The sequence below is a fragment of the Lagopus muta genome, chromosome 1, assembly GCF_023343835.1.
Source record: "Lagopus muta isolate bLagMut1 chromosome 1, bLagMut1 primary, whole genome shotgun sequence".
Lineage (NCBI taxonomy): Eukaryota > Metazoa > Chordata > Aves > Galliformes > Phasianidae > Lagopus > Lagopus muta.
Genome location: NC_064433.1, coordinates 78592164 through 78880521, shown reverse-complemented (window position 1 = coordinate 78880521; position 288358 = coordinate 78592164). Strand labels below are relative to the sequence as shown.

Below are 288358 nucleotides of genomic sequence, written 5' to 3'. Positions count from 1 at the left end.
CCTCTGATTGGTTGTTCCAGGTCTGCAGCTATGCTGTGAAATTCTCTTTGCCATTCTGCTTTCTCACCCCAGGGAAAAGGGAACTGCACTCTATTAAAGGATTTTTTTTTCTCTTTTACAAGGTTGTTTGTTATCTCGGAATGCAGGCCTGCGCTGGAGCGTGTAATTACAACACCATGTCCTGGGTTAGAAAGAACTCAGACACTAAATTGTCCATGTCATCACCTGAATTTGACCATGAAATATGGCACACGGGGGCTGGGAAGGCAGCGTGTAAAGAGGTGAGGGCTGAATGGGCATTTTGGTGCACTGGGCAAATCCAATCTGCTCAATCCATTGCTGCAGTCCCACCGTGGCCATTTAATATTATTACCTGCTTCTTGCCCTTGAAATTGTGCTTCCACCTCTCTTTCCATGAGGTGTGTCTGAGTGGAAGAGGTCAGGGTTAGAGAAGAGTATAATAAAACATGACTCATTTTACATGGGTGATCAGAGTCCTATTAAGTTGCAAAGGAGCTGATTTTTTTCAGGAATGTCATTTTTTAAAAACAAACTTTTTTTTTTTTCTTTCTTTTCTTTTCTGTATGCAGACACCAGAAAATAGAGGTCAACTCCACTGATCAGAGTGTTCAGGGATACCCCAAAACTGGAATAAAACCACTCACACTCCTGTTTGTTGAAATTTTTCATTTTATTCACTTGAGCATCTTACTATTATCCCAAGTTTTGAGGTTAAGGCATTTTTCTGTGTTTCCACTATGTATCAGAGCAGAAAATCTGTCAAATCACCAATCTTCAGGAAAAGGAGCAAATCATTGTGGGGATCTTCTGTCTGCTCAGACAAGAAAGACTGTGTAAGGCAGCTGAGGCAGCTTGACGATTGGTTTTTCTGGAGAGAGAAAACAGTTGTACTCTATTTCTCTTCCCTACTTACAAGTATCACTTGTTACAGTGCAAAAAGGAAGAAAAAGTCACATAAGGATGTACCTAAAAACCACAACACTTGCAGGAAAGGTTGAAGATTACCTCCTGGTCCAGGTAATAGATGGACCAACCTGAGGTGAAGCCTTACTGGACCTGGTGCTCACCAATGCAGAGAAGAGCATTAGAGAGGTTAAGATTGGAGGCAGCCTGGGCTATAGTGACCATGCCCTGGTGGAGTTTGGGATCTGGAAGAAGCAGGCCTGGCAAAAAACAGAGCTAGGACCCTGTGCTTCAGGAGAGCAAAATTCCGGCTGCTCAGGGAACTGCTGAGTGGGATCCCCTGGGAAACTGTTCTTAAGGGCATGGGTACAGAACAGCTGGCAGCTCTGTAAGGACATCCTTCTGAGAGCGTAACAGCTCTCCATCCCCCAGCAGAAGAAGTCAAGCAGGGGAGGCAGGCGACTGTGATGGCTGTGCAAAGACGTGAAGCTTAAACTGAGAGAAAAGTGGAAAATGTACAGGAAATGGAAGCAGGGTTTTGTAGCCTGGGAAGAGTACAGGGCTGTCAGTGTGTGTAGAGATAGCATTAGGAAAGCCAAGACGTAGATGGAACTGAACTTAGTGAGGGATGTGAAAGATAACAAGGAGGGTACATAGGCAGGAGGAGACAGGCTGAGTAGAGTGTTCCCCCTCTGATGAAAGGTAATGGGGAGCTGGCTTCCTCACACATAGAAAAAGCTGAGATATTCAATGAGTGCTTTGCCTCAGTCTTCATTGGAGGTCAGGCTTCCCACGTCTGTCAGGACCTGAAATTCCAGGTGAGGGTGTGAGGAGTGGATTCCGTTCCACTCTAACAGTGGAACAAGTCCAAGTTCTCCTCATGAAATTGAACATATATAAGTCCATGGGACTGGATTATATCCATCCTAGGGTTCAGAAAGAGATGGCTGATGTGGTTGCTGAGCCGCTCTCCATCATATTTGAAAAATCATGGTTGTCCTGTGGAGCTCCCAATGACTGGAAACATTACACCCATTTTCAAGAAGGAGAGAAAGGAAGACCTGTGGAACTATAGGCTGGTGAGCCTCACCTCTGTGCCTGGGAAGATCATGGAGCGGATCCTCCTAGAAGCAGTAAGGCACATAAAAGAGGTAATTCGAGACAGCCAGCATGGCTTCACCAAGGGCAAATCTTGCCTGACCAATCTGGTGGCCTTCTATGATGGAGTGACAGCTTTGGTGGATGGGGGAAGAGCGATGGATGTCATCTACCTGGACTTCTGCAAAGCCTTTGACATGGTCCCTCACTGCATCCTTCTCTCTAAATTGGAGAGGCATGGATTTGAAGGACAGACTGTTTGATGGATTAGAGATTGGTTGGCTGGACGCAGCCTAAGAGTTGTGATCAATGGTTCTGTCTCTGGGTGAAGGCTGGTCACAAGTGGTGTCCCTTAGGGGTTGGTCTTGGGACTTGTGCTCTGCAGCATCTTCATCAATGACATAGATGATGGCATCGAGTGCACCCTCAGCAAGTTTGTGGATGACACCAAGAACAAGCAGTGCAGTCAATACACGGGAGGGCAGGGAAGCCATCCAGACCTAGACCTGGACAAGGCTGGAGAAGTGGGCCCATGAAAACCCAATGAGGTTCAGTAAGGCCAAGTGTAGGGTGCTGCACTTGGGTCAGGGCAATCCCAGGTATTCATACAAACTGGGGGAGGAACTCCTTGAGAGCAGCCCTGTGGAGAAGGACTTTGGGATCCTGGTGGATGAGAAGCTGGACATGAGCCAGCAGTGTGTGACTGCAGCCTGGAAGGTCAACTGTGTTCTGGGCTGCATTAAAAAAGGGGTGGACAGCAGGGAGAGGGAGGTGATTGTCCCCTTCTACTTGGCTCTTATGAGGCCCCATCTGCAGTACTGCATCCAGGCCTGGAGCCCTCAGCACAAGAAGGACGTGGAGTTCTTGGAGTGGGTCCAGAAGAGGGCCATGAAGATGATCAGAGGGTTGGAGCACCTCTGCTCTGAAAAAAGGTTGACGGAACTGGGCTTGTTTAGCTTGGAAAAGAGAAGGCTCCAGGGTGACCTAATTGTGCCCTTCCAATACTAGAAGAGATCATAAAAACAAGAGGGGGATCAGTTGTTAATGAGGGTGGATAGTGATAAGACATAGGTGGAATGGTTTTAAACTGAGACAGGGGAGGTTTAGGTTAGATATTAGGAGGAATTTCTTCACACAGAGAGTGGTGACACACTGGAACAGGTTGCCCAAGGAGGCTGTGGATGCCCCATCCCTGGAGGCATTCAAAACCAGGCTGGATGTGGCTCTGAGCAGCCTGGTCTGGTGGTGACTCTGGGCAGCAGGGGGGTTGAAACTAGATGATCATTGTGGTCCTTTTCAACCCAGCCCATTCTATGATTCTATGAAAGGGATTGTGCTTCTTTGGGATTACAGACCAGAAGAGAACTAGAATGGCAAAAACGTCTATGAAAAAGAAGAGTAGGACAGTGACAGAAGGCAGTAGTTGCATGTGAAGACTGCTCTCCATTAATATTTATTCTGAAGAACTTAAAAAAAAAAAGCTTTGGTATGAGCATGTGTGTTTGCATGCATGTGAAATAAAATCCTGTACTTTTACCAAAGATTTTTTTTTCTTTTTTTTTTTTTGTAAATTCCACTCTTCCACCAAATTAACAAATTTCAGATGGCTGTATTTCTGGTACCATTCTCACACACTGTACCCAGGCATCCCAGGATCTCTGGCTTCTCCATAATATTCGCCACTTTCAATGTACTGTACAGTGGTATTAATAAGCAGTATTTACTTTCTTTGAAAAGGGCCTTTGAAAAAGTTATAGTACAAAGAAGCATTTATTTCTTTTATATACTTTCATGATTAACTGTTGGGTTTGAACAAAAAAAACTTCTCAGGATTACATGCTTAGTGGAATGCTGATAACTGCGACAATAATTCATCACAACACTCTCTGAAGTGACAATTCATGTTGCGTGATTAAGCATCATTCATTAAACACTAAATGTCAAGTTAGGAAATGCTAGTGTGGAGGCTGCATGTTCTCATATTCATTTGACCTTTCACAAAGTCTGATCGCTTTCTTCTTGTATCTGCACACACCTCAAAACCTCAGAAGACTGGACTGGAAGTGCTGTTGAAAATGGAAAGCAGGTTCCTAGGACTGAGGCACTTTTCAAAACGTGAATGAAAGCTCTTATCTTCTGTTAGCCTGTGTCAACCTCACTTCTCCTGTGATTCTAAAGCCCACTCTTTTAACTTCCAGTATTGCTCCCCTCCTGATTCAACTGTGAAATACCCTTTCAGGGCCTTTCCAGGACCAAGTCTCCCATTTTCTCCTCTATTGAATAGAAACTGATGTTATTTGCTAGAGTAGCATTTATTGGACATGCAAAATTCAACTGAGCAGCCCCTATAGCCAAATTACTGCAGTGCTTCTTGAATAAATTTGAGAATAGTCAAGGAGCTGCTCCTGCACAAAGAGTGGAAGAAAGATTTGAGGTCATGTTCTTTGTCATGGCAGGTGTTAACAGTGATTTCAACAGGCTGCAGTTATCTTTTTCTTTTTCGTTATGCTGTAATAGAACTATTCATCTAGAATAAGGTCTCAGGAGTCATCTGTGTGAATTTAGAGATAAGCATTTACAGAGGTGTTATGTTCAATCTTTTTTAAAAAGGTAGATGATAGCCTTATTCCTTCAAGATGTGTTGAAAAATACTCTCTTGGGCATTTTTGCATTGTCTTGTTGACACTGCTGATGACTGTGTTCCCAGCACCACTGAATGTTTGAAACAGTGTAGACTGTGGAAGACAATCATTGAGAGAAAGTTCTGAAAACCTAAGCAGATTAAAGGGTTCATCAAGAGCTCTGAGGTTGCAGTTGCAAGTTAGTGAAATAAAAATACAAAATCTCACATTAAAAACTTCTCTACTCAGTTCGCATTTTACTATTATCTCTGATTTTCCTAATTGTAAGGGAAATAACTTCCTGAGTTCTGCAAAATTAAATAGAAAAAAAGGAAAAAACTACAATGCATTCGCTCTGCTGAGAGTCTTCTGACCCCTTCCTGGGTTCTGTAGGAAAGACTGAAAGGATGCTCATGTCCTTCAGTTGCTCTGCATCTGATGCTGAAGCCCCTAATTGTGACTTTCTGATTAACAATGCAGGAGCCATTAGGAGAAAAGGATTGTATGCCTTTCATTTGCTAAAGGTCTGTCTGGAGGAATCATACTTCTTCAGCTGAACCCAAAATCATTTATTTCATAGCTGTGCTTCATTTTAACAGTGCCAGCAGCCCTAGCAACACATGCAAAGTGAAGCATTTCAAAATTTTTGCTAATCTGCTTGCCACAGCCAAACTTGACACACTGACTCTCTAAAGGGAGGAGCTAGTTGACAGAAGCCAAGCATGAACACCATTTGCCAGGTTTGGCCTGTGGATCTGGTAAAGCATCCCACTGGCAAAGCACAATGAGAAATGATCACTGGGTGCTGAGAACTTGTCATGCCAGCAGATCACCTGGAAAATATGCAGATGGGAATCAGAAGTGTAAGATCTGGCTGGTACACTTTGACCCTTGCCAACATGAGAAAGCTTTGCTAAATTTCTGGCACGTTAAGGGCTACATAAACCCAAGTGTCTTGGCAAACTGTGTGCTTTTAGCTAATGGACGTGTAAATTCTAAATTCTCTAAATTCAGAAAGCTCTAAATTCAGAATAACTTGGATTCTGTCATTTTAATTGAGAAGTTCTCACCTGTCATTTCTGTCTAGCATTCACGTTGGATGCTACGTGCTGAAATAGGTTCTATATTCTGGGATCTTTGTTGTGTTTGCTTTTAATTTCTAAGTTGGCTGAGTTTTGCAGATATATTTCCAATTCCTTCTAGAGAAGGTTTCTAAAGAAATCAGGTTATGGAAATATCAGTCTCACTGTTCTCTGTTTTCATAGAGAATTACATGGTCTGCAAGCATTCCTTCTCTTTCCAGTTGGTATTACCACAACCATTTTAAGGCACCTGGAACTGAAGGAGATATTTAAGAACTGAGGAAGATTTCAAAATTACTTTAATCTCATCTGTCCCTTACAGTGAATAATTATTTGATTTTGAGAATGGCTACCTAAGTATTAATTCTGTTTGCAATGTTTTCATTTGCCCATTTTTCCATAGAAAAAAAAAAATTGGTGTTTTTTTCCCTCCTAAAAATATCCCAGCATGTGGCCATACTGATTAATCAACATTGTCAGCACAAAACCACGCTTCCTCCCCACACAAAAGTGAAAAGGCAACTGGCCACAAAAAGGGAGAAAATTGAAATAATTGAGGAAAAAATACAGCAAGAAAATTCTGATAGATGTGGAAGGGAGGTACAGCAACTGGGATTCAAAATCATTTTAAGAAAAAATGAGTATAGTAATCAGAAACAAACTTAAGATGTCCTAGGCAATTAAAGCAAATGTGGGTGCAACACTTACCCGTGTACAGAAAGTACCACATGTATGCACCACATCCCATCTTCCGAGCATTTGCTGTGGGGTGCATTTCAAATGGAGGCTTTCTATTCAGAGCCAGCATAAATCATATGATGGTTGCAGAAGACTTAGCAAAGAAGATCGTGATGCCAGTTATAGATCAAACCAAGAATTTCAGGAGTAAGAAATTAGAAGGCAAAAATATTTCCAAAAGACAGATATACAAAAATCAAAACATAAAAACTGGTTATGTCCTTCATTGCATCCTCAGCAATTACAAAAAGTTAGAATAGAGTAGAGTAGAGTAGAGTAGAGTAGAGTAGAGTAGAATAGAATAGAATAGAATAGAATAGAATAGAATAGAATAGAATAGAATAGAATAGAATAGAATAGAATAGAATAGAATAGAATAGAATAAGCAGAGCAACCAGTTCATCTGTGCTTTCATGCATGCAGTACTGGAATGTGACACGCCTGCCAGGTTAGCCAGTCAAGCATGCTACTATGCTCAAATGAACTGTAGAGTGAAAAGATAATTAAAGGAAAAAAGAAAGGAAATATCAAACTTAAAAATAAGTATCAAGTGGAAAAAATGTTAAAGGATTAAAGTACAAAAAAAAAACCAACAAAAAAAAAACCCACAAGAAGAATCATGGCGTAGCTCTCATGTACAGAAGCATTAACTCACTTTAAAATAGAAGCTTTTCAAGTTTTCAGCTTGAAAATACCTAGCTTTCTCATTATAGCACCTTTCCTTATTTGGTGATTTCCATGATTGCTGGTTGCACTGGTTGCTATGCTTGCTGTTTGTCCACTTGTGCTGCTCTCCTCACCACACGCAGCTTTGTATTCAGCCTGCCATAAAAAGCCAGTGTGATTCAGATAGCACTGGTGATTAAAATATTGTTCTACAGGGATGCAGCGATGCAGTGCTTCACTAACCCTGGTTTTGCTGACATTGTTTTGGAGAGGTGTTATGCACTCATGAGGATTGCTAACTGCTCTACAAATTGTGCGTTATTTCTTTTTACAGATTAGCTACTATTCCTTAGGCAGCAGGCACTGCAGTTTATCCTCTAATCAAGATGTTTTCCCTGGGATTGAAAACTTGTTCTTTACAACTTTCCTAAGTGTATCCTGAAACAGTGACGCCTTCCCTAGAGAGAGTGCCTGATGTTGGTAATCTACTGCCATGAGAAACTTGTCTCAGCTGTTCATGGCCAGGTTGACTTCTGACTCTCCTGAATGTCAGAAGGGAACACAGTTCAAAACTTTATTGCTGCTGCCGCTGCCAGAGGACAATGCAGTATTTTCAAAGAACTCGTGTAACAAATCCATGGAGTACTTTGAATTCCTCTGGTTTATAATGTACAAAACCATAAGGAAAAAAAACTACCTCCCCATTCTGCCTCTTCCAAGGAAGACATGAAAGTGACAGATTTAAAGTACATTTACAACGCCATTGAGCCAGGAGGACTTGATTACATTTTTCCACATAGGAAGGAGGTGTTGGGTATGTGTGTGTTCTCAGATGATATGTAGCTGTTGCCTTCCTTTCCAGATGGCCTGTGATGTCATTGCTAAAGATCTTGAAAATTTTTGCATGAAGAAAATAGTTTCACGGTCCTCAAACAAGTTTTAAAATGGTCTTTGCATAAATTTAAGAGACCAGGGAGACGGGAGAGTAAATGGAAGGTGGCAGGAAGGGGCAAAGATGAGGGTATTCACATCGCTGAATAGGTAAGGCAGGGCCAAAACTTCATGATGAATAAAACAACTTATCTGTAGATGATTCTGAAAATTTACATCTACTCTCTGGTTACAATTAGACCCATTCCAAAGAACAGTCCCTTGCTTTTTGAAAACAGTCACATTGCTTAATGAAGACAGGAGTGAGTTGAAATGTGTCACCTGGCACAATGTTGTTTGCCTCTGGACGATGTCAGGAGTGCATATAGTCCTGCCCCTTGAGGGGAGAAGAAGGAACCTTAGCAGGTTTGTAGCTCTCTGCTCATCATCCTGCAGAACTGAGTTCTAGTAATGGCAGATAGGGCTGATGAAAGGCACCTACTGCTGCAAACAGCCTGAATAACAGCCGGCGGAGTAAAACAGCTGGACAGTGCTTCTGTGGTGCTGAATGAATTGAAAGGCCGGGCTTGCCATAAAACCAGCTTCTGGAGATGGGAGAGGCAGACATCTGTCATAGAATCATAATCATAGAAACACAGAATGGCCTAGGTTGGAAGGGACCTTAAAGATTCAGTTCCAACCAGTTCCAACCTCCCTGCCATGGGCAGGGTTGCACGCAACTAGATCAGGCTGCCCAGGTGCCATACAACCTGGTCTCAAATGCCTTCAGATATGGGGCATCCACAACTTCTCAGAGCAACCCGTGCCAGTGCCTCACCACCATCTGAATAAAAAAATTTCTTCCTAATCCCTAACCTAAATCTCCTCTCTTTAGTTTAAAGCCATTCCCCCTTGTCCTGTCACTATCAGAATGTGTAAGAAGTCAGTCTTCCTCCTAGCTGTAGGCTCCCTTCAAGTACTAAAAGACCACAATGAGGTTTCCCCCGGAGCCTTCTTTTCTCCGAGCTAAACAAATCCAACTCCCTTAACCTATTGCCATAGGATAGATTCTTCAGCCCTTTCATCATCTTTGTGGCCCTCCTATGGACTTCCTCCAGCACCTCCATATCCCTCCAGTCTTTGACACAGTGCTCCAGACAGGATCTCACAACAGCAGAGCACAGCAGGAGAGTCACCTCCCTCGCCCTGCTGTCCGCTCCTCTTCTGATGCAGCCCAGGATACTGTTGGCCTTCTGGACTGCAAGTGCTCACTGCTGGCTCACATCCAGCCTTTCATCCTCCAGTACCCCAAGTCCTTCTCCACAGGGCTGCATAGTGTGTAGATTCAGGTGACTTTCGTTTTCCAGTGAAATACACCTGCCCAATGTCTGATGACAACACATGCTTCACAGCTAATGAACCCAGGCAGATTGAAACTGTATTGTGAGCTGAGGTTTAAGTTTTGTGGAATCATAGTACCATTTTCAGTAGGATTTTTTGTTATATATCTTTGGAACAGGAACAGAGGTAGTAAGTAGTGCCAAGCTTTTTTTTTTTTTTTTTTTTTTTTTTTTTTGCATGATAATATTTTTAATTGAAAAATAATTCTTGTTTTTACTGTTGATGATGCAAATGTCCTACATAACTTCACTTATAGCTAGATCTTAGTCACAGCTGCACAGAAATTGATACGATTGTTGCACAAACTGAAATCTATTACATCCACCAGAAGAATGCATTTTATGAAAAATTCATTTTTCTCATGAGAATCTAACAGGTGCAAGAAAGCATTAAAGAATACGCTACAGACATGCAGCTCTAGACAAGATATGTGAGTCTTTACTGAGAGTATGGGAGTTAAAATTATAAACTCCCGAGATAACGAGCAAAGCTGTTGAGCAAATAAAACAGCAAGAGTTTTCAGTGAACAGAAGAGTAAAACAAAGAACCCAAAATAGTGCAAAGCGTATTTTTTTATACAACAGAACTTTGGAATGCAGATAAATGGAACACACATAAAATGACCTTTAAGGAAGAGGGTCAATTCACAATAAAAGCACGTGGAAATGAGACAGTGAAAAGTTAACATAAGTTATTGCAGTGCTATGTATCAACACTTGCAAAGAGAAAGACCATCCACAAGGCTTATTCATATAAAATCAAAAGAAGTGAGTGCCAGTATCAGAAGAAAGGATTACCCAATATGTGAATCAAAAGGGCCATGGCCTGTGTCTGTTACCACAGAATTCTTCACTGAATATAGTTAATATATTTTCCTTCAAAACATTTGCCTTCACAAAGTACCAGGTTTGAGAGCATTCCACTGACCTCCACAGCAGCCTCCAGAATATCAGAGAGTTCACAAATTTTGTTTTTATTTGGGAGAGCAAAAATCTGCATTTGGAGCTGCAAGGGTGATCTGTCAATTCCCAAATTTTAGAAGTAAAGAATGTCAGTTTCTTCAATTTTAGTATTTGCCTAGACTTTCTCCATAGCCCAAGGAAGAAAAAGGGTCCTTCCAACTCATTCATCTATACAAAATAGGTCATGAACTGCATCACAGAGGTTCCTGTTTCTTGGTGTTTACTCTGGAGGAAATTGCTCATAATCAACTCATTTGGAGAGAAATGTATTATTTGAGATGGATAAATAAATCATATATTCATGGTGAATAAATCATAGATTCATATGGTGAAATAAATCATAGATTCGTATAATCACAGAATGACTTAAGTTGGAAGGAACCTTAAAGATCATCCAGTTCCAACTTCTTTGCCATGAGCAGGGTTGCCAGCAACTAGGTCAGACTGTCCAGGGCCCCATTCAACCTGGTCTTGAATGCCTCCATCTAAATGAATCTCAAAGTACCACCAGCAAAATCGTGGATGTAATGATGTCTGATTCTTTGGTACATTGCCAATGATTTCCATGAATAAGAAAATCCATCTGAAACACCTGCAACACCAAGTGCAAGATATTCATACATCTTTTTGTGTCTTAAGTAAATTTGTTCTGTACATTCTGAACAAAAAAAATATTGCATTTTTGCAATATTTACTTTCCTTTTAATACTGTGCAATATGATCCGTCCCAAGCAGACTCAACAATTGCTTGATGAAAAGGGCCCGTTTATATCAGGTCTCAGGTCTCTGGCTGCAGGGACTGCCTGGGCATGTTGCTGCCACCAAAGAATGCCACCAAAGATAACAACCTGCATGAGGTGTGAGCAGGGGGACAATTTGCTCAACATGGTGGCAGAACTCCAGGAGAAATAAAGGTGCATCAGGGAGTGTGAGCAGGAGATAGACTGTTGGACCAACTCCCTGCCATACCTACAAGAATGGCACTGGGGTGATACATCTCAAATAGCAGTGGACTCCCAGCTCTGTCACTGTTAGGTAGAGGTAGGGGACCTAAGAGATAGGAAGACATGGAAACAGGTCTCTGCTTGGTGTTGCAGGAAATCCCTCTCCCTACCTATATTGCTTTTACAGGTGCCCATATAAGAGAGGATTAAGGTTCTGGAACTTGAGGGACAGGTAAGTGAGGTTGCTGTGGAAGGTCCATAAAGCAGGTCATCTAGGGCAAGGAGATTGCCCCCATGCCTCATCCATAAGGATGAGATCCATAAGGATGTGTGCTGCCTCCCTGGGAGCTGGGTCAGAGGACATTAATAGAAGACTCCTTAGTCTGGTTCACCCCTGTTAGTATTATCCTTTACTGATAGTTTATGCTGGCAGCAGTGAAGTTGCTGAGAGAAACCTGAGGGCTATCCTTGAAGAATGACAATGACCAAGTTGAAAGTCTGTGGAATAGACATTAAGACAACAAAGGGAACCTTGTGGTTGTTGTCTACTATAGGCCGCCTGTTTAAGCAGAGCCTGTTTAAACCTTCTTGGTTTAACCAGGTGTAGAATGTTAGGAAAGGAAGGCAAGAGTGCAACATCACTGGCCTGAACCTGCTGTTCAAACTGGAAGGCAAGAAGAAAATGCACAGGTGGTGGAATCAGGGACTGGTAAGCTGGGAAGAGTATAAGAATGCTGCTACGTTGTGTATGGATGGGGTCAGGAAGGCCAAGGCCCAACTGGAGCTGGACTTGGCAAGGCACATAAAGAAGAAGGGCTTCTATAGGTACATCAACTGGAAAAGGAAAGATCAGGAGGGTATACCCTCCCTAGTGAGCGACACAGACAGGCTGGTAACAATGGATAAGGAGAAGACTGAGGTATTCAATAACATTTTTTGTCTAAGTCTGCACTAGGAACTGCTCTACATACAGCTCTCAAATAGGTGTTTCTGAAGATGGGAGCCAGGAGAGCATTGCTCCTCTCACTGTAAGAACAGTTTCAAGACTACCTGAGTAACCTGAACATCCACAAATCTATGGGTCCCAATGAGATGCATCCCAGAGTCCCAAGGGAATTGGCTGATATAGTCACCAAGTCATTCTTGATCATATTTGAAAAGTCATGGCAGCCAGATGAAGTCTCTGGTGACTGCAAAAAAGGCAATATGGCACCCATTTTTAAGAAGGGTAGAAAGGATGACTCAAGGAACTACTGAACTGTTAGCCTCATCTCTCTTCTCTGGAAAATCATGGAACAAATCCTCCTGGAAGCTATGCTATGGCACATGGAAGAGAAGCAAGTGATATGGGATAACCAGCATGGCATCACCAATGGCAGGTCCTGCCTGACCAACACTGTCACTTTTTATGATGGCATATCTTCATCACTGGACAAGGGAAGAGCCACTGATGTCATCTATATGGACTTCAGTAAGACCTTTGACACAGTACCTGTAACATAACATCCATCTCTCCAAATTGGGAAGATATGGATTTGATGGGTAAATTGTTCAATGGGTAAAGAACTGGTTGTGAGATTGTACTAACAGAATGGTGTTCAATGGCACAATGTCTGGATTGAGAACAGTGACAACTGGTGACCCTCAGGGATCAGTTCTGGGACAAGTGGTCTTTATTTTCATCAACAAAATCGACAGTGGGGTTGCATGCACCCTCAGTATCTTTGTGATGACACCAAGCTGTGTGTTGTGGTCAACAAGCTCAAGGGATGGGATGCCTTTCAGAGAGACCTAGACAGGCTGAAGTAGTGAGCGCAGGTGAACCTCATGAAGTTCAATAAATCCAAGTGTAAGGTCTTGCACCTGAGTTATGGCAACCCCTGGTATTAGTGCAAGCTGCGGGATGTAAGGATGGAGCATAGCCCTGCTGAAAAGGAGTTGGGGTGGATGGTATACTGGACCTAAGCCAGCAATATGTCTTCACAACCCAGAAAGCCAACCACATCCTGGGCTGCATCAAAAGAAGCGTGGCCCGCAGGTTGAGGAAGGTGATCCTGCCCCTCTACTCTGCTGGTGAGACCTCACATGGAGTATTGCGTCCAGATATGGAGCCCTCAGTACAGGAGAGATTTGGACCTGTTAGATTGCTTCCAGAGAAGAGCCACAAAAATGGTGCAAGGGATGGAACACCTCCTCTGTGAGAACAGGCAGAGAGACCTGATAGTGGCCTTTCGATATCTAAATGGGGACTATAAGAAGGAAGGAGCCAGACTCTTTAGCAGGGCCCACTCTGATAGGACAAATGGAAGTGGTTTCAAACTAGAAGAGGGGAAATTTACGCTGGACATAAGGAATAAGTTTTTTACAATAAGGGTGGTGAGGCACTGCTGCTGGTTGCCCAGAGATGTGGTAGAAGCTCCATCCTTGGAGACATTCAAGGTCGGGCTGGACCAGGCTCTGAGCAACCTGATCTAGCTGTAGATGTCCCTGTTCATTGTGAGGGAGTTGGACTAGATGACGTTCAAAGGTCTCTTCCAACTCAAATGATTCTATGATTCTATATAAAATCTTTAATGCTTCATCTTTAAAGTCTTAAAGGACACTTTTGACAAAGTCTTTAATGTGATTTCAAAATGTGAGGTATTCTAGTTCTTGTAGTAAAAAGACAAAATGTGTACCTTTGAATAAAGGTACAGGAGTAAGCACAAATAGCATATGAAATACACTGATATTGCACAGATACCAAGATTTTAAGGATTTGTTTTGAAATCATGTAAAGTGAAGGACCATTTCACTGCACTGTCTCTGACGATGTTTTCTATACCTGAGTACACTGAGTAGCTGGTAATGAAGAAAAGGCAGCACCTGAAATCCTGTTCTGTGCTAAGTTTGGATCCAGTTGTTGGTGCTGTGCTGGTAAGGAACTGCTCAAATAAGAGTCTGTTCCAAATTAATAAAACTTTGCTCCTCAGGATCTCCTATGGGAGCAGAAAGGAAGGACTGCAGATGGGCTCAGTGTGGTCATCCCTGTGTAGATAATGAATGAGAAACCTGCATAGCTGTATGTGAAGAAAGAAAAACACTTAAGTTTGTGATGAAAGGCCAGATGAAAAATAAAAGTGTTATAATTCAGCAGAATATAAAAGACAGCAGTAGACCATCCTTTCTTCTCAGGAGACAGGTTACTATATCACTTTCCTGAAATCACAGCAGGAATGATGGATTAGTTGGAAGGGAAAAATGGTGCCTGAGGCACTTCTGACTTCAGTGTTTCAAGTTGTCTATAATCCTTTGCAGCCTTCACCCAAACATGAAACCCTGTAATGAGTACAGGGAATTACTAAGGGCAAGGAGCGTTCTCCATAGTTACTTCCTGAAATCCAAGCCTGAAAGAAAGTACTAGTTCTCAGGTGCAGACCAGACCTTTCGTGTTTGTCACACCTTCAAAAAGGGGATGCCTATGGGCTGGACCTGAACTCAGCTAAAGAGACAGTCTTTGTTTTAAGTTGGAAGTGAACCTTGAGGTTTTATTTTGGTCTATATGAAAAATGTTTTATACTTGTTTCATAATCTCCCTGGTTGAACAAACCTTGAAGTAAGCCTGAACTAACCTCTACTTGTAAGCTGTGCATATAAAATATATTTTGCCTGTGGCTTTACCAGGATGGTATAAGAATTGTTTAGGTCAGCAAGTCTTGCTTCCTGTTATTTCAGGAATGACAATTTCTTACCTAATGTAATCCAACTGCATTTTAAAATGAGTTAGGCATCTGAGAGCATCATTCCTGTTTCAGAGATATTTTTTTCCTGATGGACAGAAACAGTCTACGCTAGGTTTTGACCCTGTTTTCCAGTTTTGGCAAATATTTTTTTCTCACACATCCTACATTGTGTTTTCCATTGCAAATATTACAGTAAAAATGGTTGTAAAGTTGAGAGCCCTTACAGGACTTGACTCTCCTCAGACCAAGATTTCCCCTTTCAGTTCTCCAGCCACTCACCACTCCTTGAGTTGAGGCAGGGTCAGATTGACTGCTACCATGGAGAGAAGGCAGAACTTGAGAGGCAGAACTCCCTAACAAGACATGGGAATTGAGGTTGTAAAATACCATTGCAGTGTGCACTGCTTTCGCTGCAAACAAGATATATACAGTCAACCTGCCTCTGGCAAATGGAAACAAAGGTGAGGAATGGGTACAAGCAGCATGCTACCATGCACCTGCATCTATCTTGTTCTCCTGTTCTGCTCCACTCAAGCTTGGTTTGCACTAGAAAACAGGAAAGCAAAACTCTCCCAGTTGCAATGAAAAACTCGGGGGTAGTACCTGATCATGTCTGAGTGGGAGGTACCCATAAAGGTCAGCAGCCAGCATGCTTGGAAAGGTAAATTACCTTTCTTAGTTCTTACATTAAATGTGATTACTTAAACATCAAGATGGTCACTGAGAGCACTACTGATTTGACAAAGATGGAGAGTCACTGAACAGCACAGTTTACCATGCTATTAATTGGTGGCCTTTGGGAGATGCTGCATCTTAGGTTTCTTCCCGTAGTCAAAAAGGAGCCAAGGTCAAGAGCCTTTGGGAATAGTGAAAGCTGAGCTGATGGAATCCTAGAGAGCACACGTCATATACTAAATCTCTATAAAATCTGTTATGAGCTGCTCTTGTTTAGGTGCATGCTTGGGATTTATTTCAATAGGTGGAGCTTGGAAGAGCACCACATTCTCTTCTCATTTCAGTTGTTTGGACACCAGTACCTAAAATGATATGGAATGATATAAGCCATATGGCAGCAAATGATGGCCATAATCTAGCTAAGAGTTACCAAGTCTGAGTGGGGCATCAATTGTGCCTCCATGTCCATGACTGGGGTAATCCACTCCTTTAATCCAAAGCATCGTAAGAAACTGCAAGCTGGTCTATCTCAGGTCAAGGAAGAAATTAGCAATGAGCCATGGAAGGATATGCTTTCTGAGCCATGTAATTGAAGATCACATGGCAAGAAATTGTGCAAACTTGCAATCACTTCTGGAATATATCCCCAAATTTGTCTTTTTACATGCTCTACAGAGGAAAAAGCATCAGAATTTTAGATAATAAAATATTTTTATGAATAAATATTTGTAAGAAAAAGTCAGGTTAAAGCACTAAAATAGAAGGTAGAGCACAAAACTTTTTCTCTGCCACTTTTAGCATCCCATCACTTAAGAACAGTAGTTAACTTTCTCATCTACAGAGTTTCTTACAGGACCTTTCCTTCTCGTCATTTTTATCTTGAATACCAGTGCATTTTCAGCAGCAGAAAAGTGAGTTGGCAGCAATTCTCAGTTCATTTCTTTATTGTAAAAATAAAATTGGGTATGATGAGCTTTTGTAAAAGAAAGTGAGAACTGAAAATATCCAGAAAGTCACAAAGTACCGCCAAAAAGACATTTGGGAAGGGGTGAGGCTGTTTAAACTTACATTCTTCCCACTCTGGTCCAGCTGTGTTTCTCTTCTTCTCTCACACCCATCTTGTAAGCAGATGGAGTATTTTGATGTGTTAATATAATGGAAAATAAGCCAAACTGGATTCTTAAAACAGCTCCTAATTTAGTGCAGCATGGCTATTCTCAGTAACTGCTGAGTAACATAGCCAGACTAGGTGAGGAAAAAACTAATTTGTCTTTTTTTCACTTTCAGGGGATTTTGTTGTTGAATACTGCAGGTAGATTTAGAAAAAAATGGATAGTGAGTCTCTCCACCTGTGTCTTACATTTTAGTTTTAAATACTTGCTGATAGAAGCTGCACAGAAGATGCACTGAGGGAAAAAAATCACAAACAAAAACCAACAACAAATCAAAAACAACCCAGAGACCAACCAACTGAGAACAAGCAAAGAAACAAATAAACAAAACAAGACAAAGGAAATTACAATTATAATTAAATTTACGAGTCCACTGGTGAGATTTTAGAATCTTTCTCGGACTCATTGCATGGATAAAGACAAAGCTAATGAAGATTTTGAGATGAACATTTCTCCCTTTCCCTAAAGAGCAGTAAAATACCAAGTGGACAAGGTGATGTTCTCACTGTGTGGAGTGGGTAGAGGGCTTTTGTGCCTTGACGGGTACACTTTTGTGGCAGTCATGTGAGATAGTGATAGGCAGAAACTTCTCAATTATACCAATGAGACTCATTAGACATTGTCATCAGCATCACGTGAATACCCCATGACCTAGAAAAGGAATATTTTCTCCTCTGCCAGTTCAAGTGTATTTGTTGCTAAGGGCACTGTGGCTTGCACCGGGGCATTCAGACTGGCAGGTAAGACAGACAAAAGTAAAACATGGTTTGTGCAAGAGTTTCTACTTTGTCTCCAGTTAGACACAGTACCCCACTGTAAATCAGAAGTAATTCCATTTAAAAATTTACTCCATGAGACAAGATCAATTAGGAGTTTGTAAGTATTTGTTGAGATTCCTATGAAAACAAAGCAACACAAAAGTCAAACCCTGTCAGTCCTGCACAGATCTGCTCCATGGCAGCCCAGTAGACACCAGGCACTCTAGAGGTCTCTGGCAAAGTAAAGCAGTGTTTCTACATATGCACAAATTACAGGAAATGTAAAGAAAACACTACCAAAGGTAAGTATCAACAGCCTTAAGGAGGCTGAAACCTGGAACGTCACTATCTGGATGTCAGTTTCCTAATCCAACGAGGGAAGGAGCAATTGTGGTAAATTTCAGTACTGAAAATCCTCAGCTTCCTGTGTGTCACCATGGTTTCTAAGTGATGAATTTTACGTGCTGCTTTGGTGGCTTGGCCATTGTCTGGCTAGTGAATGGTAGGAGTTTAGTGCTGGTTAGCTGCAATAATGGGTGCTTCTGCTCTTCCCAATGGCCCTCCTGTGCCACCATAGCAGTAGGCTGGGGAGAAAGAAGGAAGTGGTGTGAGGGTGGCATGATGGTGCTAAGCTGGGATGGAGCAGGGGATGGGAAGGGGCTTCATGGCTGTCTATGGCTGCAACAGGCTGACATGATGGTGACATGCTGGAGGGTGTCCCATGGGATGTACTGTGTACATGAAGTACCACACCCTACTAGTAAGGAACTCTTTGAGGTCCTTTTGGATGTTTAGAATGCACCTACAGCTGAATGGAACATGATGAGAAGGAAATAACTGCAGTGGTTAAGCTCCTGTGTGTGCACATTGTTGGAAAATAATGGATGGGAAGGGAAGGGAAGATTGTGTGTCTGGGAGGCATTTCCTGTGGCCAGGATTAGAATCTGGCTTCCAGAATCACAGAATCATAGAATATCTTGGATTGAAAGATATCCAGTTAAAGATCATCCAGTTTCAATCTTCCTGACATGGGCAGGGTTGCCACCCACCAGATCAGGCTGCCCAGTCCCCATCCAGACTGGCCTTGAGTGCCTCCAGGGATAGGGTAATTTCTCTGGGCAGCCTGTGCCAGTACCTCACCACCCTCTGAATAAAAAGTTGCTTTCTAAAGCTGTTCTCCCTTGTGCTGTCACTGTCTTTCTGTGCCAGTATCCTTCCTGTTCATAAGCTTCCCTCAAGTATTAGAAGGATGCAAAGATCTCTCCCCAGATCTTCTCCGAGTTAAACAAACCCAATTCCTTCAACGTTTCTTCATAGGAGAAGAGCTCCAGACCTCTGATCATCTTAGTGGTGCTCTTCTGGACCTTCTCCAACAGCTCTGCATCTTTTTTGTGCTGGTGTCCCCAAGCCTGGATACAGTACTCCAAGTAGGGTCTCACAAGGGCAGAGTAGAGGAGAACAATCACCTCTTTCTCCCTGTTGGCCTCCTCTCTTTTGATGTAGCCAAGAATGCTGTTGACCTTCCAGGTTGCACACTGAATGAGTTATGTCCAACTTTTTGTACTTCAATACCCCCAAGTCCTTCTCCACAGGTCTTCTCTCAATGGATTCTTCTCCCAGTCTACACACATATCTAGGGCTGCCCTGACCCAAGTGCAAAACCTTGCAATTGGCCTTGTTGAACCTCATTAGATTCACATGGGCCCAATTTTCAAGCCAGTCCAGGTCCCTCTGGGTGGCATCCCTTCCTTCTATTGTGTGAAGTGCAGCACTCAGCTTGATGTCATCAGCAAACTTGCTGTGCACTCTATCCCACTGTCTTTATCACTGACAAATATGTTGAAGAGCACAATGAGCAATGCACCTTTTGTAATCAAATTAATCTTTTATTGTTATTGAATTCATAAAAGGAGGTGCTTTCAGGAGAGAGTATCTCAGCTGGGGGTATGAGGCTGACTTGGGCAAGTCTGACTGCTTTTATTTTTTCGTTATTTTTATTAAGAACCTTGAATTAAATACAATTGTAAAAATAAAACATAAAAATGAAGTGTAATCATAATAGTCACAAATATTTTAAAAAAATAAGAAGTGCAATAATGATTTTACAATAAGAAAGCATTAGGCAATAAAAAATTAGTCATGAATGTTCAGCTATTACTTAATGTTTGTAGGTGATGTGGATAATGGGATTGAATGCACCCTAATCTTGCATTGACACCAGGCTGAGTGATATGGTTGATATGTCAGAGGAAAGAATGCCATGCCATCTAGAAGGGCCTTGACAAGCTTGAGAGATGGGCCCTTGTAAACCTCACAGTGTTCAACAAGACCAATTGCAAGGGACAGAGAAACTGTGGATGCCTCCTTCCTGAAACTGTTAAAGAACAGGATGGATGGGGCTTTGAGCAACATGGTTTAGTGGAAGTTGTCCCTGCCCATGGCAGGTTGAAATTAGATCTTTAATTAAAGATAAGGTCTTTAAGGTGCCTTCCAACCCAAACCATCCTGTGATTCTAAAATTTGCAGAGGCCCATGTGTTCAGTTATCTGCATTATGTGATTTTTTTGAAAAAAAGTTACCTGATATGTTTAAATTGTTGAAAGGATTTTATTTGGTAGCAGGAGGATGTTTACAACTGAAACATCCAAATTTAAGATGTCAAGTTCCAGATACAGTACTTAAGATGTATAATATCTTGTATAATAGTTGGATAGCCCACTGATCCAGCCAAGAGTCATACTAGACCACATAACCAACTGTAATAGCAGAAACAGCATAAAGAAATGGCATTCACCTTGCTTCATATTTTAGAGATTTCATCTCTGGCTCTTGTTTCATGATTGAGATCATCTGTCATGTACTTTCCTGGAGACCTTTGTTGTGTATAAATCCAGACCAACAATCCTATCCGTAATAGTGCATTATGTATATGTGCAGGTACATGATACTTCATGTATGGAGTGTCCATCACGACAAGTTGTGACACCTGCAAGTCAGGTACTGGCTTTCCTATTTAGGTCAAGTTTAAAGTGTGTCTCCAAATGCAGGTCCTATCACATGTAATCAGAATGCGGTGTCAAGAAAAATGTTTACCATAATTTCTTTTAGTATCTATTCTGAAATTATTTTTCAGTGTTGCTTCTAAAAAGACTCTATGTTGACCAATATACAGGGAATTAAAATCTAGGTCCAGCATCTCAGAGAGTTTAATTGAGAGAATAAATTTCCTAAAGTAAGAACAAATGTTTATTGCTTGTCAGCTTATGGCAAATATTTTATTCTTGCAAATCTTTAAAAATGCTGCTGTTCCAGTTGTTACATCAGTCTGAAACAAGGCACAAAATAGATTGGATCAAACCTATAGATCCAGAGAACTTTTGTGCTCAAAAGAAAATCATAGATCTTCACTGTACGTTGAACATCAGATTTCAGAAAGGGGAGGAGTGGGAATAGATGGGTGGCACCAGGAAGAAGGAAGTATAAAGATAAGCAAAGGAATCAGAAAAAAAAAAGGAAAAACAATAATTTTAAAAAGAAATGTAAGGGATGTGGTGAGAGGAATGAGAAAGTAAAAGGAGAAGAAGCTGGGAAAGATACAGGAATTGATATAAACCAGACTCGATAAAAGAAATAATAAAAACAGAGGGCAGAGAGAGGAAGGGAGCAATAAATGGAAAAGAAGTAGTAGCTGCAGCAAGGTAATAGACATAACAGTATGTTTTACATCAAGCTGCATAGCCAAGCTGGAGAGCTGCGCAGATTGCAGACATGCAACTTACATTGAGAGAGACATATGCTCTGAAGTTCAAGCACAAACACACCCACACTCAGCCAAATGCACACCCCCACATACATATTTCCCAGTAAAATGAAACTCAAGACTCTCAGTTTGGTGGAAGTTTTATAAGCCCTAAAGAAAAACATAGGCGCATATGCATTGCATTGACATTATCTGGGCTGAAGAGGAAAAGCTATTCAGTCTTTGATGAGACCTTTTGTTTCTCCTCTCTCCAAAAGTGTATTAACTTATTCAGATTACTTTTGATATGGGCAGTTGCTGCCATGATAGAAGCTGTGCAGTATGAAGTGCTAGACCTTGCCACTTGATGTGAAAGAATGAGAAGCAGCAGATGCTACACAAGGGTAGGAGATAGAAAGTTGTGGCCCTTTCAGATCTCATCTTCAGCTCAAGATCTTCCACTTATACCAAATGGAATAAAGAAGGACCTTTGAAACCCGATTAATCAATTTTCTTCTCTGTAGCTTTCTCAAACATGTACCACACATTGCTCAGGAGATGTTGACTGTAAGGTTGCATAGCTAAAGGCTTGTCATCACAAATAAAGGCACACAGCGGTATGGCCAGCAGGAGAACCCCAACAACAGAAGGATCAGCTCCGTTATCCCATGCTGAAATCTATCACGATCATAGGTGCATAGAATAATGACAGAATCATGGAAGGGACCTTTAAGCTCATGTAGTTTCACTCCCTCTGCCATTGCCAGGGATACCTTCCACTAGATCAGGAAGGACAGAGAAGAAATAATTTGGAAGATTCTGTTGAAAAGGGTATTTGCTCATTGGATCTCTGTGTATGTCATCTGATCCCTTCTGGAGAGCACCACTCCTTCTGTATCAGTACAGAATCACACTATTGCGTGGCACACAGGAGGTGAGCAAGTATATTCTTGAAAAAGTCTGAGACCAAGCCTGCAGATGTTATTTTTTCTACTCCATCTGAGGTACACTGAGGCAGTCAGGCCCCTGGGACAGAGTCTTGGGAGGCTGTTGAGATTGGTTCTCTAGCAGTCCTGAAAGAGTTAAGGCTGATGATGTTCTGATAGTTCAAATATCTTGTTTAACCCCGAGAATTGTTCCCATGAGGCCAGACCACTTCCTACCTTGGGCATGTAGATGGATCTTTTTGTTGATAGGACTGAAGCCTGTGAGTGATTTCCCACACAGTCAGAGAAATAAAAATTTGGGATGTTTTAATTCCATCTAGGAAGTATGAGTTTTGAACACAACTTTCTCAAGAAGCCAATTCAGAAGAGGAATCTTTTTTTACAGAATGATAGTTTATATATATATATATATATTCAATTTATATATTTATCTGTAATAGGAACAAGAACTTTGGAAGGTCTCTTTCAGAATCTCTGCAGGCAAATCTCCTTGGGAGACTGAAAAAGACTGCTCTGTTCTTCTGGCCTAAAGGGGCACATGAAGTGCTGGTACACACCTCTACATTCGACATCTGTATGACTTAAACTAAACCAGGAAACAAACAAAAAAAGATTGAAAAGTAACTTTTATGTTTTTAATCTGTCTTGATTCCCCACTGATTAAACTGACACTACGCTATATAAACTGTATACATTAACACACTTAGCTATGTCAGTGACCTCTGTGTGCAGAGATTGCTATAAGGAGACAAGATGGAAAAAGAAATCTGCTGGACTGCTGATTTTGTTAAGTGGAAAAGAGAAGATGAGTGAGACTTTTTTAATTTTCAGTATTTTACACACTGCAGACAGGAAGCAGTGCATTTTATTTATATGAGTGTGTTAATTTTGGTTCAGAAGTTAATAGCATAATTCATTTTGTGGGACCTGTCATGCATTGAAATTAAATAATCCCCTGCAGTGCAATAGGAAAGGGAGACTATGGACTCGGGAGAGCCATTTTCCTGTCATTAGCAAATTTCATCCTTATGTCTGGATACCCAGTTCACTGTCCACAGCATAACTGAATCATTTTTCCTAGCTGCAGAGAATACTGTTACCTTTGAAGAATACCATAACTCAGGGATTGCAAATTCTGTTTTTAAGAACTTGTTGGAGAGGATTGCCTGAGAATATTTCCATGCCTATATCTTCTGTTTGCAAACCATTCTACTACTAACATACTTGAAAAGGTGCCACATGGTACCTGAGGTCCCTGGCTCATGCTGTTTAAACCACCACACAATTGTGTCATCCCGTTAGTCCTGTCTGAATTTGGCAACTTTAATATTAAGAAGTGCTCATTTTCCTCAGTTTGGGTGCTCTGCTACATGCATTGCCCATGATCAGCCTCAGAGCCAAGGAGATGCAGATTGACTCCCTCCTAAACCTGAGGTTAAATGGAAATAAGGACTTCAAACCCATCAGGGTATAGGTCCTACCAGCCATCATCAGCTGAGCAGGACAGCATAAGAGAATCACAGAATATCAGGAGTTGGAAGAGACCTTCAAGGTTTATGAAATCCAACTTCTGGCTCCTGTCTCGCTCCAATTTATGGGAGGGAGATGAGGTTCTTTAATATCTGTATACCCGGTGTGAGATTAAGAAACAACGGTTCATATGTTGTTGCATCCAGTTTATTACTAAGACCTAATCAGGGAGACGGGGAAGGGAAGGAGGGCGATAGAAAAGGTGGAAAAGAAGCAGGAGTTGCGTAAAGCGGGGATAGTCACCAGCAGGATCCAGCAGCGGTCCCGTTGCACGGTGTTTGAAGGTCCCAGGCAGAAAGCAACAGAAGACGGGGAGCAGCAGCGTGGCCGGCCTTGGGCAGCAGGCAGGTAGACGAAGAAGTCGAGAAGCCAAGTCTTGAAGAAGCAACAGCGGTCAGGCAGCAGGCTCAGGAGAGTTCAGCAGCATGCAGGAGTCACCTCACGAGGAATCTGATCGTCAGGAATCCCTCTTCTTCTTCAGGAGGAATCTCTTGTCAGAAAAAACCTGCGTTGTCATGAGGAATCTGTTGTCAGAAACCTCCGTTTGTCATGAGGAATCTGTTGTCAGATACCTATCCTCATGGTTTTCAGTTCCTCTTTTATCCTCCTTGTTCTCCTGCCTACGTGACAAGGATGGGCCTCGAGCAAGAGTCATTGAGTACCTCCTGAGATGGCCATCATCCGGAGATAAGCCCACACAAAGGAGCACTTCACAGCTATTCAGCTGCAGTTCATCTCGCTCTCGTTGCCCCTGGCCTTGTCCATCAGCATTCCCCCAGACAAAGGATCTCACAACCTTTGCCCAGGACTTGCCTGAACTTGTTCATCTGTGTCCTTCAAACAAAGGATTTCACAATCCTTGCTCGGGACTTGAACAAGTCCATCTGTGTCCCCAGCAAGCTTTGAGACACAGAAGTTAACAGTATAGTCTCTTACAGCTCCACACAAGACAATCCAAAACCCAAACCTATGGATGAGAGCATTGTCAAAAAGCTCCTTGAACTCTGTCAGATTGGGGCGGTGCCCACTGCCATGGGCAGCCTGTTCCATGCTCAGTGCCCTCTAATGAAGAATCTTTTCTTAATTCCAAACCCAACCCTATCCTGACACAACTCCATGCCATTCCCTCAGGTCTTGCAACTTTCACTAGAGAGCAGAGATAAGCTTTGCCCCTTTCACTCCTTGTGAGGACCCGTAGGCTGCTAGGTGGCTTCCCCTCAACTCTCCTCTTTTCCAGGCTGAACAAACCACAGGACCTCAGCCACTCCTCATACATTTTGCCCTCCAGAACCTTCCCCACCTTTTTAGCCCTTCTTTGGATGTTCTCTCACAATTTTATATATGGTTGGCCCTTTGGGCTGCGAAGTACCTTTTTAGGTGTGGTTGGCCCTTTGAGCTACCAGGGCACATTGCTGGCTCAGATTCAACTTGCCATCAGCCAGAGTCTCCAGATCCCTTTCCGTGGGGCTGCTCTCCAGCTTCTCATTCCCCAGTCTGCACATATATCCAGGGCTGTTCTGTCCGAGGTGCAGAATATGACACTTGCTCTTGTTAAACTTCATGCAGTTGCTGATTGCCCAGCCCTCTAATTTGTCATGATCTCTCTGCAAGGCCTCTCTGCTCTCCAGGGACTCAGCAGTGTACAGTTTAGTGTTGTCTGCCAACTTAGCATGTATTCAAGTTCTGTACCCAAGTCATTGATGAAAACACTAAAGGGAACTGGCCCTGAGAGCAAAGACTTTTTTTCTGTGAGGGAGGCCCCCAAAAGCTGCATCCCCCCCCCCAGCAAAGCTTTTGATACTGTTTCTCAGAGTATCATCCAGCTTTGCTGAAATCCAAGAAGATCACATCAACTGGCTTCCCCTGGGTAACCTTGTGAAAAAAAGAAACTGAGTTTATTAAATAGAACTTCCCTCATGATCTCAGAATAACCTGTTATTTTGCCAGGCACTGAAGTGAGTTTGTCTGTAATTACAAGGGTTTTCTTTCTTGCCCTTCTAGGAAACTGGAATAATGTTTGCCAGCTTCCAGTTGATTGTGACCTCTCCACATTCCCAAGACAGATGAAAAATAACTGAGAGGTCTCATAATGACATCAGTCAGTTTTTTGAATACCGTGATATGAATCCTGTCAGATCCCATCATCACAATGAGAGACAAGCAGAAAAGGCTTAATGGCTATTTGTAGTAGATTTTGTATTTCCCTTCTGTTTAGAGTTGGGAAAACAGAAGCAGCAATGAAACGACCAGCAGGGAAGCAGAGGAGTTAAACTGTGGTAAGAGGAACATTATCATAGGCAGCATCTGGTAGTTGTGTCACAAATGAATGACAAACCGTAGTAAAGAGATTTCTGGTATCACTAAAGCCTGGCAGTAGTAGTGTGTGTGGATGTGCAGTTATTCACTACACATATGTCCAAGCAAGCAAGTAAATAATTCTTGAAATAAAAATAGAAAATGAGTTTCCAAAGCCATGAGCTGAGAGACCTGCTGTCTGTTACACAACAGGGAGCGGCGATCAGGAAGCCAGCTGACCCGAGTTTTGTTTGTCTCTCACTACTAGTCCAAAATACAGCCTGTGCTAACCTTCCCTGCATCTCATATTCCCATCTGTGAACTGAGGATATTTATTGAAGTACCTTCAGAACATAGGGTGAACAGTATTAGCAAATGATAATGAATCTGAGAAACTACAGGCCAGTCAGCCTCACCTTCATCCCTAGAAAAGTGATAGAACAACTTGTTCTAGATGTCATCTCCAGGCAACTGGAAGAAAGTCATAAGGAGTAGTCAACATGTATTCACCAAAGGGAAATCATGTTCAACCAAACTGGTAGCTTTCTATGATGCCAACACTGGCGGGGTATACGGAGGGAAAGCAGAAGATGTTGTGTACCTAGACTTCAGCAAGGCATTTGACACTGTCTCCCCTAACAACTATGTTATGAAACTTAGAAAGTGTGGGATAGATGAGTGGACTGTGAGGTGGATTGAGAAATGCCAAACTGACAGAGCTCAGAGGGTTGGCATCAGCAGTGCAGAATCTGGCTGGAAGCTTGTAACTAGCAGTGTTTCCCAGGAGTCAGTGCTGGGTCCAGTCCCGTTCAGGCTCTTCATCAATGATCTGGGCGAAGGGATACAGTCCACCCACAATAATATGAAGCTGGGAGAAGTGGCAGACACCCCAGCAGGCTGTGCTACCATTCAACAAAACCTGGACAGACTGGAGAGTTGGGCAGGGAGAAACCTGATGAGGTTTGACAAGAGCAAGTGTAGAATCTTGCACCTAGGGAGGAATAACTGTATGCTTCAGTTCAGGTTGGGCGATGACCTGCTGAAGATGAGGTCTGCAGAGAAGGACTTGGGTATCCTGGTGAATAAAAGGTTGGCCATGAGCCAAGGTGCACTTCTGTGGCTGGGGGAGCCAATGGTATCCTGGTGTGCATTAAAAAGAGTTTGGTCAGCAGGTCGAGGGAGGTGATCTTCTCCCTTTACTCTGCTGTGCTGAGATCATATTTAGAATACTGTGTCCAGTTCTGAGTTCCTCAAAAAAGGCAGGGATCTTCTAGAAGAAGTCCAGTGGAGGGCCACAAAGATGATAAAGGACCTGGAGCATCTCCCGTAGGAAAGGAAAGGCTGAGTAACCTGTTTCTGTTTAGCCTGGGAAAAAGAAAACTGAGGGGGGATCTGATTAATGTCAGTAAATATCTAAAGGGAGGTGAGAGACAAATGAATAAAGGCAGGCTCTTCTCAGTAAAATGTAGTGATAGGACAAGGGGCAGTGGTCTAAAACTTGAATATAGGAAGTACCATACAAACATACAAACATACAAACATGTATTTGTGCGATCTATTATAAGGAAGCTGCTTTAGCAGGGGAGTTGGACTCGATGATCTCTTGAGGTCCCTTCCAAACCCTGCAATTCTGTGATTCTGTGATAGTGTCTGTATACTTTTTTACCATAAGGACTTTCTGAACTCTGCATAGGGAGAAGTGCAGAAGTTTGTGTCTCTGCAAACTCTCCCTCTTGTCTGTCTTTCCAGATGGCTGTGTTGGGATCACAAATTAAAAATAAAGAAAACGTTAGGGAAATGAAAGAGGAGAAAAAAAAGATACACAGAGCAGCAATTAGAAAAGAGACAACAAAAATAGTCTCACGATGGCAGAGATTCCTTCATATTTGAGGAATGTGTCAAAGGTGAGGCTCTTCTACTGTAAAGGCAATTTTGTGTTAATAAATAGCCACCCACATTCTTTCATCTCAAAGATAATGTGATGAAATGAGTAGATCTGAAGCAGTCTGGGAACAGCTGAGCAATTACAGCCGGGTTTGCTGTGAGCACAGGATGCAAGAAAAGGTCAGCCTATTTATGAAACTTGCATGTTGCTGGTTCACACAGAGTTAAGTGTTTGAGCTGCTATTTGTGCCTTTGGAAATCTCCCACAAAGTCTCCCAGGAGAATTGTTTGTGAGAAATTTGCATCAACTTAGAGTAAACTGGTTTTAAACAATAAGGAATTGAAACTATTATAAACCACTGTGTGACTATTTTGCTGTACAGTTAAGTGCATAGCCATTAGGAATTTAATCCAAAAATCTCTCCTTGCATAAAGGCATATGATTTGTCACTGATTCAGTTGAACATGTGGACATTCTTAACATGCTTTAGAAATGAGTTACAATGATTTATCACCATAAACTAAACTGATTATAAAAATGTTAAAACTGTGGAGTCTGGCACCAAAAGTTAGGAAATACCCCAATTAAGGTGACCAGTATAATATGCACATGTTGCAGTCCTTTATCGTGAAATCACATCATGTTCTCTCCAAAGACATCCCCCACTCACAGTGTGGTGTTCAGTTACCAAGAAGTTTTTCGGTGTTTGGGTTTAATCCTTGTTGTTTAGTGTGTGGTCCTGCCATTAGTGATCAGAGTTCAGCTCTGCATATAAACCTATGAGTCCATACTTAAACTTTGTGTGGAACATGCCCTGTGAATATCTGAGTGCCAAGCTGAGAAGCCTGGTGCAAAATAAAGAATGCTTGCTTGTTTTATGGCACACCCCATATGCAAAATGTGGCTTTCCATGGCTGAGCTGTCAGCTCTGAAGACCAAGGGAGAATGCAGGGACGCATGAACTAATAGAAACATAGAATATCTTGGGTTGGAAAGGTTTTTAAGGATCATCTAGTTCCAAACCCCCTGTGATGAGCAGGGTTGCCACCCACCAGATCAGGCTGCCTAGGGCCCCATTCAACCTGGCTTTGAATACCTTCAGGGATAGAGCAGCTTCTCAGGGTGACCTGTTCCAGTGTTTCATCACCATCTGAGTAAAAAAATTCTTTATAACATCTAATCTAAATCTGCCATCTTTTAGTTTTAAATCATTCTCTCTTGTCCTTTCACTATCAGAATGTGTAAAATGACATTCTCCTTTCTGTTTATAAGCTCCTCTCAAGCACTTGAAGGCTGCAAGGTGGTCTTCCTGGAGCTTTCTCCAAGCTGAATAAGCCCAGCTCCCTCAGCCTTTCCTTGTAGGAGAGGTGTTCCAGACATCTGATCACGATGATCTGATCATATTCATGACTCTCCTGTAGACCCTCTCCAACAGCTCCATGTCTTTCTTCTTCTGGGGTCCTCAGATCTGGACACGGTACTGCAGGTGGGGCCTCAGAAGGGCAGAGGATGCAGGTCTTTCAATGCAGTCCAGGAGAACACAGGGATGCACAATTAGTAGCCACCCCCAAGGACAAGAGTTGGAGTCCTCTGACAAGTATGGCTCAGGAGCTCTGTGGCAGAAGTCAGGCTGGACTTCAGTCTTCTGAGGATGGCTTTAAGTCACCTGAATCACAGCATGATGCTGGCTCTCATCCTCTCTCTAGTTAAGCCAGTCTCTTATTTATTTTGCATGTTTTGTTTTCAGCAGTTGTGCATTTGTCATCACGCAACACACTTTCATCACCAAAATAACATCAATCTGCATATTGAATGAGGTGGTGTTCCTGGAGAAAAATTGTGTATGGCCCTATTTATAATTAGCTATCACTGTGTACATGCAGAAAAGGATTGAAATTAAGTTTCCTGTCTTTCTTTAGCATTTGATTTTACAACTTTAATTATCTTTTAATGTTGTTTTTGTGTGAATTTCCTCAGTTTTTAAAACAATAAACTGAAAACCCAATAATTTATTTGCAAGGAGCAATAACTGCTCCTACATGAACCATCAGGTGGGATGATTCCATCTTTCAAGGGCAGGTCTGAAAAATATAGAAGGATCACAGGGGTCAAAAAAAGTTGCTTATTTTGTTATGGTTTTTTTGTGCTTCCTGCAACATATCAATACTAGGGCTGCTCAGAAAGTAATGAGCATTTTTTCTTATGTTGGCACACAGTGTCAGAGTTGGATGTTGGTGGTATGGCATTCAAGATTGAACCTTTTTGCCAATATTCTCTTACAATTTGCTGCCGTGTGGCAGACATTAGCAGAGGAGTAATCTGACAGAATGGTGTCTGACGAGGAAGTACAGATGAAGCAAAGTTGTGGAATTCGTCCATGCAGAAAAATGGCACCCGCTGAGATTCAGCAACACTTGCTGAATGTTTATGGAGACCAAACAGTGGATGTGAGCACAGTGAGGTGGCAAGTAGTGTGTTTCAGCAGTGATGACAACAAAGTGAAAAACAATCCATATTCAAGACAGCCATGCAGACTTTTTAAGCATGGCATGCAAACTTTTGCTCATGACTGATGAAAATGCATAGCTAATGGTGGTGACTATGTTGAAAAATTGTTTTTTGTAGCTGAGAATTTGCTCTGTCAAGTAGTCCTACTGAGCTCTTGGTATCTTTTGTAGTTTCCATGTGTTTACTGTGCAGCGATATCTCTCCTTCTGCACTGAAGACCATTTTCCTAGTGTGGAAGCACTGACTCTAACAATTGCAGGCACTTACATTCTTCTCTCCTCCCAGCTTGCCCTGTTCCCATCTCCCTCTACACTTCAGCTCCCTCATCTCCACCTCGTCGCTCCGTCATCTCAATTTCCAAACAGTCACCAGCTGCTTCCTTCAGTCCTAGCCTCCCCTTCTATTTCTAGTCTTCTCTCTCAGCCTCTCCACAATATGCTGCCTCTGAGGCCCATTATATGCCAGGTTATAATGCTGCCCTGTCCAGATGGGCAAGGTGTCATGTCCAAAGATATATATATGGTCATGCCCACCAGTAATCAGTATTGTATTCACTATATGGGACAAATACGAGAATACATGGGATTCTTCCATGTCAGTATGGGAACTTATGTGTTGATGCCTGTGAAGCCTGTTTAGAAAGCATACAGATGGTTGTTACCCTCCACATCCAGGAAAATATTTCCCTTCATGTGCACTCCTGTATCTTTCTGTGAATTTTCAAAAGCTGTTAATAGTGCTGGAAGTGAACTGCTCTTTCCAATGAGAGAGGAAAGAAAACCTTTGATTCTGTTCATCCTGTCTAGTTTGTCACCTATAATGGCAGGAAAGCAAAAGTCTCCAGTTGCCCATTTTGTGCTGTGCTCATATATCTCTATGCATATGTGTATGAATGTGATTGTGCATGCAAGAGTATGTGTGATAACATCATCCAGATGCCACACCATACTGTTGGATTATGTCAGTCTCACCCAATGAAGCACACTGAGCAAATGCTAATAGTTAAGAGCTAATAAACACTACACTAGAAGGTCAGTGCTGAATCGTTTGGATTGTGCACATGGTTCTCAGATACTTTCCCCCAGTATTCCCCTGTAGCTGTAGATGAGCTATGTGGCAGCAGATCTCCCTGTAGGAGGGATTTTTAAAGCCCTGTATTTACTGAGTCAGCTCAACATGTTCAGAAAGAAACAGCCTCAATACAGTTGGATAGCATTATTGCCGGAAAACAGACTTCACAGGTAGCCAAAGGATGCTCACAAAGAGAGTTCCCATGCCTTTGATATGGTTGACTCAAAGCAAAAAAATGAGAGCTCATATGCACAGAGTTCAGAAATAGGACAGTGCAATTCTTTGACTCCTTAATTTTATTTCTCAGCACCTTCTTCCCTGTTCTTTCTTACTAGTCCCTGTACGTGACATAAAATGACAGTAAATTTAAGGTTGTGCTCCTTTCTTGTTGATGCAATATTTATGTAAATGAAAGGAAAAAGCCTGTTTCTTGTGTGATGAAATGTTCTCTGCCTCGCTGAATTCTGTATACTTTTGGCCACCTGTAGAAATTAATAAACTGAGCCCTTTGTTGACCAAATCACTGCCCACTTCCTCCCGTCAGATGACCCTTCTGTGAACTCCAAGGAGTTCCTGTTGAGACAGTAGAGATAGTTAGAAGTTGGCCACACGGTGCTGGGGGCAACTGTAGGAATAATGAAGACATTTAGAGAGTTCAAAAGAAATGTTGAATCAGTAAAATTTTGCACCTATTAGTTTAACCTCTGTCCCAAGCTCCTTCCACTTTTCAATTATTTAACCTTTTAATATTTCTTAAATCTGTGTGAGTATCAAGAGAAAAAAAACCACAGCACTTTACTGACAGGATGGTAACTGTCACTACTGAAGTGCTAAGACAAATATAAAAAGAATCAGTTGCCTTTCAAATATGATCCATATTGAGAACAAAGCTACAACTGTGTCTAAGTTCAAGGCAACTTCTCAGCCACAGAGGCAATTTGGGGCTGATGCTTGGAACAAGCTCTTCTGTATTTCTGATGCTCTTCCAAAAGAAGTACCCTCTTTCCTGCCCAACGTGAACTGCATGAACATGTTATAGGGATACCTGTAGATGGCAAGTCAGGACAGAGGTGGATGAGAGCAAAATGATTCAAACCGAGTTTGGGAGAATAAAATGTGCTTACAGGAAGAAAAGTCTTCCAGGAAGACTGTCGTGAGTTCATACTGGGGGCTCTAAAGAAAGGCAAGAGAAGAACGAGCAGCTGAAAATGGCTACTTCTCTTAAGTTTCATGTTGCAGATTTAGTAGGAAAGAGCTACCTCAGCCAATGATCCAAGGGTTAAGAACAGCTTTATTTTGAAACTAAGATAGCCAGCAGGAATCTGGCAATAGAAGTTATATAACTAGCCTTGGAGGTGTGAAAACACAGCTCAGCGCTAATGCATACATGTCAACAGCCATAAATAACCTGTGAGTAGGCAAAGACGCTGTTTTCTTCCACAGAAGTGCCTGACACCCTCAACACTGCTAAAGATGCTAGGGAGCAGCAAGTGCAACCTGCATTCCTTAAGGGGAGATGCCCTCAATGTGAACCCTGTATAGCAGGACTTCTACTGCTTGTAGAGAGTCTGTCCACACCTTGAGGAGTTATTTCACCCACTAGCAATGTGGTCAAGCTTAAGGGCTCTGTTCTTGGGTTATTAATTTCATAGATTGTAAAGCCAGAAAGCGCTTTAGTGATCATCTTGTCTGGCCTCCCACACAGCACAAGCCAGATAGCTTCACCAACAAAATCCTGCCTTAACTCCAACAACTTGTAGTTGAACCAAAACATATCCTATTTAAAAAAAAGACCCAAAGTAATGGAGAATTTACCACCTCTCACAGTAGTTTTCTTTAAAGAGTTTAATTACTTGTAGGGCTTTAAATTGGCGTGGCATTCCTTACTTTTGTCTTATTTTGCTTTTGCTGGATTCAACAACCTCATGCTGGAAACACTATGATCAATTCACATATCATTGATCATACTTTAAACCAGATTTTCTAGGTGTGATCAGACTTTCAAAGCACTGGCATTTGCATCCAAATCTGTCTTTTAGGAACCCTTAGCTCTGTTCCTCCCTACTTTGGTATGCTCTCATCCCAGTCCTAAAGTGCAGTTGTACCACTGTGGAGGTAGCCCCAGTAGCTGGGCTTTCTGTGTTGGAGAGTGCTAGGTGGAGCAATTATTGAGTTATTCAGATTTTCCAGTGGCATTCTTCATCTTGCCTGTGATAAGCCAAATGCAGCCTGTAGGGCACTGACTGATCCATGATACCAACAAAGTACTGTCTGGATTATTCAGTATTTGATGGGAGGAGTATCTTGAAAGTATCCTGGAGAATAGAGAGGTAGAGTTGCTGTAATGAGTGTTGACCCCTGTTTTTCAGCCTCAAAACAGGGAGGAAAGAAAACCACACAAGTTGAGATGCAGAGATTCTGTGCAGGAAAAAGCTTTCTGAAAATGTTGAATTAATCAATAGCTTTGATTTACATTTTGATTAATGCTGATCTATATTTGTGGGTTGCTGTGGTGCTACATCTGCTTACTGCTTCTCTTGGTAACCTGTGGCCCTGCAAGTCCTCAGAGCAGGAGTCTAGAGACGCAGCATAGACCTGAGGGTTCAGGGACACCTGGAGATCAGACATAAGCTTTTGTGTATGATAGTCCCAGCTCACTGGGTTGCTTGGTATACCTTCCTTATCACTAATGTTTGATCTATCCGGGCTGTATAAAAACAGAGCTGAAAAGCCCATCTCCGGCTGACCTCATTTTGTAATGCATCACGGTCCTCCTTCGTGTGATGGAGTTGTCATGATTTCATGACAGTGGGGTACTATGGGAGATAGAGTCTACAGTGGTAAAGACTGGTGGCCTGGGTCCTCCCAGACTCCAATTGTCTGGGATTCAGTGAGTAGCATAGCTTAACCACCATCACTTAAAATGAAAGAGAACATCCTGATTTTATCAACCAAAAATCAAATATTTTCTCTGTTGTGTTTTTTTTTTTAATTTTGAAAAACATATTTTCTGCACAGATGTCTCCCTGTTCTTCCATAAGAATTGTTCCAGACAGACTATGCACAGCTGAGCCAGGGGATATGTTGGAAATTAATGGACAGGTGGGACTTGCCTTTCTGAACTGACAGTACACTTCTGCCACATCAAATGGCTGAGGGAACTTGTGCTATTCAAGGTGTGCTGCTTTTGTTTGCTAGATGTAAATTTGGGGTTTAGCTGTTCAAGTTAGTCTACCCTCAGAAGGAGTTGAGATGACCCTTATTTTGTCCTGGACAAATGCTTGGTCAGGCAACTTGATTTGGCTACTCTACATTTGCATGCAGTTTCAAATAAGTTGCTGTTTTCAGTAGAGTACTGCCCTTTATTCTTCTGGTAATTTTTTTGCTATCTTTCTAGAGTGTTTTCTTGTATCAGAATACATTTTAAATTCATAATCTTACAACTGTCAAGGATTTAAACATCAATATAAACAATCAACCATTACTCTTCAATTTAATTTTCATCACAGGGAATTGCTGTCTTAAAGATTATCACACATTTCTGTATGATTTGCAAATGATAGTATTCCCCCCCTTCCCCTTGTGGCACAGATTCCTAGTCAACCACAACCAGGAGCCTGAAGGAAAAAAGAGATAAAAAGAAAGGCAAGCCTGTTAATCCACCATGACACACACACCTTGATTTTATTTTATTGGAGGGATTTTATAAGGGCTATTATCTACTGGTTTACATAATCCAACACTTCCCTTAGGGCAATCAAAATTGAGATTCATATGACTTGGAGTTTACAATCCAATGCAGCTGGCAAAACTGGGATTCTGATTCATGACCGCAAATGCAATCCTACTGCACACACGGAAAGAAGGAAAAGAAAAAAATGAGACAGGGAATAAGAAAAACCCTGGTGAAGTGATCTATCATATTGTCTGAGCAGGAGTGTTTCAGAACTGGTATCATTAAATGAGCTGAAACTCCAGCTAATTTGATTCAAAGGTTGCATGACCTCTACTAAGTGAGGGACTCCCTTTCCCTGTTGTCTCTGTCTGTTCTTAATAACATAGCCAGCAACAAGGTAGGATTCAAGATTGACTTTTTCTGCTACAAACATGACTTCAGTCCAAGTATTTTAACACCTGAACTCAAGTGAGGATAATAAATGTCAAAGAAATATTTATAGCATGGTATATGGAGAATTTCCAGTTCCCTATACTGCAATAACACACATCCATCTGCTAACAGCATTAGAGCTGCAATTTAAAAGCAGATAGTACCTGAAAATAGACCACTGCAGTGTACATAGATAGCTGCTGTATTTCAGTGTTTAATATTAAGCTGGTAATTAAATTAGAAATTAATTATTCAGCCTTGGGAAGCCTGTTTCTTCTGGACTTGGGCCCACCCTGAAGTTCAGAGTGAGCTCTGTTCTCTTCCACTCCTCCATGTTCATTTAGCTGAAATACATTCCTGCATATATCCAGCTTAGTGGAGCAAGTCTATAGAAAAAGAAGATTACACAGCAATAGCTGATATTTAGAAATGGGAAAAAAAGGCTTCTTATCCCATCTCATACATGCTTTCTGGCCCATTCAAGTGAATTATTCTTCAGGGCTTTGTCAGACCTAGTTTAAACCGAACATGGAGATGGAAGCCCCATCTTTTCCTCTGAGAGAAAGATGCACATTTCAACAAAGCTCTCTGCTAGCAAATATTTCCTGATGTTAAGCCTGCATTTTCCTTCTTCTTAAAAGTGATCCCTTTAATACTGGCTTGATCCAAGATTTTTTCCCAGTGAACTCAACTCTTTGAGACCTGGAATGTTTAATGGAATGTATGTCTTTTCACCCCGAGGTTACAGTTTGAAATCCATCCTAAGCTCAGCTCGCTGGAGGCTGCTGTTGAAGCATATGCTGTCACAGGCCTGTGAGAAATAGGTCAAGGTGTGCAGTCCTGAAGGTGCACGTGTTCACACAGCATAATTAGCGCTCAAAGGGCCCACATCAAGGGGCTGATGGGAGCTAAAATATCCTTTGTCAGCTTGCAGAGACCTTAGGTAGGTGATGCAGTGACCAGCAAAGGTGGAGTTGGGGAGCTTTTCCTCTTGTGCTTTGATTTTAATGGTTCTTCGCTTTCTGACACATCTCACCGGAAAGAAAATGTAGTCATCCTGTAGGAAAATTAAGATCTGGGATCTTTTCTATTTAGAAGGGATGTCCAAGTGTGGCATTTTCTTTGGAGGTTCAAGGTAGATAACTGTTTAACGTTCCCCACTAATGAAGATTTTGTTAACATCTTTGATTGCAACAGAAATAGGGGTGGAGAACTGCATAGGAGGCTGGGTGAAGAGACAGCACAAACTGATGGTGTTGGTTTTAACCATTATTAACCTTACTAACCATAAGTCACGGTAGTATATGAAAAAAATGATGAGTAATGAAAGAGGCAAATGGTTTCTGCCCTGTGGTGGGATGGGGCTAAGGGGCTGCTCATCTGTGGTTACAGCCCCAGTCTGCATCGAAGGCCCTGATACACCTCGAGGGAAAGTCACTATTGGATCTGTGAGGACTGAGGACCAGCCTTTCTGTAGGCCCAACTCCAGGCTAGTTTTAGACAGCTTAGCTGGGAACTAAACACATCAGGGCAAGAGGTGGTGCAAACCTGCTGCCAAACCAGCAGGACATTTTGGCCAATTCAGGCTCTAACATGTTAGGATATTACAGAGAGTGGGCGCGACAACAAGCTGGCAGTCTTTTCCAAGACCACAAGGTCTAAGCACCCCACACAGAGAAGGAGACAAGGAGAAAGAGGGTAAGAAGGAGGAGCTTTGTGCTAAACAGCAGTGTGAAGTTCAGACCTTTCCCTGATATTAATGTGTTAGTGCCTGCTCACGAACTGCCCTCTGGGTCAGCCTCAGCATTTCAGGCAAATAGCTCAGCAATCCTGCTTTCATCATGTGTCTATCATCATGTCAGAAAATCTGCATCACTCTCCTACTCACTTGACCTGAGTGGATGTGGCAGCCTTTTCTCAGAGAGATGAGTGTTTCTTACTCCATGTAGCCTGAGGAACTGGTCAGACATTTTCCTTGATTTTTAGGATTACTTGCAACACATCTGCTTTGTCACTCACTGGTGCATCATTTTTAATACCTGGTTCATACCTGAAAGTCTCATGGGGAAAATTCTAGCATTCTCCACTCTCCATCCTGCAATAAGAAAAAGTGGCTGCTGCCTCTTATTTGAATGTTTTGAAAATCTCCTAGGCCCTGCTGTACAATGAAGTTGCATAGAAAGGTTACTAACCCTGAGAAGTGGACAGGTTAAATGATGGAGTTATGCCAGTGCCACTCTATTTGTATAACTGCAAGTGAGAGCATAATCGGTGATTTATCTCTGCTTCTTGCTCCATCTCTTGGTTGTTTCTTCACAGACTGCAGTTCCCTCGCAAAGCACAACTCATCCAAAACTGGAGGAGAGTTGGAAGGAGGTTCTCTATCTGAGAAACTGCATTCTTACTGATTACCTCCCAACTAAAATATTGCTTATTAGCACTGTTCAGTTCAAGATTTGTAATGCAGTCGTCTGTGCAGTGTGCAAATTAGCATGTCCTCCTGACACTGGGAGAGACAGGGCAAGCTGGTGCAGCTGGCATAAGACAGCAGAGAATTTAGACTAGCTTGGAGTATAATGTTTAAAAAAATAAAATAAAATTCCCATCTGGGTGAACCAGACCATACCTAAAGCATCATTCCCTCACAAACACTGTGAAGTTTAGGAGAGGAGTACAAGGTTTCTTTTTCTTTTCAGTGATCGCAGTTACACAGTGTAAAACTTGTTGTGGATCCTTATTTCAAGAGGTAACACAAGACCCTTTAAGCTCCAAGGCTGCAACACCACAGCTCTGGTAAAGGGCTTTGGAAGTCTTTTTCTGCTCTTCTTAAGCCAAGACCAGTTTCATATCAGAATGTAAACTCTGGGGGCAACTTTAAAATGCATCGCTGCTGAGTATGTGAGGAAGCAAACTGAAAACTGCCTTCTGCAGGAATTTGTGTGGGTAAAATTTGATCACTCTGATGTTCATGGGAAATGAATGAAGAAGCAGTGTAAGCATAGCCACAGTGAATTAATTTGGAAAGTTACACAAATTCTAGCCAAAATTATTTTTTTTGAGCTTTTGCTGGGCTTTGCTGTGAGTCCAGTTGTGTAAAACCATCTGTTCTCTTTCAGAGCAACCTTAATAAGAACTACTGATAATATTTCATCTCCTTCCTATAGAGAATGTCTGAGCCTTTATTACAGACCCTCAAATATGAGGAGCTGCAATCTTTCCATCTTTTTTTGCACTCAGAAAATTTGATGATGGTAAATCCATCATCTCTCCTTGAATAATATCACTCCTTTGTCATACTGTCTCTCTTATTTGAGATAAATTCCTCTTGTGCTTTAAACAGTTACTTATTATTGATTAGCAAAAATTAATGGCTATGCTGTGATTTATAGTAGCTCCCAAGTTACATTTATATGCTTAGTAATTGCTCTGATAATATATGTTCCTACTGTTGATGCAGAGAGATGTGTCCTGGAGACTGCCTGTTGCCAGCTGTAGTTCTTTGAAACATTAGCTCAGAAAGCCACTATATATAATGAAAAGCTATTCAAAAAATTATTCAAAGTTCTCATACAACATCTTCTGGAGAAAAACTCTAATCAAAATAAAATAAGTGTTTTATTTCCTTTCATGGTGAAGTTTTCGTTTAAATTTGGTTTCTAAAGAGAAACACATTTTAGTTTTTGCTCCTTGCTTCCATTCTTTTCCCCTTCCCTTTGCAAAAATGGGAGAAGAAATGGGAAAATGAGAGATAGATGTACACAATAAATGCAGGAAATCACAAACAAAATCTTTCTTATGATTTTATTTCGTCAAAGACAAAAGCAAAAAGAAATTTATTTTTCTGTTTTTGCTCTATATCTTCTAAGAGAAAGGAAAGAAGTCAAAATACTTGTCTTCCACTTTCTCAGGCTTCTGAATTATTAAAAATCCTTTCTGGTGGAGAGGAATTGTGAATGAAAGGGAGAAAGTTAGAGAAGGAAGGTGGAAGTGACAATCCAAATAGGTAATACTTGAAAATTGCATGACAAGAGAAGTTCACAGAAAACAAACATGAAAAGACAATAAAAATGATTACACTAGATTTGGGAAGTTGCACATTAAAAATATCTCTCCAAACTGAGGTTGTTTCTAGACAGGGAGTTTTCGGACAGAAGTATATTTTTCAGCAGGAAAACTTCCTCCATCTCTGCTTCTTTGATCTGCAGTGAAAGATTATTATTATTATTATTTTCCATGAAACCTTTCCTCCGTTAAGCTTTCTGAAACTTAAAACAACACCTTCTCTGTTTTATCTGATTACAAATATATGATATGTTTCTGGAGTAGTATTCATCTTGGAGGACCACTGCGGAGTACAGCACATAGACTTAATTATTCTGCAGGTAGGACTGCCATAAAAACCTCTGCAAAGGATAGCATACAACTGCACAGGAGGGACTCTGGAAAAAAACTTAACCAGAACCACCAAGGGAAATTTCTGTTCTTACCACCACTAGCATCATAAGGTCTTTACTTTCCGCAAAGCCCAGCAATGAGCTTAGTCTCTGAGGTCTCATCTAAAAGATCTGAGTGCAGCAACTACATGATACGCATTTTATCTGTCCGAGGATAAACTGCTTAATGGGTTCTGCTGGGATTTGTTGCTGTAGTTTCTTGAAGTCTTTCTTCCTCAAACCAGTTGTTCAGGTTTCTAAACTATCCCCAGTGCATGACCCACAGCAGTCTTGGGGAGAGAAACATCGTGTCTGCTTACAGAGGAGTCTCAGCTGGACAAATAACAAAAATGTCTGTCTGTGTGTAGGGAAGTCTCTTGTTCACCGGTGTATCTGGAAGGACTGGGTCACAACATTTGCAGCTCCAGCCCATCTTTCCTCTGTTGGCCCTGGCAAAAATGAAGGAGCATTTAGCTCCTTTCCAAGCATTTGTGCTATTTTTCCACCATGTCTGCACTGCATTTGGCGTGCAGTATTTCATTGACTGGAAAGAATCCAGAGGGTGGGAGAGGAAGACCTTTCCTCCTGTCCTCCAGGAGCAGGAAAGGATTTAAGTGGGAGAATGCCCAGGGTATTGTATTGAGGTGATCTCTGACTTTTAGACAAAGCAGAGTGTATCAGTCTGCCTAAAGCTAGAGAGAGATTCCTAGATTTTCTGAAACCAGACCAGATCACTCTCATTTTCTGACTGTCTCCCTCATTCCCTGCTGTTCAATGTACTCAGGCTGTGCAGGAGAGGGATAGAGACGTTGTTAGACAAGGGGTCATTCTTCTCCATCTGAAAGATTTTTCTTTGCAATTACAACAATAACAGAAGACCCCCTTTTTAGTTTGGTCAAGGGTGGAAGCTGAGCTCATGTTTGTGTATCCTGGCTCTTGAGTTGGAAAGTGTGAATTTTACAGAAAATTAAATCTGCAGAAAAGAAGAATGATGGAAGGGGAGTGGAATCACTGTGGAGAAAGAGAGACTTGCAGACGGAGATCCCATTATGTCCAGACCTCACAGTGTCTCCCCACTCAATCATGCCAAGTTCAGTGTGTGCTGGGCGTGAGGCAAAAGCCTTCAAACTTCTCCAAAGAAAGAGGCCTCAGCATGTGTTGCTGTGTTTAGTGCTGAAGTCAGTATGGACCTTGGCCAGCTGCCAGTCACACTGGCACTGCTGTTATTAGATACCATTGTGTTAAGCTTAGCACTTTTTGCAGGCCAGAGAAATTCCTTTTGTGTTTTCCCATACTCCTAACGCATTTAGAGGAGCTTCAGAGAGAAAAGACACGAGTAGTATAAACAAACTTCTGACAACTATCGGGCACAGATGGGGACAGAAGGTTGAGGCAAGATGAAATGACCCCTGCTGCTCTCAGTGCAGACTGAGGTTCACTAGAGATCGGGCTTGGGGTGACATTTTATAAATAGCTACACAGGGAAAGACATTCCCTGAATTGCCTTTTGCAGAAGTGGCATTAGATCACTTGAGTGAATTGGAAAAGAGAAGTAGCAAACCAGAGCTAAGGGGAGCTGCACAGTTGCCATGCCACCTGATTTGTGTTGACCTGTTTGTAATTGGAAAGTCAGCTTGGATCTAGTTTTTGGTGCTTTATGATTTTTCTTTAAGTTATATGATTTTATAGCTCAGGAAGAGCCAGAGATTCTGGAAGACAACAAAAAGGAAAAAAGTGTGCGCTTTTTCCAGCATTCCTCCGTTTCCTCCATGAGGCAACCCTTGCCTGTCCCAGTCTTCAGCCTTGAGAGCCATGCTAGCCAGCTGCATGAGATTACTTGAGATTACCTCCTGGAACAACACTCAGTCTTCTTCAGTCTTGGGCTTTTTTTTTTTTTTTTTTTTTTTGCTAAGACTGAAGTAAACTAAGATGAAGGACCAAGGACTGTGATCCATTAACATAAGGAGAGGAAACCAGACTACCTGTAACAAGCCTGGTGATGCTAGCAAAAGCCATAATGCCTACACCCAGCTGTGTGTCTGCACCAGTGTGATGTCACGTTAGCTCCATAAATCTATGCTAAGAGGATAAGACCTAACAAGGCAGGTCTTAAGTAAGTCCTTTAACTGCCTAAAAGTACAAGCACTTACCCCTGGCCTGTGTGTTCAGTGTTTTCAAAACTTTTTTCATCTCCAGCTCCACAGGTGTATTGCTCATTCCTTCCTCAGGTCTACATTTCTTCTTGCTTTTCCTCTCATCTGCACCATCACAATGAGTCACTCTACAGCATGTGTGTAGCTTCCCAATCATTTACTCTGAAAAGTTTGTTAATCTTCTGGCTCCTCTCTCCAAACTATGAGAAGGCAATACCAATGATGCAGGCTTACCTACCTGCAATACTTATTCCCTTGTGGTAAGCCTCCTTTGCTCACTAGGAACACATTAGAAAACTCATACAATTAGCTCCTCTCAGAGCCAGTCTTGTGGTGATGAGAGAAACTTCAGCTTCCACTGACTTTCAGCCCTGCTAAAGGAAACCACTCTGTTGTTAGCTGCTTTTCTCCCCTTGCTGATAAAGGACAGCTCGCCTCCTCCTTCCTTTCTTTACATAATATACAACTTCCCTTCTGCCATTTCCATTTCCTCTGAATGGACACACGGATTAGGTAGGGATGGGTTATGGTATCAGTTGCAAGGAGTCTTTGCAGTTAAAAAAAGGGATTGTGCTATGGTTGCCCTCTAGCTGCAGCTATAGCAAGGGAAGGGTTTATGTATTAGGAGGTTTTGTATGGGGTACCAAACAGACAACTAGTGATTTGATGGATGTCACTGAGGTTGAGACAAGTGTCACATCCTTCAAAATTTCTACCTTGAGCAGAAATCTTCTAGACGTGCAAATAAAAGATGTAGGAATCAGAGTGATAGCTACACTAAGATGTACAGTCATCAATCTAAAAGAACCGTAGAGACTAAGAAAGGAGGCAAGATGAGGAGCTTTAGCTGTAAAAATTGGTGTACATTGGAAAGGAAGCTTGGGAAAATATCCCCAGTAGTTCAATTCAAAGCTTTTTTGTTCACTCTGTTTATAGTCCTGAACAAGTTTATGCTTTCAGATTCATTCACTCCTGCTTTGCAAATTATTCCTTGAAGGCCCATGAAGCTCCTTGCATAATTTTCATGGCCCGTGACAAGACAGATCTCACTGTTAACAATGCCTTACACTTTCCAGAACTATATTCTTTTAAAGCACTTCCCCATGAAATGCTTTGCCAAAAATCAACAGCACAGATGGAAGATTTCTATGCCAAATGTCTACCCATTGATGACTCTGGGAGGATGGATATCAACTGTTTCAGCTAAACTGAAACAACAATATAAAAAAATGAGATTACAGGGAGAGATATTTCATTAAGGAACACTGAACTTTTAAGTTTTGGCTTAAAATTTGACAAAGGGCTTATGCCTTTAAATATGAGATATGCTTTTTCCCATCCCTGTGAAAATTACTCCAAGTTTGAGGTACATATTAGCCCCTAAATTACAGAGGCTGTGCTTTCTGAACAGATTTTTCAGACACTGTCAACTTTGTCTCCTGAAAACACTGTATTTTCTGGGCATGCTCCTGGCACCATTACTCCAGTGAGCTGTGTGCACTATTGAGTTGCAGACTGGGACAGAGTCTTCCCCTTTTCTTTCCCCTCTCCCCTCTTCCCTCCTGCCAGCTTCCTTGCTTGAGTTTCCAGTGAAGTGGAGTGCACCCACAGTCCTGATTCCTGCTGTGGAGACAGAACAGAGATGAATCCTGGAGCAGGATACAGTTTGGCAAGTGAAAGTGGAGGAAACGGGCCAAACACTTATACAAGCCCACACTTCAGGTAGTGGGTTGAAATGAGGAAGGACCTGGGGTACTTGTGGACATCAGGATGGCCATGAGCCAGCAGTATGCCCTTGTGGCCAAGAAGGCCAGTAGTATCCTGGGATGCACATTAAAAAGAGCGTGAGGCCACATTTAGAGTACTGTGTCCAGCTCTGGGCTCCTCAGTTTAAAAAAGACAGGGATCTCATGGAAGTAGTCCTGAGGAGGGCCACGAAGATGATGAAGGGCCTGGAGCATCTCTCATACAAGGAAAGATCTGTTCAGCCTGGGGAAAAGAAGACTGAGGGGGAATATGATTAACGTTTATAAATTTCTAAAGGCAAGTGGATGAGGACAGGCTCTTCTCAGTGATGTGTAGTGATAGGACAAGCAGCAATGGCCTAAAACTTGAACTTACAAAGGGTTCATGTTAAAGGCAACCATCTTTACATAGCCTCAAAGTAAAATCTAGCTGGCAATCCAATATGACAGTAGATCAGAAAGGAAACTTTGACCAGACTATAGCTGCTGCACACTACTCACTAGAGAATGCTCAGAAGCATCAGAGTGGTAGGCAGAAATGCTCCAGTTGTCTCACAATCAGTTATAGACAGTTTGGAAGGGACAATGAAATGTAATTCAGTCATCTTTATTGCTTCTCAGAAGCTGGCATTTAATGCCTGAGTTTAAAGGGAGTAGAGAGCAGTCAGCCTTTCCGTTTGACACAAGCATTGTATTGAGTTGTTTCAGTCACCATGAAGTTTTACTTAGATACAAGAATTCCACTACAAAAAAGCATGAAAGTCTGTGGCATTGCAATACAAATGATGGTTGAGAACAAATAAGGCAAGAAGTCTTTAATCATTCTTTCACTAGCTGGTGATGATCGAAAATTGAAAAGCAGAGCAGTGCCAAATTCTATTAGAAAATCATTAGAAAGGAGCTCAGTACAGTTTAACTCACCCTTAGGCTCTTTGCTAATTCACATGTATTTGTATGTAAGAATAATGTCCAAGCACTCAGTAGATGCTTGTGGTGTTAAAAATAATGAAATTCAGTTTAAAAAATCTACTGTGCCTGGATTTGGAGTAAATTTATTCTTCTTGTTTCTACACTGTCTTTAAAAGTTTTAAGCCTTGATGTAGTCATGACACAGATCTAGCATTACATGCTTGAGGTCACTGATTTTATGCTATAAAATTCAAGCAGATTACAAATAATCTACTATGTGAAAGAAGTTTCTCATTTTTCTTCAATGAGCCAAAGTTATGCGACATCATGTATCTAAATTTCTGAATCACAGTCAGTAATCCTGTAGTTGATACTGTCATGTTAGAAGCAAAATTAAATTTTCCAAATTATTAAAAAAAGTGCATGGTTAGATATTCTTAACAGTGGCTAATATAATTAAGATTGTAATAGATTTCATTACAAATAAATGACAGGAAATAGGGAAGTACAACAAACACTGAACAAAGGATTATGCATAGATCAGCCTGGAGCACTCCAGAGATAAGCTACCAAATCAAGCAAGCATTGACATGTCATGAAATTGGTTTCAAAGTGTTTTCTAGAAGCATTTGTTTCTCTGCCTTGAAATTGCTTTGCAGTCCTTCCTAGTTATAAAAACTTCTGTCAACCATTTAGAGATCAGAAATATCCTTGTTAAGTGTGCAAGCATAGACTACTGAAAGTGAGTGGCAAACCAAATAATTTTCAGTATGAGAAACAGCCACAGAAGTATCTAACAAGCAGTTTAATTCCAAACAAAGATTCTCGTGGGAAAAAGGCTTTTTTGACTACTTTTGTTGTGATTCTTCTTTGCATGTTCTCTGGAACATAACTAACTGGTTATAGAAAACAGGAAGTAGAATGACACCATCAAGCCTTCACTTAAGACTATGCAATAAGTCCAGGCAGGTTCTCAGGCAGTAGCAGATATGCAGAAGGTGATACAAAAGGGTACTGTGGTGAAGGAAGGAGGGAAGAGAGAAAGGGAGGAAGGAAGGAAAGAGCAGCTGAGCTCGTGATCGTAAGGGTGAAGCACATAAGTGTGCCGCTGAACCTGAAACTTGCTTATTTCAGAATCAAATGCAAAAAGTCCAAACAGCATTTTGAGATACAGATGCCAGATAAAAGGAAGACAGTAGGAAAGTAGCCTTACTTTTACTGTTGTCTTCTTCAACTGCACTTAATGAATTTTGTAATTTTTGCTAAATTTAGAAAAACAACTCTGAAATTATAGAATTACAGATTCTGAAATGCTAACATAAAAAATGAAGATCATTAGTTTATAGTCAGATAATACAGAAGAAATTCTATAAGATTTTATTTCTTTATTTCTATTTTCTTTCTTCTTTTGGGCAGATAATATCCTGAATAACTGAGAAGAGGCCAGATCAATGTGAAAATCTACAAGAAATCCTAGATAGCAATTACAAGGAGATGCTTAGTTATCCTTGTGGAATAACTTCACAGAATCACTTTTGATACTCAAAGCACTGAAAACGTGAAAAGGCAAGTTTTCCATTATCTGGAAAAGGAAAAATATTGGGGCCTACAACTGAAGCCAAATATCTTCCATTCTAGATGCCCCAGCAGGATTCTATCAGGAGCCCCTCGAAATACAAAGCATGCGTTTGCGCATGTTCAACAGACACTTGGGAAACACAATTTCTTCAGACAGTGATTTGGTCTGTTTAGTATTCCAGGTATTTTATTCCAGGTACTGGGGAGAAATAAAAGAACATGACCAGGGTCCTCAGGAATCTTTAGAAACCAGAGTTGATGTTGTTGGAATAAAAAAAATAAAAAAATAACAAATATCAATTATTTGCAGTGTAACAAAGAGTGGGGAGAAATATTAAAGCAGTAAGACTTTAATACATATCTCAGGGTGGTAAACAACAAAACAAAACAAAACAAAACAAAAAAACAAGAAGCCTGCTCCAACAGACCAGGAAGTCACAGAGAGATTTCTTGGACCAGCATGGGAACGTTTGCAACTAGATTTTTACTTAAAGTAGGCATTGTAGACCTGTAGACAGGAGTGCAAAATGTGACTGATAAATGAACTCAGAGAGAACAGGAGATGGTAATGTTCTCATGAAGCTCAAAAAGGAATGGAGGAAGTGGCCACAGATGGATGTCCAAAAGGCATGGAGTGCAAACTCTCAACCGCTAGGAAAGCTGAAGGAGTTAATGAAAGAGTCCTTAGAAACTATAACAGTAAATGCAAAAACAAGTTGTCCACAGATGTCTCCAGGAGGGTATCAGTAAGGCTTGCCTATACCAGTGTGGTCAAAGTTGGAGACCAGTGGCTTATATGTCACACACACCAAGAAAAACAGAGTGTCAGCATGTTCAAATAGAGAAGGTGGCTTTGGCCCTGGTCCACAAGTGTAAAATTTCACATCTTTGTTTATGTGTGGCCAATGTTAGTTGAACTAACATAAACCATAAAACGTTACCAGCATTGCCAAAAGGGACCTGGTAATCTCTCATGCTGTGCAGTACACACATTTTTTTTTTAGGTACAAGATAATGATTTGAAGATTAAAGACAAATCTGGGAAATACTCTGGTTTCAGAGATGTTTCAGAACATTAAACCAGAAGGCAGTGGAACAAAGTTCGGAGCTTGATCGTGTATATAATATTTGATTTAAAATAAAACAAAACGAAAACAAAAACGTGGCAGCTCTCAGAGTAAATGCAGACTCCTCAGTGCTAAAGCTTACAGCTGCAAATACTCTTCAGACTACTTGTTGATAATACTAGGAAAGCTTCCCCGCATCAGTTTGAGGGTAAGATCTCATTCTGAGTTGAAATTTTGTTTGTGAGATTGTTGAGTCCCAGTGTACTACAAGAAAAAAATAATACACGCTGACAAAACATATGAAAGATGAGACATTTCTTTTGGTAAAAGAATAATTGCTTTATGGGGAAAAGTAAGCATATATTTGTGTTATCTGCAGTAACACTATGTACTTGTCCTGCATTTCTATGCTAACCAACATAAGATGCATTTAGTGTACGCTACTGCATTTTAAGCAGTTGTCAAATCTAGTTTTATTTTACCTGGCATCACTGATGTAATGAGGTCTGATCAATTAATGCCAATTTGTGGCCACAAGGTTAAGCAGTTGTGAGTGAATTTTGAATCTGGGCATGAGCTACTAATTCTATTATTCACAACCAAAGAGATGAGTGTGAAATGGTGTAAAAATAACTAAAGAAGAATGATTAGTCAGACAGATACACATTTAGCTCTGTTAAACTGCACACTGTCAGCATGGCTTGCCACTCTGATGTTTCACTAAGAAGAAAACTAAAATCAGGAATGGCCAAAACTGTTAGAAAATGATGTCAAAGATACTATACACTTTTCAAAGTGAAAAAATATGTGATAAGGCAAAAAAAGAAAAGAAAAAAAAAAAGATTGGCTTCATGGTGTTGGAGACTGCTTGCACTTTCTGAAAATGATGTGTTAATCCATGATGATATGAGGTCATCACCTGTGATGGACTGAGTCTGTGGGAGGATGGTAATCAATGTATCCAGTTCCCAAAGAGATTCAGATAGAGAACACTGAGCCTGGGGAAGCTCAGGTGGGCAACAACAGCAGTAGAGGTACAGTAGTCCTAAGATTTTTCATCTCCAGAGCAAAAATTGAGCACCTCCTGATATCAGTGTTACCGTCAACATGGTCACATTTGCACTCATATACAAAACATCTCAAAGACCTACCTGAGTACTCTTAATCAACTTAGCTAACAGACGGATTATGTTTATAATAATGCATTACTATATGCAGATTTTAGGTCTTCTTAGGACTTCCAGCTCAGAAGGGAGGTTGTGGCATCGAATGACACAAAGAAAAACTATGCTTTCTTAGCTGTGCACGAAAGAAATACCAACTGCTGTCACTTACAGCTCATGGGAATAGACCCAGAAAAAAGCTCTTGCATGTTGCTCGCAGACTAGACAATGAATTGGGAAATTGGATGGAATCATGATATGGCAATGATCACAAGCTGGTGGCTGCTGGTAAATCCCAAGAAATTTGTTGTGACCAGACCCTTCATTACAGCACAGCAGTCATTGTGTGGATTTGAAAAGGCATCCCAGAGAAATGGAGATACCTCTGAGGTGTGTTTAATTTCATGGTTCAGTGACATAGGAACTGCAGCTTTAGAAAGATCGATGACTCTTCCATCATGAAACTTGGTGTTCTTGAGCCTTTTCAGGCACTAAAATAACTTTTTAAAAGACTGTCACCTTCTGGCAGCTGCAACCAAGATCCTTTCTGTATTCTCAGCCTATGTTTTATGTGGAGCTGCAGTGTACTGGAGCCTGGCCTCTTTCTTGTTAGTGGTATTTGCCTTGAGGCTGCTTTGTGGAAGGACTCCTGTTGACAACCACTATGCTGGTGTCTCACAAGTAGTTCAGCAGCAGTGAAGGCTGCAAGAAAGTCAACAGCAAAATGAACCAGTGGGCTGGATGAGGCACTTGAGAGGCAAACGCTGGAGTGAGAAGCACAGCAGAGTGTGAGCATGAAAGCTGGGGAGAGAGAAGGTCAAAGTCTAGACATTTGGGAGCAAAGTTTCACTTTGAACAGAGAAAGGGCCCTGGTGGCCTCTAAAATTACCATAAATGTCTGTTTACAGGAAGTGGTTGAACGGAACAGATCAAGTTAGGGCACCCGAGGGCCTTTAAAACTCAGAGAAATCCAGTGTTTATGAGGTAGACGGGAGTTGGTCAGCACTGGGGGCGTTGGAAAATTGTTGGTGAGCAGACTGCCTTCAAACAACCAAAGGTCTGAGAAAGCAAGGCTCAGCTGACACATGCATTTGCAGAGGGTAGCCCAGAGCAGCATCCATACCACAGGGCATATACAGTCCATGGTCAGCTTAATCTTCTTGAAAAATAAATGGGAAAATATCCCCAGAGTGGAAACCTTATATACACTCAAGAGGCTCGTTCCTGCTGCAATCCGTGCTCCCTGAACTGTTGAGCTTGTTCTCTTGAGTGCCTGAACAGAAATGATCTAATACTAAAGGTCTTAGCAAGTTGTCTCACTCTTTGCTCTCTTTAACAATCCTATGGCTAAATGAAACTGAGGAAAATAAAGGGGGGTGGTGGTGAGAAGAAAAGCAAAGAAGAAGAAAAATGGGGCTCCCAGTTACTGGCATGCACATCTCCACACAGACTAAGCAGCAAGGGTTCACAGTCTGCAAGCTGCTCATTAGAGCCAAGGCATTAAGTCATTTCTCCAGGGAAGAATAAAACTGAACTCAGAGTCCAAAACTCTGCCAGAAAATGCAGGGGAGGGGGAGGGGAGGAGAGGAGAAATGGTTGGGGGAAGAGAGTAAAAAGGAGGCATGAGTGAAAAAATACTGAGAAGATAAAATGAATGGATGGTGGGTAAGCCAGAGAATGAAGGGATTGAGGGGCAGGGAAGGAAATGATGACAATCAGAAATGATAACTGAGCTGTGGGACAGCTAAGGTGTTACAGTACCCAGTAATTTCAGAATATGTCCTCTCTACACTGTGGTGTAAACAGTTAAGCAGGGCGTCATTTCTTCCCTGATGAATAAAACAGTAAGTGCTTAAGCAGCTTTGTGGCTACGGGGTCTGTCAGCGCTCTGGACCTTGCTTCAGCGTTGCCTACTTATTTTGGTCTCCAAAGCCATGTCTCATTGCAACACAGCAGCAAAGCCGCATACAGCCTTGATGCAAGCCCTGTGGCTACAGCACCCAGGGACACAGACTGCATTTCTGGAAATGCTGGCTCCCTTTTGATGGCTCAGTGCTCCAGATAGAAACCTTGCAGCACCAAATTCCCTGCTGTGCTTAGGAGGTCTTTCTATTTTCAGTGGTTTTTCTACTGAATCATGTGAAGGGATAAGCTAGTAGAGAATCAGGCTTATAGTGCTTTGCCTTTTACTAGATCCTCCATCTGGCAATCCCAAAGCATTCTTGGGAGGTGAAACAACCTAGCTGGCCAGCTATCATCTTGACTGTGTTAAAGCTGGAACTACAAGGATAAGTGATGCACATCACCCACCATCACCTAGCAATGCAATCAAAATTGGAACCATCACAAGACTTCTTGCCTTGCTGCAAGAAAAACTTTTGACTTGGAGTCAATTTGTGCATCAAGTGCGACCTGCAAAGTCCAAGAGGGTGGCAACATTATGTTCTCTGTGTCTCCTGGGGGATGCCCTCTGAACATATCTAAGAGGAACGGTGTGAATCAACTCAGAGATGCAGAGGATTTTATTCTTAGGAATCTGGCCAAGGGAAACGTTCTCTTCAAAGGGGAACAGGAAGTATTTGATAGGCCTCACAATCCAAGAACAAATGTCTTCTTAGACTTTCTAAGATTTCATCCCTTGAAGATTTTCAAAACACAGCTGGACAAGGTCCTGAGCAATTTGATCAGATTTTGTCTCCAAGCTGCTGTGTACTACAGAGAGCTGGCAAACTAGCCTATGTGAGTGATTTGTGTGTTAGGGCAAAGTCAGACAGTTGTGGCTCAGGTCACTGGTAAAGGTAATTTTTACTAACTCGCCTACTCTGCATTACAGCAGATTAGCTCTTGCTCACATTATGCCAGCTGAGCTTTGCTGTAAGTTTGATTGAAGGAACTGGGCATGATAATGCGTTCTATGTTTCTCTGTTTAGCCAACCATGTCTGGTTGTATCTGTTACTCAAAAGAATTCTGAGAGGTTGTAGTTCCTGGGTCAGTGATTATGAATGGGGAAATTGGTTAACCGCAATTAGACTATTTAAAAATAGTTTGTCAGAGATTTCAAAAGGAACATGGTATTTTGCATTGTGCTTAACTTCTAATGAGCTCTGGCAGAGTCTGGGGTCTGGGCTTGCCTGAAGTTTGAACTTTATTCTTATGCTGAAGATGAATTGCATTTAATACGTGTCTGGTAGTACAGTGAGACATTAAGCTGGTACAAATGTTTTAAATAAATCTTCTCTGGAAAATAGTGGTAAACAATGGTAATACTAATGAAGGAACTGCAAAGAGAAGTTTTTAACTTAAAAAAGTTATTAATATTGCGTAGGATTTTCCATCTTCTGATCAGCCAGTCAATGGTTTTTGCCTGGGGTGGTTGTCAAGCTAACCGGCCTATAATTCACCAAGACACCACATTTACTCTTCAAACACTGGCACATCACTAACATTTTCCAGTTCACTGAAACTTCTCTGTCCTTCCAAGATACATTAAAAGTTACCACTGAATCCAGCAGTGGTCTTGACCCTGTGCTGAGGACCCTGGCCTCACTCCTGACTGTACTCAAGCTTCTGAGGAGTTATTATTTGCTTGTGTGCATTACAGTAACTCCCAAACAACTCTAACCCAGACCAAAGGTACCAACCTTAACACAGGGGCTGCTGCTTTTTGTGTGCATTCAGCCTTCCAGCTCATGTTGCACCCACCTTATGGGATCTCTGTTTTTTTCTGTACAAGATCATTACATGTAAGAAGGAAAGCAGGTTGAGGATAGGCAGCAAGACCCACTGAAGCCTTGCGTGATTCAAAGGGAATCAGATGCAGTGTACAAATAATGCATTCTCCTTATCTCCCAAACACAGGATCGACAGGATTGTTTCTGCAGGCTCTGGCCAGAAAAGCCAAATGACATGTGGTCAGAAAAGGATCTTGCCAACCTCATTTTACTTCCAGGTTTAGGAGAGATTTGCAGGCAGAGTTAGGAAAAAAAAGAAACTAATCTTCCTGATTCTTCTACTGCAACAAACTAGAAAGAGAAGCAAGTTCTGTATATTTTGTTCATTGGCACAAGCCACCCTTGCTTAGCATGGGTTAGGCTGCTTATCTGGGACCCTGCTAAGAGCTCAGGAACACGCAGCACTCATGAGGCAATGGAAAAGCAGCATGCAGGGAGTAGAAATGGCTGAACTTTATTTTTCCAAAGGGAAGATCTTTGGTGGGCCACAGATTACACTGGAAATCAAACCCTACACCCCAGGATCCCGCAGCTGTCCCTCTCCCCTCTAATTTTAATCTGTCAGATTTCAGAGCTATAATTAACTGCAAGGCCTTAGTGATATACTATGTGAAAGTGTGTGTGCCTGGACTCCCTCCCTGTAGTGGGCCTAATCCTCTGCAGAAGATTGACAGGTTCACATGGAGAAGAACTTTTTAACCAATTCGCTCCTAAACATTCCTTTTGCTCTCTCTCTTCCCTTTGCTGCCCTCTCCCCTCCAGGCTGCAAAGGGCATGGTTGGAACCAGGGAGATGGCAACAACTTATTCCCTGCTGTCCTGCAGCTGTGCTCTGGACTGATCCAAGGAACCACAGTGAAAGCCCCATCCCAGGCATCTCTCACAGCTCTTACAGTGCCTGTCAAAGCTGTCTTGGGAAAGAGGTACTCAGGGACAGTGAAGAGCTCCAGGTTGAAATTCAGATGCTGAAGCAGAAGGAGGCAAAGTTCATTTTTTCATCCTTTCTTTGATCCACTGCTGTCAGACTGTGGAAAACTGTCATCTTCTGGACATGCCACCAGCAAAATGGAGCTCAGCAGTAGTGCATTTGCAAATATTTTTTGTTTTCTTTTTCTAGATGTGATTTAAAAAAAAAAAAAAAAAAAAAAAAAAAAGCTTTGGAGGAGAGCTTTGTTGAAGTGTTCACAGTATTTCAGTGCTCTGGTCCAGATGTATGACAGTGCCTGCTGGTTTGTTGCTGACCTTCACTCAACGCCCTTTCATTGGGGTCTTTGCATTGAGCAAAGCCCCACCTGTGTCCAAAAACTCCTTTGTGTTAACCATGGTACAAATAAAAGGTGCTTACTGATGTGCTGTAGCTGAGACAGGTCTCTTGGAACAAGCCTTTCAGTATTTTGGGGTGAATCAAGTGATGTTGTATTACAGCTTTTTGGATATCGAGAGATCTGATTTGTCAGTGACTTACCAAAAGCTTAAGGTAGGCAAAGAGAAGAAGTCCTAAAGGGCAAAGGACATTGCTCTTGCTCATGTGAGAAGCTACATCTGAGGCAACACACAGGTCTTCCATAGTCCTTATCTCAGCAATTCCATTCAATTCACTTGGTAATTAAGCACCAAGAGGAAAGGGGAGAGCATGATTTAAAAGAGGGCATGATAAAAAAAACAGATTTTTTTTTTTTAATAAAACCTCATAGGTTTTCAAATTGAAGTGTCCACAGAAATCATAGGAATTCAAAATACTACTGCATGTTGTTGCATGAAAAAATAAACTATGCTTACGTGGAACTGGCATTGTTGATGTTGTGTTGACAGGAGTGCCTAATTCATAAGGAAATTCTTCTAGAGGAAAGGAAAGACTTTGGAGAAGTCACTTGTTCCAGTGCATGGCAACACACAGACACAGAGCCTACAGCCCTTACCACAGATTCCTACAAACTGCAAAATCTGCTAGACATTGCAGTCCAATTTCACTGATGGAAGAATGAGACACAGTGAGTACATCTTTAACAATGTTTGCATTTCAGCTGGTTTTAATAGTACTATGCTTAGCTGCTAGTGCTTCTGTAGCATGGGCTGTTCTCAACTGACTGATATTTATTCTTTTTGCTTTTTTGAACAACAAAAAAAAAAGAAGAATTCTTTACTACTTTCAGTCTATCGGTCACATTTTTACTGAATCTGGGGTGACTACTTGCATGGGTTGCTTGATTTTAAATTCTATCTTTGTCTATACCAGTATACAATTTGTCAACACCAGTATGCAATTTGGCCAGTGTCAGAAAGTAAGTGGTGCACTGGCCACCACAGAATGAGATAAAAAGGATCTGGGAGAGAATTCAGATTTTTTAATTTCTGGCATAATTTGACATAAAGATCCAGAGAATCATTAAGTGTAAAAACTATAGTGCTACTGGCCTGTACATATGAATATGAGGAGTCATGACAGCCACATAATGACTGGCCAGTTGCCACTGAATGCCACATCAAGTGAATGCTAACAGTAAGTAATGTTGCAGACTGTTAGGTGAAAAAGCAGTATTTCAGGACAGTGGTGGTGGTTCCTTTGTCTGTTTGCACTGCTACAGCTACAGAAATCAAACAGCAGCAGGCTGAAAACATTCAGATCAGAATGACTTGCTGGACTACACAGAACTTCCCTGGGTGAGTCTTTGGATGATGGATCCTTTCTCATGAAAGCTCCCTAACACGGGAAAGCCAGTGGAATTAGCTCTCTCCAGCAGGGCAACAAAACATAAGACTTCTTCTGTGTGTGATTGTTTTGATTTAAATGAATCATATGTATGCCTAATCCAATCTAATCTGTCTGAGTTCTTGTATCTCATTAATCACTGACTTGTATTAGCACCTTGGACTGTTGTCCCTGTCATTGCAGAAAGCTGCTGAGACCACCGTCTAATTGCAAGCATTCTGTTGACTTGTCACTGGATTTTGTGCAAGCAGCAAAATGCCAAAGAAGCCAAAATCATTCCCCATTACAACATTATTGGCATTAGAGGAATGATACAGACAACAGTCGGTGTAAGCTAATGGTCTCAAACAAAAGCGGCAAATTGAGAAGGGCATTTTGCATTCTAAATATTGGTTAAGATCACGTTTTCAAAAAATTTTATGAAAAATGAAAAGAAGTCAAATTAGTAAAAAAACAAGCAGTGAAATGGTCTAGGGCGTATAGGGATGTGCTATGTATTATTTCGTAGGTCTTCACTCAAAGAGAGTTGAACGGAACAACAGTGTAGAACTTTTCAAAAGATGAGCTTTTATTAGTTCCAGCTATAAACTGTGTTATCCTACCTATTGAACCAATTGGTTCAGGGCATTTTTTTCAGAGTTAATTTTGATAAAGTCAGTGTGCAGGCCAGGTTCCAACTAAAGCAGGTATAACAACTCCAGTCAACATTAACCCCCTTAGTTGTTGCTGTTATTTTTCTCTCTCTGGCCTCAACTGCTTGGGAAGATTAAGCTGCCAGTAACTATTGCCCAGAGATGGATTCACTTCAGTGGAACATGAAGATCTAGTCATTTTTAGATATGTTTATTTACCCCAAACTTCAAGATAAACTACTTTAGATCTTGCCGTTGTGAATCTTCGTAACATGTACCTTTCTCAAAATGTTTGTGTCTCTGTTTAGGGCTCCAACACACACAATTCTCTCAGGTCTAGTACTGGGAACATGAGATGGTTGGATAAATCATTGCAGGTCAGTTGTGAAGAGTTTACAGTCTGAGGAATGCTTGGACAAAGTGTCCATTGAATGATTTCAGACAAGAAAGAAATTGATGGAAATCCCAGGCTGTCTGGAGAGAATTTAGAAATAGAAATATTTTTTGAATTAATTAGTGTGGCTATCTTTAATCACAAAAAGAGCGTGAAGACATGGGTCTGTACAAGGCAAAAAGGCATTTTTTGAACTGTGAAAAGACATTACCTTGAATTGTGACTGAGCAGTTGACTGCATTTATAATGTTGGTGTGGAAAACCAAAAATCAAATTAGGAGTATACAAATACAGGAACCACTGAAATCTTACATAAATCAAAGCTACTTGTCATTCAATGTAACACTGTGTTTTGACTTGAAATATTCAAACAGTATTTTTAGTAAAGCTGGTAGTCAGTGTAGAGTACATACTGTAGAAAGAATTTTCTTAAAATTTATAGCCAGGAGTTTCAGCTCAGTTCAGCTGCACTGTCTATGTTGGAATGTGTTCAGTACAAGAGCTACATTTTGGGATGTGCAGGTCATGGGTGTATCTTGCAGGTACAGCTCTTAAGCTGCATGCTAAAGATCACTTTAGATTTGACTTTGAAAAGTACTTTCATGAAGTACAGATGTGTACGGCCTCTTAAAACAGGGAAGGGTTAAGCTGTTCCCTTGAACCTACTTCTGATATTCGTACGGGGCTCAAAACGCCAGCCTGCTGATTGATGGGTTCACATGGGGCGACCTTCACATTAGCAACGCGACTTTGGTTGCTAGGTAAACACAGGCAGATGGATCCAGCTCCGCTGATTTTCAGCAGTGACGGATGGCAAAGGTATTTCTGATCCACATCACACCGTGCAGATCCCATGAAAATGACTTGGCACAGGGCTGAAAGTATTAGATTCGGGTGACAAATAATTACCTGACATCAGCTGAGGTTTCTTTGGAAAGGTTATGCTGCAAATAACTGGCATTTACATAACTTTGTTTTCATGAAGTGGTAGAAAGTCAAAAGCATACAGTCTATTTATTTGAAAAAATGTAACCTAGCCAGTGACTGATAATTACAGCTCCTTGGGAATCTGTGTACAAGTTTCCCAATAACTGTATTCCAGCATTTCTTCAGGTTTTTGAAGAGCTTTCATTTGTTTATTTAAAGCATAAATAGTTTTCTTTGCTGTTACTTTACTTTTCAAGTGGAAAGAATTTGCATTCAGATGACATTTACTGAGATTCACTGTGATTTCATGAGTTGTTGCTTTTCAAGTGCTGAAATTAAAAGATTCTTGACTTTCATTCTTCTTCTCTTTTCCTGGACCTAGTGCTTTGGCAGTAAAACGAGCATTTTAAATCGATGGGTATCTAACAAATATTCATCTGAACTTCAGTTTTCAAGCAGTATTTTAATTGTGTTGAGAAAGCGATAAATGCTTTATATCAGTCTTTTGCAGAATGGTGTCACTTACAATTCTGTCCTCAAAATGTGTCATGTGAGAGTGTGTGTTTTCCTGTGATGAGTTAAAATGACTGTTTGCACCTCCTGTGCTGCGTGCTACCACTTCTGCCAGGATAATCTGGTGTGGTTGTATCTGCTGGGACATCAATAACAAGGCTAGAAGTTGGTATGTGTCATCTCCCCAAGATGGAGTGTCTTGTTTCTGTGTCCGCGTTGTGCTGTAAAGCTTCTGTCACTATTTAAACCTTCTTCACTAGAGATGGCAAAATTTCAGAGTGGCCCAAAGTTCTTCCCTTGTCCTTAAAGTGAAGTTATTCTCCTGCTTTACAATGCGAAGAAGCACAAATGAGTATAAGTGATGACTGTATGTAAGTTTCTGGAACAGCTGAATGGAAAAAGACTTGGAATAGCACTTTACTCATGAGCAAAGAAGCCATGTTCCAGTTTCTTTATTCTTCTGGAATGGGTTAATGCCTCTACAGACATTTAATCAGACGTATTTGCTTATTAAAAACTCTATACGAACTGTTAAGGTTGCACATAGTTCCTGTAAGCATGTTTACAAGCTTCTCTTCTTATGTTTCTTATACTTTATTCATTTTCATCTCACTTTTTTTCCCCTCCATTTTTCTCATGTCATTAGTCCCAAGTTTTTCCTTTCTCCTTCCTGCAGTCCTCTTTCCCTTCTTCCTGCTTTCCTTTTTTTCCTTTCACTTGACTTTGCTCTCCCTTTTCTCCCCCCACTTTCCTTCTTACTGTTCTTCATTCTCTCTTTTCTCTCTTGTTTTCATCATGGCAGGCTAAAAAAAAGAGTTTCATACTGAAGGTCACTTCATATGGAGCTGTTCTCATCTCCTGCAAAATCCCTGCCATGCTGCCAAGAGTGTAAAGTACTCTCCCTCTTGCCTGGGAGACAAACAGCACTGTAGGGATGAGGTAGATGACTGTGGTTCTAGCTACATGTCTTTTGTTATTGTAGAATTTATTAAAACTGGGATCTGAGACCCTAAGCATTAATACAGTGTTCTTCAAAGTGTATCAGTAAGTAAGCTGCATTTTCCAGGACTGGCTGATCTTTTATTCGAGGTCAATCCTGAATACAAATTCTATTGGTTGGGTCTGAAGTCTTTGACCTCACTCCTGGGTCATGGTCTTATAATTACTGCTGTAGATTTTTGGCGACTGGTGACAGTTCATAGAGGCTGTAAATAATTTAGGAAGGCCCTTAGCCCACCTGAAAATGTCTTCATTTTCTCTCAGCAGACAGCAGACGTTCAACTACAGCACACCAAGACCTCCCACACTGGCTTCCTGCAGACGTCAAAGATGACGAAAGAGAACTTCAGCATGTCAGCACGAAGCTCTGCAGGGAGAAGTGGTGTCACTCCTCCCTGCATGGTAGGACACATGGAACAGTGGTGTGCTTTCAAGATGGATGTCATTGCCAGAGAGCTTCCCAAGCAGACAAGATGCATGGTGCCCTTTCTCTAGTCTCAGTGCAGGATATTCATAATGGGCAAATGAAGCGTGAGGTATTTTTTTACTACTTTTAGCTATATTGCTAACATTATTTCTTTCAAAATGGCAAGCTGAAGACTGAAACATATTTATTGAGGCCTGCAGGCTCTAACAATGAATTCTTTAATACAATCCCAGGGTACTTTGTGCATCCAAGAATAAGCCCTAATATTTGGAAAGGACACATCATACATAGATGGTATTCTGTTTGAAACTGTCTTTTGTGAATGACTGATGGTAGCTAGCTAGAGCTGTGTGGCAGGGTCACTCTGGTTTCACAAAGCTGTTTGAAATCTGAAAAATTCAGCTGAGTTTTGCTTAGCGTCATCTAGTCTGAATAATCCAAAAAGCAGTGTGATGCTGGAGGGTAGTCATAACCAAAATGGATCCAGCTGTCAACACAGTGGAGAGACCTTTAATTTTGTGGGCTTTAAGCTAAAGGCCAAAACTGGTGACTGACTCAGTGGTGCGCGTGGTTCCCCATGTCTGGGTCTGAACGAGGGTGTGGTGGCTCTGGGGTCTGCCTGGAACCACAGCAGCAAACCCAACACAGCCAGCATGGTCCATGCCACTGCTGCGTCAGGGAACCAGAGCAGAGTACAGGTAGGTTTCTAGGTTGAGATGTGAGGCTTTGTAGGGCCCCATGCTGCAGCTATCAAGGCTCTATTCTGTGCTGCGCTACCCACAGGAAACCTAAACTCAGCTTGATTTTATTTTCATCTGCAATGCTCTGTCACCCTCAATCTGATCAGCAACTTGTGTGTAGCGTACATGGACTGCCCATCTTCACTTCCAGGTAAGAAACAGTATAAAATAAGGCTCTCTGTATAAATAAATTGGCTGTGTGTTTAGGGCCTAAAATATTGAGGATTCCACATTGTTAATAGCATACAAATTATGACACCAAAAATCAAGATGTAAAGGAGACACCATTATTTAGATCAGAGTGGACCACAACTATCTGGTGCCACAAGCCAGAATGAACCAACAATCACATCCTCGCATCAAAATCCCTGCTTTTAAATCACTGAAGTAATGCTCGGATTCATCAGCATGTGGAAACATTCCACAAAACTGTTGGAAGATGTAAGTTTTCTGTCAATTCTGTGTTTTCTGTGGCTTTTTCTTTCCAATCAAATGCCAGTTACATAATAGAACTCACAGAAGATAGGAAAATCCTTGCCTGTCAGAATCAATATAGAGATTTTTCCTTGCTTTTCCTATTATGTAATGTTCTAGGCTAATTCATAGCAAAACTACCTACTCTGTTAAAAAAACAATGTATTATTGTAACAAACATCACCTCAAAGTGTAAAAAAAAAAAAGAAAATTTCAAGAAACTCCTCTGATCTGCATAAAATTATTTTTGCTCCTTTTAATGAAAATAAACCATTTATTTTTCCATTTGGTTCTATTCATTTTCCAGGATACCAGTTGTTAGTAACCTCAAGCTGTTGCTGGGTCAGATACTGCTTAGCCATTCGGGGTATTTTAGACACTAGCTGTAGGTTCATTCTGTTCTGCTTCAGCAAAACTTTTGTCTGTTCTTTAATAAAAATAATTAGAGCCACATTTTCTAGCAAATCCTAGTTTGACTGTTCTTTTTCTTTTCCCTTACTGTATCCATCATTTTTTGTATCCATCATTATTTCATACAGCTTTCACAGAGCCTGAAGCCATCAGCCAGAAGCTGTGAGAGGCAGCTGGCTTTTCATGTACCGATGGTGCTTTTCTCTAAGATCAGTGTTGCTTCAAAGAGTTCCTCGCACTTACCATTTTTTATTTCTTCACAAATCTAATTGAGAACCATATGATATGAAGAGGCCTAATGGTTTCAGTGGAGAACTATGCAAATTATGAATGTGACCATGTATAACTGACTTCCTCCTTTCAGTCACTACAGTTGACCTGATGTGGGCATCTTCCTCCAAGTTAGATGTCTGAATGCATAGCCTCCCTTTACTGTGTGCTAGTTACCTGACTGTAATGCTGCCATTTAAAATGAGTGAAACAGATCACGTCCTAAATATTTTATTTCTCTTTGTGATTGTAAAGAGCTCCCTGGGTCGGTGAAGGAGTTTATGCTTCCTTGAAGACATCTGCAATTAGACATGGTGAATCTTACCCTAAGAATTTGATTCAACTGCCTTTGAGTTTAGCTGCAGGTGATGACATTAGGGACTCTGAGGGTATTTGCTGTGGAAGGGATGGCAGAGTAGGCAAAGGGTGGGACAGTCAAACAGAGGTAAAGAAATATCATTGAATTTTCTGCCAGGAAAGATTGCTGCAGCAGGCTAGCACTGTTATGAACATCTGTGGCTCTGAGACAGCTGAGACAATGAGATAGCCTCTCCTAAACAGGCAGATGGGGGCTTAGACCAAAATCGTGGCCATGCTGGTAATAACATGGGTGCTGCTGGAGGTAGAACGAAAACACAAACTAATTTTATCACCCTGTCAGATTTTTATCCACTAAGTTTCCGTAAAACCACAGTCTCCTTTCAACAACTCAACTTTCCAGCTGGGAGATACAAATGCTTGAGCCTTTCTGTCTCTCGGGGATTTCTCTTGTGCTGTATTTGATCTTTTCTTCACTCACTTCCTCTAAACTCCAAACAATCACATTAGTGGCTATCCATATGACATATTTTAATTCAGCTTGCAACCACTTCACGGTATGGTTAGCACTAATCATGGCCTGTGCTTGCCGCAACAGAGTGGGTTCTCAGAAGTCCCAAGTGGTCACTTGACGTGCTATCTGCTATGCACAGGCTTGCAGTATTGCTCCAAACATGGTTAATAGTTGGCTAATAAGAGAGAAAATCCACAACAGTTTGTTTCTCCTACTGGTCTCAGAAGGCACACGACTACCTTCCTTTTAATGAATCTGTATACTGTCCTTTTTCAGGGTACAGAGGACTTTCCAATTTAGCCAATGAATTAACCCCTTCTGGTTTGTTTTCTTCACTGTATGGCAGGAAATACCAGAATGCATTGCTCCTGAGAGAGCAGCTAAGGAAGCAGAAATGCCATTGCCTGTCAATTGCTCTCAAATCACCAGCTACAGCTCTTCATTCTACTTTCTACAATGATCCGGCTCCCTAGTTCAGCAGTCATGTTCGTGGCATGTGAAATGGTGTGGCACTCATATCTCTTAAATAGCCTGTGATGATGAATACTTTCATTCAGCTCTGCTCATTCCACCCCTGAACAGAGACTGACAGTGAAAATAAAGAAGGAGTTAGCAGCTGCAGTGGCAATTTGATTTCTCAAACAGAGATTTCCACGTAACTTGGGAAAGGCTGAGATTCTCTAGGAGGCAGCATTCAATCACAGCTATAAGGAGCAGGAGTAATGTAGATGTTTTAAGTCTTTTTAAATGTGCTCTGATCCCTGATAACTTCCTTCTCCCTTTAGTCCATATAGCAGGAAGACATGAAAGCACAGAGAAGAAAATTTCCATTGTATTTCCCCAGGAAAGAGAATTTTACAGTCTTTAAAATATCGCTTCTCTTCAAGCAATTTCTTATAAAGCTGATGCTTTTAACAGCTGAAGAAAAATTCGTCTTTAGCCTTTTCATCTTAAGAATGGACTGAGTAAATGATGACAGTCAGGACTATCTTGCTTGCTAGAATTGATGCGTTCTTCAGAACTCTTCCTTGAATGGTGTCTGATAATGTGTGTCTGTTACTAAAAAGCAATGCTATCAGCTGGTCTTAGGGAAATGTTTAAAAAATGAAAAGGGAGTCAGACATATATAGCTCAGAGCATGGTTTCCTGTGTGGTACGCTGACATTTACATTTCAGCTACATTCAAAACTTCATGTGAACTCCCTTTTCCTGGGCGTGGCTGGTTTTCCTTTCTTTTTATCTTCCAGGCTGCAATGGAAAGAAGGGAAGTGTTTGTTGCAGCAACAGGGATTTGGAGCTACCCACCCTCCAGGGAACAGGACACCCACAGTGTGGTGTTGTGCAGGGCAGCTTGTTCTCTGGTTTAATGAACAGACTTTGCTTTAGATCTGGGAACTCCAACCTAGAACAACCGTCTGTATGGCTCAGTATGGGGTAAAGATGAGACAGATACTTCAGAACATAACAGTAGTGCTGTCACTAGTCTTGTAGCGCAGTCCATGCAGTGTGGTCACTGGCTTACTGCACCCAGGTCCTTTACTCAGCTCTTCCTATGGCTGACAGTCATCTGGACCATAGCCACACCACTGGCCTTATACAGAGGGACCCAAGGAAGCAAGGATGTCACAGTCTGGTTTTCCACAGCATTGCCACACCTTGCCTCCTTGTGTGGCACAACAAAGCTAGAGCAACAGTGAGAGCAGCCTGGAGATGTTCTTTGTGTCTCTCAGGGCTGCAGGCATCCCATGTCTTGTGTTGCTGGAGAAGCGCTATGTCGGGAGGGATCAAAAGCCCTGACCTGATGCGCCTCAAGCTCTCTGAATCTTTCACACCTCTTCAAAGCCTTTTCTCTTGCTCAGATATCATTTTTATGAAGTTCCCTGTTATGTAATCTCAGTTCACCATGTTGCAGTTTAAATCATTCATCACCAATCTGCTCTGGCCATCCAGATCAATTACTTCCCCCCCAGCTTAAACCATTCTTGCAAATTATTACCACCTCCTATAAATATGGCTGTGAGGCTGCAAAGTGTCAGTTCTCCTTGGAAAGATGATTTATTTAAATAAGAGCAGAAAGGAGATTTGGACTATTTTTAGGCTTCTTTCTGTGACACTATACAAAGATTTGCTCACCATATTTTTGTGTTCAGCTATGCTGTCTCTGACTTTTGACCCAGTGGAAGAGGCAGTCACAGCTGTTCTCTCATTATGGCTCTCAGCAAATGGCTTTCACTATATGGTTCTATTGTTATTCACTATTTATGTTGTATTCTTCAGTAAAACCAAGAAGCTTCCTTCAAGGGGGACCTGGAATGGCCTCTGCAGATAAGTACAATATCTAAATGCCACTGACAATGAAGATTTCACAGTAAGTTTTCTATTCACTTAAACTGAAGCAACGTGGAAAAATCCACCTACCAGAGGAAACTGCAGAATTTGAAAGCTGAAAAATACTATTTGGAATGGGGAGGAGTATTTGAGTTCAACATCTTGTCAATAAATAAACTGCAACTTTTTGCAGGGCCAAACGTATATTTAATGAATATGCTTTATCCAAATTTCTTCCCTCTGTAATGAGACTATCCTGACCTAGAAAAGACAAAAGTCATTTAGCTGAGGTATTGACTTATAAAGAAGTAGAGTCAGGTTTGTTGTTTGAGTCACACTTGACCCAGTCTTCAGTTTCTCATATGCTACCTCTTACTACCAGCTCTTCCATCTACTATCTCTGTTCTTTTGATGGTAATTTTAAAAGGTTTGGGGCATGTCTCAGTACAAAGAAAAACACAAAACATTTTTTTAAAACAAAAGTGTTGATAGGTGGAAAAGTAATTTGTATCCTGCTGTTGCCAATTACCAGCACAGAGGTGATGTACAAAAAGGTTTCTTAACTTTACAAATATACTCAATGTGTCAGTAGCAAACTGATTTTGGTCGCCTTATAATTGAGGTTCTTATGCTATTTACTTCTTCATTTTAGTTTGGATCTCAGAAAATGCAAGACTGATCTTTAACCTTCCTAGAAGTCAGCAAGATTTTTGTGTGGACTGACCAAAGTTAATCACTGAAAACTGTAGGTCACCTTATTCTGGGTCAAATGTCTCAGCCTTCCACCGAATCAAGGTACTACGCAAGAAGTTAAATACAAAAAGTCCTGTAGGCTCTCTCCTGAATGCTAAAAATAAGACTTCTCTTGATATATTTCAGTATTAATTAAGTTTTTGCTATTCCTCCCACAGAGGGTTATCAACATAGTTTACAAAGTGTCATCTTTTAGCAACTGCTCAAGAGTTGGCTGTTTCCCATCTCACCCCCTCTGACATATTTGCATGTTCCCTCTATACAGACACGCAGATAAAACCCTCCCTGGTGTATCGAGAGTATTTTCAACCAAAGAGAAAGAAAATTCCTTGCCGAGTTGTTCAGTAGCTGGAAATGACTTGTCACGTCCACAGACAAGTAATTCTTTTTGTTTTTAAATAACTAACCACACTATGATTAATGGCTCGCATAAATGGCTCAAAATAAGTCTGGCACAAATATAGGGGAGGAGTGTAAATGGGATAAGGACTGTATGGGTCTGCAGCAGGACATTGGTGTCATGAATGGCATAGCGGGCACAGAGGAAGGAAAAAATGTTTCATGCTATTTGCAGCTCAAAATTGCAGCTACAGATGGTGATGCTGTCATCCAACAAGGGCTCAGGACACTGAGAAAAGGCAACCTGCATTGTACAGACTTGTTCTCCCCAGACATTGGAGTCTCTTGCAAAGGTTAACAGTGCCACATTGCCTCACTATACTTAAAAGCTGGAAGTACCCTTGACTGAGTAGTGAAGCTATATGTCTTAGACAGTTTCTGCTCTGTGCTTTGCCATGCAATGCATTTTGCTAGTCCTCTTCCTGAGGCAGTATTTTTCATTTTTTTTTGTCAGCTGCTATACTGTTTATCTTCCACATATTTGCTACAGTTATACTTTTGAATGAAATCAGCAATCATGCAATTTTGGAAATAGGGACAAGTGTGTCCCATTATGAGGAGTACAAACTCATAGCCAGTACAATCTGCAGACAAGACAAAGCTGATGGTATCCTAAAAGATGAGGTAAAGTGGACACTCATTCAGATTGTTAGTGTAGACTAGATCACCTGGTAGGATGGGAGCATTTAGGCAAAAGTAAGATCGAATTAAGCCAGATACAAAGGTTTGCATCTGTCAACACAGAGCAGCAGTTCTCTCTGGGGATGCTGGGCATGCATCTTGGAAAGCAGAGACTCTGAAAAGGTCATGAGTGTGGATAACTGGGCATATCAACAAGTCATTCCCTGTAACTGAATGAGCAAAATGAGAAAGAGAAAATGAGCAGCCTAGTTGGCTTATCAGGAAGCCACTCAGAGCTGCATGCCATCATGGCATTCGTGGGAAGAACATTTCAGGTATAAATGGCTGATGAGTGGAGCAGGGGATTAAATACATAACTGGTGATCAGAAACCTGAGGGAATTTTGGAGATGACTATTTGCCTCCAACAATGAACTTTCTGAGTTTATGTCTTCTAACAGCTTTGTTGCTTGCAACCACAGTGGCACAAGCAATATCCCCTCCTACAGGCTTGAAGCGGGATCTGGCTGACGGGGGTGATGCAGCCATAGGCTCTCTCGTAGCTGGAGCCAAGTTACCACCATTAGCACGTTTCTTACAGAAATGATGACATAGCGGTGAGAGACCAACACCCTCCAAACACCAACAGTGTCACTGCGACATCCTTATTTCTAAAGCTGCTCTGCCATTATTTTGTACCCAAATCAAACTACAATGACTCATGAATCCTGAAATAAAGATAGAAAGAGGGCAATTTCATACTTTTCCCATGAAGATACCTCATAACAGAGTAAACATAAACAGAAGTTTTGTTTCAAAACAACAACAACAAACAACTGGACAAAAGAATCAACCACAAGAAATAATTATTCTGGGAGCCCAAATGAAGTAATTAACTAAATGAATTAAGTAACAGCTTCCTGTAAGTGAAACATTTTGTAATATACAATGATAATATAGAAGATACACATTGGACTTTGACAACAATGCATAAAAACTAGATTTCTGCCACAATGCAATAGCAGAACTCTGTCTCGGGGAAAAATAATCTAGTAAAATGGGAAGCCAGAAAACTGGGCAAAAGTAAGTTTCCAAATTGTTAAGAATGTTATGGAATAATAATGCAGTAATAGGGGGCCTGGCAGTACTAGGCACACACCAAGGTAAGGGTGAACTGCACAATCTTTTCCTCTTCTTTCTCTTGCCCTTATTCCTTACAGACTGAGAAAAATAACTTCCAGGGGGCTGAGCTTGTAATATATAGATTCATCTGTATAGGGATTACAAAAAAAATGTTCTTTGACTTCCTGTGACCAACTTGCTACTTTCTTGTTATACATCAAACTGCAATTTATATATCACCAAGTGTATATTGAGCTATATTTAACAGATCTGGCTTATATTTCTTTATTTGTTACAGTATATATATATATATCTCTACACATTTATATAAATATATGGAAATTGAGTATGTATAATAAGAGGTCGTATATTTCCCATGAACATCTTTTTCTGAATGGAGATGCAGTCTTTAAGAACTCTGAATTTCCCCATGGCATTTTGTTCAAGATTTTTAATCCCCAGTGGGAAAAAGAAAATGCTTTGCTTTGAATTAGCTGAGCCTAAATTGAAACACTGAATTAAAACATTTCATGATGGAGGAGCTCAGTTTTAATTTATGTCCACAAGAGTTATAATGTGCCTTGTGGACACTGTAATTTATAGACATCTTACTCCCATAATGCATCATAATCATCTCTCTCATTAAATTTTTGCAATGTACTCTGAGAGCCAAATGGCCACAAAACATCACAGGATGCTGCCCGGAAACTTTGTCAACTGAAAAACATGATGTATCACCCTCATGAGGCTCTGCAGTGGTTCCAAGGGGGACACAGTTATATTGAACCAAGTTGAAGCTGAAGTTTTTCTGAGAAAGGGCAAATTTGCTTTCAGTAAAAAATATTACTGTTCCAACATTTTGCCAGATGTGGTTCCAAAATAAATGTTGGTATCAGAACTTTCCACAGAACAAAACATCTAAACATTGACAAACTTACTATCTAATAAGTCCTACCTTCAAGGGTTTGAATATTTTTTCTGTCTCTGTTACACAGGAGCATGTACTATAGTTTCTGATTTGGTGAAACTACAAGTGACCTGCCATCTAGGTAGAATTATTTGCAATGACTTGAGTCGGGAGCATGAAGGGAATCTGGTGAATTTCAGTCAGAGCATGAAACTTCCCCATTCCCCCAAGGGCCTGAGAAATGGTAGATCAGAGGTACTGAAACACATGAATAGATAGCTTGTAAAATATGACTGTAATGCTGTAAAAATATATAAATGATGTGTCATGAAAGTTAAAACTTTTATTTCAAAATATTAAGAAATTCAGAGCTATGATTTCTTTAGTGAGTTGATGCCTGCTAGTTGCATTCTGCTAAGGTCTTTAATATGTTAAATCAGTGCACAACACAGGACATAAAGCTTGAAAAATATTTACATTACAGCTCTGGATTAAATTTATTCAGGCATAGAAAAGTGACATATCTTGGGGTGATGCTGAAAGAAGGCAGAGACTGTTATGAAGTGGGTGCTCAGGTGATGATGGAGCATATACTTTGTTATGAACTAAGCATCAGAGTGCATGGCATAAAACCCTGTGGCAGAGCTGAAGAATCTTGACTCTGGTTGAAAGCGCGTGGAACTACAAGAATCCAGTATGCAATTACTGGGGCTGGCCTTCAGCCAGGACATCATGGCTAAGACCTTCTCTTTCATTAAAAGTGCTATGGCAGATTTAGGATAAGATTTTCCCAGCAGCTTCTGCCAAACTCAGTGTTCCAGGCAGTAGAGCAAAAGAGAATGGGCAAGAGCGGACAGTACCACTAAGAAAATAGTAAGCATAAACATATAGCGTGTCAAATAATAGAGAAAGAACAGTGTTTTTGTTTAGATTTTGGGGGGCTTTTCACTTATTTGCTATTTCGTTAGGCTTGTCGAGGGACAGAAGGATTGTGTCACAAAACTATGAAGATCAAGATTTCATACAACAGCAGACAGAATTATTCACAACACCTGATTGCCCCTTCCAGAGGAAAATGCTCACATCCCAGGCTGAGAGTTCCTTAGTCAAGTATTTGCTCTTCTCTGAGAGCAAAAGTCCCTGAGGGAACAATTCTACTTACAGTGAAGTTAACTATATGTAATTGAGACTGTGTTGGCTCAATTGTCCCATTAAGTCTCCCTAAGAATTGCTGTGAGGTAACAGGCCTATGTTTAGAAGATCTTACTTGTTTTGCCTCCAGAAGTGGTGAGGTCTGCAGTATCAAAATTAGAGAACTCTGGATACTGCCCTCAGCTGTCCCTGAGACAGAGTTCTACCCATGTTACAACCTTGACATAAAACACCAGCTGCCTTGCCCTTCTCTCTGAATATTGACCGTGTGCTCTTCAAGGTCATGACAGCAGTAGGTCCAAGAAAGTTGAAGTCAGTGCGGTGCCATGCCTACTTCCTCTGCTGATGCATCCAGGGCACCCCAGCTGAACATACCATAGATAAGCCCTCTTTCAAACCTTTGCCCTTCATCTCAAAGCCTTAGCTGGTTCGTAACTTTGTTTATTTAAAAGACTGTCTCGACATTGGCATTGATATCCAAAAAAAACCATCAAAGAAGAATGCTGGAAAAGCAATTTCAAAACACTGTCAGAGCAGAGAGGGATCATGGAGCACAGGAAGCCAGTAATTCAGTTGCATATACCTGGATTAAGGGGAGCTCATTCCTTGCCCTTTTGTACCACATCATTTAAAAACAGGAAAGAAGTTCTGTCCTTGAATCAGAAACAATTATACAGATAACTCCCTTCTCCTTCTCAAGTTACTACCACCCTGTAGCAGTCGTGGGATGAAATAGGTCTGCATTTTGCATTTTATTAGTCACTTCGTATTTTATAGACTTGGAAATGTCAGAAAAGAACACCCGCTACATAGATCTTTTATTTCACGTGTCACACTTTGTTCATGAACTCACACCAACTGGCTCCATGTGTTGCTGTATTTGGCATCTCCACAGAGGAGGAGGAATCTCCCTTCAGTCCTCTCCCAGGAGGTGACCTCCATTCTCGAGAAACACAGGGATTAGCTGAGCCAGTAGAGCATGTGCATAATGCTGCTGCGGAGAATGGAAAGTGCTGCGTGGCTTCAGTGGAGTCCTGTTACATGCACAGAACTGACAACTGCAAAAAAAAAAAAAGAGGAAGAGACTAAGAGAGCATGAGGGGGACTGAAGCACACAGAGTAATGACATGGCTTGTGAACGTCACCTTCACAGTTAAAAACGACCCTGCACTTAATGCTCAACACTCAAAGAATTCCACAGATGTTCCATCTGCTCTGCAATTTTGCGTGGTTGTTATGGAAAAGGCCATTCTAAAGAATACTCTCAATAACTCCAACTTGACCAGTGTTTGAAAAACGGATTGTTAAAAATATCAAGTTTCTTAGTGGTTCAACTGAGTGTTGGTATCTGCTACACTTTTTGAAAGGAAGTGTCCTATCTTCTCTGCATCTGGTTATTAAGTCTGTGTCTCATGAACCATCTGGAGTGTCTCCTCTTGCAGACACTGTCACTACAACAGTAACAGGAATTACATACATTTTCTGATCTTTCAGTCTGTAAAGCAGTCTTAACCCAAATTAGCCAATAGACCCCTGAGTGTTACTGAGGATGGATGAGAAGAAAGCCTGGATACTTACATGGTTGGTGATACATACAAAAGAAAAACAGTTTACCTGTCTGTAAAAATGTTTAAAAAATTTTTTAAAGTAAAAAGATTTATTCAACTTAAAGGAAGTAAATTATTATTTTTTGATTGGCTGGTGTACATAATTGGCCTCCCAGGCTTATGAATAGTGTCTTAGCAGAGAATAAGACAGGGGGGTAAAGAACAATCAGTAACTGTCCTTCATTAAGGATGAAATATTAATAAGGCAGGCAAAAAATAACTTGATGACATATGTAGTTTATATAGATGCACACACACAAGTTAATTAGCACATATGAAAGATAAATATCTTGTACAAGATACAAAACCAGTAACATTTAGTGGAATTATTTTAACAAATGTAAGAAATCCAGTGCAGATTGCCTTACTGAGTATTTGTGGTTTTAAAACCAAATACCCACATGTTGTCAACTGATGGTAAGTAAAATGTAAATAAAAAATAAACAAAACAAAATGCTATCCTTGATTAAGAAAAGATGAAACATAGCTCATTTTTGATGTGCTAAACATGAACCTCTCCTTGGAGAATTCCTTAGAGTTTCCTTGGGAATGTTTAACTCTGTAGCTGTGATTTTGCACAAGAAAGACCATCAAGCGGATATTCTCATTCAGACCAGTCATGACCATCGTATGAGGCACCAAGATGTGGAGAGTTCCAAAACCTAAAAACAACATCTTCCTCTGAAAAGGATCCAAAAGCCTGTGCAATTCCTGGAGCACAGAACTTGGAAAGTAGCCCAAAATAAGATCTATAGTATTAGAGCACTGTACTTGTAGATGTGGCACAGTCTGACAACGGTTGAGATGAACAGTTACTGTGAAAGTTTAAATACCTTGAAGTCAGAAGATCTTCATAGAATCACAGAATGGCCTGGGTTGAAAAGGATCACAATGATCACAGAATCACAGAATGGCCAGGGATGGAAGGGAACTCAAGGATCATGAATCTCCAACCCCCTTGCCACATGCAGGGCCACCAACCTCCCCATTTAATACTAGATCAGGCTGCCCAGGGCCCCATCCAACCTGGCCTTGAGCACCTCCAGAGACCCAGCCCCAGGGTCTGGGTCCCCATCCACAGCCTCTCTGGGTAGATCATCTAGTTTCAACCCCTCAGCTAAGTGCAGGGTCACCAACCAGCAGACCAGGCTTCCCAGAGCCACATCCAGCCTGGCTTTGAATGCCTCCAGGGATGGGGCATCCACAGCCTCCTTGGGCAACCTGTTCAGTGTGTCAACACCCTCTGTATGAAAAACTTCCTCCTAATACCTAACTTAACCTCTCCTGTCTTAGTTTAAAACCATCTTGTTAGCTTGCAGTCAAGACATTTTAAAGTGGATCATGGAACTTTCTGTGATACTCGATTTAATTTCTCAAGTTTTGAGGAACTGGAATAATTTCCAATGAAATATTAAGAAGCTAGTCTGCTGACATTTTAAAGTGATGAATAGCCTAACAGGGGAAGTTACAGGTCAGCTAGGGTGATAGTGATACTGGGAAAAACAGCAGTGGTACACAATCAATAAACAGTTCAAGTACAGAAATTTAGTGAGTGTTAGTAAATGAGGTTTCATGGAAAATAGATTCTAATAAAATAGCGTCACATTGTTTACTAAAAATATTGTAATACTGGCTACCAATGCTAATCTTGTTAATGTAGAGTTAATGCAGAATTCAATTTCTAGAGAATGTGATTTAGAAGTATTTTGCATTCTGATTACAAACTAGGCTAGTGCCAAGACACTACAACGCATATTAAACGAGTTAGAAGTCAGCTAAATGACTGAAAACTGCTTGCTAATGGGGACTCTTCAATGAAGGGGTATGTGTTACTGTTCAGTTCTCATGGAGTTCTGATTTTAGTCCTGCACTGTTGAATATTTTTTGCTGATGATTAAAGCAAGTATAAGAAGAGTTTCTGATTAAGTTATGTGATCACACAGGACTTATGACATGGTAAATGAGGTGAGAGCATGTGATGGATGTAAAGAAAATGGGGTTAATCATTAGGCTGAAAGCAATTGAACGTATGTGTGAATACATCCAAATCCACAGTGCAGTAACACATATAGAAACAAAAAAAGTGCAGATGACATTTACAAGATGGGAGAGCCTATTCTCAAAAATAAATACATAAATAAACAAATAAATAAATAAATAAAATACAAATAAAAAAGCTATGGAAAGAACATTAAAAGTGTGAGTGAGAAATGTGTCTACTTAAGAAGCACTTCAGGTGATGCACTCAGGGAGGCCACAGAAGAGGCAATGGGGAAATGGGTGCTTTGGTCCTCATGAGAAACAGGTTGGGCACTGCCACTGTAAGTATTATGAGGAATGTGCATGATGAGGCATGGAATCTGGGAAACCCTACAGTTGTAGTGGGGCTGTTTCAGGGAGTATTTTAGAGTTACAGCTCTGGGGAAACCGCTAAGATCAGAAACTTCCTGTGGTGTACAAGGTCACTCAGAAATGTCATATCCCCGAAAGAAACTCATAAACTGGCTGGCTTCCTCTTCGTAGGCTTACAAAAGCTCTCTGCTGAGGTTAATTGGGAAGGCTCCCTTGAGGCATTCTCAGTGATCACACTCAGTGATCACAGCACCAGATGATTTCAGCCTTGTTATTTCATTAAGAACAAAGTAGCCTTTGGATGCAGTTCATGGTTGAACTGAAAATCCTGGGGAAGGAAAGGGCAGCATGAGTTAAGTGAGAACATTGATTAGGCGGGGTGGCCGTGAAGGCTTTGCTTTTGCTTCAGATAATGTCAGCATAGACAGGATCTCAGTTACTGGCAGACCTATATGATATATAATGGCTTCTATAAATCTGTGAAGTAGGGAAATGATGATTCAAAATGTCGTCTTCTAAGCACCTTACTCATCCTGGTGGGAGGCACTAAGAGGCCAAAAATTAACAGGCAGGCAAAATATTTGGAAACACTTTGGAGCATTTTTTCTTCATGTATGTGAATCTTTGTCTCCTTATCTATTTCAGAGTACTTAAATATCTTTAGACCTGGTGTTAGTTTTGTATTGGAGTACTGGTGTAGTGATGTACTGATGTTAGAGTAGGCATCAGATTTACAGAACAGAAAGGTTCCTTTCTAAACTGAAATCACCCTACCCTGTGCCTATAAATTCAGTCATTGCTTTGGCTAGCAAGAAACCTGGTATCCCCTTCATATTGTCTCCACAAACATTTCTTTTGCTCAGGGCCAGCAGGGTACCTAAGGTCCTTCCCTGAGTTCAGATGTTGAAGGCTGGGAGAAGCAACCAAAAAAAGCTAGTTATCTCAAGGATACTGGCTGAAGGAGTATATTTGCCATTCTGCAGACTGTTGTAGTGTTCACCCCTCATCAAATTTAAGCATGTCATCCGGATAGGGATCAGAGACAGCTGTGGATGGGCTGGCAGCCAGTGAGAGGAATGCAAATCTTCCTTTTGTTTATGCCTGCAATTCTCCCTGCCTTTGCATGGGTTTAAGCTATGTATTCTTGATACTGGGGAGCAAAAGAAAACTTGAATATAGTGCATTCTGTCATCTTGAATAGGAATTGGGGCTTGTGTAAAGGCCCTCAGTTCTATCAATCCCATCCCCGCATGTAGAGTGTCCTGTGGCACTGGCCTTCCAGGCACTCTGTGAAGACCATCTATATTCTGGAGCTTTCTTTGGCTAGTTATTACAAAGATGTCTCCGGGTATTGATTTGCTGTTGCTCGTCAAATCTGTTGAGTGGCAGGAGTGGGTGTGCAGGGCAATCTAATTCTTTTACCAAGTATTTTATCTAGATTTGCAGTCTGTACTAATGCTGAGTGTACAAAATAAGCTGTCTAGCTGTCTAACCAAAATACAGTTACGGAAGAGTTATTTCGCTAGATCTTGAGGATGCAACCAAACTGAATTGAAACATCTGCAAAGAACAAGCCTTCACCCTGCAACATACTACATAAAATGCAACTGTAATGCAGATACATTCAGCTCCAATTTCACTAAAAGGTTGAGTTTAACGTCTTACAGGATCTTTATTAACAAAGAATATATTGAAATACAAACAGTGCTGACAAGCTTCAAGTTTCTGGTAAGAGCTTCTGTTGTTATGGGCGGTTAGGAAGGAAGAGGAGATGATCTTTGACTGATAATTTGGCATGAAGGGCCACATTTTGACCGTGATCTTGACCTGGCCTTGAAACTTGCACCTGCTGTTCTCCAAGCATGGTATTTCTGGGGGAGGGTAGAGAATTATACTTTTCCACTGCTCTAATTTGATTTTGCAGGCTGAGGTACAGTCAGGCCCTTAATACAAATCAGTGGCAAGTTCATAAACATAGATATCATATAGCTCGTCTGCAGGCAAGCTGACAGTGTTTGAATTGTACAGAATTTGGAGTTGTGATTAAAAATAGATCACACTCCACACTTGCACAACAGTCAGATGGGCAAGTGAAAATTCACAAGCCATCTTTGAAATGTCCCCCAGTGTTTGCATTTCATTCTGTCAAAGGAACAGCGTGAAAATTTGGTGGCGATGGCATGACTGGCAAAACAGCAAATCCAAATCTTGCAGGATAATTTGAATTGCATACTGGGCTTATATGCATACTGAATTGCCTGGGCTGTAGCTGCATAGATGGAACTGGCCAGGTAATGAAAACCTCCAGGTAAGTTCTGGGAAAGGGCTTGTGTCAGGAGTGACACAGCAGTGCTAGAAGAGCTAAGTAACAAAATATAATAAACCGGCTCAACTGTTGATGGGGTGACAGGTCAGAACACCCCATACTAGGTTGTGCCCAACAGATTTGTTAACAGTGAGTTGAATATGTTGGTATTTGCAAAATAAATAAAATAAATAAAATAAATTATGAAAATAAATTATGATAAACATATATTTATTATTGTAAGCAAGTGAACAATGTAAATGCACACATATAACAGTGATATGTAATGCAGAATATAACTAGATTTACTCTTGATACAAAATGGATTTTAGAAGAATTTGTTGTGTGTAAAGCTACTGAATATGAGAAAAGAGAAAGAAAATTAGTCAAGGGGCCTTCTTCTGTGAGGTGGAATAAGCCAGAAAGTCTCCTGAAAATCCTCAGAACTTCGGGTGACAGGCAGTAGGAAAGAAAGAGAAAAATAAATTTATAAGTAGAAAGGAAGTGGCTTCATGCAAGATATGTTTTAATGTAGGCTACTTTGCCAAGCCTAGTAACAGTTTCAGAATAGATTTGGAAGAAAAGTGAAACATATTTATCACTAACGTATTTATTCAGGGTCCCTGTCCTTTGTCTCAGCTCTGTTTAGGCATCATAGAGTGGAGTTGACAGTCAGTGGTGGAAACTGAGGAAAAACTACTTGAAAGCATGAAGAACTAATATCATTTATGACTGAGGAAATAGTCATATATGGCATGTCCTCCTGAACAAAATGGCAAGTATGTGTATCTGTTTTCAAGATTTGTGTTCTCTGAGCAAGCCCTGAGCAGTTTGGTTTGCTCTCATAGCTGACTCTGCTTTGAGCAGGGTCTTGGGCTGGAGATCTTGGGATAGCCGGAATCCTATGATTCTAAATCATGATCACTTTTATATCGAGGCATCCGAATTTGACACTTTCCAAATCCTGGCATCTGGACACGCTCTGAATACGTACCAATTGCATGACCAGATGACAGATGATATTCACCAACCCTTACCAGCCCAGTTTTCTTTCCAGTTAGAGAGATACGTGCTCCAGCAGGTCTCCTTGTTTGAATAAGGCAGAGGCTGTAGAGACACTGGTATCTCCTTGATGGAGAAGCACCCAAAAGTGCTCAGTGCATGCTAAAGTTCTTTAAGAAGGCTTTGTCTCTGCGACCACTGGGCACTGTTAACTCCCCAACAGACTCGAATAGAGTTCATTTCAGAATCACAGAATCACGTTTGCTGAGACTGAGTGGGTTATTCTCATACTTACCTGGTCCCCTGGCAGCTCAGCCTGTAAGGGCATCTGGGGAGTAATGTTCATTAATTTGCCAGCAACAGTGTACCAGGAGTCCTGTAAACACAAATGCCACCTGTGAATGCTTTTGAAAATTAGGAAGACCTCACATGTCATGCTGGAACAAACAATGCTCTCTTCTTACATCCAAATGAAGCTCTTGGGCTTTCAAGGTTATCTCTAGCACACTTCCTTCTGCCTCTAAGCCCCCAGCTCTTGCTACCTTCCATCCTCTGGCTGCTGAGCTCCAGTGCTTATGCGCAAAGCTGCAGCCCATTTAAATCAATTCTGACACCCAACACCTCTCTGTTTTCTCAGCCTGCCTGCCCCAAATATTTCCCTCCTGCCTTGACAGAACGGGTATTCACAGGGCAGCTAAAGAATAACAAGTTTCCATTTCTGAGACGGTTGTATGGGGAGCTCTGTGGTGTGGCAGCTGGCCAACGGGTGATCATTTTGCCAGGGGAACTCACTACTGGGTAGTTAATTTGACATGCAGAACAGAGGGGTTAGGCTCTCTCCAAAGTCCAGTCAGACACTTCTAGATTCTCAGTATTAAATTATACCTGACATGTAACTCCAAACTAATGGCACTTGAGTGCAAACCTTGACTTCATGAGGCTGATCAGACCAGCAGCAGCTCATTTGCTGTGACACAATCAATTTTCCTTCTTTACAGACATATGTGATTTGCACCACTAGGCTCTCCACAACATCCACGTCAGTAAGCTGGAAGAAAAAAAGATCAAGATATAGTAGTGACAAATAGTGTTGAAGAAACCATAAGTATTAGTTTAGAAAGAGCAGGACTTATTTCTGTGTTAACAGTCCAGGCCTCTGAATTCATTCTTTTTCCAGGAACTGCAGAAATTGTAGGAATAGGAGCATCACTGCAGAGATGTGTTCCTTCTTTACTCATGCACTTTCTCCATCTCATTTAGGGCTTGGACTGAATAGTCGTTATCACCACATGGTAGCTATCAGGGGCTAGCTGACATGTTATAAAAACCTAATGTAGACAATGTGTATTAGAATCTTGGCCAACACCTGAATTATTTGCCAGAACACTTTGAGATAGTCTGTTTTGTGGTATTTGTATCATTGGCAAGAAGTAAAAGAAATCTGGAAAACATTTCTCAGTGAAAAAAAATCTATGAAGTGTTGCAGAGTCTAGAAGCAGATAGATGGTACAGAAATTCTGATTGTTTATTCAAATGGGTGTGGAGTTCAGGAGCCTTTTGGGCTCTAAGATCAGTGATTCATACGTTCTGATTGTGTTAACAGTTGTACTGACCTTGTTCTTTGTGTTCTCTGCAATTAACTGCCCACTCACCTTGCCCAAGGTCTGCACTTCAGTGTTGCTGTTGCTCTAAATATGAAAGCAGAAGGATGGTGCCTGCTTTTCTCAATCACTTGGAAATCAGGTGAAAACACTTAGACTATTAACAGGAAATGTATTATTCTGTTTCAGGTGACACTGACCTTACCTGTTTCAGTGTTATCCCCAGAATATATGAAGGATCCCAAGGCCCCAAGGAAGCACTTGCTATCTGATTAGACATTTGTGGAGTAGGATAATAGCTGGACTATAAAATAAAATAGCCATAAAGAACGAACAGTCCATTGGGAATGAGTTCTAATGCTAATCATACACCTCTCTCACTCTGAGCTAGCTGTGAGAGGTACTGTAACACCACTTCCAAAGTCCTGGGATGGCAAATGGAGAAAAAAGATGATTCTGAAAAACACAGTTGGAATCTGTAGAACGCACTCACCAGGGAATGAACTTTTCCATCTCCACAGATTGATTGATTACAAAACTATGGAGATTTTACACCCCAACAGAAGTACTCGGGTGTACTGACTGATCTCTTTCTTACAGAGTTTTCCAACAGATCCAAACTGTATCTGATTTATGAAACTGAACTGGAATTATTCCACTCAAGGGATAGTTTGGCTTTGTTCATTTTCTTTCCAAATCTCCAGTTGCAACAGATCTCTGGAGACTCTCTGTGTCCACTGCATGCTCTATGACAAGGACTGGGGTTGAGCTACTTCTTGCTGTTGCTCTGCCATGGTTTTTCCCACGCTTTTTCATCTGTAGTCAGATAACTTTCAGTAAGAAATATAACACTTCAATTTGTGCTTTATAAAAAAGGATCAAATATAATTTCGTATTTTTTCCCTTTTTTTTTCCCCCACTTTAGAAATGTACAGTATCTTTACACCTTTTTCCTGAACAAACAAACAATGGACAACAGGAGACTTAGTAAGATATGCTTTTACAAACATGCAACGAATCTGAGGAAGTGGAAATAGAAGTAATTTCTAATCCAACTGCTAGAAATGGTATGTGGCAGAATATCTGGAGAAAAGAGGAAGGTGGGTGCCTGAGACCCAAGGGTGAGAATGATGTTAGGAATCATGTTGCATCCAAACATGCTCCAGGAGGGAAATACATGCATTTTGCTGGGAAAGTCCCAAGTGCCGTGCTCAGTATTCCCACTAGTGAGCCCCTTTTGATCCCATAGAGCACACACAGCTTGGCCACAAGGTTCCCAGTGATTTTGAATGTTTTGTTGTCATCTCCAAGAAATGTGATCTTTGAAGTCTTCAGGCTTCAGGCCACATTTGTAGCACAGCTCATGAGGAGTACCAGAGAGGTCCACCAGAATGAATCTACCTTATCTTATAACATACTATTTTAAAACGAGAATTAAATGCCTATGCTGGTAGAAATGGGATTTTTGACTAGCAGAGAAACCATTAGCGCTATCTGTGTCTTAGTAGGCCTGCAAAATAAAAGGTTACAAAATCCAGGAGCTTGTATCCTAAATGACTCTGCAAGTGCCAGATTGGTTCCCTACTGGGTGTTAAGTGAACAAGGAAATCCACATCAAGGTCACACCAAATGGGAGCTGAAGAATTGACTAGTGCCGTGCTGACATGGCCCTTATCCTGTGTGTCTGAAGGCATTTGACACCTACTTCTAAACTTCTAAAGTTCTTGTTCCAAGCTCATTCACAGATCACCTTTCTGGGATTTACTTTGTCATAGGCAAATACGAGGGTACTTGGTACCAAGGGTAGGTCTTTGTTAGAATCAAAATCATAGAATATCCGGAGTTGGAAGATTGAGTCCAACTTCTGGCTCAACACAGCACCACCCTATGTCTGAGAGCAGAGTCCAAATGTTCCTTGCATTCTGGCAGCTTGAGGCCATGCCCACTGCCCTGGGCAGCCTTTGCCAAGCCCACTGCCCTCTGGTGCAGATGCTGACTCTCATCCTGACTCTCCTCTGACACAGCTCCATAGCATTCCCTCAGATCCTGTCACTGTCATCAGAGGGCAGAGCTCAGGGCTGTTCTTCTACTCCCCTTGTGAGAAGCTGTAGGCCGCCATGAGGCCTCCCCTCAACAACTCTGCTCTGGGCTGAACAAACCACAGGAACTCAGCCACTCCTCATATGTTTTGCCTTCCAAACCCTTCCCATCTTTGTAGCCCTCCTTCGGATGCTCTCACAGTTTTATGTCCTTCTTATATTGTGGCACCCACAGCTGCATCCAGTGCAGGAGGTGAGGCTGCTCAGCACAGAGCAGAGCAGGACAACCCTTCCCCCACCTGGTCGGCAGTGCTGGGCTGATGCACCCCAGGGTACAGTTGGCCCTTAGGGCTGCCAAGGCACACTGCTGGCTCAGATTCAGCCACAACCCCCCAGTCCCAGTCAGATCTGGGATCTGCCACTTGTTCTCCAGTTTGTACACATCCAAGGTGCAGAATCCAGCACTTGCCCATGTTAAACTTCATGCAGATAATGATTACCCAGCCCTTTGATTTATGAAGTTTTCTCTGAAAGGTTTCTCTATCCCCGAGGGAGTCAACAGTTTCTTCCAGTTTAGTATCATCTACAAACTTTCTTAGCATACCTTTGAATCCTGTAGCCATGTCTTCAATGAATTCTACAGAGAACTGGCCCTAAAATAGGGAGTTCTGCAGAACCCTCTAATGACCAGCAAGCAGTCTGATTTAACCCCATTTGTTACAACCCTTTGAGCCCAATCCATCAGCCAATTTCTCATCCATTACATTATGTTTTTGTCTAGCTATAGGCCAGACATTTTGTGCAGAAGGGTACTATGAGAAACAGTATCAAAAACTTTACTGAAGTCCAAGAAAACTGCATCCACTGGCTTCTCTTGGGTACCTACCTGGATAACTGTATCTTGAAAGGAAATTAAGTTCATTAAACAGGACTTTCTCCTTGTGAATCTGTTTTGACAATGACCGATGGCTCCATTATCTTTCAGGTGTTTTTCAGTAACTCTCAGAATAATCTTCCCCATAATTTTGCCAGGCACTGAAGTGAGACAGCCAGGCCAATAATTATCAGAGTCTTCTTTCTTGCCGTTCTGGAAAACTGCCAGCCTTCAATTGTCTGGGACATCTCCAAATTCCCAAGATCACTGAAAAATAATTGAGAGGTCTCGGATGCTATCAGTCAGTTCTTGGAGTACTTTGGGATAAATCTTTTAATTCCCTGAAACATGCACAATTCTGTCAGATTGTGGATGTGGTTGGTGTCTATACCACTGTGGAGGAGCTGTCCATTTTCAGAACAAAGTGGTCTTAATGAATGATTTTTGGAGCTTTCACTATGCTTCCTATCATGTAGTGACCTACCACTTTCCTTTTCCTCCCAATTAGTTTAATCGAAACATTACTGTTTGCACCTTAACCTCCATCAGTCTGTTATCCACAGGGAAAGAGTACAGGATATGCATCTAAGTAAAACTCCAACAGTGGCTGATGCCGTAAATCAGAGGGATTTTAGAATCTGATGACAAACCAAATTCCTATCAGAACAGAGTGGAGCTGACTCCTCCCAAACTGTCATCGAAACTGGGCCATAAAAATCACAGCTGTCACCAAAGCATGCTGGGCCTCTGGGGGACATGCCATCCTGGGGACTCATCTGCTATGTCCACGGCCAAATTCCAAGCCCTCAGGCACATTCCACTTGACATTTTGTCACATCTCTTACTGGTGCATCTGTTCAGGAGCATTAACTCTTCCTAAATCACTTTATTCTTTTTTTTTTTTTTTTCCTCTGTGAAAATCCAAGGGCATGGGAGATGTAGAGGTCTGAGTGGGCTCTGCAGCAGAAAAGAGTCCATATGCTTAAGAATGGGCTGTGGACAGCCTTATAGGTAAATAATCCTGTAGGGTATATTGTTAATGTTACCTGTGTTCACATAAATTCTTTTAAATATTTTAGCTTACATTCATACATTCAAAGTGATAGAAAATGTTCCTAGCTATGTCCTCCTGAGTTTTAGCCACAAGCAGAGTTCTGTTTCCAAAGGAGAGGAGTAAATGTCTAGTTGGGCCGTGTTGGTTAAGGTTGTCCTGAGATGACTGTGCAGTCAGTAGTGGTTTGAACTTGCAAAGACATTGAGGCACTTTTCTGTAACCAGTTGTTGGGTCCAGGTTATAAGATACCACCATGTACATGAGTGAAAGGAAAATTTATGTGTTCCACCTGTTTATGAGATAATAAGCAAACTGGGCCATACCAATCCCTACATTCTAGGTGCAGTCCTTACACGTAGGATGGATTAAATTTTACAACATGGACATTAAAAGTCATAGTTACAACCTGTACAGCGAGGGAAGTAAAGGTGAAACTGTGTTTCCAGACATCAGAGAGACTGTGATGTGTACTCCACAAGTCAAGGTTTAGAAACATAGAATTTGAATATATGAGGGCTAAACATCTAACTAGTTTCACTAAGGATAGAGAATAACAGACATCTGGCTTAGAGGAACCTGGGAAACATTTGCTGGACTTCTCATGCTCTGTTGACAAAATTTTTGAGAGTTTCTAAAAATAATAATTGGTAAGTTCCTTACACGTGGTATGCTGTGTCTGCAATGAGGTAACTCAGTGCCAACTCTTGAACAGAACAAAAGGTAGTAGCTAAGCTAAAGGTCATTGGTTGCCTGAACACCAGTCACTGCAAAAGTGTATTTGTCGTGTGTGAAAAAAGTCACATGAAACAATAATTAATTTTTTTATTTGAATCTCCAATTCCATTTTCCAAAGCTTTTAACTATTCCTGATTAGAAAATTTGGAAAATCCTAGCTATGCTTTGGAATTCTTTGTGAATCTCCTACCAGAACAATGGCACAGTCCATCATCGTGTGCATCCATAAAATGTTACAGTGTTGGATATGGATGGAAGCATAGCTCAGTGGAAATTAGACTGGTTAAAAAAGCTATCTGGAAGCAGTGATTAAAAGACAAGATGTCACATAAATAAGGTGGAAGTAGCTGATGATTAAAATAATTTATAAATTAAGAGTATGTGAGTTTTTAAAATGAAAGTGACCAGTGGCTTTAAAGAGAATACTTAAAGTTATATTAAGAAAAAAGAAAAGAAAGCCTGGTTAACACAGGTCATTTTAACAGAAAGTTGAAGGTATTTATCTCCCGTTGTTTTTCAGTTCTACAGAGAAAAAAAGGCAGTGGGCGCTATATGGTTCTATAGATGGAATAAAAATTTGCCACCTGTAGCAAAGGAGAATGAAAGATAGAAGCTACTTAAATTAAAGAACCTTGAAATAGCTTAGGAACTTCCTGAGTCATATACATGTCACAAATGTTGGCATTCTGGTATAATTTAGAAGTAATGGAGGGTTCTTACTTTCGCTCCAGTGACTAACAAATACAGACCTGCGGGGAAATCTTGAGACTTTGAAATGCCATTTCAATTTCCAGCAAGAAAGCACACCGTTTGGAAAGCAGTGGCTCAGAGAAAGTCACATGCATCAAAGCTCTCTGCAGAAGAAATTATCTCCCTTTGCATTCAGCATTCTGCAAAACCCTTTGGTTCTGTGTAACTCTTCGTATGAGTAACAACTTAAAGCATATATAGTACATTGGATTTTTCTCTAGTTCATTGAAGTTATCCTAAGGGAGATTTTCCTTGGTGTTGAGCTTACCAGACATATTATGGTATTCTTTCTGTTTTCTAGGGGAGGAAGTAACATTTTCTTGCTTTGCATTTTTCTAAGGCCTGAGAAATGAGCTAGAGCAAAACTCATCCCTTTGAGGGGGAACTGATCTCTTCTCTAAAGCAGTTCTGCTTTAGATGCCCTGTGCTGAAGGTCACAACCTCAACTTAAGGTGCAAATGGGACTTTGCCAAGATCACAGTTGCATAAAATTCTTCTACAGTACAAAGTGCACATTGTTTGCAGGGCTGTAGGTTGTGTGCATGGATCACAGAATCACAGAATGGCCTGGTTTGGAAGAGACCACAAGGATCATGAATCTCCAACTTCCCACCACAGGCAGGGCCACCAACCTCCTCTTTCAATACTAGCTCAGGGCCCATCCAACCTGGCCTTGAACACCTCTTGGAATGGTGCATCCACAGCCTCTCTGGGCAGCCTGTTCCAGCACCTCACCGCTCTCACAGTAAAGAACTTCCCCCTGACATCCAACCTAAATCTTCCCTCCCTCAACTTAAAACCATTTCCCCTTGTCCTGCTGTTATCTGCCCTTTCAAAGAGTTGACTTCCCTCCTGCTTGTAGGCTCCCTTCAGGTACTGAAAGGCTGCAATGAGGTCGCCCCGCAGCCTGCTCTTCTCCAGGCTGAAGAAGCCCAGCTCCCTCAGTCTGTCTTTGTAGGAGAGGTGCTCCAGTCCCCTGATCATCTTTGTAGCCGTCCTCTGGACCCTCTCCAACAGCTCTCTGTCTTTCTTGTACTGGAGGCTCCAGACCTGGACACAGTACTCCAGATGGGTCCTCACAAGGGCAGAGGAGAGAAGGACAATCACCTCCCTTTCCCTGCTGGCCACCTCTCTTCTGATGGAGTCCAGGATACCATTTGCTTTACAAGCTGCAAGAGCACACTGCTGTTGAGTTTTTCATCCATCAGGATTCCCAGGTCCTTCTCTGCAGGGCTGCTCTCAAGGACGCTCCTTCCAGTCTGTATAAATGCCTTGGATTCCTTCGGCCCAAGTGCAAAACCTTGCACTTTGCTGTGTTGAACCTCCTTAGATTCACCCAGGTCCACCTTTGAAGTCTGTTGAGGTCCATCTGAATGGTATCCCTTCCTTTCTCCATGTCAACCGCACCACTCAGCTTGGTGTCATCAGCAAACTTGCTGAGGGTGCACTCGATTCCGTCGTCGATGTCATCACTTCCTTGCTACTGCAGAAACATCAGCACAGATGTTATCTGAGGCTTCTATTGTGCCTAGACTTTGGCTTTAGTCAAACTAAAGTTGTGGGACTTAATGTGAAAGCAGCTGGGCAACACATAGCACATTGATGATAAAGAGTAGCTCTCTGCAGCCCGGTGGGTCCATCTTTCCTGAGAACCTCTGAAAATACTTTAAAGAGTAACTCAAGAATATTTTAAACAATTATTAAAATTTCACATTTTAAGATCCACAGACCAGGCATATGTTAGCACAGAGCTCAAAAGAGCTTTGCTGAAGAGTATTCTGAGCTATTCCAGTTGATATTTCATACGTTCTGAAACACCGAGGCAGCTCAAGATGATTGTAAAGAAGCTAGTTGTTGTCCCTTTGTTCAAGAGGATAAATGGGATTGCACAAGCAAACACAGGCAGATTAGACTGGAATCAGTCCCAGGGAAAACTATGGAAAGATTTGCATGAGACGTGACTGGTAAAGAATTAAAGGATACTGATGTATTTAAAAATCATTAGTATAATAATATGGAGAGCAGATCCCACAGGAAAATAATTAAGATCTCTTTTTTGTAGAGCAATTGCAATGTGAGTGATAGAAGTATTTCTGGAGGCTAAAGCACTTGATTTTGTGCAGCAACACTCAGATGTAAGTTTCAGCTTGTACCAACATCTAGGCTGTGCTTGTTGTTGGAGAATTTTTCCACTGAACCAATTTTTAATAGAGAACAATTATAGTTATACATTTTTAAATAGGATTTTGTTTTTGTTTTTTTTTTTCTGTTTGAGGAATTAAAAACATCTGTTTTGGTGTTCGTCTCTATTGAAATATTTCACTTTGCTAAACTGATGAAAAGCTGTACTTGCCCATGATAATTCAAAGTCTCATTGAAAATGTAGATGTAATATGCTCAGATATTTTTCTATTTCATCCTATAAGAAGCTGTTTCATGGGCACATGAAAGCTCTTTCACCTCCACAAAACATTCTTATATCACTGCTGGACTGACCACAGCTCTGAATAAAAACTTATTCTTAGTGAGGACACCATAAGAACTTGTAGCGCTTACCGGCACAATTTTAGCTCCTTTAGTCTACAGCCAACTCACACAGATTGCAATTCCCACTGTGGGCCTTTGGGGTTAGAATAGAAAATCTAAGCAGTTCATCATCAGCTTTGAATGCTCCGAACCTCTGAAGCTAGAACCTAAAGCAGCCTTTACCAAATGGAAACGAGGAAGATAATGCTTACTGGAATCTTCTTCCCCTGGAGCATCTTATCTGCTAAGCCTTCTGCTGCAAAGGTCTCCCTTGAAAGCAGTTGGCCCATGTCAGAAAGGCAAGAGTGAGATTAATTGCACGATTACTCTAGGTTACAACAGCAGAGCCCAGTGCTTCTGATGGCTTATAACACACTCTTTTCTTGCACCACAGCTTTGTGACAACACGTAGCCTCTGCTCTGCTTTGCTCATTAAGGCTCACTTCCTAGTGGCACACATATAGGTTAGACTCCTACAGTCCTACATAACAGTGGGAGATCAGTGTTTACAGTTTGGTCTTTAATTCTTTTATGTTTTGTTGCTGCCAGGAGTAAAAATAGAGTGTAATGGTCTTCATTTCCTTTCCTCCTCGTTACTGTCATTGTTCCTACCACAGTTTTCTCAGTCTTCTCCCTGAGCTCCATTACTCCTAGCGCTTATTTCTTCCTTGTTCTTTGAGGTTCCTCCTTCCTGACCTGTCCTTCTCCTTTTTCTCTTCTGCTTTGGTTCCTTCAATTTTCCTTCCTAATCACCCCTTGTCACCAGCCTCTCTGCCTCACAGACTCACAGCTGGCTGCTTTCCACATTCCTTATCCTTGCTTCTGATAGCTGTTGGATTTCAACCTCTCGGAAACAATTTTTTCTCTCCCATATCCTTTAACCCATTGCATCTGGAGGCTGGTGCTGACACAGCTGCATTCACAGAAGAGACCTTTAGCAAGCTGCCCACTCCCATGGCTTTCACAGCTGCTACTCTGCTTCCCACCTTCAGGCTGAAGGGTGTTTTCTTTCTTTTTGTTAGGTAGGATGGGGGTACATTGAATTTTGCTTCAATTGGAACTCAGCGGTTGCTGTGGAGCTGTTCCTGAACAGCTCCAATGCAAAATGAAAGGAAACAAAATTTGCAATCTTTATCCTTCAGAAGAAATTGAAGTCACATGTACATGATAGTGAAGAACCATCACAGAAAGGGATTAAATGTTACACAGTAAAAATTGACAGATACCCAGCAAATATGCATCCCACTCTTCGCTTTTGCACTCTCTTCCTCTCCTTCTATCTGAGTAGCCAGCTCTGTTTCTACTTTCTTCCATCTGGCAGCTCTCAGAATAATCTCACCCACCTGTTAAATGAGAGAACGTCAAGTTAAATTTACAGCAAGGCCTGGAAACAGGATGCTACAGAGAAGTATTTTAATTAAAATCCTCTAATTGAATGCATGCTTCCTTGTGAAAAGGGAGGTGCCAAGAAGGGCCTTGATGTCACCACCTCTACCCCTGTTTGCCAAAAAAGGGAGACAATTGAAACCAGCTCTCAAGGTGGAAAGAGGAAAGGGCATTTCCAGGGAGTTTTCCAGGGTCACCCTTGCAATGATGTTAGATGGTTCATGGGAGGTTTGCCCTTTACCAGCATCAGAGCAGAAGATGTTACAGCAGCTCAGCTTCTTCTGGTCAGACACTTTGCAGAGGAACAAGATGCCACATAGTAAAGGATAGGGAATATCGCTATGAAACCTGAACTCTGGATAGAAATGTGACAAGTATAAAGCCTCTCTCTGATGTGGAGGTCTCCATGGTGTGAGTTCTCCTGGGAATACTTCACAAACAGCTTCATTAGGCAAACAAGTAGGATTTTAAAACTCATTTTGTTACAATTGCTGGAATGGAGAGCAACATTTTCATAGGGACAGATGGAAACTGATAACAAGAGACAAAAGTCTTGGGATCGCATTGGGAGAGTCTGGATTACTGTGCCTAGATGGGGCCAGTGGACCCTCATCCGGACACACTGTCAGCCTGGGATCTGGTGCAGGATATTAAATGCAGCATTAATATGTTAAATTACAGTTGTCCGCTAACCACACAGCACTTGGAGAGAGGAATAACAGAGTGGGTATGTTCAAACAAATAAGAGTGGGAGTCAGGAGGAAGTATTTGGGGAGAAGAGGGAATTAACAAGTGCTGTAGAATTGCGTCACTGCAATGTAATTCTAACTCTTCTAAATACTATGCAAATCCACTGACACTATATACTTCCTGTAACTATGACACCTCTGGCTTTTCTTTCCTTGTTATATAGTAGTTAACTGTTATGAAAAGAGAGTTACGGAGAATAAAATGCACATAAGAGGCACGTACATGCCTCTATCTAAAGACACAGTAGCACTAGTAACAATTCACTACATTCTGCAGTATTTACAGGTTTTTCCACTAGGCTGCCCTCAGCATTTGGAGGGGAAGTTTGGCACCACTGCATTCCTATGCCACCACACTGGTAAAGGTCACTTCCCAGGAACCTCAGGTCACAGAGGAGAAAAGATCCCAGCGTCCTCAGGTGTTTGCCAGCCCTCTTTCGTTGGCAACAGAGAATCTTTTCATAAAACAGATTCATTTTATGTTTCAATATTTTAATGCTTCGTTGGACTATTTAGAAATGGGAAAATCTTACATCCCCTCTTGAGAAATCTGGCAGGCACGTTTGGCTCATGCTGGGAAAGCAAAACCACTGGCAAACCCTTCAGTCTTTGCTAAAATTTAAAATGGATAGTCTGAGTGTTAAACACATTTTTAATACCCTTCGGGATTGCTGGGGCATCAAGCATAAAAGACTGAAGACCTAGGGAAGGGTAAATTTTATTTATTTATTTATTTATTTATTTATTTATTTATTTATTTATTTATTTTCCACAGAGCATTAGAGCATTCTGAGATACAAGAGTGACTTCCAGACCAACAGTAGGTAACTCAGGTTTTTAGGGTAATGGGGAATACAGATGCCAACACTTGCCCACTTTACCTATATTCTTGTTAAATGGATATTAAGCTTAGCTACAGCTTTGAGGAAGTGTTGTTCAGACTAACAGCACCAGTGCTTGCCTATTATCCATCAGTATATATCACCAAATGTGCTCTGGAGAATGCTTGAGCATTGATTTGTTGTTTGACAGTGGAGTTAGTGGACCAGGAGTGCAAAACCATTGAAACAAATGTGGGGATGTTGGTAACAGGTATAGGGGTTGGAGAGAAAGTCTTAGGATGATTTGGAAAAGAACTGCTGATAGTAGAGTTTACTCTGTCAGGCAGAGCTCACATATTTGCAGACACAGAACATCTTTTAGAAAGCAAGATAAATCACTCACGGAAACATGGAAATCACTCATGAAACACTTAGCAAGGTTTTAAAAGATACACCTTGTGAGTATGCTCCACTGTATGTAGAACAATTCCACACAAAAATGTGCACAAAAATGAAGAGGCTGAAGGTTTTCGTAAAAATGTTTCTCTATAGCTGCATTACCCAAAGTGAATTGCAAAAAGTGTTAAGAGAGTCTGGAAGTGGGGTTCGGATCCTCAGCTGATGAAAATTTCCATAGTTGGCAAAATCTGCATTTTGTTTCTTGCTAAAATGTCTCAGAAGAGTGCAGACACACAAGAAAAAGTTGACTGCCTAAGATCCTTTAAGTATTCTACAGCACTAACTGTGTTCAGAAATAGACTTAATTCAGACCGTATGAACCTCTGGAGTAATTTTCAAGTAATCAGAAGGTAACAGCTCAAGATCAAGAGACTGAAAAATACAGTTAGTGCCACACTGCAAGCCTTGCACAGTATACTCATACAGAGTGCCAGGAATATCTGTTTCTGCCCAGTTGTTATCAGGCTGTTAAGCTGATATATAAAAGACAGTGAGAAGTGTTGTCACTTGCAGCAGGGATCAACAAGGCTGACAGAGCTCCAAACCAGCAGCTGTAAATGGAAGAGTCAGTGTCATTTTAAAGAATGTTTTAGAAGCAGAATAGAAGTCAGGAAAGAAAGAAAAATGCAGTAGCTCATATAGATCAAGGCTGGAAGGAACCTCCCCACCATCACTTAGTCTCTCCCTGAAGCTCATGGTGGGGAAAAGCCAAATGTCACCACTGACAGAGGCTCTAGATCAGGCTGCTGTTTCAAAAAAGTAAATATTCAACTGGAGCAAGGAGCACCAGCTGAGGCAAATTGCAAAGCAAGGTGAGCTAGCTAGTGCATGCTTGTTTTGGGTGTCCCATTGAAGCTCAGCCCTATGCTGCAGCGGTATGGCAGTAAAAGGGGTTCCAGTTGGTAGATGCCTGTAAGAAACAAGCTTAGCCACCATTTGGTGTTGCTATCTGGCTGCTGCCTTGTGGCTTTTGCAAGCCTCGATAAATGCAGTCAGCATCTGAGAAAGTCAGGAAGACTAGGCTCACCATTCACTGGTAGAAATTGTCACTCCAGGTTGGGTGTGAAGTTAAGCTGTGTGGCCAGAGTCCTGTGTAGTCGCAAGGAGATGGCCCTGCCTTTCATCAGTTTGCTTGTCTTCCTTGGAGATAAAGTTACAATTTTTAAAGATGTGAACTTGTACATCTCACTGCTCCACTGACCATTTTGAAGGAAAATGTTAATCACACATATTTGTTACAAGGAAAAGACTCAGCAGTTCAAACCACTCAAATTAGTAGCACTGTTATTGGCACACTGTGGAGCTATGTCTGAGTCATCACAATCAGTTAAATGAGCATAATATTTTTAGCGAAGGAATGGTGCATTTTGCAAACATCAAGGCTTTTAATGGAAGAAACCATCTCAAATGTGAGTGTGTCTCTGGGGATACCGTACAATCTGCTAAATCAAGATTTGGGAGCTCCAGAAGCTAAAAAAAAGACAGCTCTGACAGTAACCCACAATGTGAATTATCTGTGTGACATCACTTAAGGGCCTGTTTGAAGACTAAAATCCCCAGGCTACATACAATGGCAACTTCATTTATACCCACTGCTAGAGTGCTCGAACTCTTTGGGGTGCTTGAGGTCTTGAGAGTGTGTGAGTTTCCACTTCTTACCAACTGCTTGCCATTTCCAGAGCTATATGGAACTTCCAAAGGGTGTGCTGTGCCATCACTTCCACTGCCAATCAGTCAAGCAAAGAAGTCATCCCCACTTCTAGTTAAGTGTTACTCAGATAAGGTTTGGTGCGCTCTGAGAGATGCATTCAAAACAGGATTTCTTAGGACAGATCCTCACCCATCCTGGAATCTCCATATGCACTGCCTGAAAACTGTGCTAGAATTTATCTACTCTGAGCCTTGCAAGGAGCTGTGTGGGCCAACAGCTATTCAGGGGAGGAGAAGAAATGTCTCACCCAAGGCAATACTATTCTGAAAGTCAATATCACCTCTTTGACTCCTTTACCAAATCCCCTTTGCACTGATGTTGGGTTAAACATCATGTAACTAACACACGGCTTTCGTTGCTTTTACCTATTTCTTCATTTCTATGCCCAAAGGGAAAATTTCCCAGCCCCTGACTTGTATGTGGTTGTTTTCAGTTCAAAATACGGCTGTCAATCCCACATAAAACATAGGCTCCGTTTCCTGCTCTTTCATTCCCTAGAGATGGAAGAACTGCTGGTTTTAGCTTTCCCACCTCTCCTACCACATCCCTCCCTACCTCCTTAAAGCTTTTCCTTTCCTTTCCTTTCCTTTCCTTTCCTTTCCTTTCCTTTCCTTTCCTTTCCTTTCCTTTCCTTTCCTTTCCTTTCCTTTCCTTTCCTTTCCTTTCCTTTCCTTTCCTTTCCTTTCCTTTCCTTTCCTTTCCTTTCCTTTCCTTTCCTTTCCTTTCCTTTCCTTTCCTTTCCTTTCCTTTCCTTTCATTCCCCTCCCCTCCCCTCCCCTCCCCTCTCCTCCCCTCCCCTCCCTTCCCCTCCCCTCCCCTTTTCACCCCTCCTCTTGCCTTTCGCTTCCATTCCCTTCCATTCCATTCTGTTTTGTTTTTTTTATCCCCCACAAGTTTCTTTACAGTTGTACTCTCCTCCTTTCCTCTGCAGCCCTTTCCCTTTCATACTCTCACTCTGAACCACTGTGCCCCATTCTTGCCTTGCCTTACATTTCTCTGCACTCTCTCAAGCTCACCCATACTCTGTGCATTGCATTTTACTTCCTCTTCCCTTGTGCAACCTGGGCTCTCTTGTGCATCCTCAAGCTGTGACTGTAGCTAACAGCTCCCCAGAGTTCTCTCACTTCCCTCCCTGCTCCCTAATTCCCCGCCTGGATTTCTAAGACATGGCCCCCTCCATCTGCTTTTTCAGGCTCATTCTCCACTGTCTATAAGCAGCCTGCCAATCTCTTGGAGGCTTTCATTTCCAGGAGAATCCAGCTGGTGGAAGGCTATTGCTGTCTTGGCTGAGGACCAGCTCAGTACAAAGTTAGCAGGAGTGATTGCTTGGTTGGTTGAGAGGCTAAAAGAAAATGCTGAAAGATAAAGCTATTCTGAATAATGTGGATTTGTGTCAGCAAATCCTGTGGGAAAAATATCAATATCAGATAATTTGAAACTTGTTAGATATGGTTAGAGGACATATCCTCTTTCTTGCTTCTTTCTTGGCTTCTCACTTTCTCCTGTGGGTTATTCATCCTTCTCTCTGTCCCCGATGACTTCAGCTTTCCTTTTTCTACCATTTTGCTCCTCTTGTTTTCAGGTTACAGTGAAGAGTAAATACACTGAAAATAAAGTTAAAAAAATGAGTCTCAAAAAATGCCCTCAAGATAATCATAAGCATAGGAAAATATGACCTTGAAATGCCTGTAAAAATCATGGAGAAAAACTCAAAACCAACTGCATGTAAAACTGAAAACAGGATAGAGGTAGGGGGGAGCAAAAGGAAAATGCATGACAAATCCACATGAAGTGTCCCAGACAGCTTTTGTCTGCACAGAAATGGTTTTATGGGATTCTCTGCAGAAAAAAAAAGGAACAAAAAAATTAAGGACTTGAGTTCAAAAGATCAAGTTGCATTTTCATTGATCTCAGACTTGTAAGAGCTGCCCCATCAATCACAGTTGCTTAAAAATTCCTATTAATGGCCTTGAGTGCTGGGGCTGCCCATATGGTTTGTCTTTGTAACATTTGGGCATCTCCTTGGGAACAGTGTGAGATCTGTCAGTGTCAGAGACTGACGCTCTATGCTCATCCCCACATCCCCACAACTGCTGAAAGGAATATACTGTCACTACAGGCTTGAAGAGCTCCATATGATTCCTGACAAAATAACAGCAGAGGAGGAGAAAAGAATGAAGACCAGAGGATTTGACTTTCACAGATGCTGGGGACCATTCCAGACCAAGGTAAAAACCCACTGTGTATTCTAGGAGGTGTATGGGAGAGCTTCAGGCTAAGGTTGCCCAGAGAAGTTGCAGAGTCTTCTTCTTGGAGATCTCTAGAGCCACCTGGATGTGGTTCTGGGCACCCTGCTCTGGGTGTCCCTGCTGTAGCAGTGAGATTGGACCAGATGGACCTTGAGGTTCCTGTCAACCTCAGCCAGCTATATTGTGTGGAGGTGCTGCATGACATTGCACTGAAATAAGCACCAATTTGCAGTTAGGGCTCTGAGTACATGGCTAGTAGATACTTTAAGACTAAGAAGGAAAATCAAGAGAAGAATTCCCTACCTTTATGCTGAATAATGTAATCAACTCCATGGTAGGCTTCAAATCTTGCCATGTACAGCTGGAATTCTTGTTCTGAGCAGTGAAGTCAGCAGGGCGGCAAATCCCTGAGTGATGATTATCAGAACTTTGTACGTGTCTGTAAAGCTGTGCTCCTCACTGGTAGCTAACTCATGCCCAGGGGTAGTAGATGCGCTTTTACTGAACTGAAGTTCTCTGCCTGTGGACTTTGGCATATGGGCATCCCTGTTGATATGGACAGAAGATTAGGAATGTACTTGATGCTGAAAGTGTTTCAGCCTATTTCAGAAGAGTACCTCATCAAGCCAAGCTGACTCTAAAGCCCTTTATGCCATAACTTTTCCTTGGAGATAATTCATATCCAAAGTGAAAATTCAACAAAAAAAATCGTTTCCTCTAACAGGCGTACATTTCTCTTCATAGTAAGTTCTCCTTCTTCCTTGCATCGGTGGAACTGTCATGAGGACGCATTTCTGAACTGGATTTACATAGTAACAAAACAATCTAGAAATGTACACTGAAAATAATTGTGCTGTAGCCTGGCTTTTGTAAGAACCAGAGCATTCATTTTGCCTGTGGTGTCCCAGAAGTTGTGACAGAGCAGGTAGGAAGCATCAATGTGGCCAGGAGGTCCTTTGAGTTTCCACTGTTCTTTCGCAGAGAAATCATAGAATAGTAGAATGATAGAACTGTTTGGGTTGGAAAGGACCTTTAAGATCATCTAGTTCCACCCCCCTGCTATAAGCAGGGACACCTCCCTCTAGACCAGGTTGTTCAAAGGCCCATTCAGCCTGACCTTGAATGCTTCCAGGGAAGAGGCATCCACAACCTCACTGGGCAATCTGTCCCAGTGTCTCCTCACAGTAAAGAATTTCTTCCTAATATCTAGTCTAAAATCTACCCTCTTCTGATTTAAAACCATTTGTGATTGTCCTGTTGGTCCAGGATAACATCTGCAGTGAGAGGAAAATATTCACAAACCCCACTGCTCTTGCACACTTGATTTGCCTCAAATGTTTCACAACTTCTTTAAAATAAAAGGGAATTGTCTGTAGTTAACCAAAGTCAATGCAGTGATGGAGAGAGTAGTCACTTCCTCTGCAGTTGGGAATCATGTGGGGTGCAAAGCTCAGGTGTTACTCACAGGGGTCCCGGGCTAAGCAAAGATCTATCTGCTGAGGAGCAGACAACAGTCTGAGTCACAGTGTAAGAAAAACAGTTTGTTGGAGAAGTAAGAATTGAGTTGAGATTATCAGCAGAATTAGCCCTCCCTACTCAGAGAGCCAGCCTGCTGCGACAAAGTATTTGCAAGCACTTTGGACTAAGTTTATTTAAAAGAAACCTGGCTAGTGCTGAGTATGCAGTGACTTTTTCCTACTTCTCATCCTTTGTACACACATACACAGGCACAAGCAAGCTTTTTACAAGCTGAATGTCAGCACATGTTCACTATTTCACACATTTTCATCTGGTCTCCTTTTGCTCAAATGCCTATGCATCAAAATTTTTAGTGATCAAGAAAGGTCATCTGCATTCTGTGGACATCTGTTTCTTGATGGTTCTATAAAGATTCTCTCTTTGTAGCTTCAAGTAACCACCCTGGTTATTTTCTCTTGGCCAGTTTGAGCCTGCCTTGCCTGTGTTCACAGCAGCAAGAACACTTTCTGGTGGCTGCCTTAGGATCCCGGCAAGATGCCACAGTCTGTGCAATGAGAAATGGTGACCTCATGAATTGGGGAGGGAAAAGAGGGGGCGAGACTGGATTTTTGGTTTTCTGTATTTAAATCCCATCAGGTTTTGTGTTTTCATTTCAAATTCTTTCCAAAATACTGTATCTATTTTCCTTTGAGATACTATGATTGAAATGACTCTATGCTTTGCCTCCACTGATTATTTTTCTAAACAGAAAAAGATATTTGTCTTCAAAAGCATTTAAAACTCCTCCCCTCAAAAAAAAAAAATAAAAAAAATAATAAAAAAAATTTAAAAATAGACAAAATGGACCCTGAAGTAAAGCAAAATAAAAATAGGAAGATGTGTGCTGTAGAAACAGGCAAGTTACAAAGGAGTTAAAGTTCTTTACGTGTGGCCAAATGAAATAAGACCTGGAGGGACACATGGTTCTCTCTCCAGCACCCCCTGGACTCTGAGATGTAGACTCATGAAATGCCTGGGAGGCAAAATTGGCCCCCATTGTGTCTTATTTAACTTGGCTACTTGAAAGACTCACTTTTTTTTTTTTTTTTTTTTTTTTAATTTGGCTCTTCCTTCAGCTCTCACACCTTTCTTTAATGTAAATGCCCTTTATATTTAAAATATGCCTTTTCCCCAGCCTTCCATACTGTATTGTTTGGGCAACTGTCTCTTTTTCTCTGTGCGCCTACACAAAGCTGCTGGCACAAGATTTCTTTACACAGAAGGGGAGTAAAATCAAACTAAAGAGCCCTGTAGTTTCCAGGGGTACATTTTCAGATCTATGTGCCAGTAAGGAGACTGCAGACCCAGATATTTGCACTGGCCAGCAGCAGCATGCTCTGAAGCAGCATGCATTTTCCTGCCTGTGCAAGCCACAGCCTCTGCAGGCTCAGCTGAAAACTATTTCACCATCACCTTGCCAGTTCCAGATCATCCAATTCCAAGCCCTTGGTGTGGGCAGGATTGCCACCCACCAGCTCAGGCTGTCCAGCGCCATATCCAACCAGGCCTTGAATGCCTCCTGGGATGGAACATCCACAGCTTCTCTGGGCAGTCTGTGCCAGTGCCTCACCACACTCTGAGTAAAGAATTTCTTCCTAACATCTAACCTAGATCTCCCCTCTTTTAGTTTAAAACTATTCCCCGTCATCCTGCTACTATCAGACCAAGTAAAAAATTGGTCTCCCTCCTGGTTTTAAGCTCTCTTTAAGTACTGGAAGGCTGCAGTGAGGTCTCCCAAAAGCCTTCTCTTCTCTGGACAGAATAAGCCCAGCTCCCTCAGCCTTTTTTCATTAGAGAGTTGCTCAAGCCCTCTGATAAACTTTGTGGCCCTCTTCTGGACCTGCTCCAACAGCTCCACATCTTTCTTGTGTTGGGAGCCTCAAAGCTGTATGCAGTATTCCAGATGGGGTCTCACAAGGGCAGAATAGAGAGTGAAAATCACCTCCCTCCCCCTGCTGGCTACCCCTCTTTTGATGCAGCCCAGGATATAGTTGGCCTTCCAGGCTGCGATCACACACTGCTGGCTCATGTCCAGTATTTCATTCATCAGAACCACCAAGTCCTTCTCTGCAGAGCTGCTCTCAGTTGGTTATCCCAGACTGTATATGCATCTGGGATTGTCCAACCCAAGATGTACCCACGGAGATACCGCTTGTTGCTGTCCTCCGCCTGTACATAAAAACACTGATCAATCCTCTGGCTTGAATGTCTTGATGGTGTTGTGGCAGTGCTGTGAGAATTACAGCTTGGACTTATCTGTACTTCATGACGTCAAGAACCATAAATCTCTAAGTGTTTTGACCATAGACTAGTAGGTAGGTAGTTTTCTGACTATGCAAAGCAGCAGTATCTCTTCAAAATCAATCAACATAAAATAGAATTTACAGAAAACCTGAAATTATGCTTTGTTTCTATATGATAGCCTTTTTTTAGACATGAATATGCCCAACAAATTTGCTGGAAAGCAAACAACATCATTTTTCAACTTGAAAGCAAAGCAATCTGCACTTGCAGCACCGGAAACGTGTTCAACAGCAAGTACCTATCTCAAAAGGCAATGCCCAAAGCGTATGAGAAAAATGAAAGAATAGAATAAGCACAGACTTCTCAGACCAGGACAAATGTTGTAGAAGCACATTCATCCATGTCACTGCAGACTGTTTCAATGACTACTGAGTCAGGAAACACCACAGCTTACAGAATTGACCGTGTCTGGTGACTGCATGGAGTACAGAACTTCTTACTGTTTTATGCCATCAAAACAGTCCTAGAAGGGCTTCTGCTGCTACACCTCTTCAGGGATTGAACACCAGCAGCCAGTAACATTTTTCTTTCTGTTTTTGCTGTGAAGTAAAAAAGAAAAAGACGAAAAAAAAAACACAGAAGGAAATCTGAAAAGCCAGGAAATAGAAATGAATGGCTGGACACTTTGGGATTGCTACAGGCAGCTCTGGTTCAGTGAGCTTTGCTGAGCTGCCACTTTGCTGGCCTGGGAGATACATTAGAAGATGATATTTAGAAATCATAAATAATCTCATTATATTGCAGCTGCTAGCATTCTGGGAAACATGGATAAAAGTAGTGGAGAACTGAATTAAAGAGTCCCCCAGTGGAACAATTGTGGCAACAGCTGAAGGGAGAAAAAACATAGATATTATGGATGAATTAACCTAGAGAATTTTTCAGGTTTAGATTCAATCTCAATTGCATCTCAGCTGCTCTGAGAAATTGTGAACTCCTCACTTTCCTCCTACGGGCAACTCATGGATACTGTATGTTGTTCCTTCTGTTGTAGAACTGTTGGACTTAGAAATGGAAAACAGCATGAGCTACAGCCCACCCAGGACTGCTTCTACACTACTTTCCTGAGCTTTAGAGCTGTGACTGTTCCACAGCTAAATTCAGCTCAAAAGCTACTTTACTTGACACTGCCCCTTGAATTTCCCTTCTCTTACTATGTCTTCTCTTCACATAATGTTGTGTATGATGAAAGCTAAATCAGACCTAAAACTTGGTGCCGAGGGCTGTCAAACACATTGAATTGCACATGGCTCTGGCCCCATTAGTTGAGATATGACTGACAGACCACAAAGAAATCATGATGGACAACACACTGAAAAAGAAAATACGCTTGAGGGTGAGTTGGCCATAGATAAGTGGTTTTAATGTACTGAATTCTATCCCTATTAAGAGCTTTCTTTTAATATTCATTCTTCTAAACCAATACAATTGAAAATTTGAAATTAATAGCCAGAGATGTTCTTAACATTTATTTTTTTTCTGTCTACAGCCATCTTTTCCAGATCTGAGTTTTCCTGTCAGCCATGACATTTTTCAGATGTCCACAGATCCAAAAACCTACCACTTCTTTCTTTCAGTACTGTGTTGGTTTTTTGAACTCACGGACTGGTATGCGTTAACAGCAGTGCTTTGTTTTATTAGTAAGGCATTTTACAAACCCTTCATAATTTTCTAGTTTGTTTTTTAAAAAAACATTTAGTCCTCAGTGAATTCAAAAAGACAGCAATGATTTCTTTCAACTTTACTAATTTATTTATGCTCTTAGAAAGCTTTTTGCATCTATTTAATTTCTCATGTATTTTCAAAAAATCCTTTCTTATTTGCATTTATTCTTACCAGATTTCTCATTTTCCTCTTCCTTCCTTCCTTCCTTCCTTCCTTCCTTCCTTCCTTCCTTCCTTCCTTCCTTCCTTCCTTCCTTCCTTCCTGTGAATGATAATGCTTAGCATTTGGCTCACATTGTCTGATACGTTTAGGGACTATAGGCAGTGTATTAACAACAAATTTAATAAATCAAATTTTCTTTTTTTTTTTAATGGAGTGAATATTCCTTTTCAAAGGCTGAAGTTTTGCTGATATGATTTTTATCTTTGTGGTCCAAAACTAAAGCTTCACCAGATCAGTTTCTTTGGACCATTTCAAATTCTCTATTCAGGGAGGAGGGCAGTTTATTATGTGTTATCCGCACGTATCTCAGCTACCCACTGATCATCTTTCCAGACTATAAGTTGTACCCTTTGCTATGTGTTCATGGCCAATACTTGCTCATTTTGGATTTATTTTTCATTTCTGTATAGATTTCTTCAGACTAACTTGAACTCTTTTTGAATAATATTTTCTTTTTTCTTCTTTTTCTTTTTTTTTTACATTCTCTCATTTCAACAAACTGTTGGATTTTTTTTTAATTTAGTCTTTTGTACAGTTTGAAACTGCTCCTGGTTTCACAGTGTTCACAGAGCTGGAAGTTAGAATAGTAGTACTACAGGTAGGAAATAATTTGAGAAACTGAGTGCAATATTGCTTAAAACATGCTCCAAAATGTATGTCTCCAACTTTTCTGGGCAGAACCACCTGCATGCAAAGAATGATTAACATTGAACTCCCCCTTCATCTTCTGGCTTTCTTTTTGACAGGTCTTTTATACCTTTCAGAAATCACAGGTACTGGGGCATGAGAACCGTGCTTAATTAACCAACAGAAATCTTAGATGACATTGCTGCACATTATCTTCTCTTTCTCATTTTTTTGTAGTTGCTTTTAAAACTTCTCTTCTTGTGTTACAGGAAGATGAAAGTCATAGAGTACTGCAGTTACCATCCTCCCATTATTTTATTGCAGGTTTTCTGGTAAGACATCAGTGCTGGGATCTTGGTGAAAGCAACACATTTCTGAGTGTTTACCAGTTTCACTGCTGTTGATCACGTCCCTGGCAATCAGTATAGATCATTATTTGAATCCTTGCTCTTGTATTCCTCTGGTGCTTTTACATACACACATCTGCATTCATACTTTCTTCATACTTCCATAGCAACATAATATAAACCATGGAGTACAGTGCTGGCCCTGGTTTGGATGGTGTTGGCAGGCTATACTTACATTTATTCTGGGTTAATTGCACCACAACTTGTTCCAGTTTTAGTGGGAGAGGCAGATGCAGGTAATTACATCAGGTTTGCAATCACTAGATTGAATTATTTATTTAAGACATCAAATTGGCTGCAGTTTTTCTTTGTGCATGTTTCTGGGCCAGTTACACCATCTGAAAGTCCAACAATATTAATGTTCAATTACTAGAATGCACATTAAGGGAAATATTATAAAACAGCTCAGGTAGGAGAGGAACTGGAGGCCACGTCACCCCCCTCCCCCCCCCCCCCCCCCCCCCATTCTGATTCTCACAAAAGAAGCACTGGGAAGACAATGAGTGTTACAGTATATCATGAGGGTAGTTGTTGGTATGGTCTGGAGAGGAAAACCCACCCCAGGTGCAGGTACAATCACCACCTACACATACAGGCAGTCTTGGCTGAACCAGCACAATGCTCCTAGTCACCTTAAGAAGAAGGCTGATGCTCTCTGCTCACAAGCCAATTCTGGGTCTCTGCAGTATTGCTGAGTCCAGTCAGCTGGAAATAATGTTATGAGGTGTGCACAGTGCCAGCTGCTAAAAGGGAGACATGAACTGTCCTGTTTGTGAATGCGTCCAAGAAGAGCACGCAGAAGTCACTCTATGTATATCAGCAGAGAAGCTGAATGGCAGAGCTTCCAAAACACTCTACAAATTTAGAACATTGCTGGGATAAGAACAGCATCTGTAAGAACTTCAACCAGTGTAAAATTACACAGGCTCCTAATCCTTCTCCTCCACATCATCCAAGTTCCATACTGAGTTAGAAAAAAACAAACAAACAAACTAGCTTAGTGCTCTAGGGATAGACTCTTGCACAATTAGACCTGCAGTGAAGGCTTATTGAATCAGCTGATGCTGATCCAATGCAGTAGCTACACTCATTATTGGGCTGTTGCAGAACAACAGCAGTTGCATGCAACAATGTGAGCTGATTTTTTTGTCTAGTTGCCCATTCAGGCAGATCAGAGTTGGTGGGAATTACCATCATGGACAGCATCTAGTATTTAAAGAGCTATGCTCCATATACCACTCCCATTATCTGTGATCATATTATTTTTCCAGGTTAATAAACAGTTACTGACATGAAAAAGCAACACTTGAAATGAGTTTCAGGTTCCTTGACTGTCTTCTATACATTTTCCTATATATTAATTATAGACAAATTACCAGGAGCAGTCAGGAAACTGAGTAATCCACTTCCCCAGCAAAAGTTTTGTGGGCCAACAGTGGGCTACACCAACTTCTGCCCAGCAGAACAATAGATGTACTTCTAATGGTCTTAGAAATGGTTCTGTTGGCAAACTCAAAATGCAGTCTTACTGACCTGACCAAAAGATCTGGTGCTGCTCTAAAGAAGAAAAAAAGGCTGAAGGAGTCAAATGTTCATTGGGTGGGAACTGGCTTATTTATAGCAAATTATCCCTTGACCACACCAGCACTCTCTTCACAAAGTTCTGTTGCATTCTTATTCAAGTTGGGTTCCTAGTACTTGAGTTGCATATCATTGGCATGCTCAGGCATTGCTCTGCTTCACCCCTGGGTGCACTTTCATGTCGTTGTTTTCTTTAGAATGATGTTCAACATGCAATGCCCATCTGCTAATGAAGGCGCAGGATCTAACATATCATCTGTGTTCTAGGTGGATGTTCCTAACTGTGTGGGGAAAAAAGCTAAACATTTTATTTTATTTTATTTTATTTTATTTTATTTTATTTTATTTTATCTTTATTTTTTTATTTTATTTTATTTTATTTTTATGGCAAATGACTGTCTGTCAACCCTCACCTACATCAGTAAAGCTTCCACCAGCATGCAATAAATCAGCTGCAGTAGCAGATAACTCACTGTGATTTTTGCTGTGGTATATTTAATATAATGTCACAGAGCACATATCTTAATCTGTTTTAATGTCTGTGCTCTACTTATTTTACTTTAGTACACAGCATTCACATGTACTCCAAGAACACTATGTTGCACTGAGTGCAATGTTCTGGTATCACTGAGCTGCACCGACTGTGCACACAGCAATATTTATGACCTCAGCCTGTCAGTGTATTAAGAAATGAAGCTAAATAAATTTTCAAGGCTTGCTGACAAATCCACTCTGATTATTTTTGCTCCTATCATCTTCATTTCTGTAACAGTACGAAAGGCTTACTTTTGGAAGAGCCTGTGCTTCAAGATTAGAGATCTCCCATTATGGATATTTCCACTACCTTTCCTGACAGTTGGATTGGTCTTTTAAAAGAATGACTTTTCATACAAGAGGCACATGTCATTTCATCTTTTTATTCCACAGCATCTAACTAGGAGATGCAGAGTTTCTGCACTGTAAGCCAAAAGCCTGGCTAAGAGCAAATGGGTGAGGCATGTTGGAATAAAGTCCTCTGGCTTCTGTGACACTTTCCTCTTGATAGATCCTCTCTTGGCTAACGTGAATGTGCCAAATGAAACTGATGGGAGAGTGCATGCAGGATACCTGGCCTTGGTGTGACTTTTCTGAATGTGATGATGTCGTGTCGCCTTCTCCACACTTACTAAAAGAATAAGGGCTTAGTCCTTCTCCCCTGTCTGATATAGGAACTTACGTCTTTGACACTGTAAGCACACTGTCAAAGCTGCTTAAAGGTAGGCAAGGAGTTCAAGATTTTGTGGTGAAATACGGAAGGAAGGAAGGAGAGGAACCACACAACTGCAGCTACTCCCCCTGCTCACACTTGCTTTGCAAATCAAAGGCTCCTGAGTGAGAGCAAGTCCACGCCAGGAAGGCTGGCTAGCCCTGTGGTTATGGCAGCTATTCAAGGAGAGGGAGTTTTCCAGGTATGGCTGCTGAATTCTGCGTACTGTGACTCACGTCTCCCATGAGGCAGACTGGTCCCACGTGGATGTCCCAGACTGGCCCTGGTGCATCCCTCGCATTGCTTGGGCACCGTTTCTTTTCTGGAAAGCCTCAGTAAAATGTGGCAAATAGCTCAGAGCCTTCTGTCCCTATGGAGTGAATAGGGAGAGAAGTACCCCTGCTGTAACCAGGATATCTCTGTCACACATGAGTTCATTTCAGATTCACTGCTCACTGTTCTTAAGCTGTCTGTCTGTTCAGGAGAGTGTTGTGCTGAGGGGATTTTACCTGTACATCTAACAGAACACTGAGTAGTTTATTTAACATGCTTTTAAATGTGCCTGTTATTTTTGATGCTACCTTCCTAACACTGCTCAACTTTCACTTCTTTCAGTGACAATTAAGGAAAAATCTTACTGCGTTTTTCCCATTTCACTGGCAGCTTCTTTTTAATCCTCATAGAGAGCAAAACTTTCATACAGAGTCATATTTATGTTTGTAATTATAACTCTACATTATGAAACAACCAGACCTTGCTCAGTTTTTTTGCCTATCCCATTTCAGTCCTTTATACTGAATATTCCAATAGTCCTTTATACTGAATATTCCATATTATACTGGAATATTCACTTATTTAAGTGTTCTGCTGATATCCTCAGATGGAGTAACTAGTTAATTAAACTCTTTTAGTTTATATATGTCACATAGCTATATAAGATCTAAAGAAGAAAATACTATAAATAGAGTCAGTAAATCCAGTCAATAAATGCTGACCCTGAGATCAGTAAGTTTCATGCTGAAGGCAATTGGACAGAGTAACATTATCTCACTATGCTGGAGCTTGGTAGGATCAGGGATAGCCTGTTCAATACCTTGAAGTGTCACATTGCTGAAGAATCTAGGTGATAGTTTCAAAGGTCTTCCCAGTGTGTTGCTACTAAGAAGGATTTTACTTTAGTCAAATCACATTCTCTTACTAGTTGAAATACAGACACACTCATAAAGATTTAAACGGAATAAATTAAAAAAACAGTATGATTTCTTTCCCTGATATTCAAAAGGCTGCACCACACTGATGTATGAGAAAGTTTTTCAAAAATAAGCTTATTAGACTGAAAAGCAGTGAATCTCATTGAGGGGACTCCATGCAGAGGTTGAAGAGGAGACTGGACACTCCACAGGTCTCTGTGTCTGGCCAAGGGGCAGCCATTCTATCTGGCAAGCAAAACACCCCTGGGGAGCTGTTCTCAGGAAAGGCACCCCCTCCCTTCTTCCTCCTTCAAAACTGGGGCAACTCTCAGGCCATAGGCCCCAACTCCCAGCATTACAGTGTTCTGATCAGCATGGGACACTCTTAGAATATCATCACCATGGCTTTCTGCTGTCCCAAGCCACCTCACTGCCTTCTATTCTCAGCCATGTATATATGGGGACTGAGAACAGAATGATGGTTGCTGGCTGGAAGCAGCCAGTGGTATTATATTGTGAGGTATATATACAAGAAGTTTTCTTTCAAATAAGGGAGTATGATGCATTCTCCCAGCAAGCAGAGGTGGCTAATGGGCAGGAGAAATTACCTTGAGTCCATGGAGGTGGACCTGCCTGAGATCGATTGAGAGCCTCTGGAGGTGAATCCACAACAGGATGAAGGACTGATGAAACGGATCCACCTCTCTGGGACAGATCCATGCAATCCTTCACTCTCAGACAGCCTGCAAAGAAACTCTGACCCAATCAAGAGTACTGGGGCCTGTCCACCTCCCCCCAGGTAGCCGCCTCACTTCTGACTCTGATCATTCCATCATGTAAGTTTACCATTAGTCAGGAAAGTTGGAACTCCAGAAACACCCTGTGGGCTCACATGGCACATCTAATTCCTGTTAATTTTCTTTTGACAGCCAAGGCTCATACAAGCCCTTCCTTTCCATTTCTCACCCTTACCACTCCTAAAATCCTATGATCCCTTCTTCAGTGTGTCCTGAGAAAAAGGAGTGGGCAGGGATTGGATTCTTCTCAGCTGCTGTGCTTGGGAGACAGGAGGAGTCTAGTGGAGGGAGCCAAGTTCCACGGGGCTTTGAGGAGATGTCAAAGAAGTTACAGAGGCAGTTGCTCCTCTGGAGAAGCAGAAGACTTTTGTTCTGACGGAAAGGTGTGCTGAATTTCAGTATGAACTTGGGTTATTTTGTTATTCTAGAACATAATGAAAATACGCTTGGTTACTTTGCTTAAAAATATTGTGGGACCATGGTTTCTCCTGCCAGGAGCAGAGATCTGTCCCACAGCCAGCAAGCAGCAGGCACAATTTCTGGGAACAGATCACGAATAGTGGAGCAAGATATACTAAATGCTGAGCTCAGACATGAATGCCAGACCATCATTGCACTTCTGCATTAATGTTTGTAAATAAACAAGAGATCACAGGGGGAAACCCAACAGATACAAAAATTTTCGTGATGGCAGCTGCGTGCATGCAATTTCTCTGCTGTCTTGTGTAGATGTTTTTCCTAACAGCCAAGCAAATGTGCAAATCCCACCTCTGCTCAAAAGGTGGGAAAAAGCATTATTTCTGCATGAGAAAGGGAATAGTTGCATTAACTTTGCTGCTGCAGAGGAAATGGGATTGCTGTGGCTGTCCTGGGTGTAAGATAAGACAGTGGCTCTTGGCTGGCCTTAGTATGATCCTGAAGACAAATGCCACATGAGGGCAGCTTCTTTTGGCCCCTGCTGTTCAAATATGTTATGAAACTGAGTACTCCACCCTGCCTGAGGCCATCTCCTTCCTGTACTGCTTGGAGCAGTGTTGAGGAGACAACTACAGGACCGCAAAGTACTTATTGCATGACTTTGGATAAATCACTTAGTCCTTTTCCTTTCCTTCCTCTCTCCTTTCTTCCTCAAAAGTTTTAACAGCATTAATTAGAACAGTGCCAATGGGAAGTGGGAGGCTTCCTAACATCATCTTAACATAGGCCGAGTGCTGTTACTTTGATGTCTCAAAAGCACAAAAGAATAGCAGCCCAGAGTTTGAAAGTTTCACAAGATTAAGTAAACTTTCTGAAACACTTCTCTGAGAACTAGATAGAACAGCCTAATACTTGTGGAGTTTGCACTTCTCTGATGCAGCCTTGCCATAAGAACTAACCACTTGGAGCTGTGTCAGAGGAGAGTCAGGCTGGGGATTAGGAAAAGGATCTTTACCAAAGGATGGTCAGGCCCTAGAACAGGTTCCTCAGGGCAGTGGTCATGGCAATGGGCCTGTTGGAGTTCAATACGTGTTTGGACAGTGTCTCAAACATAGGGTTTGAATTTTAGGTAGTCCTGTGCAGAGCCAGGAATTAGATTCCATGATTCTTGTGGGTCCCTTTCACCTTGGGATATTCTGTGATTCTATGACTCTATGTATGGCAGCAGTTAATCAGACAACATTTCTCCCTGTCTCCCCCTAAAGTCTCAAAGAAGTGAGAGTGAATAAAGAAGGGTGGCAGATGCTACATCCTGCCATGTCACAAATGAATAACTCTCCTTCATACCACATGCCAAGACTGTGTTTCTGGGACATTATCTCCAAACAGGCACTGGAAGTAGAGAAAAAGATGCATTGGGAAAGGAAACACTTTTCTGAGAATCTGACTCTGTCTTGGTGTCCTGGTTGTGAAACAGAATTTCATGATCTGCATGTGTGTATCATTCGATATCTTTATGCTTTCCTGGTCAGGATTGCATTATCTAATGGAAGTGGCCAGTAGAAAAAAATAGAACTTCATACTAATGTTAATCTACAGAAATTGTTGCCACGGGATTGAGTCAAATCTGAAATTACAGCAAAGTTCAAAGCAAGAATTGAAAGTATTTCTTAAAGATACTGAAAGCATTTTAGATAGCTATAGGACTCTCTTTTGATTTTAAACCAGGATTAAATTTCCTAGAGTAAACAGAAGACAGTGAAAGGAAGAACACATTCTGCCATCATTAATCACTCCAGCCCTTTTCTGAAGCATCCAAGGCTACACACAGTAAAATCTGCAATATTGTCAGACAGACTAGGCACTGTACTGGAAATGTTGTGGGTTTATCTTCTCCTTTAGAAACAAAAATTAATAACCATCATAGAATTCATCTTTCAGGGTTTTCTACCATTTCAGTGTTTTTTTTCTTAGTTCATATAAGAAGTTTACTTTACACAAGGAGAACTGTAAACTTTGCATTCGTAACTCTTACATCCAGATCTGACGTGCTTCAGTTTCCCCACTGTTTTCAATCTCATATTAGAAATTGTCCATTGGCCAAGAAGGCCAATGCTACTCTGGGATGCATTAAAAAAGTGTGATCAGAAGGTTGAGGTCCTCTGCCTCTCCTCTGCACAGGTGAGGCCACATCTGGAGTACTGTGTCCAGTTCTGGGCTCCTCTGTTCAAGACAGAACTACTGGAGAAAATCCAGAGGGCCACAAGGAGAACTGGGACTGTTCCGTCCGGGGAAGAGAAGAATAATGGAGGATTTCATCAATGCTTATAAATATTTAAACTGCAGGAGTCAAGAAAATGGGATCAGACTCATTTTGGTGGTGACAGAAAAAGGGACAATGGTCACAAACTGAAACACAGGAAGTTCCATACAAATACGAAGAAAAACTTGTTGACTTTGAGGGTGACAGAACACTGGAACAGGCTGCCCAGAGGGGTTCTGGAGTCTTCTTCTTTGGACATAATGAAAACTCATGTGGAGTCTTTCCTCTGTAACCTATTGTAGGGAGTCTGCTTCAGCAGAGGTTAGACTAGATGATCTCCAGATGTTCCTTCCAACCCCTATGATTCTGTGATTCAATGACATGTAGTGCAAATTATAAACTGACAAATACCCCAAAATTACATTTTAAAATGAAATAAAAATTATAAACTATCATCTGTAACTATTATTTATACATATTAATTGTGAAAAGTGGCTCTGAAAAATGTTTTATTAGACTTCAACAATCAAAATAATAATTCTAGCAGTCCATAAGACACAATTCCTGTGAAAGCAGACACCTAATAAATCCCGAGTAATTAACAGAACTTCTACTGTAAATAGTGCTCCTGGGAATGTTTATTAATTACTTGAGCTGATAGACTGCTCGAGAGAGTTGTGCATATTGCAGGAGATCTGATTATGATCAATATTTAAGTTATATAAAGCATCAAGAATTTATTTAGGTCCTCCTGGGAAACAAATTTCTGGGCTGGTAGTTGCAGAACAGTATTTCTGACTGCTAACACTCCTCTTGAGTGATCTGCCCCAATACAAATCCATGCAGATGCCTGCATTCTCTTTAAACACTGTATGTGGACTTCACCTCAACTTCATATTTTTAATTCCTCTTATAGTGAAAGCATGCATGGCAGTACTTTGAAAACTTAGGTCTCTAGAAAACTGTTAAAGAAACCTCACAGACAAAAATGAAAAAAACAAAAATAAAAAACACAAAAGGAACAATTGCAAAGATTTATTTAGCGCATTCTGTGCTTGGCACTTAGAAACAGAGTTCCGTGCATAGGGCAAATCTTTATACACCTTTTTCTTCATACATATTTTACATACCATTTTTATTGCCCTCTTTTATATTCATAATATTGACTCCCCCACTAGGCATATAAATACATTTATCTACAACACCTCACAACAAATCTCAATAATATCTGTATTCTGTTACTTGGTATTTGCATTTTCACACAACTTAAATGCATAGCTTGCACCAAGCTACAATTGTTTTCTTATTTTTAAAGGATTTGAAGGAAAAAAAAAAAGAAAAAAGAAAAAAAAAACAGAAGAAAATAAAACATAAAAGAAAGTTGGTTAAACAGAGATCCCATGGCAGGCAGGAGGTTGGAGAATACTCGACCTCATTGTTACTGAAATGCTATTGGTTTTCTATGGCAATTCTTACATGCAAGGTGAGGGAGGCCAGTTGTACTGCTGCAGAGCAGAGCGCTCATTTCTCATTGTTCTTCCCCATGAGTTCAGTCTGGAGAGTTTCCTCCCATTGAGTTGAGTGCTACAAGACACATGTTCCCCACAGAGGCTTTTGTTCTTTTGGCTTGAGTACATCCCTTTAGGGAATGTCAGTAAGAGCTGATCTCCTTCTCCCCCTGTGCATCTTTGCCAAGATGCTTGTGTGAAGCTTCCAACCCTGCTCGTGTCTGAGACTCACTTACGAGTTAAAATTTTTCTCTCTCCTCTCTCTCATCTCTGTCTGCAGACTGAGTACTGGTAGGCTCGACCCTCAAAAAGAAAACACTGGTCGAGCAGAGCTGCAATGAAAGTACAGAAACCTCTTTAGGAAGAGAAGCTCCAACTCAGCAGTGTCATTGCTGTGCTACAGTAGAAGGAGCCATAGGTCACTGATGGCTTCAGAAACAGGCTGAGCTGCTTCAGCAGCCAGGGACAGTTCAGGAAGGGAAAGGCCTTTAAAGCTTTGGCCCATCATGGGCAGTACAGCTTCAGGACAAAGTCTTGGGAGACTGCCTTTCTTCAACACTCAGAGAAGACGGTGCAAGGAAATGGCTCTCTCAACACCGAGAGCTCACACTAGCTGAGAGTTAATGCATAAACTGTATATTTGGTTTCTTCACTCCAGCTTCTCATTAAAGTCCTGCCCTTCTCTTTGCAGTGTCCAGAAGGAGCAGACACTCCACACCAGGTCCAGAGGCCCTGGATTTCAACAATGGCTGTCAATGAAGGTTTTCCACGAGATTTGGTGTTGCATACCTAGATGGTTTGTGTTCTAATTTATCATTACAATGCTAGTTTCTCTATAAGTTTGAAGGCCAAAAGGTACTAGGATGGTTTTATCCATGGAAACAATGCAGGTCCAATTGCCTTCCATGCCGAGGAGAGGCACTGCTGGTTAGACCATGTGCACAGACATTTGTGAGGAAGAGCCCTGAACGGCACCATACTGTCTGTTGTCACAGGCATTGGCTGTCTGCTGGTTGCTGGAGGGAGGGCTGATCATGTGCATCCCATGATCCATCCCTGTGGAAAGGTATTGCCTCTCTCCAAAGGCCCCACTGGATGGGGAAGAGCAGAGTAAAGTGCTTTGGGAAGTGGTGAGTTTTTCCGGGCTTGCTGCCAGCCTTGGGGAAGCAGGGAAATTGTATCCATAGAGGTTGTAGGGATTGTGCAGGGAGAAGGCATTGTAGGAGCTCTGCTGCATGTGGCTGCCACCAAACATGTGTGAAGAAGAAGAACTGGATGCAGGATTGCCTGCTTGCATGACATACTGAAACTGGGAGCTGGGGAAGGACCCCAACTGGCTGCTGTAGGCCTCCATCTTGCTGTTGCTGGGCAGAGAAGAAGGAGTTGGCATTCCTGAGATCAAAGATGGAGTCCTCTGAGGCATGAAGCTTTCGGAGGGCTGTGAGGCGGAAGCAGTGCCACTCTGCAGCCGGTTGTAGCCACTGTCGCCCAGCCCTGGGTAGCTCTGCAGGGCAGCCATGTTGCTTCTGGCACATGGAGGGTAGTCAGACAGGTTGAGGTTGCAAAGCTGACTCTCCCGGCAACCAACATTGAAAGTGTTGGGGGCCAGATGGAAGGCTGGAGGGGAGCAGGATGGAGAGAGAAGGTGAGAGGAAGCAGAGGGTGATGGAGTCCCTGTGCTGGAGGTTGTTGGGGAGGTGCCAGTGCTGCCTCCTGCAAAACAAAACACATGGGAAGATGTTCAGAGCCTGAAATCACATGTGCAAAACAAGACAGTCTCATTAAGAAACAGCTTAGTTTAATAAAAAAACAAGGGTGGTAAAATGGCCGCTGGAAAACTTAGTCCCTCTTGGCAAGGGCCTTCACTTTATTAATAGCATCCCTTGGTTTTTCATGCTGTTTTGTGTTGTGATTTTGTTGTTCTGGGGCGTTTTCTTCCCTTTTGAAATACGAGATGGAAGCAAGCATGCCAGAGAGCATTACAGGGTGGAGGAAAAATCTGCAAGGTAGCATTGCTCCATCATTCAAAAAATCTGCTTTGTCTCCTCTCCTGGACTCCAGGAAGACCACCAGTCAGCAATCTGTATGGCCCTGCTGCAAAAATGCTTTATCATACTCTCCAGGGGCTTGTGGCAGGAAGTGGCTGAAAACATGTTGGACTTCTGCACTGTTCAACAGTTTTCTTAGATGGCTCATGGTGCAGTAGTGCTGATTTAAGCCATAAGTAACACAAGGAACACTGGAACACTGGACAGAGTTTTGAGCTACAGTCCGTCCCACAAAGCTGATAAAGGGGGTATGTAAAGATTTTAACTCATGTGTTTTAACTTTAAAAATGATTCCATATATTGTATCACTGATGTTAACAAAATATTGATATTCACGCATGTCAGTATTATCAATATGCTATACACTATTTATTTGACAAATGGTACAGTTAATTAGCTCACACAGCATGGATATTCACATGTTCTGGCCCAGAGAAAAGAGTACTACGTAATACCACCAAGAACAGTAACTAACTGAAGGTAAGTGATATGAATAACCTGGTGGCACAATTCTGAGATTCTGAGGGGTAATTATTGTCAAGATTATTGTCAAGATAGAGAAAGCTTCTTTGCTCAAATAAACCTTTGCTTCTCCACTAAATGGAATGCTGATATCTAGTGTGATTTTTTTTAATTAATAATTTTTAATTTTTTTTTTGGTTGAATGTGTCTCTCTGCATGATTGTCCATTTCTGTGTTAGAGAGCTAACTCTGAAGATTCTTATAAAAGGAGCAAAGAGATGCTGGTGAAGTGAGTGGATCAGAGGAATAAGGGAAACTAGAATGACAGCTGTTAAGGCAGCATTTTGGAAAGGCTTTAAGATGACAGGTGAGACACTAAGGGAATGGAAAAGAGGGTGGTAGAGTGGGCGACTCAAATTTAGCCAAGGCAAAGATTGTACATTATTAGTCCAAAGTAAGAGACAGCTTTCTCTTGTGATGTGGAAACAAAAAACGGAAGGGTTTTAAGAACCATCTAGGTCTGCTACTAAACAGGAGAGAGACTGAATAAAGGAGATGGGGTGATGTCTGAGGTGATTAAGAGGTGCAGTAGAAAACGATCAGACTATGTCTGATTCTTCCTAACGGATCTAGTGTTAAACAGAGTAGGATATAATGGTAAAAACGGAGTTTTGAGAAATTAGTATTTGTGGGTTTTTATTGTTGTTGTTGTTTTGTTTGTTTGTTTGAAACACAAGCCAGAAATAAGAAGAAGCCTTGGATAAGCACAGCCTGGATTGGCTGCAATGAGTCAGGGAGAAACAGGAAACCTTGTGTTTCTATGATGCTAAGTCAAAGTAATCATTCCCATTATCAGTCATAGGAATGAATGCTTATTGCTAAACCACAGACTCTTTTGTCATTTATTCAGAAGACTAGCAGAGAAGCATTGCATCAAATCTGTTATAATTAATGTGAAAATTTCAAATTTCAAATAGCATTGTGGATTTTCTATATTTCTTTCTTGATAACACTGAGATGCTCAAACCTGCTAGTGTACTGTAGCTCCAGAGTTCAAAGACCTTTTGTGTTTAAAAGACCTTTTTGAGTTTATAATTATGTATTGTTTACAAAAAGTGCAATTCTCTGCTTTGTTTAAAATCTCTAACAGATTATCTCCAGCTAATTTTGTGTCATAGGTTAAGAAGTTACATCCTTTCTCCCCATCTTTCTGCTACAGGTTGTCAAAACTGCAGCAAAACCAGCAGAAGAAAGTGAGTCCTCCCACACATTTTTATTGAAGGTGAGTTTGATCTCAAGTATACCATTATAGATACATATTTTCCTGTTATGTTGTCCCTACAGTAAAGAGGGTAACCTCTGACAGAGGACAAGAAGACAGCTGAGTTCATGTATATCATCAGTCTATCAAAATACAGAGGTCACATAATCATAAACCTAATGCAGTTCAGAAATGTATTTAATCCAGAGATAATCATTGACTTGATTCTTTACACCACGTATTTCATGAACAAACTTTGGACTGTGATTAATTTGTTGACAGTGTCTGGAGAATAAGTAAAAATACATATTTTAATGATCTGCTTGAAATGTAATACGCAGAATAAATCTCCATTTCAGTCTGCCATTATCTTTTAGTTAACCTGAGAAAACTATACAAGAAAGGAGTACACACTTCAAGTTCAATTGTTACCTTGAATATTAGGTTTTAAATATCTTTAAATAATATTAAAGGAGACTGATTCTGAGGTACGCATATGCAAGGATTTGGCTCCAGAGCAGGAGTAAGGATAGATCCCTAATTAATAAATTCAAGGGTTACTGAATGGTTCAAAAACTGAAACTCTGAACTGCATATTTCAGGTTACCCCATAGGGGTACTACAGTGATTCTGCTCTTAATTATCATCACTATTCGCAGGCCAACAGAATAAAAGTCTGAAGTGACAACACAGTAATTATGAAACACTCAAGGTAAAAAAGAACTTTACCTCTGTAATTTTATCATGATAAGAAAGTGAAAGATCTATCAGCAGAAACAAATGCCAGACATTGTGACTTGCTTTCTCAAAAGCTTTGCTGTAAATGTCAACCATTAAGAACACGATATACCAAACTTCTACTGCAATAGAGCAAGTGCAGAATATTGAAGTTTCTGATCACTTGCAGAATAATCTTTACACCCTTTATGGAATAGAAAACACTAAAAAGCAAGGCCCATCTCAGCTCATCTTCTTTAGAATTCAAATAGCTATATTCTGCTCTTAGTAATATTTTCGATTCATATTTTCTGGAATTATGGGCAAAATGCAACCTGGACTTTTGTGAAGTTATAGCTTGGACTGTAGCTGTTATGAAGTCAGACAAATATGTGTAGAGATGGCAGCAAGCCCAGATAATATATCCACACCATACTGCAGTCTCAGATGTACAGATGTGCATGTCATTTTAATGGAAGGCGTGGACACAAACCAATCTAGTTAAACTGATACACAAGGATATGCTTAGGAATGGATTAAGTAAACTGAAACCACATTTAGGCAAGAACAAAATGAATCTGAATGATTCTCCTCTGTTTCTTTTCTCTACCCACTATTGCCCATGGAAATAATTGCCATTATTTACATCGTTTACCACTGATGCCATGGTACTCCTGTCCTCCATGCTTACTATGATTCTAAAGTTGTTAGTTACCATTGCATATGGTCTTCAGACCATTTCTGGCACTGTGTATCATGTCCAGAGGTTAATCAAGCCCTGGTACCATCCTGAAAGGAGCCTGCTCTTTGTCTGAGCATACAAGTGATGATAAATTTGATTTTAAAGGGACAGAACCATTTCCAAAGACAGAAGGTAGAGAAAGATTTTGTGCAAGATCAAAATTTGTAAACTGGAATGAGTAGTAAGAAATGATGGGTGAGATGGGAAGATGTGAAGTGGACTGAAAATATGGTGAAAGAGAAACACCATAGAGGGTGACTTGTAAAAGAAAATATTCTTATCCACACCACAGTTCCCTCCTCTTGTTAACTAGATACAGAAATATGAGTTGTACACCCTAATTGAATACCTGTGCACAAGAATTAGGAAAGCACTACAATTTCTCATCTGGATAACAACTGTCATTAAAGTTTCATCTTAAGTAGCTTATAACCAGCCTTTGCTTCCTGTCACATGCTTCCTTAAGTCTTAGTAATGTACTGCATTTCCACATGCTTTTGCTTTTACCTACGCTGAGCTTGTGTTCAGGATAATTTCAAGATAAACTGCAAACCCAGACACAACCAGTTCAAGAGTATGATGTGCTTTACAAGGAGGGCCAACAGTGCTCCTGAAGCACTCAGCATGCCAGGACATCCAAAAAGAAAAGGGACAAGTTTTGCACTATAGTGTAGTTGGAAAACACATCTGCCAGTAGCCAGTATTAGCCAAGTGAGCCTCTGGCAAGAGGGAGGTAAAGAGGAGAGTATCAGAGCCAAGGGAGTCTGAAACAATTGTTCATGGAAAATCTTCTGGTATCTCTCTTACGAATGACATCACAGTAGCCAACTGACCCACAACTTATCTCAATGTTCTTTATCTGAAAGATGCACATAAATCACACTTTGGACTCCAGTGCAGCATACATTCCTTGCTAGTGTTTCCAGACATCAATTGATTCCATCACCTGCAGTTCTTCCATGCAAACCACTTGGTCCCTGAAATGCTTATTTAATGCACAGGAAGAGAACAAACACTAGCTGAAGCTGTAGTCAGCACAAGAATGGCTGAGCACCAAGTACATGCCCTGTACAATAGCAGAGTCTCATCAGACAACTGCACAAAAGAGCACTGCTGATCATTCTCCTGGAGGATCATTCTCCACAGCTCCTTCTCTAATATGTTGACATCCTCACCAGCCAACAGGCATGTGTCTGAGCTCCTGAGAGCATGAGAGGGGAACTGTAGCCACTAGTCTCTGCCTCGTAGTTCTCCTCATGGTGCTTTGATTGAGCTAATAAGTCCTCTTGAGAGGCAGTTTATATTCAGTCTGGCACACATAACAGCTAACGCAGTTATCCAGCTTTCCAAATGGAGCTGGCCGGGAGCTGGCATGTGTCTGGCCAGCACCAAAACAGACTTAGGTACCTATCCATGCAGACATACTCTTAGTTACTTCTGAATGGTCTGGACATCTATGCATACATAAAAGGATTTTCTAAAGCATGGGAGAACCTAACCCTTCACAGATTTTCATAATATCCTGCTCTTGGACAGAACAGTAAATTAATGTGATGATATGCATGCAGAAAAATGTATTAGAACAAAGAAGTAAATTTTCTTTCCTATTGTGTATTCACATGTGAATATACCCTAAGTGTAGCTTAAGAAACATACACTTCATCTTCCAATTTACTGTACCTTTGGTGGCTGAACAAAAATGAAGTACTAGTCCAAAGGTGGAAAACTAAGGTGCTTATGAGGAAAAGATTGTACAGATTGCCAGGAGGTCTTACTGATTATGAGGCCAGATGGTACCATTCTCATCACCTGATCTCATGTTCTTGAAGATCCAGGCCCAGCACAAGCCTGGATCTATTCCCACTTCAAGAACACAGACCTCAGTTCTGCTGTTTTTGGTTTTTTTTCTCTAGAGTCCTTGGCCAATTATCAAATTATGCAACTGCTGGTAAAATGTTTTAAAGGCCAAAATGGGCCCCAGAAGTAATTTCATGCTGAATTGCTGTATTGGTAGGGCAAACATTAAGAGTATTTTCTAGTTCTTAGAGATGTGACTTAGCACAAAAAGGATGGCTACTGCAATATGGTAAAGTGCACAACACCTAGGAATGAAAGGAAAGTATCCTGAAGGTTGTTAAATCACAGAGAAAGATACTTTATAAATATGGCTCAAATTACGGGAATCTGTGGACTTAATGGTTAAATCTACAACAACTCTGATTAATACTTTTCTTTAGCTCTTATGAACTCTGTAACTCAAATTGGACAGTCAGCAAGTTAGAGATAATACTTGCTTTAGTTATCCTCCAAGATAAAAAAAAATTCAAAATCCTATGTTGAAAATCATAATTTTTTTTCTAATGTGGACAAGCAATCCACAAAACTATAGTCTAGGACTTCTGATTTTCATTCCCTTCTGTATTCAGAGCATGAGGAGAATTTTCCCAAAAGAGACAACTTCCCCTTCCTGTTCCCTATAGACTATCTTTAGGACAGTGGGTTTTGTTTCTCACAAAAGTACAGTTTTCTAGGGCCAGTTTCGCAGAGTCTCAGGAGAAGACTTACAGGATGTGGCTTTGTTCTGTGCGTAGACTGCTGAAGAGCAGATTTTATACCACATACGTAATATATACATCAGCTCCTACAGAAATGTTTTCTTTTTCTTTTCTTCAGGTGCGGGCATCAAATGGACCAGTACTAGAGATTGATAATGCCCCCAGTTTAGTCGAGAAAATTACCAGTGATAATTATGCACTGTTTCTCACCTTTGCAACTATCTTTGATAGCTGATGTCTGTGTCATGGAATGGAAGCTACACCAGGAGACAACGTATAAGAAAGTGTGCAGAAAAGGATTCTCTGTGACAGAAACCCTTGTGAAAATCATCACAGTGGCAACTAATTTTGAAAAAAGATGCTGCTGCCAATTTGCAACTGAGATTAACTGACATCCTGGTGACTTCTTTGGTGGTGACAAATGTGAACTGAATTGAGAACCTTTTTTTCCATTCCTGATGGAGTGTGCTTTGGTCCAAAACAGGCATTGGAAGCTCCAGGACTTTCAACAGTAAAAACTACAGTAAAAACCCATAAAACCCCATAAACACACTGTGGTTCGAATTTCTGAATCGAGGAAAAAATGTCAGCATTGTGTCAAGCTCAAGGTACACAGCATATTCTATTTGTAAGAAAACATGACACTCTGAGGAAATTGTGCAGACTTTCAAAGTATTATTGCTCCTTTTCATTCATGTGAAATCTGATCAAGATTAACGGAATAATAGAAAATTAGGCATCAGCAATTAGGCTTCAGGGTAAAAACCTCTCTGAAATAATAAATTGTTCCGTGTTCCTTTCAGGTCATCAAGGAGTGGCAAAAACTTTGACTCACAGACCTCATGTTACATCTGGGAACGTATTTTAACTATGGAAGATGAGATCTTGGATCACCAGCAACACCCCTTCCCTGAAGAAAAACTGGCTGCTTTTCTACCAGGATGGAGCTGGAACCATTTGTTCTCTGTTGCTTCGTTCAGATGAGGCAATCTACTGGCCATCTGAAGTATGGAGCTGAAACCAAAACTTGATCCCAATAACTCTGGCAACAACTATTCAGTTTCCAATCCCCTCTCAAAAGATTCAAGAGGATAATTGAGACCAAACCTGTATGTCTGACCTCTGCCAACAGCCTGGTCCATTCACAATTTATTTCCAAAGGGAAGCAGCCTCCAAATTATCTTGGTGGCACTGCTGAAAGAACCGATGGTTGCAGTCAGGAGGCAAGTGACCAAGCAGATGCATTCATGGGTTGTCCAGCTTCCTTTGACATCAGCAGCTTCACTCTCTTGGGAGACACTGTTTTGGGGTTCTGGAATCTCAGATAAAGCCAAAAGGATCTTCCTGCCTCCAAATGCCTCTGAAGTCAAGTTCTGGAGGGCTCAGTCTGGTCTGTGCTTGACACCAATACATATATGTGCATTCATGATTTTGTTTGCAGGTGGGTGCAATCAGGTTGGCTCTCTGAACATGATACCCAGCAAGAACAGTATATCAAAGGAGAAACTAGTAACAAGCAGTACAGACAAACCTTGACACTGCCTGCAGAATCAGGGTAACGCTTACAGACAGAGAAGCTGGAAAATCAACAACACCGCTGTCCAGACTGTCTCCCATCTGCTAATGTATCATGCAGTGAGTCCACTTGGACTGTTACTACACAGCTTCTGCTACTACAAGAAAATTTTGCTCTTATACAGCAGTAAATGAGTGGATTGAACCTGTTCCATACAGAGGAGAGGGATCCTTTTGTGCATATCCTTGTCAGCACAAGACTACAGTGTTACGATAATCTCTCTCAGAGGGAGATGGTAGAACTGTATTCAAATGCCACTTTGCATACACATGCTGCTCTATGCTATCAGCAACAGCTCTCTTGCCAGAGAGGAGTGCACTATTTTGCCTCTGGTCTTCCCATTTAGAACACTTCTAAGCTTGTGATGCTAAGATCAACAGTCATTCATGACAATTTCATGGGCTGCCTAATAGGTGCCGACGTACAAAACTGACGTAAGCATCATACATTTCTGCTGTGCAAGCTCTGCATTTTTCTGTCAGACTTTGCCATAGTATAGCGTTTCCTTCCTCAAAGCCTTAACAAAATGCCTGGACATAGTGGTGATAGCACGGTGGTGATAGGTGGATGGTTGGATTAGATGATCTTAGTGGTCTTTCCATTTAATGATTCTATGATTCTATACTTGAGATTCCCAGGGCAAGATCAACAGAAATATTCAATCTGATAAAGAACAGGTTGAATTTACTGAAAGGAAGTGGTGAGGAAACTCAGCAAAAGTACCCTCAACTGAGGAAACACAATTTAAAAAGAAAGCCTTTAGACTTCAGCACTTGGAGCTTGACACTTGGGGGTTTGGTGTATATGTATCAAAACAGTGATTTAACAGACAAGTCACATTTTATGTACTGTAATCTTATTGATAAATCACATCATGTGACTCTCTTACTTGACCTGAACTCCTGCTTGGGAGGTTATTCTTTTCACCAGTTGCCGAGATACATTTGATTTAACTTTTTGCCTAAGTCATCAGCTCTTATAGAGAGGTTCCAATGCTGAACTGGAAGTAGTTGTAGTACTGTCGCAGTGTCTTTCCAGTCCCTGTGTCCTGGCAAAAATTACAGTCATTGATAGCAATCTGCTCATCTCAGCATCTTGTGGGAAACTATATATCGTATGGGAGCCAGCACTGGCTCTTTTTACTCTTGGAAAGTGACACAATCCAGAGTTACTGGAACTCCTATTTTCTTATCCCCCTCCTCTTCTTTTTTCTTAATGTACCCTGTTAAAATCGAGAAACTGAGCCACATACTTTTAATAATGAGAATCTGGAGAAAGTTCAAGCTAAATTTTGAAAATATATTCCAATTAAAGTCTTTAATAGATTCTTGGCTTTCCCCACATCTCATTGCCATGTGCATTCAATAATCCCAAGCCCCCTTTTTCCCTACTAATAAGTAGACTACAGAGTGGTTGACATCATTCTCCAGAAGGTCAGCCTTTCCTGAACTGCTGTTTTCTGAGCATCTGTAAGGCTCTTTTTGGGGGAACTTTTTTAAACTACTATCTTGAGTTCTGCTGTGATACTGTCAAAAACAGTACTTGCCGTAGTAAAGCTGTGGTGACTTTTGCATTATGTGGTCCAAAAGAGATTATATGCTCAGGCCAGGAAGGTTCACTAACAGAAATGGCATGTTCTTCTCTTTGGTAGGATGACACAGTGGTAACAGAGCTATGGAGACTTACTGATGTGTTTTACTACACTGGAAATACATGGAAGTAAAGTTTGTGTGCTGCTAGTACCAGTCACCAGACATCTGTGTGAGTGGTTGTGTTATCAGGCTCTCCAGCTTGTGTGGCAGCTGAAACCTATCATTGTGTAAATCAGAAAGTTATTTAATCCCTGTATGAAACAGCTGCATCCAATGCTCTGGGTATTGATTCTCTGTGTCATCGTGGCCCTTGCTCAACATATAGCTAGGGCCAAATGAATGAGCAAAACTCTCAGATGCATGTTAAACAAGAGAAAAGCTGATGTGGAAAAAATTATAATACCTTTAGATAATTGTATCATGTAGTGTATCTGGAATACTCTGTGCAAACATGTTTTTAAAGAAATGATTAAGGATACAGAAAACCTTCCAATAGAAGAGAAATAAAATGAAAATTGTCTCTGCTCATGGTGAGAAGCACAGATAAGGGACATAAAAATCTAAAACAATTAATTGTGTGAAGAAGATAGATGGGAGGGAACTTGTGTCCTGCTTATCTCATTACCTCCCCAAAAAGGAATGAAACATTCAGCTAGAATTGAAAAGCCAGAGCCACCTGAAAGAAGTGTTTCACACAGTTTTGCCATGAAAACATGGAAACCACAGTTACAAGATTCTAGTGAGTGCCAGGAAGTTACCACATATTCTTTTCTCTGCAAGATAGCATTGGCCATAAGCATTTCAGTTCTTTATGTTCTTTTTGATTGACTATGCAAACTGAGCTTCCATTCTCAGCGATCTGCTTCAGCCAATAAATCATTCTAATTTTTTTCCTCTTAACTGATTTCTTTCTACCCTCAAAAATATTTGCAGTAGAAGACAGTATTATAGTGTTTGCAGCCAGGAAATTTTCTCCCAACTGCTTCCCAATATTTTCTTTTTTCTACAACAAGGATAATATGTCCCTGTTTATCACTGCTCATCCACCATGACCTCCAAATCTTTGTCAGTGCCAATGCTTTCCAGCTCACTCTATAGTTATGTACACCCTACATTTTGTTCCTAGGCACTTGATATTGTATCTGGCTGTACTTAGACCCACAATTTCTTTGAATGCATGCAGGTTACCAAGCAATCCCTACCCTTCATACTTTCATCCCCATCAGCACTGCTGGCATTGAAGTCTTTATGAGATTTTTATCTTTTAGCAAATGTGTGGTTTTACTTGTTTCCAGACTGGTTAGTCCACAAAATAGTCTCCACAGAAAAACACTGAGACTGTCCTCTCAGGTTGGTGTTTTCACATTTGTCATCAGGTTTCCTATTTAATCATCAGCTTTGAGCTTGACCTGCTACTCATTCCTTCATATGTACAAACTTTTTCAAGCTGGCATTAAGCTAAATGCTCTAAAAATCTTTCACAGCTATCCAGTTATTTCTAACAGTCAAAGTTCCACCCCAGTCAGGAAATTTGGTTAGATTTGTCTGACAAATCTGTTTTGGAAAAGGCAGATAAAACATTTATTTCATAAAAAAGCATACCAAAGGGCAAAAGAAAAGATAAGAATCCATAATAATCCTCAACATGTAAAAATCCAGATAAAAAACAGAAAATACACCATATTTACACTGCTAAAGTCCCAAGCTTCTGTCTCAGAAAGCATCATTTTTCCTACCACAGTAAGGGGTACTCATCCATAGAAAATCAGGGCTGAATTCCACAGTCTCTGCAGGGAATCTATTCCTGCACTCTGCTAGACTTCATGCAACTGGAGCCTGTTATTTCTTCTATCCAGCACAGACAGCATTTTATTTCAGTGCCATTGTGTCCTCCCTCTCTCTCTTCCAGCCTGAACAACTACAACTTGCTCCTCATTTATGGTATCTCTTCCTAGGCACAAGGCCATTTTTACTGCCTTCATTTCAACTCAGTGCAGTAGATGTGCACTTCTCAAGCTGCAATGGACACATCTAGGCATCATGTAAAGCCACAGCAGAGAGAAGGGGGAAGGACAATACACACATTCCCAAAGTCTCCTGTAACCCCAAGGCAGTTTACTACAGCCAGCCCTGGAGCAGTCCTTGATGGTGCTGGATGTCAGCAGCTGATTTTCTTCTCATAGCCAGGAATTAAAATAGAGTGTGTTTGTACCTTAGCTTTGCACCTACAGCTGAGGACAGGGTTCAGCATGTCAAAGGAATCACTGGAAAGAGGAGCACTACAGTGCAGGGAGTATTTCAGATGCACCAACTTGGGGCTGTTTCATTTGACTAAATAAAGAGCTTAAGAGCACTCACTGTTTTCTAGTGAATTATGAAGTTTTGAGACCAGCCTGTGGACACAGCTTTATTTAGGGCTGCCCTGCTCTCACTGAACCGTAGTGCAGTGGTGGTGGTCTGCACAGAGCTGGCTGGTCACAGGGTACTGGCTCGCTTCCTGGCTTTTCAGCTGCCAAACTATATTAAAACAAGCTAAAAATACATTAAATATTTTCCTTTCCTAATATTACCTTACCACGTAAGCGAGAGCTGGACTTGCCACTAGGATGTTATCTGATAACCACTGGGAGGGGAGGGAGCCATGTGAGCCCGGACAGGAGGTGAGCTGGGCCAGCCGGCTGCCAGAGGAGAGAGGCTGCTCCAGCAAGGATGACCAGGAGGAGAGGTTGTTATGTTTCTATTTAGGTGGGTGATGAAAACCACTCTGAATCCCCGCTTTAACCCATCTCTGACCGCACACCCCACCACAAATGCTCCTTGATGCACACCTCTGAGCTTCTGCAGAACATCTCCTGCCCCCCATACTCTGCTGGATCCCCAGCGGGCAGCCCCCAGCCTCTCTCTGGAGCAGAACACATCATCTCCAGGTGGATCCAAGGTCTGGAGGGAAGATTTGGTTTGAAGTCCAGCTCAAACTAGAGAGGCCAGAGAATGTGCTCTGCTACACCTGGCACCCATTTATTTCTGACTCTTTAACCTCGCAGGTGTCACATCTAAAGATACTTTTACTTTGTTTCTTTTGTTGTGTTTATATCAAGGGGAAAAAGTAATAGGTTGCAGTGATACCTCTGTTCCCAGTGATGACTGTGTTTTTAACTAGAAAAAAACTACAAAAAAGTCATTGGGTGAATCCTATCAGCACAAAATAAAAACGATGTTACAGCCTGAAACTGGAGATGAAAGCCCTGTTTAACAAATGAAGGATATAAAGGGTAGAAGCTATGAAAAGACACAGCATGAACAACTGCAAAACACTTGGGCTACCCAATAACTCTTCCCATCCTCATATTAACAGAAAGTCTCTCCATAAAGGCTCCTGGGTTTTGCAAGTGAGGCAGTGTGATCCTGGGGGAGGTGTGCATATTTCTGGCCTCCTGGAGCTCCCACAGGACACAGACTTCTTCCCCTTGTGTTTCCGCACAAATGGCAAACTCTAACTATAAATGATGATCAGTGCATTTGATATGGTGGGTCATTGCCTCTGTCTGTCTTTGTTTTTAACTCAAGCCACGTTATGCATGTGGACTAGTTTATCCAATGCTGCACTCCTTCCTACTCCATGTTTGAGCTCTGAGGACACCAAGGAGGTGAGACAGCTGCATTGCAACTCACAATGTACAGCCGACCCAATGTCTCCTAGCTGCCATACACCCTCCCTGTGCCCTTTCATAGCCATCAAGAGTTCAGCAAGGTGTGAAAAACAGAGCATGTCGTAGCTCTTGTATTCTCTTCTGCTTTGCACATCCTTTGTAGACTCACCTTGCTGCTTCTGCATGGTGGTGAAATCCTCAAAGGTGAGGGTGCGCACAGGAGGCCTCCAGAAGGCGTAGGTCTCCATGATGGCCTCCAGCCCCGTCCTGCAGGATGGAATAAAGCAAGAAGAACATCAATCAGCCAGCAAGGTTACTGGCATAGGAAAAAAGTGCTCTGGGTCTGCAAGTGGCCACCAAAAGGCCACCTTGACAACTGTGAATTCTTCCAGCAAGCCTTTCTGTGCAGGTGCTGGCTGCTTCAGTAGAATAATTTCCCCATTTCAAGAACTTCCATAAATCCTAATGGTCTTCCAGTACCTTTTTGTTTTTTAACAAGGACCCTTAACTTCCATTTTGCTTCACAGGGGACAAATGACAGGCCCTCAAAGCACACTTACACACTTATAGAAGTGGCTTAAACACTTTATGGAAGCAAGCTGTCATATATACAAACATGGGAGATCAGAGATTAATCCTACAGAATCTGAGAGGGTTTTTATGAATGAACCTTCCCTGTCACTTCCCATTTCTGGACACTGTTCTGAAGGGCTTTTGGAAGACATCCAAAGGAGAATCTTGTTGGTTTTGTATTTTGACCAGAAATGCAGTAAGAGGCTTTTTATAAAAAGGTCAGTGGCTTCTCTGCTTTGGGTCCATAACTCACTACAGTGACAGTACCAAAGAGAAAAAGCCAAAAATCAAGTGAGAACAGCTTTTCCTCTTAAAGGGCTGGAGTCTCCAGTTTGTGGGGTTTTTTTCTACTGCAAAGTGTTAGCACTGCTGGAAGTCTCTAACTCCACAGGCTCATTGAGAACATAGATGCATTACCAACTGAGGACCCTCTCGGCTCTTTATGAGACAGTATCCTGAGGTTTCTTCCTAGGAAAAATTCCCCGCTGTGGACACTGAACCTTGCTCTGTTCCCAAGGCCTCTCCTTGCCTACTTTCCTGCAGGAGGTTATATCCCTTGCACTGGCTTAACACAACTAGAGATGCTTTGTCAAATGTGAGACCATATCCCCTTTCAATGCAAAAGGCTCTAACATCCCCAGAGCCTCTCATCAGATGTTGAGCTGATACTGGAGCTGCCTTTTGCTTCTGAAAATGTCTTTCTGCACGTGCCTCCTCTTGCTCAGTTAACTTTCCAAAGTCTCCCCGGAAGCTCAGATGCTTTAAATACATTGGAGTTGGCAAACCAAACTCTGTATTTTAAGAGGAGGTTTAGAAGAGAGGTTGTTGCATGGTGTTTATTAGCTGCTAAGCTGTTAGAAGTAAAAACAGAAGACATCTCTGCATAGCAATCTCACACTAGCACTGAGCACATTACAACAAAACTATCTGGTTAATACAGCAGACTCTGCCAGCTCATGGAGCTTGGAGACAACGAGGCAGTGCTGAGTGTGAGCCCATCTGCTAAGCCAGGCTCTGTGTGCAAAAAGCAACTCAGGCTGCCGGAACACTCCCAGGATTTCCTCTGCCACACACGTGCAGACTCCAGCTGCTTCTCAGCACAGCCAGAAGGAGACTGATGCCTCTCTGCAGTCTCATGAAATGATCCCCAGCCCAAATGCTGAGGGAGGACTTTCTGGGACCGTTTATCCTGGAAGCATAAAATGTCCTGCTGCTCGTGAAGGTCTTTTCCAGCCTAAATAATTCTACTCCAAGCCAGTTAAATCCAGCCCCTAATGGGCTTTGGTCAAAGGAAGCATTAAGCTGTTGCCCCTGCATCATTTACAACTCAGACTGACACAAAGTTTATGCTTCCTAGCAATTAGAGTTTTCAGTCTACAGCTCACTCATGTACTTTATTATTTGTATTTCTAAAGAAAAAAAGAAAAGAGAGAGAGAGAATAGTCAGGAGATAATAAAAGAAGAAATAAAAGTAGAAATCGGAAATAAATTACTTCTTTCAGGGACTGGACTCAACTCTTTCTGTAACTGAGGATACCAGGGAATGAGGGATGCCACTGGGGACCCCTCTCCTCACAGACCTCCACCATAGGATAGGAAGAGAACACCCTCCTAGTCACAAGTGGAGTGCAATCCTGTGTGTATCATTCTCTACAGGGAAAAGCAATCCACAGTTTGCCAATGGAGAGACATTTTGTAACAGCAGTGAATGTTTAAAAAAAACTCTTTTCGGAATTTCTGAAATTCTCAGCAGTTTCTTTTGGTCTTTGGTGAATATTGCTTGTACCAAATGTGCTGAAATTACCCATGTGGCATCCACTTTCTCTTCCAAAAAAAAAAAAAAAAAGCTCTGAAAAACTGACTTTAAATTGCCTATCAGGCCATAAACGCTCCCCTCTCACAACAACTTTATGAAGGAAGTAAGAAAGTATAAGAAGAGGACTTGCTGCCAGCTTTGTTTTAATAAGGTCTGTCCTTTAAAAGGTATCCAAAATTCGCTCTCTCTTTTTCATCCATTTTTTTTAAATTATTTTGAGTGCTATAAAGTTTTAATAATAGGCAATAAATGAAACAGTTCCATTGTCTGAAAAATGAAAAAAGATGTACGAGCTATCTGTGCATGTCCATAATCCATCCCATATGGCTGACCTTGCCATTCCTGCTGCATGCGGGATACAGGTCATCATTTCATTGTTCACAAGGGAGGCCAAACCACTGGCTCCAAGCATCCTCCTGACTCTCCTATCCTAAAAAGCTCTAAAAGCACTTCCAACACAAACAGCTTTTATTCACCTCAGCTGCCCATATCTGAAAAGAAAGTGTTGTTGCTTGCCTTCAGCTTTGCTTTTTTTTCATCCATCGCCCCATTGGGTTTCCAGTCTGTCTCTCCTTCTAGCTTTCTCCAGCATATGGAGCTCCCCTAAGCATCCCACCATCAGATGAACTCTACTCAGTCTCCAAAAATAAGCTCTGTGGTATTAAGCCTACACCACTAAACATTTGGCTAGCTGATCTCTGTATGTCAAAAATGCTATTTCTCAATCTCTTGAAGTTCAGGAAAACAAACAAGTAATAGCTGGCTCTTAAGTACACTGCCCTATTAGAGAAGAACCTCTTCTATGTTGGTGTCCTTTTTCCACCGAGCCCAGATCTTTTGTTTCACTTTTACAAAAGTTTCATTAAGAGGTAACTAAGCCTAGGCTTCCTGACTCAAGCTAGCACTGTAACCTATCAAAGCTGATGGCTAGATTGTTGAACAGCATTGGTTAATATTGTTTCAGTGTTCAAAGTCTTCAAAAAAGTTCAGCTGCTGAGCTATTTCCATCCTTCCCTCTGAAATACTTCACTGCTCCCTCTCCCAGCCCAAGCACTGCAAAAGAAGGCAACCATGCAAACAGCTGAGGGGTATCTAAGAGGAGATGCACAACAAGATCACTCCCTCAGAAGGATAAAGGTAGTTATGTTGTGATGGGGGTCCCCCAGAGCAGCAGGTTTTTAATGCACTCTTGTACTAATGAAGACAGACCTCACTCATAAGGAAACGTACAGAAAAGCTGCAAGCTGATCCAAGTGAAAGATTTAAAATGGAATTTAATTTAAAAAATAACCGACCCTACTACACTGTAATTTATGCAGCAAGCAAGAACAGCAAGCAATAAGATATGATTGAATAAGAAGGGAGGGAAAATCATCCCTCTTTGTTTTGTGGAAAAGCCTCAACACAAAGAAGAAAGGCAGTGCCTTACAGAAGTGACCTAAGATTTCACTTTGCTCTGTTTTTCCCCGTGTTTGGATTTTCTTTATCATTTGCTGGCAAACTCTACCTATGACTGTGGTTCAGCACCCTGATGTGGCTGGGTTGCCCTGGAGCAGTCCCAGGTATTCTGTGGCCTCTCCTGCTACCAGATTGTTGGGTTCTTCTTAAGATCTCACACAGAAACCCCTTTGGACAGATACACTCCTGCTTCACAAATTGTGCCTTTCTTCAATTACCCCACATTTTCAGTGGGACATTCTCCAGCTACAGCCTGGTGCACTGTAGCTGACCAGAGATGTGAGGATGCAGGAAGATGCAGAGTATCATGATTGTTAAACTAATTGGCAAGTGATGGGATTTAAATTAATTAGGGGAAGAGGAGGCATTCAGCACAGTTAAGAAAAATCCCATTTCATCAATCCTTTCTACACGTAGCTTGGTTCTTACTGATTTTCTCCCTCCTACATGTACACCTATGTATGTGTGCCCCTGAGAGGTAGCATTTGAGCATCCCAGTATCCTCCACTAGCTGACAGCAGCAGTACAATCTTCGCCAGACCACTGCTTGTGAGGCAGGCGCCTGGCTGCTTATATATGCTTGCAAATACCTTTGCCTGTTTTTTCTTCCTAAAGCCTCAGGCTCCTTTCTTTGATGTGTAATACCTTAAAGATTTTAATTCCTCTTTACATCAGCAGAGAGCCTTACTGAGCCTTCCCCACAGCTGCAGCCATGTAGCAATTTCCTGCCCTTTCTTAAATCAATGAGCTACAAAGATCAGTAATTCCCAACCTTTTCAGGAAACTGTCCAAATTCACTGGGCTTGGACCTTATTAATGCCTTCCATGTTCATCTAGCCCACCATGGACCTGGAACTGCATCAATCCCTCTTCTGAGCCCAGCCTCCAGTGCAGCTGCAGCTGCACACAGGGAAGACCTTGTACAGGGGCATATGCTATTTCCCCCACGCAGGGATGGAGGGAAGAGTAAAAGGCATGTGTACCCTAAATATCAGAATTAATACTCTTGATGGGGATTAAATAAGGGTTGGAATGTCTTTTCACAAAGCAGCTTTGAGATGGAACCTAGAAAGTTCTCTGGGTGAGTAGGATATCTCCTCTGTGAAGGTGTATTTAAATGGGTGATTGAAAACACAGGGAGTTGCTCACTCATTGAAGGCTTCCAAGGCAAACCATGAATGAAATAGTAGTTCTGGTGAAAGCACTCAAGAGGATCATGCAAGTAAAGACTGAATCATGATGCCCATGGGGGCAGCAAATGTAGGCGGTGAATGCAACTTGTGCTCTGGTGTGCACACTCAGAGCCTTGCTTTACAACCCTAGTGCTCTTGTAATATAGTCATATATGTTCAATTTCATCATTAATTTATTGTTAAAAGCCTTTGTCATGCTGATTTAAAGGATGCCCACATCATTTGTAAAACTGAAATATTAAGGTTTATTACATACTGTTGGAATTGTGCATGGCACCATGTTGTGTTCTCCTAATACAAAAGGTATTTCAATTAAAGTTTCTGTTTTTACACTGATCTGTTAAAACACAAAGTATTCTAAGTAGTGTTTAAGGTGTTCTATTTAATCTTTTCATAAAAATCCAGACAAAATTTAGTAGCATAAAGTGAAAAAGTTTGACATCATCAGAGAAAAATTGAAATGTTTCAAAACTAGAACATTGATGCCCTGTTATCCTGAAACCCTATCAAAAAGTCACTCTTGTCTTCTGATATAAAGCAAGCATTTGTGCTCCAAATTTTGGAATTTCCTGTGAAAATTAAAAGATGAATCTATCTTATAAACCAGACTCAGAAAATACCCTGAAGAATAGGGATTATGGAAAAGATGCAGGCATGAAAGTGAATATTTAATTAAAGATCCAACAGCAAAAATACACAGTCACAGAAAAAGAAAATGTAAAGGAGGAAATTGATGCTGTCTTGACAGGTCTAATAGTATCCAAAACCCTCTCCTGGGCTTGGGTTTGGGGACTGCAAGACCAAAGTTTCCCTCTACTTTCAGGCAGAAAGAAGAGCAGCACTAGAGGAAGCTTCTGAAAAGAAACAAGTCAGTCCATCTGGCTGGCCTGGAAAGTATTTTCAAAGGAAACCATCATTACTGTGTCTGTTTAGGCAAAGTAAACAGTTTTCTGGATCCTCCAAGAATCAGTCTAAGGCAAACTGCTCTTGTAAAACTGAGGTAGTGTTGGAAAATGCCACCTTTGGTTCTTAGATACATGCCCTGTGCACTCATCAAGGAGAGAGATCAGTTTGGATGCGCAAAAAATCTCCCCTTACCTGTTCCTCCCAGAATCTCTGAAGCCTTTAGCGAAAGGGTTTCTGTCAATTTTTAATCTGGTGATCTACAGAAGAAGAATAAGAGAATTAGCGGATCTCCTCAAAAAAATATTTTTCTTTCAACAAATTAAAATTATGGATGATTACCACTCTTTCCCAAGACACCTGTATGACTACCTTTTGCATGTTTTGCCACAGATTTATGTTAAAGTCACCCTTCACTGTCTATGAGTAGACTATCAATTTAGCAAATGAGTGGTGCAGCACCAGGAAACCTGCCTTTGCTCTTTGTCTCTGAACATTTGCTGAGCATAGCACTGGAGATAAGAGGCTATTCCCAAAGGAGAAGCCCTAGGAGCTGCAGTCCATCAACAGTCCCACATTTCAGGAAGCAGGCACACCATTTGCATTTGGGTGGCACTAGGTGTATCCGTGCCCCATCATTACCAGTTCCCAACAGCTGGATGCACTCATGGGCCTTCAAGCAGTGCTGAGGAGAAAAGGCCAGGCAAAGTGCAGCCTACAGTCTCCTAAAGACAGCAACTGGCCACCTGATCACATGCACAGCTGCTGTGCTGCTCAGCATCTGGGTGGCCTTCAAGGAATTGCTGTTGTGGAAACCATTTTTTTTTCCCTTCTCTTAACAAAGAAAATAGCTGGACAGTGCTTTTTTTTCCTTCCTTCCTTCCTTCCTTCCTTCCTTCCTTCCTTCCTTCCTTCCTTCCTTCCTTCCTTCCTTCCTTCCTTCCTTCCTTCCTTCCTTCCTTCCTTCCTTCCTTCCTTCCTTTCCTTCTTTCACAGAATTTCCGTGTTGTCAAGAATGGAAAACAATATTGAGATACCAACTTTGCATTCAGTGGTATCGTGCTCCCTAACCTGGTACAGCACAAGAGCTTCCCTGGGTCAACCTCACTTTGTTCCATACACGCTGGCTCTGAAAAGAAAGATCTCCAGAAGATCCTGCTGAATTCGAGGTGCTTTTGCTGAAACTGCCCAAAAAGGACTAGTTTAATATAGACTGACCTAAAATGGGCTTGCAGGTGTCTTTCTTCTGTCAGAATCAAGCCCTTACTTCTGGATATTAGCTTCAGATATGGAATGTAGTTCCTATTTTTGCAGAAGCTTAATTTGTGAACTTAATTTCCGCTAGGCTGATTTTGCAGCTGTCCTGGGACTTGTGCGTACAGAGACAGAAATGTTCTGTGGAGTATGGAGTTACAGTAGAGGGAATCCCTGTGGTGGTGGCTCTGCTAACATTTTACAACTGTTTCCAGAGATGCTTCTCCCAGTAAGGCAAAGTTTTACAGCCACTGGAGGGCAAGTGCATAGATTCAGTGGATTTAAATTTATTTTTAATAAAAAAGCTTTTTCATTCCACCAGTATCTCCTTTACTGCTGCTAGAAAAATACCCCAAAAAATGTTTCTGAAAAAATAAAACACAAATGTTTGGAATTCAGAGATGATAGGAAGAAATTTCAATGCTTTCTTTACAGTAAAGTGGGTTACAGAGTTCCTCCTTTCCCTCTTGCAGATAGTGTCTTATACATCTGATCATCAGAAAAAAATGACAACATTTGAAAACCTGTCATTTCTTCTCATTTCTTCTTCTTCCTCTATCTTTTTCCTGTGTTTGGTCTACAATTAAAGTGTACTGAGTACAAGTGTACAGGTGTGAGAGGAAGAGTAGAAAATTACAAGTGCTACAATGGTAGTGAATCCACCATGGTAGTGAAATGTTTGTGTTTTTTTCTCTGCTGGAATAGTTTATTCCATTTTGGATCCTGTTTGAAGCCAATTTGAGGGGATTGGACTAAGAAAAAATTAGGAATAGGTAAAAGCAGTCACAGGAACACTGCTCTTATATGTTACAAAACAAAAACTTTGTAAAAATTTGCTGGCTAATTGTGAGCTGATTTGAATGACTGTCCAAGAGTACTAAGTACACTGCTGTCCAATGAGTTCATGAGGTCACTTTCCAAAAGTTCAGATGGCAGCACAGAGAGATGTTTGCCTTACCATTTCTGATTCAAGCTTCCTATGGAATTTATGGAAGAAAATTGTGTAAATTATTCTCCCAACAGGCTTTATAACAGATTATTTTTCTTCTAAAGTTGCTTGTGCCATCATTCCATCCTGTGACAGTTCCTTGTCCTCTCAGCTCAAATCTCAAATCTTATTATTTGTACTCTCAAATCTCATCATTTACACAGCAAAAAGCATAATCAACTGAGATTTTGTTTGTCATTGCTGGGAAAAAATTACCTTATGCTGAATTTTTAATGCCATCACAACAATGCCACCCCCCCTGTTCCCCCCCCTGCCAAGGAAGAGTATGGCAGGAATAGGAAATGAGGTGTACATCTCATCTGAGAATAAGACAAAGAGTACGTGTACATGATCAAGCTGAGCATGCAGAGCCTAAAGCAGGGCAAGGTGGTATGAAGACTGGGGGAATGGCTGAGGCAAAGGTGGCTGACAAATAAGCAACACATGAGAAAAGTGCAAAGGGAATGGATGGATATAAGGAGCTCTCAGCATCTACAGTGACCATACCTGCAGAAGCAATGAAGCAGACAACCTCCTCCTTCAAAAGCTTGGACACCTCATTTCAAGAGGACAGTGATGGAGAAAAGGCAGGCAGCCTGTGGAATCCACAGGCCAGCCCTTTCCAAAACTTCATGATTTGCTACAGCCTCAAATGCATATTTTTTTCAAATGCTCATGTTTTCCTAATAATTATTTTCCTCTTAAAGATATCTTATATTTTGAGAAGATATGAAATTCTGTAATCAAATACTAGTGTGGACTACATTTACAGTTTTGGGTGCCAAGAAGTCTAGTTCAAGAAAAAGGGCAGATCTGTCACAGAGTTCCTGCAGTCAACACTTCTGCAGAAAGAATCCCACTGCAACAATACATTTTCCTTATATCTGGATTCAGTAGTAATTCTCTAGTGTGGAAATTACAGGATCAGAATCTAATGTGAATTATGCATGAGAATTTTATTTAGTGTGCAATAAATAGACTGCTGTTGCTCATACTCAAAGGCTTCTTCTGTCAGCAAACTGCTGATGTTCCTTTTCTTAGAAGCTTCTACCTTCACTGTTGTGAAAAATAAAGTTTTCTCTGTGAAATAATGGATCTGAAGTGGTTGCACTGCTTCAAAATTGCAGTCTGGACAGGAGAATGGAGTTTGAACCACAAGGTGGCAAGGAAAGTGAACAAAATACATACCTCTGTGGCTTATCTCATCTAGTTATTTTTACAGTAAAAGTGACAGGCATCTTATCTCCAAGATGGATGTCTGGGTAGATACCTTGTGTTTATTGGCTACCTCACAGCAAGCATTTTATTTTTGTACAGAAAATTACAGTGAGCTTGTAAGCTGGACACATTTATTTAGCCATATTTCTTGGAGAAATTAATGACTCACAAACACAGAAAGCATACCAATGCCTTTATGAACATCCCACATACAAGAAGCTTGAAGGCACACAGCTTTACCTGTTGATTCTGGTAGGCTGTCACTGTGGTAAAGACAGTCTCAGGGAAGTTGAAGGTTTTCACCCCGTCTCCTGAGGGAACTGGCTTCGTTGGAGAAAGATCACTGCTGAAATCCTTGCGGATGACGTGAACACGAGGCTGGTACTTATGCATTGAATGTAAAATTATCTGAAGCAGAAAAAAAGAGGAGGGATTTTTTTTTTTTCCTAAAAATTCTTCACTACATCCATAGGTACAAGGACACAGAGATGGAGTGAGGATAATACAAATAGACCTACTCTTGTCTTATAAGTGCATATGATACAAACATCAGTTGATTTGTCAAATTGGACTGTTTGAAAGAGAAATGGGCTTGTTACTTTAAAGGGACAAGAACCATCTGAGGAATAGCACTGAAGTAGGGAAAAAAATCTCTACAACCATGGGAAGTGTCTACATGTGTGGCCACCAGGACGGGGGCATTAGAGCAACAGCATCACTCTCTTCTGATTCTGGGATGAGCAAGGCTGGGAAACTATGGACTAAGATTAGCTTGTGACTTACATGTCCTTGATCATCAAGTTCATTGTTGGTCAGCTTGAGCTTGTCAAAACTGACCACCTGCCTCATCCAGGTGTCTCCAGAAGCCAATGAGTCCGGGTGGATGTAAACCCTTGGGGGCACTGGAGAGTCGGCATTGCCAGCCACCATCCATTTGGAGCTGTGGTACACATACCTGAAAGAGAAAGAGGTGATGGCTAAGAAAAATTGTCACTCAGTCATTGGAAGAACATTTCCAGAGTTCTCCCTCTCCTGCCACCCTACCGCACACACTCCAAGCACTCATTTGCAGTCAGGGGGGAATGTGCTTTATTGCAACCTCCTACCTTCTAAATGAAAGCCAGATTACCTCTGAGCCACTTGTTCAGACTTTATTCCTTATTAAAACCACCTTCACAGTTATTTTCCCTGTAAAACTCTGCCACATGTGCCTCCTTAACTCCTTAACCCTCTCTGAGCCAGAGTAAGAGGACAGAAAATAGTAAATAATGCTCTCTCTGAAAATCACAGAATCACAGAATTACAGAATGTCAGGGATTGGAATGGACCTTGAAAGATCACCTAGTCCAGTCCCCCTGCCAGAGCAATAACACCTAGATTAGGTCACACAGGAACATATTCAGGTGAGTTTTGAATATTGAGAAATGATCTGTGATCTCTGGAAATCTGCACTGACTGCCATGCCAGACTGTACAAAACATGTATTTATCCAAAAAGGCCAAAATCCTCTGGATACCACCAGAACAACTGATAAAAAAAGAATTTCTCATTTAAAATACAGTGAAATATGAAATTCCATTTAGTATAACCAATGTCAGGATCAGAGGAAAAAAAATTAAATTATCTTCTGTGTTCCTGACCTAACCATCCTGTATATGCCAAAAATTACTGTCCTACAGTTCTTCCTAGCTCTTTCTTTGTGTTCTGTGGCTCCTACAGTCTAAAGTATTTCACAAACAGTCCTGCTAACACCTCTTAATTCTTCCCTGTACTGCCTTTCCTTGGGTCTCTACTCAGCTCTGTGGCTCTGTGAAGCTATTTCAGTCCTTACCTACTTACTGTGATTCATTTCCTGTATTTTTAAAAGAAATGGAAAAGAAAGTTCATTCCTTTCAATGCTAGTTTATTCTATGTGGCTGCATTAGCTGGCAAGGGCAGAAACAGAATATAAGAAAATCTACTAATTTTTAAGTTAAATACTCTCGGAACTACATTGAAGGAAAGAGACAAAATAACTAACTAGGTCTAGGGAACTATTTTGATGCTTCCAAAAAACTACTTTCCTGAGAAACACTTTGAGAGAAAAATGAAATATTTAGCATTTCAAGAAAAGTTCTTGAATCTTTGGAATGTGGAGTGGTCAAGACTGCTTTGGGAATAGAGTTGCTCTCAAGGGTCTTCTGAATATAGATAAATAATTTCTGTCTGGGTCGTATTCTGTGATACAGAGCACCATGAGTTTTCTAGAGTACTTTTCTAGAGTGTAAAGGCCATTAAAACTAGAGAAATCTCATCATTTAGTTGAGATTCAACAGTGTTTCTCATCAGTTCAGTACTTTAAGTCTATGTTCATGCTGTGCTGGATAACACTAAAAATGACACCATTCAGCTCAGGGTAGACTGGAGATGCCCTTCTCTGTTCAATGCCTAGTTTCCCATTCCTTCTTTGCTGAGATAGCTTTAGAAGCTCCAGACTCCAATTACTGTGTCCCTCATAGAGGTTGTTAATAACATGTATTCTGAAATGCATGCTGGAGACCACCCCAAATAAAAACTGACTGCTATTCAAAACTACAGAGCAAGATGACAAAATTTAAAAATGGTTTTAGTTGGAAGGGACCTGAAAGAACATCCAGTTCTAACCCTACTGTCATGAGCAGGGGCCGGGTTGCCCCAACCTGACCCTGAACATTTCCAGGGAAGGGACTGTTTCTCTGGGCAGTTTGTTCCAGTGCCTCAGCACCCATATCATAAAGCATTTGTTTCTAATATCTAATAAAAATCTTCCCTCTTCTAGTTTAAAACCATTACCCCTTTTACTACTGCTAAAGAGTCCCTCCCCAGCTTTCCTGTAGTCCCTCTTTAGGTACTGGAATGTCACTATAAAGGTTTCCTTGCAGACTTCTCTTCTCTAGACTGAACAACCCAGTCTCTCATGAGAGGTGCTCCATCCCTCTGATCAAGGTCTGGACCTTCCTCTGATCTTGCTTCAATAGATCCATATCCTTCTTATGCCGCAGGGCTCACAGCTCAATACAGTATTGCAAGTGGAGTCTCAGGAGAGTAGAGTAGAAGGGCAGAATCATCTCCCTCACCCTGTTTGCCATGATTCTTTTGATGCAGCCCAGGATGATTGGCTTTCTGGGCTACAAATGCACATTGCCAGTGAAGGTCAAGTTTTCTAGCAACAAACACCCCAAGGTCCTTCACCTCAGGGCTGCTCTCAGTTCATTCTCCGTCCAGCCTGCATCTGTGCTTCAGACTGTTCCAGTCCAGGTGCAGGATCTTGAACTTGTCCTTGTTGAACTTCAGGAGGTTTGCACAGACCCACCTCTGAAGCCTGCCAAATTCCTTCTGGATGGCATCCCTTCCCTCCTGCATGTTGACTGCACCAAAAAGTTCAGTGCTTAGGGTTCAGTCAATCCCACTGTCCATGTCACCGATAATGATATGAAATAGAGCCAGTCCCAGTACCCACCCTTGAGGTATACCATTTGTCACTGATCTCCACCTCAATGTTGACTGCAACTCTTTGAGTAAAACCAAATCCTTATCCAGTGAGTGATCTATACATCTCAGATCTCAGGAAAAAAAAAAGTGCAAGGAAGTATATTAAACCTCTGGGCTTTTGTCTTAAAATTCTGATCAACTCAAAGTCTTAAACCAACAGTCTCTCCTCCAGCATACTTTTGCAATGGTGCATAATTGCGTATTATACACTATTGCCATCCCTAGACTCTGACACTGATATATCACAAATTTTTTCCTATCTATATGCTTTAAAAGCTTACCTGTATCTCTTGTTATCCACTGGTACAATGTCCATAGCAATATAATACTGCTGGTGAGGATCCAAACCTGTGATTTTCACCCTCATGGCTGGAAACATTCTCCTAGGAAAAGAAGGGTAGAAACAAGGGAGGAAATGGTGAATAAGGAAGCTGAATGAGCTCTTTGATCTGTCTCTGACACCAGAATCATGCTACTTTACAAAGATTACTTCTTGGCATAACACGTCTGGACTTGGAATGGATAGCAAAGATTGCTCTGGCAGTGGTTTCAATCATCTTTGTTGTTTTTTGTTGTTTTTTTTTTTTTTTGGTGGTGGTGGTTTTTTTGGTTGTTTGTTTTTTCCATTTAAGAAAAGGAATAGCAGATAAAAGCCTGTGGGTGAAAGTAAGGCACTCTCAGTCAAGTACTTTCTATTTCTGACTCCTAGTAGTCAGCCCTCTGCATAAAATGTCCCTCAAGTCCAAGTCCAGGCTCCTCTCTTGGTGCTTCAGTATAGATATGAGCAGTGTATATAGTCTGGATTGTTTTTTTTGTTTGTTTGTTTTTTTCCATCTAGCACTATGGTCTCACGTCACACCAAATGCTTACTTTTGAGTAAATTACATTTCAATATGAATTTTAATTGTATTGGGATAATATCTAAAGCAAAACCATCATCACAGAAGAGTCTTTTGCGTTTATGTTTATAGACACTTAAAAAAAGTATGCCTTAAATGAATTTGATTATTAGGAATATTCCAGAATTAGCAGAAACTCTGGCAGTATCACTATGGCTTTCCTGAAGTCTAAGCACTATTTTTTTAAAACCTTTTTGTAAATGTCATCTTTTATGTGATGTTTAATCCCATTATGTCTTAATTTTTTTCTTCCAATAGGTAAGTTATGAAGCTTCTACAACAAAAATTATTTCCTGGTCTTTCTTCTCTTGTCTGAGCACAGAAGAGCTGTGCTGTGCACTGGTCACTGTTCTGGAGATGTGCACAACAAACCTTGAGCTGAGATCCTACAAGAGAGTATTATTCAATTGTACTACTTTTGCCCAGAAGATGTGGAGTTTTGTTGAGAGAAGCTGAAAATACTAAATACTGATGTGTAGTTACATGCTGATCCTCTGACAGGTAGATGCCTGTATATGGAATGAGAGTAAGCTGTATGGAAGGATATTAAAGGGGAAATAAATAGTATTAAAATGACGATGACAGAATTATAAAAAGATGTATGAAATAAATATTTGTCTACTGTTTCCAGAGGCCTCCTTAGAAACCACTGTGACATTTTGTCTTGTGTTTAGTGAAGAGTAGTGAAATGTCTGAGAAGATTTACATATCTACCCAGTATTTTTATTTCTTGAAGTATTAGCAATAGAGGCTGGAGGAGGGAAAAATTGAAATGTTTGTGAACATTTCCAAACGCCTTTCAAAAACTGTACTATGACTGTGAGAAATTATTTAATTATTTCCCATCTGCACTACATTTATACATTTGGAGAAGAGGGTGGGAAGGAAGAGCTCAATGCTCAGCATTCACCCTGCCCACAGCTTTTCCATTTTAGGCCATTGTCAGGCAAAGTTCTGATATATTAGTAACTGAAGTTGCCTAGGAAAAGGGCTTTCATGGCAGAGATGAGGAGAACATCACCCCGCAGCTGCCAGCACGCAGCTAGAGTTATGAGAGATATAAAAGTGTCAGAAAAATTGCCTACAGAAACCCTTCAAGGAGAGAGTAGATTTGTGCAGCTGATGGTGTGAGTTTGCTAGCTAAACAGTTAAGGGGGAAGAAGAAGAAAGTGGATAATCTTCAGTGTCTTGAGGGCATTACCTTGTTTCTATCACAATGGCTCATTAAATCTGCCAAACCAAATGGGTACAGAATGTGGCATTTTATGAATCCACTCTTCTTAATTGGATAGAGGTGGCTTGGGAGTAGCTTAAGAGGTGGGTCATATTTCAGAAGGTTGATGAGAAATCCAGGATTAAATCTGAGTCTCTTTGGGTCTAAGTCTGCACACTACATTGGGAAAACTGAATGCTGTGTGTTCTCAGCAACTCTCTCCAACACTGCAACTCCGTGTAAGGTTGCAATATAGCTTATGGGGTTGTTTGCTTATGAAATACCTTGTAAAAGGTTACCACAGACCATTCAACAGGCTTAGAGGCTAATCTCTAAAATGACCAGAGAAAGCTCGACTGAACCCACCGTTTTCTCTAAGGTTTAAGTATATTTTTAAAGTTTTGTAAAGTATTACTGTTATGATTTTCTGTGGGTGTAAAAACAACTTGGGTTTTTTGACATAAGGATGTGGCCTGGGACTATCACAGCAGATCTCCAGCAGCACTGCTACATCATCCCTGGAGAGGAGAAAATGGAAAAGGCAGAAATAAACAGAAGTGACTGAAGGACTCTTGTGGAATGTGGTGTAAGTGAGAGAAGTCTACAGGGTAACCTGAATTTATAGCTATTTTATACCTCATAATTCTTTATATTCCAAGACTGGTGCCAAATGTATATTTGTTTATAAAAACAAACTTGTGAGGAGTTAAAGTGAGGGACAGGAAGGGAAGACATGAGTGCTTCATCAGAATTCCACAACTAAATCCCTGCTGCTGCCTCTTACTGAAGAGCACCATGGGACTCCTGCTTCCTTCCACTGGAAAAAGAACAATCATTTGGTAGTGTAAACAACCCCAAGTATGTGTTTCATACAACTCTGGCTGATAGTATAAGGAAGGCAAAGAAAACCCAGTCGAAATACCACTTAACTTATCAGGAGACATAGAGGAGCAAGGCCACCTCTTGCATTCACTACTGTTTTTTAATTCCTCTCTTATTACTGAGCTTAGAATGAGCATCCCTCAGTACAGATATGGTAGCTGTGATAAGACTCCTGTGATTGTTACCCTCATTTCTGAGAAGAAATCCCAAATTTGCTAAAGATATTATTTGTATCCCTGGGGGAACACCTTCCATTTATGCCCGTGTGCTTGGTCACCCTTGTGTAATCACCCCCATGAACTGTACATAATGTTTCCCTCCTAAGGCAGGACTAAAAACATTCACTGTAGTAAACGTGCATTCCCCCAGTAATAATTGCTCATTGCTTTCCCATTCAGGCAGCACTTCTATGCACTGTGCAACTGCAAACCATGCAGCTCAGCCATGGTCTTCAGCTAGGAAATGTGGAGAAATTTCAGATTCCTGTGCTGATGTTGCTAGTATACATGCATGCATAGTGAAGGAGAGTAGAGAAAAAGAGTAAAATAAATTTTTAGGGACAGTTGCTTAAAATCAGGATGATTTGTGGCTTACGGTGAATTTTTGTAGAGTTTAAAGCTCCCTTTCTAACCAAAACGAGATAAAAGAGATTGTAGATTTGAATACACTGCATCTGACAGAAAGTCATTTGCATCTTTTGCAAAAAGAACAAAGAACTCTTGTTATAAGAATCTTATAAAGTCTGAATAGCAACATTCTGGTAGAAAGAAAGAAGGGAAAATTCTAAGAGGACTGTAGTCAATTTATGGAAACAGATCAAAAAATAGGCAGCTATAAATACAACTTCAAGAAAGAAAAAAAGACAAAGCAGATTTAAGTGTGACTGGAAGTGGAGTTTAAAAGCTAGAAAATGTATCAGGCCTGATGTAAGCAGGATATACCTCTAGAAATATGTTTGAAATGAGAATGGAGGCTAGAAACTAGCATTAATCAGTAAGAGCAAAAAGGCTTAGTGAAAACAGGCAGGAGACAAGCAATGTCTTACCAGTCATAGAAAATTAGGGAGCTGCTGTACTTATAGGCAACCAAGTCTGCAATTATAAGGGCTTCCAAAACAAGAAGGCCTTGCAGGATTCAGATATGGTTTCTGGAGGAAAACTGACAAAACGGAGAACAGTCTTCCCTGGAGAAGGAAGCTGTACATCTCTCAAATTCAGTAAGTAATTGGTAATCCTCAGCAGATAATAACAATTCATGTCTCTCTTTGTCAGAAATCATGCTATCTAATCTATGGGATGCACAATATATCATGGAACCCATGTGAAGAATTACAATTCAGTTCTCATCTATCTCAGGCATCTATCATCTTGTCATCTATCTCTCTGAAAAAGGGAATGTTTAATCAAAAATATTAAATATTTAACCAGTATATTTCTTCAAATCTGTAAGAACTGTCCCAGTAAACAGATGTCCTAGGTAAACAAACTGACCAGATCTTCTTTATGCTTTGCAATGGTTAACTTTAAAATGTGGTCAGCAAAAAAAAATCTCCTTCAATACTGTTAATATTACTACTGGAGATAACATTAAATAGTAAAGACATGTATGTTTAGTAGCTATACATGAAGACTGCTCTGAAAGCAATGCCTCCTGTTTTATTATGTTGGCCTATGATGTCAGAGGAGAAGGTTGGTGATGTGTTAGTATATATTGGACTTTTGTGCCAGTATCTCATTACATTTTGTTGCAGTGTGACAGATGGCGGACAAGAAGCAGTCTGGCAAAATGGTATCTGACATGGAAATGAAGATGAAGCAAAGATGAGTCATTGAATTCATCCATGAAGAAAAAAAAATTGTACCCACTGACATTTATCAGTGTTTGCTGAAGGCTTATGGAGACAAAATAGAGGATGTGAGAACAGTCAGGCAGTGAGTGGTGTGTTTCAGCTGCGGCGACGGTGATGAGAAAGACAAGCTGTGTTCTGAACAGCTACACACAGCTGTCTCACCACAAAATGAAGAGCAACTCAATCAACTCATCCCCACAAATCAGCAGAATACAGTCAGGGAACTGTGTATGGAGCTGAATATCTATTTCAGTGCATTGGAAATGATGTTGGCAGTGTTGGAATATAACAAAGTTTGTGGCAGGTGGGTCTCGTGAATGCTCACACAGGAACAGAAAGAACATCATATGCAAATATGTCTCTATTGAACACTCCTATGAGGCTGAAGGTGGCAGATTTCTGGATCACATCATTATCAGTGACAAGGTGTGGTATCACAACTACAAGATAAAGTAAAAACTGCAGTCCATGGAGTGGCAACGTAAATTCCCCATGGAATAAAAAGCTCAAGATACAGCCTTCAGTGGGTTAAGTGATGTGCACTGTCTTTTGGGTTAGGAAAGGGGTGAGGCTTCTGGATTTCCTTGTATCCATCACTGACTGCTACATTGTGCCACTGACAAAGCTGAAAGGTCAAACTTCTAGAGTCAGGCCAGAAAAGAAGACAGCCTTTCTCTTGTAACATGACATTGCCAGGCCCATACCAGTCTGAAGTTCATGGAATATATTGTCAGTCTTGGTGGGACTGTCCTACTACACTCACAGTATAATTCACATTTGATGCCTTCTGAATTCCATCTATTCAGGCCAGTGAAAGATGGGCAACATTTTCCTAGCAACAGAGTCATCACAGCATCCGTGAAACGATGTGTCATCTTTGGTATTGCTGATTTTTACGGTCCCTATGACATGCAGGGTCTTGCTTATTGCTTGTGAAAATGCACAGCTAATGATGGTCAGTGTTGAAAAACAATTTTGTCATTATCAAATTGTGTTATTGTATTCTTTGTATCTGTTGTAGTTTCCAGGGAAATAAGTAGGAGGTACTACATTTGGAGTGACCTACATAGATTCTGGGGGAGAGTCAATGATGAGCTTGGTGACTACAAAAACTAAGGGAATAATACACATCATCTTTCAAAGATAAAGAATATGATTTAAAATTATAAAGAATACATGGTTTGCTTGGTATGTAGCTGTATGTTTGCACCGTGGTCCATCAGTTTTTGTTAGTGGAAGAACTGTCAAGACTGGAGCTTGCAAATATTCTCTAACTTGCCACTTGATAATGCCATTTGTGGTTTACAGATATTAAACCTAAGAAATATTTCTTACATCTCTTACAGGATGCATCTATTCGCTAAATATATATATATATATATAAATACATATCATCTTGGATGACTTAAGTTAGTGTTTCTGTCTTTCTTAACACCTCTGTTAGCTCTGATTCCTCTTTTTCTTTTTTTTTTTTTCTTTTTTTTTTTTTTTTTTTTACAGATCCAAACATTTCAGCCTATTTTTGGTTTGTTTGCTTTTTTTCCATGAAACCATTCTTCTCTAGAACCTCTGCCAAAATTCCCCAGGCTTCTATGAGAACAAGTGTTAAACAATTTGTGAAATTGCAGTGGCTTTGATGTTGCAACTTTTTGACTGATTTTTTTTTATTTTCTAAAGACGCTGTAATTACCGTGCAGTCATTTAAGATCCCAGAGAGTTCAACTACTTAATTCAGAAATGTGATCTTCATATCAACAAGCTCTGCTCATTTTGCTGTGCTGCTGTTTAAGCCTATCCCCTCCATTTATCATAAAAGAATGAATGAACTCCTTCCCCACCCTTCAAGAAAATTAAAAAAAAAAAAGGGGGGAAAAAAAGAAAAAAGAAAAGACAAAAAGAAAAAGAATTATGGAAAACTTGCCCTCCACGTTTCTGCGGTAGGTGCAGAAACAGCCGCGCGGTTCTTTCCCGTTGGACAGCCCTGTCCATGGTGCTGATTTCCCTAACAGCAATATTAATCGCAATTAAAATATCGTTAAGTGGAGGAAAGGAAAATTATATTATCACAAGCGTGCCTAAAAAGTTAGAATATTTAATACCTTGTGACATCTAGAGATTTGCAGCTAATTTCAGGTTGTGCTTTGGTGAACAGATTTCTAGCCGTTGTTTTAATAATAGACAGGAATGAGACGCTCAAAGAACAGGAAGGCAGAGTGAGTTTCAGCGTGGGTTTTTTTTGTTTGTTTTTGTTTTTAATCTGGCTATTATTGACTCTTCCTAGCCAAGCTGACATGAAATCATTTGCAATAGCAGAGGTAAACACTATACCTGCTTTTCATTAATAGAAGAAATCATTGGAATTTATCTACTCAGAATTGCAGAAATACATTATTTCATAGTAAAGGTAAGTTTAAACTAGACTATAGATTATAGTATAAGATTAAATCAGCTGGGCCATGAAGTGCTAACAGAACTTGAAATTCTAATGGCTCATCCCCAAATTCATAACTCGTCTCAAATTCAGTGCAGCCAGCAACAAAAGGATCATTTCTTAATTTAGTGCAGCCAGCAACAAAAGGATCATTTCTTAATTTATTTGTTGTTAGGAAGGACTACCATCAACTGCTTCCTACAGTTGCCATTTACCCTTTGGAGCCACTGATTCAGGCAGAAATATGGAATAACTTTATCAAACTTCATAAAGCTTGTGGGAAATGCAGCTGTGAAAATCTGATGATCATTTACATTTCTTCCCTCAGATATTTATGGGCTTTTCATGAAAGAAAATGGTTGTTTATTTGTTTTGTTCTGATTTTTTTTAACTACACAGAAAGTCAGAGGTATCTTACCTGCCTGCTTTTGTGATGATCATCTCTGTCCCAATGTCATGAAATCTTTTCCAGAGGTCAGCACACTGCAGTTCTACTTGGATCTCTTCCATGGATGAAGGTGGAGGAGGCTGAGGACCCGATCCACCAGATGTAAGGTCAGAATGGGAGCCAAAAGAGCAAGATGTTCTTTCTGCCAACACCTCTGTGTCTGACCCAGTGCTCTGTTCTGAGTCTGCAAAGTAAACATACCAGGTAAGACATTGCAGTTCTACCTGCTGTGAGTTAAAAAAAAAAAAGGAAAGCCAATAAAGGAAGTGATCAAGAGTGATGCAACTGGATTTTTGGTACATGATATGTCATGATTTGTGATCTGATTTTGGTCTTTGAGCTTCCAATGTAACATCTGGCATTCTTGTAAAGCTTTACAAACAGCCCTCAACATAAAATATAAATAGTAACAAACATCACTGCAATGCCAGGAATGGAACACAAAATATAGATGAAAAAAAGTGAAATGAAAAAAAAGTGAAATGAAAAAAAGAATAATAACATTTGAACCCATAGTTTCAATCCAAGATTAAATGAGCTCAATGGAAAACGACATTCCATTTAATTGAACATCCTCCCACAAAACTATTGAAGAATTGGTTATTTTTAAACAATGTTTTTTCCTTTCAATATCCCTGTCATCAAAAATAATGAGCATTTTGTATTTTGCTATTTAGCAGTACCATTTTGGAAATGTGTTTTATTTGTTTCTATAACATTTTTTTGGAATAATGATGTTTCCTGGGAAAATAACTACGCAGCTTTTGGTGAGGAAAATGCTCTAGGCTACTTAACAGCAAAAAGGGAAGATAGTAAACATATGGAATATGTTACAAAGGAAAGCAGATGAAGAGAACTGCATAAAACACCACTTGAGACAACCATCTTTTCCACTTTAAAGAGGAAAAATAAACTTGCCAATAAAAAATGAAAGAAAGCAAACAAAAAATTGAGCTTGGAGTAGCTTAAAATTGCAAACTGGCATGTTGAGCCATGTAGCCTCGTCTTTGCTAAAATATCTCTTATACATTAGATAGATATATAGTATGTATGTGGTCCAAGCTTTCATACAACGGGCTAAGGTGAAATTTGCAAATAATAGTATTTCATTGCAGCAGAGTGTACACCCACATTACAACAAAATAATTCAGAGTTCATTCATATAAGCAATGTGTTTACATTTAGAATCTGAGTGTTAACAAATTGACACAAGTATTAAATAGATGACTGAGTTAGCAGTAAATGGATGTGAAGTGCTCAGTCAAATGGATCAAGAAGAGCTCTATAGATTTCAAAGACAATACAGAATCAATGCCATACATAGTCTGCATTGATCACCTAAATGCACGCATGCCAGTGAGAGAATAGAACAGCTATTATATAGAAACTTAAGGAGATAGGAAGTAAATTCTGTGTTTAAAATGTTGTCTTCACATCATCAAATCACCACAGCTAAATTTATTTCCATATCAACAAGTGCGAAAGACTCTTTAGTACCTCTGAAGTCATGAGGCTAGTTTTCAGTTTTAAACTGTCTCTGAGATAGTATCTCCTGGATACCTGCACATCAGTGCAGAAAGTCATAGTTAAGAAGAGGCTGGGAGTGCAGATGTCACCTGCAGAACCACCACCCCCACAGAAACATTCTGGAAAACTTTTACTGCTGCAATGGAATGGAAACAAACAGTTTGGCTGGTAGCATTTGAGAAACTCACAGCCCAAGTGCCACCAGGAAGCCTTTGTTTTCTAGGAGAACTCTAAGTGGATTGGATAATAAACTTGTTTGAAGGACACAGTAAACTTGGCCAGCATTTAGGCAATATGCATGTATAATGTAGAAATTCTGTAGGACATTGAAAAGGTTTTGCATGTACTGTTTCCAAACCATTTTGAATGTGTGGTCCTCTATGTCTCCCACTGACATCCAAGCTGGGCTGAAACTACAACAGATCTATCTATCCAAATGAATAGCACAAACCAACCAAGAAAGGACTACTACATGAGACCAGTATTCCACCTAACACTGGTATCATAGACACAGTCTAATTCAAGATAATATGAGGTAACCTGCTGGGATTCGGTGACAGCAAGCTAGAGAATCAATGTGAAATTACGGAGAGATTAACACATTTGGTGCCTGCATAAGAAGCCCAGTGATGCAGGAGCAAAGCTACTTCCTCTAGTTCAAATGATTCCTCTTCACAGGTCTGGAGGGCATAAGCCTGAATATGCATCATTTGCTTTTGTAGTAATGCTTAATTGCTTTATCCTTTAAGGATAAACAAGATTATGCTTCTCACATCATTTTAAGACCAATCTGTATACCTGCTCATGAGATGAACCATTAACCAATAGTCTTACATCTTCTGTGGGTTCCTAAAAAAGTGAAGGTAAACTGCTCTGGGACAAGTAAATGTCTGTGAGGGTGGGATGGAGGGAAAAGCTTTCATTATAGAGTCCTTCTCCTTGAATGAGGTATTAATCTGAGGGTTTGCATACAGATGGAGTATTTTAGGATGCATCATCTTTCTGGTTCAGGCACTTAGAAACTGTATGTCCCCTGAAGAAGTATAGTAAACGGCCAACAGATGGCACATGGGTAGACACTGTTCCAGCATCATTTCAGCATTTTCTAGACAGCCTTTCAAAATGGATGTGTGAATGGAGTCTCAGAGAACCATGGGAATTAACTTGGGAATTAACTTTTCATAACATGAAAAAATTAAACATCATTGGCTTAAGCCCACTTAACAGATTTTATGCCAATATCACTAAACTGATTTCAGGAGAGCTTTGGGGGACTTTGACAATGGTGGAAGTGGAAGTAGAACCACATCCTTGAACATAAATTGCCATGCTGGCACAAATCAATAACTGCAAAAGGAATTCACTGATTAGTGATATGCTAGCATCTACCCAACCATGCAGTACCACATAGTACAGAAAAAAACTATCTTAGTTCAAATTATACTGTTCAGTGAAACATGATCTACAGTACTACAAGTTAAATGCTCAGAACATTTAACATTTTTAACATTTAACATTTAAGTGCTTCTCTTTCCTCCAGTTTTGGAAATGGAAGAGAGGGAGTCTGGATTGTGACTGCTTGGTTCAGTTTTGGTAGGTACTGACACGAATTTTTGATTTTTCTCCTCAGCTTTTCTTGAGCTAAGCTCTTCTGAATGGTGCCATCCCACTGCAGATGCTAAGTTCAATCCAGACCCAAGGAATTCAAGGTAAGTCAAGTGTATCTAATAAATGAAAATCATCTATAGTGACATCCAGCTTTATAAGATCATGTGGATTTTAATAGGAGTTCTCCACATATGTTAGGATTCTGGATTAATGAAGGGGCAGATATTGACATCTGCATGTAAGCAACCTAAGACAAATGCAGAGCAAACCAATCTTGATACTTTATGGCTGCTGGCAGCTAGCACAGCTCAAGCCCTTCTGCTGCTCTTATAATAAAACTGGACAGGAAGAATACCTGAATTTTCTTCTGACATTCACACTGGTAGCTTTGTTTACTTCAAGCATCAATTTTAGTGTGATGCAACTTCAGTAAGCTTAAATACATTATTTCTATATTATGTTGGTGTAAGCAGAAGGGAACTAGGGAATAGATCCTCAAGCTCAAACAAACAAACAAAAAAACATGCCTGTGAATGCCTTGAAGAAGAGATTGTGGCTGATATTAAATATTGTGTCCAACTAAAGGACAAACAGAAGAAGTCCTAAGGATGTTTCTAATAGTTTATTCTAGCTTCAAAGGGACAAGACAAGATTCCTTACCTTTACAAGATTTCTTTACTGTCACAGGAACTCTTGTTCTCCAATGCCATGTTAGGTTGCAATCTGCCACTTTTGGCTTAGCTGGGCAATCGGCAATTGAAAGAGTTTTGTTTTTCTCTTGCTAGAATGTATTTTTGAAAGTGAGACTTGGCCTAATCTATCAAAAAGAAACCAGTTCTTGCAGGAATTGTATTCCAAGGATCTTGAAACCTTCTAGTGGGATGCTACTAAGAAGTTTAGAGAGAAGATCCGTGGATTTCAGAAGCATTCAAAATAACTCAAGTCTTGAAATATAGCCATCTTACTGCCACTGTGTGAGAGGTTGTTCCCTTTCTATTGCCCTGTTGCATGGCTTCCTATTATCCTTTGTCACCATGCTAACCACGCATCCAGCTCATACACTTTCATAGTTTCCTTTCCTAGAGGAAAGGCAATGTCTTAGCCCTTTCAGCAACTTTGAGTCTATCAAGAAAACTACAGGATCACTTGGAGAAGTAACACTCAGAATTTCTAGGCATACAGTGGTCGTTATTGAGATTATCAAGGAATATTTAGCAAGTTCAGACTTTTCTTTCTTAATCCTTTTCCCATTCCCGCTATTTCCAGTTCAACCTGGGAAACCTCAGCACATGATTTCTTTTGATCCACAAATTTCCAGGCTTCTTTTTTGCAGACAGGAATTAAAAAACACCATTTTCTCAAGCATAGTGACTCTGAGGTCAGCATCCTCACTGAATGGCCCAGGATGATGGTCAGTAACTACAGCCAGCTTCCTGCACCAACACTATGTGTCCTGGGATCTGAACACTCTTATACATAAAAACAAGATGTGATTGACTGCCTTATTTCTACAGCTAAGCACTCTATTATTCCCTACATTTTCATCAGTCTGATACAAGAGACTGGAATGCGAGACATTGAAATACATCAATTTTCTAAGCAACTTCATGCATGCACCTTCAGCAGAATTTTCTCTGCAGCTTGTACACAGCAGGAAAACTAAGCTCCATATTTAACCACTCAAACAGAAAGAGTTCCATTTAGCCCTTGACCATATCAAGAAGCTTGTGCATTCAACAAATGTTTTACTCCAAGGTGTCAAAGGATATAAAATATAGGAGTGAGAGTAAGTACAAAAAGCTTGTATACATAAAACACCACCTACCCAGATACCCAGAAGTCTTAGTCTCTTTCTTTCTTTTCTCTTTTATTTTTTTCAAATGTATGTGTAGATATGTGATGTAGATTCTGTCAGATTCCATTAGCATAAAGATTTCTCTGCGGCAGCTGTTACAAGCTGTTGGGGCTTTTGGCTTGTTTTTTGTTTTTTTAATTATTCTTTCTTTTTTTTTTCAATTTTTTTTTTTAGTTTGTGAACATTTAGTGCAACAGGTGATTCTTCCTTCACTCTTACAGTGGATTTGCTGGCAATCAAAGTCTACAGTTTACAAAGATAGTACACGATCCTGGATATGTATACTCAGAAAAAACTTGGCGGTTGCCACTCTTTTCTGTGAACTCTGCTGAAATAAGCATAGAGCTTTGCTTTTGCATGTGCTGCTGCCACCCCACAGCTGCATGGAACCATGCACATGGAAGTATGACATTACTGGAATCCAGATACAAACTGCCAAGTCCTACGTAAGTGAAAACACAGAAACATACTAAGACTAAACAGACTGGAAGAGCAGAGTCTGGCTAGCCATGGCTGCTGATGCAACGACTTCAGATATACAGCTGTTTTCTCCCTGATAACTACTATGTACACAGAAACTGAACAAAGCCTCTAGGAACTTCAAAATTACACAGGATGTTCTGCAGCAGCAATGGCAGCAAGAAAGCAGAGGTGAATCAAGCTGAGGTTCAGCAAAGCCATTGAGATTAGAAAGCCATAAAACGCAGCTGATCCAGCAATTGCCTTTGCTTCAAGCAAAGATTTCTGAGCATTTCCAGGTGATTTTAAACATATGATCAAATCATACAAAGATAATTCTGCAGATATCCTTATGTATTGCATTATTCCTGTGAACTCTTTTGCATTCCTCTACCATACTTACTGTGCTTTCTTTGAGCATTAGGCCCCATAATAATTTCATGCTAGAATTTGTAATATTTATTACTGATAATATCAATTTTTTATTACATTAGTGACCACAGGTTGAAATCAGTTTCAAGATTTTCTAGTCTTAGGGCAGTATAAGTATGTCTAAACCCAGAACTTCATCATCACAAATGCTACATTACAATCTCAAACAGCATAAAGAAGTGTTAAAACAACTAATTTCCAGAACTTTTTATGAAACCAGAGAAAAGCAAAATGGCATTAACATCAGCAAAACTCAAAAAGGAAAAATTAAAGACAAGATGGGAAACTTTCATAGATGGGAAACTGTTGTGTAACTGGTCACTCTAAACACAATGCCTCCTATTTGTTTTCATTAAAAATGAACAATAACACTGTTTGACAGAGCAAGCTGTCAGCTACAAAACACTATCTTTCAACATATGCATTTTTGCCAATGATGAACAAGAGCCTGCATGCCATGCTCATCAAAATCTGCACCAGCAGAGGTAACATACTGCCACTGTCGCCATTGCTGAAATGCACCACTCACTGCCTCACTGTGCTCACATCCACTGTTTGGTCCCCATACATATTCAGCAAACACTGATTAATGTCAACGGGTACAACTTTTTCCCCACAGAGGAATTCAATTACACACCTTTTCCTCATCCTCGCTCCCATGTCAGACGCCATTCTGTCAGACTGCCCCTTTGCTGCCATCTGTCACACAGCACAAAACAGAACAGAATACTGGCAGGAAGTTTCAATCTCTACTGATGCATCACCAACATTTACCTCTGACTACATGGACCAACTTAATAAAATAGAAGGAGCCCTCATAGGTAAATAAAGCAACCCAGTATGGTGACAAATGAAAACCATGGGAGACAAGATGACTCTGAAGTGAAAAACTTCTCTGGTACTTCACCCACAAAATTTTCTTCATTCATCTAAATCATAATTTTAAAAGACATTTTCATAAGATTCCTTGAATCACGAAAGCCTGTGAAATACACTCAAACTGATGGTTATTTGTATCAAAATAAAAGACTAACTATAAGGCCAATATGATAGGGAATTATTACTCATATATATGGCAAACACAACTAGTAGCAGAATATAAAAGCAAATACAACAGCAAAAAACACAGTGGCTTTGGCTCTAAATGCAAGTCTTGCATCAACTTGCCTGTCCAATGCCAAGAACTGACTGCTTCTGCCTTGGCTTATTTCATATAAGATTTAAAAAAGGAATAAAAACCTCAGCAAAGAAAAAAATCACTCTGATTTGCTGGTATGCTCCAACTGCTCTTTTCCACTCCAGCAAAGGAAAACAGTTGTAAACCTGGTTTAACCAGCAAGTTAGATTGGGTTTGTGGCTTCTCAGTTTTGGCAAAGATGTACAAAGCAGCTGGAGTTTGCTAGTATACTTAACCTCAAGAGTTCAATCTCAAAAGTTAACTCCATCCAGGAAAAAGAACATCAGTTACAGTTAATCTTTGAAGTGATTTTTAACCTCACAATTCATTGTCTTTTTTAAAACTACACAGATGAAGAGAACTTACATATTTTGCCCCCATACTCTTTAGGACCAACTTAATAAAATAGAAGGAGATATTCAAGAGTTCAGCTCCAGTTTCAAGCTACATCATCTAAGGATGGAGATGCTGACCGCTGGGCTCTGAATTTATCCTTGGCAAATACAAATTCTCATTACCGAAGTGTAAGCTAGGTGGACAAGAGTGTTCAGAGTAATTCCACAGCACATGATTTCTTTGTGGACTTCATATTTAATCCAGACTAATTATCTTAAGAAAATTGTCCACAGCTCATCAGTCTGCGCTTTAGATCAATTGAACTATCACAACCAAAATATCTCATTGAACAGCTGCCAAACAGAAGACTGTCTTATAGGCCCTCTCATCTCTGGATTGAGGCAACTTGTTTGCTTAAAGGTATTTCATAAACATTCTCAATAAAAGATTTCTGGTAATCATCTTTCAGAAGAAAAAATATCAGTAAGTAACAAAACTTGGACTTTTTATTTGATGTCATATTCTTGTCTTTCAGAAAACAAAAAGTAACTTGGCTCTTCAGTATCTTAAGGAAAATGTAATTTGAAATTTAGTATAGAGGGATCCAAGAGATTCCTAAAAGTCCCCAGGGAAACTCTTTGCAGCTGTCACTCAGCATTGCCTTAGACTGCAAAAGAAAGACAACTCAGTAGCAAACATTCAGAAAGGCCGTATTCAAAATGGAAATGGTTTAGAAAGAGTATACAAAAACTAAGATTTGATTAAATAAACAGATAAAATAAAAGAGTGTAAAACTCAGTAAAATCCAGGAGAACACAGAGAATGCTAACTTTCAAAAATATGAGAAGTACTAGGGAGAAAGTGGGATGTTATTTAAAGAAGGAGGTAAAATTGATGACAACTTTAATCTGGCCAAGATCCGGAACTTTACAGACTCCAGAGAACTTGTCTGGCCAATGTCCAAGAGTTTGTGTAAAATTAAAGAGTGGAAACACACTTGAAAGCTGGAGAAGCTTAAAAAAGTAAGATACCACGTATTAGATATATGCTGCATTCCGTAAACATAGAGACATTGTTCTTACAAATAAAACCATACAACAAATATTTAGAAACCAAACTAAACCAAAATTTTGGCTCTAAGTAACCTCAAATTGTGCAGGAGTACAAAACCAGATCCTAGCCTTGTGGCTGGCCCTTCCCTGGTAGGAACAGGAACAAGCTCTGGTACAGACTGTCTCTGGATTCTGTGGCTTGGACTTCTCTCTGATGGCCATACACGTATATATGTATGCAGATATATACATATATATATAAAGGAAACTTAATCAACTCAGGATGCAGTCAGCATGCAGGACTAGTGCTGCAGAGATATCTATTCTCTCAGATACCAGACTATAAAGTCCATAAAGCTTTTCTCTCTTTATGCAGATAGGAACACTTCTCAGACAAATGAAGACTAACATTTTAAATATTTGCAAGCTGAAGATAGTTGGTGGCCTGCAAACCACAGGGAGAGACATTACATATGTTTCCCTATACCATGATGATTATCATGACAGCAGTATCAGGGAGCCAGCTGGCATCTTCATAATGAGAGATGTCCAAACCTTTCCTGACTCCCACAGATTAATTGGCACTGTGGTCGTATAGCAGTAAGTTCCACAGTGTGATTATGCACAGAAGAGAAAGTGTCCTTTTTCACTTATAACGACACCTGTCTGTTCATGTTTGAGTGTCCATTTGCTGTAGTGTTATAATGAGATAAATACCACTCCATGTGTTTCGTGTATTTCCTGTCAGAAGATAATCATTAGGAAACATCTGTGGAAGTGGTTTTGGCAAGATAAATAAATAGCTTACTCCAACTCAGCTGAAGTTTTGAGACCAAATTCTTTGCTTTTGTGTAGATTCACAATCTACAATTTTACTTTGGGAAAACAATACTTATCAGACTAGTTCTCTTGGCTGATTTTGAATTTGTAACTTCAATAATTGATTAAACTCAATTTTTTCATTTATATGCTTCTTACTCAAATTTTCTTTCATCCACTGATCCACTCACACATCCTTTTCTGATTCCCTTTCTGATTCTATCTGCCCTACTGCAGTTATTATCCTGTATACAAATTTATCAACTATAATACAAATCTTTTAATATTTTATTCATAAGAAAGCACTACCAAGGCTCCAAATATTTTAACTGCCTACTCTCTGAATCTCGTCTCTCCTTATTATATACACACAGAGAGACAGGTATATATATGTCTATGAGATTGGTTCTTAAAAATATACTTAGCTTTAGTCAGTGATCTGCCCTGACCCACATAGCAGAAATTACAATATTTTCTACCAGGATATTTTTTGCAACCTAGCATTCTGTTTGCTGTTTTGATCACTTTTACAGGGTGACCATATGTTTCCACTAAACCACTCACAATGAGCCTGGGGTATTTTTCAAAAGTGATAAATATATTCCTCCTTCCATTTGCTTCACATGGAACAGACTTGCATTCAAACCAGACAATTTTTCTCCTTTGTACTATGCAGTCTTGTGAGAAGGGTTGAGAAAGAAGTTTCTCCATAAAAACCAGAGCACAGTGCTGAGCTCTAGCATTTCAACAGCCAGCCATAAACATTAAAAATATTTGTAAAAGTATGTGATAAAACAGGGATAGGACAACAGTGACAGAGGCTGAACAGGTTACAGCATTGCATTATGAGACTATGGTGTACAGACATTAAAATAATGTATTAGGGCCTTCAGTCCAGCCTACATTGTGAAAAACTGCATCATACAAAACCAATTTCATTTGAAGTCTGACATACACGTGCCAACCCTAAAACAGAACGTCACCTTCAGCTACATCCAAGAAGGCATCTCATATTAATTTGAAACAATTATCCTAATGTCCCCAAAATAATTAGGTATTCTGCAAAAGTGAATAGTGCTTGTGAGGATGAGGTTATTCAAAAGTAGTTTAAAGTTGTAAAAGCTTTAAAATCTGCAAAAGCCAATGCTTCACTTCATATCCAGGGTGTGCTACCAGATACTGATGTTTAAGAACTTCTAATAGAATCACTGCAATGATGAGCTGAAAGCCAAATGGAGGCACCTGTAGTTGGCAGAAGGCAGGGAAGGGGATGCTGAAAGAGACCATAGAGTAATAGAGTACAGATGACTTTCATACTGTGCAATTTGACCAGACAAAATAATCACATGCAATTGTTGATACTGTATTCAGATGTAAGGAAACTCTGTAGTTAGAGATTTCCCTTTCATGTACAGCAGAAGAGGGAAGTACTGAGCTATGTTCTTCTTCAGCCTAACTGAGAGTTAAGAAGAGGAAGGAGGAGGAACAGATAAACCCAAGCCTCATGCTCATGCCCAGTGTGTCAGGCAAATCTGTTGATGTGGCCCAACAATGAGTGTGAACTTTTCTTCTATAGAGCCAGAACACAAGGTAATGGTTGAGACATTCTTCAGGCTTACCCCAGTGCCACTGCATCAGGGGCTCGGTGGCAGAGAAAAAACCTTGAGATGTAGCACTAAAGAACATCACCTGTTCAGAGGGGGTTATTACCTCCTAGTTAAGCCTTTTGAGTGCAATCAACCTCCTCAAAACATAGGAGAGAACAGGAACTGTGCACTCCATGGCTTTCAAGAATTTCGTGCATAAAAGTTGTTGAAAAAATGCAAGAGTTAAAAACGGAGGCAGAACAAGTTTTAGGGATGAAATAAACTTTTTTTCAGAACATATGTTCTTTTAAGAACATAAATGTCCATAATTACTCTCATTTATGCATGATTACTATGCACATGCACTAAAGATACAGAACACCGGAGGGTCAAAAAAAAAAAAACAAAAAAAAACCAAGGCTTTTTTAGCAATCTATTGCCATACTGGGAGTGTTTGCCTGTTTGCCTATACTATGTTTCAGTTCATCTTGGAAGAGTGATTTTGAAGCAATTGCCTTATCATCCGCAGTCACTACCCTTCAGTTCACTTCATGGAGGATTATGGTAGCACATGCAGCTAGTTTCTTCTGGGTGAGTCTAAACCAAAAGTGGCCCTCCAAAAGTACCCAAAGCATCAATTGCTTATTCTCATCCAACCCACAAAATACAATGTACATTAACTTTCTTCTAAAGCCATACAGCATGTACATCAGGTCTTGAACACCAACCTTTTCATTCTGCAGATGTGCTCCTGTTGGACTGCATGATCTGCTAATGCAAATAGTACAGGTAACTGAATTACATAAAAGACTAATGTCCTAAAATCCCACAGCTTCCACATACTTCCATGGGGAAAGAATAGCACAAAACTGGTGTTCAACATGGAGAATAAGTCTATGTTCATATAATCTTCCCTTTCCTTTTCCTTCAACATCCATGCCTCTTGGCTGTACATTTATGGCTTGGATTTTCCTCTTCTCTTTGACTGTCCTCAGTCCAGTCTCCCAAAGTCACATCCTGACACACTTTGCCAACTGCATTACCACATGTCCAAATCCCATCGTACACTCACACATAATGACTCCAGGAAATGCACACTGGTGTACTTCGTTGACTTCCATTGAGCCACCCTGATTTACACCTGCTGAAGTTATGAACTTGAGAGTAATAACGCCTACACCACACAGTCGTCACATGTGTGTATACCATCACCCATACAACAGACGCACCAGCATGCATGCACACACGTCTCCAACATCTGGCATTCACAAGCTAACTATAATAACTCCATGAACTTCATTCTTCTTTACAAAGCTCACTAACACTTCATCTATATGTGCACTAAAGAGGTGCATAACCTCTTCCACTTCACTGAAACAAATATGTGCTCTTAACCTGGCCTTCACAGTCACATGCAGGAATATAACTGAGCACTTGCACTTAGTCTTGAAGCACTCATTTAATCCTTCTGAATAACAGGGCTTGAATGGCTCTTGACATAAACACTTCACAGATGTTGCACATAATGTGCATATAGATGTACACCTCCTTACTTTTCAGCCATACCTGTAATTTTGCCTACATGACCTTCCCTGCTAAGAGGCTCACATTCCCGCTTCCTCGCTAGAAATCATGCCAGGAATAAAAGTGATAAAAGGAAATGAAAAATCACTTGCAAACATCCAGGCATAAGTCAAATTAAAAACATACCACTTCTCAGTACAAACTCAGCTTCATAATTTACCATTTCTGAATGTTAGGAAATTTGAATCTCACATCCAAATCTAACCTAAAAGCTGTGCTCAGAAAACATGTGGGCAAACACAATAGTTCATGTTTGGCATTTTATGCAAGATACTATGATCTAGAATACTTGTGCCTTCCTAGATCTCAATTCTGTGCACCAAAAACAATGGGATGCCCCTCTGTGCTGTTCTCAACAAGTTAAATTACAGCAAAAGAGGCTGGAAAGCACACAGTGTGGAAGCTGAAAATTCTCTTAGCTTTGCCCGCTTTCCCCCCACACCAGTGTCAATGGTAATAATAACCTATTGGTTCCCATCCAAAAGAGGAGTGATAATTTTCTCTGGGTATGGATACACACACATTTTCAACCACGCAGAACTAAACTGTTCCAGAACTGTTCCATAACCCATTCTTTTAAACCACAAAAAGCATGCACTGCACCTCAAATATTATACGCATATTTTGAATTTATTGAGGTTTTTTTTAAACTATCTTGTCTATTAAAAGATTATTTTTTTTGCAGTGAGAAGAATAGCTGTATCTTACTGCAGATGAGAGGAAGAAATACAATGCATTTTACAATAATTACTTTAGAACTTCTGGTAAGAAAATGAGGATGAATATTTTCATGTGGAAAGAAAATCCAAAATCCTCAAAATTGTTTTATCTCAACTACAGATAAGAACAAAGATGTTCCATAAATTCTATTCAAGAAGAAAACAACAAGAATTTCTGTTATCATTAACTGCTACGTTAGCCATCTGGGCTTGAGTTTAAAACAACAAAGTTTCCCAAATTTTTAAAATCCCTGAGAGATAAATTAATAAAAGCACCTTCTTAAAGTATTCTGTGCATCTTGGGATATCAGCTCTGAATTATCTCATTTGTTCCACATATCTCTACTCACTGCTAACTATGAAAACTGTAGGTAAGTCTAGTAATAGTATCACTAAGCATTTAGTTGATAAACAGAGATTTCCAGAGAATGCATTGATTTCATGATCTCTTTGCACCTTCTCAAATGCCTTACTTTGCTGTCCAGCATTAGAGTTTGAACGCTGAGAAACTCCTGTTGCAGTGAGAGGTTTCCATCAAATAACTGTGCACAGAGAAAACTGAGGATGTGCAACTGCATAAAAAACACAGGATGGAAATTCAAAATATCTCATGCTAGAGCCCAAAGAGGGGTAGGTACCCATGGACACCAACAAACCAGGAAATTTAATTTCTGGTAATCCTACTGATGCTTATAACTATTAAGCACATTCCACACGAGAGTTCTTAACAAAAAGAAGGCACTGTTTTCATATATGCAGATGATCCCTCACATCCTTCCCAGGCATTGCTGCAGTTTTGTCTTACCTCCAAAGTCTCTCAGAACAGAGAAGCTATGAGGAGTTTTAACTGCCATTGGAATTTCATTATGGGTGGATTATAAATGCACAGGCAGACAATAAGTTCATCTCCTATTAAGACTCTAAACATTTTATTTCATTACTCAATTTATTATCTCTGATGTTCCTGTGCATCCTCCCATGTTCTACTTATCACTGAAACATCCTGTCTCAAAAACTCCTTTTAGCCCTTAATATCCTATAACAGGCAGCAGTCAGAGAGAAGCACTAAACTATAATAAGAGATCTATCAGCTTTCATGGGAAAGAGCAAAGGAAAGGACAGTCTCAAAACAATGTGCTTTCCTCCCTATCTCAACACCTTCCCTTCCATTATACTTCGTTATCTCCTTGTGTGGTAAAACCCGATGTGGAGCACAGCCCAAGCTTGCCTCCAATTCTGCTGAGCTGGAGGAGGCAGCAATTTCCTCCCCTGATGCAGTTGCGAAGCCCCATGGTGATGCTTCAAAGCAGATCTGTGACCCCTCTCCCTTACAGCCTGGAGCCAGTGGGGGCTGAGAAACAGCTGGGCTGCTCTGCAGGGAAATGTGCTATGGAAGGCAGGGAGAGAGAGGACAGGGGGGAGAACAAGAGTAAAACAGGAGTTAAAGAAATGTACAAAGAAAGGAGAAACCAGAAGCTAGTGATTAGGAAAGATTATTGCAATTGGCTTCTTGGTGTCAAACACTGTAAAGGGAGAACTGCTCAGGAACCACTGCGATCTTGTACTGTACAACTTTTCACAACCACATTAATGTCCTTAATGTCACGCTATTCTTTTTTTCCTTTTTTATGTTGTTTGTCAGGTGGCCCTACTTTCTGTTGCTGGCTGAAGGTCTGTTCAGGCAGATCAGATCACCTCCTGCTATGTGTGCTGGGTAAGTGGATACCTCTTGGCACATCTCAGCATCTTTCTGCCCACTGCCATTTTGTGTCAGATGAATAGATGAACATAATAATGAAGTACAGGATTGTTCCAAGAGAATTCCTTCTGCTTCTGCAGGAAACGCCCAGATTCTGGCTGGTGGGTCTGTTTTTTGTTTAAATCTTACAGCTTTTAAGTATAAAGAAACCAGAATTAAAAAACCTTGCACCCATCTGCAGACTCCTTTCTCCCAGCTCTGAGCAGACAGGATGTCCCACAACACTCCTCCCTACAGACATGGTACAGTGCAAGTAGGTTGTGTGCAGGCACAGAGGAAACGAAAGTAAAAAGCAAGCAAGAAAACAAATGAACAACAAAAAAAAACCTCCACAGAAATAAATAAAATAAAATAAAACAAAACAAAACTGGAGAAAGGGAAGGGAAGGGAAGGGAAGGGAAGGGAAGGGAAGGGAAGGGAAGGGAAGGGAAGGGAAGGGAAGGGAAGGGAAGGGAAGGGAAGGGAAGGGAAGGGAAGGGAAGGGAAGGGAAGGGAAGGGAAGGGAAGGGAAGGGAAGGGAAGGGAAGGGAAGGGAAGGGAAGGGAAGGGAAGGGAAGGGAAGGGAAGGGAAGGGAAGGGAAGGGAAGGGAAGGGAAGGGAAGGGAAGGGAAGGGAAGGGAAGGGAAGGGAAGGGAAGGAACTGGCTGAAATTAGATGGCTATGACCATGGCTGAATCTCATTGTGCATTTGCAAAATGCCAGTTTTGCAGCCACAGGTGTCCTTTTGCTGCTAAAAACAAGCCAGGATATTTAGAGAAGCGTAAACCAATGCACTTGGGCCACCTCATTGGTAAATAGGAGCAAAAAGTTTCCCCAGAGCACAGCAAAGCAGATTCAACATTATGTCCTCTCTCTCTGTGGCTTTCTCTGAAACTTGGGCGAAATCCACCCAATCCTATTCCACCAAGTACTTTACAGAAAGGTACCTTAACCTCTTTCCATGTGTCTTACAGCAACAGTGTGCTTTTCTCAGAGGGAAGGCAGAACTAGAGAGTGACCAACTCCATCGGTTATAGAGTGGGAGGATTGGAAAAGGTCACATCCATGAGGCATACTTTGTGTAATAACTCTCATGTTTCTAAATTGAAAGGCATCTCCACATGGAAATAGCCAAGGAGGCTTTGGGGTTGCTTAAGTAGTAACCCCAATGATTGGGAATAGCAATGATGAAGTTTTTGAGGTTTCTATTTTTTTTTTCAGGAGTAAAGGACACTCACTTACACTGCTTGTCAGTCAATAAGCTTTGGGAAGAATCCTCTACCCAGAGAAGCCCTTGGCAACGCAAAGCAAGTGTCCTGCACAGGGTATTGCTAGGGTAACATATAATGTCCCTCCTGTTTCCATCCCACCTACCACCCCTACACTCATCCGCCCTCACACCTCCAGAATTGCACAGCTCAGGTCTCTTCTTCCAGCAGCAAATGCTATGAGACAGTTGCTCCTGCCACTCAGTAAAGGCACTGCTCATTTGCTGATTTGCAAGGCCCTCACTCCTTTACGAAAACTCAAACAGCTCAAATTCAAAGTCCTGCTCAAAAAATTTCACTGAGTCCATGCAAAGCTTTGTTTTGAGGTCTACCGCAGGTTTTCTTGTCAGCAACAGCACTGCTCTGTGCTGACACTCTGCAAGAGTCCTGGAGCTGTCTAGGAAGAGCCATGGGGAAACTGTCTGTCTGAGATAAGGTACATTAAAAATTCACCCTTAGAATTCATCCTTCAAAGATTTTCCATGGCATAATTTAAATTACCTGTCTCATGAAATTACCTTGTAAATAGCTTTCTGTAGGCTTCTCACCTGCCATAGAACAATTTCAGCCCTAGTAGGAGCTCCTGTATGAGAAGAGCTGGAATCAGGTAACTGCTATGCTAAAGCCCAGGGAAGCATGTGGAAAGGGAGAATCCCCCTTTCAGAGGACAAGAGCAACAAGGTGGCTTGTGAAACAGGAGGAGGAGCTGAGATTAGTCAAACTCTTCTTAAAGAAGGACTACAATGCATTTAAGAAGTCAACTTGAAGTAGGCATTTTCTGGGTTCTGATGTGCTGCTGAAAGACTGCAAATCATCAACTACACCCTAAAGACCTGCTGATGCTAATGTTGTGTCTTCAAAACTGTGACAGGCTTTCTGGAAATAACTCATCTGAATTGAGGCTGAGATCTTAACAGCCTACCTAACATGGTCTTCTGTTCTGCCCACATAACAGACAGCATCACCTTCAGGTCCAAACTCTCTGCTTGCCGCAAACATAACCTTAAATGGATCCTGCACATGTGCAAAGAAACAGCTAATAATTTCTGCATCACACCTTTTTTCACACAAATTTGTATTTTCTGCAAACTCAAGAGCATAGGAAGATCAGCATGGCCTAAAGCTGGAATATTTACACCTGCACTTGCCTCTATGTAACTTGTAGGGCAAAATGGACAGGTAAGAAGTATGTTGCTACTTTTTGCATGAGCAGGCCAATACTACCCTTAGCAATGACCTAGGAATGTATCTGCTAGTAGAAAATAGTGGGCACCAAATTTTTAGTTTCTTTTCCTGGTCTAGTACTTACCATCACAATTAGCAAACACAGTAAGGTCCAATTGGGACTGATTGACCAAAAGTTCAAGAGAAGACTCTTAACGTAAAAAAATTCTCAAGTCTACTATCTGAGCTAGGTAATCAGTTGCTTTTTACGTATCAGTGACAGAAGAGTCAATTAAAGTTATGTGCAGGTTGGCTTGCAGAGGGTAATACACAATGCTAATGATTATTACGTAAGACAAATAAAAAGAGATGCCTCATCCAAAATGCTCATTCTGGAAGACTGAATGAAAAGAAGAATGAGACTGAACTTTGCTGAGAGAGACACCTCAGTTTATGCCCCTCCAGCCTGTGAGATGTGTGATGAACCACAATCAGTTATCATCACCTGTACCTACAAGTGTGAGACCCTGGCTCATAAGAAGAGCTGGACCTCAGTTTCCTACATAATACATCTATGCAAGGCTTTCTTTGACTTTGTTTCTTAAAATCACATACTGTAAGCTTTCTCTGCAATTTGAAACTTAGGCAGCACAAGAAAAGCTTGTGCCTTTTTATGATAAATTCATAAGTTTTGTCATTTCTGGCATTTTGACTATTATGAAATCATTTTCCTTGGCACCTAACAGTCTCACCACAGTTACATTAGTTTACAACACTACTGGAGGATAAACATCCGCTTGTCACCTGAGCCCTTTGCTATTTCACATCCCTCTACTATCTTCCCTTTTTCTACAACACTGTACTAAACTGAAAAATCTTCAGCTTTCAAGGACCTGCTCCACATTTTCTGTCTTCACCCCATAATCACAAAAGCCATTAAACTGCCCAATGCCAGTACTTATTTGCAGTGTGCTATGGGCCTCAGCAAGCACTCCTCTGCCCATTCCTTTTCTGCACAAGAGAAGAAACATTTGCACAGGTCATTGTTCTCCTTCCTGCCCTTCCTCCAGACTTGCCTTCACTGTCGAGATTTGAAGCCCATCAGATCTTGAGATCATCAGCTGACAAGTGACAAGGTGATGCTGGGGTCACACAGGCACCAGGAGGCAGAGCTGTGACCAAGATCACAGAATTACATCTTGCACTGTCTGCCATTTGTGCCTGATCTCCTGCAACGTTCCGCTGATGCATGAAAAACAGTGTTTTCTTTCAGGAGGAAATTTATTTAAAAGACAAGGATAACTTCCAGGTGCCTCAGATAAGCCAGAATATCAGCATCCGTTTGTGGTTCCCCGTTCTTTCTGCATATAGGACTGCACTGAGGAACTCGGCAACTGAGCAGGAACTCCAAACACAGAACCATTCCCGCAGTGAATGCTTCTTCTGTCCCACTGACGCACTGAATGAGCCCAATGCAAGGACTGTGTACTGCTATTTCACACTCACAGTGAGAGTGGCACAACACTCCACTTCAGAGGAACTGGAGTATGTGTGCCTCCACCTATAGAATGTTTGTTTAACTGCTATATTCAGCTGCTGGCATGGAGCAAAGCAGCCTTCATGCCGCTTAGCACCTGACCCACTGTTTCTCTGATTTTGTTATATATCTTTCACAGTATCATCGCTATTTCACACTTTATTTCTTTCACAATTCTTAGGCCGTCTGTGAGCTTGTATTGATTTACTGCATGTGATTTCCCGCCATTTATTTATGCACTCAAATACTCCATGGCTTTTTATTTCAAAGGTTTTGCAAAGCGCTCCAAAGAATCTGCCAGAAACTTAGAGCTCTTGAGCAGAAGGCTCACACCAGTCAGCCATACAGGCCAGCACAGTCTGCCCAAGAATGAACAGACCTCTTTGACTTTAGAGGCAGCGTAGTTGACTTGATATTGCAAACCACAAGGAAACACAAACCTCTGTCAGTAGCACAGGCTGTTTTAGTGTGGATTCCAGTAAGTGCTTTAATTTCTGCACACAACTGAAAGCAATTCCACACAGAATTTGTCACAGAGAAGCATAACACGCCATGTTCTTCAGTGAACTCAAGCATTTCCTAATTCTTTAAGTCCACCATTAGTTTGAGGGGACCTACTCTGTAGTTACCATTCCCAAGCACAAAACCAGACACATCCACTTCCACATGGTTCTCCCAGACCCCAGCCAGGACTGTTTCCCTAGCCAGGACTGTTTCCCTGTGCCGGGCGCATCCTGAAGACACCCATGCTGAATCACACTTACCAGAATTGCTCAGATCTGAGCCATTCGCTCACAGAGGCTATGATTAATTTGCAGCTGCTACCTCCCAAGTAACAGTGAATCTATTAACATTCACCATTGCCCTGACTGCCTTCCTGTGTAAACTCAAAGCCCTTGCACAGAAGGCAGAGTCAGGCTTGCTGACACCTGGGAACTTGCATGAACCATCTTAAGCCATTGCCCACAGCACTGCTATCAATACTAGAGGAGAAAGAGCCACCATATATCCTTACAGCAGCTTCACCTTATTCATGCCAGCATCACATCAACACTGCTCCAACTCATTTACAATCTCAGGAAAGGAAAGCTTCAGTTTTCCTAAACTGAATGGTCCATACTTTGATTTTTAATATAAAAAAAAGCTATTACTTACCATCATGTAAATTTTTAAATGGAGAAAGCAATGTGTAACAGGGAAAACAAGAGTAAGGAGAATAAAAAGAAGAAAAGGGTGGAAGAAGCAAAACGAAAAGGACCTTGAAGGGAATAGCAAATGGTTATAGATTTTGTGGTGCTGCTATGAAAAGAAAAACAATTTAAGAGAGAGGAAGAGAAGAATAAACAACAACAAAAAAACCAACAGCAACAACAACAACAAAAAGCCAAACCCCTAAACATAATAAGAGAAAGGAGTAGGGAAAAAGTACAAAAGTAAAGCAAAAAAAGAAATTCTGCCCACACAGACACAAAATATTTCAGTGACTGCAGACTTGCTAGCCAACAAATTGAATCAATGAAAACATTCTCCAGAATTTCCTACATGGCCTGAAAGCCAAGGTAAACATTTGGGAGACACTTCTCCTGCTGCAGGGAAGGCTACAATAAATTTTATTTGCTAAAAATAGCTCTTAAGGACATCCTGAGAAGAAAGAAGGAAACACCACAGGTCGCACAGCAATAAGAAGAGGGGGAAAGAATGGGAAAAAGAGAATGGAAAAAAAGGAATTAAAAATACAGTATTAAATAAATGTAGATCAAATAAGGAAGACAAATAGACATTTAAAAGACCCTAAGAAGAAATAAAAACATGAAGAAGAGAATGTAAAATGTAGGGAGAGGACAAAGAGAAAATACAAGTCCAGTTGAAATTTGGAAATGACTGACAGTGCTGAATGGCTTGAACAGTTTCCCACTATCCCTCAGTATTATTGCCATACTTCTGTGAAATGCCTACACTATATGATATATGCAACCATACTCAGGTGGACACAAAGCCACATATGCTGGATTATGGAGGACAGGTATGAAAGTCCCCTGATGTCAGGGCTTGATCCACCACTGTATTTCTCTGAGTGCATTTAACTCAGTGTGAAAGTTCTCTTCTGAATTACAGTAGTGGTGTTTTTCTTCATTTACAGTGACACATAGAGATGTATAACAATTTTCTATGCTGCTGTCTTTTTGCACAAGTTGTAGCTCAGTTCCAGAGATAGCAAAATAAATAAGAATCATCTCTCCAATGCAATATAGTGGAGACTGTACTTCCCTGTCTCTATCAGTTAGCAGGCTCATGTTGAGAATCTCCTCAGACAGCAGAAGTGAAGACTTCACTTACTGTCCTGTGGAAGCTCAGCTAGAAACAGTTGCAGATTAATTTGGGACACATACAGAGGAACAACCCACAACCCACAGTTTGAGATGACTACCCAATATCTGATTTCTTCTTTGGCTTTTCATTAGGCTTGGGGAAGGATAAGTGTGTCTCAGGTGGCACTTCTCCCATAGTGCTCCTCCTGCCCTTTAGAGGAAGGAGGAGATGGACATAGGAGGACCGTGACACAAAGCTCATGTTACCAAGAAGCACAGAAAGTGAAGGTAAAATAAAACTATGAGAGAAGCTGGTCAAAAATGCTGATGAAATAGTGTTTCTCAGAAGACATAAATTCTTAAAACTAAAATTGTGTCAAAGAATTCTTCTTACTTCCTAATTGAAAATATGTCAAAAACCCATATCATTTTTATGATTACACTGCTCTTCTGTGCTAACATTTGTAAAAATGTCGATATGATCATGCCCTGACACTTTCTTGACTTCTTTAACATATTCCTGTCTATTAAAAATATTTTACTCAGTTTTACGTGCAGTGATGCAGGAAACACAATAACACTGTGGAGTAAGAATGGAGGCTGGAGATATGCTGTGGGCAAAGGAAAAGGTGAGACAGTTGTGTTCACTCTCCCGCATAACACGATTTTGCTGCAGGGAGGCTGTATGGCCACACGCTGCCTGCAGTGTGAAATGCCCTGTAAGAGCAAGACTCTTCTGAATAACTACTGTAAGTAAAAGCAGTAAGGGCACCTGTGTTCCCCACTCTTCAATCATTCCTAGATTAAATCCATTCAATTTCTCACTTTACCTGCAATGTGAATGCGGGGAGATATTTTGCTTGGTTTTATTTCTGCTGGTTCTGGAGGAGGGGGGCTGATCTTGCAAGCTGGCCTGGGATTCAGGAGCCAAGGTAAGCTCCTTCCACAGAAGGAATTTTTGCAATTGTAGCAACAGCTTTCTGGTGAAAGGCAGACTCACTTCTCTCATAACAAAGGCAGAAGGAATAGCAAGCTATAAAAATGTTTTTTGTTTTTTTTTTTTAAATTATTATTTTAAGAAACAGAAATTAGTCTAAGAGAAGAATTTTTCTTCCACAAAATAGAGGTATTGAACCCTGTGCTCCTCAGACTACAACAGATTTGTAATTTTAGCACAGGTTCTTGTTTATTTGTTTGCTTATTTGCACAGGTACAATTTATGAGCTGCAGCTCTGCCCTCTGACTAAGAATTACTCTGAAATGGCCTTCACAGCACAACCACAGAAGTAAACAATGTCTCAGAAAACATGGAGTTATTACTCCCAGATTCCTCTAAAACCTGTGCAGTAGCACTGCCTGCAGATAAACAGACAGCCCCCCTGTATGGTGGCCTGATGTAACCCACAGGCTGAAGAAACTCACTGCCATTAGCAATGAGAAGCAGCGTTTCAGTGCAATTTGCTGTCATTTCTTCTGAGTCTCCAAGGCAGCAAACCCAGCCTCTTGAAGCTCCTCCTATAGAGTCAGCAGTCATGAGCTGGCCAAAAGACACAGCGATCTCCTGCACGGTTGCCTGATTTTTGTTTGAGTTAGCAAGGGTTGTTTTTTTTTTAGAACGAGATTTCGATGGAACTGAAAATATCTCATAGCATAAACTCTGCAGCATGCTGTGAGTAATTTACAGCTGCCAAAGCCATCTAACTCAAATCCCACAAGGGATTCTTCTTTCTTCAACCCATGCACATTAAAAAACAAAAATGGCCAGCAGCCATCCTCCTCCTCTCCTTTCACTGAGCAGATTCCTGCAGCTGGAGCAATGTCATTAGGAGCTGTGCTTGCAGACTCCAGGGCAGAAGCACATGGTTCAGCAATTTAGAACAAGCGGTTCAATACAGAAAAGACCTGCTTTTCCTTTTTTTTCCCCTTATCCCCCCTTTTTTTCATTTCTCTTTGTTTTTTGTTTTTTTTTTTTCCTTTCAAAAAACTGGAAGGGAATTAGGAGAATTAGAGAGATAAAAAATGATTTGAAAGGTTTATTTTTCAAAGCATATCGCACCATAACATGGCTATGTAATTATTAGTAATCACAGTTTATCCAGTTGCATGCAAAACCAGCTTGGACCTGAGTTAGGGTTTGAAATCACTATTCTGCCTGTAGATTTTTTTGTGATTGCACTTAATTAAAATAGGTTTTTAAGGCAAAAAGTGAGAAGTCAATAAAACTCCATGCACGCTAAATGCACAAAGAGAGTGTTCCAAGTTTTTCCACCAACACACAGTTTGTAAAAGGTGAGTCTTGATTTATTGATTGAGGAAGTTGTTTTGAAGGAGGCCTTTTTCACTCATTTTTCAAGTTTCAGATTCCAGAGGGAAGCCTCAGGACTGAAGGCCAGGGTAGGTAAGGTAAGAAATTCACCCTCTATAGAGTGATAGAGACCATCTGGATGAAAACCAGAAGAGACAGATAATTAAATGTATTTCTTGACCATACGGAAGACAGATAAAGAAGATATTAGCCAGGCTGACAAAATGCTGGTGGGGATACATTACCAAAATATAAGAGCAAACCATAGCAGAAAAGCAGCAAAAAGGAAGCAATGCCACGAGAAACGTCAAGAAGAAAAATTAGAAGGGGCTGCTGAACCACAAATGTCACACTTCGTGACGGGAGGGCAAAGTTTCCCACCAAGTGCAGTCATGGGGCTTGCTCAGCTCAAAGGAGGCCAAGAGGGAACGTGAGGTCCTTGGGCAGAGCAAAGGTGGCAAGGAGAACTGCCAACAGGATGAGTTTCACTGGGGAGTGAGTCCCAAAACCATGTCCTGTTGTCTGCTCCCCAACAAAAGTCTGGGTTTTCTTTTTTTTGGCTTTTCTTTTTTTCCTTATTATTATTCTTATTTTAAGAATCTTCTAATTGTCTTCTGAGTCCCTCAGACCAAAAGCAATTTTCTCCAGCATTCTTTGTACCACCACCCTCATGGCTTGTGGTAAAAGTTCATATATTTTCAAGGCCCTATTCAGAGATATTTTCAGAGCAAATGAAAAGCAATTTAACAAAGGAGGAAAAAATTAGGAACATGTTAGCTAAAACTGACTTTCAGTTTAGAGCCATCAGCAACCATTGGTAAAGTTAGCACAGAAAACCTTTCCAATTCAGGTTCGGTTTTGCTCTGTAATTCACTGTTAGAATGTCAATTTGACCTGAGTTATGCCTTCCTAATGCTTCCCCTACGCAGGAGTAGTTTTGCACTCTGCAATCTCCCCAGCTCTCTGTTTTCCAGTATATTTGTGGTGAGGCTATTTTTCATACCATTTCCCATGACATTTTTTTCACTATGAAAACTTCTGTACATATAAACTGGTGATTTTCTTGCCTCTCCCCCTTTATCAGGACAGGAAAATGCACTTCCAAAAGAAGGACTTTCTGACGAGTACCTCATTTTTCCTCCTTTCCTCAGCCTTCATGCAGTCTCAGAAGGTTTTCTTCTTCCCTACATTAGTTCCTCTTTCATCACCACAAGTTTGCCTGGATGTGATCAGTATTTCAAGAATATCTCCTTTAGCTTTAGAAATGCTTTATCAGAAATAGTTATTTCATAGAATCATTAAGCTTGGAAAAGATCTCTAAGATTATATAGTCCAATCATCAACCCATCCCCCCCATGCCCACTAACACATGTCCTTCAGTGCCACATCTACATGGTTCTTGAACATCTCAGTGGATGGTGAATCCACCACCTCCCTGCACAGCCTGTGACAGTGCTTAAGCATTTAACTGAAGTTAATAAACAAGGCAAAATTAAACCTCACAGGGAACTCTCCAACATCAATAAAAAGTAGATTACTTCACTTTACTCTTTATTTTTTTAAACCAACATCAATAAATCAGATATAAAGTCACATAGAGTCACAGTCTGAATCACTGATTGAGCACCTGGGGAAAGGAGCCAGTGAGTCCTGTGATACTGGAAAAGGTGGAGCCTGGCTGAACCTCCCTTAGACCTCACTTAAGGGCTGACTGCCTCTGAAGAAGCTTCTCTGGTTGGAGATTCCTTCCTTGCAGTGTTTCCCTTTCAAGCCTGGATCTTCAGAGATGGGTGAGCACTTCTCATTTTTCTTTGTAATGCTTTTCCATTGCACTAGTTCCCTTGTCGTTGCATCTCCTGTAACACCATTCCATTGTGTTGATCTTTCTGACTGTTACAATTTCCAACTTATTTCAGCTTATTAGAAGCCCATTTACCCCACGGGCTGAATGCATGGGGTGAAGGAAGACAGGTCACACAGGAAGTCTGCAGGCAGTGAGGTGACAAACTGGGTCATACCATCCATAACCCACTCCCTGCCCAGGACACGAGAATCGTTGAAGAAGCAACAACAGAAAGAGGTCTCCAAATTGTATGATTAATTATTCTGATGGTCCCCATGTGCATGTAACCCCCATGAAGTGGGTGACTGCTTCTGCTTTTCCACCCACATACTCTGCCTCTTAAGGCATTGTCTGTACCTGTGTGTTTTCTAAATGGAAGGTATCAGGCCAGCCATACATCATGTTAAATCCACACTTTCTATGCCTGCTGTCCTACACTCTTGACATTTGGAAATCCAGCTATTCTCCTTATATTCTTCTTAACTTCTTTTTTTCACTGCTTCTTACCACCTTGTTGTGAATGTAGTCCCTGCATACTGAATTGTCTGTATATTAACAGTACGTATGGGAAGAGTTGGGCTGATGTTCAAGCTTCAGGTGCTGGATGTGGAGGTGACAGATCCATGTTTGTCCAGGCAGCTTGCACCCAAGCCTATGCAATCACACAGACCTGAGCACTATTTCAAAGGACGTTTGGGGCAAATCATGGATCACCTGAAGTATGGTGCAACCCAAGCATAGTAGAACTCCAGTCCCTTTCTCCTGGTCCTCAGTCTCATTTATTGCCCAGTGTTACTCTGGCAGAGTTTGGAACTTTTATATTTTTCTTGGTAATAAATGGATTTTCAGTACTTCTAATATTCAAGGAAGATGAGAAAAGATCTTGGATGAGCTACTGCTCATGATTTATAACATAATGCTCACGTGTGTTTTGAAAAAGTTACATTTTTGATTAATTTTAGGTTATACTGTATTCTAAAGCAAAATGAATGAATTTGAGTAGCACATATGACTGTTTCTAAAGACAGTTCGTGTGGGGCAGTGTTTTTCATGGAAGAGTACTGGAAAGAAAATACTCTTTAAAGAAGCAAAGGAAGCAGTCTCAAATAATCTATTTTGTTTCCCTATATTTTGGACCTATGAGCACATATAAATGTATACAGATTCACAGTGGCACAAATTCCATTCAAGCAAAGAATGCAGGGGATGCTCTGGTACAACACCTTTGTTCCTTTCTATAGATCTTGCCCTCTAGGGAAAAAGAGGAATCAGCAAGAATTACCTTGATGCAGCTTCTCAGGAAGGGAGACTGCCATTTTAAGACCTGCAGGAGCAGCAGGCTCAGGAAGAAGTCAAACCCATAGAAACCACTTTTTGTTCTGCAAACTTGGCAAACCTCAGGGTAAACTCCAGAGCCTGAAGGTGGAGGCAACAGGCTGCCACACAGTGTGGGTGATGTGTTAATGGCCAGCCCCTGTTTACCAGGGCATGCAAGAATGAGAGCCTTGTGTCCCTGGGGATGCCAGCAGGACCAGAAGCCCCCAGTCCAGAAGCAGCTGCAATGCTAGTGTTACAGCAAACTATTAGTGTGCAGCAGAGCTTCCTGATGGCAGGTGTGAGTGCCTCCATCCAGATAATCACTTTCATGAGAACAGATTGCTTGAGGGACAGGGAAGAAGATTAGAGCTTTTGGTGGTTAACAGTTTAAGGATCAAATCAGGTTCTCAAACGTGACCTGAAAGAAAGTTGAAACTGCATGGGTATTTGTATTTAGAAGTGTTTGTTCCAATTCCCAAAACTATTTGAATTTGCAAAGAAAAAAAGTAGATTGCTCATAAGAGTTAATAGCATGAGGGAAACAATGAGTAAAGGAGGAGATTTTGGGTGGAGTTTTAAATGATCTGAATGAGTCAAGGATGAATTAGCCAAAAACAGCAAGCAACTCTGCATTAGTAAGTAAGTGCAAATGTATCAGGGAATTTACAGACATAACATTCTTTACCAGAAGACAGCAATAAACGTTAGCTGATAGCCCATAAAACAGAATGCCAAATTAGCAACATCAATGCAAGATCGGATACACTAATATAAATACAAAATAACAATTGCTTACGCCTGGGACTCAGAAGTAAGACTGCATCATTTAAGAATGATGAAGAACATTTATTTTTATTAGTAACAGAGGAGAATGCTAGATAAATTCAGATCGGTCCCCTAGGAAAAAGTATTTTCAACTTGGCAGGCTGAGACCACTCGTGCAAAACAATTCTAAATGACTTGGCTGGAGAGATCCCTGGTCTGCTTTGATGGACTTGAATGTATCTTGGAAATGCAGGGGAAGTTAAAGACCAGAATAGTGTTAGTATTCAGTGAATAGGCTGCCTGCTTGGTATCATATCTGGGCAGAAGGATGCAAAATCTGGAGAGGGGTCCCATTCATGAAATGGGATTTTTCAATAGAAGATATAAACAGTTTTTCAAATGAAGATATAAATAAAGCTGTACTATGTGATTCAATGGAACATAAATCCTGTCAAAGAGAACATTCTAAATCAGGCAAATGCAAAATTATATGTTTAGGAAAAAAGAATGAAAGCCAAACCTACCAAGTGAAGATTGTGTTTGGAACAGCAGTGTGTCTGAAAAGAATTTGGGGTCACAGTGACAAGGAGCACAACACGGGCACCCAGTGGAGTGCCCTAGCAAAAACAAGTGATGATGTTTAAACTGGGTCAGGGGAAGCAGAGGTGTTTTTAATACGGATGCAGTACAGTGTTACTGCCTCTGAAATACTGTATGCAGTCTTGTGAACAACTTTTCTAAAAAGATGTTTTAAAAATGAATGAGATGGAGAAAAGAAAGAGCGAAATTACTTCAAATCTGGAGAAAAGATGTTAGAGAAGAAGATGCCTGCTTCATGTATTAAAGGAAGACAGGGTGAGTTTGCTACAATGCAGGAATATGATTGCAATACAAAACATGAAATAGAAGAGAATTCTTTAATTTCCTGGAGGAAGGAATGATAGGAACCAAAGCAGAAAGGCAAAGCCCTTTTCAGAGGGAAAGAAGACACGTGTTCCTAATGGTAGGGTGATAGATTTTAGAGCAAACTACCAAAGGTTGGGCTGAAGCACCCAATTTCTGAAGTTTTCAGATTAATTTTTTATGCTTTTCTAGAAGATATTATTTAGCCAAACAAAAGCTGTGACTGAGTAAGATGATGCAGTCTCTGATACATGGAAGGTATAATGGTAACAATCTTGGTCTCCTTGGTCCTTAAGGACTCTGAATCTCAACTGCTGTTGTCTCATGATTAGAATGTAGGTGGATCTGCATGGTTTACTGTAAATGTGAAAGAGAAATCTGTTAGGGTCAAAGACCATTCCTTATCCCATACCATGAAGCTACGAACACCTCAATCTTATGATTTTGTTTTTAAAAAATAGGTTTTTTAGTCCCTGATATCACTGAATATTTATTAAAGCACTGAACTATGAAGAAATTGTTGGCTTTGGATAACACTGAAAACTTCAATGGGGCTTCACAACCTAAATTATGTTAAGCTTTAACCCTCCTAACATTAAAAGGAAATACCATCTAGAATTTCAACATTTTCCCTAGTAGTATGCAATAAGAAATAGATAACTGGTGGATATTACTTTGCATTGTAAAGGAAAAGCATAAGCTGTTAACATCATTTAGTGACAGAAAACAGCAAAGTACTGCAGTTCGTAGCATAAGACCAAGAAAACACTACCAAGGCGACCAGGAGCCATCAGTATGTTATTCAGTGCAGAATATCCCTGCTGCTAGTGGAAATGCTTTGAAGTGCAGTGTTAAAGTACATAGACTATTCCTGTTTATTTGCATGAAAAAGAAGAACTCACTGTTTTGAAAGAATATTATTAGAAAGATAAAAGTTTTCTTTGAGTTTCATTGTGAAAGGCAGCAGATATCTCTGGACAGAGCAGTTATCTACTCTTTCAAGATCAACTGAGCTGCAAAGCCAGCAGGAGTTTGAACCAGAAGTAAAGCTGAAAAACCCCTAACAAGTCAAGTTGATTCCTTTTCCTCCAACATAGATGGGCCAAATTCCACAATGCCCTTCATCTTCCCCCAAGTGGCTTGATTTCAGAGGATCTCTGTTGACTAGGGGGCTGTTAATGGGAGTGCACGTTTTCACCATAACCCATGTTAAAGATGATTCTTTAATACATTGACATAGCAGCAAATTTACAGCAAAGCCTGCAAGAGTAGTGTAAAGTCTACATTAGGTCCTGAGTTTTACTTTGCTATTCCCCTTTGCATTCCAGAGTACTCTTTGTTCAAGCTCATTCTATGCTTTTCTCTGTAGGCCCAGATGGAAAGACCAGAGACAACTGTTTTTCTCTTTGCACGTTTGCTGGGCTTTACATCTTGCAATGTTTACTGCTTTGATGTGACTTTTTAAGCAAAAGTTACAGTGGGCTTTGCATGGGCAAATGTACCACATTCTCCCACTTCATGATTTCATCCAAACTGTACTCCAGAAGCTCTGGTTTTAATATCCTACTCTTTTTTTTTTTTTTTAAGTTCAGAATCACAGAGAAATCAACGCACAGGAAAGCAACACCCTCAAACCGTACAGAGTTCCCCTGTTAAATTACCATCCTAAAACTCTCTTGATCAGGTCTGATTTCCTCTTTAAGCGCCTTTAAAATCTCTTAAGAGCCCTGGATATCACTATGGAGCATATCCTGCTTTCAAACATGCTTTCACAACTGCTCACAGTTTCAAGAGACTTAATAACAACCAGAACTTCCCCCGTCTGGGCGGCAGAAATCTCTCCCGCGAGGCAGGGTGCCTTCCTTGCCTTGACTTTCAAAGAGAGCAAAAGCTTTGGGGACACCCAAGGCCTTCTGCACTGCCAAGTTACCCCGGACATGGAGGCCCCTTCCATCTGCAGGAAATAAACCTCAAGCAGACGCACTTCTCCTGGCAGCACTCAGACACCATTTTGGTTCTGGCCCACCACTGCCTGGGTAAAGGCACTGCTTTCAGCCATGTCCTTCCTTGAATTCGTTGATATGGCCACAGATCCACAGGCAAACAGCCACAAGATGTGTAAGCCGTCAGGCAGAACAGCAGTCTGTGTGCTGGCCAAACTGGTGGAGCTTTTAAAATATCGATGTTCTTCTGTTACCAGTGCTTTCCATTTTGTGAGCACCATTCACTCAGGTGATCATTACCCTCTGCTAACAAATAACTTCTCATTCTAATTTGCAGTTGTGCTAAGGCTCCAAGAGGCACAGGACACATGCCTGGAGGTCTGGGAGGGTAGCAATAGGAATACTAAGACAGAGACAAGGGACAGAAGAAATTCAAACTGATGAAGATTCAGCAAAGTGAATGCTAGGGCATTAATACGCAGTATAGAGGATACAAGAAAGTAAATCACAGATACTAAGTTGTCTGAAAAGACATCTGAAGACCTGTTATCTATTCTATCATAAAGAGAGGGCTTCTGCTGTTGCAACAAGTAGCATTGAATTTGTTATGAAAGCATCAGCTCAGATGAGTGGTTATAATGCTTGAAGTATGCTAGAAAAGCAACATCTAGAAACCCCGCAGAACACATGAGCCAATTCAAATGGTGTCATTAAATATGAAACGGATGGCCACCACTGGGAAAAGAATTTCATGAGAAATAAAACAAAAAATGAAATTGCTGCTATTCAACTACAAGAACCTCCTTTGCAGATCAGTGACAAAGGCTGCTTGAGGTGCAATATGAGAACTGATATATTGCTTCTCTGGTCATGAAAAAGGAAAAGAGGTGGCAGTTTTATTAGTCAAATATCTTCTTTTCATCCTTTAGGATGGTGTTTGAAGATGGCAGATATATTCTGTATTCTGATCAAAGACCTCTGAAATAGTAACTGTAAAGAATGTGCACTCCATATCATTTTACCTGAGGGCAAGCCCTCCTTTCCTCCTTTCCTCTTTTCCTCTTTTCCTCCTTACCTTTTTACCTCCTTTCCTCCTTTATTCCTTTCCTTCTTTCCTCCTTTCCTGCTTTGCCTTCCTTCCTTTCTTTTCTCTTTCTTTCTTCCTGAAGATAACAAAGCCAGTCATCTTGTAAGATCCTGATGATATTTGTAAGGTGGTGAGCTCATAGCTCAAGAAATGCATTTACTATTGTCAGTCATGTTACCCTGTTTCATCATTGGTGTGTTTCTTGTCATTAAAAACTTGTTAAATCATGCTACCTCAATCCCTATGGAAGTAGCTAGTCAATATCCTCACTCCCTGTGCATAGATTTTAAAGATTCAATTTTAAAATAAACTATTTGTATTTAAACTGAACAGAACTCTACTTATAACCCAGGGCAAAGTAAATATATACAGTTTGTCAGTTATCTAGAAGAAAACGTTAAGCTCACTGATATAAGAAAAATCTGGAGGATGTTTATAATGCAGTGATAAACATTAAAGTTACCATAAAAAATTTCTTTAAAAAAAAAAAGAAAGAAAAAAAAGAATTTCTGAAGAAAGGGTGTGTGATGAATCCCTTTTAGTCTGAGATAACCAGAAAGATTCTAAAAAAAAATAAAAAATAAAAATTTACAAGTCTATAGGGATTGAAGAGACTGGATTTCCTGCAAATCTGTAAAACAGAGCCAACCTTAAGATGACTAAGATACAATATTATGTTGTGGACAGCTTCAAAAAAAAAGAAAGAAAAAAGATAAAATAGCATTTTCTTCAAAAGGGATGGAAAAGGACATCTGGTAACACGCTGAGAAGAGGCAGAGGGTGATTAGAGACCAAAACCTTTATTGATTACAGGTCAGCTCTCAGAAACCCCACAAGATTTAAATTGTGTTGAGAACATATTTCCCACAGAACCACATGAGAAATACAGAATTCTAGGATAACACACTTAGAGGGTAAGAGTAACATTATTGGAAGTCTGGATGCAAACAAGGCAACAGAAACAGATGGGTTTATGTCCAAACACTGTGACATTATTAAACCTATTTATCTAGACTGTGCAAAGTGGAGTCCCTCTTCTAGAAGACACAGATAAATATTTAAAACCCAGATAGCAACAAAGCTTAAAAATTGTATAGATTGTAGATGCTATCTCTGGATTTAGAAGTATGATTTGTTAAACAGAATAGAAATTAATAATCACAGCATTAAATGTATGATATTGAGGGTATGCTGAGGACTTGAACTTGTGTTCTCTCCTACAGCTCATCTACTCATGAATTGGATGATGATAGTGTCCTGCCAAAATCTGATGGCTGTCTGCTTGGGCCACAAGTTTCCTTTGGCTAGCTGCTTCTCAAAGTAAAGCAGCTGGAGGATGGTTCAGAGGCAAGACCTGAGATAACTCTGTGAAACTTTCTGCACAGGATGCTTCATAAGCAGAACTGTTTGAAATATGCAGATATTGTTCAGCTTCTATACAGAACAAAAAAAAAAATGATCGAGATAAAATTTTTGTATTTCTGCATTTTCCCAAAAAAACTCTCACATGCTAAAGGACTAATTGTTAAAGACTCAGTGAGATACCTGCATAGCTCAGGCCTTTTAAAACACAATGCTATATTAATCTGGAACAGCACATGAAATTTAAAATAAAATTAGGTTTTTTAAAAGGGCTGAAAGAATTTGGGTAAGAACGGATTTCTGAGATAGGCTTAAAAAACTCATGAAAAAATGGATGTCCTCCCTCACATTCTTTTCCCATTTTACTGCTCACTTCTGTGCGTACCAGACAGCTCTTTAAAGAGTCGAAAAGCCGTTGTCATGAATTTCATCTGGCAATACACAGAGCCAAAACCCAACAGCTCGATACTGTTAAGGCCTCCCACAATGGGAAGCCTTACAGGCCTAGAAGTGCGGCGTATTATTACACAGCTCAGCTGAAATAAGGAACACATCTGAAGGATGTTTTTCACTTGTGGGCAAGGCCATATTTGTAGATTGATGCAGAATGAGAACAGCATGAGGACATTTCTTAGATGACTGCTGCATAAGAAAGAGATTAGGAACAAAATAATTAGTCACTTCTTTACTTGGCCTACTTTAATAAGCAAGATAAACAGGGAAAAATGTTCTCCCTTCATCTTTGCAAATTTACCATCTTGGTTAAAATAAATAATCCCTCACTTGTTCTAAGGTGTAGATCTGTTTGCGTTGAGATAGGTGCCACCCACTCAGATTAACTCTTTCTGAGGACATTGTCCAATCTTATGAAGAGATAACAAAGTAAGAAAGCTGTTCAAAAGCCATAGCCATCAGAAATAATAATTTAACAGCACTTATCTGTCATGTTTGCCCTTCTGAGTAGTTGACATACATCCTTTACTCAAGGAAAAAAGTGGAATAATTTTTTAAAATATATATATTTAATGAAGAAGTAGATACACCTGCACAGAGAATGGGAGAAAGGGAACACATAGGGTCTTCCTCTTCAGAGTATGACTTGCTCAAAGAAAGCCTAACTAAAATACAGTTTTGCATTGAAATATCTGTCTCAGTAGCAATTCAACGTATACTCTGTAATGGTTAACTTTTCCACTGCAGAACCTCTTCAGAAACAAGCTTTTTTTCTGTCATCCTGGGGGATGCCAGGGGCCCAAATTTTCTGTATGCATCTGAAAATCCTTATGACAGACACTGATATCCTCTAGACTACTCCTCACATGGAGTTCACCTTGTGCAGAAGGAAGAGAGGATATCCTTCTTGCTAAAAGACCTCAAGTGTGAAATGATCAAATGTCAATTCTGCTCCTTTAACCAGCCCTATCCTTTCTTCCTTAAAGATGCAGCCTGCTAATTCTGGAAGATCTTTGTCAGAGAAAAGCAGAACACCAGCAAGTCATGTTTCTAGAAGTAAGTTAGAAGAAGATGTTCATACACGTTCCATTCTTTACTAATACAAAAGATAGGATTTCACCAGATAATGAGTTCAAGTCCCTCATCATGACATATTTTCTTGGCCATTACTGAATAATATTATGTTATATAATGTATAAGTTATTACATATATATAATAAATAAATTATTCAGTGTTTATGATTCTTTATGTTTGTTAGCAGGTGCAATTCTAACCTTATATGAATTGTACCATGTTAATGCTCTCACGAAGCTTAAAAATCTTGTTTTGCAATTTCTGCATGCTCCAGCCATATTTTGGCCTGGGAGTTTTATTTGTCTAAATAGAAAACTGCCTTTGCTATTGCTTTTGTTTTTCTTTAATGGAAGGTAAATATCCTAGGAAGTGCTCAGCCTAATGGTCATGTGTCAGACAACATCTGGAGAGAATTATCAGCAGTAATGTTGCTGCAGGCAAGACGTTCTCAAAGTATGAGCATGGTGGATTTTCTAGGGAAAAGTAAAGACAGATAATTTTGAAACAAGAAGGGGAAGCTGTGATTTTAGAGATGAGGTATTAATAAACCAGAATATAAGAAAGTAATTTAAAACAGCCAGGAATAATCAAGAGGGAGCAGGGTTGATGTACTCAAATAACCTGTTCTAATGATGAGTACTTCTTTCTAGCCAGGCATGAACATCCTTGACAAAAGAATGCCTTTGGCATTTCATCCCAATTTCCTTCCCTGCAAAACTCCAAGATGGGTAGGAAAGATGTTTCACTGTCTTAATAGACCAAGAAATTAAAAGACAGTAGATGTGCAATGTGAAATTAATGTCCCAAAGTCATGTGTCAATCTCTTGTACAATTACTGACAGGCATAGGCACGCAGAAGAGATGCTGTACAGCCTGACCTCATCTGTGCAGTTTCCACTGTGCAATTCTTGCTTTTATTGAACAAAAATAAAGGGAATTTATCTCAGATTACAAAGATGATGTCTATCTCACTACTGTTCTGCCCAGTCGGCTGCTACTTTCATACTTCTGTCTTTCTGGGTCAGTATCACATAATGTCAACAAGTGAAAATTCACTCAGGTCACTGGAGTAAATCTATAGGCACAAGAATGTGGTTTTTGTCTTTGTTTTCCTTTGTGCCACTTCCTCACTCCCTTTTCATCTTACATTTTCTCCACAGTAATTTTTTAAAGATTTCTTTCCCCAGCACTCTGAAGCTTCATGCACCCAGTAGTGCAAAGGCAGATACAACTGACTTCAAAGACTGCCCAACTGCAGCCAACACTGTGTTGTATGAACCTGGCCTGCTGAGCTCATGAAAGCAAAATTTCATCTGTTTTTTGAATTGCGCTTTTGACCTGCCATAAAAATAAATGATATCTTCTACAGTTATTAAATGGTAGACTGTTTCTTGTTACTACTGTTGTAGAAGTGTCTCTTCCATATGCCTGTCATTAAAAATAATAAATTGGGCTCCCTTATCTTATGGAGATCTCTTACTTTAGCCCCTTGTTTTGGTCTCCTGTTCGTTTCCAGTTATTGTTGCTGACAGACTTTCACAGTTAAGGTTAAAACAAAGTGCAGCAGCCTTTCTTCCTCTTACAGTAGAAACACTAGCAATTCACACCTTCTTCTGATATTCCACTGCACCAACTGTACTCTACAAATACATAATGGGAGTGATGTGAAAAAGCCTGAACAATAGGAAAGGAAACTAACTTCCATACAAAAAGAGCATTCTCACTACTCTTAACAATTGTTAAAGCATTAATCAATTCCTCATTTAGAATGCTGCCATTTTTGTGTAACTCCTTGCTATTTAATTTGGTATATATTCTTAGGAAGCCATTAAAACTGTGACTACTTATACCATGCAATAGCTGACCAGAATCTTAAGTGCTTCAGAGACTGAACATCATCAATAACAACGTCACTGGTTTGTAACGACCAGTTACCATTATCACTAATATTTTCCACATTGTCATGATATTGACATGCAGCTAACACTCGATAACATTCTTTGTCCTCTAGATTTAGTTCTTATTCTTCCCTCTACGGTGAGCAATATCCTTTCTAGTGAATGTACAGGAAGACAGGGTTAGTTTTCTGTCTAATTATTCATCGAATAGTTGAAACGAGTTTAGAAATCCTCCCATTTCAACATTTAAATTAATAGAGTTTCTTATTTTAAGGCAGGAAAGCCACAGAGAAAATCTCTTCCCCAGAAAGAAAATATTTCTTCCCCAGAGAAAATATCCTTTACCCAATTCCACATCCAGATGCCAGCCATTAAAGATATTAGATGATCTTCCTTCTAACAGACAAAGAAAAACCAAGTGCTATTCAGCAGGAAATGTAATGCTCCATCCTAATGCCCAGGTCCACAAAGGTATTTAGTTGTCTCACATGTCCCATTGAGGTTGCACCTTTGGTATCTGTGGCCAATGGGCATTCACATACTTTTCCAGACAGGATCACAACTAGAGATGATTTCCATCTCGAATTTTTGTCCTTCCTATCCTTTTGTTATGGCTAGTGTAGTTCCTCTGTCCTAAACTGTTCAGTGGAAAAAAAGAGGTAATTTTTGAAGACATTAGTTTCTCTCCATTTAAAAGACCACACTAAGCTCTGGTTTATATTGTCTTCTTAAAGTAGTCTTACACTATTTTTTACATCAAAATATGAAAATTAAAGCTTCTCAGTACTTATTACTGATTTCTGTGGTCATATTTTCTTTTCTACTACCCACCATAATCCTATTTCCATGTCAAGAATTACAGTATTCTGCATAGTGTTCTGCTAGTCAAATGCATTAAAATACACCAGGAAGCTGTGTTGTGGAATACAATGGGAATTCATTAGTCACTTGCATGTGCTGAGTTGCTATCCAGAAACATTTCTCAACTCCATCTATATAATTGGCCACCCAGATTCCTTGAAAAAAGAACAGCTCATGGACTAAAACAAACTGTTTCCACAATGGTTTTCCCTTACAGCCAAGACAAAAAAAAGAAAGGCAAAATATTTAATGTTTATTTGTTACTTTTGTCTTCGCATTCTCCTTTCTTGGTTTTCTCAGCTTTAGTTGTGCTTCCAGAGTGTTTGACCAGTGATCTGTAAGTTCAGTTACACTGCTACTGAATGCAAGGACTTAATCTTGGTAGTATTAACTGTAATAGGTGTGGAAGCTAGCTCCATTGCAATCACATGGATTGTCATTAGAAAAAGAAAACAACAACAACAACAAAAACCCTATAATTAACATTATTAGTGATTTGAGCTCATTTTATACTGAATTCATCTGCTAAGTATTTCTTTACATTTCTCTATGGCATTTCCACACATTGTTCCACTCTCTCCCCAGTGTTCAACCAGAAGGACAATGGGAGAAAGCAGTTCCATATTTTCAGCTATCTGTACACAAATGGAGCCAACCCAGGCTTCTATTTTATTCTTTCCTAAAAAGCTCCCAGGGCAGGAAAGGAATGCTGGATCAGTCCTGTCCATAGTCGCATGTTCCTGAGCATCCCACAGAGGGATGTTGTTGCTATTATTTTAACAGCAGATCTCTGCTGTTGTTGCTATTTTAATGGCAGATTTTAAAGCTTCCGCTGACATTGGTACAGATCCTGAAGCTCAGCTAGAGAAACAGAGGTGGCGAGCAGATGGTGATACAAAGGAGGAATGTTGTATCTATAAATATTCTAGTGAAATTCACATCCAGCGCTCCATGCAGGAGCCAACAAACTACTCTAAACCCTTAATGCTGGGTCTAAATTAGTCTTAGCTGGTGAATACATTCTTAATCTGAGTTTCTCTGCCAAGGAGATTTTCACTCGTGGGATTTTTTATTTATAGAAAATCACTGGGGAGGGAGGGGGGGGGATTTAAAAAAAAAAGATTATTCTGTATTAATTTTCATTAGAAAAATGTTAGCATTTACCAAATAAGGGGAAACATTTCCCTCTGAGTTGTTGGGGCTTCTGAAGCATCCCAAAGGATGGGGCAGTGGTGAAGACATCCATCTCCAGGAAAACATTCCTGAAGGTTTTGTCAGATAATGTTACAGTACATCTGAATCTGTATCTGAATCCTGATCTGAATATGTATGTCCTGATCTGAATGTGTATGTTTGGTGGCCCTGCTAGGCAGGGGGGTTGGAACTACATGATCCTTGGGGTCCCTTCCAACCCGGGTGATTCTGTGATTCTGTGATACATCAGTTAAATCTGTGACAACTCAAACCTTCTCCCTAAAATTCTGGAGTGTTTTAATGCTCTGAACTTCAGAACACAAGTATTAAGCACAAAGTTTTGCATTTAAATGGCATTGATTTTGCCATAGACGAGAGTGCTTTGGATTTAGGATGATGAGTCACAAACACTGTTTCCTTATCACTGATTTATCACTGACTGAGTACTCAAATGCTGCCTGAAAACAAAATGAGCAGGTTCAGAAACATCTTGGCTTGAGGATGATGGAAGGTCAAGCAGAAAGCAAGTGGCAGGACACGGAGCCAAGCTCAAACTGTATATTTGGTTCAGGCTGGGGGTTAGGAAAAGGTTTTTCACCAGAGGATGGTGAAGCCCTGGAGCAGGCTCCCCAGGGCAGTGGGCATGGCCCCAAAATGCTGAAGTTTAGGGAGCGTTTTGGTGTTGCTTTTAGACATAGGGTTTGTATTTTGGGTTGCGCTGTGTAGAGCTGGGAGTTGGACTTGGTGACCCTTGTGGATCCCTTCCAACTTGGGATGTTCTGTGATTCATCTCCTTGATATCCACATCCCTCCACGCTTGCCTCCAGGAAGTGTAACGTCATCTAACCTGAGTAGCACAGAGCAATCTACACTATGGATATCCATGTGAATCTGAAAAGCCTAAACTGGGAGTTCTGATGTTTAATTTTTATCTTGAAGCGTCAATTTTTTTGCTAGTTGTGGTAAAATGCATCTTCTTAACTATTTCTCTACTCATCAAATATTGTGCAAGAAGATCAACTATTGTGAAAAGGGAATTCTGTATTTGGCAGATATATATCAGTAACAAGCAGAATCCTTCATCTTTGGGTACCCTTTTACCAGCAGTGAACAGGCATTATGCGACTGGTTTTGTTTCCTCAAGTGGCACTCAGATCTCAGCATTGAAGAAATTATGGCAAAGCTGTGGAACTGTGAAACATTATTTGATCGTTCTCCTTTCATAAGCTCACACAATACCTTCAGCCTAAAGCATCTCCTTTGAACACAGGGATGAAGAATGGAAGGGGAGAGAAGATTCGTCTATATACCGAATTTTTTTTTTTTTTTTTTATTTGGTCAGTTATTCCTTTGCACTGAATGTTTTGGACCTATAGTTCCATACTGACTGGTCAGCTTCAACTGTGTTTGACAGAGGGACAGAGGTTGCAAAGAAATTCAGTTTTGGCAAATTCTGTAAAAATTGGTGGCTATATGAAAGAAGGAGCCCAAATTAGAGCACATTTGAGAGTCAAATTTAGCTTTTGCTCTGTGTTTGTTCAGGCAGGGCATGCCAAGACTGAGAAAAATATTATAAAAGGTCTAAATACTGACACCTTGCCTATACTCTGCAAATCAGCTGCACTGCTGTAATAGAAGAAAGAGCAGGGCATAAAGATTGCTGTGTTTCTCCATAAACATCCTGTGGCTGAAGTCCAAAAGTCAAGCAATAGCAAAACTCCTTTCCCTACCTTTTAACTCAGATTGATACTCAGAAACAAAGATAATTTTCACCTAATGGCTCCCCCCCTGTTACTGCTGTTAGTCATAATGGGAGTGGTAGAGTCTTGTGCACTAGCTGTACACAGTTCTGTCAAATGACAGTGGGTTTGCACCCAATCAGCTCCAGCACAGGCTGAAACTAGCATGCTAGACTTGAATTTTGAATTATGCTCATGTATTTCACTATTATACTTAAAATATTGATGGCATTTTTCAGTGCATATAAATGATACGAACGATTTTATTTCAATTTTGACTGTAATTTAAGACTTTAGATTTAAGTAAACATGTAAATCACATCTGATATACAAGTGTTTTCCATCTCCCAGGGTCAATTTTTCTGAACAAGGACATGTGAGAGATCAGAATTTCACTTTTCTTAACGTTCTGTCTTGCACTGACACCGTAAAAGATGATGGCAGGTGGCTTCTAAATGAACTTGAGTTCCATCATCAGAACTGCCAAACATGCAAAATAAGATCATGCACAAAGGGAAATAAAATCAAAGTTCCTCTAACGTCTGATGGCAAGCAGCAGTAGGGCTCAACAATTTTACGTTGAAAGGAAAATATGGAATGAAAAGAAAGAGCGTGGTTCATCACCTCACAACTACAACAATTTCAATCTGTGCAATGGCCAGTTCTGCTTAAAATTACATACTTATAAGATGAAAAATTACATTCCTTTCTGAAGGGTCTATCCCTTGCTAGAGTTACACATCGCATCTAGAATTCCTGCAATTGAAGTACTAAAGAAATTACATTTCAGCCTACATCCTCTATTGTTTACTTTGTGCCACTAACAGAACTTTATGCAGTTTCCATTTCCCCTACAGTCAGGCACTGATCCTACACACACACACACGAGTGTGAGCTCACCTTTCCTGCTGGGAGTGATTTCAATGGGAGACTCGCGGCAGCGAAGGATGGGAATACATTTTGGCAGGATCGGGGCCTCAGATAGCAAGGAGGAAACTGGCTAACAGAAACCACCTCTGCAAACACAAAAAGTGGAGCAGGAAAGATCCCAGGAACAAAAATTGGAGTTCAATACACTTTTAAATGCCAGCCAGCATTTTTAAAGGGAGAGCTGCTGGAGCTGGAAGATTTCAGAGCAGATCAAGCTTCTTTTATGCTCGACTTGAGAGTGTCCCTTTAAGGGTTTACGATATGGCACAGCCCAGGGTTTGCTTGGTATGGCTTTTCCTAAACTATTATTTTCTTTTGCTGGGAGACTCAGCAACTAAAAGTGCAGCTTCTTCTTCTTCACAGCTGTTGCTCCCATATTGCTAAATATTTCCCCTCCAGCTTTTGCCCTTGCCTCGTTCACGGGATGTAAATGATGCAGGAATTTCTGCTGTTCTGCTTCAGTTTAGCAGAGTGATAATCTCTGGCAAACGATGGCAATCTGTCTTTCATTAAAAAGAAGTTTTTGCACTTCTGTTTAGCACAGGGAATTTTTTGAATTGTCCTCCTAAGGAAGGATTTCACCCCCACTTTTGCCTCGAGGGAAGCCCTTGCTGCTACGAATATATCTGCTGGATCCATGGGAACGCTGCTGCTGTTGAGTGACTCCCACTGAAGACAGCAGCAGGGCAACTTTCATGTCTTAAGTCCTTACTTCAGGTACTTGCTGTAAGCTAAGTTGAGCAAATAGATGGGTAAAGAGATGCTTCTCTCGTAAAAACACAAGACAATTCTCTACTTAGAAAAAAAAAGTGTGCTTAAGTTCTGTAGGAAAGCAAGTGCCACTGCTGGAAAAAATAAAATAAAATGCAAGTTGCTTTCTTCACCAGAGCAGAACTATCCTATTTCTGGCCATCCAACATGATGCCAATATCAGTTACTGCTAAACAAACTGTAAGTGCTAAACAGAAACATAAAAGACAGATATTTCTCAAATGCTTTAAAAAAAAGTTAAATGTTCAAATTCAGGACGTTAGTCAGTACAGATTAGCCTACACTCTTATTCAGAAAAACACACATACTCAGAATATTATTAATATAATACATCCAGTATGCAATACCATAAATCTGTCTATATAGAGGGACTTACATGTGCACACAACATGAGGAGAGTATATAACAAGTAAAATGGGATTTGAATGCAGATGCTTTGCTATTCACTCTTTGACAGTCACTTTTACTGAATTGGAGGAATTTCCTCCGTGCAAAAATCCCCAGTTTTAACAAAAAAAAAGATAGAGAGAGAGAACTGCATTCAGTATAAATGGGTGAGAGTAGATATTTGGAAAAAATCATGGCCACTGCACAGCCTCTGCTTAAACACAGTGATATGATGACTGGATTGCTCAGCTGCTTGCTGAATTTGGCCCTAAGTAGATTTCTAAGGACTTATTTAAAGAGAGAAAGGGAAGATTTAAAATAAGTTTTGAAAAGCGATGCCCTCGTAAAAAATAACTTTATCTGTTTGAGCTTAGTCAAAATCTTATAGAAGAGAGAAAAAATGGATAAAAGACTTTCAAAAGTGCTGTGTGTAAGTGGCTCAATCACTGATTCCTTACCAAACCGGGAAGCCCTCCGAGGCAGCAGCGTCAGCTGGGAATTCTGTTACTTTTAACCAAATGAGGAGCATGAAGAGGAAGAAATAACAGAACTCTGCAGATGTGGCCTTCTCATTTTAGATTGCTCTCTGCATCCGCAGATGAGACTGCTCTCCATTCCCTTGTTTATGTTCAAGATACGCAAAATGTACAGGTATCTCCCTCAGCATCCTAGGCAGAGGAAGGGGAACTGCATGTCATGGATTTTCTGATATAGTTATATAAAACTATATTTTCTGATATAGTTATACAAAATATACCTCTATAAAATGGAGATTTAACCTATGATTCACTGTGCTCTGAACCAATGCAAGACCTCTGTTCTGCTTCACAAATTTGTTATTTCTTCATTCTTCACTTTGGGTTTTCCCTGTATTGTGAATTCTGAGTTCCTGTCCCAGTATCATCAGGGGTCACGTTGAATTTGGTATTAAATGATGCCAAACTCACCCCTCAAGTACAATAATGACGAATTCTAGTTGAAGTCTCTATTCCCCTCATCACAAAGGCAGCAGGGATGAGTTAGGGGCGTTTCACCTCTGTGCTCAATGCAGCAAATTGTGTTTCACCTAATGAAATGCACATCTCAGTATGTATATGGGAACAACTGTATCCAACCGCAGTGTAAATGGCTGGCGGAAATGCTGCATTATTAAAGGGAGGTGACTAACCAGCAACACCTTCAGAACATTACTCTTTGTACAACTGCAGTTTGTCCCAAAGCCCTCATCATGGATTGGCGCTCTGCAATAATGTTAATGCAAACCAAACAAAAAAGAGAGCTGATCCAAAGAGCCACTAGTGTAAGTAAGGACGTGTGACATCCTAACTGCTAACAATGAATCGTCTCGCACTCCACAAATAAGGGGAAATGAGCATCCTGATTTGCAGGAGAAAACGTGATTAATGTCATGACTGACACTCAAAAAAATATTATGAATCTGGAGTAAAGCAAAAAATAAATGGAAAATAGGGGAAAAAAACAGTCAAAAAAAGCCAGAATTGTATTTTTCAGGAAAAATAAAGCAAATTAGCTGGCATAAAAATCACTGGATGACTATGGTAATAATATTTTTCTTCCCATATGTCTGTGCAACAAACATCACTGTGTTGCAGTGAATAGCAACTGTCTGAGATGTAGCCATGTGGATCCCAGCTCAGGATCGCCAAACGTTTTCATAAATAATCAGCGATCATCTCAATTTTCATAAGCAAAATGATTAAGGGTGGATTCATGAGCAAACACACAGCTATTGTCATAAGAAATCATTATCGTATTCATAATTCTTCATTTAGATCACGAGGCTCTTGCCAGTCTGCACAAAGGAACAGCATTTCCAAGAAATTTTGCCGCTGCACAAAAATCCCTGTCTTCCTCCCCCCTCCGTCCCCAGCTCCAGCAAAGACACAGAAATACACACAACCACAAGTAGAAATTGGGAGCAGGAGGAGAGACTGAGTTTTCTGGAGTAGCCGATGACCGTAAGTAAACTTTAATTACTTCCTTAACGATATGAAACGCGCAACACGTAATTTAATTAGCAATTAGAAAATGCCTCTAGGTACACCAATATAATAAGAAACTAGAGCCATTGCAATAATGGCTGACATGCTCCGTAGGGCACATAAAAACACTTCTGTTTATGGATAATTTAAATATGAATAAGGAACAGAAAGCTCTGATTTTTATACACAAAGGAAATCAATATTATACAACTGCGTAATAGCATAGACCTAAAAAAAAAATCTACACACAACTTCTACTGATTATAAAAAGGCTGAAGCCCTGAATAAAAGTGGCGAGTAGGATCCAAAAAAATATAAAACCTCTATGGGGTTCACTGTAAGTGAGAATATTTCATTTAAATATTTCTCCTGCAATTCTGATTTCTTTTACATCAAAACACGGAGAACAAAAAAACCGTGGTAAGAAACCTTGTTGGTTGGTTTCCAACAGCTTCTCTATGAGAAGTTTTCCCTACTTATTTCAGGGCCCTCACATATCTGTGCCATACTAAATGATTATGCATTTGTCTGGTGCAATGTACTGCTTTCATAAACTGTATAAACCTATTCATTATTACATCTCGAGGAGCCATGCCGTTCATTATTTTGGGGGGAAAACAACATGACGCCTCCCAGATATAGGGGGTAAGTCCGAAAACAGTCTCTAAATTCTCCCCACACCACAGCCAGTTTGGGGTAGGAAACAAAACACTGAACACTGCCTTCCTCCTCTGACCTTTCCTGTCTTGTTCCTCTTTTTCCTTCCCAAAAGAAATCCCCTTTTGTACCTAGTTTTCTATTCCTTTGCCCCTTTTAGATCCTCTCTCCCCTTCTTCATAACCATTTCATCCCCACCAGAGTCAAGCAAAGGGGAACCTCAGCATCAGGACGGAGCTACTGCAGCAGTTGCCCAATGACCTTCTTTGTCCCACAGAGCAAAGGGAAAGAGGCAGCAAATGTCTCAAACATTTTCTATTCCCTTTTGGGGCTGAACTACTTTTTTGATTGATATTTAAACTTTTTATTTAAACTCATTTACTCTGGGTAAATGATGCTCAGCATCTTAATATTACTCAAGCAATCCATCTTGAAACGCTCTTAATAAACAGCCACCCTACAATCAGATCTTTCATTCCAAGGAGCAATGGGGGAATTTTTCCTCAAGCTTCATTATACGACCCTATTTTCACAAGAGCTATCAATTATTGACCATTCCTGTAACAGCACACCGCTGGCAATCTTCATGGCCACCCTCCCCTTCTCTCACCCCCGGCACAATTTCCTGAGTCCTGCAGTAACCAGAATTGCTCTGCACAGAACAACCAGAGCGGGCTGCAACGGCAAAGCTGGATTTGCAGTGCAGGGACCTGCACAACAGCACCCAGCATTATGGCTGCGTGCAGATAATGGCAGTAAGGAATGGGGGATGGACTTTGCTAGAGCTGTCAGATGGCAAATGAAGACTTTCTGTGCTTGCTCCAAGGAGCCTGGCACAGGAAACACCCAAATCCTACAATAATAGATCTTCTGTTTATCTTTTAAATTCTGAAGTGAAATAAAAACCATTAGGCACCACAGCCGTGTGCTGCACTCTACATTTTTCCAGACTTTCTACGTCCCTCTGGCATAAGAAACAAAAGGACAACTTCTCAGTTTAAAAAAGCAGCCTTGTCGCCTTGTATGGAGCACTGCAGCGTTGCTTTACACAGCTCAAAAGCAGGAGTGCTCAGACACTGCAAGGCCGGGCATAATGCCGAACTTTTATCTGACCCAACAAGACAGTTTTCATACTACCATACATTTGCAGAAGATCTGAAGACAAAAGGAAAGCACAGTCCTTTCGTAGCATAAAAATGGTCGTCCTGGTGTTACCCTCATGGTCATGATTATTTATTCCTACAGACAGACCCAGTGCTCCAGTAGACCAAAAGAAGCCCAGGAAACACGATGACTGCAGTTCTGACAGCCCCAGTGTGAGAAAGAGCAGGAAGCAAGAATGGGTCTGATTTGTGCAATCCATATCTCTGCAAAAGGAGATGTCAACTGAAGTTTAGGATTGGATTTAGGATTGCCCATCCCAGTTGTTGAAAGGCATTGTGCTACAAGTTAGGGCAGCAGCAGAATCCATACGATTTCAGGACTGAAGTCTGCTTTTTAGAAAGTTGGTAGGAGCTTTTCCATCGAGGTCTGAGTGGGTACAAGTGAATACTCAGCAGGTCTCCTCCTTCTGCCTTTTCATCCCAGCTAAAAAAAAAGGTGCTTGAAGTGCAATACAACTACCTTTACCTCTCACTAGCGCGAAGTGCATCTACGGCGCTAAGATAACTTCTCCGCTGAAAGCAGAATAGAATAATAACACCTATGCACAATGAATCATTTTCACTTAAAGAATCATCTGAGCAGGAAGTCAAAGTGAAAAAAGGCCGTCTCTAAATTTCTCCATCTCTTCTCAAGGTCCCTTCTTTCTCAGCAAATTCAAACCTACAGAACTTTCAAAGACTCCCTTTATATTACCGTATGTCCCTTTGGAATTATTATCTGAACAGAAGCATCCACGCAGTCAGGCAGCACTTTCAATACCTTGATTAGGAATGCTGCTGTTAGCTGATGTACCTTCTTAACAAGTCTTCTATGCTCTCCGCTCTCATTTAAAACAAAGGCCCTCGGATGTCTTCAGTTCTGCTATCAGTCTGGGGGCAGGTTTTTTATCTGACCGCTCTTTGTTTTCCACACTTCCAAAAAGTAGACACTTGGTTTTGTTAATTCAACTGTCATGGGAAAAGCATTCACACCAGCCAAGAGTACACCCAGCCATCAGGGGAAGTCGCAGCACCGTAAGTCATTCATACTTGTTCCGTATGCGCTCAGCAACTGATATTCAAACAACCTTTGTGGTGCTGATTTCCATCTATCTACTGATTGTTACGATTGTTTGTGTCCGTTCTTAACCAGCCATTAACGTGATCTTTAGAAACTGAAAATGGGTTTGTCAATAATTTCTTCTCAAATTCCTTTTCCAAGATTCATATACGTGGACATCACCAGAAATGTCCATTCAACAACATTCGTTGATTTCCTGTGCTCCCTCAAGAAGGAAGAGTGCTTAAGAATGACTGGCTACGAGTACGTTGCACTGAAACTATCCCTTGTGACAGTTTTTTGTTCAGTGTTTTTATTTTGTTTCACTTTCAAAACAATGAATTGACAAGGAGAACATGTCTTTGGAGAGATGAAATATTAGTTATGTTGGATTTGGGAAATCACTTCGTTACAAGAAGAAAAATTAACAGGTAGGTTCTTTTAGAAGCTCAAATACTTGATTTCGTCGTTATCAAAATCAAAATCTCTCTCTTTCAAAACTTAAAACACATTTCAAAATTAATTTTAAAATTGTTTTTGAATTCGTTTAGACAGAAGGTCTTGGAAATAATTTTAAGGATGGTTGTGTGACTCAAAACCAAGAAGCATTCCGATGACACAAAAGTAAGTAAAGGTTTAAAGGTTGGCCAAAACCGAAGTTTTCCCACTTCTAAATAAAACTAATTTAAAAATAATAATAAAGAAAAAAGAGAAAAAGTAAAAGAAAATGAGAAAAAGAAAAAAATATATAAAAGAGCAGAGGAGAAATGATCTTCGATTCAACCAAACCTGAACCCCTCCTCAACATTTTCCCTTTTTTGGCTCAGCCTCGCCACGAAAAATCCCTCACTGATTTGGGTGCAGGCAGGAGATTCCCCCAGCCCGGGCTCCCCTGTTGCTGTGATTGCTGACTGGGGGCGTCACATCCCCCATCTCCCCCCAGTCTAGCTGCTATGTTGCACTCACACACACACAACGAACAAGGAGCGACTCCTTGTCACTCCTTTTCAAACGGGAATATTTTTGCAACGAATGCTTTTGTCTCTTCTCGTATTGATTTACTAATTCATTGCTGTCTGATCGTGCAGAATGCGGAACTAAAGGATGCCAATGGCGTGAATGTCGTTGCTGGAACTTGAACGGGCGCAGTGTTTCCTATCAGTATTAAAATTTCTTAACCGGTTTCCAAAGTGATTTTCATTACCAGAACAACCCTTTATTTGTCCTTAGCCCTCCTCAACGGAGCATGCCACGGGATAGACAACAGGTGCCCAACAAGCAGAAAGGACGAAGTGGTAACCTGCTTTAAATGGTGATGGAGCGAAGAATTAAGTGGTGATGGAGCAATCGTTTTGATGGAGGAAGGAAAAAAAAAAATAAAAAAATAAAAAACAAAAGGGGGGAGGGGGGAAGAAAAATGGAAAATGAAAATAAAAGAAAGAAAGAGAGGAAAGAAAAGGGAAAAGAAAAAGAAAAGGAAGAAGAAGAGAGGAAGAAAAGAAAAAAGGAAAAAAAAATCAGCGTCGCCTCTCGGGATCCCGCTCCGCAGCGCCCAGCGCCGCTCCTGCCGAGGGCGGACATCGGACGCACAGATCCCGGTCCGCCGCCCGCGCACCGCCGCGCTCCACAGGTCGGGTCTCGCCATTCCTCACCATTGCTCGGGGAGGCGTCGGGGAGCCGAGAGCTGGCACCGAGTCCTGCAGTTCCCTCAGCGGGCACAGCCCCTCCGGGCATCTCTATCGATCTCTGGAACGTGGTCAGTGTTAGAAAACTGAAGCTTTTTCCACTGAGCCTTGCTTTACGTCAGCAGTGCAAACTACAGATCTCAGTGTGAGCTCTCAGGGTGACTGAAACCGCATGTGAACAGATTTTTCTTACAGCAGGGACTGATGTAACTGCCGTACAAGCAGTTTCTTGAACTATTGTAAGCTGTAATCTAGAACAGAACACTATATATGTGTGTGTATATATATGCATACATATGAACAACATAACACAGTTCTTCGAAGCTTGAAAGCACGAAAATGGAAGCAGAGCCATACGGGAGGTGAGCTGGAGGGACGCCTATCTCTGACCAGAGGTGACCAAAGCGGTATTGCCGTGCTGTGAAACGATCCAAACGCTCTTTCCTGCACTCTAAGAAGACATTTTTCGACTTTTCCATCTGAGAGGAAGCATTCGTTTCCTAGGAGGCAGATAGGACTGAAGGGGGACGCTGCTGCCCGAGGAGGGGCCGATACTCGATACAGGCTCTCGGTCCCGAGCGGGAGGAGGGAGCGGTGATGGATGGTGCGGAAGGAATCACAGACCTGTGCCGGTAACAGAAGCTCTCTGGATTCTCCCACAGTTCTTGTTAAAGACAAGAAATGACGATTGATCTAACAGCTTTCCCCGCGAATGGAACTAAACTACATTTAAAAAAAAAAAAAAAAAAGAGGTGACTATTTAAAATACATTTAAAAGGAGGACATGGGTTGATGCCTTTTCTCCTGCTTCGCATCCGTTACGCACTGCGGGCTCCGCACCTCCTCGGGGCAGGCGGGACCGCACCGCTCAGCCCCGCGCACGCCGTGCAACCCGCGCAGAGCTCACTTCGGCTCCGGGATCCCGGCCCCGCCGTGGTCGCAGCCCGAGCCCCCGGGGTTCGCATCGCCGCGCGTGGGATGTACGGGGTCGCGATGGGGTGAAATGCTGCCGGGGTGGCCTCGATGTGGTGCAGCAGGTGGGAGGGAGGAACTTCTACAGCCCCGCTCAGAAGTGAGATGGAAAACTCGGTGCCAGAGCGGGGGGTTCTGCCAAGCACAAAGCCGACGTTCCTCGACACACAGCTCGTAGTGGCGGAGAGCTGGTCAGCTGCCCGGCCCCATTACGGCGCGAAGGCCGCCGCGCTCCGCTTCTACCAGACACAGGCAGAGGGCAAAAAGCCCTCCGGAGCCTCACGCCCATACTGCTCCAACAATAGTTGGAGCGAGAACCGGAGTCGCCTCCTGGGCACGTCCAGAAACGGAGATGCACAAGGATGAGCAGCCAGAAACAGATACGTACATCAAAACAAACAAACAAAAATAAAATGAACCGAATTCCTCATGCTTTGGGAAAGCGTTCGCCCCTGCAGCGGGGGAGGGGAGGGGGGGGGAACTCCGGTCCCTCAGCGATGCGGCCCCCAGGCTGGGTGCGCGCCCCTGGACGTGCCGCGCTCTGCTCTCATCTTGATCAATACAGCTTCGGGCAGCGCACCGGGTGGAAAGTAACTGTAACTGGCAACGCGACGTCTTCGGGGATGGGCAAAAATCACACCCTCGAAAATATGGGGTTTTGGGGGGTTGGTTGGTTAGTTGGGTTGATTGTAATCGACGTGTTCTTTTTTCTTCCTTTCTTTTTCTTTCTTTTTTTTTTCTTTTTTTTTTTTCTTTTTCTTTTTTTTATTTTTCTTTTTTTTTTTTTTTTTTTTCTTTTTTTTTTTTTTCTTTTTTTTTTTACGCGACAAGAGGCTGTAGTGGAGGAATTCGCTTAAGAACACGCTGACGCCTTTCTATCTCTGTGGACGACATGAGCACCGAAACGCACGGAACTGCACATTTCCAACCGCACTCCTTTGCTCTGCCCCTGGAGCTCCTGCGGGTCCGCCCGTGTGGAGCAGCCGCGTTTCGGAAGGGAAATCCCGAACTCCCATCGAAACTTTCCCCAAAGCCGGCGGTCGGCTGTTCGCAAGGCCGAAATCCCCCCCTCGGCCGGGAGTGAATCAGAGACACAGCATCGCCCGGGCCCACGACACGCAGCGGGGGCTCTCGGCTCCGCGTGGGGTTGGGGCAGCGCTACAAGAGCCGCCGCCTCCCACGGTCCCGCTTCGCCCCACGCGCGGCTCCTCCCGGCGCAACGTGGAGGCCGTGGGAATCTCACGAGGTTCCCCAGGCAAAACGCGTTCCTCGGCGGTGCGGCACGGAGGAACGATCTCATTTTTCTCACGGTATTGCCGCGCTGGACGCTGCAGCCGAGGAAGGAGACATCCCCAGAGAGGGGCGGCGAGGAAGAGGACGGAACCTTCCTCTCCCTCCCTCGGGCGGCACTCCGTTCCCTGGGGCGGACGAAATGCGGTGCGGCGAAGCCCCGACGGTTCGAAGTGAATTTTTGAAGAAAGTTCGATAAAACGGGGCCCGTTCGCTCTCTGCTGCGCCGAATCGGTGCGCGTTTTTGCAGCGTTCAGTTCGATGTTCGGGGCCCGTACCCAATACGCCTCCGGTACAAACGCTATACCCGCGCTATTCCCTACGCCATTCAAAGCAACGATTTGGAATCGGGAAGGTTTGGGACGCTATAAAAACTCCCTCCTCCAATTTTTTGGTATATCGCCAGAGATTTGGCGACGTTTAAACGCTTGAGGTGTAAAGTTTGTTCTTAATGGGGCCTTATAAAGCCGGAATGTGGGGGCCATTACGCGGCCGCGAACCAATTTCCACCCGGCAGCAGAGGTACGCTGCGCGGGATTTGGCTTTAATGAAGTGAGCGCGCAAATTGCAGCCGGGACTTCGTTTAAAGTCTATCAGCTTCCCCGAAATGGTTTCCCGAACTGTTCTTGATTTCCTTCGCTTTATGAAAAACACCACAGCGGCTCGCCGGGCCCCGGACGCTTTGCAGCCGTTCTCTGTCAGTCGCCCGCCCGGCGCGCAGGAGTGTTGGGGTTTAAATTAAACTTCTAGACCAACACAAATACATTGTATAGACGCCGGAAATTAGTGAGAAACGGTACTAAGAAAGACCAATGAGCGCACCTTCTCTGCCATGGCAAAGCAGATTTTTGTCTCTTCCTTTCCGTATTTGTTATTTTGAAAGAGGAATGCCCCAAAGCCGTGATTTCTCTCCTTCTCTCCTTTTTTTCCTTTCTCTTCTTTATTTTCTTTTCTTTTCTTTTTTTCTTTTCTTTTTTTTTTTCCCCCTTCTATTTTTCGCTGTTCTCGCTGTTCGTTGCCTCCGGGCGGTCGCTGCACTCCGTCTCTCCGGGACGGTGCCGGTAGCACCGCGCAACGGAAGCGCAGCGGCGGGGACTGCGCAGCGCCGGGCCTTGCTCCCTCCGTAAACACTCTGCAGGGTTTTTACTACAGATTTCTTTCCGTTAATCGTTCGGTGATCTGTTGCTTTGTTTTTCTCTTCACGTTTCTCTAAGTTTTTTCACGGCGGCCTTTCGGCGGCTGACACAGTAAAATCTCCAAATGCATGTATTGTATAATATATACAGTACAGTATATAAATTGCAATATATACCGTGCAACATATGTATATTGCGGTAGGTGTACATATACGTTTAAAAGAGATATAAGCGTGGTGGAGCGGCCTGGGAGCGGGGGAGGAAGCTCCTATCCTTTCTCCTACGTGGTGGCAGCAAACATCTTTTGGTCTTCTCTCCCCCAGCACCCCAATACTGAAGGAAGAGTAATTACCGAGAGCGACCTCGCTCCGAGACCGAACCCCTCAGGGGCAGCGACGTGGCCCCATCCCGTTCGGCGGCGCTCAATGCCGGCGCGCACCCACCCGCGGCTCCGCGGCTGCGTTGGAGGACCGGAGAGATGTGGCTGAGGGGGAAAGGGACAAGAGGAGCCCCAGGGTTCCGCTGGAGCCGGGGGAAGGCTCCGGGCTACCGGCTGCCTTTCAAATAATATAGGACATCCAATAATAGTAGTGTATAATAATAGTAGTGTATCACAATAATGGTAACAATCATAATAGCGTAGACTAGTAAGTGTAGTAAATAATCGTGTTAATATTAATGGTAATAATAATCGATTTTAAGAAACGGGAGCGGAGCCCCGTGCTCTCCGTCCCCAAGCACCAGTCAGCCCCTTTTCCCCCATCCCGCCGCCCCCCGCTCCCTCCCGGCTCCTGCGGGTCCCAAGCTGGGCACGGTGCTGCTCCGGGGCTCTCCTCCTGTGCCCGGCACCCTGCTCGGTGCCTACGGGGCAGACTCAGCTGTGACGCGATTTTTGTGCATCTCAACCCCCCGCAGTGGTGGGGGACCCGGACGATGTGGTGTGTGTGTCCCACCGCGATCAGCACAGAGCAGAGTCGGGAGGAGAGGGGGAAGGAGGAAGCGGGAGACGCTCAGAATCCGAGAGAGATTTAGGACCGGGAGGGAAAGTGGGAAAGAGCTGCGGAAAAGTCACTGCAAACCGAAAATACTAAGAAAAATAACACAAATCCGAGAAATCTCCGCACAACGCCTCCCCCCCCCTCCCCTTCCTTTCATTTCCCTCCCCAACCCCCCCGCCCCAGCTCCGGGAGTTTCCCGCAGCGGCTGCCGGAGAGCGGAGCGACACTGACCGGGGTTGAGGTCCAGGCATTGCGTCGGGTCCTCGCCGTCGCCCAGCTGGCCATTGGGGCTGAGGCTTTCCATGGACAAATCCAGCCCCTTGTCCTCCCAGTCCCGCAGTTTCCTCTTTTTATTCGTCCCAATCAAGGCTTCGACAGAGAATGCGTGCGCCCGGGAGCTGAGGGCCACCGCCGACCTCCGCCTCTCGCTCATCTTCCCCCCGGCCCGACCCTGGGCGGACGGCCCCGCGGCTCCAGCACCAGCGGCACAGCCCCGTCCTACATGGGGCTGCGGTGCTCCGCGGGCAGAGCGGGAGCTGTGCTCTGCTCACAGGGGCCGCGGGCCGGGTTTCATCTTTTTTTTTTTTTTTTTTTTTTTTTTTTTTGCCTTCTCCCCTTTCCCTCTGTCTCTCTCTGATTGATCCAAACTTCTGGGTTGTTTTTTTTTTTTTTTTTTTTTTTTTTTTCTCCGAGAGTTAGGCAGGCTGCGTGCGCCTGTCAAGTGGGGGAAAAAAAAAATAGTGAAAATATATATATCGTTGACCAATGGGAGAAAGGGATCGGGAGAGACCCAAAAGCTGTGGACCAATGGGAAAGGAAGGAAAGCCGGACTTCGGAACGAGGAATTTTGGCCGTCCGCGGCCCCCGAGCACCGGGCGGGGAGTTAACCCTTCGCGGAGCGCCGCACTCTGAGTGCGGGGAGATATCGGCTGTGGCACTCCTGCTCCCACGGGCTCGGGAATGAAGCCCGAGAATTAAAAAACAAGCGACCTGAAGTGCTCGAAAGAGGCCTTAAAATCTGGGGGTGCCGGACCGGAGGGTGCAGCTCAATCGTCATTCATGCCGTGTGTCGTGGGGTCGGCAGTGCTGTGGGCGGCAGGAATTTCTCGCTATGTTTTGAAGCGAAACTTACAACGTTTATATTTTATTTTATTTTATTACTCTATCCTATCTTATCCTATCCTATTCTATTCCATTCTATTCTATTTTTTGTTATTTAATTTAATTTAATTTAGGCTTATTGTATTTTATTTTTATTTATTTATTTTTTTTTTCTGTCATTTTAGCCATTGAGCGAATAAACCCTCCAGGCACAGCCCTGGGAAACGGTAGAGATGGCATCGGCCCCTCTATCTGCTCTGCCCCAAACCTTTCGAGCTCGCAGGGAAAAGAGAAATCAGGACCGAATTCCGAGAGGGGAAAACAACTCTATGATCGGAGCGCGGATCCGTGCGATCGAGCGAAACCCGGGGGAAAATGTAGGAGTTACATCGCTTCCGAGGATCGAGGGGAGGCTTGGGATAAACAATAAATAATTCTATAGGATGAGTTGGGCTTAGTGTGGATGGAGCCTCGTAGGGCGGTGAATTGCGGGGAGCGGTGCTCGGGATCGGAGGCTGCGGAGCGCCGTGGGGACGAGGGGTGGGAACGGCTGGCGACAGTGCCGCGGTGCCGCGTTTAGGGGTGCGCGGAACACCTCGGACACTTCTGCCCGACCTGAAGCGGGGTCCTCCGGGATTCGATCTGGGGGAAGGGGGATTCGGGCAGAAAGGCGAGAAAGGAATGATTTCCTCAGGAAGCGCCGGCAAAGCGGAGTGCCGCTATCTAGGCCGAGGAGAGGGTTTTGTGCGGCCCCGCCGCCCGCCCCGCACCCCCCGCCGCTCCTTTCCCCTCCCCTCCCCTCTAGGGCATCGCCTGTGACGGGTCGTGCCTGGCCGGGACTGCCCCAGTCCGCGGGGAGGGAGGTCGCGTCCCGGATCCCGGGGGAGAGGGGGAATGCGGGGGGAGAGCAGGGAGCGCAGTGCGCTCGGAGGGAGCGCTCGCAGGGGGCCGCGGCGCAGCGTCGGCACCGGGGCCGGGACGGAGTGAGGGCCGCGCAGAACACCGCCGGCTCGGAGGCCGTGGAGAGGGGCTGTGCGCCCAACCAGAACCCGCTCACTCATTTCCGAGAAGAGACGAAGAGCGAAGAGGGCTTCTAAAGGAGCTGGAAGGGAGAGTTTAGAAAAAGAGCCCAAGAAAACAGAGAATTGTTTATAGCGTTTTAGCAGGAGGAATTGGTGTTGGAAAGGCAGCGCGACTGCAACGAAATTTGGGGGGCGATGCATGAACACCGAGATAGATCTTCCCGGGTTTCAGCGCAGTTTTGCGCACCGAGTGGTTCCAGCACCCCGATCCTTTCTCGGTCTCTGGCCGAGGGGCAGAGCCCCGCACCGCACTGGCAGCGCCGGGAGCGAGGGCAGCGCCCAGCACAGCTCTCATCCTGACCGACCCCAGGGCGGGGGGGAGCGGGGGCAGCCCCTCCACCGGCCCTTCGGCCTCAACCTCCATTAAAACCAGGAAACCGCTCGCTGGAATCGAGCGGCGGGAGCAGGGGTCGCAGGGCCAGGCCCGGAGATGCAGAAAGAAATCATTCACTCCCGCTCCTCCCCGTTGCCTGAAAATATTTGTTTGTGGATAGGAATGTTTGCGAAGGGGAGAAACGGGGGTGGCGGCAGCGGCGGAGTGCTGCACAGATGTGGTGCTCCAGAGGCTGAGCGCAGCCTGCAACGCTGCTGCGCTATGGGGTACGGCACCGAGGGTCCCGCAGCCGCATCGCATACGGGGAGTTCTTTTTTTTTTTTTTTTTTTCCCCGTTTGTAATTGAAAACAATGCTAAAACGAGCGTGGGCTGAGGGCTACCCGATAACGGGGGCGCGGGGTTTGCTGCTTTTTAGTCCATCGATCGCCTTCAGAGCGCAGAGGAGCAGCCGAGGCGGTGCCCTCGGAAGAGGCTTTGGGGCGCTTCGAGCCACGAGCGGGGCTGCGGCTGCGAGCAAAGCAAGGCAGCGGTCTGTTTTATGGTCCGCACAAACGGTATCGCTGCGTATGATGAACTAATTCCTAATTACGTCCCTACTGTGGCGCCCATTCGTTGCCCATTTCCGCTCCCCCGCTCTTTTCGGGCTCAGAGAAGCGAAGAGCCGCACAACGTTTACGGTCCGGGTGTTTTTAAATGGGCTTTGTTTGTGCTTTACGGAATGAAGCTCTCAATGAGTGTTTAAACAAACACCATGCCACTCTCCTAAGCCTTCCAGATGTTTGCAATAAAATGTCAGGTTTTGCCTTTGGGACTCGAAATAAAATTTAACTACCTTCACCCTGTAATTATTCTCTTAGCTCTCCCTTCATAAATTTATCTGCTTTCTATCAGGATAGAAAAAAATCCGATTATAAACTCGGACCATAAAACAGCCACCGCTTTCCCTCCATTTTACCAGGACCTCTCCTCTTTCGTTGCTTTCCTGCTTTCGGCGGGTTTCCCGAGCACAAAGCAGCAAAATATTCAGTCTCCCAGTACTGTTCCCGTGCCTTAACCCGTCCACAGAACCCCGGCATCGTGTCGGGAGCTGGGGCTGTCCCCGTGCTGTAGGTAACGATGATGAACCCTTCTGAGCAAGCGGGTCCCTCTCCCGAACAAAGAATTGCAGAGACCTCTGACTTTTGGCTGCTACCTTAAAACAATAAAGGCAAAGCTAAGAGCCCTACATCGGGTATTGACCAAAATTCCGAACAACCCGGAGCGCTAAGTGATGTTTTCCTCCCTTTCTTTCTCGGTTTTTTCGTTTTCAGCCCTATTTCGTTCTGCGGAACGTCCGCAGCGTTCAGTTTTTGCTTCCCAATGACCCCTCCATCCCCTTCGCCCTGCGCTCCGCCGGTATCTCAGAGCCCGCACACACCGGCGGTGCCTGCCGTCCCGCTCTTTTATTATTATCATCGTTTTCTCTTTGCTGACGTACCACCCATCCCGAGCAGGTGAGTTCTCGGGCAGCGAGAGGCCCGGGGCCGGGAGGGGACCTCCCGAAAGGGCTTCTGAGGAGCCCTTGGATCGGGACGAGGGGAGCATTCGGCCCAGCACCGGCGCCCGCTTCGTGAGGCCCATCGGCCCCTGTGCGGAGGGAAAGGGGAAGAAGCTGCCGCTCTCGGGGGTCTCCAGGTGTCCTCCAACCTCCTGTCCTCCAACCTCCTGCCCCTGTTCCCTGTTCGCAGGTGGACTCAGGGGCTGCGTTGGCGAGGGGGCTAAAAGAGATCTTAGAACAGCTCCTGGTGTTCGTTTGGTCGTGGGCTTTTTTTTTTTTTTTTTTTTTTTTTTTTTATGTATTAGGATTTCGGGTGTTTCGAGGTGTTCTGAAGATTTATTTTCTGTCCGAACCGGACGGAGCTGCGCCGCTCCCCCTCGACCCCACGCCCGCCTCGACCCCACAGTCGCCTCGAGTCCCGCACACGGCGGCTCCCGCACGGCCCCGCCGCGCACAACGGCCCTTTGTTGCCCGGCGGGACCCGGGGTTCGGTGCTCAGGGCGGAAAGCCGAGCTGTGCCGCGTTCACTGTGGGCTCAGGCTAAAAAAAATAAATACGGGGCATTTTTTTAATTATTTTTCTTCGAGGCGCAGCTCTTTGAACCTGCGCGCTCCTCAGCCTCTCGCACGACGTGTTACACTGTAAACGATCCCGTTTAGCGCCGATCCTAAAACTCAGCAGACTTTAATGGCATCATTCAAGGAGCAGGGGCTGAAGGATGCCATCACTCCACTCCCGAGCTCAGGCGTTTCCCCACACGGCCACCAAAGCGGGAGAGCAGCCTCGGCCTCCTCGCGGCCCCGGCGGCTCCGCACGGTGCAGATCTCACCCATATCACGCGATCGCGGACCCGGCTCCGGGTCTCAGAGCGCGGATACGGAGGCCGCCCCTCACGGCCGCCTCGGGCCGCAGCCCAGAGTTCACCCACGTATATTGCAGTGCGTGCCACGATTATTGCTCTGAGCGAATTCCACGAACCAGAAAGCTGCCGGGATCGGGCTGTGCCGGGGCCGTTTGCTTGCAGTGCCCCTCTCAGAGCCGTTTTAATTTCCGACTGTTTTTATTTTTATGTTCGAAGAGCGGAACGGGAGTGGACGTCATTGCCACCTCGGTTCGGCTTTCCTACGGCCGCACAAAAACCGGGGAACACCATGCCGGGATCCCCTGGCTCTGCCTCTGTGCAGGGCGGCTTTTGACCGGGTCCCTCGGCGTTACGAATGTATACGCCGTAGTGATGCTCTGAGCGGGTTCCTCTTCTTTCCCGCATTTCGGAGCCACCGCTACTTCGGGACCCCGCAGCACATGCGGCCCCGTGGGGTGGAAGAGCCGGACGGGTGGGGGCACACGGCGGGCAAAAAGATTGCTTGGGGAGTTGTGGCAGCCTCGGAGGGGGGATCTGGGTGAGACCGTGAGGGTTCTCCACGCAGTGGGATACGTGTGGGATGCAGGCTGCCGAACGGATACTGCGACGAGTATTCTGGAGCTGCCGGGCAGTCGGACTCTGCGCCTCGCAGTCAGAAGTACCGCCGAGGAATTGAGGTTTCGTCCTTGCAGACGTGCGGCCGACCCCCGCCCCCCCCCCTCCCCCCCCCCCTCCCGCCGCCCTCTGTGATCCCGCCCTGCTGCGTTTGCTCGCTCTCCGCTGCTGTGGTTTCCCCTCTTGTCTTTCAGGATCACAGAAATCCCTCTGTCCCGCTCCCCCTCCTCTCCTCTCCTCTCCTCTCCTCTCCTCTCCTCTCCTCTCCTCTCCTCTCCTCTCCTCTCCTCTCCTCTCCTCTCCTCTCCTCTCCTCTCCTCTCCTCTCCTCTCCTCTCCTCTCCTCTCCTCTCCTCTCCTCTCCTCTCCTCTCCTCTCCTCTCCTCTCCTCTCCTCTCCTCTCCTCTCCTCTCCTCTCCTCTCCTCTCCTCTCCTCTCCTCTCCTCTCCTCTCCTCTCCTCTCCTCTCCTCTCCTCTCCTCTCCTCTCCTCTCCTCTCCTCTCCTCTCCTCTCCTCTCCTCTCCTCTCCTCTCCTCTCCTCTCCTCTCCTCTCCTCTCCTCTCCTCTCCTCTCCTCTCCTCTCCTCCTCCCCCACTCCCTCCAAAGGCCTCAGAGGAATGTTGGCTGAACCTCCCCAGCTGCTGCCATCTTTTTCCTACAGTGGCAAAATCGACGTCGTTTGCGGACTTGCCCAACGCAAACATCGCATTAAGGAGTATTTCGAGGCACTTAATTGTCACCCTGCAACCCTTTGATATGGTCTATAGGCACCAGTGGCTGATTTTACCCTACGACACTCCGGTGTCCACATCCTGTACATCGCGTTGCCTCCACTCCCTGTTCTCGCTTTGTAAAAACTTCATCTACTCCTGAACGGCCGCAGCATAACTCCCGTGGCGGCTCCGTTCCGCACCGCTCGGCCGCCTCCAGCGGCACCGGGCCGCCTTTACTCTGCGCACGGAGATTTCTTCGCTCGCAGCTCCACACCGAGGCTGCGGGAGGCGACATCCGTGTCACCGTGTCCCCACAGGGCAGCGGCATGGCACCGAGCTCCTCGCGGTCCAGAAGGCGGGTGGAGCTCTGCGGGTCCGTTCCCAACCGCGCAGCTCCAGAGATGCGCCAAGTTCCGAGCATCCCGAACGCAGCTCCCCGGGGAGGAGCTAGGAATATCCCCACAGGGAGATGATGGATTGAGGCGGGGGGGGGAGGGGGGGGGAAGAGCTGCAATGACTGACCCGAGGCGATACTGTAGAGATGGATAGGAAAACCAAGAATAAGACCAGAGGGAAAATCCTCCGAGCCCAAACTCGGCGAGGCTGGGGGCGCGCATCGTGCTGGACACGACACTTTCGGCTTTCGAACAGCGGAGCGCCGGCACCGCTGTCCCTGGGGGCTTCTCCCTGCTCCTTGGCGTTTCCTTTCCCTCCTTAAGAATAGGGCTGCTCCGAGACTACCCTCGAGAGGGAAAGTGGCCGAGGAGTCCCCAGCCCCTCCCAGGGATCCTTCCCTGACCGCGGAGAACCTGGGTAGCGCAGGAGACGGTCACAAGGATGGGGAATGCACTGGAGACATCGAGAGGCCGGGTCCTGAAGCTGCAGTGCCATTCCAGCCCGACATGCGCGCCCCTCACCGCGGCATCGCTCTCCGCGGGTGGGCGCGGGGCAAGGATCGACCCCGCACGCTCTGTGAGCCGTGAGCCCTGGGCAGGGACATTGCCCCGGTGAACAAACGCGGATGTTACGCTGGCCCCGAGCAGATGTTCTCGCATCCACTGCCTGCTCCATCCCGGCTATCTCGGCACTCTCTGCCCGCCATCCCCCCCTCCCCAAAGTGACCTCATCCCCTGCATGGTTGCCATTACTCGCCGAGTTACCCAACCAGTTAAAAAGAAAAAAAAAATTAAAAATATAAATTGCTGGTTTGGAAGATCAAAGTGAAGATTTGTGGTGCATCTGGAGACTAGAGAAAAAAACGGAGCGGCAGCAATTGCACGACTTCAAAGTGCTTTTAACAATGATTTTTTTTCCTTCCTCTCCTCCCCGATCTCTCAAGCATTAGATAAAGACAATGGGCCCCGGGGCGGCTTTCCAAGAGGATAACCTGCCCGAGGGTCGCAAGCACCGCAGGCAGCCGGGAAACACCTTGCGTAGCTCTCTTCTTCCTATTTCATGGAGACCATAAGAAAGCCGAATTCTGCTCGCCCCAGAACGGCGTCTGCGAGCCGTGTTATAGCGTGCAGGGCAAAGACGAAGTCTTTATTCTCTTACGGAGGCTGCTAAAAGCCCGCACACGCCCCGTGTAATGCAATGGCCGAGCGTAACCCAAGAACCTCTGGGGAAGGAGGTTTTTCCAGCAGGGAGGTTTTCTCCAGCGGGCGCCCCCGGCAAGAAGGGATACGGAGGACGGAGTTGAAGACAGCGGGAAATGTTCCCTCCTTCGGTTACGAGGGAACCTCGAGGAGAATGGTCCGAAACAAAGTTGGGAAAATGGGGAAGGGAGGATGAGCAAACAGCGAACTGCTTATGGCTGCTCTGCTCCTTGCCCCGTTCTCCCCTTCGGGCGGACAGCCGGGGGCCAAGGAGAGAGAACCCAGGAGGTGCAGCGGCCTCGAACCCGCGCTGCTGACCCAGCTTCTGCCCTGCCCTCGGCCCTTTGGCCCCATGGAGCCACAGAGCCGAGCTTTTGGGATAGGAGCAGGAGGGGAGAAACCCATCCGGAGCGGGCTGCCCGCGAGGAGGAAAAGGCGACGAGTGTCGGGAGGGGAAACCTTCTGACAAAAGCTTTTAGGGTTCATGGCAAAGCCGGAGAAGGGATCCACCGCAGGCCGCCTAGCAGCACTCGCGGCGCTCCTCTCCCTGCTGTCAGACCCGGAGCTGCCTCGGCCTTACGCGCCGACCCCGCAGAAGGCCCGACCCGCCCCTGGCAGCGGGGCACGGACGGGTCACGGCCCGCTCTGCTCCCTCTGCGACCAGCTTTTATCGCGTCTCCGTCTCCTCGGCTTTCCGCTTGTTGTTTTTTTTTTCCTTTCCCTTTTCAATCGTTAAGCGCGCGGCTCGGTCTAGCCGCTGTTAAGGTTTATTCCCCTTCGCTACAGCACAGACTGCACAGCCTCCCGTCTCCTCTCCAGGTTTCAAGTTCCAGGGCCGCAGGACCCTCCCGAAGGCCGCTCCCGTTTCACCCCGGCACCGCAGCGCAGCAACGCGCTGCCCGAGCCGGGCGCGGTGACGCTGCGCTCTCGTCCCGCAGCTCCGCAAAAGGGCGCAGAAAACAGCCCGGAGCGAACCTTAGGGCGGGAAGCTCTGCGCCATCCTCTCCCGGTTTCGTGGTTCTCCCCATCGCAGAACATCTTTATCTTAGCACAGAGCCGTTTCCCCAAAAGCGTCTGCTTACAGACAAGACCGGGCCGGGTGTGCGAGCTCTCCACCTCTCGCCGTAACACAAGGGAATACTCGTTGTTCCCGTTTACAACAGAGCAGTGAAAGGGGAAACACCGGTGGGAACGCGAACCATTGCCGAGCTTAGCTCATATTTATTCCCGAAGGAAAGCAGCTGCAGCGCGGTGACCCGTTCATTCACGTGCCATACAAGGACTGGAGGTTATCTCCTCCCGCACCGCTCACTCACGCATCTCCCGGTTACGCTGCGTGGAGACTCGGGGGCTTTATCCGGTCCATGTCCACGTGTACGCATATAAACACAAATACATTTCCCTTAGAAAAGCCCTTTCCGACTGCTGTGATCAAATTTGATTTGAGGGCCTCAGCAGCTCGGGAGGGAGACGGCTCTTTGGACGTGCCATTTCTCAAACGAGAACTAATACAGAGGGGGAAAAAAGACAACAAAATAAAATGGTAAAGCGGCAAAGGGTGTACCTGAGCAAGCATTCACCGGCTGAATGTAGGTTTCCTCTCCCAGAAAGCCCAACCCGAAGGACAGACAGACGGACACACAGACAGGGAGGCGGGAGGGGAGGGAGTCACAGCGATTTTGCAAGCGAGAAAACGCGTTTGAGCTCAGCCCGGAGAGGGGTGGCACAGTGCAGGGGGTGCAGTTCGCTCGGATTTGTTTATTTGGATGGAAGCACTCCGCACGTTCGTCGGGGTTGCTTCGCACCAGAGCTTGTCCTTCCAGCGGTAATGCTGCTGCTGGGAGGCTGCGTGTAAAGCCCCACCGCCCGGACTGCAAGCTCGGCCGCGGCTCCGGGGCCGCCCGTACTCACCCCTGTGTAGCGCTCGCGGGGACGACGGGGACAGCGCTGCGGGGCCGCTCCGCACAGCGCCAGGCGGGGAGGGAGTCCCGAGCGCACCGCACACGGAGAGCTCTCCCACGCCATACACCCACAGGGAGACACGAGGGTGCGAGGGGGCCGAGCTCTGCTCCTGCCGGGGCAACAGCGGGGACACCGTCGCTCCTTTTGGGGACGCTCCCAGTGCGGGTTTGCGGTGCCTTCCCTTTTTATTCATTTCTACTTATTAATCACTTAGCAGAGTGTTAGTTTTTATCACTTATTTACCCGTCCACCTATCTACTTATTTGCTTATTTGTGTTCACACGGGGTCTTAACTCTAATTCTTGGTCTGTTCACTATAGCCATCCGTCGCTCAGTGCTTCGCCTGCTTTCTCTGAGAGCAACGAATCAATCCCAAAGATGGTACTGTTTCCTCGGGATCCTCTTTAAAACGTATTTCCCCGAGATTTTATTTAATCCCTCTGCCCAAACAGATCTCCCAAACCGCCCCGCAAACACTACAATGTGGAAGGAGTCAAATTCTTATGAATACGCCTTTCCCAACTCGCAAGAATTAGGGGAGAAAAAACTAAACCATATGTGTACAATGCCACATTCCGTATGCACTATGAGATAAAGAGCTTTGCGGCATTGGTTCCATGGAAGTCATTAAAAAGAAAGCCCAGAGAGATTATATCTGCGTATGCGAGGAAAGGGCTTGCTTAGAACAATTATTTCGGGCACAGCAACACTTCAACGCCCGAAAATAAAAGAATAAAAGGCAGAGAGGGCATCCGGATGGCGGTGATGGGCTTTGGGGGTTCCGCTTCCCGAAGCCTGCCATCTCGCTAATTGTTTTTCTGTTTTCTTTTTCTCCCTTATACTGGTTTTTGTCTGCGAGCGCTCGGCAATTCCCGGCTTTATTCCTCACCGCGGTACAACCTGTCCGCCTCAGCCGGAGCGGGACGGAGGCTCCCCGCCTCCGTGGAGGTGCCGATGGAGGCTCAGAGGCCGCTGCCCACCCGCGAGTGGGGCCCGGAGAGCTCCGGAGCAGCTTTCAAGGCCGGGAGCAGAAGGGACTGTCCGAAACCAGCAGCTTCTCTTTGGTTTCGAAGGAACATACATTGGTTAGCTCTGTTTCAGCACAGCTTTTTGCACAGTTTTTAGCTGTTCAGCCATGAACGAATAGAGCCGAGGGGGCCGGTTGTCAGAGCCCGTCCTGCACCAGGAGTAGATGTTGCTTCTACTCACACAGCCACGGTGCTTTCGCGGTCGTTATCAGGGTCAGGTGTATTTGGTTCCATTGGTCCTATTGCATGCCCTCTCTCTAACACGGAATAACACAAACTTCTCCCTTTCCCCCTAAGTCAGGTAGGTGATGACTCGGGCCGCCTATTTGTCTTGTTTGGGAAGCAGGAGGACTTCATGAAAAACTCTCGATGGGCAGAAATGACCGTGTCTGAGCAATCCCCTTCCGGCCACTGAAATCCTCCCCATTCCCCAGCTTGCGTTATGGAAAGTGCTGGGAAATAGTGCTAGGGAGGGGATGGATCCAAAGGGCTGGTCCCGGCAGTGAGGCTGCATTAGGGGTTGCTCCGTTCTCTGCCCGTTAGGATGCCGGCACCTCGGGCTCTTCCACGTATACTCCAGCATCCTTCCGGAGGGATGCAGGGAGCGGACGTGGACTTGCAAATGCGAAGCGCGACCTGGGTTTCGGGCCGTTCTCTGTTCGTTCTCGGCTCCTGACAGGGTTTCTAAGCGCTTAGGGATGGTTGAGCGCTGGGGATGCGGAGACACCGCCCTTGAACAGCGCCGGGAAGAGGAGCCGAAGGGAGAACCGGAGCTGCCCTCCGCCGCCCCTGTCCGAGCGCGCCCCGAGCCCCGCGGCCGCCCCCTGCCGCCCTGCGGCGCGATGCCGGCCGAGCGCAGCGCTCGCTGTTGGGTTTGGGACTTGCGGCAGCAGCAGCAGCCTGACGGATATCCACCGATGGAGCAAAAGCTCCATTTAGATCAAATCGAAAATTAAAAACAAAAAAAAAAGAAAGTCCCCAAATCCAACCCCAAGCTGTTTACTATTCAGGAAATTTGGTAATTATTTTTTCCCTCCCTGTAGTGGCATTACCCTTCTTTTGATATTAGATCCTCACTAGAGGCCCTCACTTTCGGGTTGCAGACAGGAGACAAAGATTAAGGAGCCGCAGCAGAGGTTGTAGTGTAAGTTGCTTTGGGGATATTTTCAGGCTTTTTTTTTTTTTTTTTTTTGTGAGACAGAATCAAAAATATCATGCCAGAGTGGGATAGTCTGCAGGTTTCCATGAAGCAGACAACTTTGATGCTTTTGTTGGATGCATTATTTATTGCTTCGGATTGAACTGTCTGCCCTCCAGCACTCTCTCTCTGTTCATCCATGCCCCTAGCAATGCTGACCGTACATTTCAGAAAGAAGTGCTATCGCTCAAAGCTAAGTCCATTTTCAGCTGGAAAGCTCAGAATGCTCAGCAAACAGTAGTTTAGCCTTCCTGCACCTCTGCTAGGAAGTCTCATATGCCTCATTTTACAGCAAAGAAAACGGAGGCAAAGCAAACTAAACAATTTGCTCCAGGGCATCAAAGAAACAGGAGGTAAAACACAGTTTTAAATTTTATTTGCTCACACAGGGAGCAAAACTCCGTAGAAATAATACTAAAGGATCTGAATACCGGAAGGCAGACAACAAAGATCCAGTCATGCTGAAAATGACAGACTGCTATACACATTTAGTTGTTTTCTATGAAACTGCAGAAAAACATTCTACGAAGTTGACAGAAAATTATCTCTAGTTACTTTAATTTTCAGCTGCTGATATTCAGCTGCAGATACATTACACATTTTCTTAAGATGAAGAGAGCTGAGACAACTCCCCCAAACCTTCCAGTATCCATTAAATCTTCTCAGGCCACCCAGTGATCTCTCCTGACAACACACTCATCATCCACTGAAGCATCCTCACAAACCACAAAGATGACATTCACACTTCAGCTCATCCATCTCCTCAAAGCCAAAGTGGAGAGCAGAGTGAAGCCCTATGAGTCGGGGTTTTGCTGGCTGAAAGATGTGAAATACTGGAGTTTCTACTCCAAGGGAACCTACCAGCATGTGGTATGGGTGAGCAACATGGATTAAAAGAGCTCAGCACTTCAGTTTTGTTTTTATTCTCTACAGGTATACTGTGCATCTGAATGCTGTTTTAACAATATCACGCATCTGCAGTAAGTAAGGTCCTTAGAAATGAAAACTCTGCAAAAGCAGATTTCATCTCTAGGGGAGTCAATATAATGTGCTTCCCCGTGTGATTCAGCAACAAACCCAAATCCAAGATTTCCAGCATACAGAAAAGAGCTATTTCTGCAATTCTGGGGGTTGGCAAGCAGTTATGTCAGCATCAGGAGGTAGATGAGGGCAGCTGAAGAATGGGTGCCATACTCATGCCATACTCAAACACTCTTAGTTTACTCATGTCCCACCACCCTAAACAGAATATTGCTGCTTTTCCTCATGTTGCTGTGAGAACATCTGCCAGACAGGCTGTGAAAGAATGAATGTGGGCAGAGGAAGCCCCAGCCCCTGCTCCAGAAGGTCTTTCTTGGTACAAGAACCACTTATTGAGGTCTTTGTTATTCACTCATCAAACACCATGAAGAGAATCTTGGCATACATTTGAACAACTGTTTCTGGTCACAGTATTTCCCATCAGTCCCACAACATTCAACACACAAAATCTCTCTTTGGTCAGTGAGGCGTATGTTTTAGGGAAGAAAATGTGAACATAAACAGGATGAATGCAGTCAGTGACCACCTGAATCAGAAATTCCGGGTACCACCAGACAGTAACATTGTTTTCTAAATTTCATCTGTACTTAGCTTAGCAGTATGTTTCTGCAAATGCTAGGGCATCAAGAAAGGAATTTTCACCAAAAACATGAAAGAGAATGTATATTCCATGCTTCTATCAGGAATTTCATTAGCACTGTTTCATGTGGACAGATGACGATAAAACCACAGTAAGACTGGAGACATTTAGGTCTGTGCGCAAGTGACACTGTCAATGCAGGAACTCCGGCTGCACTTAGTGCCACCTGAAGTTCCCGCCTGATCTGTACACATCTTGTTCCAGAATTATTTAGGGCAGTAAGAGAGATCTGGTGCCATTTTGCTGTGCAGCAAGCTGCTGCTTCCCACCCACGAGGGTGAATCCGTTGACTCTTCAGATTAGAGTCACAAAGGCTTTAACATTACATCAAGAAAGCAGATGGTTTACTTCGCCACCAACACACAGCCTTGTGACTTCTCATGTCAGCCATATGAACAAGGCTATGACCATACTCCCATACCCAGGCTTTTACAAGCATGCTGTTACTACCAAACATTTAATAACTTTTAAGGACTCCAGCACTGGAACTCTTGTCCTGACATTTTGTCTTGCAGATTGACCAAATATAGCACATCTGGAACTGATTGAGCCTTCTGGTGTGGCGTAGATTTGCTGTTCCTGCCTCACAGCCATGTTGGGGTGCTGTGAGCACAATAGCACAACAGACACTCAGCTCAGGGCTTAGCTTCATGTTCACAGGCACTATGAGACCACTCATGTAGTGGATAATCTCATCTTCATGTCATGGTGTTCTGCAACAGCAGTTTACCATAGTAGCAAAATCTACCCAGATGCTAAACCATTTCTTAGAAACTAGCACATGGGACCATCCCTCAGAGTGGGTTGGAATTTCATCTTATGAAAAATAATTGTTGAAACCGAAGCTGCTTAAAAGCAAATGATCCTTAGATTGTCCATTTGCATAGCAATAGGGAAGTGTTGCAGGTAGAATGACTTTTCACTGTCACTAAACATAATACCTATTTTTCTGTCAAATCTTCTACAAATAGCCATTAGCACAACAATAAGAAGAAGCCAACCAACAAAAAACAGCAACAAAAACAAACAAACAAACAACAAAAAAAAAACACCAGAGACCAAACTGAAAAGATGGTGGGAAGCAGCACCAAATCTTTCCTGTCAAGAAAGGGAATCTTCCATTATTTTGGATGCCATTTGGTCACCATAGGACTGTGGAATAGAGAACTTGTTTGGAAAGTCAATGTTAAAACAGAAGTATCAAAACCTACAGAGTCGACAAAATGAAACTAAATAGAAAATTTTTTATTAGATGGATGAATGTCGCATGACTGCAACTTTTCTGCTGCACTTCCACTGAAACTAGCTATAGTAAACCCCTATGATGTATATTCTGAAATAATGAGAGGTGTTGCCTGAGTCCTTCCGAGGCTTTCAACTGCATGAGAAAATGGCATTCGGCTCACAGGTATTGTTAAATCATTTGAAGGAAATTAAAGGTGCAGATCGAAGTTTGGAGAGGGAAACATGAATCTCATTTTCAAGAAAAGGAGAAAGGAAGACCTCGCATTTTGATCCTCACATTGTGCTTGGAAAGATTATGGAGCGGATCCTTCTGGAAGTTATATTAAGGCATATGAAAGATAAAGACATGATCTGTGACAGCCAGCACAGCTCCACCAAGGGCACATAGTGTTTCACCAACCTCGTGGCTTTCCATGACAGCATTGGTGGACAAGGGAAGGGCAACTGAAGTTGTCTGAAGGTTTCTGCAAAACCTTTGATATGGTCCCACACCACATCCTTATCTCAAAATTAAAGAGACGTGGATTTGAAAGCTGGACTGTTTGTGGATAAAGAATTGGATGTTGCAGCCACTGGATTGTGACCAGTGGTTCTGTGTCCAACTGGAGGTAGGTGAGTGATAGGTAGGTTCCATCTTGCTATCAACACTCTCCAACATCTTCATCAGTGACACAGTGGGATGGAGTACACTCTCAGTAGGTTTGCTGATGACACCAAGCTGACACAGTAGAAGGAAGAAGGCAGTTGACCCAGTAGAAGGAAGGGATGCCATCCAGAGGGACCTCAACAAGCTTGAAAAGTGGGCCCACGTGAACCTACTGAGATTCAACAAGGCCAAGTACAAGATGTCGTTCTTGGGCCAGGGCAATCCCAGATATGTGTACAGACTGAGAGCAAAACACATGGAGAGCAGCCCTGTGGAAAGGACTTGTGGGTCCTGGCAGAACAAAAGCTTGTGGTGAGCTAGCAGTGTGTACTTGCATCCTGGAAGGTCAACTATATCCTGGGCTGCTTGAAAAGAGGGATGCCAGCAGGGAGAGGAAGGTGATTGTCCCCCTGTCCTCTGCCCTTGGGAGGCCTTGCCTGCAGTACACTGCATCCAGACCTGGAGCCTCCAGCACGAGAAAGATGTGGAGCTGTTGGAGTGGGTCCAGAGAAGGCCCACGGAGATGATGAGAGGGCTGGAGCACCTGTCCTGTGAGGAAAGGCTGTTGGAGATGGGTTTGTTAAGCTTGCAGAAGAGAAGGCTCTGGGGAGGCCTCACTGCAGCCTTCCAGTACTTGAGGGCTTTTTGTTTGTGTGTTTGGTCGTTTTTTTCAACCAGGTCTGATAGTGACAGGAGAAATGGAATAGCTTTATACTAAAAGAGAGGAGAATTTGGTTAGTTATTAGGAAGAAACTCTTTACCCAGGTGGCAGTGAGGCACTGGCACAGGCTGCTGCATCCCTGGAGGTGTTCAAGGCCTTGCTGAAAGTGGCCCTGGGCAGCCTGATCTGGTGGGTGGCAGCCCTTGCTATGGCAGAGGTTTGAAACAAAATTATCTTTAAGGTCCTTTCCAAGCCAAGTCATTTTATTATTCTGTAATTCTATGATTATATGATTCTGTGATTCTGTGTAATTACATAAACCAATACAGCAGGTAGAGGGCTATTGCTTTCTCGGGATGAAAATTTCTTAAGAGAAAACCTTTTCCACTTGACTCCTTATGGTACTCTCTCTGTGAAGCAATTGGTTGTAAACTAACAGGTAGCCAGCACCACCAGCATCTAGTAACTCAAACATGAAGATATAAATGCTGTGGAAGGTCCATCTGTCATTCTTCATGGAAAGCTAGGCAATTTGGAAAGTATTCATTAGAATCAATCTCCTTTGGGAGATCTTGAGAACCCAGAACACAGTGTTTGAAAACAAAGCATATTTCAGGCCAATCTTTAATAGTTAGAAACAAACTGCAGGATACTATACAATTTGCATAAATTCCAGTTATCTGAAGCACGTATGTATGAAGATATCAGAGTTAAAGCCAAAATTAATTGTGAGGCTAATCCTCCTCACGAGTCTCTAGTGAGGAAGATTGAATCTGAAATTTGCAGTAAACTCTATGCCTTAAGTTGGGAGCACAGAACTGTGACTCATATACAACATCTTCTTGCCAGTCATAAGAGGATTTCCTTGGAAGCACTGATAGCAAAGACTCAAGTGTATAAATATTTCAGCTAGATCTTAATAAACAGCTATTTGTTGTGGAGTTGGTGCTAACCTCTAGGTGTAAGTGAACATCTTCATTTACCTAGAGATGCTATGTCCATCTGTTGTGATACTTCTGATCCCAATCACTATTATATGTACTTCTCATGCAATGAACACTCAGAAATGTGAGAAGAAGAGATTTGGGTACTATGACCACACATTACTACACATATTCAAGGAAAATCACTGAAGAATGGGAAGCTAAACTAAGAGCAACACAGATAGCACAGAGTATAAACATACCTCTTCCACTTTCAACTTTTCTTTCTTCCATCAGGAAAGATATAATTTGATTTTTTCCAAACAACCAATTGGGGATAATCCCTTATCTTGACTTCCACAGCCCCACAAGGACTGTCTGCACCAGCAAGGTGACTGGGAACAGAAATGTCCTTTTGTAGGAACTCCCATTATCCCTACTCACTGCACCTCAGCAGACACTACAGAGGGGCTTCAAGGAACATGAATTGGATGAACTTGAACAAGAAAATGCATTCCAGGAGTGTCCCTATTGATCACTAGTTGTAATTAAGCAGTAAATCCATGGGACAAGACTAGAATTAGTGTGAAGCAAGTCCCTTACAGAATACATAGCACCAGGCCTTCTAGAACAGCCATTTTCTCTGAAGAGCTGTTTTAATTCATCTGCACTGCTTTACTAAACTAAACACTGTCTGTCACAGAACACCATCTAGAATGCGTGCTTACAAGAATGTTCTAAAGAGAAAAGAGGGAAGTAGAGCAAAGAGATCATAGTAGCTTGGTATCAAACAACTTTTACTGATAGTAGCAAGAAGCCACTGCTTTATACTCAGCTTCTTCCTGACAAACTCCTTTAGAGTGCTCAAGGAATGCAAAGAGGTAGCCAGGCTAGGTCCAGCCAAATGCCAAGATGGCTAACTTCCCAGAAAAGGCATGCTCTCAGAAAACTGAAATAAGCATCAAACACCTACATTATAGCTGTCTTCTCTCAGGGGACTCTAATGATCATGACTGTTAGCAGTACAGGGATGACAGCACTGGGCAGATGTAGCTTTTGTTTTGAGAATTCCTGCACAGGAGCTACTAAAATAAAGAGGCTAAGCCAACAATCTGTAGGTGAGCATATTCATTCGTTTTATAGAAGTCTGACTTTTCTGAAGAAAAAACAGGCATATTTCCTTACTCCAAGAAGATAAGGCAGACAAGCAAGATTTATTTGACGGACATGGGAAGGAGAAGAAAAAAAGCCCACACAATCTACTCTTAAATTAATGAGGAAACTGTGAATTAGATTGAAACATTGCTAAATATCCTAGATAGAAAGACCTTACACCCAACAAAAGGGCCTTTCTGAAACTTTTATTCCTGCTTCATTTCTGTAATGTTCAGAAAAACTTTAACAGTTTTATAGAAGTGCAATAGTTCAGAACAGTTCAGGCATCAAGCCAGAATTGCTTGTTCGTGTCTCACACACACACACACCCTTTAAAATTGTACTGAAGACATATGAATACTCCCACTTCCTTTTTACTGCAAATGAGATGTGCTGAATGCCAGTCCTAGGTGATATGTGATTTGAGTAGCATATGCATAAAAAGAAAGTGAAACTACAATTTGTCTTTTGGATACATGTTCTGATCTCTGCTACTGGGAAAAAAAAAGAAAAAAAAGAAAAAGAAAAAAGAAAAAAGAAAAAAGAAAAAAGGAAAAAAAAAAAAAGGTAGAAATCAGATCCATGATTGTTAAAGATTCTCTGCATCTCAAGCATCTCCATCCACAAGCACAGTACCAGTTTCTCTTAAGGAACCAACTGTGGGTGAGGCCTTTGGCCAAATCCAAGCAGCAAAGCAGGAGGGAATATCTGTTTTTCATATTAATGCTTTGACTCGCAACCTAAAGAAGTCAGAGGTTGAGAATTATTGTCAAAGAAAAATCATTAAAAAGTAGAGATTTACTTTAACTGAAGCATTCTTTTAGTCTACCAAATCTAATTTACCAAATGTAGCTAAACTTGTGTGAGCTTGGCTAATGGCTAATTATCTGTACACCATGTACACAACATCTTTAATACTTTTACTAATTAGCCTTTTTTTTTTTTTTTTTTTTTTTTTTTTTTTTTTTTTTTTTACAACACAAAAAGAAACAAAGCTACTCTCTGTTATTTATTTTAATTTACTTCTGTCATCTTCTTGTTTTCCTTTGTGTGCCAAGATTGGGCCTCAAAACAGGGATAAAGTGAATGTGAAAGTAAAGTAGCACAAATCCTCTGGTCAGTCAGGTTAAGGATGTAATACAAATAGCAGTGAGTTAAACAAATCCAGTAAGCTTTAATCTTGACATTAATCAATAATATTAATCATGAGGTGTGTCTTATTTTTTGCCTTGTTTCCTATGCAGACCGATACATTTTTTTAATATGTTATGAAACACTGACTGAAGTCTAATGAAATACCTACGTAACCACAGCAATGTGTCTCCTTTGTAGTCCGCTACAGTTACTTTGAAACCAAGGACTGTTTTGAATACATTCGTTATTTCTAGAGGACTTGTCAATATTGCACTTGGTTTCCCCTCATTCCCACCATCCACTTTCCTCCTCTTGCACTGACTAACTCTAGAAACTCCACCATTATCAAATATTTGCCTTGTGGTTCTCTTTCTTCAGATCCTTAATGAGCAAATAGAGCTCTCAGTGCAGATTCCCAGATGCTCAGACCACTACTTCTTGCTTTGCAAAATGAACTATTTCTGAATTATGTCACTCTGCTAATAAGTAAATTAAAAATCAAACAGCTTTATTTATTAAAATTTGCATTACATAGAAATTCCCAAATTTTTCAACTCAGTCGTATAAGACTGCAGTTCTCCATGACAAATGCCATAGGCATATAATGGTTACGAGCTCACAAAGTATGAAAGTTTAAACATAGCATCATTTAATATGCTAGCACAGGACAAGTAAGGCTTTCATTACATTTTATCATAGAATCATAGAGTATCCTGAGTTGGAAGAGATCCTCAAAGATCATCAAGTCCAACTCTTGGCTCCGAGGGACCACTCAAAATTCAATTCCAGTGCCTGAAAGCATTGTCCAAATATTCCTTGAACTCTGTCAGCTTGGTGCTGTGCCCACTGGGCAGGCTGTTCCATGCCCAGCGCCCTGTGGTGCAGACCCTGACCCTGACCCCCAGCTGCCCTCCCCTGACATCTCCACGCTGTTCCCTCAGGCTCTGTCGCTGTCACACACAGCAGAGCTCAGCGCTGCCCCTCCGCTCCCTGTGAGGAGCTGCAGCCGCCATCAGGCCTCCCCTCAGCTCCTCTGCTCTGCGCTGAATGAACCACCTTTGTAGCCTTCCTTTGGATGCTTTCTAATAATTTTATGTCCTTCTTATGTTGGGTAACCAAAGCTGCACTCAGTGCTTGAGGTGAGACCACACAGCACAGACTGGGACAATCACTTCCCCTGCCCGGCTGGCAGTGCTGGGCCTGATGCACCGCAGGGTACAGTTGGCCCTTCAGGCTGCCAGGGCACACTGCTGGCTCAGATTCAACTTGCCATCAACCAGAACCTACAGATCTCTTTCTGTGAGGCTGCTCTTCAGCATGTCATCGCCCCATCTGTACATACAGACATATTTGCTCATCTCAGGTGCAGAATCCACCACTTGCTCTAGTTAAGCTTCACATGGTTGGTGATTGCATAGCCCTCCAATTTGTCAGCATCTCTCTGCAAGGCCTCTACCATCAAGGGAGTCAGCAGGTTCTCCTAATTTATTACTGTTTGCAAATTCACTTAGCATAGCTTCAAGTCCTGTATCCAAGTCATTTCTGAAAACACTGAAGAGAACTGGCCCTCAAGTGGAGCCTATGGACCCTCACCAGCCTGATGTAACTCTATTTACTATAACCCTCCGAGTCCCAATTGTCAGCCAACTGTTCAGCCATACTATTATTCATTTGTCTATAAGTATTCTGGACATTTTCCTCAGAAGGATGCTGTGAGAAACAGTATCAAAAGCTTTGCTGAAATTCAGAAAGATCGACTGGCTTCCCTTGTTCAGCTAAGTAGGTAAACTAGTCCTAAGAAGACTTTTTTCCTTGTGAATGCAACTAATAACTACACTGACTTCCAGGTAGTTTTCAGTAACTCCCAGAATAATCTTCCTTACTATTTTGCATTGAAGTGAAAGATCTATAATTACCAGGGTATTTCTTGTCCTTCTGGAAAACTGGAACAACATTTGTTACCTTCCAGACTGGATCTCATTAGATTCCCACCATCACTGAAAAATAGTTGAGAGAGGTCTCAAGATGATATTAACTAGCTCTTTGAATACCCTGGGATGAACCCCATCAGGCCCAGTAGACATGTAATACATCCAGCTGGAGCAGCAAACCTGGCATAACATTAGAGCTGGTTGGGTGTTTATCGTTACCACAATCATAGTCCTTCAACTCACGTCTCTAGTCAGGACCCATCATCACCATTAAAGACAGATATGAAGAAGGCATTAAATGTCTCTGTGTTGACTATCTACATCCCTATTTATGAAGCGACCATCCTCACCAAGTAACTAATCAGTGTTATCTCTGGTCCTTCTTTTGCTGAAAACATACGTAAAAAAAGTCCTTTTTGTTGTCCCCCATAGTACTATTTTTGTTCCCCACAGTACTGGCCAACTTCAACCCTAAATAAGCTTTTGCTGTACAAATTTTCTCTCGACAGTGGTGAATAGCACCTCTGTAGTACCCCGATGTCACCTGACCTTGTTTCCAGTGTCAAAGTGTTTCAGGGATTTTATGGACCTGTTTGTATCAACTGTGTGGTACTCTCAGGTAACACCTAAAAAATTGACGTCACCCATTAGAACAAGGGTGGCTGATCTAGGAATATCCCTTCATTCTTTACATAATAATTAATTAGTGTTGTTGTCCAGACTACCACAATGATATCTACTTGCCCGCTTGTTCTGTAATACGTAGCCAGAGGGTCTCAATCATGTAATTGCCAATTGTGAACTTGATACAACCAAGCTATTCCATTACATACAGTGCCACACACTGCCTCTCTTGCCCTGCTTGTCCCTCACGAAAAGCCTATAACTGTTCAACATGATACATCAGTCACAGGACTCTTCTCACCAAGTCTTGCTTACACCAACAATGTTGTAAGTCTGGAACAAAGCCAGGGCTTCTAGTTCCTCCTGCTTATTCCTCATGCTGTATGCATTAACACAGAAAAATTTCAAATGTGCTCTAGTGTACCCAGCACCTTGTGGAGAAGACTGAAGGACCTCACTAGCACATGATTCTTCAAACTCTGGTATGTCATCTCACAGCTTATCACTGGCAAGCCTTGTTTAATCTCTTTTCATCTTCAAGTCTAGTTAAAAGTTCTTTCAGTAAGCCCAGGAAAAAAAAAAAACAAAAAAACAAAAAAACATTTTCCCTCTCTGAGAAAGGTGCATCCTGTCATGTGCCAGCAGGCCTGGTGTTGCACTGACCACACTGTGATCAAAACATCCAAAATTTTGCCAGTGACACCAGCCTAAGAGCCATATATTGATAAGCTCTGCCTGGATATTTCTTCTGATATTCTAAGCACCTGGAAGGATAAAGAAAAACACTATCAGCACTCCCAAACCTTTAACAGATTGTCCCAAGAATCTACAGACCCTTTTGATTGCCCATGATGACTCTCCTGGTCTCATCACAGCTTCATTGTTGCTTACATCAAAAACCAACAATGGGTAGTTATCTGGGGGCTGCACTAGGTTAGGAAGTTTTCTTTTAACATCTTTAATACAGGTGGGTCTAGTCATTGTACTGGGACCTCTTTTCCCAGTCACCAATGACAATAACAACTTTTTTTTTTCTTATGGAGGTGGCTGTAACGCAGGCAGTAGGCAACTTCTTCAACATGTAAGGACAATCAACCACATGATTTTTTGATTGCCTTTCAAGTTACTATTGCGGACACCCAGGAAGGTGAGGTTTAGCAGTGAGATTTCACAAAAATCTATTTAATTCCATTTTGATAAATTATTTTACTCTAGTCCTGGCTATGACCTGAGCATAATTTTTAAATGATTAATTTTGTAAATTATATAGAAAGTTCTCTCACAGATCAGCATAGGATCTCTTTCACACATCTTTTCTCCCTGAACCTTTCCTAAAGCAATCCTAGACTTGATGCTGAACTGAAAATTTCAGGGCTCCCTGCTATACCAAAAAGAAGGTGGAAAAGGATGAGTTGAAGCCTGTGTGAAGCCTGACAAAGAACTTCAGAATTGATCAGGCAGTGCTGGCAGAAGTGAAATTCACATTTGCTCTGCATTCTTTGGAGAGACTATCAAAGAGGCCATCTAGCATTAGCAGCCACAGTGATTTCTACTGTATGGATATCAGTATCTGACTAACCTCACACAAACTAGATGTAGATACAGAATTACACTGAGTTTGAAGACAGGACAGGGAGAAGCAGTAAGTTCTCTCTTCATCACCGAAGCCCCCATCATTCTGATTTGTAACTCTGTGCTGTCTGGTTATCCAAAAGCAGACCATTATGGTATCAAAGCTGAATAACCATGACTTATCCAGCTCTAACAAAATCACATAAACAGCTAAGGGTGTTCTTGAGAAGATTACAACTCCTTCAGCTGGATTAAAACCATCTTGCCTATACCTCAGCTTCTTGTAGTGGTTGGAGGAAAAACGCAAATCCCCCTCTGAGTAACCTTGTATCCTGGTTTTGTGTAATTTCTTTGTAACTGTGATTGCCTGCACCCTCGTCCTCTGACCATCCTGACAAGTTCAGAGCTGGTCCCACTGGAAGGAACTGGTTTCATACATGTTTTTGATGTAAACAGCTTAGCTATTCTACTTGGATTTTTTAGAGGAAAAAAAAAAAGTTATTGTTTCAAACTGTTTGTTTCAAACAAAATAGCTGTCCCAGGAGCAAATGACTGAAGTCCTTGCAACTGCTTGCCAGTTTCTACTGAAATCCCACCAGTCTTCTTACTTCTTGATAGATGGGGGTAGCCAGTTCTTTGGCTTTCTCTGCTCCAGCCTCTAAAATCTTTATCAGATAGGTTTTGTCTTCCTGGAGTTTCTTGATTTCATTCCTGATAGGTGTAAATTTTTGAATAACTGACTCTGCTACCACCATTTTGTAGTGAGCAGTGTCAAGACCAGCAGCTTGGTGCAGCACTTCTTCTATGCTAAGTCCAGTTACTGCAGAGTGAATGGACACCAGGTTGGAGACACCAGGGCGACTGGATGGGTCATAAGTCACCTCAGAGGTAAAGTCAGTCACGGCCTTTCGGAATTTCAGCACTATCTCCTCAGGGCTGTCTGCTATGTTAATAGTAGCTAGCTTCTGTGGGTCTGACTTAGACATCTTCACTGTTGGATCTCTGAGGGATTTTATTTTCTTTGTTGGACCTTAAAAAAAAAAGAAGTATTAATTATGCACATGTATACACAATTGTTTATTATGACAATTGCTAAGAAGGTTTGGTAGCAAAATGACAGACCTTTCTGTCACTGCTTAAAAAGGAGTTGTAACCCTCCTATTTGCCTTCCCTATCTTTGTAAATAATTTTTCTCCTCCCCTAATTAAATCAAAACTTACTTCATTTTTTCCTCCGCTCTACATGGAAACTTCTGTGAGGACACAGGAATTAGTTATCTTGAGAGCACGGAATGAACATTAATGAAAGACTCCCTAACAGTAGGGAAACAGGTTAAATTAATTGATAAAAAGAAGTCTAGAGGAGGTAATTACCTTATTTTAGGTAGGAAGCTTTATCACCCAAAATTTCTTGTCAATTCTCCCAAATATCAATAAACACACTAGTTTTCCCTAACCAAACAATAATCAGCTTCATTACAGGGAAGGCACAGTATAGATTAAACAAGTGTAGGGATTGTACAAATTCCTAAGATACACAAAATTAAATAATGACATTAAGGGAATATTAAAAAGTCTTTTATTTAACAGAATCAGCCTAAACTGTTTCAATCTTTCACTAAGAAACATGATTCCTGAGGTACACAGAAGTACCTCTGAAAGTACTTATGCTAAATGTTTTTTGACATCTAATAAATTCAACTAAATTCACCACATACTCTTCATTGACTCATCATGTATCTACTTAAAGAATAATTCAGATGACCCTAGAAGGGGATCTGTTCTGATGCACCTTTTGGAGGAGTCTATCACCTCCCTGTAAATTTGAAGTAGCCCAGGCAATGTAGCTGTCTATAGCTAGTGAGTCTGAATAGCTTCCTAACCACTCCATTTATCCAGGACAGTTCTTTGGTTAGTACATACTTGCTCACTTATGCTTCTCATGAGGAAAGTGAAAAGTTCTTTTTGCAGTTTGAGCTTTTTATTTTCTGGTAAACAGCCTCACCAGTAGCACAGACTACATTCATCTCCTCTTTACAGTATTTACTATTTAGCTGTTCAGTAGAAACTGCAGAGCTTGCAAAACTCAGTATTTTATAAGCCCCACTTTGGGTCTAACTGGATCTAACACCATTTTTGTCACAGAGGCTTGAAAACTGAGAAAGGTTTATTACTGTCTGTCTTTTCTAAGGTGAGTGCTCCTTGCCCTTTTGGGGCCGAAGGTCTCTGCTGTGCATTCCTCTACATTACTTACAACAAAGATGCAATGCTTCTTCCTTGCCCAATTTTTCACGTTTCTTAACAAACACACCATTTGTGCTATCTGACTCTCCGTCACCCCCCGGCCTATGACCTTGTAGCTCAAAAATTGCTGAGAAGATTTTACTTATAAGTTTTGCTGAGTCTAAGGTAAAAAATGGAAAGCCTGAGGTCTGTAAGAGAGCCCTAGTGAAATACACAAGTATGAATTTAACACAATTAAAAGATTTTCATGCACTGCAGCAATAAATAAACATGCTATTTAGTACACTTAATATAAATTACTACTCAGACAGTGCAGAATTCTGCTTGCTGGAGGTCTTTTGACTTGCTCCTTATACACCTCCTGAACTAGCAACGTGGAAGAGAGTCCCTCCCTAAAAGCTCTAGAACTTGAACAGCAGGACTGACTGACAGATCAGAGCATAACTGTCCCCCTAGACTAGAATAATAGATGCTGCATACATGTCTCCACCAGGAATTTGTAATGCCTTATGTCCATTTTGGGAGTACAATTTCACAGTCTCTTGTTTCTTGTCACTTTTTCGTTTTCTACTCTTTTAGAATCAGTCTTCTCTTTTCCTAGTCCTGGAAATTATTTCCACAATATTTAAATTTATCTTCGGACTTGAAGTGCAATTTAGGGAAAAAAAAATAAACTACAAAAAAACACAAAGATTGGCTTACTCAAAATGGCTTTAGGCACAGGAAAGAATTCTCCATATTTCTTGTTAAAATGTTGTGCTATATCTTGGGCTAGTTCCAGGTGCAGGACTTGATCTTCTCCAACGGGAACATGTGTCGACCTTTTAATAAAAGACAGATACAGGAAACTCAGCAAAGCTCTCTGGTCCTGCTGAAACGTTACTCTGCCATTACTAAGGGCCAGAATGAGCCGAATACTCAGCCAGCTAGGTAGAGGTGCTGTGTGAACAAGATCCTTAACTGATTGCTCATACTCATCCCAGTACGAATCTGCTTTTTTGTGGTGAACTGAAGCATATCTCCAAGGGTAAAAATAACTTTTCTCAAAAACATGCCTGGTAAAGATATCAATAAGAGCAAATAATTAAACTCAGCTCAAAGAAAGGTTTTGGTCCTATCTCCTGCTGTCTCCTTAGAGATCAAAGAGTTTGTGTTAGATTTTGTGAACAAAGCAAATAAGATCTGCCAGGCACAACGTCCTAACTTGCCTTGTCATGTCCCAGCAAGATGTAACTATTGTTGAGAAGTTAGTATTGTGGACTTACCAACGGAAGAAGAGAGTGGCTCTTTCTCATGGTTCACAATTGCATAAATATAATGTGGGCCAGTGTTTCTACCCACGAGTACTATCTTTCCTAGACTAGGATTGTTAGGATCAAAGGATCATTTGATCTTCTGTACTAAGCTCTACAGTACGAATACAGTTCTGGAGGAAAATACAATCTGCATCTGAGGACATGAGGAGGTGAAGATTCCATTGCTTCCCCTGGTGATTCTTTCCCACACTTAATCATACTTGCTAAAAATATATGATTCTTTTAGATTAAGCTGACTTGAAGTTTTGCCAGCTTTTGATTACTCTCCCCTCCCTCCAAGCAGATTTTTCCTTCCTAAAGCTTGCAGGGTATTCAGCTCTGAATCTTGGACACGTTCCAGAGTAAAGAACTTCACTGTGCATCTTTTATGTTCCCAGAAAATTTTTGGTCAACATGGTACTTCTTCCTTTGAACTCTAAATTATTGGGTAGACCTCCAGAAATCAATTTGTCCACCTTTATCCCCCATCAAATAGTCAGCAAGGCAACCTAAAAAGTTACAGTAGCCAATAGGAAATCACAGTGGTCTACAGCTAACAGAAAGAAAATAAGGTACCATAATCAATATACTTTAAGCGGGTCAAAAGAAATGTTTCCATATGACAAAATGGTTCCACATTCACAAAGTTTGCCACTAAACAGAAAACATATTGTTTTTATAAATGTCTCTGCTGCTTTTTTTAAAAATATTTCTGTCCTGTTGCTATTTTTGTTCCTTTCTGTCACATATTTACCTTCTGCCCATTTTCCTTTTTCTTTGATCCTTGGTTCATCTGAATTCTTACTGTTTTCCCCTCCTCCTGCTCTTAATTCTTCTTTGTGACCACTCTTCCCTTCCTGTGTTTCCATTTCTCCCTGATTCCTGTTCCCTATATTATGTTTTTACATTTAAACACTTCTTATTAAAGATACTATGTGAAATTTCTTCAAAGAGATATTGTTTCTCTTTCACTTCCTTGTTTTGTGCTCTGTTTGGACAACCTGCTGTTAATACACATAGTAGCAAACAAACCACAGGCTTCACTAAAGAAGGCTGAATCAAATGATCTTATTAGAGACAGAAGAGACATACAGGGTTGAATCCAATCACCCAAAGCAGGGTAATTTCCAATAAAGTTGTCTACTTAAAATACCGCTTTATAATCAAATAAGCCTTGCCATTCAAAAGATCATTTTGATGTTCAGACTCTTCCTTTTGCTTGCTTATTTTTTTATCTATTATTTTTAGATAAAATTCACATAAATTAGAAGTATCATGTACTAGTCTTCCTACATTACTGTCCTCTCCTACTAATGAGCACTGAGGATTAGATACATCTTTGGGGGGTTAACAACTTGCAAATCTTGATCTGTGTTACTCTGGTGTCCCAACAAGCATTCACAACTTCATTTCAAAAAATTCCACCAAGTACATACACTTGGAATATAAAAATAACTCATACACAGTACACTGCCTCTGACACTTATTGAGGCAGTCTAAAATGTATCATGAAATACAACAGGGTACGCTACAAGATCTATCAGCTGGGGTGTATACAGCCAGCTCAAGAATCTCTACAGTAATACTGCATGAAATAAAGTATACTTCATTAAAAAAAACAAAACAACTTAGGTACAAATGTTTACCCACATGCAAGATATATCATTAAAATCAGTGTGCTGTAATTCTCTGAGAGTTGCTCTGAGGTGACCTCCTTTTTCTGTTTACAGCCATGTGAGTTGCTTTTAACCCAGGCTAGATTTCAACCAGCCACTGGAAAGGTAAAAAGCTGTCATCCATTTCCAATTTTCTTATTTAATCACGCCCAGCTCCCCCACTTAGTAAGTTGGCATGTTGACCTGATGAATATTCACTTTAAGGCGGCTGAATAGACATTGCCCACGGGCTCACATTCTGCCTCTTACTTGTACAGCAAAATATCTGCTGCTTGAAGAACAGGGTAAGTCAACAAACCGACATTTCCATCATTATTCTGGCTGGCACATTTCATCTGTTTGGAAAAGAAAAAAGAGAGAGAAATCACACTTTTGGCTAACAGTGTCAAAGTCCATGACTTTACTTAGTTAGAGCTCTAATTTGAGTGTAGGTTCAGCTACTCTGTTCATTCATCATGTAATTCTAGAGAAAAATGTGCTATATAGAATCTGCTTCTTGTGAATCTTGCTTCTTTGTTTTATATTCTATATTTATGTATTTTCTTACACTGTTCTAATACAGTAGCAGTGAGAAAACATAAGCTTATGTTTTCTTCCTCTTTGTAATCTTACTAACCAGAACGATTACAAATACAAAATAGGCTGGGTTATTATAATGATAAAACCTACTTCTAAAATAGTATTTTTTAAAGCTGGTTATAATGATAATCTCTACCTCTAAAATAGTATTTTTGGCAGTAAGTTTCTGAAACACTTTATAATCAAGATATAGAAAGGCATTAGCACTTTGTATTTCATTGACAAGAGATCAAGACATAGTGATCACAGTCACCAAAATGGTCATTGACAACCAGGGGGAGAATCCAGAACTGCAGAGGCAGGGTCCAGCGTTCTCTCCATTAGCTCTCACTGTCCTCCCAGTCCACTCACTGCCCTGAAGTCCTTTACCATCACAGGGTATGGATCACTTAAATCAAGATATTCTAGCTACAGATAATTTAGTCTGTTCTAGCAACAATATAACTACTTTTAAACAATAGTTAACTACAATAAAACTCTTAAAATCTATGATAGTTCATTATGATTATACAAATACCTTTCAATTTTTCTCACCCAATCACAGAGATCCTGTCTTCTCTCTATATCCCAAGTGCCTGGGCTCAGGGAACCTACTGTGCAAAGCCTAGCACCTGTAACACTTACTTACAGATTTGGAAAGTCAATCCAGTCAAAGTAGGATTTAAGAGCTTAACTTTAGAACCTTGGGTTTGAAAAGGTTGGCTTTAATTTATGCCATGCATTAACACTGGTTGCTGTATTTAAGTTTTACTGTTTTTATTTAATTAAGAAGAAAAACAGGAAAAAAGAAAACATCTGGATGTGTTTAAGACTGCTCTGAACTCTGCAAGCCCAACTGCTCTTAAGGATTTTTTCCCCCTTTTTTGATACTTCTCTCTCCTGCCTTTTGTTTTTTTCTGCTTACTAAATGCCAAATAAAATCCAAGGAAATGAAATGTATCTACGCAGTTGATGCAGTAATGCTGATACAGTACCAAGATTAAGATGAGCATGAAACTTATAAAAGCAAACAATCAAGGTTCATTAACTTTATAATTGAGAACAATTTTAATTCTATACTCCTCCTCTAACATCCATTTCTTGTGCTGTTTCTTTTTCACCCTATTCTGTAAGATTTACAGAATAGCCACTTTCCTTTATGGAACTCCTTAATCAGCATGGCTCGAAGTTTCCACTACAATATCTTGTAGTTTTATGCATTATTGAACAAGAATCAAAATAACTCCAAACAGGCTGAGAAAATCAGTTTAATAAAGTAAATTAAACACTTCTTCCCATTTTGGTACAGCTACTGCAAGTTTCTGCCCAAGAAGATGTATTTTCTTCTTTTACTGTTGGACTAGAGAATTCTTACCCTTGAACCAAGGATAACTAACATTCAGTTTATACTCAACAAGTATTTCAAGGACAACAATTATATTCAATTCCCATACACTTCATTTTAACTTACTAAACTGTTCATACCTTCCACTGGGGCAAACGTAGTAACCGTGGCACATTAGTTAAACATCCAAGAATCCAGGCAAGTTCTGTGTGCTCAGGAACCTGAAAGCACAAAGTCAGAACATATTTTAAACTTCTGCATTTTTATATCTGTTTTCTCTAAATCAATACAGATAATATCTGAGATCAGGAAATCATTTATTTGTGTGGATATATATATATATATATATATATATATATATATATATACACATATATATTGATATATATATATATTTTTTGTATAGTAAGGCCAGCAATGACAAACTAACAGAAAGTTCTGGATGCAGCACAGACTGAGCAGCAGAGCAAGGCTCTAGATCCTGACAATTCACATTGTAATAAAGAAATAAACTGCTTTAACAATAGTAATAGAACTGAACTTGCATAAAAATTAATTGCATGTTACTGTCTATGCCAGAGCTTCCTCGCATCTTCAGATAATCAAAGTCTTTTTCTCATTTCCAGTGTGCATATACTGTAAAAGCCAAAAGTCACCCAAACTAAAATTCTTCTGCACCACAGTCCTGCTTGTACTTGTTTCCTTTATTTGTCCTGGCTAGTCTCAGTAGTGCCCTCCAACGATGGACCCAGAAGCCCCATTTAAAGTCAGACCTCCAAGTCTCTAACTGAACTATGTTATACTTCAGAATGTCTGAAATTATAATATCAGATAAGCAAGTATAACATGTAGATCCAACCCTCCTGCCACGGAAAGGTTGCCACTCACTAGATCAGGCTGCCCAGGGCCACAGTCAACATGGCTTTGAACAGCTCCAGGGATGAGGCATTCATAGCTTCCGTGGGCAGCCTGTGCCAGTGCCTCACTGCCACCTGGGTAAAGAGTTTCTTCCTAATACCTAACCAAATTCTCCTCTCTTTTAGTATAAAGCTATTCCATTTCTCCTGTTACTATCAGACCCGGTTGAAAAAAACAAGCAAACACACAAACAAGAAGCCCTCAAGTACTGGAAGGCTGCAGTGAGGCCTCCCCAGAGCCTTCTCTTCTGCAAGCTTAACAAACCCATCTCCAACAGCCTTTCCTCACAGGACAGGTGCTCCAGATCATCTCCGTGGGCCTTCTCTGGACCCACTCCAACAGATCCACATCTTTCTCGTGCTGGAAGCTCCAGGTCTGGATGCAGTGTACTGCACGCAAGGCCTCCCAAGGGCAGAGGACAGGGGGACAATCACCTTCCTCTCCCTGCTGGCGTCCCTCTTTTCAAGCAGCCCAGGATATAGTTGACCTTCCAGGATGCAAGTACACACTGCTAGCTCACGACAAGCTTTTGTTCTGCCAGGACCCACAAGTCCTTTCCACAGGGCTGCTCTCCATGTGTTTTGCTCTCAGTCTGTACACATATCTGGGATTGCCCTGGCCCAAGAGCGACATCTTGTACTTGGCCTTGTTGAATCTCAGTAGGTTCATGTGGGCCCACTTTTCAAGCTTGTTGAGGTCCCTCTGGATGGCATCCCTTCCTTCTACTGTGTGGCCAGCAGGAGCAGGGAGGTGATCATTCCCCTCTACTCGGCACTGCTGAGGCCGCACCTCGAGTTCTGTGTTCAGTTTTGGGCCCTCACTACAAGAAAGACATCGAGGCCCTGGAACGTGTCCAGAGAAGGGCAACGAAACTGGTGAAGGGTCTGGAGCAACAAGTCTTATGAGGAGCGGCTGAGGGAGCTGGGATTGTCCAGTCTGGAGAAGAGGAGGCTCAGGGGAGACCTCATTGCACTGCACAGCTTCCTGAAGGGAGGCTGTGGTGCAAAAGGGTCTGGCCTCTTCTCCCAGGCAAATAGTAGGACCCGAGGAAATGGCAAGAAGTTATACCAGAGGAGGTTTAGGTTGGATATTAGGAGAAACTTTTTCTCTCACAGGGTGGTCAGGCACTGGAATGGCCCGCCCAGGGAGGTGGTGGAGTCGCCATCCCTGACAGTGTTCAAGAGGCGCCTGGATGAGGAGCTACGAGAGATGGTTTAGTGCTTGTGGCACTGATAGGAATGGGAGGGTGGTTGGACTAGATGATCTTGCAGGTCATTTCCAACCTTGTGATTCTGTGATTCTGTGATACTGGGTCAACTGCCTTCTTCCTTCTACTGTGTCAGCTTGGTGTCATCAGCAAACCTACTGAGAGTGTACTCCATCCCACTGTGTCACTGATGAAGATGTTGGAGAGTATTGATAGCCAGATGGAACCTACCTATCACTCACCTGCCTCCACTTGGACACAGAACCACTGGTCACAATCCAGTGGCTGCAACATCCAATTCTTTATCCACAAACAGTCCAGCTTTCAAATCCAGGGGAACATATCAAAGGTTTTGCAGAAATACAGTTAGACAACTTCAGTTGCCCTTCCCTTGTCCACCAATGCTGTCATAGAAAGCCCTGAAGTCGGTGAAGCACTATCTGCCCTTGGTGTGCTGGCTGTCACAGATCATCTCCTTGTTTTGTAAGTGCTTTAACTTATCTTCCAAATCATCAAAGACCATCTCCATGGTCTTCCCAGGTATAGACATGTGCCTGTAGTTCCCCACGTTACTCAAGAGCTTCTAGTTTCCCAGGTAGTTTCCCTATCTCCTTTTTTTGAGAATGGGAGTGATGTTTCCCTTTTTCCAGTCACGAAGGACTTCACCTGACAGCCATGACTTTTCAGATATGACAGAGATTGGCTTGGCAGTTCTGCAGTCCTACCAGAATGAATGCTCATCTGAAAGTGAATGGTAAAGGATCAGGCCTCAGGCCTCCACTTTCTGCAAGGGTGGTTTTAAAACCACCCTTGTTGGTGACCCTGCCCATTGCAGGGGTGTTGAAACTAGATAATCTTTGAGGTCCTTTTCAATCTAGGCCATTCTATAATTCTTTGATGAAAAGATGAGAGAAGAAGATTACCTAACGTAATCCTGTATAACAAAAAATCCTGTATAACTCTTCATTTAATATTCACTCAGGAGAAAACGTCACAACAAATGATTTAATTGTTTCTGAATCCCATTAGAGAGATGTTCCCCTCTTCCTGACATGAGGAAGGCTTCTTACAGGGCAAGACAAGAAATATGCCATGAAACAATTTTGATGTACTATTTAGCTTTTCCACTATTCATTTCAAAGTTAGTGAAACAGGCAAGCATTGCTGAGGTATACTCTGTTTTTTAATTTACTTTTCCCCCTTTTGTTCTATTGCTAATTAGCTATATATGACATAATCATCAAAAGAACAAGGTGGCCTATATGCTGCTCCTTTGCTTACATACTCTATTCCCTCCTTTCAATATTGGCAGGTTTGGATGTTTAAGAGCATGCTAACAGCCTAAAAATGTTCAAATCATCATGCTTGCTCCAGATGGAAGGCAGTAAGAAGTGTTTGCTAACAAGTAAAAATTAGCATTATTAATGGCAATTCCTTTGTTGTCACATTTTATATTTAGTCATTTCCTGGCTATAAGTCATTAGACTATTTTGGTTGCCAATGCTCTGCATAAAGCTATCTGACATCAAGACAAAAGCTCAGTGATTTTTTTAATATAAAATTCCCCATGCATATAAGACTTGCTATTTTCTGTGTACAAGATAAAGTGCATCAAGATGCACCAAATGTGTATTTCACAAAGAAGTAAACTGTGCCGAATTGGAAATACTAACCTCAGACCTCCATTTCTCTTAGGAGGAATCACCATCTGGTTCAAAGTGGTTTCTGATTCCTTTCTTCTAGTCACGGATAGAGAGGAGATGGTGCTCTGTTGCACTTGTGTTGACAAGGACTCCCTTTAAAAACTATGCTGCCATTGATCCCTCTCTGGCAGTTGTTGCTTCCACAGCCAAAACTGCATGTGTATTTCATTGCTTTAGTGGCTTTGACATTACACCAGTTACCAAAACACCAAGTGATCTAAACAACATTTGTTCAGTCAAATCTGCAGTTCTGTGTTCAAGCAAGTTATACTCACTTCTAATCTTTAAACACAACACAGTCCTTTCCTAAGCAAGGCTAGAAGCGTGCTGATTACTGTGAAGAAAAAGACTAATAAAAAGGGGAGAAAACACAAAAGAGTGCTCAGAAAGGAAAAGATTTCAGCTGGAAAAAAATTCAGTACTGAAGCCTAATGGGCTAACATTCATCACCCAAACTGCAGTAACTGAATGTGTGTCAGTCTGTGAATCAAGAGGTATTAGGCTTAAACAACAAATCATTTGTCAGGCTAAATCATGGTTTAAGCTGCCGTGTTTTACTTGGCAAAAGGGACTGGCAATTGGTGTGTTTGGTCAGTTACTGTGCATCAGTTTAAATGTGGTTATTCGAGCAACAGAACCACACCAGTTTGATTTGGATAACTCTGTATACCAAGAAACTGGAAGAAGTGAATATGAATACGATACAAATAAATTAAAGCCCCAGCTAACCCTTCCTTTCTGGCACTAAGTAATAGCACTGCATTACAATTACAACAAACAACTGTTTTGGACAAACTCAGCCTCCTGCTACCCCTAATTCAATTTAAAATTCTGAGTGAAGGACTTGATAAAGCAATGGAAACACAGGAATATAAAAAATACCGTACTGGATCACAGCAGAGCACAGCAACAGTTGTGCTTTAGAGTAACATGAGACCACAATTTCCTGAAGAGCCTTCCCTTCACAGTCCACCAGCATCCATAATAGCTGGAAATATCAGAAGCTATTATACCTGGCTCAGTCCTCCTAGTATCCATACTTCCTATAAATGTATATAATCACATTTTGAACCATGTGATACTGCCTGCTCCACAGCATCAGACTTCTTCTCTTCAAACCGAAGCATTCTATACATTTCCACAAACCCTGCCCTGTAGGTTTTGCTAAACGTGCAGAATGCAAAGCAGGCACTGTGTGAAGCAAGTCTGCTCCACGGAATAACGGGAGCACGGAAGCTGCTCTATCTCTCTGCTGCACTAAATTCCTTCTTTGTATCACCTCACATTCACCGCATGCTTCTCGAGGAGTACACTCTAAACCTCTACTCAGTATTCCAGAAGCAAACACATTGAAGTTCTGTGTAGTGACAAAACGACACCTTTGTCTTGTTCTCAATATCCTTCCTGATATTATGATGATACATTTCTGGCTTTTTTGAACAATACCTATGATGTGTGAATGATTTCAGAGAACTGTAAGCCTTTATTGAGCTGACTCAGCTAAATAATGCATAAAGAAGGTTTACACTACTTTTAACTAAATGCTTTACGTTTCATTCCACCACTAATGAGCCTAACCAATGTTGTTCTATTAGTTCTTTTGGTATCCCTTTCCCTTGCCACAACACTTGGCTATTCAAAAGAGCTTAGCACAGCCAACAAACTTGGGCTGTCCCTTTCCCGAGAGATATGGATTTTCTAGACCACTGTGTCTTTTCTAGTGATGCCACTGTTCAATACGTTCTCCACATCACAAATGAACACAAACGAATACATTGATCCAGAACTGCGCCCAGCACGAAATCCTGAAGGATATAAATACTGCCTGTGCCACTCCAAAAAAGTGATCACTATACATTGCCAGACTCTCCAATCTTCAGCCAGCTGCAGGTCTACTGAAGAACATTTCCTCCCATGTCATTTTTTTCCCAGAAAAAATGACTAACATTCTCCTTGTGGCCAAACAAACCTCATTCTGCATAGTCAGGTTTTTTTCCTCTTTCTTTATTTTTTAGTTTTTAATTGTTGTTTTTTCAGAAATGCAAGCAAAGGGTAACTATTACAACTGTTATATGTGTGTATACATACACATGCATACAGCCAGCGAAGTCATTATTTAAAATAATGCTCCTCAGGGATAATACAAGTATTTTTTTATCTGTTGGCTTGGGTAGCATAAATATCTTGGCTCATATTTCCTTAATTAACGTGTATCTCACTGCCCCATTTTGCCAGCAAATGTTCTCTGCTCTGTGATGTCACTGTGATGCAACAAGAAGTCATTGTGGTGACGTTTGTGGAGGTCCCACTCCCCACAGTGTAGGTGCCACTGCGCTTCCTCCTGCTGGAGGCAGGACTGTTGGCTGTGGAAACTTTTCTGGACAGGAATTTCTGTCAAGGTGAAAAATTAATAACTCAAATGGAGACACCTTCACAGGAAACATCAGGTGTTTCTGCGCCAAACACCAACTTGGCAGTTGCGGCTTCTGCTTCCCGTCCAGTCCGTCGTAAAAGAACGGCTCGGGATGCTGCCATAGGACCTACCCAAAAAGAAAAGATTTCCCCACTTTCTTGTGGGGAACCGTCTGCCAAAAGACGACATCATGATCTTTCTGAGAAGTGCTCCGCCAAAGCCCAAGACCTGTCATCCTGCAACTTTCTGAAAAACCTCTGGAAAATTACTGAAAGCAATCACTTCCAGTCCATTTGGTGGGGCGATGATGGTGACTTTATAGTGATAGAGGAACCGTTCTTCAGGATGGAAGTCCTGGCCAGGACAGGACGTCTCAAAATCTTTGACATTGACAGCATGAAAAGTTTTGTTCGCCACCTTCACCACCATGGCTTCTATATTACGGAAGGGGATTCGCCAAGCTCTGTCTCGTGTGCTGGATTCCTAGCAGAGGGAGCAGCAATTTCTAGTCCTTGCAAGGTACGCAGTTCCTCTACCTGTGAAATAGCTCTCGGGACAGTGGAATTGGTGGCCAGTCAGTCCAAAGTGAGGTGGCTGACAGCTGGTGATATTTGGGTACTTATATTTCTGAAAATCCTACATTCCTCTGTGGCTCGCAAATGGCAAAAATGCAAGCAAGGCTGGTTGTTACCAGGGCTGCTCTGAATGTAATGCTTCCTGATTTATGTTGGCCAACGACGTCAGAGGTGGAACTGAATTCTTCCATGTGGAAAGAAATGACACCCATAGATGTTCGTTGACGACTGCTGAACATTTATGGAGACCAAAGAGTGGATGTGAGCACAGTGAGGTGGTGGATGGTTCAGAAGGGTGCTGAGAGTTGACGAGTGTTTTGTAGCTGAGAACTTGCTGTATCAAAAAACACTATTGTGCACTTAGTAGCTGTTGTAGTTTCCCTGGAAATAAATAGGAGGCATTAATTTTGGAGAGACCTATGTTCTTAGCCATACCATGATGTTTCATACCCATGTATTCCTGTCTGAACTGCCCCTGAGAGTCCTCTCTCTCAGTCTCTTGAAATTCTAATTATTAGTTATTATACCTTTGTTTTCCCAGTCTTGAAACTGTGGTAACAAACTCTTCCCCTTTGTGTTTTGCAGTTACTCTGCTACTATAATCCTTACTTCAAGAAGGACTATCTCCTCCGGCAGAAAAGATTCAAGCGGAGTGTTGGTGTTAGAAGACCATCTGCATCCTCAACTGGCCCTGAGTAGACAGAGTAGAGCAGTTTAAAAAATAAATGTTTGGACTGTTTTTCCATTGTCCTGCCTTTCTATCTACCAATCTGAGCCACGCAAAAATGCAGGCAAGGGTAGCTGTTACGTGGGCTGCCTTGAAATCAATGCCTTCCATTTTCTGGCGTTGCCCATGATGTCAGAAGTGGATGTTGGTAGGATGGCAGTAGACAACATAATGTTTCGATGGGATGTAGGCTGGGTTTTTGCATGAGCAGCCTTCTATTTCTAGAGGAAGGCTTTTTCACAGAATCACAGAATCGTAAGGGTTGGAAGGGACCACCAGAGATCATTGAATCCAACCCCCCTGCCAAAGCAGGTTCCCTACACCAGGTTACACAGGTAGGCATCCAGGCAGGTCTTGAACATCTCCAGAGAAGGAGACTCCACCACCTCCCTGGGCAGCCTGTTCCAGTGCTCCGTCACCTCACTGTAAAGAAGTTCTTGCGCAAATTTGTGCGGAACTTCCTATGCTGCAGTTTCCAGCCGTTTCCCCTTGTCCTGTCTCCACTCACCACTGAAAAGAGTCCGGCCTCGCCATTCTGCCCCCCACACCTTAGATATTTACAGACCTGGATCAGGTCCCCTCTCAGTCTTCTTTTCTCAAGGCTGAACAGACCCAGTTCACTCAGCCTTTCCTCATAGGGGAGATGCTCCAGGTCCTTCTCCATCTTTGTGGCCCTCTGCTGGACTCTTTCCAAGAGATCCCTGTCTTTTTTGTACTGGGGAGCCCAGAACTGGACGCAGTACTCCAGATGAGGCCTTACCAGGGCAGAGTAGAGGGGGAGGATCACCTCCTTTGACCTGCTGGCCACGCTCTTTTTAATGCATTCCAGGATGCCATTGGCCCTCTTGGCCACAAGGGCACACTGCTGGCTCATGGCCAGCCTGTCGTCCACCAGGACACCCAGGTCCCTCTCCGCAAGGCTCCTCTCCAGCAGGCCATCCCCCAACCCATACCAGTGCTTGCAATTATTCCTCCCCAGATGCAAGACTACACTTGCTTTTGTTAAACCTCATATGGTTTCTTACTGCGCAGCTCTCCAGCCTGTCCAGGTCTTGCTGAATGGCAGCACAGCCTTCAGCCAATCCTCCCAACTTTGTATCATCAGCAAACTTGCTGAGGGTGGCCACTATCCCCTCATCAAGGTCACTGATGAAGATGTTGAACAAGACCAAACCCAGCAACAACTAGAGGAACACCACTAGTTACAGGTCTCCAACCGGACTGTGCACCGCCAACGATGACCCTCTGCCAGTCAGCCAATTCTCAACCCACCTCACTGTCCACTCATCTATCCCACACTTCCTCAGCTTTGTGATAAGGATGTCATGGGAGACAATATCAAATGCCTTGCTGAAATCAAGGTAGACTACATCCACTGCTCTCCCCCCATCCACCCAGCCACAGTCACAATATCGTAGAAGGCTACCAGAAGGCTACTACGACCTCACCCACCCTGGTTGAACCCATGCTGACTACTCCTGATAACCTCCTTTTCTTCCAGTTGTCTGGAGATGGCATTCAGCACAAGCTGTTCCATCACCTTTCCAGGGACAGAGGTGAGGCTGACTGGCCTGTAATTACTTGGGTCTTCCTTCTTGCCCTTTTTGAAGACCGGAGTGACACTGGCTAACCTCCAGTCTTCAGGCACCTCCCCCATTCTCCATGACCTCTCAAAGATGACAAAGAGCAGTTCAGCAATCGCCTCTGCCAGCTCCCTCAGCACCTGTAGATGCATCCTATCGGGTCTCATGGATTTATGAACACTGGTGTTGCCTAGGCGCTCTCGGGCCACCTCTTCCCTGACTTCATTCCCCAGACCCTCTCACTAACCTCTGAGGTCTGGGATTCCTGAGGGAGAGCTTTTTCACTGAAGACAGAAGCAAAGAAGGCATTCAGTATCTCCGCCTTCTCAGCACCCCGTTACCAGAACACCCCCCTCACTTAGCAGGGGAGCCACATTCTCCCTAGTCTTCCTTTTACTGTTAACATACTTTAAAAAGCCTTTTTTATTATTCTTTATCACCTTCGCCAGATTCAATTTCAGGCAGGCCTTAGCCTTCCTCGTTGCATCCCTGCAGGCCCTGACAACATTTCTATATTCTTCCCAAATGGTCAGACCCTTTTTCCACATTTTATGGACCTTCTTCTTTCCTTTGAGTTTGTGCACAAGCTCCTTGCTCATCCACACAGGTCTCCTGCCACCTTTTCCTGATTTCTTGCTCACAGGGACACACTGGTCCTGAGCTTGGAAGAAGAGTTGTTTAAATGCCGACCAGCTCTCACAGGCCCCCTTACCTTCTAACACCCTAGCCCACGGGATAGCTCCAAGTAGGTCCCAGAAGAGATCAAAGTTGGCTCTCCTAAAGTCCAGGGTAGCAATCCTACTTTTTGCTTGTTTCTTCCACTCAAGATCTTGAACTCCACCACGTCATGGTCACTACAACCCAAGCTGCCCCAGACCTTTACTTTCCTGACAAGCCCTTTCTTTATTAGTGAGAATAAGGTCTAGCAACACCCCTCCCCTCATTGGTTCTTCCACCACCCGCATCAGAAAGTTGTCTTCAAAGGCTCTCTTTCATCAAAGTAGAGTGTGATTGTGTTGTTCAAATGCTAGATATAGTCTAATTACTAGCACTACCAACTCTTACAAATAAATTGCCTTTTCTGGATGCTTTCTGTTTTGTTGCTGAGCTGTCATTAACAGCAGAGTTGCAGTTTTTAGCTGGTTGCAGTAGACATTTCACTATTAATGCCAAAACCATCTCTATTTTATTTTCCAGTTTTGGATCAGTACAGCAAAGCTTAGCTGGCAATCAAGTGACACATTTCAATTCAATAATGTAGTCTTCATTGCGTAAAAGAATAAAATCTACTGTTCATCAATCTGAGCTGATTTATATGTTTGTGTTTTTTTCCATCTTATGCTCTTGTCTGGTAGTTTTGCTTAGGAGTGTGGTGATTTGGGAGTGAAGAAAAGCTCATAAGGTAATCCTATTGGGCACTGTACTTGCCTCAGTTTCCTGTTGCTTCTTGATAGTTTCTTGGCTTTATAGACTGATATTTGCTATTTTTCCTCTGTTCCTTGGAAAAACTCTAGTAGTTGGTAAACACTCTGCATTCCATGTGATCATTTAATTTCTATCCAGGCCCAGGTGATATTACCAGCACAGTCTCCTAAATGGCTGGACTGTGACTCTTCCTTGGCTACCCACCACTGAGTGTTCGTAAATGAGGTACAAATGAGGATGCTCAGCAGAATAGGTAAGAAGGACTGTTCCATTTTCACCTAATTCTGGAGAAGGTCCAAGTGGGTTGCTGCAGCCTGCCAGTTCCTGCTTAGCTTTTATCCATTGCTGAGTGTGGGCATCAGAAAGTGGCGTGTCAGAAGCTTAAGTGCCTTCCTGCAAAGAGAGATTCCTTGTTTCATTTTGAATACACTGTTTCAACCTATGCCCTTCTTGAAAGGGACTTCAAAGTTGCTGCATATCTGTTACATTGCAACAGTGTAACTTCACTAAAAGCTATATTTGAAATTTGCACAGAGCTTCAAAGATCTCTTTTTGACAGTGCAGAAGACAAACAAATAGGTCTGGGGAGGTAATCTGGATATCTGTATACTAAAAGAAGTGTGGACAGAGGACAGAACATGACCTAAACTTCAAAAGAAAGGAAATATTTTTAAGAATTTTTATCACTCCATGACATACCAGTTAGTGCTCCCAAAAAATTAAAGAGGTCTTTTATAAGGAAACGCTCCCCACATTTGTTTTTCAAGAAGAAGAGATAAGATTTTATTAATGCCTAACACTGAGAGCAGTATGTTCAAGATACTTGGTAATGCACATTTATACTGCACAGTTAAGGAGCATAATGGAGCCATGAAAAAGACAAATTAGGCTGCTCTTGAATCAAAGGCACACAGCAACTGAAGCACCCACTAAGAAACTTAGACGATAAAAAATATGGCATCCCAAATTCCTGTTCAAAGAAATAATTGTAGGGTAGAATAAATTCACAGTTACAAAAGCAACATATGTCTTCAAGGACATAAGCTAAGCAATATACTAAACTGTGAGGGAGGGGTGATCAGTTTTATTGGTAAATCAATTAGTTGTCACAGCTCTCATTGTTACTTTCAATCAATTTAATAACATTTATATTTAGTTAAAATTGATATAAGTAAGATCTGGTTCTTCTGTCCCAAATATTTGACAAAGAATATCCCCACTGGAGTCAATTATAAAATCAGAAAACAATTACTTGGCCCAGAAAACCTTTTTCCTCACTTTGTTCATTACCAAGTGAATTTGTTTTTAGAAACATCTTAGTTGAACCAACAATACTGTCTGAGCAATCAGTTTGGTGTGTCTATAAAATTGGTGGAGACAGGAATGTACAAACAGCTACATTAGGGATCTGGATAGACTACATCAATGGGCCAAGGTAAACTGCATGAGTTTCAATAGAGCCAAGTGTCAGGTTCTGCCTTTTTGTCACAACAACCCCAGGCAACCCTACAGGCTTGGGGAGCAGTGGCTGGAAAGCTGCCAGATGGAAAGGGACCTTGATGTACTGATGGACAGTCAGCTGAATACGAGCCAGTAGTGTGCCCAGGTGGCCAAGAAGGCCAATGGCAGCCTGGCTTGTATCAGGAATGGAGTGGTGAGCAGGACTAGGGAAGTCATCCTGTGCTGTACTCAGCACTGGTGAGGCCTCACGTTGAGTACTGTGTTCATTTTTAGGCACCTCAGTACAGAAAGGACATGGAGGTGCTGGAGCAGGTCCAAAGAAGGGCAAGAAGGCTTGTGAAGGGCTTGGACAATATGTCCTATGAGAAGCGACTGAAGGAACTAGGAATGTTCAGCCTGAGAAAAAGGAGGCTGAGGCTGCTCTCTTCAATATCTGAAAGGTACTTACAGCAAGAGCAGGGCTGGTCTCACTGGTGACAGGACAAGGGGAAATGGCCTTAAGTTGCACCAGAGTAAGTTTAGGTTGGATATCAGGAAACACTAGTTTACAGAAAGGCTGGTTAAGCACTGGAATAGACTCCTGAGCAACGTGGCTAAAAACTATTTGGATGTGGTGTTCAGGGACATGATTTAGCAGAAGATTGTTAGGGTAGTATGGTCAGGTTGTGGGTAGACTTGATCTTTAAGGTCTTTTCCAATCTGAGCAATTCCATGATTCCATGAAATAAATAAGGTAAACTAAGACAGAAGAGAGGTGGAAGAAGATTTGGAAAAAAGAAGAAAAAAAAAAAAAGAATTTAACTGAACTATGATTTCTTCCCACTGTGCTCTGGTTATGTCTAGCCCAGTCTTTAGAGGAGAAAACGGAGGAATTAGAGAAGCAGAATAACTCTCTAGATCAGTTACATACATCCTCTTATGACAGGAAGTTTTTAATGGATTATACTAAACTAAATGGACTTTAATGAATTTATAAGCTGTGATGCAATGGAAGCTTTTAAGCCTCACTGAAAATTGGACAAGAAGTATCCTGAATCCATTCAAACTCTGCCCACAATACAAAGCAGATGGATGTTTCTGGAAAATCATAGCAGTGCAACAGTTAGCACACACATTTAAACTGCCACATTTTGACTTTTGGAGTTCAGGCTAAGACGAATTGGCAAATTCCCACCTCCCAGAGTTACTATTTCAATTTGCCTTCACATTGCAAGAATACTCAGTTTGCTACACTAGAAAAATAAGTCATCCCATCCAAAAGGCTGATAACTGCAATTTTCCGCCCTGAAATTGAATGTTATGTTGTACAGAAACTCACAGGACTTCTCAGAGAAGCACTAGGACAGCATATCAACTTCTGCCTGCTCAATCAAGTCGGATGGAATTTTAGCTTCCCTTGGGATATTTAGCATGTGTTGATGAGGATAGGTAGGTGGACAGGAAGAATAGTCCGAGACCACATTAAAGCAACAGCAGTTTCTAAAATTGTTTTGACTGCGAAGCAGATGAGACACAAGATGGTTATGGGTAAGAACTTCAATGTGTATGGTATCCACCAGAAATCAGAGTAAATGGGGTAATACCATACAAGCTTACCATGTGTGCAGATTGCTTACTGTCTTCTTTTTTTCTTCCCCTCACTACGCTTTTTGTTTTTATTAAAACATTCTATGTTTTATGAAAGAAGACTGTTACAGCTTTTATCAGTTATGGTACAGTTTAAGGAATAAATTTCTTCTTTTTTATAGTATTCTTGGGATTTGTTGCATAAGTCATTATTCTGTTACTCCTCTTTCATGCCTGGTAGGCAAAGGCAGCTACTCAATATGTATCCTGACATTGTTTTCTTCAAGAGGAAAGAGGCTTTCATATATCTGGCAGCTGTGGTCCAAATCAAAATTTATAATTTTGAAATATGCAATTTAATTTTTACAGAAATTGTCTCTCTTTCATGACTTGTTTTCCCACCTAGGAAAATGCAATTAAAAAAAAAAACCAAATGAACAACATGAGTAATGAAGATACTTTGCTCACTGGGAGGCCATTCTAGTGTTCAACATATGTCATAATTGTGTTTTCTTAGACACTTTAACTAGATGTGCTTGCTTATAACTTTTCACAGATAGCACAGCTCCAAACACTGTCCTAAATATTCACCATCATCTTTATAGTTTCTAAATACTTTCAAGTTCTCATCATCTGCTCATTCTAGCCACTGCTTCCAAAAGATGGAGATCAAATTAGTATGAAGCGTAGGAGGCATTTAGGGAACAGATACATCCGTATATACAGACAAATATTCAGACAGCCATTTAGTTTCTGTTTATGTGTGTCATGAAAAACAGTAATTTAAAAAATCCTGAAGCATACATAGCTAATTTTCACTTGGAGATAATGAGCTGTATACATGACAAACAAGAACAGATGCCATATGCCTTCAAAGTCATATAAAAATCAGCTGATCGTTCCTCTTACTTACTCGCAAAGCATGGACATTACAGAAATCAGTTCTGGGTCTCACAAGTAACCTGTAACCTCACCATTGCAGTACCTTTCAGATCTGCTGTAAAACTGAGAGCTCTCTCTTCTCCTTATGCTTTTTTTCCCCAATAGTCAATTTGTGTTTAATATTGTTCAGCCTTTTTCTTCCTGCTTGGATTGGAAATTATGATAAAATATGGGAAAACCTTAGAGGTATTTCAGATAGCTCCGGATTAGAGATTTGATCTGCATAAACTATGCTGTAAATAAAAGGCTACTGACAGTGCAACCCCTACCAAATGCACAAGCTTTTGGAGAAGCAAGATAATCAATATTTTTTTCCACATATGGCAAACATATTCCTGGGAAGCAACACAAGAAGCAAGAAAAAGAACAGAAAGAATAAGCTAAAACAAAAAACTCTCTTCAGCAGCTCTAGACCATTCCTGTCCAGTTTGATCCAAAGAACATTAAAGGATGCAGGATAATTTGCAATAGTAACTGTATGATCAATTCTCTTAATAGGAGCTTGCCCTTACTGCCATATTTTTGCAGTGCAAGATTTTCATTCTGCTCTTACTGCTAACAAAAAAGGGCGCTTCCAGTCATTACTTGTAGCTTGCTTCAGTGATTAAAACCAAGTATGCATTTCATAATCACATAATTGCATGGGGCTTATTGAAAAATGAACTCAAGTTTTAATCAGAAATAACTGTGGTAGCACTTCGTGATCTACAGAAGTGCAATTTTCAAGACAGAACAGAAAATACAGCAAGAACTGTGGCATGCTAATCTACTGAGAACTCTTTCTGATACTGAATTGAACTGATAAAACAGAAAGCCACACTGCCAATCACCAAACATGTTAAGCAGCTCTCTATTTGCAGAAGGATTTCATTTTTATTTTTTTTTGCTCTGAGAACACAGCCATGACAATATTCAGCCAGTTTTGGTTATTTTGGTTTTGTACCTAGGCCAAATGCTTGCAAACAAAATCGGGTCTTTTTTAGGCCATCTTAAGGGACTGCTACAGTTGCTGAAAAAGAGATAATCTTTCCTCTTTTCTTTTGTAATAATTACCAGTCAAAAAGTCAAGCAATGAACTCTTAATTAGCAATAGCTACAACCTATCTCACCACTTTATGCAGCAGAATAATCATTTTAGTATTATGTTATTCCATAACTTACTATTTCTTTATCGTGCTAATGCAATTATCACATCAGCAATGTTCCTGTCTCCTTTCCTCGCATCAGCAGCTACATGCAGATATTCCTTTTAATTGCTTCCAGAGCCATGTCTGGTCCTGTTAATGCAATTGTAACAGGCCAAAGTGCATCTCTGTGTATACCTGACCCCCACATACAACTTCAAGAGTTGTTTTTGGGAAGGCAACTTCACTGCAGCCTGAACCTAACAGAATGGTCTGGATTCATAAACAACTGGCATAGTCCTGCTGTTTGCAGTATGACAAAAAGCTTACAAAAATCTCCAAAAATCAGCCACTTCTGAAAGCTGTACTGATACACTTGTACTAGTAACAACATGGTTCAAAACATCAAACCATAGAAAGCAAATATTTAATCTAAAGCATTACATAACAAGAAAAAACATATCTGGACAAACGGTAGTACATTTAAAAAAGACCAGCCAACACATAAGATAGAATCAACTTTGGTGGCACTTTCTACAGAAGTGACACCTCAGGTACGTAACAGAGCCCAACAGATTTTTCAAGTTAATTCATTCTGTCCTTTCCTGAATACATTTCAGGTTGCACTGTATCCTGTGCCTAGAAGTCCCACAGCCCAATTATGGGCTTCAAGAAATGCAATACTTTTATGCTTGTGCTGAATTGATTAAGTGTTCGCTTATTTTGACACCTGTTCATTATTGTATTTATAACTTCAGTTTGATATGTTAGTTTATATGCTTCAGTGGATAAAAAGGTTTTTCCTTATCTATTTTCTCCGTACCACCTTCAGTTTTATAAACCTTTTTCCATTCCTCTCTAACCACAATCTGCAAATCATCTCTCTTCTCACCTTCACATTGAAGAGTACTCAGCTGTGTGTTTAGTTACTGATCAGTTAATTCAATAACTAAAGGAATCGTTCAGCTGCTTTAAAAAAAAAAAAAGAACAAGAAAAAACAATCCAGACTGGTTTTTACTGTACTATTTACTGGCTTGTAACTCATACTGAAATTCTAGTTAATGTCAGCATCAAAGTGGATGGGATTAAGACAGATTAGTCAAGCCCAGTTAAAACTCAAATTTTTAAATTAAAGTGACAAACAGATTTGAACAAAGGTTGAATTAATCATATCTCTATTGGAATTCTGTGTTAATGTACTGGGATTTATTTTCCAATACAAAGGAAAAGGCAAAGCAGGGAGTGAATCTGTCTTCATCAGTTCAAAATGCATCAAGGAGATGGAGTCATGATCATCATTGGCAGTTTAACAATAGAAAACTGTTGGTAAAGAACCATGTTCAAAGGAGAAATGGAATGGCTGGGTTTCATCTCTCATTGACAAAATTCAGACCCTGCATACATCACCTTTGCAGTACTGCTGCAAATTGAATGTCTGTTTAAAGATGTCTTCAGAACAGCAGAAGCTATGACTCATCTGCCTCTGTGGGAAACTGCAGAAGTTTGCCAGTTTACAGAAAGTTAACAGGGCAAGAAATTAAGTTATGTTTCGGGAAAATGCAGCACGTGATAGATCAGGCTGACATGTATCAAGTAAGAAGGTAAGTTCAGTACTCCATGGGGTGATTAGATGAAGAAGCAAGTATTTCACCAGGAATTACCTAGATCAAGTTGAAAAAAAGATGTGTATGAAAAGGAGGTTACATCAAAAGAGGGGGAAAAAATCCCAGAGAAGACTCAACTTCCTACAGTTCATGACGTGGAACTGACACAAAGCATCCCATGCCAATCACTCATAGTAGATATTGTGCTGCTAGCAGATTAAGTGGTAAATGCCAGTACAAAAACAAAAATGTGTTTTACTTGCCCTTATGGTTGTACAGACTACATTTATGCATTTAAGCATTAACCTTTTGTGACCAAAGTGAAACCTATGGAGCTAAATTAATGCTTAACAGGTCTTTTCAGTGTGTTATTCATAACATGTCGTATCGGTTTTACACGGCAAGGTTTTGGTGTCAGTGGGGCTGCAGAGATGGCCTCTGTGAGCAGAGCCCTGTAGCTGCCCCACATCAGATCAGAGACAGCTCCAGTTGCTCCAAAAGGAACTTGAGCAAAACATCCAAAGCTAAACCATAAGTGAAACTGTGTGTGCGAGCAGATTTAAGGAAGGAGAAAACTCAGTGCTGTGTAGCAGCAGCTGGGAGTCCTGTTAAAGAAGAGGAATGAGAGAACACTGTGGTGGGCACCTGGTATCCATCACACATGCACAAGCATCCTACTTTGTCTAAGAAATTTAAAACATACTTCTCTCCAAATAGACTTCCTGATCATAGTTTCAGCTAACATTTTCTAGGACCACAAACACAGACAAGAAAAATGAATTTGGTAATAATGCTATGTTCATTCATTAACATATCTGGAAAGCCACTTAATCAGAAACAATTTTAACATAACAAGCACTAACCAGTGATTGTCGGAACAGGAAGCACTTCCTTGGGTCAATCCCACAGGCAAGGATGGCAGCAGTGGTGTCCAGCACGTTTTGCCGAAGGACAGCTGGCTCCTTGGGCATGGTGAGAGAGTGCAGGTCCATAATGCTGTATAACACTGAGCTGTACTTTTCCTGCAGATTCACCCAGTTCTGAATAGCTCCAAGGTAGTTACCAAGATGAGGCGTCCCAGTCGGCTGGATACCAGAGAAAATCCGATCCATTACCACATTCTGTTAGAAAGCAGTGGTAACATTAACAGAAGCATAAATATATATACATATTTAAAGGCTCTTTTATATTTTAACTCATTAATAAAGCCTTACTTACACTTGTCCCTCCTTTCTGCTTCCCAATGTACTAGAAAGCCCTATCTAGGGATGCCTAAAAGTAAGTGCAAAAAGTCAGTCGAAATACTCTATCTTACCCCAGAGATGGACAACAAGCATGGTTTTAAGAAATCTGACTATATATGCAAACAAACACAGCTATAAACAAGATAAGTGAATACCAGTTTTCAGAAACCAAGTGGTATATTCATCTTTTTTTCAATTTTTTTGCTTTGTGTTTCTTCTTAATACATTGTCCACTCTGACACTGATACTTAAGATCATAACAAAGAGAACATTTTTATTATAAACATATATAATATCCAAGTTGATTGCCATCTTAACTCCCATGAACACTGCAGCCTTATGCTAGCTACAAAGAACATTCGGAGTGGTTCTTGAAAGAAAACTACTTCTTGACCTAGAAGTCAAGACCATCAAAGTCTTGAAACTAACCATCTTGGCAGCAGGTGAGTTTCAAAAGGGTTCTGTAGAGGAACATTACCACAGCTCAAGATCACATGAATACACCAGTACCAGTACACTAATACATAGTACCAGTAACAAAATGAACATCTGAAGGGAGTTCACAGGAGAAAAAATAATAATAATAATAATAATAAAAAAAGATTAAGAAGCTGAGGTTGTGAACAGAGATTAAAAAGCTTTAAAAAAAAAAAAAAAAAAAAAGTATTGCTTGGCTAAGTGACAGTTACCATCTTGGAAAGTTTGTTTTCCTGCATCTTTGCACTCCATCTGACCATTTCTCAGAGCCCTAAGCTGTCACTGTATGATCAATTACCTCCTGACCTTTCCAAAGAATTGCACCATATTCAGAAAGTAATTCAGCAATGTTTTATAAGAAAATGCTTGCAACGTGCCAAGTTAGGAGAGTATGCAAGACTGTTCAACTTATACATGAGGGTCTCAGCAAACTCAACAGGCAGTCCCAGTTACAAAGCTGTACAATACAAACTGTCAGACTCAGGTGTGCAATGGGAACATCAATTTCATTGTATTTCTGGCTGCATCATTTCTTTCCCGATTAATTTTATAAGAAACATCTATTAAAAAAATAGATCATTTATTTATTGATATAATCTGTTCCCAATCCTGTGAATCTGTTATAAATGTATGGGCTGGGGGGGGCTTAGGGGGAGTGAAAAGAAAAAAAAAAAAAAAAAGTAGTAATTCAACTATGAAACCACATAAAATGGCAGTAAGAGTCAAGGACAAGTATCAGTATTTTTAACTATTACAAGCAGAACTCCAAATTGACTGCATTCCCTTAATTCTTTTTGACTCAGACAGACAGAAAAATGACTGAGAAAGTGTTTCAAAGTAGAACTTAAAACATGATTTATAGTTCAGAAAAGCCTGGTCAATTTCCTTCAGAATTTGCTGAAAATTTCTCCCTGCTTTAAAAGTAAGACAATTTTTCAAATCCAGACAGTTTTCTTATCCAGTGTATTAGTGTTTGTGCTGACAGGTAAGAGGAAGTTTGGGCTGGCAGTCATGCTAATTTCTCTCATAAGTGCCCACACGTTTAAATCCAGGCAATAACCTTCCCACACCATCCCAAATAACAGCTTGACTTCTAGGTGCATTTTTGAGTTAGTTTCTAGGTACTCTTGGAGGACCTCTAGTCTTGTAGCTGTCAGGCAGTCAGTGCAGTGAAAAATCACACCACTTCCTCCAACAGCAATTCTAACTCCCGGTTCTTGTGATGCGGTCTTTGACCACCATATCCTTTTCTCCACATTATAAGATATGCAATCCTTACACTTCTTGTTTACCTAGGAACCATAGCAGCACATTTATCACCACTGGCTGAAGATACAACCTGGCCCAAGGACTGCAGGTAACTTGCTGTTGGCCAAGTGAGGCCAGATGCTCACCTAGAGCAAGAAAGAAGTCCAACATGCATAAATGAAATGAAACTTAGTAGAAACTCAAGATTCACTAGGGTTCAGAGCTGTGATGTTAAGGACATAGAGCAGTTGTGAAGCAATGCAACAGGTATTTAATAGGCATAACATTTGTCTTTTGCTTCCCATATTCCAGTTCTTCACCAAGAGGATAGAGCTCTGAAAAGAAAACAAGATATGAATAGATGATTATTGAGATAGTGTTCTGGACCCACAGGGATCCCGGAACAACTAGCTGTTTCTCAGAGCACATTTCCTATTCTCATGTTCCTATCTCTCTTCATTCAGCTCAAACTCTGATGCTCCCTCCCTCCTTCCTTTCTATCCACAGTGCTGCTTGCTTTCCAGCTTTCCAGATTTATATGCCTGTTTAATCACACTATTCTACACAAGCTACAGCTGCCTACAGCCCCTCTCATTCTCTTCTCCACATAGTTTTGCACCTCCCAAGTTCTCAGAGTATTTTCTCCTCCTGCTCATTCTTTCCCATGCCCTGCTGCCCAGACAGCACAGCACATCAAGACAGTAGGGAGGCAGTGAGTTAGGAGGCTACTACTGCTTTGAACGCAGTGACTTTACAGACAGTGATTCCAAGCTGCACTGTTAGAATACTGAAGAAACTTTGTGACATTGTAGAAACCTACTGTGGACATGCACCAAATAAAGTACATTTAGATGACTGTGTTAAAAGATGGTGCAGAAACGTGCACATCTTTTGACTGTAGCATAGACAAAGACAGTATCAAGTGAGATGTCCTCCTGTTATTGCTTCATTTCCCTTGGTGCTCTGAAGCTCATGCTGCTCCAGAGCACAAACAACTCTACCCCTCGGGGTAAGTGTCTGCTGTACCAGAAAGCTGGGATCACGGTGCACTTCACACAGGTTTGCTTATCAGGGCCTTGACTCAAACACAACTGGCACTTTAAAACTGTGGAGGACAGCTCTACCCATGAGCCTCCTCAAGCCCAAAGCCTTTTAGTCTCTGAACTCTTGTAGTCTCAGTGCCCAAAACACGGTCAGGATCTTCTCAGATCACTGCCCACTTTGTAGATTAAGTCACTCTGAACGTATCAGTTGTATTGGTAAAACTGTCCCCTGAGGGGAGTACAATATTCTCAAATAGATGGTACAAATGCAATAGAGACATTTTAACAGACAGTCCAAAATCATTTTTCACTAACAAAATCTAAACATTGGTGTCTCAGTATACCTTGCAAGTTCAAGCTCTGCCTTAACCCAAAATTCTTGAAGGGTGACAATGAGCTAATTAAAGATGGGTACAACTATAAGTTAATATATGCTGACACATTACAAGTCGGAAAGAAAACGTCCATGCACAATGTAAAATGGACGCAATTTAAAATAAACAGAGAACAAAGTTTTCTGTCTACCCAGGAAACAGTCTACCTGTGAATGCAAGCACAGCATCTTTAATGGTGCCTCTGTGTTCAAATGGTAAACAACTACTTATAAAAGGTTTGTTCAGTGTACGGGCAATAAATAATCAGTCAAGCATGAGAATCAAACAGTAGCAGCATTATAGCAAGTCAAAGTTCAGCAATTTCTTAAAGTATGGAACTTACAGAAACAAGTAAATCCAATAATAAAAACTGAGCGAGGCTATACTAGCAAATCAGTACAAAGAACAAATCCACACTGGCTCCCAGCTGAGAGACCAGTTGACTAGAAGTCTTTCATCTTTAACTCCTTTGATTCTCTTCAACAACATAAAACATGAGATGTTCAGCAAATTGCGTTAGCAGAAGTCTATATTAAAAAATACAAAAATACCCACCCTTAAATGAATCTTGAATTTCCAACTCTAAAAATATACAGAGAACATTGCTCCTTTGGAGAGAGTTTACATTCGCTGTTTGTTCACCCCATGAGAAGCAGCAGGCAGCAGAGCAGCGTGGCAGGGGAGGGCTGCCTGGTACCATGAAATCATAGCACTGGAATGTGCTTCAGCAGAGCTGCTATGTCAGGAGATGGGAGCTGCGTGCACTGAAGCTGGAAAGGGATGAAAACAAAAGGAGTGAAGACTTCCCAAAGGGGCAGAGCGAAAGTCACAAGACATGAAGTTTCAGCCCATAGGCACTCACTCATTCAGATATCTGCAGTGAGCACAGTGTGAGCCTGCTGGTCCTGTGTTTAACTCTGCATGGTGTGTGCACCTACACCATTAATGCTTTATGTAAACCCACGCTCCTGTCAAAAGCATGGTATCCAACAAGTGTTTTAACATGTATTACTTGTTTTCTCTCCGTAAGACTTCTGCACGGCAACTCCAAAACTCCACGGTGACTTTTCTAGCAGCATTTCTAAATTAAGTTTGGTCTAAAACTTGTTAAAGTGCACATGTTCTCTTACCTCTTCACTAGGGAATCAACACTGCTGCTCCTCTTATTGGAAAACTGACAACATGGAAATGCTTCTGAACTACCAGGACTAAGTGTTGTGTTCCTGTCCTGACGCAAATCCTCACATCTACTTTGAAAGCAAAAGGCCATACTGGAAAAGACAGTTGCTTCAAACTCCAGTCCTGCTGTCTTGGGCCAAAGCTCAGCTTTTCTCAGTAGGCCACGCTGCAGTCAGGAGTCAAGGCCTCACTTTGGCCGTCAAATACACCCTCATTCCCTGCATGTATCAGACAAAGAACGAGAGAGCTCAGCAAAATCCCTTCTACAATTCTAGTAAATCCCCCTTTCCTTCTCCAGGCTGAGCTGCACACCTCAGAAAGCAGAGACAGGCCTCTCTTGATGAGCCCACAGAGACACTTCCAAACTCTTCAAGCAGCCCAGCAGCACAACCTCCCAGCACAGCCATGCGGTGCTTTGGATGCTACTAGCTGCACACGTTGCTTTTCCAATTGTGTTTAAAAGCTTTTTGCAACCTCCAGAGCAGGATGTCATATGCTTCTTAAACTATTTGCAGCTGTAGAAGAAATTTGACAAAAAGTTTCTCTATTTCATTCCATGACTTTCAGCTGACTCAAATTTACTTCGTTAATAGCCTCTAATTTAGACATCTGTACAATCCAAATACGTGTTATTCAGATATATGTGTATTTGATACCATGACAATATGACCATTACAGAATATCTTTTTAAAAGTTGTACTGTCCACATGAAACATTTACAAACAAAATTTTGCACTTAAATACTCTGTAGTCTTTTTAAAAGAATCTGTGGAAACGTTTTTCTTTTGAATTAAACATTACAGACTCTGAAAAGAGCTTAGAAGTTATGGAAATATACAAGTAACCACAATCTAAAACTGTTTTTACCAAACTAAAAATTCAGTGGAAAGCAATAGAAGAGCTCATCACTGCAAACATTTCATTCTGTCACTGATCATAACAATAAAGGGCTCTTTCCATGAGCTCAGCACCACATCTGCAATGCTTAAAAGGGCAATTCTTCTTTTGTTTATTAGTATAAGAAGCCACCTCTGTCTCTTTTAAAATTACAGGAAGTTGCTAATTTTATTAATTTTTTTTTTGTAGATTCTGCACCAGGAAGAATTTATTATTATTATTATTTTAATTGCTCAGGATAGGACCCAGGCAAATATGAACTGTCATCATACCAGAAGGCAAAGCACGGACACAAAATCTGGCAATTTAGTGAGGGAACTAGTGATTGGGAAGCTTCAAACTGCACCCACTCAAAAGAAGAAAACAATTCAAGCCTCTGAAAGTGCTGACAGTGATAGTGAAAATATTCAAGCAGATCAACAAAATTTTGGTGAGCCAGTTCTTAGCATCCTTGTTATGCCTGTCACATTTAGCTTGAGGAATTCAAAGAGAGCTGGATTGAAGTTAGGTACACCTATCAGGCATGGTCAACAGATAATTGCTTCTCACATATGTTGTAAAAGCAGTCATAACACAGTTCATCTGTTTCTCAAAGGAGTTATGCAATAAAATCAAGTAAAAGCATTCATAGAGATTAAGACCCGCTTCTTTATAACTCCACATAAATATTGCCATCACACACTTGAAATGACATCAGATGAGTATACAGCTAAACGATAAGGAAAGCTCATGCTACTTTCATCTTTTGCTTATTTTTAAAAACTGAAAAAGCTAGCATCCATTCAAGGAGATAGGAGAAAGCTGCTGATAGGACTGCTTTTTCCTTTTCATTCAGGATAGGGGAATGCAACAGACCACAAGATTATGACATTGATTCCAACCTAGAACAATGGAGGCAGTACAACTCAGCTTTTCAGTCTACTGGTACTCAGTGAGGGGGGAGATGGACATTTTCAAGACCTCCCACTGGCCAGATATAGAGAGATACAAATCAACTCTTCAAGAATCTTCTGCTAATTGTATCCCCTAGGTAACTGAAGGTAAGGACAAAGCTTCTAAGTAATTGATTTCTTTAGTCTATATTCATAATTCTAACCCAAGAAGCTGACTGTTGGGAGATACACCTCTGCAGCTATGTAACGTATTTAACAAATATTTTCCATTTAGTGTAATTTAAAGAAAAAGTTTTGCTCACATGCTCACCTTCGGACTGAAGAAGCAGCAAGAGATTTCAGGCCTATAAACTTCACTACCACAGAAGACAATGGCAGCATTACAATAGCTGTAATACAACAACAGCTGCAGCAGAAATCCCTCTGCAACCCACCCTGCTGTGAATGGTGTCCATTCACATGCTATAGCATTTAGCCCCCTGCTTTATTTTGATAGCCATGCCGTCGGGGCAGAACAGGTGAAGAGCCAAGCGCAGCCCACAGCATCGGAGCTAATTCTAAACACAGGTGGTGGGCAGGACGGCAAGAACAGGAAGTTGAGAGGAGAATCACTGCTGACACGAACGACAGGCAAGATTGATGGCTTCCCTCTCTAGTTTTCCCCACTGTGTTGGCACGCAGGGGGTGGGGGAAAGGGACGGAGAAGCTGCTGTGCCGGCGACATAACACACCGCACAGCCGCCTCAGTGCGAGCACTGATTAACGAGGCTGGAACGACTCAGGAAACAGCAAAGGATCATTCACAGACGTTGCTCTTCTCGTTACAGTTTTATCTGCGGCGGTTCATTTAGCTCTCATTCTCCTGAGCTGCAGCAAGTTCAAAGTTGGCAGAGGAAAAGCAAACGTGAAAGTCAGAAGGAAGAAAGAGCAGTATTAAGTAAACACAGACTTGAGTTAAACACACAAATTAGGTATTTGGAAATTTCAAACATGAAGATCCTCCCAACAGGGATCAAAAAGGGAGGAAGAAAAAACAAAAATGAAAAGCTTGCCTCAGCCTCGGAGACAAAAGAAATTCTTAGGCTGACACAAGTTCCCAACTACTGCAACTCTTGCATCTGTCTAGGATTTTTTATTTCTCTCATTAATACTTTGCAACTTCAAAGCTCTGAAGTGATATGCTGGCCTGCTAATCTTGGCGTAGCAACAACCTGTCTACAGCCAGTTATTCGGCAGCAAAAAGCAGGGGACCCAGAAGAGCCAGATTTTACTAGCTAAAACATATATTTTAAAACCTAATTGGGTCGATTTAAGTGTTAATGTTATTAAGATAGGAAAAAAAATTAAAAAGGAAACCTTACAACCTCTACATACTACAACCTTTTCTTTGTTTATTGCCTCTTAAGCAATTACTTCTCCACAAGCGTGGTGCAGATGCCGTTAAAATGTATTTATCTCGATCTCTTAATGCAATACATCAAATTCATCTGGTACAAATGCGATTTCATCACGCTTAATTCTTAAAATTAGCAATTAAAGAGCTAACACTAAATCAGAAAGAAAACATATTTATGCCAGGGCAAGTTTTCAGATAAGTATCTTCTAAGAAGGGATTAACTCACCCTCAGAAACCGAACAAATTTAAGATTTAAAGAGCACTGCCTGGTACCCTTTTCATGAATGTCAAACGTATTTATATTTAAACACAAGTAAGATTTTAATATTTATATTTAAAATGAGAAACACATTTAATGGAGAAACATTTACAGCATATACTAACCCCACTCCATAAATTTAACTCTGCCCTCTAGGGCTAGCAAAAGACTGCAGCACAACTGTGCTGGGGTTAGGCTGCCCTCTCATGCTGCCTCGTTAAAGATGACTAAGCAAAGAGATCCTTTCATGTGGTACGCTGCGTCCCACAGCCGTATTCTCCCATTTGCCTTTATGAGCCCCACGTGCCGCTCAACGTGCTCGCAGCAGCTGTACCGGCAGACACAAGGACTGACTGCCCGCAGCACAGCGCCGCTCCACAGCAGGTACCCCTGGGCCCAGGGCACACAGAGAGCCTTTCCTCCAGCACTGAGTTGAGCAGGTGACACAAACTCTGGCTAGGGGATGCTGAGCCTACAGAACAGAAGAGCTGGCTGCAGAGGTCTGAGGGTGAGAAATGGAGTTTGCCACTGGCAGAACTGCAAAGGTCTATGAACACTTGGCTCAGCGTACGTTGGTTACATCACCAACTGCTGTAACCAATCTCACCCTCAAAGTCTCCCGTGGCAAAGACAATGCTTGATTAGAGTCCTATTTCTTTGGGTGCTGTGCCCTACGACTCTCCTACTGGAAGGACAGCATTCCACTGCACCAGTTTAAAGTAGAGGCAGACTCTGGAGGGACACAGAGTGCACTGTCTGGTTTGAACAGATAGGCACAGAGCTGCAGACTGGCTTAAATGGTTTACGACAGGCAGTGGCCTATCAGCCTTAAAACCATTTATTCAATATAGACTCATAGCACACCCCAACTTAGAAGGGACCCACAAGGATCATTGAGTCCAACTCCTGGCTCCACAGAGCACCAGCAAAACACAGACCCTATGTCTGAGAGCAGTATCCAAATGCTCCTTCAACTCCAACAGCTCGGGGACGTGCCCACTGCCCTGGGCAGCTTGTTTCATACCCACCACCCTCTGGTGCAGAACCTGTCTCTAATTCTGAGCTGCTGGACAAGCGGAACGAGATTTGAGTCTACATTTTGAAAGAGTGATAAAAAAAGGCCACAGTGTGACCAAGTCTAACGAGAGATCTCAGAAATAAGACTAAGGAGCAAAGCTTATAAGAACTGAGGTTTAGTCCAATGGAAGGAAGAGCAAAGATAGACAAGATCTTCAACAAGCCTTAAATACGTAGTCTTAAACATATTGCTTTCGGGATCATGGTTAATAGGATCACAAAAAATGAGCTTAAGTTGCAGTAAGAATGATTCAGACCAGATGTAAGAAAGTCTTTATCAACAGTAAGAAAACATATCAATGGTAAGAAAACATTTCACAAGAGTGTTTACAGAGGTTCTGACTGCCTGCACTAGTGAAATCTTTGTAAGACAATATTACATGAGATATGTTGATAAAGATGTAGGGGCAGCTCATTTTTATTTTGATATAGGAGAATGCCCAGATCATTTCTACGTGGGTCTCTTCCAGTCTTCCGAGTCTATTATTTTATATAGGGATGGTGAATGTTGAAGTTAGATGACCAAGGAGGCAAGGAGTTCCACTTAGATAGGCTAAATATCATGGTAATTAAGTCTTAAGTCTTTCTACTCATATTTAACAAAATTTGAGAATTAAGGCCCAGTCACAAGTAGCAGCTAAACACTGAAATGCTTTGAAAAAACACTGTGTAATGTTGAAAGCTGCCAAATACCAGTTAACATTTACAGCTTGTAGTCTAATAGATACCTGTATATGCGCTGCTTTAATAGAATAAAACTGATAACCAGTGAAGAACTAGCACTTGATTTGCAACAAGAGACAAGCATCACGATCAAAATGTAAGGTCATACTGTATTTATAACTACAGGCTATTAGATATATGAAATGTTGACCTGCCATTTTTAGTATAAAAAACCACTGCAGTCTTAAAAAGAAAAAAGCTAAAGAAGATCCCCATAACTAAATGCTTCCCTCTCAGAGAAAACTGAGAAGTTTTATGTTTTTGATCACAGTAGTATCTAAATGGCTTAAAAACATCTGATCACTGTTCTTCTTCCTCTGACCTCCAGCTGAAATTGAGTTTATTACATCTCTTACATTCTTTGCTTGAATGAGGAGTCTGCATGCTACCAAGATTGCCCTATGAAATATAAACAAAAAGTTACAACTAGAGGGATGCTTTTTAAAAAACATTTTTTGTTTGGAATTTCTATGTTTCTTGAAAATATTGCCCTAGAAGCTCAAAGAGCTGCTGATTTCCTCTCCATTATTTTATTAGGTGATAACCTATAGCAGAAAAAAGTTGCCTTCATTTCACATGGGGGCCAAAATTAACACAGCTGTTTAAAAGCTTTCACATTATGGTCACTGGCTGAAAAACAAAGTTTTAAAATCGCTTGATAACTACTGAGCAGCCTTATAAAGTGGGAGTCTCAGTCAGTTCCATAATGGTGCACAAATGCACAAAGAAAATGCCATAAATGGCCCTCCTTGCCTATGCTTAAGAGAACTTAATCAATTTACATACTTTAGACTTAACGATCACTTTTACCAAGGACTTTGACAGCTTTTAAAATAAGAACTTTTCTTAAGTGAGAAAGGTAGTATTCTGAGACTTCATTGAAACTGATTTTAATCGCTGGAGCTTGGTCCAAAAATCACCAAGTTTGGCTGTCTCCACAGAAAGGACAAACAAGAAATGAAGAATGGACAAGGAGAACAAAACCAGGGAGGTTCGTTCATTCTCAGGTTTTGCCCTCGAAGAGCACGCAGCCAGAGCACATTCCCGTGCCAGGAACACAGAAGCTCATCCGGATGCTTCAGCTAAGATCCTAACACTGATCCCTGAGATTAAATGCTCAGTTGAAGCTGTATTCTCTTCCTAAGGAATTTAAATTTGGATTGAAGATAGGATGCACACAGTATCTGGATTTCTACTGCCTATGCTTGAACAAGCAGGCAAATATCTATCAAATTTAGAACTGCTGAAAATTTCAGTATATAGAGCATATTCTTTGCTTACAAGAGAAGAAGTTCTTGAAGGACTGATATCCAACATGCACTAGCATTTTTTGTCACTAGTACAATCAAATGCTGTTTAAAAAACAGTCTGCCCTTGGTCATGAACCATTTAAAGAATGTGAAACAAAAGCAATACAAATAAAGACTTGTAACAGTACAATAGCACATAGAAGTTTGCATAACATAGCCTTTGAGATTAGAATAGCTGCAGCACACACCATCCATGCTGCGGCATACGATAGTCACAATCCGGCTTGTGATGCACCATGAGGCCAGAAACATCAAGTGAAAAGATCCCTAGCTCTGTGTGACACTCCATTGTTTTAAAGATGTGATCTCCATCACTGACTTAAACTGTACTGCTCAAGCTTGCCGATAGGAAACCAGACAAATTGCCAACTCTCCAATTCAAATGTACTGTTCGTATGAAGTAGACTGCTTGTACTGAAGCTGTCCATTCTTCGAGTTCTTGTATGCTTCTACTACAGACTTACAACCAACGTTTCATGGCCAATCATAAAAAAGATGCTCTGAAGAGAGATGCCACCTTTGGTTGTTCTGACCTGGCTTAATGCTTGATGAATACGCAAAGCGCTGACATTGCTTTAACTCCACAAAGATGTCAAATGTAGGTATATCCTTAAAACAGCGCAAAGAAAACAACGGTACACATGTATAGAGAGCAGAAAGCATATGCAGTCTTGGTGGTAGCAATTACATGGGCTAATTTGTTGCCAGCAGAGATGCAAAATGAGATTCGGTTAGGAATTCAGAGGGCTGGACCCTTCATTCCCCTTGCATAAGCAACAAAGAGGCTTTGAAATGTCTGAAACTGTTTTGTTCTTCCATGCAAAAGGAAAGCACCCTATGGATGCCTATTAACTAAAGTCTTTCCACATCTTGGCAAGTATGTGATTTCAAGAAAAATATTTGTAAATGGATAACCCAATTCAAGCAGAAGTCAAAGACCACCTTTGAAAGGAACTTTGATGTGGCTATAAAAAGATTATATTTAGGAAGGATAGAATAATGCGGTTCTGTCGTCAGAAGTTTGTAACTCCCTGTAATTCTTTGCTGATGGTAATGTAAAAAGCGATGCTGGTAAGCAGAAAAGAGAATGCCCATGAGACCTTCTAGGATTAAGGAAGAATCCCTGACAGAACTGTTTCTGCTGTTGTATAAGCTCAAACCAGGCCATGTTAGCAATCTTGCTGCCAAAGGTCAGAAATATTAGAGTATCTACAAGCATGAAAAAAGCATCAGAAATACTTGTGTGAATCACTTGGAAATCTGAGTCTTACTAACACGAAAATGTTGAAATATTGCTTCCAAGGCACAGCTACATGGCAAATGTCAAACTACACACCCGGCAAAAGGAGAAATTGTGAAGATACTAGAAACTCAAATTCCAAGTGACATCAACAGTCAAGCATCTGGACTGTGAGGATAACATTGCGAAAACCAAGGTATAACAATGTTTGATTGTCACAGGCAGTATGTGACCAGAAGCAATAGTAAGAACACTGCACTGACTGGGTTCAGAATCAGATATTAATACTCCAACTGACACAGTGGGAGTACAGATGCAATCTTATCTCACTCTTTTTTTCTGAATCTTCTGAGAATTAGAAGAGTTATACAGGAGTTATGAGCCTCAGAAATAGAAACTCATCACTACCTAACCTTGGGAACTTTTTATATGCAGGAACTGAATAATTGACACACAGCTAGGTGCGATTACTCCTTCTTGAATGCTCAGTGAGAAGCACTAAAGTCACCTTCTAAAGTCACCTTCTAACCTGTACTGCATGGCTCCAAACTCCTTATCTGTAAAGAAGGCAATTAAACATTTCTAACTTGTTCAATTACGAAAGTGCCATCTAAATACAAATGGAGAATAACTGAGTTTTCTTCTGCTTGGTTACAAAGAAATCATCATCATACTTGTAGTTCATTATAACATAACCTGTGTGCAATCTACGAAATATGAGGAAACCTCTCTCAACAGTCCTTGCATGTAACGCTAACTCTTTATTCAGGCATCATGCAGACATCACTGAAGCTATGAGGTCAGCTTTAACTCTGCACTGCTTGTGACATCTCCAGGCTGTGCTAGGGCTTGCTTCCACAATTCAAAAAACTCTTGAAGTTAGAAGTTAAAAACAGACATTTTATTTCTAGTAGAACCATGTATAAAGCTCACATACCTCCTTCCCATTGCAGGTAGAACTGCAGCATAAGCTCAGGGTGGATAACTTCAGAGGCAAAACTGCATTGAAGTGTGTCCACTGGATGCACAGATTTGCTTGATACAACATAGAATGGTAAAATCTGCCTACACAATTTGTCTGAGCTAGGGACTCCAGGAATGGCATTGTTAAAATTAGTGACAGTCAACGGCTAAAATAATGAGAAAGAAAACAATTTCAATTCACTGCTTACAACCTCAGCAGAACTCAAAAAAATAAAATAAAATAAAATAAAATAAAATAAAATAAAATAAAATAAAATAAAATAAAATAAAATAAAATAAATCAATGATCTAAAGTGACTTAACTGACTTCATGTCTTGGAGTTTTCTTCAGCTTCTGATTCTGCAGTAATTTGAGTTCACTCCACAAAATATTTGTTCATTTAACCCTAGAGTCCTAGGATAAACCACAACTTGTGTCATGGAAAAAGCAATTGTTGAATGTCTAGAACAGCACTTGCCCTATTAATAAATGGAAATCCAATACACCAAAGAAATAGCAATAAAATAAGATCCCCTTTTTGTGATCTAGAGACAGAAGTGATCCACCACAGACTGTGTAATTCACAAAACATTTATCCAATATACACCAGAAAAATTTATGCACAACTTCAACATCCAGGACTGCCAGTGTAGCATCTTTCATTAAAGCCACTCTGCAAAACCAAGTTAATAAAAACAGAAGTCTCTCAAGAGAAAAAAAAACAACAAGAGACTCAAAGCAAGAGCCAGAGGGGAAAAGAATGGTGGGACTCAACCCAAGCTCTGCCAAGACACAAGAATAAAGGGCTGTTTCCTGCTAAAACATTCTACATTTGCCAGACTTTGTTGTTAGAACTCTACTCTGGAAATGAATAGGGCCACTTCACTCCTCAAAGATCCTTCATTTTTGTCTACATTGGGGGGGCTCTCTCCTGTGCAGCTGTAACAGTAGCCAAAAATCTACTACAGACAAAGCATTAAGCAAGGCAAATTAGGAAAAGTCTCTCTACAATAGGAATTCCTAATAGCTTTGTGTGGAAACCTGAGTTTTCTCAAATCCAATGAAGACCCAGTAAATGCTCACTGCATACTAACTTCCTTTCGCCTCTGAAAACAGCATGCAACCTCAATGTTTTGCTCTAGCATACAGAACACCTCCAATACTATCTGAAAGGTAAGTCAGCTTTCCTAGAAGATTCAGTACAACTTACCTAGTGACTAAAATTAAAACCAGTGATTAGGAAAAACTTCCTTTCCAAACGGGATAGGAGATGCTAAAGGTTTCAACCTCTGGATTACACATGTTGCTAAATCCAGGTGGCTTCAGGAGGATCTGAACTTCAAATATCTATGCCCATCTGTGCATGAATCCACATAGAAGCTACTCCTATTTGGAAGGCATTTCTCAGGTCTCTTAGATCTTTCAAAAAATCCCACAGATCAGAATATATTGAACATCCTCATACTGGACTCCAGCATACAGCGTAGGTGTTTACTACTCTTTTCCTGAGCCAAAAGCACTTTGCTGCCTCCAGGCTTCCAGAAGAAACAGATGCTATGCCAGGGACTGTCACAACCACAAATCCAAAGTGGGCACTTCAACCCTCTGCTCATCCATCAACCTGAGTATGACTTCTTCAAAGGCTGTTCTGAAGCTGATCTGCTGCAGCAACCTGTGTACAAGTACAGCTTGTTCCATGCATCTGGGGATTAATTTCCCCAATGGATGAGTGACCCCTTTGTGACAGCAACAAATTCAAGATGGGAGCGCCTTGAAATAGTTTATAGAATCATAGAATCACCAAGGTTGGAAAAGACCTAAAAGATCATCCAGTCCAACCGTTCACCTATTCCCAATAGCTCCCACTAAACCATGTCCCTCAACACAACATCCAGCCTTTCCTTTCCTTACAATTAACTCAGAAAAAAATCTGAATGATAATAAAAACTATGCTCTATCCCACTACAGTTTTAAATTCAACTTTTTAGGTCCTTAAGGAGCGTGTGGTGATTTCAGTTACTGCCTTTCTCCATAACCCATACTGTAGTATAGATAAAAATGTTAAAGATTAAATTTGCAATCTGAAAAAAGGCATTTTAGTGGTTGTCTTCATTTTTTTTTCTTTTTTTTTTTTTTTTTTTTAAATCTTCAATGCCTTTTTCACCATCATATTCATTAAAAAAAATACGAAAAATGACCGATCATCAACACAACCAGTATAGTAATAATGATGTGATCAGGCAGCCTGAATAAAGAAGGAACAATACTTCATCAAAAAGTGAATCATATTTCATCACAGCAACTAGTCTGAAGTTCTCTTATTAAATTACTAAGAATAATGGACAGAACTGCTGAGGTTCACAAAGGGTTAGTAAAGTATCAGTAGACCAAAAAAGGACAAACATCTCTGTCTCCAAGATAACAAGAGAAGAAAAGAAGCCTGGGAGGTATTCTACTTAACATCAATTTGTAATTCTCCAGAATATAACTACAGGGAAAAAAAAAGAACAACATGCAGGCTCAAAAACAGTCAAAAAAAACAACAGCAAACATAGATTTGTTAACAGCAAAGCATGCCAGACTAAGAGTCCAACTTTAGCCTCAAGACACATTAGGCATACAACTCAGCAGTAATGATATTGCCATAGTAAGAGGAACGTGTGAGGGCCAGGGAAAGCTTACTATAAAAGAAGGAAGACCAGGATAGGAAAAAAAGCAGCAGAATAAAATGTTTCTATTTACTTTAAATGATGCTCTCAATATGAAAGGTCACAAAGGTATTGCAATATTCTTACAGTAACATTAGCAGTGATGACTGCCTTGCTACTAGAAAAGAAAAACGGTGCCAAAAGCTCCTGACACCTTCAGGAAGGCAAATAACATCTAAAAGTAGTTTTCACTAGAGGGTGGAGAGGCTGGAATAGGCTGCCTAGAGAATCTTGTGATGTCCCATTCCCAAGGCGTTCAAGGTCAGGTTGGATGAGTGCCTTGAGTGGCAGGGGAGTGGAACTGGATGGGCTCTTAAGGTAATTTCCAATCCAAACCATTCTGTGATTCCAGCTGTGAGCCTGGAATGCAAGCTAGTGATGTATGAGAACCTATAATCAGAAGCAAGACCATATAAATCTTCAACTTTGCTGAGTTAACATCAGAAGTAAACTAGATGTATCAAACACGTTCTGTAGCAAGATTAACGTAGATCAAAATGTCAAATGGCTCCAGTATATGAAGGGGACATATACAATGCTTACTGAACTTATCCCTGACTAATTTAGAAGGCCACTGTGGGGTATAGGGAAGAGATATCTGTCCAATAGCTTAAGTTCACATGCACAAAAATGCTTGGCACTTAGCCACAGGCATTGGTAGCAATGCTGACAAGCAACATTTTCTTCCCATTTACTGTAAACACACAAACAGTTCATATGTTTACCTCATCCACATAGATTTTTTCATCGGTACCCATATACACTTACACTGACAGCAACAACTAGAGCGTTGCTGACAGCACTGGATCTCTGCTAATTCACGTGCTATCTGGTCATACACCAACACCTGACTGACTTACCTTACATTCAATTTTCCTACTGACAGTTTATTTGGATTTCTAAGAATTTTATCTGCAATTCCTTGATGTACCTATTAGTTACTGTTTTTAAGAGTGCCTCATCAAAGAAACAAACTTGATGAAAAGATCTCCCATTGATGAAGAATAAATCAAGGAATTTGAAAAGAAGGTCTCAGAACTCAAGATACTCAAAATATAATTAATCTTTCCAACAAATGGTATTTTCTTCTTAGGTATATATATTAGTTGCATATTCTAGCTGTGTAGCAGAAATACATAGAACACTAGGTAGAGAAATTTTTCCACAGCCAGCTAAACCTAGCCTGATGGACTGCACACTCCAGTGAAACACAGCTGAAATCACAGAAATTGTGTTTTCTAGTAACCATGACAGGACTGCCAAATGCTTAAAACATCAAATCTTTAAGGGCGACAATAAGTACATACTGCTGAAACTTGAGGACAAATGCATTTCCAGCTTCAAATTTGAATATTCTTCATTAGCACACAGCAGATATATGATGCATTCCAAGCTGTCAATAGTTGAACTAAACGAAGCCTGGCAATAGGAAGAGCGTAAATTAAGAAGACAGTTTTTCTTTCTTCATAATAGAGTGCAATTCATTCCAGATAGCCATAAGAGGGCACTTATAGTGAGAGGAAAATGACAAAAGCCCAGAGCATATTGGACTTGCAAATTTGAAAACAGAATAACAATTTAAAGTTCCACTGCTGTTTGAGGGAGTGTCTGGGGACAAACAGCAATACAACACTAACTTTGAGCTTCTTGGCTTTTAAATTAAAAGATTTAATTGATAATACGAAGGAAGTATATTCTTACATACAGACCACATGTAAATTAGATAACAATAAACAGGTAATAAAAATCCTGACGAGCTACTTAGAGCAACAGAAGAAATTCAAGTCAGAGAGAATAGCTATCAAAAAGCCAAGTCTGCTCTGAGCACACCTGTCTATTATGTAGAAGCCTTTGCTAGAGGAATGACAGCAGGAGAGGTTATCTGCTAGGATACCAAGTGAATCCCAAAGAGCTACCAGCAGTAGTTGGAAAGACATACAAGCCTTTTTACTATTTTGGAGTTTCCTATTCTAAAAATGAGGAGACATTTGAGGCACCTTTGCAAGATCTGCATTTGCTTGCTTTGGCAAATTACAGGGACACTGTATTCAAAACTTGAAGTGTTACAAAGCTAGGAAGATGTACATAAAATCAAAACACCTAAAGGAATGGAAACAGCTATCAAGCTTATTGAGTACTCCACATCAAGACTTCAGAGTAGTCTTATATATAATTTATTTTTGAAACAACAAAAATCTAAAATATACGTGAAAACCTTATTTCTCACCCATACTAACCTCCAGTAAATCATAAGAAGCCTTCAGTTACTAAGTGAAACACTACTTAGGAAAGTTTTCTATGGGATAACAGGTTCTCCTTTCCATCCCATTCTGCCTCCTCAGACTACTCCTCCATAAAATAGGAGTAAAAATAAAATAAAATACTCCTATAAGATAGAACCGTCAAAGGCATTTGCATGCCATTAACTGTGTTGATAAGCAACTGAAATGTGCTCTCATTTTTAAAATATAACCTTAAAATTCCTAGTTCTGAAATCATTCATTCATCCCTGCAACTTGTAGTTTACTCAGGCTTACCAAAATATACACAACTTTTTTGTGTATTACTATGTTTTTCACTTGAAGTTTTCAGAATTACAATTTTATGATTGAGAGAAATAGACAAGAGTTTCTGCAAGGTCACAGAGACATCAACAATGAGAAAATGAAAGCCATATTTCATCTTCCACTTTTCCTACTTCTCCTCACAAGCAACCTGAAATGCATCTGCCCTGACACCTATTCTAGATGAAGTGTTCCATTTCAGAAACATAGAACATCAGTGAGGATGTGGATGGTGATTTTCATGAAAAAGGCAAGTGTCCAGATAGAGAAAACAAATATTCCCTGAGATGAGGCAACATTAGTATTATCCGCATGAGATTATTTTAATCACAGAATCACAGGGTTGAAAGGGACCTCGAGGATCATGAAGCTTCAACCCCCCTGCCACAAGGCAGGGCCACCAACCTCCCCATTTAATATTAGACCAGGCTGTCCAGGGTCCCATCCAATCTGGCCTTGAACACCTCCAGGGACAGGGCATCCACAACATCTCTGGGCAGCCTGTTCCAGCACCTCACCACTCTGTAAAGAATGTCCCCCTGACATTCAACCTAAATCTCCCCTCCCTCAATTTAAAACAAGACCTGGACAGGCTGGAGAGCTGCGCAGTAAGAAACCATATGAGGTTTAACAAAAGCAAGTGTAGTCTTGCATCTGGGGAGGAATAATTGCAAGCACTGGTATGGGTTGGGGGATGGCCTGCTGGAGAGGAGCTCTGCGGAGAGGGACCTGGGTGTCCTGGTGGGCGACAGGTTGGCCATGAGCCAGCAGTGTGCCCTTGTGGCCAAGAGGGCCAATGGCATCCTGGGATGCATTAAAAAGAGCGTGGCCAGCAGGTTGAGGGAGGTGACCCTCCCACTCTACTCTGCCCTGGTAAGGCTTCATCTGGAGTACTGCGTCCAGTTCTGGGCTCCCCAGTACAAAAAAGACAGGGATCTCTTGGAAAGAGTCCAGGCCACAAAGATGGTGAAGGGCCTGGAGCATCTCCCCTATGAAGAAAGGCTGAGTGAACTGGGTCTGTTCAGCCTTGAGAAAAGAAGACTGAGAGGGGACCTGATCCAGGTCTGTAAATATCTAAGGTGTGGGGGGCAGAATGGCGAGGACAGACTCTTTTCAGTGGTGAGTGGAGGCAGGACAAGGGGAAACGGCTGGAAACTGCAGCATCAGAAGTTCTGCACAAATGTGCGCAAGAACTTCTTTACAGTGAGGTGACGGAGCACTGGAACAGGCTGCCCAGGGAGGTGGTGGAGTCTCCTTCTCTGGAGATGTTCAAGACCTGCCTGGATGCCTACCTGTGCGACCTGGTGTATGGAACCTGCTTTGGCAGGGGGGTTGGATTCAGTGATCTCTGGAGGCCCCTTCCAACCCCTACAATTTTATGATTCTGTGAAAACCATTTCCCCTTGTCCTGCAATATTAATTAATACATTAATTCTTCCACTCATTGGCATGTCAGATGTCAAGCTGTATAAAGAATCAGATTACTAAAGCAAATAGCTCACAGAAAGCAAACTTTGTGAAGGAGGATGACTCCAAATTGCATGCTCATTGGGTGCTTTCCTGTATACCTGGATGATTGCTTCGGGAATCTCTCCAAATGCAATCAGTGCAATTGATTGCTCCTTTCCCAGATAAATCAGTAACTCTTATATACCAAGTTAGTACAGGAGGATGAAGAAAATTCCTTATGGTTACACTCAAAACACATGAAGCACTTTAAGCACAGTCATAGAATCACATGAATTGGAAGGGGCCTTTAAGGATCACCTCGTCTAAGTCCCCTGCAATGAACGGGGACACCTATGGCTACATCACATTGCTCAGAGTACAGCCCAACCCTGAATAACTCCAACGACGGGACATCCATCACCTCTCTGGCCAACCCATCCCTGTGCCTCACCACACCTATCGTAAAAAGCTTTTTCCTTACATCTAAATCTAAATCCCGCACCCCTGGACTCCTGGCCCCGTAGCGACCCAAACGCTCCAGAGCAACCGGCTGGAGGCGGGCTGCCGGAAGATGCCGCACCGCCCATCAGCCCCCGCGCATGCGCACAGGCGGTAACAGGGAGGGCCGGCCGCACGCTGGGCAGGCGGCGGATGGTCTGTGCTGCGAGCTCACACACAGCCTGAGAGGCCGCGAATGTCCCGCGCGGCGCAGGATGCGGGCAGAACGGCAGGTCGTTACCTGTGCGAGGGTCCCGCGGTGCAGGGCCCGGATCACGCCGCCCGGTGTCGCCATGGCGAAGGCGGGAAGGGGCGGGGGTGAATCAGGCCTGAAGTGCGGAAACGTCGGCGCATGCGTCCTAGTGTGGTGCTCGTGCGGAGTACGCATGCGCAGCCCTGAGAGGCAGTTTGTGGGCGGAGCTGCAGGAGGGGCGGTGACGGGACGGTGCGGATGGTTAATAGCTTTTTTACGTTTTAAAGCGGTGTTTTTACCGGGCGTTGCGTCGTAACTTAGGTTTATTTCCCAATACTACAGCATAAAATGTCAAAAATCTGCTTTTGCAAGTGTGTAATTACCAAGGAGGAAGCTTTGCAGCACCGCCTAAATAGAAATGCTGTAATGTTGCTATCAACCGGATGTTGGTTTCAGGCAAAGCGATGAAGAATAAAGCTCTGTGGGTTCCAGTGGTAAGAGGTTAAAGAATGAAGGTACAGATCATAGGTATTAATTCAATACGTGTAGCTGTACAAAGGCAATACCTCTCAGGCGTTTTCAGTATCTTTGAATTAGTACCTCAGAGCATTCTAATTAAACTTACCAGGAGAGCACACATTTAACATACTAAGGGCTGATTAGCTGACAGCTTTCCAAAAGTACTGGTCGAATTTGAATTGGGAGACTTTTTAGTGGACTTCTGTGGTGAACCTCTGCAGTAGCCCTTGCTTTACCCTACTCAGTAGGGTCAATGGTGATCTAGAATATACTGAATAATTCATAGTTGAAATCTGCCCTTGACACAAGTAAATAACAGCAGAAACTTGGCCATCACTCAATTCATTCTGGTAATCAGAGTATGCCAAAACAAAATATATTTAAAAAAAACAAAACTGAAACTGTAATAAAAACATGAATTCAGGTACTTGTTTTTTTTTTCCTCTTCAACCAGAACCAAGTCTGAAATATTACTTTGAAGTCTTTGCTGAAAGACCTAGAATTTGTGTTGGACAAATAATTATATCTACTGCAATCCTGTTTCTGAAATGATGAATTAAGTTATTTTTCTTACTACTGGAGTATTGAACACTAGATACAAAGTTCACTTTGTGTGTCCTTGATTAGGAAAAAATACTGAAAAATTGAGGAAAACCTTGAAGAAAATAGCCATCAAAAGATTCAAGAGATGACTTTGGGATATGCCTAAGTGATGAGTGAAAGGCATGACAGTGCTATCAGCAGAACAGAGTCTACATTTTTTGGAGGGAGGAGGGAGCGGGGTTAAAGTGGTGGGTGGGTAGAAAGACCTCCGTGATAGGGCTATAGGTAATAAAATACGTATTTTCATAAAGCTTTTAAGAGGCAGTGCCTTACACAGGATTCAGCCTTGGTAAACTTAGGGATGTGTGTAGTACTCTAAGGTTTTTGTCCACAGCCTCTTTCTCTTGTTTGACGTAAAAATTAGAAGTTGTTTGGTGGCAGTGGCAGCTGACTATAAAAGGGAGAAATGATTAAAGAAAGTGAATACGTTTCAAAAATCTAAATTTATTCCCTGCCACTTGTCCTAAAGTTCTTGTGTGATGCTAGGCGAATTGTACTTTGCTATCGTATTTCTCTGGTGCTGTCTAAAATGGGGCACGTTCATGACATACTTTGTTCAAGCATATGATGTACAGAGTGATAAATGAGATGGCAGACATTGCTGTATGCAAAATTGTGCATTGCATAATGTGATTTGCATTCATTTTTATTTTTTTTTTAAACAAAGGATGCTAGAAAGATACGAACAAAAAAAGCAAGAAAAGGACATTTTGGTAAACCTGAAATGAGAGAGGTGGGAGACTAGGTGGAATCCAAAGAATACAGAATCAGAGGTGAAGTTGGAACAGGCAAATAAAAAGCACAAGGAATCCAGTCCCTCTCTTCACATTTCTATACAAAGAAAAAAACCCTTCAGACATGTAGGTTGGTGTGGTTTAAAAGCACATCTTTGAAATTTTGGAAAGCCTCGATGAATCCACTACTCCTACCTTTTCATTTTACATATGCTATGGAGGAGTTTGTCCATTTTTATAAATCTGCCTGCTCAACAAAGCTTTAGCTGAACAGCCATTTGAATGCACTGAAGATCTGGCAGAGAGAATGAAAAGATATTATCCTTTGTGTGCTGAATCTGCTGATAGTATCATAGCATCACAGAAAACTATCTTCTGTGAAGTTCATGGAAAAACATTATACTGGTAGCCACTTGGAAACAAAAGCACCTAGAATTTTCTGAAATCTGTAAACCTTTTTTCCCTATGATATACTGGGAAAAAGAAATCTTTCCTACATGTTCTTTTGTATTATTGTCAGTTGTGGTGGCTGTGTTCTTTACATTCATTTTGAATCTGTGTTTCCTGTCATGAGCAGATTAAAAACAGAAGAGAGCAGAGTGAAAGTTTTCTATTGCAAACATCTGTGTCTGAAAAAGGATTGTGTTTCCATGCCCTGGAACATCAAGGGGAAAAGCTTGCCCTCCCCAGACACACACCTTTAGTTTGCAGCAATAAGGAGTTTATAGACAAGGTTGGTTTAGTACAGTAAATAGAAAACCCAAATCTGCTATTGTTTCTGATGCTTAATCCAGCCTGGATGTCTGAGGAGACCTTCAGTCAACATTCCCAGCAGAGATCTATCTTATTTTACATCTGAGAGAATAACTGAATGCTTAACGTATTTTAATGTAGGCAGTGCCTTTAATAACTCATATCCTCTGAATGTGATACTCAGTTTTGTATGCAAATATTGCTTGTCTAGATAGTGTTCTTAGGAACTGTTATTAGAAATGGAAAATGAATGCTCTTGTCTTCCATAAATTAAATTAAATCCACAGGAAGAAAAAAAGTCTGTGTCAGTGAACTTCACAAAGGAAAAACTAGTGCTAATGTATCATCCATATCTGTCTGCTTTGAAAGAACACAAGACTAGAAAAGATGTTGCAAGATCCACAGGGGGCCAGATATACAGTATGCTCTCATATTACCTGCTATTCCTGTAGGAATTTAGCCCTGGAATAAAGGAAATTTATTAGTTTAGATAGTGCCACAAGACCTTCTTATCTCATACATAAATGATCTCATGTCAAAACCTTTGAATACCAATATTCATTCAATGCAAATACTACCCAGATTATATTTTTCTAGATTCCTGAATTTCCTTACCCCATTGTACTTAGAGAATTGGTAAATTGTATGCAAAACTGTAACAAACCTGGGAAACAGTTTAATAAAATCATTCTTTGAAATGGTTATTTAGTCATAATTTTGTTGGGCTCTGTGGAGATTTTGCTGGTAAGGAATAGGATTTCTGAAGTAGAAATGTCTTCATGGTCTGGTGTTTTACTTCGGGTAATGTTATTAGTCTTATCTCTCTTGGTCACTTCCTGAATCTGCCAAACATCCTTCAGACATACCCAACTGATGGTGATTGATATTTTCATACTTGTGAATATATTAAAAGATTCTTAAGACTGCAACTATTATTACTGGAATTAATAGAGAAATTAAGCATACTTAAAAGCTTTAAACCAATATGGCAAAGTTTGTTCATTATCTGTTAAAAAAGAATCTTCTAATTAGTCAGCATTGGAAAATGTAGAAAGGGGATGGAATTCACACAGTCTGAAGCTCTCCTTTGTAACCCCACTTCTTCAGAATCTCAAAGCTGTTATTTTAACAATGGCAATTAGCATAACTATCTCTTGCTTGCTCTAAAGCATATATTAGGGTAGTTTTCCTGTGTCTTAGTATGTCTATCCAAAAGTTTCATAAAATGCTACAAAGAAAATGAAATTAGTCCCTTAAACTGATTCTGGAATAAGGATGTTGGGAGAGTAGGATATGAAGAGATCTGATCACCGAATTCACATTTAAATCAGAAGTCATTAGGTGTCAGTACTTCTAAAAAGTCATTGATGTGAAACTTACCATACATTTTTATAAACTGTTTCCATTTCTAAAAATTATGCCCTATTTCCAACAATCTGAATTGATGTAATTTCACTGTTCAGTTTTAGATTGCAGAATTTTGTTGCTTTTTCAAGATAAAATGCTTTTTACTTTCAGAAATCCTCACCCATTATAATTAAAAAATATCTTTTTTCTTAAGCAAGTAGTATAGACTATTTTTTTCATAACTGTCATCATAAAATAAGCATTATTTATTTTAAGTTACTTGTAACTCCGTAATCTTTGCAGTTTTTCAACCTCTTCTGTTCGTATTAAGAACCAAAATGTTTCACAATACTATTGCTATATTCAATATAATACAGTACAATATAATACAATATGATTATACTAATTTGCCTGCTTCCAATGATCTGCATTAGGAGAAAAAAAAAGAGGTGTTGCTAAGAAAGTTTGCAGGAAGGTTGCTGGAATAATAAGTAGCATGTATGTATCTTTACATTTTATATCTATAGTGTTGCCTGCTGCACTGCACTGAGAGCTCAAGTTCTTCCTGCATGTCTACCACTTCCTGTGTGAGTGCTTTCCACAGTATTCCAACCTGTAAGTGACTTACAATTTTTTGTTTTCAGGTGTGTGACCTGCACATGATGTTCACACACTTCTTGATAATTCCCTTTCTTACAAAAGAATCCATCTGTGTATAGCGGGCTGTTTCTCAGTACTGTTTATCATTCCACAGAGCTGTGCATCATCTGCAGACTTTAGTAGCTGTGCTCTCATCTTTTCTTCCATGTTAATAAAAATACTAATTACTTAACTAGGAGACTTAACACCTGTTAAACTGGTAGTGATTTAACATCCGTTTAATGTACTGCTCAATATACACTTTACTGATTATTTTATGTCAATCTTAAAAATTAGACTGTGGTGAGATGCAAAAATATCAAAATGTAGATGTGGCATGGCCAAGTGTATTTTGAGATACTAAAAAAACTGAAGTACATAAAAGACAAAGTTGTTACTGTATCTCTGAAAAAGAAATAGATTCATCTGGGTAATATCAAATAATATCCCCAGATAGAGATTTTCAAGATTACTTTAAAAAAAAATATTGTATTTTACTGTTTATGCAGACATCTGTGGTTCTGCACTGACTATTTTGCTTCTGTCTAGGGAATACAGAACACCCATGGCTTTTGAGATACTTCCATGGGAAGCTGCTTTGTTTCACCAGAGCAGCAAAAAAAATACTGAGATTGACATATAGACAGACAGATAGATAGATGATAGATGGGTAGATATAGACAGACCCTAGCATTCCTTTCTTTCTGCACACTGAATCCCAGATGTTCTGTCACCTCCACTGCTGAGGGAGGAAGGTAGCACAACCAAGCAACCTTATTCCATGTCCCTTGCTTTTCTGTACTCTTCGTAATAGTGGCAGTGGCTCTTCAGTTCCCCGCACATTTTCCCTGAGCCCTCTGCTGTAGCTGGTCACCATTTCTCCGTTGCAGAGTTGAAGGGACATTGTCCCTCCTCCTTTGAGCAGAACAGTATTTTGCCCACAGTGCTGTGAGCCTGGAACCATCCTTCTGCACGTGCCCTCTCCATCCTCTCCATCTCTCCTCCAAGGTCGGTGCTCCTGGCCTCCCATTCACTGTGGCAAGCAAGCACGCTGCCTCCCACCTCCCTTTCAGCTTCTCCATAGTCTGGCACAATAGGCTATTTCCTCACAGATGCTTATTATGAATGGCCACACTCACTGTTATTTTTGTTGTTGTTTTTTCCACATGCAGAATTGTTTTTAGGCTGCCCATCATCATTCATTGTTCTCCCTGAAACAAAAACTGCCATTGCCCTTGGGGGAGATGGTGACTGGCTATTCTGTGAGGCTTCATAAAACACAGACCCTGTTAGGAACAATGGGAAAAAGCCTTCTCAGCGTGGCCACCAGCTGAGGCTTACTGCCGCTTGCCGCCTGTCCGCAGCACTGGGGAGTGGCAGCCATGTTGAGGGAGGGCCTTGGCCTCTGAGCAGCCTCCAGGCCTTGCTGGGAGGGAAAATGCGATTACACACAGCGGAAGAAAAAAAAGCATTAGCATTATGATTCACAGAAATAGGCAAGATGCTATTTCATAGAAGTTCAAACTCTTAAAGTCATTAAAATCGTAGTAACATACTCAACCAAGTCAAACTGCAATCTGTTAAAATCCCACCTACACAAGCATGCATTTCTCCCTAGTTTCATAATTTTATAGTATGAGTAGTCATTTTCTTTCATTATTCTTCATAGCAGGAAATTTCCTCTTGATTTAACCCTGCCATAGCTACACTGAAGATCTTTATGGATTTAAGAACTATGGCTATTTCAGTTGTTTTGTATTTAAATTGATAACATTTATATTTAAAGATTCAATGTATATTCTCTCCTTTTCAGAGTGGAGACTTATTATTTAGAGCAAGTTATTCATCTAGAATGATGAAGCTGCATTCTCAACTGAAACACTGAGGTATACTAGATCAGTACACCAAAAAGTGTGCTGCGGGGAGCTGAGCTTTTTGAATTAGGGCCAGCCATCATTCCCAGAGAGGTTGCTAGGTGTGCTTACTGCCTTACATGCCAGCTAGATGAGGGAACAAGCAGGTGTCCATGTGCTTAGTAATAAATTAAACTGTGGATGCCGTGCCCAAACTAAACACTGAATGGATTAATTAGAGTGACTAAAACAATGAAATGCAGGAGAAAACTGGGAGCAAAACAAAAATCATGATACAAGAAATGAAGTGAATACACAATGGCCTTGAAAGAAAGCCAGAGGAGGGAGCATTCAGTGCAAAATGCAGACCGCAAGCCGAACTGGATCATGAGCAAAGCATTGGTTCTTTTTCCATCTTACTGTATTTGAAGAAGTGGGACTTTGTCTGTAGTAAAACAGGATTACTTCAAAGAAATACCTGGCTCTTGTAATCAATTTTTCATTCTAATGGAAACAGCCTGCTATGTTTTGAGTACTGGCTTACTGCTCAGGCCATGATAAACTTGGACAGTGAAAACACAGAAAACTGAACAATGAGGAAAAACAGAGAGGGAGGATGGAGAGAGATTTTGGAAAAAGACATGGCAGATAAAGCACAGAGAGATAAAAAGTATGGATCAAGTACGTATTCTTCAGTGTGATAGCTGGGAGATACTTGTGGCTCTGGAAGAGAGTAATCTCTAAGGTATACCCTTGTTTGAATTTCTGATGAAATGGAAGACCCTGTCTCTCCTGTATCCTTGCCATTTCAAAAAATTAGCCCTCTCAGGCAGGCCACAAGGCATCATGATGGAGGGTTAAAACACATGAAGCTGCTGCCCATTTGGAACACACTCCGTCTTCTTTCACATCTGCAGAGCATTTAGCTACTTGCATCTGGTTGTGTTTGTGCAAATATAATTCCATATTCGCTAATAATTCCCGAGGCTAAAGGCCCCTCTCCTGTAACCTTGTTAATATTCTCACAAGGCCTGGTGTGAACGCCTCACAGCATTTGGATTAGAATTCAGTCTGGTGGTTTTTTTTCCTCCCCCTGTCTCTTACCCTTCTCTCTCTCATACTTTTCTGGCCTCCAGTTTCCTGGCCACCCACATGACGAGACACTCTCCCTCCCTCTCTCTCCCCATTCTCAGTTTCAAGGAATTTCCTTTTGTCAAAGGCAAAGTGTGATTGACATATTTTCCCCCTCTTAAGTGCAGTCTTCTTAATACTTGATTTAACTATGTCCTTATGGGGCTCGTATAATCATTACCTAGGTGAGAAAGAGACCCCCTGCTCCCTCTCCGCCATCCGTTCTTGGTCTTCAAGCTCCAGATTGCTGGCTATTTAGCACTCCTTACATATTTTTTATTCACTTTTTAAATACATTTTTAATAATTTGGTGCTGATGTTTGATGACTTCCAGCATTGGAAACTAAGGTCATTTGTTTCTTCACAGAACAGGTACCACCAAAGCAGCAAATCTACCAGCTCCTCTATCAAAGTGCTTTGGACTCCCCTTTCAAAGTATCTTACTCAGGTAAAAAAAATGACCTTCTTCTCTTCCCTTTTTGAGGAGAAAGAAATTCAGTTTCCTAATCAGGCCTCAACCCTGATGCTAGGATTGTTCCAAAAATGAGTCAGAGCTCACCCTGACTACAGTGTCACAGGAGTCAGGGACATACATATACAAGGTAAAAACCACTTTTATTAGCTGTCTGGACTTCAGTAAGACCTTGGACACAGTTCCCCTGATATCCTTTTTCCCAAGTTGAAAAGAAATGAATTTGACAGATAGACTGTTAGATGGACAAGGAACTGGTTGTGAGTTTGTACCCAGAGAGAGGTGGTCAATGGCTCATTGTCCGGATGGAGTCAGTGACAAGTGGTGTCCCTCAGGGGTCTGTACTAGAACTGATGCTCTTAAATATCTTCATCAGTAACATCAACAGTGAGATTGAGTGCACCCTCAGCAACTTTGCAGTTGATGCCAAGCTGTGTGGTGTTGACACACGTGGGGGATAGGATGCATTCAGAGAGACCTAGACAGGCTGAAGCACTTGGCCAAGGTGAACCTTGTGAGATTACATAAATCCAAGTGCAAAGTCTTGCATGTGGGTCATGACAACCCCTGCTATCAGTACAATCTGGGGTATGTAAGGATAGAGCACAGCCCTGCCATAAAGGACTTAGTGGTGTGGATGGATTGCAAGTAGGACGTCAGCCAGCCATGTGGCATCATAACCCAGAAAACCAGCCATATCCTGGTCTGTATCAAAAGAAGCACAGTCAGCAGGTTGAGGGAGGTGTTCCTGCTCCTCTACTCTGAGCTGGTGAGACCTCACCTGGAGAATTATGTCCAAATGTGAAGTACTCAGTATGAGAGAGAAATAAACCTGTTTGACATGTCTAGAGGAGGGTCACAAAAATGATCCAAAGCATAGAACACTATCAGAATCTAAACAGGGCTACAAGAAAGAAGGGGACAGACTCTTCAGCAGGGCCTACTGTGATAGGGCAAAGGGAAATGGTTTCAAACTAAAAGAAGGGAGATTTAAACTGGACATAAGAAAAAAAGTTTTTTACAATAAGGATAGTGAACAGGAAGAGGATACTCAGAGAGGTGGTGGATGCCCCATCTCCCTGACTATCCAAGGTTGGGCTGGATGGGATACTGAGCAGCCTATGTCCCTGTTCAGTGTAGGGGAGTTGGACTAGGTGATCCTTAAAGGTCCTTTCCAACTCAAATTATTTTATGATTCTATGATTTCACCAGTTCTCTACTGGTCACTCATTTCTATATCACATTTAATGATGGTATCTGTTGTACTCCAGACTATTTTCTACATAAGACCACATAGCACAGACCCAGCCAGGACTCGGTGTACTACCCCAGGCCTGCTGCCTGCCCTAGGTAGAGACTGAGGTGTGCCATGGTGGCGGGGCAAGGAGTGGAGAGAAAGTGATAGTGATGCTTGGGCAGGCAGATCAGCTGCTAGCAGCAGGAGAGGAAGGCAAGCCTTCAGGCTGATAGCTTGGATTTTTTCATGATCCCCTGATAATTTGTATTGGGCACCCTGCAGTACTGTTCTGACTGGACTGGTTTTAATGTTTACATGGAAGCAGGTTTCTGTCTCTTTGCTGCTGAGCACTTGCAGTGAATACCTGTAACCTTCAACCTGGCTTTCCTGATATTAAATTTAGGTCTGAGTGAGGCTCCTTGAAGAAAACCCGAACATTGCTTAGGTGTGCTTAATCTTATAGCCTTTAAATGCTTCTATACAAAATCAAATCCCTCCTTTGACTGTTTTGATCCGTGTCATATAAACTGGGACAAGAAGGTCTCCTGGAAAAAAATCTGCATTTATAATGACTGTGGGCTGGCTGTGGGAACTCAGTGGAAGAGGTTGCTCAGAGCCAAACATTTTCAGTGTGACAGGAAGGAAGCGTAACAAGTTTTTTTTACTAAATATTTGCAAGATTTTTCTGTACTTTTTAGTCATTATAGTAGGAAAACAGAGTTTTGTTTTCCATTTAGCAGGAATAAAAGGTTTTGAGGAAACTGTTACGTAAAAGTAAACGTTTATAATTAAGCATGTTGATAATTTGTGTGGCATTATTATAATAGCTTGGTTTCAGTTAAGTTTGAAATTTGTTACATTTGAAGTAACTAGGCTGAAATTTCCCATGTCAGGGATTAACGTCTCTGCCTTGCATCCTTCTTTTTCCCTTCCTTTGAGACAGGGAATAATTAATCAAGTTTTCAGAGAAAAACTAGGGAGACTTTATTCTCATGTACAAAATAAAGTCCTTGAGGGGATATTAGAAGGAGTTCATAATCCCTACCTAATTTTGACGAAAGACACAGTTTTTGATCAGCAGTTGGGGCGGGGATCCCTCTGATGTCAGGAATGTGTGCTTGCTTATTTCTGTGAAAATTTCCTTGCATTTACTCAAGTTATGAGCCTCAGAAAGATTCACTTTGCAGAAAGATGTTAGAAATGCACATTCCCTGAAGGATGGCTTTGTATTCTCAAACCAAGGAGTGAAATGCAATCTTCTCTCCTACCAGAACAGCGGAGTACATGTTCTGGTTTCAGGTCACAGGAGATGAACAGCAGTGCTGCATCTGCTCTGTTTTCAGTGTTCATCTGACAGAGCATGGGAGAAGACTGCTGAGGTAAGGAACTGGGACTGAAATACTGGGAAAAAGGACATTGGGACAGTCCTGTATTCAAGGAAGGGTTTATGTCTAGGACTGGAAATATGACAGAGGAGGGACCTCAGATGCTTACTGCCTATAGTAGAGCATGCTGTAGGTAATTCAAATTGGCAATTTAAAAATTGAATATTACAGGAAAATAATCCACAGAAAAGTAGCAATTCAGGCTTCGAGGCAGAGCTTGGCTGATGTGCAGTAATATGTGAACCACCTACAAGTAGAAAAAAAGATCTCAAATGTATTTGCAGCATTGATCCAGTGGAAAACTGTTATGTGAGTATGTAATTAAAGACTGTAAGGTAGCTCAGAGATAGGCCGGAAATAAGGTCTGACTTATTGCTGATGATCCTTAACATCTGAATATTTCACTTTGCAAGTTAATATTTTCTTAACATAGTATTATTTATAGAATACATAGACCTGGAACAGCATATGGACCAGAACCTATCCTGCTGTGAAGTGAGTTAGAATCAGAATCTTATTAATGGCTTAAATGAAATTAATTAACAGCTATTTACCTTGGCTCTCTCCAAACTAAGAGGATTCAAATGAACACAGCCTTTGCTGAGCCAGCTTCTGGTACGGTATAGTGAGATGGGGCCAAACTGTAATGATATAAAAAACATCCTTTCATTCTTGTCTTCCTTTCTTCACACAAACATGTGCAGCTGCGGCCCATCGCTGCTGAAAATAGACATCATCACAATATGGCAGTGAATATTTTCAACCATTCTTTTAAGAAAGCTTTTATCTTTTTTTGGCCCCACAATGTCTCCAGGCAATCTATCTCTATTGTCAGGGCCCTGCTTAATGAAGTATTGTTTCAAGAAGCATAGTCCAGCACATTCTTTTTCTGGTATGTGCCCAGAAAGGAGTTATCTTGTAGATGGCTTCAACATCTTATCAGATCACAGTTCTCAGCCTTGCTGTTGCCATGTGTCAGGAGTGCCTCACCTGCCATGAAGAGCCTGCTCTCTGACTTTGTGCTGGTTTGGCTTACAAGCTGGTAAAAAAAACTGATAATGGATACTTTACCACAGCTATTGATAAAAAACCTGAATTTTCCCATTTTGGGAAAGTGCCAAATTCCACTGCTGCAAAGTAAATGAGTTCATGAGGCTGTGACTGAAATGCTTGGAGAAGGTGGAGTGAGAACTATTGTTTCCAGCGCTAAGACAGCTCTTCATTGCTACAGTGGTTTACTCTTGGTTCACGTTCTCACAGTTACTTCTATAGCTGCAACTGTCAAAAGGTTTCTAAAACATTAGCTGTGATTTCTAGAGCATGACTGGGCTCCAGAGCTGTGGGAATTCAGGGTTTCTGACCACAAAGTTGCGCAGACTGCATCCCCTGGTGTAGCTCTTAGCACCTGTGATTGTTGTCCTGCACTTTCCTCCAAAAAGTTCCTTTTGAACATCCTGTGCCTCACAGTCTCGTGCACATCTTCTCCACCCTTGTGACCTGTTGGGCCTCTGTCCAAGATTTGGTGAAGCACGTCTCACCTTCATACTAACCCATCTTCAGGCTTGTGGCATTCTGCTTAAATGGTTTCTCAAGCTGGTAAGACTGCCTTGTAAACAGCAGCGCTCTGCATGAAAACACAGAAATCAAATTCTGCAAACTTTGAGGAACCTTAGCTTTCAGAATGACTTCAAATATTTCAGAAGACAAGCCACCTGAAGCTTGCTAGAATATTTGTACAACCTCTTCTTTTCTGAAGAAAATCCCCTCTGTTCTCTGATGTCAGAAATTGTCAGTAGTAATTATTTCTTGAAGCCTGAAGAAGCAAGTAAATAATCCAGAACCTCAAAATAAAAATATCTTTAAATCTTTTATGCTTTTAATGAAGTATTTGGAGAGAGTGGGGGGAAGAAGGAGAAAATAGTCTTGAATAAGTTGCTGATGGAAAGTCACAATTTATTAGATGTTTTCCAGGCATTGTGTAAAAATCGCTGTTGTCTTAGTGTGCTTTAAGCCCCAAAGAACAAAATACAGAAAATCTGAAACTAGTAATTGGGAATGGGGCTAGCAGCAAGCAGCATCACGGTCCTAGAGAACAGAGCTGGAGGGATCTATCACCACCAGAGACCAATTGGTGAAAGTGGAATACAATACAGAAGAATTTGACTCACTCCACTGTCATCAAGTACCTGTGAAGCCCATGGACTGTGAAGCCCATGGATGAAGTACGTCACATCCCCCTTTTGGTGGTCAGACTACATATGAAATGAAAATTTACTACTGCTGCTAGTAAACTGAGTAACAAAGACATTTCTGTGTCTCTGTTTCCTTAAGCAAATAGCAAGCATAGGGGATGCTGGGTCTTTTGTTATCAGCACTTCAGCAACTACAGCTATTGATAGCAAAGACGTATTGCTCTATGTTTAAATGGGGAACAAGGCAGAAAAGGAAACACGAAGCAGAATGCTTTCTACCAGGAATACTGGGGTGTGACATCTTTTGTGATGTTTCTTTTCTTGGCGTGAGTGACAGGGAACTCCCTTCTGCATCTGATTTTGAGTTGTTTCCAGGAATGTAGGATTTGGATTTTCCAGAGGGAGCTCCTGGTGCTGCTCTATGGATGCTTTGGACAGTGAAGGGCATTGTTCTGGGAACTGCAGCTTGCACAAGGAGGATTTATACATCAAGTCAAGTCCCTCCTGTCCTGACCCCTCCTGCCTCCCAGACATCTGTGAGAGAACACCCCTGAGATGGAACTGGTGAAGAATGGTTTATTTTGCAGTGAAGGGATAATCTCATAATAGCCGGGGAATTCCTCCAAGTTCCTGGGACTACCAAATGAACGCTGCCTGGTGCTGCTGGCTGAAACACCGCAAACAATGGGAGCTCTGAAGAAGGCAAAGCTGCTCAGCACCCACAACCCATGTTTATTTTCTCCAGAGATGAAGGGGGGACTACAGGTCAGCAGGAATTGTGCATTCTGACTGGTATTTATTGACTCAGAAGTCCTTGCTGACAGACAGACAGACAAGTAGAAAAGGCTTCCATTACAGTGACGTCATTTCTTTCCTTCTTCGCCCCTGAGGCTTTCACTTCTGACACTCTTTACACAGAGTGTCTTTACACACTCTTTTGCTGTGGCTTCTCCAGCTGCTGTTGGGGTGAATGGCAGCTGCCTTTCACCCTTCAGGTGCTGGAAGATGGGAAGCCTGGGACTGTCAGGCTGCTGGTGACATACTGTAACACATCCTTCAGAGCTGCAGCAAAAACAGAGCTTTGGTGTTCAGTCTTCCCGCTGAGATCCGGATGAGGCTGTAAGTCTGGGTCAGATGCTGGGTATGAACACTGTGTGGCCACTGGGGGTCTGTATGAAAGAGAAATGTATCCCTGCGCTCTGCTCACCCTCCGTTTTCACCTTCCATAAATTCTTCCATTAGGTTTTGTTTTGGTTTTGTTTTGGTTTTGGGTTTTCCGTGTGCTAATACTGTGCTCTAGGAGAGCTTCCAGTTGTTCGCATGAGTGAATGTAAGGCACACCTACAGTCGGCTATTCATGGGAATGCTGTGCTGCAACAGTGAGCAGCTTCCATTTGAGCCAGGGGTCACGTCTTCAGTATTTTTGATTCCTAATATTTTTTCTCCAGAGATTTTAAGACCCTGCTGGAGGCTCCTGTCTGTTGCAACTTGTTCAATCACCTGTGCTTTTAGCCAGACAGGGAAGTCTCCTATAGTGACAGTACAATCAATATATTGGATACTTCATCCTTTGTCAGAATGGAGAAGTAAATGTCCATAATTAAATTGGGTAAATTGTTTTTCTGACCTCTGCACCTTGCTTTTTTTTTTTTCTTTTTTTTTTTTTTCTTTTTTTTTTTCCCTTAAGATGGACTGTCTAATTTTGAGTCCAGTAAATCAGAAGTGGGTGTTCCTAGAGGATGCAACATGCTGGAGTACAAGATCCTGAAATGTTTGCAGTGAAGATCATTAACAGTAGATCCTTTACTCGCTTTTAAAGCATCATACTTGCGGCATGGATAAATGAATCACACTGATCTTGGTTGGTGAAGCACTGAGATGTTAAGAAGTTTCAATAAAAGGATGGTCTTTAACAAATTCACTCTAGGAATATGCTGTCCATGCAAATACAAATTATAAATACAAATACAATTATACTGCATATAAATGAGAACCTAAGCATCAGCTAATTTTGTCCACTTCTTGATTGCCAATGCATGCTTTGTTTTAACAAACTTCAATGATGAGATATCTTATACATTGGGATTCTTACTATATTTCTAGTAATTTGTTTCATGCAGTGAGGCATGGTTAAAACGCTTTTGTTCTGTGACAGAATGCTTCTTACATCACCTAACATATGTGAAATTCCTTTCAGACTCTGCTTCATTAAAAACTCATGCTCATACCTCCTGCTTTTGTAATGGACAGGGACAGATCTGGGCATATTTTCACTTTGAAAAATTTCCTCTCCTTTTCATTAATGATTACTATACAGCTGTCTGAAGACTCTGGAGATTTCCTTCTACACTGCTGGACGTTTACTGTCTTGGTGATCTTGTTTGTGGAGAGCCACATGCTTGTGTTCTCCCCATAAAGCTCCTGTAACCATAGCCTGTTTTCCTTATTGTGACCTTTCCAGTAAATAGGGTGAGGGGTTAAGTACTCAGTGTTGCAAGGAAAATGAATTTTCCTGGCTATGACTGCTAGCTGCTAAGAATGTCTAATGTCAAGTAGTGTGCAAGCAGATCTGTCCTTGCAAGTGTCCTTGCATATAGCACCTTCAAGGTTCTCACACATGCACATCACCTTACATGTGTGTGAGTTCTAGGAGTAAAAGGCCAAAATAGCCTCCAGGTATTTTATCATACGGCCTTTCCTAGCTAGAGTTGTAACAAAATGAAGTGTGTTGCAAACAAGTAAAAACTGATTCCAGTTATCACCATTCCAATGGACTTCCATGCCTGAATAGAGGATTACTGGACCCTCTAGTCCTTACCTGAGGGCTAATTACTACTCAGTTTCCCTGAGTTAATAAGGAAGAGCACACACACAGAAACAAGCAAACCTTGATGTGAAGGTAAACCTGGTGATTACCAAACTGTTACACAACTGGGTCACCTTAACTTTTTTCTCTGTATCTTTAATCCATTGTTTTTCTCATCTTTCCCAATAAAGTGTGGTGTCCTCATTCAGTGATTTTCAACATCTGATCCACAGATTTCTGGGAATCCAAGGACCTCTTCTAAAGGATCTGGGAAAGAAAAGCAATTTATACATGCTGTGCTGTAATCTACATATGTGAAATTTCTAAAGAACATAGTATGTCTTCAAGAAATTATTTTAGGAATACAAACAATCAAATAGTGTTTTTCAACTACTGCTCCATGTGAATTAATGTTACCTTTTTTCATTTTTCTCTGATCTTAATGGGAAATGATGTTAAGATCTAAGGATACTCCTTTTTTTTTTCCCTATTCTGAAAATTTCCCACTGTTCTATATTTGTTTAAGTAATGCTACATGGCACAGGAACTCTATCACTTTTGAAGCTTGAAGAATCCTGGGCATTTTAAGCACCATGTTGTTTAAATGTGCTTAGAGTTAAGCATAATGGTGGGGGAACAGATGCTGATCAGATTCTTTCATTTGTTAGGGCAGTATGTTCTGCTACAGAAGAAAGTCTTGTAAAAGACTCTGAATTTGAATGTCTCATGTATTGGGGTTTGCGGGAAATATGAGTTTTTCACAGAGGAAGAAACAGGAGATTTAAATCCTAAACTTGTGGCAGTTTTATTATCCTAAGATTCCTTCAGTTTTCTGTTTCAGGAATGCCATGCTGGTTGACATTTATTTCCTGGATGTGTCCTGTCTATGCAGAGATAGGCTGCACAAAACAAGGAATGTTTGCATTACGAACAGATTTTCCACTACTGAAGTATACTGTACCTGTCTCAAATTCTTATGTGAGGACATCTTGGACATGAAATCCATGCACTAGAAAGATGTTGACAGAAAAGTGTGAAAGTCACCTCCTTGACAAGATGGACACAGGTACAAATGTGCCCTGGGTCAGTAGGCGGACTTCTTTGATCCTGTAGAAACTACTGTAAATCAGTTTTATGTTTGACCTCTATTTAATCCCATTGAATTACATTCAGTTGTGTTTTCTTTCTTCTATCCTGTCTCTTGGTGCTACCATGGACTGTTCAGCAAGGATGTTTACCCCTGATTCTCAGCACCTCTAAGCCCCTTTTCATCAGAGCCCAAGCCATCCATTTCTTTTGCTGTTTATGCATTCACTCCAAAATAAAAGGCAGCCAGGCACAATGGATCTAACAGTAAAAGCCTCCATGCATCTTCACCTGTAGCTAGATCTTAACTTTTCCTTGCGAACCTCAGTAAAGTCAACTTGGAGTAGTTATGTCTGTTGCTGAAGAGAGGAAACAGATGACGTTGTTTTTCTTTCTATCAGTGAATCTTTGCCAACAAAGGATTCTGAATACACAGACAGCCTACCCAGTGCAGGTTCAGTGTCTTGCTGACATTGTTGCGTTATTTTAGCCTAAGAAAAAGTGCATTCTGTTAATGAGATTAGAGCCAGATGAAGGCATTTTTTAAGCAGCAGACCTCTGCATAGTTCTTTGACAGACTCCAGTCTGTTTGCCATTCTTCTATTGTGCTTGTTTCCTACGAAAAAGCCTCTTGTGACTTTCTGCAGTGAAGCAGGAGAATGTCAGGTATTGTGAGATACATACAATGTGATGCAGCTAACTAATTCATTATAAAAAAAGCCATACCATTTTGTTGGTTTATGAATGTAGATACCTTAACTGATGATGAATATCCATGGATACTGTATGCTGGATATGTACAAAATGAAACAAAGATATATGCTGAAAACTAAAACCAGCCCTGATGGGACCAGATTTGTCTTTCAACATTGCTCAGTAATTTATATTAACATGCATTAGTTAAACATATTAGCTGAGTATAGATCAACAAATTGAATTGAAGTTGGGCAATAGCTTGTTTTTTTTGACCCATTCTACTCTGGACAAGTTGAGCTCAGTGCAGTAACATTTATTTTTGCTAGCTTTGCATTTTGCCTGGCCCTGAATTTCTGAAGGGCCATCAGTTTCCCCTCTTTAACAGCTCAAAGAAGTGAAATACAACCTTTGTTTTGTATATAGATCACCCCCACTTTTAGCTGTGCTGGTTCATCAGACTCTGAAGGAAATCAGTGTAAATTAAAAGATACTCATCTGAGTAAAGGAAAATAGTCCTCAAGAGGTGAGTCTGGGCTCAAAAATCAGATATGAAGAATAAGGAAGTAACATTGCAATCTGGTCATTTTGTTGAATGTTAGTGCATTTTGACAAATGCAAGAATAGGGGAAAAACAGTTAATTAAATTTTGTTATCCAAAGTAAGTAAGATTGCACTCTTCTTATCCTGTGTAGAACTGTAGTTTTTGTATGCCTCTTATGCATACATATTTAAATGGATAAGCTCAAAACTTGTGGGTTCAGATTTTGCAACGTAGTTCAGCTGGATTATGAATCTAAAGTTATGAAATCTGAAGGGGCAAGTTATTGTTGTTGATGCTTTTCTTTAAAGGCTTGGGTTTAGGTTTTCTTTAGTGCATATCCTCTACATCTTTCTTTTATTTCCATGTCTCTCTCACCTGCATCTAACATGCCTGCTATTAACCTGAGCAGTTAATAATAGGAAAGGCTGCACAAAACAAAAGCAGCTGCCTTTGGCTTCAGTTGGAGTACAAAACCTCTGAAAGCCGGGCACTAACATTTTTCAGTTGGAAAAGTGGACTTATTTCCATAAAACAATGCTTTTTATTTACAATTTAAAGAACTCTCCAACTGTATATATTTTAAAATGCTGTGTACATACTACATTCCTGTAGGAATCTGGCAGCCATTTCTAGGGAGCATTAAGCAGTGAGATCTTGTAGTGAACAACGGAATTATTTTTTATTTAGAGATTACATAACTCTAACAAAATGGAAACCAGCCCCTGTGCTTCACTGTAGACCAGAACTTTCTCTTCCCAGATGGAGGATGACCTTTAATTATGTCAGTTCCACCCCACATCCTTAGAAAACAAGGGCAGCTGCTCTACACATGAAGGGAAGCAGAGACTGTCGCAGCCATATTGATCAAGGATAGATCATTACTGAGGCAACCTTGCAATAGCTACATGAATTAGACCCCATCCATCAGTCAGGCCTATTAGAGTCTCCAGACAAAAAGAATGGATCTTCAACATTGCAGATTGAATTAGTTCCTGCCTATACCTTTCCCTTTGGCAGCCACTGTCTCAGCAGTCAAGGGGGAAAAGCAAGACGTAATGCTAACGGTACAAAAAGTGACAGTGCATCTGGGTTTCCCTGGTCACTCTGGAATGGCTGTGTGGAAAAGGAGGAATGAACTCATAGGGAACTAAGTATCCTTGTTCTCAGTCTGCTGGAGAAGAAGCTGACTTCAGGTAGCTGAGGCTCATAGCAAAGACACATATACTAGAAATACACCAACCATGTATTCTACCCCTGATTCTGCATCAGTGCTCCCATACACAGCTTAGAAATAACTGTCTGAAAAACTCTGATACTACTTATGTTCTTCTGCCTTTCCTTCCTCTCAGTATAGCCACTCTGCTAAATGCGTAGGTTTTTGTTCTCTTTCCCTGTTCCTTTAATGTGTTCTTTGTACCGAGGGGTGGGTAGGCAGAGTTTTCTTGGAGTCCTTCTGTCGAGCAGCTGTGATGGTTTCCCTTGGATGTGTGAGAGTTGGGAAAGATTGCGAGGCATGATTTTTCTGTATGCTGAAAGGCTTTCTCCATCAACCTTGCAGAAGGACCTGAAATGTGGTGAAAAGGTATAGAGTTGTCAGCCCCCAAACAAAAGCGTTTGCACAGTTGGGAAGTAACTGGACAGTGTCTGCATCCTCTGATGAGCTGAGACAATTCCATTACCCACAACTTGCCATAAATCAGCAGCCTGCTGTTCTGAAATAGGCATTCGGTGTTTGCTCTGATGTTTCTTAAAGTCAGAGAAATGACTTCAATGCAGCGGCTGGCATGGAGTCACAGCAGTAAAGACTTTATCATTGCTTTTGACAAAGTTTTCACTGAATGCAGTCACATGCTAAAATACAATTTTAAAATTTGAATTCACTTTGACTATGTTTATGTTAACTTTCTGTGAACAGTCAAGCAATTTAGTTTTATTGACAAGAAAATCTGTAAAAAGTCAATGTCAAAGATACATATGTGTGCATTTAAGTAAACTAGTTTTAAGTTCTCATGCATAAGCATTCAGTTTTGAAGTGCTTACACATTCCCCCAGCCAAAGGAATGGAAACAATACAATGTGATTTATCTGACCAATCAAACCTAACACAGACAGCTGCAGCACAGACTCTCTTGCTGGCTGTTATTTCCATATCGGCAGAAGAACAGGATAGATGCCTCAGACTGCATTTGTGTTCTGAGCTGGTCACTTGGCTCTTCTGCTGGTGACAAAGGAGCTAGAAAAAGCGTGGCTCTCTGAGAGACACAAGGGAAAAGTGTGGGAGCCCACTGCTCTGAACCTGTCACTCACCAAACAACTGCATGCTCATGGTATTCTCTGAAGTTAGTCTTTTCCTAAGGAAAATATTTGTATTTAAATATGAATATGTTGGTAAGGAACAATTTGCATGCTGCGCTGAGAATGAACTCTCACACATCCCCAGATAAGATAAAATTGTTGTAAGCACTGTTGACAAGTTTCACAGGATATGTAGCATATTAGGATAAAATGGTGAAAAATGTGCTGATGTGGTGTCACAGTGTAGCTCTAAGGTAATACGGGGGATGCATGATGTCATCAAGTGATATTTGCTGTATCTCTGTAACATTCCCATAAGAACATTCTTATGAGCAATTCAGAAATGAATATCAAGAGCCTCATTAAGAAGAAAAAACATGCCACAAAGAACCAATGATTTGACCATTCAAGGATATGTGAAAATCACAGCAAAACTGCTGCCAGGCTTGGAGATGTCCAAATTCTGCACAGAGCTACACTTTTCCCTGTAAAACTCCTTGGGATAGGGAAAGTCTGCTGCTGGGCACTTAAATCTCAGCTGCACTAGGCAATACAGCACACAACTTGCAAGGTGATGAGGAGAAAATCTGTGTGGTGTGTGCAGGATTTGTGCACTTTTAGAAATCTGTGAAATGAGAAGTCCATGCCTGTGGTGGCACAGGCTGTGTGCATGCTTGTCCATCACGTCAGCTGCCCGTCATCTATCCAGCTGTCCCAGTTCTTCTGCAATTCCCTATCCATGCTAGTTCATGCCATTTCTTTTGCTTGTCTTTCTTCTGTCTTCTCTGTAGAAGGCAGTCTGTGCCAAGGATGTGGGAGGGCAGGTCATATGAGGATGTATCTTCTATAATTTCAAAGGGTGTATTCTGACTGAGGTGTGGATTTGGGGGAAGAATAGCAATTAGAATACTCCTCAAGTCATCTACTGAACTACTTCTGGCGGCATGACCTTCTTGCTGTCTGAAGTAAATACTAAGCACAGATCTTGCTTTTAAAACAAATAACGATTTTGAAAGCAGAAAAGCGATCTTTTTTCTTTAATCCAGCAATGAGAACCAAATGGATTTAGAAATCTGTGAATACCACGATTTTCACTTTGCGTTGTACTGCCTCCACC

At 41.6% G+C, this 288358-nt stretch overlaps 3 protein-coding genes across 7 annotated transcripts; 1 reads left to right on the top strand and 2 right to left on the bottom strand.

Annotated features, from left to right (window-relative positions):
• Positions 1 to 108581: 108581 nt before the first annotated feature.
• TBX15 (T-box transcription factor 15) lies at positions 108582 to 197792 on the bottom strand. The gene is made up of 8 exons (XM_048951932.1): positions 197483 to 197792; positions 144276 to 144489; positions 136865 to 136966; positions 133857 to 134028; positions 133314 to 133481; positions 129809 to 129873; positions 123840 to 123937; positions 108582 to 110780 (listed from the first exon to the last, which is right to left on the bottom strand). Exons 1-8 carry the CDS (start codon positions 197682 to 197684, stop codon positions 109996 to 109998), a joined length of 1806 nt encoding a protein of 601 aa, XP_048807889.1. The 5' UTR covers positions 197685 to 197792; the 3' UTR covers positions 108582 to 109995.
• Positions 197793 to 219855: 22063 nt separating this feature from the next.
• On the bottom strand, positions 219856 to 268237 carry WARS2 (tryptophanyl tRNA synthetase 2, mitochondrial). 5 transcript variants are annotated; one of them, XM_048956709.1, is made up of 8 exons: positions 267001 to 268237; positions 250158 to 250372; positions 248230 to 248331; positions 246080 to 246337; positions 228108 to 228188; positions 226314 to 226399; positions 223796 to 223914; positions 219856 to 221880 (listed from the first exon to the last, which is right to left on the bottom strand). In XM_048956709.1, the coding sequence occupies exons 4-8, from the start codon at positions 246326 to 246328 to the stop codon at positions 221432 to 221434; spliced, it is 984 nt and encodes a 327-aa protein (XP_048812666.1). In that variant the 5' UTR covers positions 246329 to 246337; positions 248230 to 248331; positions 250158 to 250372; positions 267001 to 268237; the 3' UTR covers positions 219856 to 221431. The 5 variants fall into 5 exon arrangements, with proteins under 5 accessions (XP_048812666.1, XP_048812655.1, XP_048812676.1 ...); XM_048956698.1 differs by lacking the exon at positions 248230 to 248331; XM_048956719.1 differs by lacking the exons at positions 248230 to 248331; positions 267001 to 268237 and adding an exon at positions 252882 to 253021.
• Positions 229893 to 238908, top strand: LOC125698427 (heat shock transcription factor, Y-linked-like). The gene is made up of 2 exons (XM_048956732.1): positions 229893 to 234727; positions 235369 to 238908. Exons 1-2 carry the CDS (start codon positions 234215 to 234217, stop codon positions 235480 to 235482), a joined length of 627 nt encoding a protein of 208 aa, XP_048812689.1. The 5' UTR covers positions 229893 to 234214; the 3' UTR covers positions 235483 to 238908.
• Positions 268238 to 288358: the final 20121 nt, after the last annotated feature.

Bases quoted from the DNA above. Each gene is read 5' to 3' on its own strand.
- LOC125698427 (XM_048956732.1), top strand. From the start codon at position 234,215: ATGGAGACACCTTCACAGGAAACATCAGGTGTTTCTGCGCCAAACACC. The intron at 234,728-235,368 runs GTACGCAGTTCC...TGTGTTTTGCAG, and splicing joins CAATTTCTAGTCCTTGCAAG to TTACTCTGCTACTATAATCC.
- TBX15 (XM_048951932.1), bottom strand. From the start codon at position 197,684: ATGAGCGAGAGGCGGAGGTCGGCGGTGGCCCTCAGCTCCCGGGCGCAC. The intron at 129,874-133,313 runs GTAAAGCTGTGT...CTTCTTCTGTAG, and splicing joins CAGCCTACCAGAATCAACAG to ATCACCAGATTAAAAATTGA. The intron at 123,938-129,808 runs GTAAGGGGAGAT...TCCATCCTGCAG, and splicing joins AGAGATTCTGGGAGGAACAG to GACGGGGCTGGAGGCCATCA.
- WARS2 (XM_048956689.1), bottom strand. From the start codon at position 267,147: ATGCGTACTCCGCACGAGCACCACACTAGGACGCATGCGCCGACGTTT. The intron at 246,338-267,000 runs GTAACGACCTGC...GCTTTCTAACAG, and splicing joins ACCGCGGGACCCTCGCACAG to AATGTGGTAATGGATCGGAT. The intron at 223,915-226,313 runs GTAAGAGGCAGA...TTTTATTAAAAG, and splicing joins GCAGATATTTTGCTGTACAA to GTCGACACATGTTCCCGTTG.